This window comes from Mauremys mutica, chromosome 10 (assembly GCF_020497125.1).
Source record: "Mauremys mutica isolate MM-2020 ecotype Southern chromosome 10, ASM2049712v1, whole genome shotgun sequence".
Classification (NCBI taxonomy): Eukaryota; Metazoa; Chordata; order Testudines; family Geoemydidae; genus Mauremys; species Mauremys mutica.
The window spans coordinates 41859287-42147644 of record NC_059081.1 but is presented as its reverse complement, the minus strand read 5'-3'; the positions used below and the strand labels follow the sequence as shown (position 1 = coordinate 42147644).

Sequence of the window (288358 nt, the reverse complement as noted above, 5' to 3'; positions counted from 1 at the left end):
GACCCTTTGGATCCCTTATTTGCAATATTTTCAGGTGGCCTTGACCTTAATGATGTCAGACATATATTACATCTGCACTATAATTTACTATTGACATTGTGGATTAAATTTGTTGTTTCAGCTAATGCAACAGAGCAAGCAAAGGCAGATTGTGAAACAAAGCCAACTACTGAAATACGACAGTTGTCAAGTATAAATTTACAAAAGATATTCAGACTGAGCACGGAAGACAAAAATAAATGGACAGAGAAGCCGTTTCTGACAGACTGCAAGGGGCTAGAGACTTAAACTTGAACACTGTAAATCCAAATGTCACAAAATGCTGCTACAGAGTGTGAGACATGTCTATTTCTCAGGAATATAAATGGTGATATGAAACCAAACTTTCAAGATGCTGTGCATTTTTGAAAAGTATATCACTACTGCCTGATAACAACATGGTGATCTTTTTTCTGTTAGCTTTAAAAGCATAGAAATTCATACTTTAAATCCAACCACCAACAAATTAACAATATTTCAAGCAGATGGATGAGAAAATTAGCAAATGGAGTTTTCTATTCAATAGAAAAATAAATTATATTATGGTTACTCAAAATTTAGTCTGTGACTTGTGTCCAGTTAACTGTTGTGGAGGTTTTTTATTAGCAGAACTCAAGAACATTAGTATTTTCTTATCTATTTTACAACCATTGGGATAACAGGAGCTCTATAAATGTAAAATATTTTTACTATTGCATATATGTTATGTTATCACATAATTTTCAATGTTTCCTTTTGAAATGGATTTACTGCAGTTCCAAGGATGATATAGCATCTTACTGTCTATTGACAGGACTCAATAAAATATGACATCCAAGTATTCTGAGTGTGCAGACATGCTTATGCATGTCTGCTGCTATATCCTGTGAAATATTCTGCAACTACTTTGTTTATTCTAGATACTAAAATCATGACAGGAATAACTGAGGCTGTAAACACAGGAAGAGAACACTAGCCAAAACATGCAGCTCAGAGCTTTCCAGTTCTCAGTTGGAATCGGCTACAAGAATGTGCTTTCTTTTTTCGTTACAGTTTTGGGAATAAATCTAACATGAGGAAATTAAAACACTGGCTCCATGACCTAAATAAGTTGTCAGCATAGATTTAAGAGGAACATATTGTAGAGTAGTCACAAAACCATCAATGAAGCAACTGTGATCTCTACCAAAATATAGAGCGGCAGTCTTTTGGGAACTGTGGAGAGGAATGGTACCTATTTGTGTGATATGGTAGGGTAACTAAAAAGTGACCTGCATATTTCAGAATCTTTCTGTGGTTTAAATCCAGTTCTTATCTTGCTGATGTGATGACTCCCTTTGGCAATAAAAGGAGAGGCTCTGAAATAATGTATAGAACGAGTTCTTAATCTCTATGGGGCTAAGTTTTCATTTCTTCTGCATGCAAAACTCCCATTGACTCCACATAGGTACAGATTGCAATAACACGTGATGAAATGCAAAGTTAAAATGGACACTCTTTAGCTCTTCCCATTATGTCAAAGACCTTGCAAGAGATGATCAATATAGGCCTGCTCCAGAGAAGTTCTGTGCACCATTGACTGAGAACACCTCGTGGGAGCAGCTTTTATATGGTGTGCTTTAATACCTAAGGACAGCAGCATGAGTTTAAGATTAATTCCAAATGGAGTGTCAGGAGTTTGGGGATCAAGCATTAAATGTTAATTGTAGCACTTTATGGAGCTAAATGATTTATACTGTATCAGCTGAGAATGTGCTAGTCTTTAAAACCTATTATACAAGACAAAATTAGATAGGGATATTTAAATTGGCAATGTTGTATTCATATTTATAGCTTCATTCAGCCTATATATTGATTTCCTTTAATCTCTCCTTATAAGGTAAATCTTTTACATTGACACGCCTGGATAGTGGATATGCTCAGCCAATATACCATGCTGTTTCATATGACAATTATTTTGTAAGTAATTTAAATGATCACTACAGAAGGGTTATTATGATCCACTAACATCGTTAACAATTACATCTTGCTTAGGTAAATGTTGTATGGTAGAGTAAAAATACCGAAACGGTGGGGGCTGATGAGGAAAAGAACAGTATATTGTCTTTTCAGAGGTGAGCAAAGGTTAGCCCCATTTACATATCTGGTGTAAATGTAAAATAAACGAGTTCTGTCTTTAATTTACCTTTTCTCCCTCAGTGAAAATCCTAGGTGTTAGAAAAGGATTGTGTCGAGGATGCAGTCACTAGACAAAAAGTGCTTCTTATTATTAATGGCTGGAGGAGCCCTCTGTGTAATCAAAAGGCACCGCTGCAGTGATATACGGCCAGTGACAAAGCCAGAGATCTTTCCTTCTCGGCGCTACAAGCCTACCAGCTAAGAGTAAGGAACTTCCAGTGCTGTATATCTGCAAGATAAATAGCAAAAGATATGAATATATGTGGTGCTTCCAGTCTTGTAAAGTATTGTTATATCCCCCACATACAATCATTCTAAATATGACTCAGGTGCATTTTTCACAATTTCAGCGTTATCCTGGCTGTTTGTAAATAGAAATAGTTTCTCAGCAGAGATTTAAAACCCTCTAACTGTGCTGCTTTCTGCGGTCTGATTTGGAAACCGGTGTCTCCACAACTGATGGTGTCAGCAGAGCAGCTTTCATAAGATTCATAACCCCCTTTTACCATGACAAGCAGCAGGGAACTTATCAATGATAGAAATCATTTAACGAATATACAAGAATCATTTTTATTTGTATTGCTCAGCTATGTCTCTTTCAAGCTAAATAGGAAGAGATTTCCAGTGAAAAGCAAAGCTAACAATAATGTTTGATTAATATAAAATGATGTGTTTTTGTGCTTATCAAGACCTTCATCTCTGCTGGGATGGCTGTGGTTAATGTCCAGATTTCCATGAAAAATTAAAAGAAGTGAAGCTTTGAATGGGCAAGACCAGCCCTTTCATCAGATCAATGGCAGAAACATGTCCACACACATACAGGAAGTCAATGCAGCTCTGTGACCTTTTCATGAACTTTCTAAGAGACGGAAAGATCATTCAAGGAGGCAGAGGTCAGTGTTCATGCTGGTCACAAACAAAAATCAGATTTAGTCAGGCATTGAAAGATAGTTACTAGGTCCTCTCCTTACTTGAACAAAATACTATTTGCATATTTTTGCACCACTGCAAAACAAACTGGTTTAATATTTACAGCATTAGTATAGCACAGCTCTGGTATAGTAAATTTGCTTAATAGAATGTATTCTAATTTATCACATTTAATGTATCCACCAAGGAAAAAAATTGGTTTCAATAATGTGATGGAAGTGACACACTATGATAAAAGTCTGGAAATTTAAATTAAACACAGACATTCCTTTATTTGTCCTATGGAAGCAAAGATATTGCAAGAGACAGAGATCAATATATGGAGTTATGTGCTACAATACTTATGAAGAAAAAGCATGAGTTAAGGATAAGGTGACAGTAAAAAGAGAACCGCTACTCTAGTATTTGGAATCAACCATAATGGATTATAAATACAATGGAGTCTTTGTTTAAATAATAACAAAAAATCTAAGATGAAATATACAAGAAATAATCTTGCTTTTGGCAGGTCACAAAAGAAAATCAACATGGTGATCTCAGTCTTCTGTAGCCCACAGTGGACATTGTTCACATTACACCACCATACATGATACATGGTAATCTCTTCTTGAGCCTCATCCAGGAATGGACAAGTAGGTGACATAAATGAGTCCTGAAGTGCACTCAGTACAGATGTCTGGGGATGCTTGTACAATATCACCGCATACCAGGGCATGTACATATTTTTCGTTAAAGGCAAAATGAAAAGCAATAACCACTTCTTTAGGGTGACTAAAGGCTGTCTCAGTGTTGTTGGTTTCTTTAAATTTAAACCTCCAAACATTTTCCTTGCTTTTCATTCCCCAACATTAGAAATATCAGGTCATCACTTCTCCCTTTGAGCTGGATGGCTTTGGCAAGATAGAGGACGTGAATAGTCATGTCTTGAGAGGCTGTAGCCTGAATGCCAGATCTCTCTCCACCTCAATTGGGGGAGACAACTCAGAAGGAATAAGACTTAACAGCCTTTCTCTCACCTGAAAAAGCAGAAAGCATTATATATGTTTAAAGTGTCATGCAGCTCTCTCTAAATATTGAAAGAGAATAGTAAAGGGCAAGAATACATTTTTACTTCGGTTTTAATTCAAAGTTTAGTGTGAAGTCTAGAACAGAAAAGACACGGTGAAGTCAATGGGAGTTTTGCTGTTGACTTTAATAAGGCCAAGGTTTCACACTTGGACAGTAAGGGTTAGATCCTGAAAATAGTCTGCACCCCAGCTGGATATATTTGCAGAATCTAGCTCAAAGAAATGTATAATTAGAAATAGGATAGATTTATGTATTTGACTATTCTCTCTGCCAAAGCCTAGTAGCCTAATGGAGCTGGTAGGCAGAGCTGAGCAAACAATGTTTTGTTCTTCCCATGAAAACTTAGAGATTTCAAAAACTTTCCCCTTCTGCATTGGGATGAACCAGTCCTTTCAAAGTTTGCCACAAAAAACGAGAGAGAGCGCAAGACCCCCAAATAGCAAAGACCTGGTGGTTAGGGTAGGCATGTGGGATACCTAAGTTCAAGCCCCTGCTTTGCCATTTTCCCACATCCCAGTCAAGTGCCCCAACCATGGGGGTACTGGGGCTTGCTCTTACCCAATGGCTATTTGAATTATTTATACAAAGGGAAACAGCTTCAACAGGAGAGATTGAGATGGACTCACCCCAGAATAGCCAATCATCTGGGCTCTCACCTGGGATGTGGGAGACCTAGGTTCAATGAGGCAGGGACTGGAACTTGAACCTCTCTCTTTCTCACATCCCAGCTGAATGCCCTGGCCACCAGGCTATTGGCTCTTCTAAGCTTGTTTTCTCCCTGACCAGAAAGTCCATCCTGGACCCAAGACAGGTTTCAATGAATCTTCATTTTCCAATGAACCAGTTTTGTCAAAAAATTCCTGACCAGCTCTACTGCCAGGACGTGTTTAAGGTAAATATTAGTGATGACTAAACTTCAAAAAAGTTCTGAAACCCATAAGATATTGAGTTCCTTCAACAGCTTGAGAAGTGCACCACTTGCTTATTATTGCACACCCTGAAGTGTCATTGCTATTGGAGGATATTACGTTTCATTAAAAAATTATAGAGGTTATGAAATATATCAGGGGTGAGGAACCTTTTTTTCTATCACATGCCATTGACCCACAGAAAAAATCAATGAGGGGGCCCCACACAGTAAAAAGCAACTTAATTTAGGGGGTTTTTTTAGAGAGAGAAATATACAACATTGAACTCACCTGCTTTTTTTTAGTGTGATGGCTGAGGTTGCTTTTCCTTGGCACAGGAGCTGAAGAATGAACATTTAGATGAAGGAACATGCTGCACGGTCAGGAGGAAATGACAACGACATCATATGCACAAGATTCTGGGCCACGAGCTGGATGAAATTAAGCAATAGGCTCTAGGTTCCCCAACCCTGAAATATATCCTTCCACTATGAAAGTAGTTCTTAGTAAAATAAGAGGGCAAAAGTAATAAATATATTTTTCCTTATTTGATTATATTAGTTTCTTAATTTTTTCTAACCCTCACTCTCTTTTTCTAATGTTCTCTGGGCTATTTGGACCACTTACCCCTATCTCTTAGCCCTGCAAGCCCAACTGACCTTTCAACAGTTATTTGTTGCTCAGTAACCAATTTTAACTCACTTTCCTTTGTACAACTTAAATCTGGTCTTTGGTTCAGCTTTTGCACCATAAAATGAAGGGAAATGTCTCTGAAAGGAAATGTCTCTTAAAATGACAGTGTTTGGGTTTTACACACTGCAGCTTCTGACTGTTGGGAGGGACACTTTCTATATAATCACCAAGAACTGAAGTGTATTAAAACAGGGCCTTTTTCTCAGTTACACTAAGGATGCTTTATACTGTTCTGGCACTAGTGAGAATGGAAACAGTCCCCTGACCTCCCTAACTGGTACAGACCTAAAGGTAATAATTGGAGATATACCAATCTCCTAGAACTGGAAGGGACCTTGAAAGGTCATCAAGTCCAGCCCCCTGCCTTCACTAGCAGGACCAATTTGGTATAAAGGCCACACACCAGCCATGCTCCTAGGTTTGTAGTAAATGGGGTAGATCAGAGCTGAATTCTAGGTGTGGCCAGAGCACTATGGGAAACAGAGCTTAAGTCAGAGCAGCCCTGGGGCTGGTCTAACTTTCACCAAGGCCTGGGCAGGTCCCCGTAGGACTCCAAAGTACAGAGAGCACAAAGAAGGCTTAGAGCCACTGTTACCCCCACCTACTTGTTGCTACCTTAAGTCCAGAAATGGAGTAACTGAGAATCAGGCCCCCTCATTTTTACTGTAAATATTTTAATTCTCCTTTTTAACACCTTAAAATGACAGTGTTTGGGTTTTACAGCACTTCTCCCGCTAAAAAATAATTAGCCTTTCCAAAAAGTTACTATGTAGTATATGGGTTTTCATGGCACTTTGGTTCTTGAGCCAGCTGTGCAGATGCTATACTTTCTATTCCATCAGTAACTAGGGAGGACGTTTAATAGCAGCTATTAAAGTTAAATCAGCAGGACTGGATAACTTCTACCCAAGAGTATTAAAAGAATAGGCCAAGGAACTTTCTAAGCCATTATTGCTGACTTTTAACAAATTCTGGAAATCTGGAGCAGTTCCTGAGCACTGAAAAAAAAGTTAATGTAATGTGAATATTTAAAAAGGGAAAATGGGATAATGCCCACCAATATAGGCCAGTTTGCCTGACATTGATCAAGGTCAAAAATCATGGATGAATGGTAGCATAACTAATGCCTGTCAACATGGTTTAATGGAAAAATGGGTCTAGTTAAACAAACTTGATTTTGTTTGATAAAGATAACTGTGCTGATATACTATCTTAATGGCAAGGCATCAGACTTAGTACTACATGACATTCTGTTAAAAAAAATTAACACTGTACAAAATCAACGTAGCCCATTTTAAGGGATTAAAAACTGGTTAATTCATAGATCAAATTAAATAAGTTGGAAATAGTCATCCTCTGGTGGTGTTTCTAATCGGGGTCCCACAGGGATCTGTTCTTGTCCCAGTGCTATTTAATAGCTTTATCAATGATCTGGAAGAAAATATAAAATCATTTCTGGTAAAATTTGCAGATGACCTACAAATTAGCAAACTTGCAAAAAAGTGATAAGGACAGCTCAGTTATAAAGACTAACCTGGATCACTTGGTAAAGTGGGCTCATTTGAATAAACGTGTCTTTTCTCACACCCAAATATAAGGATGTATCACTAGAAACAAAGAATGTTGGTCACTCTTACACAATGGGAGACGGTATCCTGGAAAGTTGTGACTGAAATCATGACAGCTAACCAGCTGAATATGAGTGCCTGGTGTTAGGTTAGCTAAGGGTGGTTTGATGCATTGGAAAAGGAATAACAAATAGGAATAGAGTGGTGGTATTAACTCTGTATGTGACATTAGGGGGACCATTACAGGACTACGGTGGCCAGTGTTGGTATCCACACTTCAAACAATATGTTTAAAAATTGGAAAGGACTCAGAAAAGATTTACAAGAAAGAGTTAAGGTCTGGAAAACTAGCCTTATGGTGACAGATTTAAGAAACTCAATCTGTTTAGTGTCTCCAGGAGATTATGGTCTACAAGCTGAAGCAGGGGTGAGGGAACAATTTGTAGCTAAAAACCTGTGTGGATATTTTAAAAAAAATCACTTGTGAAACACTGGTTGGGATGGGAAAAGGAGGATCGATTTTTTTGAAAACAATATTTTCCTACTATTATTTTTTCTCCTCATCCATTACACTTAATGTGCGGAGGGACAGACTTTTCACATGAGTGCTGAAGTTCCAGCGTGCTGTCATTGTGAGGTGGTACATGGCCATGAGATCACCAAAAAGTCCTGAGCAGCCAACCAGAATGCACCTTCAGACAATCAGTGCCCCGGCCATACTCTGGTAACTACTGGGTGCTCACAGTAGCTAATTATGAAGTACAAATCTTAAGTACTATTGACAAATACCAACTGTGTCTTCTCTGAGTAAAATTTTGGACCCTAAAGCACAAAGAGCTGCTGGATTAAAACATCTGTTCCAGAATTGCTGGGCTCTTTGTGATCAGAGGAGGGATCAGCGCTGAAGAGCACAGAGCTGGTTTCAGTGATTATACTGAGTTATTCTGCTCCTGTTTCCTTCAGGGATTCAGTAGGCTTGTCCATAACCCTTTCATAGCCTTCACATGCAGGCGACCAGCTTGGCTTAACAGTGTGATCCTTGCTGATCTTAAACACAAAAAAGAAGCTTACAAGAAGTGGAAGATTGGACAAAGGAGGAGTATAAAAATATTGCTCAGGCATGCAGGAGTGAAATCAGGAAGGCCAAATCACAACTGGAGTTGCAGCTAGCAAGGGACATTAAGGGTAACAAGAAGGGTTTCTTCAGGTATGTTAGCAACAAGAAGAAAGTCAAAGAAAGTGTGGGCCCCTTACTGAATGAGGGAGGCAACCTAGTGACAGAGGATGTGGAAAAAGCTAATGTACTCAATGCTTTTTTTGCCTCTGTCTTCACGAACAAGGTCAGCTCCCAAACTACTGAACTGGGCAGCACAGCATGGGGAGGAGGTGACCACCCCTCTGTGGAGAAAGAAGTGGTTCGGGACTATTTAGAAAAGCTGGATGAGCACAAGTCCAAGGGGCCAGATACGCTGCATCCAAGGGTGCTAAACAAGTTGGCAGATGTGATTGCAGAGCCATTGGCTATTATCTTTCAAAACTCATGGCGATCGGGGGAGGTCCCGGATGACTTTAAAAAGGCTAATGTTGTGCCCATCTTTAAAAAAGGGAAGAAGGAGGATCTGGGGAACCACAGGCCAGTCAGCCTCATCTCAGTCCCTGGACAAATCATGGAGCAGGTCCTCAAGGAATCAATTCTTAAGCACTTAGAGGAGAGGAAAGTGATCAGGAACAGTCAACATGTATTCACCATGGGCAAGTCATGCCTGACTAACCTAATTGCCTTCTATGAGGAGATAACTGGCTCTGTGGATGAGGGGAAAGCAGTGGACATGTTATTCGTTGACTTTAGCAAAGCTTTTGATACGGTCTCCCACAGTATTCTTGCAAGCAAGTTAAAGAAGTATGGGCTGGATGAATGGACTATAAGGTGGATAGAAAGCTGGCTAGATCGTTGGGCTCAACAGGTAGTGATCAATGGCTCCATGTCTAGTTGGCAGCCGGTATCAAGCGGAGTGCCCCAAGGGTCAGTCTGGGGCCGGTTTTGTTCAATAACTTCATTAATGATCTAGAGGATGGCGTGGACTGCATCCTCAGCAAGTTTGCAGATGACACTAAAGTGAGAGGAGTGGTAGCTACGCAGGAGGGTAGGGATAGGATATAAAGGGACGTAGACAAATTAGAGGATTGGGCCAAAAGAAATCTGATGAGGTTCAACAAGGACAAGTGCAGAGTCCTGCACTTAGGATGGAATCCCATGCACTGCTACAGACTAGGGACCGAGTGGCTAGGCAGCAGTTCTGCAGAAAAGGACCTCAGGGTTACAGTGGGTGAGACGCTGGATATGAGTCAACTGTGTGTCCTTGTTGCCAAGAAGGCTAATGGCATTTTGGGCTGCATAAGTAGGGGCATTGCCAGCAGATCAAGGGATGTGATCATTCCCCTCTATTTGACATTGGTGAGGCCTCATCTGGAGTACTGTGTCCAGTTTGGGGCCCCACACTACAAGAAGGACGTGGTAAAATTGGAAAGAGTCCAGCAGAGGGCAACAAAATGATTAGGGGGCTGGAGCACATGACTTATGAGGAGAGGCTGAGGGAACTGGGATTGTTTAGTCTGCAGAAGAGGAGACTGAGGGGGGATTTGATAGCTGCTTTCAACTACCTGAAAGACGGTTCCAAAGAGGATGAATCTAGACTGTTCTCAGTGGTAGCAGATGACAGAACAAGGAGTAATGATCTCAAGTTGCAGTGGGGAAGGTTTAGGTTGGATATTAGGAAAAACTTTTTCCCTAGGAGGGTGGTGAAGCACTGGAATGGGTTACTTAGGGAGGTGGTGGAATCTCCTTCCTTAGAGGTTTTTAAGATCAGGCTTGACAAAGCCCTGGCTGGGACGATTTAGTTGGGGATTGGTCTTGCTTTGAGCAGGGGGTTGGACTAGATGACCTCCTGAGGTCCCTTCCAACCCCGATATTCTATGTGTAATGAAAACAACCTGGGTGGGATACTTTGTGGGGACGATATGGGAGTGTGTGTGCATGGCTGTGTGTACCTACTTGTATATCTGTGCATGCACCATACCCCCCAACTGCAATCAAACAGACTTGCAGATTCGTATTGTGAGCTCTTTGAGTCTGGGATTGTGTCTGTACAGCCCCTAGCACAATGGGGCCTCTAGGCACTACTGTAATACAAATAATAATAAATGGTAGTAATGACTGAAGCACGATTTCTATCATTGGGACCCTAAATTAATTTGCCAGCTAACCCTTTCTGATTAAGTCTGCACTTGGCCTCTGCCATTTAAATTTTTCAAATATCAGTTTTCTCTCTCCCCGCAAAAAGTCTGTTCAAAAACAGTTTCCAAATTTCAACCTTTGCGAGGGATTTTTAAAGGAAGACATTTTCTCTGCGCTCCCCTTTGGTGGTAGGCTGGCCAGTGCTTATGGCTCAGGGGGCCAGACCCTCATCAGTGATAGCAGCCAAAAGAGGTCACTCTGGGTCATCCCCCAAATTTCAGTTTCCATATTGAAACTTCCAATAGGCTTTGGATCTGGTCTTCAATGATTACATTCCCCTCCCTCCCCCCCAAACACACACACATAACAACTTTTTAAAAAAACAAGAGAACTTTAAAACCTGAGAAAAATGATTACCAAATGTATCTTCTGAGACCTTACAGGAGTTTATAGAAAGAGAGACCAACATGAAATGTCAACTAGTTAAAAAAATGGGAGGCACTGCGGTTTTGCATGGCGTAAAATTTTATATTTTTCTCTCTTATGTTAGTTAGTTGTCTGAAGCATTGCTCGTACAGAATCCTAATTCAACAACTGAAATGAACCAGTGTCTGTTTATGAGCGGCTGATATAAATAAATGTATCAGAAACATCGGTACAAAGGGGGTACATCGTAATTTTCACAGTTCCATTGACTTTATGTAGTCATGACAGTTTAAACCAGCTGAGGATCTGCCCCTTTGTTTTTAAGTCAGAAAAGTGAAGCGCTTGCTACTGGCAAATGAAACTTATAAAAGGAATGTCTTATGATGCAATCTGTCCTTGAAGTTCAAGCTCCTTCACATCTGCATTCCCTATGTGATCTGACAGAGTCCTTACAAATATATAATAATCATAATTTTCATATGACAGTGGTGGGATGGAAAAAAATATTAGCAACATGATACCTACCAGATTCTGGACCAAGTCATCACACATTTGACTTCCTGTTAGACATATCTTCAAAACTGCACTGCTCACATGACATTCTTACTAAGCAGCTGCAGATGATAGGAGCTACTCTACTTAATTTACTTTGAAGTATCTTTGAGATACGATTAACCAGATGATAGATGGGGTTTTTGATTGGTTGGTTTGGTTTTTGTTTCCTTACAGAAAAGTTTGTGAATTGCAGATACCCATTAGATATTTGTTTACTCTGTGAACAGACTGTCCATATCGCACCCCGAAATAATTTTCAGACTGTTAGAAATAACGAACATTTCTCACACACATAGGAAAATCTGTAACTGCTAAAATCAGCAACAGTAAAAAAGCACTGTAATTAGCCAGTTTAAGTACTTGACAATGCATCTGATTTATAAACCATTATTCTCATCTCTCTCTGCATCATCTTTCTCCCAAATCCAAGTATGCATTGTTTTAAAATCAGTTGCTTTTGAAACATGTTTTCATTAAATAGAACCAGTTTTCTTGCAGTGTTCCACAAAGAGAAGAAAACATATTTATATTTGTTGACAACAATATCTCTATCTTCTAGACCACTAGATTATTTCAGTAGCTTCTTACAAGAGGCAGGTCTGCTAAGGCAGGAACCACAAGATGACATCTTTGCCCATTAGTTTTCTGCATCACTTGTTATGCACAATGCAAAGGTAATGACTATAAAAATGCAAGCTACTATACAAGTCTAAATAGTTTTAACAAGACAGTATTTTGTACATCTGAATAATCCAGAAAATTAATGGATAGCATTTTAAACTACTAAGATAACACACGGGCTATGGCAAGGAAGTTGGAGGTTTAGATTTATTACTCCTCCTTCCTCAACTCCAATTGTTGACTAAATGAAAGACCATTTTATAGAATATGTTTAAATATATTCCTTGTCTTATGTTCAAGTTTTTTTCTTTATTCAAGTGAAACACCTCACTGGTGTAAGATTAAGAAGGTAGATAAAATCAAGGTCAACATTTTATTAACTTTTGTTTTAACCCATTCCCTGTTTAAGTGCATCTGGTCTGAGATCCCCTGTCTGCATTCCCTGGATATTTAGTGGCAATATTTCAGAGCATTTAGGTTTTATGGATTCTACAAGAACAATATAACATGATACTGACAATAATAAACAGATACCAACTTGTTTCAGTTTGGAAACAATTGCAGCCATATAACTCTTGGTGGCCTCTTTTATATGAACTTTTATTTTTCTTCGTACAATGACTAACATGGGAACTATCACCCGTCCAATAGCACAGCTTGTATTTGCTCAGGAAATGGTTAAGTTACAGCAGGTCACCCCTGTTACTTCATGGAAATGCTTTGATTTGTCTTCCATACAAAAACAGTTAGAGTCATTTGTTTTACTAACAACTCCCTTCAGAGCAGAACCTCAATACTATCTTTTTTTTTAATTAACTTCACACATGACTTTGTCAAGAGGGCTATTTCCTTCTCAAGAAGAGCTCAAATTTCATAAAATCTGGACATAAAGGACTTAAAAGAACAGACTTTAGAAAATGTTATTTACTTGTTTTTTGCTGTCCAAACTACAAGTTCACCAACAGAGTTTTCAAGAGATATAAATGTAATATTATTCTAATCAACTTAAGCATGTAACATGAGAGCACTGGAGAAAAAAGCAGCCTTGCTTCCATATTGCAATCAAAATGGTTATGGTTACTAATGTCATGTCAGCGATATATTGACATTAGTCACACTTAAAAATTTCTTCCATGTTGAAAGATTCTACCAGTTTGAAAAATATTCCCTATACTTCAAAATAGGGAATAATCTCTGTCAAAATGGAGGAAATGTTTTTAATTGCAACCACTTTAATATAAGATATTGGAAGTCAGATTTTAGTTAAAAAACTTACCATCAGTAAGTCTTATCTTGGTTGCCTTAATTTTAGCCACTGTTTCAGAGTGGGCCACATGAATGTGAAACATTTTATGGATGAATGGTAAGCTCTTCATATCTATATCTCTGTTGTGTAGTGTTACTACGTTGCTACCACATTTTCCACAGTAGTTCAATGGTGAGAAAGCTACTGCAGCCTCAATGTGCAAGACGGTTGAAAATGCTTCCTGGACTTGAAATAGAGGAAAGGAAAAGCCATCTCTTTGTTGCAATTTCAAAGCACTCCAAACTCACCACAAACCGCCTGCAAACACTAAAGCTAAGAACACCAGGCAGTATCAAGTCATTAACCTTTTAGGAGCCAATCAAAGCAGTGTGGTGTGACACTTTATTAATGAATGCTTTAATGTGGTATATAAAAGTTAACAAACATGGAAACTGGCAATGGTTCATCAAATTTAATATTCCATCAAACTTTTCATTTTAAAGATTGATCCTTTTTTAAAATAACCAAATGAAATAGAATTTCAGCAAGGTGCCTTTAATGAAATTCATCCTAATATTACTAGGACTTCTCAAAATTTTAGAAAACCAAAGTCAGAAAAATAAATAAAAATGGAACAGTTGTATGACCTTCTAAATAACACTGGCACATATTTTATGGAATCTCTTTAGAAGAGTGAAGGAAGTTGTCCTTGCAAATACATTTGCAGTTTAGGTCACACATTGTCTGCAGTCATTGCTAGGAGGCAAAAGCCCCTGTTGTAAAACAGCTGGGCTTCTTGGCTTAGGGCAAAGGCAAATTCCACAGGAAAAACCCTAATTAGACACTTCTAAAATTCACAACACTCTTTCCCTCTGACTATCCCCCTCCCCTTTGTATCATCCCCCTCACCCCCAAATAAATGAACATTTGTACTGCCTGGTCACTAGATAAGTTGCTTTTCTACATAAATACAGTCTATGGGGCAAATTCCATACTCTTGGAAACAGGAGCAACCTCATGAAAGTCAATGGAGTTGTGCTATGGTTAAATTTGGCCCTAAGAGTCCTTTTAACCACTGACTAAAGCTAACTTCCTCCATCCTAGCAGATATCCAGACATATGGGCTATATATGCCTTCTTTATTAAATACAAACACTTGGGACTATAACATCAGAAAACATATATTCATATATGGCCCCCATCACCATATGTATGATAGACAGACATTTCAAAACTTTTCATAGGGAAAGGTGTGTTTTAATTGAAATATAACGTGTCAAGCAGAAATACCATGAAGACATAAAGTACAGAATGTGTGTGCCTTGTGAAATAAATGAAGAATTTTCATAGAAATGAAAGGTTACTAAGTGCCGCTGAAGAGCAGTAATTTACTATGATGATACTATTATATATCATTTACTTGCATTGTCTTGATAACATAAATTGTTGTTCTAACCCAAACACATTGCCAGCCAAACAGCATGTTCTCTCACACAATTTTTTCACTTAAATAAAAATTGTAGTATTCATCTATTTAAAAAAAAAATGAGACAAGATATTTTAACTGAGATAGGTAATGGAAGACTGCTGTGTTACTCTTGAGATATATGTCTATAACTCACTTATGCGTTCTGGTATCTGTACAGTATGTTAACTCATGAATCACAGAATAGCTATCATAAAAAACCAATGTCTACTTGACAAAGTGTTAAACTCAGCTTAGATTTGCAGTAAAGATGCATGACTACATTTTTTTAAATTATAAGCACTATTATGTCAGACTTTTTGGATTGTTTGTAATAATACTGTAGACTTGCATAGCCCATATGCTGTCCAGAGTGCTATATAAGCATTAATGACTTCCTCCTTACAATATTCAGTGAAGTATTATCCTAATTTTACAGATGATAAAACTGAGGCAAAGAAGTTAAGCAACTTGACCACAGAGAAAGTCAGTTTCAAAGCAGGAGGTTAGAACTAGATCTCTGATCAAACCTCTTCTCTCTGTTGTCCCTTGCCCCAGCATCCATCCAATCAGAGAGCAAAACCCTTTCCCATTTACCAAGCACACACAGAGAACTAACTAATTTAGGGTCATGAGGCTTCTTTCAACTATCCTTGAATTTAGGGCTGATGGTTTTTTCCCATTTACGCCTTCCACACATTGACCACAGAGTCAGCCTGGAAAGACAGGCAGCCTTTTCAAATTTGAATAGCCTTCTGTAATCCAGGCTGAGAGAACCAGTCTGACGATTTTTCCAGCCTGAGCTGCTTTGCTGGCCTAAGATTTTCAGAAGCCCTGAGTGAAATAATATATATGGGGATCGTGACAGATTTTGGAAAACCGCAAACCATATTTAGATTGTGAGGAGGTTAGAGGTGTCCATGAAAAGGATCTTAGAAGGCTTTTGTCATAGCTGAGAGGGAGAGAATTAACTGAAATGCTTATCAGTAGTAGGAAAGAGAGGAGTTCAGTAGCTGGATGGGATTGGATCTGGTTGTTTTCCATGGAGGAGAAAGGAAGTACATCTCTCAAGGTTTATGGGGTAGATGGTCATGGCAGGCAAGTAGGTGAAGGCTTGCATAAGTGTTTGCTGGGTGGGGGTGTAGACAGAGCAGGAGCCCAGCAAAAATCATTTGTGACTTCATACAAAATCAGCCCTCCCACTTGGGTCTGAGAAAGACAATTCTTGAGGTCCTTCATTGAGCATCCCAAGTGGTAGCACCCACTAAGCCATCCTGAGTGAGCTAAATGTATTATTCAATGGACATTAAACATACAGGGACTGATTTTCAGAAATGCTGAGCACCCACAACTCCAAGTAAAATCATTGGGAGCTCAGGGTGTTCAGCACCTTTGAAAACCAGGTCCCTAAAATCATTTTACATTTCATATTCTACAAGGTATATGCATCTAATATACACCAGTGCAATTTGCATTGGATTAAAGACTTAAATCAAAAAGGGTTGGAGTAAAATACCATTTTCGAGTGTCATTTTAATCATAAACTAAAGTTCAAAAATAACACCAAGTAGGTCAGCATTGTCAAGGTCTCCTAGCAAAACTAATTAGCATGTTACTAGATATCTACATACCTCTGAAATAAATGTTATTTGTATCTCCTTCTCCAATGACACAGCAAAGATTGTTCGGTAAAACACCACACCTTGTCTTATGCAGGTTTGTTAGAAGAGCAGCTTAATTCATATTTTCCCTGGTTTGATAGTAAGTGAACAGCAGTAGCAATATTAATCTGCAGTAACCTGTCAGTGAACTCTACAGCTAATATGATGTAGTTATGATTTTACCATCAATCAGAACTGAACAGGCTCTGGACAACCCTTACAGCGCTGCCTCAAAAAAAAAATCTAATTGTACAAAAGCTTCATTGGTTTCCAACATTTCTTATCTGTCACAGACTTTTGGCCTACTACACAACATTTTATTATTGCCCTTATTGCATTAGCTTGTCGGACAAAAAAGAAAAGGCTAGATCTAAGCGTTCCCCTGCATTCCATCATTTGTTTGCATGTGGGATCCTATGTGACAGTTCCATATTGTTCTAGATGTAGATAAATATTATTAGGACATATGGTCTTGTATGAACTTTTGAACCATCGATTGCCAACATATCGAAAAACTAGCAATATTTACAACTCTGTATTTGCTAATAATAGGACTACACCATGAAAATGGAAGAATCAAGTCACACTGGGGTGTTATATTTTAGATTAAAAATAACCTCACATGCTTTCCTTGGTTAATTTCATTCATGGTTAAAAATGGAATATTAAAAAATAAAGGTGAAGGTCAGCAATAATTAGGGATTATTTGTAATTAAGATGCTAGCAGCTGTTTTATCTAGATATTTTAGTATGCCCATATTTTTCAGTTTGTAATTTGTATAGCTTTTAAATTTTATCAATATATGTATGCATATATGTGTATGTCTGTCTGTCTGTCTGTCTCTCTCTCTCTCTCTCTCTCTCACACACACACGTATTCTCAGTATATTTTCTTTCAAACATGGGTTAGAAGAGATGGGGATTTAAACATTACTAACACACTGTATCCATATTACTACCATATTGTTTCTATTGACAGTTTTAATTTACTTTAATTGACTTTAATATTTTAAAGATATAAAAACATCAAGGAAGATGAACTATTAACTTTACATTTAAGATGCAAAAGATTAAAAGGACTAAACAGATAATCAGGCTTTTCAGAACTGAAATTGCTAATCAGCATGTTGGATAAATGTTTCTGTTTAAAACGTGCACATTGAGAGCTAACAGCTGGCTGTAAAGTATATAGTTATGTTTGTGATTTAATGTATCACAAACTTTGTATGTGATTTCATTTAGCTTTACTGAGAAACTGAGAATATTTTTGCAAGCATGATTTATTTTTACAGTGGTGGAAAATCATAAAGCAATGACTCAGGTGTGCATAATAGTGTATTATGCAGTCTTCAGAATGAGCATCTGCTTTTAATAAAACAAAAAATTACAAACAGTTTCAAATGATTTCATCCACTTCTAACTTCACCAAAGATGCAAAGGCTGTGCATATGGACAGCCCACACCGTATGTTCTCCAGTGTATTGTAATACTCATCATTCATTAATCCAGCAGTCTGTACAAAATTTAGAGAGACCTTAAAAAAAAAAGCTCTCTAACATCAAAGAAATCTTTTTTGGCTATATATACAGCAAATGGACAGCTGAGTTTTAACCCTCAATGAATCATAATGTAAAGTAGTTGTAATCTAATAAAAATAGCCATACAAAATAAGGAAATGGCTGTTGCATCCTGTTAAAAACAGGCAGGAATGCAGCTTTGGAACTACTGAGGTAGCCGACATAGAAAGACAAAAACAGGATGTTAAAATTTTACTGCAATTGGAAGCAACTGACTTTTTTTCTAAGCACATCATCACCACTTCATATATTTTGTTAAACTGCCTCTAGGGGGTTCTGTGTGACTGCAGAACCCCAAAATGCTTTGCTGTAAGCCCACACTTCATCTGAGATGGACAGAATGATAAAAAGTAAGAAATATTTTTAAAATAATTCAAAATGTAAACTTTCCTCAACACTGTTGCAATTTTGACCATTACTCTAGCCTGTTTCCTTTAAAATTGACCACAGCAAAGTGAAGTTCTCAAACTGACCTCAAAACTTCAACCCACTGTGATTTAAAATAGCATCAGACAAAAATATATCATTGTTATGGTAATTAGATGGGTTTTCAATATATAATTAGATTGGCACAATTTTTAAAATACCTATATTCAAAACTTTAAAGCTATTGTATTCAAATGAGATTAACACATTTGCCAAGCATTTAAGCAATGCTAAAATATTTTCACTCTTCAGTCCATGTGTATTTAATGATTATCTACATTATGATTTGATTTTTGTGCACCTGTATAATGCCCTTTATTTCTCTGCAAAATATCTTGCTTTCTAGAGGGCATTGCAAATGAATGAGATCTTTAACTTAACTTTTCCTCTAGTGTTTTGACAAGCAAAAACAAAACCTGTTTTAAAATGGTACCCTGTGATTTTCAAGAAATAGTGTTGAATTAAATATAAAAGGACAAGAAAAAAAACAATGTAAAAGTTAGTACTGCAGAATATGTGGAAGCTGATAACCACAAACACAGAAACATCATTATAAGCTCAGTTGATCAGAGAACAATAAAACCACATACTTTAAAAAGAATTCAGAGATTAATAACAAAATCATTTAGAAAAAAAACCCCTCAAGTAATTCTGTGGTGAACATGAATCATAACAGAATTAACAACATTTGGGGATTATTTTTAAGTTACTAACAAGTATATTGGACTAGATTCTTCAGTCATAGCAATGTTTAGTTTGCAATTTCACATCTATTTACTACAGAGAAGGTCAGTGAATGGATATTAAAAAAACAGCTTAAATTAATGTATTTTGCTGTGGTGCCTATAGCAAAACCAATGCATTGCAACAGAGAATTCATAGGAAAGCCACTCTTTAAGGCAGCCATAAAGGTGGCTGTTTTAATGGAATTGACACATGAAAGCAATCCAGATAAAGAGGAATTTTTTTAATATAAGTCATGAACATCAAGAGACATGGCCCCATTTCAGAGAAGTGAATTTTCAGGTAAACAGGGGTTCAGATTATCAGAGTTTTACTATATATTAGAATACACCTTTTGCTGCTCAATCATTCATAGTCCTCAATTTACCTGCACATCCTTCTTCTGCAAAGCACTCAAGCACGTGTTTAACGTTAGGCAACTTAAGTTAAGCATATGCTTACAGACAATTATATGAACCTTTCATATGGTCTTTTTTGGAAAGGCAATGTCATACATGTAATGTGCAGGTCTGTTATACTGATAGTGTACAAGTCAGTCTATGCCCCTCAACCTTTTTGGTATCTCCAGTTTTTCTTTTCTTTTTCTTTTTTTAAATATACAGTTTTAGCCTAAATTCTGGATCCAAAGTTATCTTTAGAATTTGACCAACATAGCACTGTTTTACCAATTTGCAGACAGATCAAATCAATAGCATCATGAGAGGTGGCAGTTGTGTAGGTATGTTTCCATAGCATGTTGACGCTGAACCCTAATTATGAAAATGTGTATGTCACCACCTAATACCTCCCTGTTGACTGCATTATTAGACACATCTTGTCAATGTACTTATCCAGTCTGGTCATATCTTCTATTCATTTGAAAGGACTTTCCCGAAGAATAAGGCTGAAATGTTTAAATGTGCGATAGGGGACTAAGCATGAGGTTTGAAATACGTAGACTCGCTGGAACTATAGGTTCAAATACAGGTAGAGTAACTCCAATTAAAGTACCATTCAGTTTAATGTGGGTGATCCTTAAAGTTCCAACAGCTGAATGGGGCGGGGAGCTGTGAGGCTTTAGCCTGGTTATACAACACACTCAGGTCCAGTCCACAATACAAATATTAACTGTGTTCTAACTGGTTGAGAGGATTGGTTATCCTTGCAGTGTGGATGGGCCCTTAGACGAACTCTTAAAAAACCAAGCTCCTGTCTTCTCTGCCTGCATTTCAAGTACTGGAGGGTACTTAGTCCTTTGACACTGCACCATACAAGAGAGTGAGAGTGTAAGAAATCTTCCCCCAAGCCTTGTGCTCCTGTTCAGGGTCAAGCAAAATCTAGGCCCTTGCATTCTCAGCGTGCAAGAATTAGGGGACTGTAGAATCAACCACTTCCAAGAGGAGGCAAGAAAGGTCAGAGAAGGGCTGATAAGAGGGATGGGAAAAGCATGCTGCAGCCTGTAAGAGGTTGCAGTGGTAGTGAACCTCTGACTTACAATGTCTCCAACTGCAGCCGCTTGGCACTATCCTCCTTTTACAGATGGGAAACTGAGAAAGAGAGGACAAAGTGATTTGCCAAAGCCATAAAGGATGTCATCCAAGACTAGAACCCAACTCCCAAGCCTGTGCCTTAATAAGAATGACACTCCTCTGCTTGCGTGTTTCTGGTATTATAAATAAATAACACGGAGAACAGTAATAGTAAAGTCTTTTCATGGCATGTTTGGGTAACACAAAGGGCTGCAAAATGCAGAGTTCTATTTGATATTGCCCAGGGCATGAGAGTTTTTTATATTTGAAAAAGCCAGAAGACAAGCACCTATAAATTCAGCAACTACATCTGTCCATATTTCTTTTCTTATTACAATCTAACTGGGTTACTACTTTGGATGAAACATTAAGAAGCAAATGAGGAAGCTGAGTACAAATCCACTCGTCACAAATGAGACCTTCGAGAGAGAGATCACAAATGAGACCTGAAAGAGAGAAGACGCTTCATTTATTGGGCACAGTTATGTTGCTTTAAAAATATATATTTTAAAAATCATTTTTCCCAGTTTTGGAGACACCAATTGTGCCACATCCATTCTATCAGCTATTATATCTCCCCACCTCACCCTGCAAAAAACATAAAGCCAATGAAACAGCCAAAGCAGAGGGAGCACTTTATGATGCTCTGGAAGAGCTTCTCTTTGGCCAAACAAATAATGGCTTTGACAGGCACTAGAAGAATTCACATTCAGCTCACCCTGTCTGGAAGGAGGGGACATCATGGGTTGGAGCGCTGGAGGGCAGTATGAACAGGAAATACACTCAGAACACGCCTAAAACAGTGGCAGGTAGTGTGGGTGACGGAACTTGGAGCTGGAGACCAGAAATGTTTATCGATTCCAAACACAGCACTGCCACTCGGAGTGGACCTGATCCAAAATCCAGTCAAATCATTGGGACCCTTTATATTTATTCCAGTGGTCTTTGGAGCAGGCTCTATGTAACAATGAGCAAGTAACTAGCGCTGGATGGTAAGCAGTTTTCCTGTCCCCGGAAAATACTTGTGATTTCAAACAGTTTTCCCATCCTGAATCTGGATGAGAAGTCAATCTCAAAAATGTTAAAAAAAATTGGTTTGGGTCAATCAAAACATTTTGTCCAATAGTTTCAAAATGTTTTGATTCACTTTCAACTATTACTTTTAACTCTAATGAGCTTACATTTTGAAACAAAAGTAATTTGGAATGAGGACACTGACATTTTTCATTTCAACAATTTCTAAACTTATTCTCCAAAAAAAATGTTGAGTCAAGAGACTAGTCAAAATTGACCCTTTACCACAAACAGTTTAGGTTTTTGCAAATCAGCATTTTTGTTTTTGATGGGAAAAATCTCATTGAAAAATTGCCAAGCAGCTCAACAGATAACCTGTGCACCTTCCTACCCACCTTGTCAATCAGAGATAACAGTACCCACCATGTTGGGCTGAGGATTAACTGGGTAATATTTGTGGAGAGGTGAATAGATCTGGTTGAGTATTTTTGAGCTTTCTGTACCTCAGTGCAAAGGAACTACATTTTCATTGCATTAAATGTGCATAGTGTAAAGAGGAGATTAAAGTCAAGTTTAAAAGGAAAAATAAGCTATGTGATGAGATTCATAATCAGTACTTGAAAGCTGTTGAAACTACTGCTAGAGAGGCTATTTTTTTATATATTGACATTATGTATGGAGTGAGAGCACAATTCACAAGCTGATTCCTCCACTCCCAATGGAGCTAAGGAAACTCTCAGGGCCACAGCTGGTAACACAGCACCTATACTTTATTCCTAAACCAGGAGACTGATAGTTGCACTTTGAATTGAGCAGAAAAATAATTCCTAGTATTTGATGCAATTAATATTATTTGATGTGATACTTGCGTTATACTTTTTATTGCCAACAACCAGGGCTTAAATCCTTTCTCAGAGGAGGTTGCATGCCAGCAGTTCAGAAAGTATCCCTAGGCAGGTCAAGATATATAAATAGCTTTGCTGAGAGCGCAACACACTGAAGACTCCACAGAGCCAACAGCACCTCAAGTAATTTAAAAATACCAAAATATGTAAATAGCCCTATACAAATGCAAACCATATATTTAAAAATGTTATATGGGTCAAAATTGTCTATAACAATTATGTGAATGGGAGTAAAAGCACAAATGTGAAGCCAGGATGAGTAAAGTTAAGAGAAAAAGCCAGACTCTCCCTACACAGAAAAACTCCACAAAGGAGCAGGAAACCTACACCACAGCCTCCCTTCAGGGTGTAAGTTTCGCTCACTTCTCTGCACAACATTCAGAGGAGTTGTGTCATCCAGCCCAGTGCTGCAAGTCACCCAAGATCCATATGTTGCCTGAAGGGCTCATGATTTTGCAGTCCTTCCTGCATCACCCTACCCTTGACCTCCTTAGCAATAATGCAGCACAGCTCCTGTAGAAACATGGGCATGAGCATGGCATAAAAACGTTGATTGATTAGATAAACAAGCAGGAAGGCAGGAGACAAAAGGCATTTGTTTTCTTTACTTACTACCTTATGACTCCACCCAGACCATTACAGCCTGGTTTTCAAAGGGGCTGAACACCCAAAACTAACAGTAACCGCTCCAGGTGCTAAGTGCCCTGAAAATCAGACCATGACTCCCTCCTTGACTGCTAGCCCCACTTCTCTGCAAAGATTCTTCAATAATTCCAGGTGATTGTAGCCACAGAGGCTACTCTCTTGTCAGGCCGGATACTTCTCTCTTGGATGAATATATTCAGTGCTGATTTTGTCCTTGCAAAATAAGCCAACCCTAGATCACGTCACAGACCTCCCGCTGGCCAGTTACATATGGCTACAGTAGTGCCTGTTATCCAATGAGGGAAGTAAGAAAGATGTAGGAGTAGGACTTGGGATACAGAGGAAATTGGGAATGCATTTGTTCCAGCTCCATGACTCCACAGTGAAGAACTAGGATTTTTTTCTTTTGGGCCTTTCAAACCAGATTGACACTTCTTTGGGCGAGGACGTCCTGATGTGCAGCCAGTGTATGTGGCTGTCTGGAGTCTTGTAAGCTCCCAAAGGCCATACGTATCTTCTTCTAAATAAGGGCCTATGTGATGCAGCAGCACCATCAATCATGTCAGCAACTGGCACAGCTCTAGGGACATGATTTGTTAGTTAACGTGGCCTTTCACTGCTAGCTCTCTAGTAGCACAAACCAATGTATGATCTACTGCTTTTAAAAATTTGTCAGCAATAGACTGGAAGAAGTTCAATGAAAATTAGTGACAGATCCTTGCATTATGCTGATTTACATCTGCTAAGAATCTGGCCGTAGGTATTTACAGTCCAAATGACATTCCCCACCAGAGAATCTGTATTCTGAGACCGGTTAAATTTCAGATCAAGCTCCTATGCGCGCATAGTCCCTCCGAATCTAGCTTTCTCTCCTTTTTAAAAGGCATGGTAGGTACAGAACCCCTGGCTGGGAAGCTTATGTGTCAGCATTTATCCCTATCGATTTGGCCTATTTCTTTATAAATATAAAAATGAGCATATTTACAGCACAAGTAGCCTAACAACTACTAATGCACACCGATCCATATCAGTATGCTGCATCCGAGGAGTAAAGGTGAGAGCTGATAAAATGAGGAGAGTAATTTACTGTGCTTTGGCTTCAGCTGGCAGTGATTTTTTTTATAATGGTTGTTTCTTGCAGTGGCAAAATACCTGGTGTTATTCTATAGGGCTTAACCCATAGAGATGCTGCCATATCATACAGCCACGAAAGAACAGCTAGATGGTTAAAAAAAACCCTGTTCCAATGGATTATTTGACATTTTTCATATTGATTTAATTTTATTTCCATTATTAATTTTATTCTGCAATGGTTTAAATATAAAGAAAACCTAATGTGTTTCAGTGCAGTCTGGGATTTATTCCTTGAATGAGGAAAGACTGTTATGTGATAGTCATGAAGCCTTATTGGCTTGATCCTTTATCATAAACATGGGATTCAAGAGTTATGGTGAATATTAAATTGATATGATAATTGTATTTTTATCTGGAGAGCATCCTAAAAGAGCAAAGAGCAGGCTCTAAGTTCTGCTTTATTTAACTGGAACACCCCCAAAATGTAATCAGTTTTATATTCTCAAATTCCTGTGCATTGAGAATATAAATGAAATATCTGGAAGAATCCCAAAGCAATATAGACAACTCATTTGCATTAAATATATGACTGATCCTAGTTGAGTAGTGCAAATGAAAATCACCTCATATGTGTTTCATGCATGCTAAAAAGCAGTGTTGTAATATGCATTGTTGAAACAGAAAAATCAAGAAATTTAAGCTGGGCATGCTGAGGGCATTGGGAGATATATTGGGAGGATGGGTTGGGTACTAAAGATCTGAAAGGGTTATTTATACAGCAATTAATATCAGAGCCACACATTTTTAGTTTCCAGGACACTCAAAGTCCCCTTTCAGAATTGATTCTCACCCTCATTCTTAGTTGGTCACTTTTGTTTGGATGTTATCACTCTGGGTGCACTCAGTCAATTAAATCTTGTGATTCATTTTCTCCCTCATACACACTCCTCCACAGGTTCCAACAGCCCTTAGGGTGTATTTGAACAGTGAAGTTGTATGCGGTACTATTGTGCCTTTGCTGCTTCCTTGATGGCCGAAGTTCTGGGGCTGGAAGCAGCAGCAATACGTGACTATTTCTCTCTCTCTCTTTTTAACTAGGCAAAAAATGAAAGAGGGTAAAGCAGTGTGAGTTTTAAGGGGTGGGGTAGTTAGTGGGACTGTCCTTGGGGCTTGACTGTCCCAATGGGAATGACTTGTATACTGCAACAGAAGAATTGGCCTTTGGTGGCAGGAGAAAAGGCTTGAAGAAACATCAGCCCCACATATATTTATCTCATATGACCCCTAAAATATGTAAATATGAGCACATGCCTCTCAGATTTAATGGACCAGCTGAGGATCTAGCCTTGAACTGATGTTTTGCTGATAGCCCAAGGCTAGCTGTGTATGCACTGTTTCTGAACAAGATAATAGGGTCCATCTTCTTGTTATATGTCAGCCCAGTGCCTTGCATTACAGGGCACAGGCATCCTGTTGTAAAACAAACAATAAAAAAATACACGTGGTTATTTAAATTATGGGAATTCCTTAGGGATAGCAGGGTGGAAATGTTCTTCCCCTCCCACCTGTTCTACTTCTAGATTTTCACTGAATTTGGTGTTATTTCTTTTCCTACACTATGCTACTATTATACAATAACTGCCATTTACATCTAATTTATTATAAGCACGTATTGAGTAATAGACCATAAAGCTTTTGCAGCTTCTGTCCTTAGTTACATTGTACCACTGTTGAATAACAAATAAATTGCTAAAATTTATTTTTCAACAGGACGTTGATTAAAAGCTGCTTGAGTTTAAAATTTCCAGCCGTCTAAAATGAAATGCTTTCACATATTTCATACACCAGGCCAGCCAGAGAGTTTATTTTCCTTCAGTGTATAAATAATGGATTTTCCCATTTAAGTAAATCCATCATTAGACTAGGTTGAATTCTCAAATGATGACAGCTTGAATTGTCTTGCAGTGAAGCTAACTACTGGAACTAATTCGGAAATGGGTATAGAGCATAATTATGGTAACCTAGTGTAAGAGGAAGCATCTCACCTGAGTCAGTCATACCTAACAGCAGGACAAATAAGAACAAAGACTACATTGGAAACACATCTGCCTGGTTATAAACTATATCAATTTTTGTTTAGTGATTTAAATCCCCAAATTTGGAAGGGAGCAAGTGTCAAAGCTAAAAATATTTCATACTAGCTTTACTGCTGAGGGCTTCAGGCATAACCAGTAGCAACTGCTTACAATTAATCTTACCTCCAGAGATGGGAGAACATGTTCAAAGAAAATGTAAACCTATTCAAATGTCATGGTTCTAAAACGTATCCTTGAAACTGTATTTTTAGATTTTATTGTTAAGTTTTCAGTGATCTCAGGGTTCTGAGATGACATGGTAAAACCACTGAAAGTCCTCTTCCTAGTGGGTGGAGCACCCCAGGAAGTGCCTCATCCGTGCTGAGTAGCACACAAGTGACCATCAAAGTAAGGAAAACATGCAATGGAAAAAAAAGAGCAACCATGTTGGAACTAGGGATGGGGAAGGTTTATGGTAGCAAGTCAGGTGCCAACAGAAGGAATCGGAAAGGGCCTGTCAAGGGCGCTATGTGTCAGAAGGGAACTGGGTATACAGCTGAGTGAACAGTTGATTTTTTCTGGTTTGGTGACTGTACCGAAAATACAAACTTTTTTTTTGCATTGATATAAAATGACATTTCTGGAGGTTTTTTTCATTTTGTTTCCTTTTCAGGTGTTATTTACCCCTTTGTTTTTGTTTGTTTTTTAAATAAATCTAACTAAATTTCTAAACAAAACACCATTTTGAAATGAAAAGTTGAAAATGAAACATTTTGGCTCTCTTTTCTTTTTGGGGGCCGACCCTATTCACTGAATTTGACCCAAACTGCATTTTTTCTCAAACTATTCCTTCCAAAAAATTCATCCACCTCTAACTGGGAGGGGAGATGTAGGTGGGTGAGCATGAAATGAGAGAGTACCTAAGGGAACTGAATCAAGAGAGACCTAGGAGTAGACAAAGGAGCTTGAGAGCATTTTCTGTAGAGAGAGGGAGAAGTCTTAGGGGACAGATGGAGTCCTAGAACAGAAAGAGATTTATGGAGCTCTGAAAACAGAAAGAAAGGTGGGGCCCTTCAGAAAGACAGCTAAGGATGAAGGACACTTCCAATGAATCTAACTTTTGGAAATCCAACTAGTTAAGGGAGCTGTGAGATCTAAACTTTCGTCATTGTTGCATGACTCAGGTTGTAAAGTAATTTCTGCCTCAACATCAATCTGTGGCTAGATGAAGCAGAATTTAATTGACATCCCAGCTCCACCCCTTAAAATGTCCTCACCAATTCTCCGGTGTCATTAGCTAATCACAAGCTTCCTGACATAACCAAAAGGAGGTGGGCTATTACTGAGCAAATTTGTTCAGCTTTTTAAAAATGACAGGAGATGCATCCCACAGCCTTGCACCGCATTTAATATCTACCTCAGATGTGATTCCTCAAGAGCCATTGTCATCAATTGGTAATCCCACCAGAGGGTTGCTGAAGACAATCTGTGGATATCACACTGGTAATTGTTTTATCTACACAGCAGCGAGATGGGTACTTAGTTTTTTACCACAACTGTCAAATAGTAAAATGTTCTTACAGCAGCAGTTACAGTTCATTTCAATTTGATAAATGCCAGAGTTGCAAATTATAACAACTGAAATCCAAATGAGAACTGTCTATTTGTACAATAAAGTCCTTTGTCCCATCTTGTCTGGTTCGCATCATAGACATTAGAGGCGGAAAAGAAAGGTTAAATCCCCCAGTCCACCTCCCTGCTAATGCAGGATTGTTCCCTATAATACATTTTCTAGTGTTTTGTCCAGTCTAGTTTTAAAAGTCTCAGGCAATAGGTTGCTCACCGCTCCCCTGGGAAAACTATTCCACGGCCTCCTGGAGTTCACTCTCAGGAAGCATTTCCTGATATTCCGTACACATTTTCCCTTCCTAGACATATCCCATAGCTGCTACTTGTGTCCCTCTGGAACACACTGAATAATCCCTTTCCCTCATTGTCAGTGGTCTTCCCTCATTGGCGGTGGTAGACTGTTATCTTCCCCATTAAACATCTCTTAGCAAAGCAACAGATGTATTTAACTCTTTTAATCCTTCTTTAAAAATCAGTCCTTCTAGCCTTGGGATCATCTTTTTTGTTGCTCTTCTCTGAACTCTCCAGTTTGTCAGTATCCTTCTGGTGACACAATGTCCAACACTGAATACAATGTTCCAGGTGTGGTTACCGTATAGAAAGTGACTATTTTCTCCCTTCTCCATTATAAGATGCCATTTATGCAGCCCCAAATTGCCTTTTTCATACCATATCACTTTGACATTTCATGTGTAATTTGCTGTGTGCTATTCACTTAGATTTCTTTCATCATTGTTGTTTCCTAGGTTTCTTCTTCCTGTTGTTCCTCTTCAGATGCACTAGCCTGTATTTTTCCAAGTTAAGTTTTATTTAGTTATTTTCAGTCTATATTTCTAATTTCTCTAGGATCCTTCCCATAACTTTTCTTTACTCATTGATCTTTATAATTCTCCTGCTTATACTTGTATCTGTGAATTTCATCAGAGTTGTACACTCACTATTCCAGATCATTAATGAAGTAGTTAAATTAGACTTATCCTAACATTGATCCATGTGGTAGCCAACCAGACATTTCTCCCCACTTTGATACACTGCAGCATATCCTCACCTTCAGTTTACAGTCTTTAGTCAGTTTTAAATCCATATGAAAACCAAGTTGAATTATTCTTCTATTAAGAGTATGTGAAGTACAATATAAAATCCTTCATTAAAATCCAAATATAACCCAGCTATGTTTCCTTGTCTATTAAGGTCCCAATCCGAGGCCCACTGAAGTCAAAGGAATTCTTTATATTAACTTCCGTGGGCTTTGGGTCAGGCCATAATATTATTATTATTGTTATTTTTTAAGAAAAGCAAACCAGCTAATTTGACAAAACTTTTTTTAAAAACATCCATGCAATTTACTTCTCATTGTTCTTTTAGCCACTAGATATTTTTTATTTCTTTTTCCTTTAATGTTTATTCCATTGCTATAGCAGGGAGTGATGTTAGGCTTACAGGACAGTGTCACCTTTGGGGGGTTTTAGAAGTTGGTAATACATTAGAATTCTCCTCTTTTCCAGTATATTTTCACTTTGCCTCTGACTTTTCTAAAGTAAATGCCAGTGAATCTAGCTAATTCCCTTAATTCATCTAGAATGCAGCTTTGATTTGTATTTGTTCACATTTGCCAACTACATTCCCTTACCTGCTCTGTATCAATAGCTCCAGTTACTTTTACGGATCTTCATCCTCTCCCTCAATTCTGCAAATTTCCCATCTTTATTTTTCTTTCTGAGGGCAGATTTTTTAAAAGAATTTTATATCAGAGCCATTTCAGAGTCATTTATTTCCTCCTCCTCGTTTGTTAATGGCCCTAGTTTCTCACTCGTACTTTTCCCCCTTGCTATATTTGCAAAATACGTTCTCATTCCCCTTCACCTCTTTTGGCTAACATAAATACATTTTTTTTCTTTCCTTGGCTACACTTATATTTTGCTTGCAAGCCTGAACTGTCAGAATATTCTAAAGAGAATCATTGCTTTTAAATATGGATCTACTGTGTATATAGGAAATGTGAGATCTGCCATGTAAACAAACTTCGCTAACAAACTTCTCCAGTCTTATTGGCTTGAAACAAATTACATTAGTGTAGAAATGTTTATATTGGTATGAAATAATCAATCCTGACCTGGGTTTATTGTAATAGACCTTAAGTCTGGATTGTAGTGTATCTAGCTTTTCTTCATCTCATCATATCCAGGTATAATTACATTTAGTGATCATCAGAGTAAGATGAAATAGAGTAACTTTAAACTCTTAATAATTATTTTAGTACTGTAATTTTAAGAAGTCAACCATGAGTTGATGGCAGTAACTTCTCCCAACAACTGATGAGAAAGCCATCATGTTCTGCAGGTTATCAGAAATGAGAATTTTTTCTCTCACAACAAAGAAGAGCTAAGAAAGCCAGGGCAATAATGCATATACAGTATAAGGAACAAATTGTGCCCTACATCGCACACATGCCACTCCTGTTTACTTGGAAGAATTCATTAAGCATTAAGTAATCCACATAACACTCTTGTGAGGAAGATATATATTATCTCTATTTTTCAGATGGCGAAACTGAGGGAGAGAGATGAAGTGACTTGACCAATGCTACACAGTGACCTAGTCTCTGAGGCAGGAATAGAAATCAAAATTCCTGCTTGTTCCACTAGACCATGAAACTTCTCCATTAAAACTAAATTGGGTATCACTCTAAAATATACTGTAAGAAACAATACTGCATTGGTAGGGCGATGGACAATATACTGTAAGAATATACAATATACTGTAGGAAACAATACTGCATTGGTAGGGGGATGGACTAGATAATCCAATGGGATTTTTATATCTCTACTATCTTCTCTTGTAGCTGTTGTCTGTAGTGCTGCTAACTGCCTATCAGATATGCTAGTGATATTTTGTAAACTAGTTAGTTAATACAATGATCATTTCATCCTCTTATACTTTGTTCCCTTGCTTACCGCAGGCCTGATCCAAAGCTCAATAAAGTTAATAGAGAGGCTCCCATTGACTTCAACGGTCTATGGATCAGATGGTCTTAAATCCATGTGACAAATTAATCAAAGCATGTATATTTCAAATGTGGTCAAGTACTCTTTGCAAAAAAAAATCTTGTATCTTAGACATAAGATATTTTACAAGTTTTTTTGCATAACTAATGTGTAAAAATTGGAAAAAGTCCCCCACTAAATAGTTTCACTGCTTTCCTTTTATTCCATTTTTTAAAAACCTCTAGAGAAATGGCTGCCTTAATATGGAATCCAAATAATGATCATGTTAAATTAGAAAGGAAGTTAGAAAAAATGTATTCTTCTCTGAAAGAAGTAAAGCATTCTTATTTGAGGATGCGGGAGAAAAGTAAAATAGGTTAGTAATATTGGCTGTTGGGTGGCCTTTGTGAAACTGTCAGAGTTTTTAGTGGACAAATGACTTCACTATAGGAATATAGTTGCATTTGGCACATCTCCCTTATAGACAGAGAAGCAAAAGACTGAATTGGCATGGGGCCTAAGCTGCCTCTTACCTTTAGTGGGGGCCTCACTGCGTTTTAGATACATTTGGGGGCTATTGCCTGCTATTGCCTGCTCTGTCTTTGAGTTTACAGGACTATCAAGCTAGCAGTTTTCAAAAGAATATTAAAATTAAAAGCCTTATTTCACCCATGCACAAAGGACATACTTGATGTTGAATTTACCCAGCCTGAAAGTTGAATCACAGAATCATAGAATCATAGGATGGGAAGGGACCTCAAGAGGTCTTCTAGTCCAGTCTCCGGAATAAGTGTTGACATCTAAAAAAGAGTGTGTGTTCAGATGACCAGAGGAAAATGTGTGAAGTTTGAAGTACAAGACAGTTTGACATTCAAGTAGGGCTCACTTTTGCCTGCTGCCCCATATCAGCAGTAGTACTGTAACATTAATCTTGCTCTGTGACTGGATGGTAGGTCCGTGGTGGCCAAATTATTTTTACGCGTGGGCTTGCATAGCAATTGCAGAGAGAGAAACACTGTGGGCTGCAAATAGCCTACAGCCACTTCTGTCTCTTGCAACTACACCTTTAAGCTATTTTAAGATATTTTAGGCCTTTGTCTTTCTTTGTTGCCCTCTTGTAACTCTCCTACCGTTTTCTATACAGGTGAACCTCTATTATCTGAAGCTCAGTTATCCAAATCTGTTGCTCGAAACACTGTGATGTCTCCTTATGTCTATTACTTTGATCCTCTCTCTTATTCAGCACCCTCCATTACATTCAGTTGTTTTTCCTTTTGGCAGGGAGGGAGAGGAGTTGAAATGCTATTATTTTCCTGTTGTGCTGGGCCCCCCTTCCTGGCTGTGTGCTCTGTAACCCATAGCAACCACAGAAAGTCATTACAAACACTCTCAGTCACTACTTTCTGGCATAACTGTTATGCAGAGGCCCAGGCCTAGAAGCAGTTCTTCTGTGGACTGGGCTTGGCAGCATTAATTGCACTGGAGGGTTGCCTGTAGTTCTTCTAAATGCTGTGGCCACTTCCGTGCTAGACAGTGATCAAGAGTAGTAAAGGCCATCCTGTCTCTTCCAACCAGCTAGCCTAATGTGCAAGAGTACAGCCTGAACTCAAATCCAGGTCTGCTTTAGTTTGTTAGTTAATAAAGTTAGCATGAACTTCTCTAGGGTTTATACAATTTTAGGGTGAGCTTTTCAAAATCTCTCAACATTGGCCTAACTCTGCATCCAGTGGTGTAATTGACTGCAAGGCAGGACAGTTAGGTCAACACTGAGTACTTCTGAAAATGTGCCCCCTACAGAATTATTTTTTTCAATAAACCAGTAATAATTCATAGTCTGATGCTTTTTGCTGATTGTGACTTTTTTTTTTAGCTGGGAAGTCTAGTTCTGCTTAGCAGCAGCATGTGAATTTCAGTGAAGATCTGATTTTTACCCAGTTGTACAGCTAAGTTGGCTGAGGCACAAGCTGGTCAGTTATTTGCCCAAAGTTTTAGTGAGTTGATGGCTGAATCTGGATTTGAATCCAGAATGTCCTGGATCTGAGACTTTAGTTTAGATATAAACATTATTTTGTGTTTTCTTTCTTTAATTTTCTGCTTCAAACGTGCATCTGTAGAAATATCATTCAGCACTGGTGATAAACTGAAATACTTTGAATAAATGTGTGGTGATCCTAATGTGAATGGGAGACTAATTCTTCCCTTGAATATGTCTATGTAGATACAATTAAATTAATGGGAACCTCATGGGAGCATCTGAGAGCAGAATTTGATCCATTCTCAAGATCTTGCTATGTACTTTCTTTTCAAAGGAATATTTCAGAGACAGTCAGGACAATGACAGAAACTCTTGAAAGCTGGCACTGTAAAGTCGTTCCCTGAAGAACTACTGCCTTCTGATGGCAACATTTCAGCAAGTACCCAAAAGCAGTGGTGAAGGGGACAGAGGTACTTTGTATTTCTTTAATTTACAATGGAACAAGAGAAGAAGATGTGTCTTTGAGGTGACAAGAGCTCCTGAGTGATCTACATTTAATGAGATTGTAGCTTTCTCCTGTAGAATTTTTTTTCCCTTTTGAAATGCAGTAAAATGGTGGCCACTTAGACCTAGAGATGGGCTCAAACCACAAAGTTCAGATGCAGATCAAAAGTTTTCTAAAGCCCAGTTCTATTTATAGTCAGAGTTTAGGTTTGGCCAGTTGGAAAGGTAGGGATCTGAAAGCCTGGATCTAAGCCAGGATTTGAAAAGTTTCAGTGTCTTCATGTCCAAGATTTTGACTTGGGTTCATCTTGACTTTTACTGTAAGGTATGTTCAATGTTTCTTTGTTTACAAGCATCTGTGATTTGCTTAATCCTTCCATATTATCCGATGTAAGAGAAAGTTGTAGCATTTTTTGCTTCTGTTTCTGGATGGTACCTCAAATGTTCATATTTGGTTGGTCCTTACTGTTTGTAGGATTTTTGTTTTAGAAACAAAGTTAGGTTTTAGATTTTCTCTCCAGCCTCTGAAGATCTGCATCTATTTTAAATCAATATTTAAATAAACAATTAACTGAAGAGTTAATGAATAATAATGTGATTAATTTTTGTTTACAAATATTTCTATGCTTAGAAAAGTCAAAACTATGAGAGTACTATTGTTGATTGAAAAATGAAGGCCATATTTTTCAAATACAGGTACCTAAAGTTGGAGAGCAAAATAAAAGTAACCTAAATATCAGCCATGCTGAACACTTGGAACTCTCTTTGAAGAAAATAGGAGGTGTGCATGTCACATCACAATGGTAAAGAAATACAGGAAGAATTTACCTTCTTCTAACGCTTGAACAAAGAACTTTCTCACAATGAGAAAAACAATGTCATCCCAAAAGTTTCCCTCTTTTTCTCGGCTTCACTGCAGAGCTTTTGCCTACAGCCTTCCCAACTCCTTCCTGGCTGGCTTCTTGCTAGTTTTAAAGAAACAGTGTTCATATCCTTGCAGTAGGTGGTAAGTATCTTTGGAAATCAAGCCCCTTTTCTTTAAGAGTGAGATGGTTCAATAGTGCACAAGGAACTTAGTTGCCCAATTCCCTCCAACTTTCAATGGGAAATCAGAACCTAAGTGCCTTAGGTACTTATGAAAATTTCCTCCAAAGAGCCTAAATTTGCACTGAGGTGTCTAATGTTAAGCACTCAAGTTTGAAAAATTTGGCCCAAGTGAATAATTACATCAGCCTCAAAATACTATCCAAAAGTTACAATCCAAATGTTCTTAACATGAGGGATTATAGGTCACTCCTTCACTGGGGAAAAAGAAAAAATATTACAAACATTCACCATTGTTTGTGAGGCAGCAGTTTGGTTGCCGGGCCTTCACTCTCCAACCCATGGTCACCTTCTTCATTGGGTACAAAGTCATTAATGATAGGCTGGTTCTGCCCCCTCTCTCAGCCTGTCTTACTACTGGGTTGGAGGTTGGGGTTAGGGAGGGAAGGAGAATTCTTCAGAGGCTGTCCTGTTATCTACACTGTCTGCTCCCTTCTCTTCAACCTGTTTGTGCCCTAGCAACCTTCCCTTTAGTGGAGTTCTTTTTCTGCTCCCTTGAGCTTGAACAAGGAGACTCAAAAAGGGACAGGTTCTTGAAGCTGGGGAGTAAGGTCGCTGCATTTCACCCACACTTAGATACCTCATTCTGCCTGCCACAACTAGTGCAAAGAAGAAAGAGGTGGGAGTCTTCAAAAAATTGACCATTTTGAGTAAGAATGAGAGGTGGGGCAGGACTGTTCATGCCATCCCATCCCATTGGTGTTCTGGTGGGTCTGGGTCTCAGATTTGTCCCAAGAATAGCACATTTTGGTAAGTTCTTGTTGCACTTCCAGTCCTGCACATCTATTCTATTCTATATAGTTCCTGATACCGCATCATCTGAGTGAAGGCAGGTACCTAGAAAGTGCTACCAGCATGGGTCAAATTTGCCACTGACATAAGCAACTGCAATTCACAGCTGGCTCTACAAAACTCAGCAGTATGGTGTATGCGTAATCATTTCCAGCTGCAGCTATGGTTAATAAAAATGATGGGACAATCTATTTGAAAAACTCCAGATCACAAAATCTCAATATCTCCACAATATCCATTGTCTTTTATATAATGGGACTATTCCCTTTTCTAATGTTTCAACCCTGCATTCCTTGCACATCCCAAACTCCTACTTAAGCCCATTTTGGAAGCATTCAGTTTGACAAGAACACAGGATCCAACCCCCTAACTGTATGAGCTGAAGGATGGAAAAGGAAGCAAATGTCTAGCTGCATATCCCACTTACTGGAAATGAAACTTTAGGGAAATACTTTGTCTTTACTACACTTTCTAACAGAGCAGAAAACACTTCACAAATAAAATACCTGTCTCAGAAATGCCATTGTAAAGGGCATGACTTTAAATGCACAAGATCTTTAGAATCAGCTCTATAGTAAGGCTCTGATCCTGTAAAGGTTTACACTCCTGCTGCTCTTGAAGGCAATGGGGTGACTCACCAGCTTACAGTTAAGCAGGAGCATAAATGTTCACAGGATTGGGGCCTTAATTTTTCCAGAAATGTATTCTATCCTTTACCATTCACAATTAAAACACAGTTTATTTTAAACACCTTAAAATCTGTACCTAAATAAGCTTGTAGCTTTAGGGTTGGTTCAGAATTAGTAGCATTCTCTCAAAGATACAAGATAAGTTTTTTACCAAGTATTGTAGAAATCCTGTATTTTTATAACAGATTAAAACCCGAAGAAAGTCATTTTAATTATGAATGAAATATTACAATAAAATAAGTATTTAACTGCATGCTTTACAGCCTGAATCATTTTGTGTAGAAGCAGCTACACACCCGTACCTTTTGCCATTTGTTGAAAGGGAAGTATGGCTGCTGAACTGAACATTATTGCTATATTGTCTCTGCCCACTAGGTGTCGCTGTTGCTGGTGCTGTGGTGATGGGTGGGGGAGGGGGAACTTGAGGAGAGTAGTCATGCTGTAATAAAAAAGGAAGCAAATTATTGTTGTGGATCCAGCCATCTTGGCTCAATGTATTCCATGACATGAGACTGGAGGGGGGCGGGAAGAGAGAGAGCAAAAGCAATAATATAATAAATTCAGATTTAGCCCTCTAGAGAGCTTCAGTTTTGACCGATATGCAGCATTCTCTGACATCGAGCTCTGTTTTGACTGTTATCAAATCACTGAAATGCTCCTGTGGAGAGCAGCAGAAAAGTCCGCTTAATATCTCCCTTACCTATGGAATGGGCAAACAAACAGAAAACATTTCACATTGCTTCCTATTCAGGGAGGAAGCATACAACAACGACAATTGTGATTTGGTGCTGAACAAATTTGATGAGCAATTTATATCACAAAGGAATGCAGGGTACTGTATGTGCTCAAAGGGAGGCTTTACAAGAAGCTGATATCATTTGCTAGAAAATTGAATTTGGGGGCAAAGAGAAAATCAAATCAGGGACAGAAAAGTGATAAGAATGCTGAACAAGGGCTTGTCCTAGAAATCACAGATAGAGACTGATTTCACTGCTGTAGAAATGGCAGAGCTCTCTGAGCTCACAGAAAATTAAAATCAAGAGGGTACTAGGAGGTACATTACTGTGTAAATGCCCAAGAGCCTTTCTCTCCTGAAGCCCTAGGGTCAAATTTAAAGGAGAGTCTAAACTGGAGCAATTTACACCTTCTAGCCCCTCAGCATGTAATTCACTGCAAGTTGGACTCCCTTTCAGAGCTACTTGTCAACATGTAACTTAAACCTCCTTACACATCACTTTTGGTTTTGGCCTCTGGAGATAAATTTGGAATAGACTACTAATGAACACAGACTTGGCGGTCTCAGCCTGGTCATTAGTGGATGATCATTTAACATCATCAAGCCAATATCCAGTGTGACACTGTGACATTCACCTGTCAGTGAACCTCAAGTTAAAGAGAGAAGAGACCAAGTACATAACTCCTACAAAGACACAGGTTCATTACATTTAGCAACCTTTGTTCAGGGATATCCAGGACTAGAATAACAGGTTTTTCTAGCTCAGACTGATGTTTATTGGCAGAACTGCGTTTAGGAAGAGTGCTTGTGGCAGTGCTGTTTGGTGTCATTCATTCTCAGCAGTAAAAATCAGAACATTTAATAAATTGGGGGGAGAGGAGGAATGAAATTGAAATGGAAATTAGGGAGTAAGAGGCCTGAGCTAGGGCTGCTCACTTGCTCAGTCATAGTAGCCATAGACAAAAGGGAAAAATGCAAAATCCTATGCAAATACAATGCCATGTTCTGCGCTGACTCAAACCTTGAGCAGTCCTCTTGATGTAAAGGGGTAGAATGGGGCATAAATCAATACAGGATTTAGCCTACAAGTTGTATAAAAGAAAGATCTGATGCAACCTGAACTGCAGTCTGCTGCTCAATCAAAGGCATAAGATATAATTTCTGTGCATAATTGTGCAAATTCAGAACTTTTTTCTTAGCAAGATGACATGTAGTGATCAATTGGAGCCTTTTTTTCAGATGAAATTTATGGTTAGAAAATGATCAGCTTCAAAATACGTTTCTAGTTGAAATAACACAGAATTCCTTTTCCCACCAACTCATAATTGCAGCAAACAAATAAACTTGCTCCTGATTAAGCCTGAAACCAGCACAAGCAATGGATAATTCAGCTCAAACAGCATTTTAGGAGCCAGCTTTCATCTTTACAATTTGTTAGTGGATCCGAAATGGATTGTCTCCACGTCAGAATGTTGCCACTATTAGTAAATGGCAAAAATTGGAGCTTTCCCATTTTCTGCCCTTTGTCACCCAACAGGTTTCTGCCCCGTCATTCATCAAACTGGAGCAGTGAGCTGTGAGTAGCAATGCCCCCTTTCCCCTTGATATTGGGAGGACAGGCTTTACAAAGCAACAGCTCTCAGCATTTGGCTGCTGCAGGTTTTGGTGAGGCCGGCATATCTAGTCTGTATTGCCTTATAAAGGAGTGCAAGGAAGGCCAAGTAGCAGACTGCTACTGTCATTTTAAAAATGGCATACTCCTCATCTGCCCAAACCCTGCCATTCTTGATCCATGAATTTGCCATAGTTCTAGCTGAATGCAGCTGGAGGGCCCATTCTCCCTGATCTGTAGGCAGAAGCCTCATGGTCTCCTTAGTATTAAAGCACCTTTTTAGAAACCAGTGAATCCATTTTAGTATAAGGGGACCTTCAAAAGAAAAAGGGTTTCTCTTCATGGTGAGCTGATCTTGACGAATTCAGCTTTAAATTTTTTAGTTCAAACTACTAAGCTACATACACTAAGACTACTAGCTCTGATGCAAGAAGCTCTGGCATACTCTGAGGCAGAGGTTCTCAACCTGCGGCCTGCAGGCTGCTTGTGGCCCAGTCAGCACAGAGCTGTGGCCCATGTGACATCTTCAGGGCCACATAGGTAGTATTGGATGCAGCCCACATAACACATTGTGAGCCATGTATATGGCTCACAGTGGCAAATAGATTCAGAACCGCTGTCTGAGGTGACATATTACTGAAACAGCAGGGACAGATTGGAAGTCAGTTGTGTTTTTTTACTCTACACTCCTGAAAAGTGCTCTATTCTATGATCAAATAAATAAATAACAAGTGTATGAGTGTGCAAGAATTTCTAGGTAAGCCTATGTGGAGTTAAATCAGCCCAGATTGCACTTGTCGTGATCTACTTGTGATCAGTGTTTGAGGTAAAAATCTTTACTTGATTTCCCTATAACACCAGTGACTGCCAACTAGGTTTCTAAGCAACCCAATTTCTAAAAATGTCTTAGACAAAACTGTTGTTATACTGGAGTTACTGACCTGTTGTCCAGTACCTTCTTGAATCTCCTGGAGTTTGAAGAAGTTAAAACTTCTGTGAAAGCTATTGGAATCTGTAGATCAGTCTGGACTAGCATACTCAGCTGCTTACACAAATAAGACAACCCAGCTAGCCACAACAGGTATTGGAAAATGCAAAGGAGAATTGCCTGATCAAAAGTTCACCATAGGGAATACAATATTTTTAATTTTATGGTCTTGGCTAGTCAAATGAATCTCATAGCTTATTACAGGGATCAGCAACCTTTGGCACGTGGCTCACCAGGGTAAACACCCTGGCGGGCCAGGCCGGTTTGTTTACCTGCCACGTCGACACGTTTGGGCGATCACGGCTCCCACTGGCCAGGGTTCGCCGCTCCAGGCCAATAGGGGCTGTGGGAAACGGCGCGGGATGAGGGATGTGCTGGACGCCGCTTCCCATTGCCCCCATTGGCCTGGGACAGCAAATCGCAGCCAGTGGGAGCTGCAATCAGCCAAACCTGCTGATGCGGCAGGCAAATAAACCAGCCCAGCCCACCAGGGTGCTTACCCTGGCAAGCCACATGCCAAAGGTTGCCCAACCCTGGCTTATTAATACAAAATATGGTTGTTCCAATAGCGCTGCTAAATGAAATCCTAAATCTGATACTTGAAGAAGCTAGGATTGACAACTTGCTGTATCCAGTTTGTGTCATTGCCTTGCATCAGTAAAGATATAAAGAACAAAGGAGCATCATGCAACTATTGCTTCAGACATGCAGGAGCCAGCTCCCTTCCCCAAATAACTCTTGTAACCATTTCTCTACCTGACATATTAGACTTGAGTTCAATTAAGAGTACTCTTCCCTATCGTGAGATTTAATTGCTTCTTAATTTGTTAATTAATCCACAGAACTCGTAAAGCATGAACAGCAGCAGTGTGAGTTTTCACTGAATAGTGCCCCAACTCTGACCTACAAGGACCACGTGCAGGTGTGAAAGAGGCTCAGTGCATGGGCCTATCCACTGAGCCTGCCAACTCTGGTAGTTGCGAACACCTGCTCACTATCAGCTGGAGGTAGTCTAGCAAACTCCTGTCACGTAGGCAATCATCCCAGGGTCGCAATCTTCAATCATTGTGGACCAGAGCTGGATTTGAACTGGCAGCCTAGATTCCATTGCCAGTTTTTTAGCAATGTTAGCAGTTTTTCTAAGTACATGTATGAATACTGAAAGGCATAGATGCGTTAAAGTCTTCCTTTGCCTTACTGCTAATAGTGGTACCCAGTTTGTGACAGCTGAATATCTGGTCCTTTCAAGTTAGGTATGATGGACATATAAAACCAGCTGTTCACTTACCCAGAATAAGCACAGAAGAAAAAAGAGGTGCACATACTACTTAAAGGGACCTTTGTCAAGATAAAATTGGGTGATATCCTCACTCCCACTCCAGCCCTTTATCCAGCATAAAGGAGCCCTAAAAACACTGTTTCAGCTATGGGAGGATTCCTTTGGCATAGGCAATGCGGAGCCAGCCATATGGCTGCCTTTCAAGGCCTCCCTTATAAGCCTTGGTGTAGGGGTCATGCTGGGGGTGTGGCTGCAGCACACAACCCTGCGGAGAGTCTAGTCTCAGCAGCACTGAGACACATAGGACTGTCTGGAGGAGGCTGTGGTAACTTAGGCAGGCCTCCAGGGCTGTGGCCCTGAGCAGCCTAGGATCTGGAGAGCAGAAAGGTAATTTAACGCTACCTTAGACCCATCTCCTCTGGTCTAAGTGTGAGGTTGCACCTGTGAGGGAATGTCCACACTGCAATAAAACACCCATGGCTGGCCTGCATCAGCTGATTTGGGCTGTGGGGCTAAATTGCAGTGTAGCGATTTGGGCTTGAGCTCGACCCTTCTCCCATGCAGGTCCCAGAGCCCAGGCTCTAGCTCGAGCTCAAATGTCTACACTGCAATTTTATAGCCTCACAGCCCAGGCCCCACAACCCTGAGTCAGCTGACATGGGCCAGCCAGGGGTGTTTTATTGTAGTGAAGACATAGCCCTAGCGGCTCAGCGCACAATCTCATCCAATACATATTTTTAAAAGATGGTGTGAGCAGTGTTACTATTCTAAAACCGCTTTAGATCTTCAAACTGAAATCAGTCTAAATATCAAATATCACTTCCAGGCACTTGTGCTGCTTGCTTACTTTTGCACTTAATTCAGCTGGAGAGTGAAAATCAACTGGGCTATTTATAGTCAGTTTCATTTCCTGATTCTCAAGTGCTAGCTTATTCCTTCAGTGTGTAGGAACCGATATATTTTTAGTAACCTTTCTATTCACATTTAGAGATGGATCCAGGGTAGTTTCCAAATCTGGATTAGGTTTAGGCTGTGAAACATACAAGCTGTTCTTAGAAGATTTTGGGTGCATCTACCTCAGAAAAAAAGACTCTTTCACTTTTGGATCCCATCTAGAAATATATCAGTAGAGGACTACAGGGATTTTAATATGAACAGATACTACTTCTGAATTTGAAGAGATTTGGATTTGAGATTTGGGTTTTGACCCTTTCCATTCATATTAGTTTTTGCAAAACTTTTTTTTTTTTGCTTTAGCAAAACCTTCATTTGGGATTTGACCTCCTTGATGGTGCCCCGTTAAAGAACACTGAAACAGAACAGTCCACTAATCTTTTCCTAGTACTTAGAGATCAAAATTTCTGTGGGAGCAACAGATGTCAGCCCAGTTCAACTTCTCTGATGTGGTAGCAATTAAAGCACACAGTTCCCATTCTGGTAGAGAATCTAGCCCCAATTATTACCACCCCTTTTCCTCTCTCCTTTAGCCTCCACACACCTCCCTCCAAAAAAGTAGTCGAAAGTTTAGAGGAATTAACTTGGTACGTTTGAATTTTCATGACATATCACTCTACCAGAGCATGAAGCCGACCATGAACTGGATGATTTGGTCTATGTAAATACTAGAGAAAGGGCTACTCCAGTTTCAGGGAAAGATAAGTTCTCTCTGTGTTAAAAGGAACAATGGGAAACTTTAAGAGCTAAATTTACTCATGATCATTCTCAGAAGCCATGAAATCACACAGTGCTTTCCTTGAAATCTTATGCAGTGAGTGCCCTGTTAAAATGCATTTGAACTCAGAGGTACCATGGGGCCATACATGTTCCACACTGGTGATCTTATGTCTAGTAGGACAGCAAAGGACTTGATAGAAAGCATTAATATAGCTCTCTGTCATGTCAATCGCCAAAAGGACAAGAGTAAAAGATAACTCCCTCAACCAGTACTCAAATGTTCCCTGATATACATAGAAACAGCCAAGTGAAAGGAAAATATGCTACATAGCTAATGTCCCTAATTGACACTTTATCTTAGTGTGTGATAAGGAAATGTGCAAGATTCTGCAATACGTGAATATTTAACAGGTCCGAATAAAGATAAATTGATGAGAACCTTTCACAGATAAACAAATATATCTTTATTCTTTCAGATGTAGGAGACAGCTATACAAATGACAAGCTGCATTTTATGTGATGATGAACATGTGTTGCTAACTAAATTGAATATGGTCAAATTAAAAAAAAACATTTAAAACAATTCCTTTACTAAGGAACGAACAATGTCTAAGTTTATTACAAAATTGGATTATTACAACTGAAGAATTTTTTAAAAACTCTTAATTAGTTTTCAATATTTATGCCTCTGTTTCTGTTTTCCAATTGACTTAGCTTAGTGAGTGAAACTAGGCCACTCTGTTTCACTTTCTGCTCATAGTTAGTTTCATTTACCAGTTTTCAATAACTGTCTTGGTGGTTTTGTGTTTGGGGTTCCAGTGCTGCAGGGACACACTGAAATCTAGGTTGTCTGGGATCCTAAACATTTGGTTTATTGAACGTAAACAAAAAAGTATGAAAATATTTCTATTCAATATTTGTAAATTCTCCCTTCCTCCACTATCCTTACTGTTTTCCTTCCGAAAAAAACACCACACAACAAAACCTGCATATTGTGTTTTTAAAAATGTCCTTCCAGGGAAAGGATAAAGATGTTCACTCTCATAGACTCTTACTAAGACAAAATGAACAATTATCTAAGAGTTCACAACAAGATTGGGATTAGATTATACTTTTATTTTCAAAAGAGGGAGGAAGTGAGAACAGTTATATAAAAACTGTCGTACTACGTTTGTTCACTAAGTGGTCCTTAAAGACAGATATTTAGAAAAGACAGGATTCTATAAGAACTCTGCTGGTGGAGGGTCATTCTGAGATGTGCTGAATGAGAGCATTCTCTAGCCAACCAGTCCACACATCCTCTTTGTTATGTGCCACTTACTTTTGGATTGCACTAACTGGTACCAAAATTCACCAGAAGTGAGTGTTACTGAGGCCCTGTGCTACTGCAAAATCCTCCATTGTGCAGACTTTATGCCACGAGGGACCTGCAATGTGGGTCATACCAGCTTCCACCATCAGAAATGCAGGAATGAATCAAGGTTCCTAATATTCATTTTAAGACCCTTCTGAATTTTAGAGATGGCTACATTCAAGTGAAGAGTTAAAACAACTTGCCCCAGGGAAGTCACAACAAGAGCCAGAGCTAAAACCCTTTCCATCTCTCACAGAGTCAAGTGAAAGTGTGACTAATGTTTCCTCTTTTGTTCTGTGTAGGCATTAAACCTTACTAACTTTATGCAGTAGTATATATATGTATTTTCCAAAAAGTTAGTTTCTAAATATAAGAAATTAAATTTCTCCAACACAACATTTTTAAAAAGTTATATTCTATGTAGAAATGGAAAAGTAAAGTGCATAAAACAGACTTGCATTCACTGCATGTGACCTTTGTCTTATATTTTTGTAATTGCTAGTTTGTTAATAGCTAATTTCTAAATACATTGTACTAATTTCTATATGCATTTTGGAGTTAGGCACTCATTTCAAGAGTGTAAAGTATGTGATACTGTGAGACTTTATTGATTTATAGAACAATGTAGTATTGACCATTCCTTTTGTTAAGAAATGCAAACAAGAATGAGGTTAAAAATTATTGTTATGAATTTTAGAAATGGACTTCCTTGTTATTACACAGTAGTTCTAAAAATTAGAGTGATAGGTGAATATAAGCAGTGTAATTTGCTTGCCACACAACCTGCGCCCCCTGCAAATCTAATGCAAAAATGAGCTCTCTGAAATCTGTCCCACAATAGGATACTTTTTTTAAAAAAAAGAAAGAATACTCAAATCTATCTGAAGGGTAGAGTTCTAAGCAACAATATTCTAATAATAATAGGCCCTTGCATGTAGATATTATATATCTCATATTATATAAGGCTGGATTTTGACTATTCCTAATGCAATCATGTTGGAGTGGAAGAGATGTTGGCTATTCTGCATTGCTATGTTAAGGCTACCTAGAGCACAGTCGAGATGCGGGATGGAGAGCAAGAGCTAAGGACCCAATACTCCCCTCCTCCCCATCAAGAGCTGGTGGGTAGGAAGGGTCCATAATAATGGCTTCATGCCCCGTGCACCAGTGGAGTTAGCTAGGCATCAGGAGACGGAGTAAGGTATGCCTCAAAAAGGGGTCAAGAAGTGTACACCATTCCCACAGCAAGTGGAGATCACAGAATGGAATTGTGACATATCCTTCCTGGGGCTTCTTCTGGGGTGGCCCAGGTATGTGCCACCCCTTACCCTGGGTTTATCTAAAAGCTGTCTTACCTATAATATTCTCCTAAGAGATCCCCAAATGTTTCATAAACTAACAGAAAGAGAAATCACTGGACTGCAGCAACCTTTTGGATAGAATGCAGTGCTTGTTTAATAGCGCATAGCACTACTACTCAAGAGTAGTTTAAGACAAGGAGTATATCCATTTGAGACTGCGGGTGGAAATTAGGTCGGACGAATGTAATTATCCAAACTGGAATTTGGTCAGGACTAACAACCCTGGTCTTGTAAAACCTGTCATAGAGGGTTTGGTTGGTTATGATGAAATGTTTTTACTGAATGAGGAAAAAATACAAAATTAAATAGGATGGAGCCATGTTCATCCTATCTTATAATGATATGTTGGATTCCTTTACTGCTTTGTGGTGGTAGAGAAGAATCTCCGTAATAAAGGGAAAAAATAAACAAACCATATAAAATGAGGTAATGCTACTCAGAAACTGCCATCATACAGCAGTCACATGCGTCTATAACTGCCCCCAGCAGTGTTTCTTCGGTTTCCTCAGAAGAGCTCCCCATTCATATAATCAAGGTGCCGTTATCTGCAAAACTACTCTAAAAAAATAAAAACCATAGGTGAAATCCTGGCCCCACTGAAGTCAATGGCAAAAACTTCCATTGCTTTCACCTCAGATGTCATTGTCACATGATCTGTCATGTCACTTAATCCTTAATAGTAAAGACAAAACTTTGGGTCAATGAGCCCCGATAAAACAGTTTGCACTAGAAGAAAAGAGAAGTCTCTAATATTAAAGTTAAATCTTAACTGTGCCTGTTCCCAAAAGTGCCTAATTAAAGCACCTAGCTAAGCCAATGCAAAGAGACTGTATTGTACCAACAAAGGCCCATTATTCTTCTCTTCAGATAGTTGGTCTGTGATTCAGGATGTATAAGGATTTCTAAGAACCACTAGGACATGGACTCTGCACTGGAGTATCCTTTTCATGAACTCCGGCTCATTTTAGTGAAAGAAGTAGGATTCACAAGGACCTTTTAGTACATTAATCACCTTTGGCAAGTGCAGCCCAAGCCATGCAGTTCTACCTGATGCAAAACCCTCACAAGGGAATTTCATCTGTGAATGCTGTGCACGATGGTCTAATGTGTATATAGGAAAGGGAGGTTTTGGCACCTATTCAAAGGCAAAACATACCGGATACAAAACTCCACCCTGTGTGACCTAAGTCATGTGATCCAAATACTAAAATAGCCACATGGGCCTGTGCACATAGCAGAAGCGAAACAAACCACTTAAAAACCAGGATAATTGAACATAAAAGCACCATCAGGAAACATCATGAGTCCCTTGTCATTTCACATTTCACGCAACACAAACATGACATCTTATCCCTTAGATTGCTACACATTAATCAAACATACCTCCACACTTGAGAGGATAAATGCTATCTAAGGAGAGATGCCTTTTGTATATTTACTTTGTATTCTTTAAGCCCTGCAGACCTCAGTAATGAATGGAATCTTAGACCATTTTTCATATGAAGAGCCAGGATGTCATACAAAATTTCTCATTTCATACCACACTGTCCTCACATGTTGCCCGGATAATTTCTCAAGACTGGGATGTCCTTTAAAAAGCAGCAATTTTTGTTGAGATTTATTGTCAGAAATAATGGATTTGGTGAGCCACACTGTTGTGTGCATTTCTTATTGTAGACAGCAGCATTATTAACTATGCAAGCACTGTAACCCCCGGGCACTATGACAATTCCTGATGCACCATACAAGTGCTGGTGCAAAAGTCCTTAGTGCTGTTTGTGGGCATTCCCCTGGGGACTCAATGGAAATTGAAAAATACCATCTACTATGAAATATGCCTATTACCTAGTATTGGTCTATTGGCAAACAACTGCCTGTAATATGTGAATTGCAGGCATATTTTTAGGGTCAGGTTAAGCATTTAGTGATGGGCCCATGTGGACGCTCCATCACTGACCATTTTTAAATCAAGATGGGATGTTTTTTTCTAAAAGCTGTGCTCTAAAAATTAGTTTGGGGAAATTCTATGACCCGTGTTATGTGGGAGGTCAGACTAGATGATCACAATGATCCCTTCTGGGCTTGGAATCTATGGATCTATAAAAATGTTAAATTCCAATAATAATCCAAAAGTTTAAGTGCTTATGCTAATATTTTAGATACTCTGCCATTGCAGGGGCCTTGGTCACTGGTGTACCTCAGCCCCTCCTAGTCTCTGCCTGTGGCACATCAGAGTCTAGACTCCTGTGGGTTGCAACACTTTGATCTCATTTGGTTGTTGGGTTCATGTGCAGGAGCGGGGTTATACATAGACTAGATGATCTGGTGCTCCTTCCTGGCCTTAAACTCTATGATTCTACCCCTCCCCCCATCACTTTGCTGGCTTCACTTCATGGCCCAGCCCCCTCCTGAAACATCCTATCTAAGGCTGCAAGGAGCATGACAGCCTTGGAGGGCCTTATGCTGCACATTTCCCACACTCTAGAACTTCCTTGATCACAAGCACCCCAGAGCATCCTGCCTGCCAAGCTATTCAAAGTGTGTATGGGCTGGTGCTCAGCCAAGTGGCTGTCAACAACACACAGGCTTATGGAAGCATTTGGAACAGGGTAGATAGGCGGTTGGAGGTCTCTTGGGTTTCAGGGAGGAAAAGAGGATTTAAGGGGACTGGGAAGAGAGGGAAATCCAAGCCTTTAAAAGTCAGACTTCAGCTCGTCATTAGGTTCTGATTGTTTTGTCCACCCCTACTTTCATCTTTAAGGAACAGAATACTTCTATAAAAGTGAGCTGCTGTTAGTAATAAATAATCGTAACAATTAGCTCCTATATAGTGCTTTCCACCCATAGAGCTCTGGGATCACATGACCCTAGTGAAAGTCTAATTCACTACAGCTAAATAGCTGACTATTAAACATTTCATTGTGTGAGACTGTAAATTCTAGTTATTGAAGTAGGCTAAATCTTGGCCTGCTTTCTGGATTTGATTGCTTTATAGTTTAGAATTAGCTCCTTGCTGACATTTACAAGAGTCATTATTTCTTCCAAGTACATTACGAGAAGAAGCAACGTGAAAGCAAAGAAAAGGAAATATAATGGCAAAGGCACTAATTGTAACAGTTGCCCCATTTGTTTTATCATTTGCCCCTCACTATGGAAAGGATTTGCTTTCATACAGTGTCAGAATGTACTAGTGCATTGGAATTTGTACTAGCAGCATGATGTGTCTCTTTAAAGGAAATGGTAATATCCTGAAACACTCGCAAAAGTAAAAACTCCAATGAGGGTCGTTTCCTGACCAAGGGCTTCAAAATTTGTCCCTGTAGACGAATGGAGATCATGGCCTTCATTTGGGAAAAAAAAATGACTAGTTTGATATGGGGTGCTTCAGTTCTTGCATGCCCAATTTGACAGCTGAACATTGGGTCCTGATTAGGGGTCTCAAAATGGGAATCCAAAACCTCAGGCACTCAAAATCATTAGGGACGTTTGAAGATGCAAATCTATATTGCATCTGTTGCTAATCTGTACACTGTGCAAGCTACTGTAACAAATTATTGTAGGGCAGTGTAAAGAGGCCTCTGTATAAATGAGGCCCCGTGTATTTACAACGGGGTGAGAAAATCTCTTTATGGTATATCTGACATATATGTTTCTTGACCTATCTTTTCTATAGAGAATGGGAAAAGAGAGAGAGAAAATACATGGGGTGAAATCTTGGCATCATTTGAGTCAATGAGAGTTTGCAATGGGAGTTTCATCCATGGAGAGGAAAAATGGGGTTTTGAGGCGTGAAAGAAATGATTTTAAAAATCTGCTGTGAGTTATAAGAAGGTCTGATGCTTTCTAAATTATGAATATTGATTAATGGCTGTGCTATGTAAAGTTGTGAGAGTAGTGTGAGCTTGAAACAAAACCATAGGTCCAAATAGCGTCAGACTTTGGGAAGTTCTGATCCAGATGCAAAGTTTGCAGCTCAAACCCATCTCTAACTTTATACAGGCTTCACAGTAAACCTGCTACAAAGATGAAATTTTAAGTCAGACTAGGCACTTTTAAAAACAAATGTTGTAATGTCATGCTAGAGTTTCTGGCATAGCAAGGCCTAGGGACATGAAGACAGTGAGGTCAAGCTGGAGGCCAAAGTGATGGGGCTGATAGGACTAGCAATAAATGTCCAGTTTTCTTTTTTTAAAGAGGAAGAAGATGGAAGGGATGAGAATGGCGGGAGCCTCATAGGGAAGGGCTGAATGGTGGAAGCTGATTGGCAGACCAAGAGGAGAGGAATTATAGAAACTGAGCTCCTCCCAGTCAATTCTTTCACTTCCTCTAAAAAATACTATGCCAAAAAATAGCATGTGAGTCCAGCACTGGTTTTTGTTACCAACACCCACTTGAGCTCTGCTCTCAAGATTTATTATAACACCATTAAACCCCTAGGGGTCATTACAATCTTGCCTTTCATTTGGTCTGTACATAAATAATTGATCATCATAAGGATCGAAAACTGTGGAAATGAAGACAACTTAACACAGATATTCTTTATGACATCAATTACAGGGGAAATCATTTGATGCGAACAGAGAATATTTCAAATGGTACAATGATGATAGCTACTAAAATTACTTTGTAGGCTAAATGAAATGTGTACACTGATTGATTCTGTTGCCCGTTTACAGAGAAAGTGTATTATGGTTCAAGAAAAAAGATGGCTAATTATCTAAACGTACATAGGGTGTGGTTCACCACCACCTTACTGCAGTTTTACACCTATATGACTCCATTCAAGTCACCAGCCAAAAACTGGCATAATGGAGTTGTGAATCAGGCCCATAGTTTGTAAGTAATTTACTGCTGCCAGTTGCAGTACGGAAGGAGGAAATGTTTTGGAGTGCTTGTTGCTGTGAGTTAAGCCCCCGGAGTGTGCATGCTATTGTCAGCAGTGGAATGTACTATGCCAGCGGTGTCATGGGGTTAAGGTTTGAGAGTAGCTGTTACAACAGTAGCTGAAAACATTTATGACATTAAAATCTGGGGACAGGCTGAAATACTGTAAACAGCATCACTGAACCTGTTGAAAGGATGTCAGAGTTCAAATATTTTTGTATGAGGCAATTTAGGTAGTGTTGACTGCTGAATTTATACATATGGGGATGAGCACCGGGAAGCTGGTTTGGTTGGAGGGGACATTTTCTCTCATTGTTGTTAGTTGTGGTATTTATATATGGCATCATTCCATTTTTCCCACTGGCACAGGGATAGGTAGTTTGGAGGGTATTGAAACAGTACTGGGGATGGTATTAAAAATCTATGCTAATGGTAAGTATAGGGGTTCACTGTATTCCCATAAGGCAGGAACAATGACTGGATGCTTGTCTTCTGTTATTTCTTTAATTATAAGGGATGTACTGAATATATAGAGTGATAACGTTATTTTATTTGAGATGTCATTGGGAAGGGTGAATATTGGATTTTGAATGTGAGTAAGTGCATGAAAGAGAATGTGTTTCAGTGAGCAGTGCTGAGTGAAAAGTCGCTGGTCTGTATCTTACAGCATGTATGTTACAGTCTGGCTATAGAGAGAGCAAGTTCTAGAGGCATGTGACCCCCACTGAAAATATTTTGCCTGATAGTCCTGAAGAGTTCCGTGCCAGGAAATTTAGAAATTGGGCTGTGGAGAAAAGTGAAACAGTAAATTTGAATTCATGTCATACTGAAATCAACAGGACTCCATACTGAGCAAGGACTCACACATGAGTAAAGGTGGCAGGGTCCTGAATTTTGACTGAATTATCATATTAGAATGATATTAATCCTGAAACCATTGACAGATCATATTTATTATTTAAAATATTTATTTGTATTGTGGTTGTGCCTAAAGGCCACTGTTGTATGTGTCATTTTGTGTAACAATAATAATAATGAACAATGAATTGGTTACAAGCAGCACCATGAGTGGAGAGATTTTTCCATACAATGACTGAACGCAATAATGTAAGGAAGCTCTCAGAACACTTTTTGGGTGAGGCAATCCATGTAGTGGAGAGGTCTGCTGGGGACATAGCTGCCTTTGAAGAGATAGGTTGTGGCTTGATAAAATTTTTATACAGTTTTTTCCTGGTATTCTTTTCATTTGATAAAGTAATATTTTCCCTCCTTTCTGTCCCCAGCAGGCTGCTAACCTGAAGCAAGACTTCCGCATGTCTGTTCTTCCCTGGGCAAGGGTGTGCAGCCCAATCACATCCCCCAACTAAGTTTCCATTTATGTGTCAGTTATAGATAAAGGGGGATTTAAAGACACCAGTGAGAGGGGGCAGGCCATGGCCCACCACCACATCGTGAGTAGGTACAATGTTGAGGCGTCATTTGTTAATTTTGCACTGTGTTACACACTCAGCAACTGCACAAAAACTTTTTTTTACAGTCTGACCCTAGCTGACTGTCTTTTTCCCTATCAGATAGAGGAATGGAGATCGTAATCCAGCAGCAGCCTGAGGAACAGAAGTGTGGTTTTTTACCCTTTCTGGTGTATTTGCATGAAATCTTATACCCTAATGAGGCTCTTGGATGGATTTCCCTTTTAAGACCTTGTGGGAAATGGTTATAGCGAGCATTTCATTTTTTGTATAAAGAGAAATAAAGATTTTTTTATTTTGTGGTAATTCTATATGTTTGGTCTTTTTTCCCCCCTAAACACTTGCAGGGCAGCAAGAAGGCTGGGCAGCAGGAGAATCACAGGAGGCAGCAGGGACGGTGCCTCAGGGGAACAGAGTAGGGTTCATGGAGAGGCAGATTGGGTAGCAGGAGGGATTGCACAGTAATGCCCAAACTCATTTGGACTGAGGTTCAGGAATAAAAATGGCAGGCAGGAAAGGCAGAAGATAGAGGAAGTAGGAGGCCAAGCAATAATTAAAATGGCCAATTCCCTTTAGTAGCAGCCATTTTAAACACTTCTTATTCATACATTATTGGGGAACAGATACGTACAAATAACAATCTGGCTAAATTACCAGATTGCTGTACAAATCAATTCCAGTTTGGGAAAATCCCAAGTGTAATGGAATATGGATGTGAGGTAAGGAGGTTGGGTGCTTCTGAGGTAGGGTTCATTTCCAAGGGGTTAGAATTGTTCTAGGAGGTTTATGGGAATCTCAGAGTGTAGTACAATCTCTTGTTGCTTTAGACTGTTGTTTACTTTCTGTGTTTCATAATTTGAGGCATACTCAGGTATGAAGAACAGATGTGCAGATGGTAGTGTTTATCTAGCATGCATGGGGGAACAAGTATAGTTTAGAAATGATTTTAAAAACAGATTTCTTTTAAAGGTATGTTCAAGTAGTGCCATAAGTGGTTATTTTCTGAAAACAGACATATCTGTGAGACATCTCTAAATCTCCACTGGAAAAACAAGCCATTCCAACTGAAAACTATCAAGAGGAAGCAGTGTTTAAGAGGTTACTATAAGTTCTAGTCCCATTGCAGATAGATGTATTTTGCATGCTTGTTACTCTGGAAACTTTTCAAAGTTGTTTTTCCACTGCAAATAGCAGCAAAGTGCTCTGGGGAAGGGGGAAACAAATATTACATTTTTAAAGCTGGCTGTCCCCTACCATTAATGGCTCTTCCAACTAAAGGGATATACGGTAGTTAAGGTTGAGGACGCCACAGTATGTTTAGTGTACATGGGTAGCAGTAGACATTCATATTCTTCACATACACACACAAAGAAATATGAGAGAAGGGGACAGGATTTGGTATATGTGAACACTAGGACAATCTACATCTGGCAACCCAACGCTAAGCACTGATGGAATGAGTCACATAAGGAGTGTATTTTCCAATGATTCACATAAGGAGCATATTTTAATCATAACAATATGTTAGCACATTTCTATCCCTAGGTCTGCAAGCACTTTACAAATGGCAAGTAAGCATTATTAGCCTGATACCTGTTTTTGGGTTGTCTGTGGAGGCGGGGGAATCACATTGCCTGATGCTACCAGCTCAGCTGATCTGACCCTCCCTGCTTGGCCTGCTGCCACTGCTTTCAGTGTTCTGGAGCTGACTGGCCTGTGTTCCCCATTCTATCATTACATGGCTAGCTGATTCTGCTGCCCCAATTCCCATTGTCTGGTGCTTACAAGCCATTCTGAGTGATGGAATCTTCTGGGGAGAGGATGAGATGCACACACCCTCTCTGCATTCTTCTGTGGATGGACAGTTTGACGTCTCCAACCTTGGAAGAGATGAGAGAGGTGGGAAAGGGTTCTCAGATAGTTCTGCATTAGAATGCAGTGGAGGCTTTTCCAGATAGTCAGGGTAGACTTTGTTTATCATGCTTTGAATCAAGTATAGTATGACCTTTTCCAATTTTAAAATTATTTTTAATACTCAAAGTCATCTAGTCACTTTCATACATCACCAGATCGAGTGCAAGAAATGTAAAGCAGAAGATGCAATCTGGCAGATTTGGTGGAGGAAAAAATGGAAAACAGGCTGACTGGCCTACCCATCCCCCACTCAGTCCCACAGAGACTGGGGATGCATGGAGTAGAGAAAAAAGGAAGGAGTAGGTCATTCAGTTACTCTCAAAAATCCTGGAGGGGAGCAGCAGGTTGGGCCTAAAGTAAGAAACCAGAGATGGAAGGGTTTTCCCTAGAAGACAAGCAGTCAGGAAAGAAGGACATGGAGGGTGGTTGGTGACTTCCCCTCTATCCTCTGAAAGTGATATGCAGGTGTGGGGGGGTGAACATTTCAGAACCTCTAAAACCATTTGATTTGAGTCTGAGAACTGAACAAAGGTTCGGGAGATTCTTGTTTTAGCGAAAGCAGTTAATCAGTCTCTCTATTACCCCTTCATTCTGTTCCTTACAATCTAACCACAACCACATTCCCCTTTGCCAAACTAAATCTATCTTAATGGGAGGAAAACCAAAACAAATGTGTTATTTGATTTACTACCTTGGCAATACGTTAATTGCCAGGTGCTAGCAATGGCTGGAGCTACATCAGAAGTTGCTCTTTTACAGTTCCTGCTGCGGCTCCCATTTCTGTAAATGAGGGTGGGGGTAAAAGGAGTGGCTGTAGAAGCACAGGTTTTTAAAAAAGCAAATGATGACAATCTTTCATTTCTCTTTGAACGTCTTACATAGTTTTCTGTATGAACAGTTATTGAATTGTCATGATTTATATAAAATGATAAGAGCTGAAACTATTAACCAGTTTTTAGAAAAACTCTTTGATCCAGATTTTAATGACAAATCAGGTAACATGTGAAGTCACAAGGGTGACAGCAGCCATTACTTCACCAGAAACTGACAACTCAGTTAAGTGCTCGCTGGCATTTTTATATGTAAACATACACTCTGAAACATATAGCTGATACATAAAACACCTGCCAGGTCAAATTCAGCATCTGCCATGAATAGTTTTAATTCAACACAAGAGTCTATCTTTTCAGTGGCACAAGAACAGCTGTATGTCAGAAGCATTAACTTCCTAATGCATGGCACCCCTAGAATTGTCTGTGCTTCAGCCTAACCTTGGGCTTTCCTCCCTTGACTTTAATGGGATTAGTCAAAGGTTTAAAGTTGGGTACATGCTTAAGTACCATGCCAAATCACATCCTTAATGTTGTGCACCTAGTGCCCTGTCCTGCAAGGTACTGAGTGCCCTGGGTATTAATGAGACTAGAAAGTGCTTAGCACTTTGCAGAACTTGGCCCGCTCCTGACTGCAGGCTGAATGTGCCAGGTAGGAGTCCAGTTATCCAGGAGCACCTGTGCTTAGGATAGCAACATTAGTTACATTGAGAAACCAGTGAGATTTGTCACAAAAGGAAGTCCAAAACTTTAAGTTACAATTGTTTAAAAGCAAAATTGCATTGGCCTACAGCCTTTGGTTCAGTCAAAACTTCCTTGAACTTCAGTGTGCCATTTGCCCACATAAGGAATACAAAAGTAGATCCTCTAAAGAGAAACTTCAAATACATCCATAAATGTTCCTTGTAACAGAGTTTTGTAAGTGTCTTTATAGTACAACTCCTTTATATTTTTGTTAATTATTTAGAAGCTCAAAAACTACTGAATGCGTTTTTTAAAATTACTGATCAGTTGAATTTCTTTCTTACTGTTTGAAGTGTACTTTATCCCTGTGTGTGTAAGAGTGAGCCCATGTGTCTGTTTTTGTTATAAAGTCCTGCTTTGCCACAAATTTGTTGGGTGACTTTGATCAAGACAAAGAACTCCTCAGTGTCCTTATATGTAAAATAGGGATAATGAAAATCACCTTGTTTCAGTAGTGCTTTGAGGCTAGCATCATTAATGTCTGTAAGGCACTTTGAGAACCTTTGGTGGAATGCACTACATGTGTACAGGATAATATTGCTCTGCTAACACTCCTTAGTATACTTGAGAGAAATGAAGGGAGTACACCCAACTGACTGATTGTTATGGACCTGTTATGGACCTGCTCACTTGCACTGTAAATATTTAACAAGAAGAATTTCCCTTCCCTTCATAGAAGTGCTTCACTGTATTTAATATATTTTAAGAAAAGCAATTACATACAGCAACTACCCTCCTACCTGGCCCAATCTGAACCCTGGAGTTCTTCTACTGCATCTTTAAAAGCCTCTGAAGACACAGCAAGATAACATCAAGGTCAACGGCTGCATGTTGGGCGAGATGATCAGTCGCTTACTTTTTTGATGGTAATTCAACAACGTGTTCGTAAGTCCAGAGTGAGTTCTTAGTCCTATTGAGCTAATGGGGGTTTTTGTTCTCTACTGAAGGAGTGAAGGCCCAGATTGTTCAGACCTCCACTGAAGGATCAATCCAAAGTTCTCTCAAGGAAGAAAGTTTGAATAGCACTATGACAGGATTTTAAGAAGCACTCAGTGTTGGCCCAACTCTTCTACCATTAAAGTCAATGGGAAAAATTTTTGCTTGACTTCAATGGGAGCAAAATTAGGCCTACAGTGAGTGCTTTTGAAAAATCCCACCCTGAGAGTGGGCCAAACCAGTGCTGCAAGTACTTGAACTGGTTTTTGTTTTCACAGCTGAATTCAGGTGAATTATGTCAATCCTGCAACAAAAAGAAAGTACTTTTCAAAGCAAATGCAGTATGTACTTTTATCAAGAGCTTTTGTATTCAACTGCTGTCTCCAAAATGGATGTTTTATCCCTTTTGGGGAGGCTGTAGTAGCCTCTGAAGTAATGGGCTTGTGTACACAAAAATACCTAGTGAATTTAAAGGTAACAATTTAAAGGCGGTAGCCTTGGGCCATCAGGATGACTTAGTAGCATGGTTGTCTTAGGACCAACAATATATTTATTGTAGGATTTTTTCTTGGAATTAGCTTCCTGGGGCCTACAGGTGCTAATTAAATCCTCTAGTATTTATAAAGGAAAGGACTTCAGTCTCCAAAACTGCCAGTCAAAACACTAAAGCCTTTCACAAGCCATAAATTTACTTATAAATAGAAAGCATCATTGGGGTGGTTGTAAAACTCTCTCTGAGGACGGTCTGTTCTGCAGCACCAACAAATCAGCAAAAGGGATGGTTGTGATATTATGGTCAATGCCTTTGTGGTAAGAATTTCCATTCAGCCAATAAAGGAACTTGTGCTGATGATATAGAACAGCTGCTATCACCTTTCATCAATACCGAGGAGAAAGGAAATACCGGATACTGCAGATGGGAATCTGCTACATGTACACTAGAGATCTGTGTGCATTTCCTGTGATTGTTAATGAAGGACAGTGGGGGTGCTACTGATCTTATTGAAGTATTATTTGTGCTAATGGCCATACCCTAGTGATTGCTATTTATGTTACTGTAGTTTACAGTATCTTTCAGGTAGCCCATTAATTTTTTCAGTAATCCTCACTGAGATGTCCCTGCTGTTACATGTTCTGCTGCACCGAGGATTAGGAGTTATAGAGTAAATTTCTTCCTATTTTCTTCGAAAGTCCCAGCATATTCATCAATACTAATATAGTCTTCTCAACAGATTTCCCTACAAAGCTTCTGCTTATTTATTAACAAATAAATTAATTAATGGGAATCTTCGCCATCAACAGTTCAATCTGTTGGGCCTCGAGGCCTCTTTTTACATCACTTCTGGTGTGGGATGTCTTGAGATTGTGACCACTTCCTTAGATCTCTATCTTGTTTTGAGGTAGTCACTTAAGATTCATTTAAGTTCCTCTTTGTAAATCATTCCTTTTCACATGAACTTCAGAACAGAGACCACTTGTGTATTGGATGGTCATATCTATTGGTAACAGTATGAAATAACAGAGTACAGTTGTGGAATCAGGCCATTTGGCTGGAGAGTAAAGAAAGACAACATAATGTACAGGCAGTAAAAGCTGTGCAGCAATAAGACAAGGGATTCATAGTATCACCTCGTAATTATTTAATGCAACATTGAGTCAAAATATCCCTGTATTGGTTTTATGATTGTAGAAGAGGTTAATTCTGTGGTTATTAATGTCATGAGCCTGTTGGATTCAAAGTAATAATTAATATATATTGATGCTTTGGGGAAAGTATGGTCCGGTACGGACCCCGGATTTGGCTTGTATTATTAGAAAGAAATATGTCTCCCAGCCTGTTCTCTCAGGCTGCTGAGTTTGTGCTAATTGAAGCAGGCCTGTTAGTTTGCAAGGTCTGTGCTAATTGTAGAAAAACATCCAGAGACAAAGAGTCTGTTCTAAAAGCAATAAGATAACAACATGTTACAAATGTTTTTCTGAACTCAAGAACAAAATTTGTTGTTCCTCCACTTTTACATTCCTGTCTTGCTTGGTTTTTTTTCATGTGTAATAAGTGGCATGGATAGATTCACTGGAGTCTGTCATGCCTCAAGGATTTGAGAATAGTTATGTTAAAGAATGCATAGGTAATAAAATGTAGGAAGTATGTTAAGTAAAATAGGGTGTGATTGCGGATGTATGTTTGAATGAGTAATAAAAGGCTGAAGTGCCAGACTAATAAATAACACTACATCTAGAGGAAAAACCAATAGGCCAAAGAATAAGAATGTGTTGGGTAAGATAACTGGATAACCGGGAGGGCAAGCCGGATCCACCCCCAACTGCCCCACGGACAGGGGGTGCCGAAGAACTGAAGAATAAGATAACAACAAGCCGTCATTGCTGTGCCATCTGCGTGATTGACTATAATTTCAAATGTGAGAACAGTGATTGATTATCACTTCAAATGTGAAAACAGCATGATGAAGCAAACCCTATAGATCTGAATGAGGATGAATCTCTATAAAGACAGACTCTAAAAACTGAGAACTTTGAGTCTGGCTCTGCAACCACCCTCCAGGAGCATCGGATGCACACCTGAAAAGACTCGGCTCCATCCTCGTGTCCAAGCCACCTGGCCAGTGACTTGGTATGAGCAACTATTAGGCTGGTAACTATATCAACAACCTTGCAGAACTGTGTGTGTGTGTGTGTAGAATGTTATAGCTATAACTGATTAATTCTTTCTGTGTTCACAATAAACACGTATTGCCCTTTCTCAGGGTTTCTCAAACAGGGGTCGCCGCTTCTGTAGGGAAAGCCCTTGGCGGGCTGGGCCAGTGTGTTTACCTGCCCCATCCGCAGGTCCAGCTGATCGTGGCTCCCACTGGCCACGGATCGCTGCTCCGGGCCAATGGGAGTTGCTGGAAGCGGCGGCCAGTACGTCCCTCGGCCCACGCCACTTCCAGCCGCTCCCATTGGCCCAGAGCAGCCATCCGCGGCCAGAGGGAGCCATGATCAGCTGGAACTGCGGACAGGGCAGGTAAACACACCGGCCTGGCCCACCGGGGCTTTCTCTACAGAAGCAGCGACCCCTGTTTGAGAAACCCTGCCTTATCTATTAAATAAGATCCTGCTGGTTTTCATTTTCTAAGTATAACAAGCCTGATGTGTGAGCTGATTGTTTCAGCTGGTTCTCCAGGATATTCAGTGGTAGTTTATCTACTTCGTGTTTATAGGAGATGATGGTGGCCATGTTACTACATGAGGGTTGGAGGTGAGGCAAAGGGAAGTTCTGAATCTAACCCCAAACTTCGGGACTGATAGCACTGCAGAGGAAGCATACAGCACCCCAGTGAGAAAACAGTGTGTTATGTAATTTACTAGTTACCTGCACTGGCTAACACAAGCAACAGCATTAACAGGCTCTGGGTGAGTCAGGGCCACATAGCGGGGAGTTGGGGTTTGCCTCAGGACCCCATTTGAGAGGGACCCCAAAATGACAGACGGGTGGCCAGGCCAAATTTGAGCAGCACTGTGATTTGGAGCATGGATTTGCAGTGTCATTCAGGTTTGGCACCTGCCACTGATAGTGCAGGGAGCGATTCACCTGCCCCAGCTAGACCCCAGATCCGACTATCACTGTGTTGGCAACATTACACCAGGCCTGAGGAGAGCCCAGAGCTACGGTCAGGGATGCCCACCATGGTATAACTCCCCCTCCCCATCTCTGAAGGGAGGGCAGTAACCCTCATAGGCCTGGGCCCTCTCTGACACCCACCCTGTCCCCTATTCTTGAACTCTTTCATTTTCATGGTCATTTTTGGAAGGGTGAGGGCCTCCGTTTCAGATTTTGCCCCAGGCCTCCAAAACCTCTGAACAGCCCTGGGGGGAATTGCATTCAGTTCTTCTCTGTTGCAGAGAGGGTCACCACTGCAAGAGGTCACTGAAGGAGGAAAGATAGGGGTTTTTTTTTAAAAAAAGTGGGGGGAAGACTGGTGAAGGGGAGAGAATTTTGTTTCCCAGTATGGAAAGGAGGATTATTGAGGGGGTTGGGAGTCTGTTCTGAGGTAGGAGAAATCTGAAGACACGAGTGTGTAAGAGCAGGAGACCTTATTGTTAATGACAGAGGACACTGTCTGAGGGAGAAAGGGACAGTTTTCATTTGGAATAAAAAAATGTATCAGTGGTTTTTCCATTGCTGATGTTGGGTGTTTTCATTTAGAAAAAAATATTTCACTGCCAACACTAAAAGCAGGACAAGAAACCTTTGAAGCAGATTAAAAGCAGTTACAGCGTTTCAGTTTGAGCATCACAACTGAACAGATAAAAGTAAAAAATTCTCCAGGCTGTGATCCAAAACCAAAACACAACGGCCGGTATTTTGGTAAATGACGCTGGTTTTTTTCCCATCATCTGTAAAACACTTCCTGTGTGTCTTTTAAACTCTTGTCTAGAATGTTGAGTGAGCAAACACAAAACAACAAGGAGTATCACTGCACTGTATATCTGGCACTTGCAGGCTGATATTTTAAACTTTTTATTAGATACAATCTGATAATGCTGCTTGCACTGTTCAGTTGTACATATCAAATAAGGACACAACTTTGACAAATATGGCTTGCTGCCTCCTCAATTTCTAGTAGAAGTCATGTTACATCCTAAGCTTGAAGAATCCTTTTCCAGGTCTCTGATGGGGTGCACAAATCTCATTCTAAGTCAAGACATGAAGAGTTTGATAGTCCATTCTGGTGCTGGAATTAAATTGTCCTCGCCCTGTAATGCCTGCCAGAAGTGTAAAGCCTAGAAGGAGGGTAGTCTGTGGTTAGTAATCAGGAGGCAACTGGAGATAATGGCTTCAAAGAGCTGGCTGCTTTGATAGACAGAGGATCTGTCTCATAAGTCTGGAGGCAATTGGATCCCAGAGGCTTGAGACATGCAACCAGCAAGAGAAGGAGATTTCCTGGGTGAAAACAAATAGACCACCCATATCCCAGCCTTCCTAGGTCCCTCTTAAAATGTGGTCACTCTAGCCCTTTGTTTGTAGTGCAATTTGGGAAAGCTTGACTGTCCACCAAACCTGATTATCCAGAGGACAAAAAAAGTTGACCAGTGGGATTGTGGAATACCTTTGATGGACTCCCAGAGTCAAGAGAGGCTGTGTCTACACTGCAAAACAATAGAGCTTGAACCCTGCGGCCCAGCTTGATTCAGTTGAGACTTACAGAAAGGCTCCAGCAGTGGAGAGGCAGAGGGACATTACACTGCTAAAATAGCACTGTAAATTTAAATTACTTCTAAAATGGATAACATTGATAAATACTTCAATAGCATGTTAGCAAGGACTTTGTAGCTCCTCTGACATGGAGGAATTCCAGAGAAACATCAGAAGTTCTTCTCATCTTACACTCTGTGTGCCAATATTTGCCTATTGCCAGCTCCACTGAGATTTGGGAACTGTACAGTACTAAACAGTGGGGATATGCTGTGCTCTGTAATACATCTGAAGAAAGGCACTGAAGAGATGTGTTTCATTAGCAGCTGAATGCCGACATTTCACAAATGCCCCTATAGTAAATGTAAATGTAATTATAGAGAGCTGCCACAGCATGCTTTATAAACTAAGGATCATTTTCATTTTGGTGTGCCCCGCGTTCTTGTATGGAAACTGATTAATGTTGTCAGGAGCAACTCTTAGGTTACCGACACATGGGCTTCAACCTGTGCTTATTGAAGTCAATGGCAAAATGTCGTGCACTGAGTCAATTGTTTGCGAATTATAATCTAAAATTTTAGGGGAGAATTTGAATGAAAATGATGTAGAATGGGTTTTAGTACAATGTCAGGAAAGACCTTTAAGAGCAGACAGAGAAACAAATCATAGCCGTAAGGGAAAGCTACAATACAACATACATTCTAAGACTATTTCTAACAGCCAAATGCACAAATAAGATCTGCTACTACAGATGGACTTGAACCAAAGCTCCAGATCTAAACATCTCTAAAGTTTAGAAGAATCTAGATCTGGTTCTGAACTTTGAGTTGGACCCATCTAGAGCTAGTTGGAATTTTTTTTGACAAAACATATTCCAGACTCCTTTAAACATTTTATAAATGAAAAGTTCAATTTTTCTGTTTGAAATGACTTTCCTTTAGAAACGTAATTTATAGTAAAACAATTAAATGTAAAAGGCTGAAATCTAAACAAAATATTTCAAAATTATCAAAACAAAATATGCTGATTGATCCAAACCGTTTGTTTGTTTAAATTGGTTTATGAAAATTTCACTTTTCATCACAGTTTGGGACAGGATTTTTTTTTTTAAATGTCAAAATTTTTCCTGGGACTGGTAAACTGTTTCCTGCCCAGCGCTAGACCCTACTTTATTATGCCTTGGGACTGCCAAACAGTGACATGACAATGTGCAGGCTTTAAATGTTTTCAACTGTTCTGAAAGCTACTTCTCGAGAGACACTAAACTTGAATTTACAAATATTGAGTAATGTTTAAAAAAAAACTATTTTCTGATAGGCAGACCTTTAAATAGCATGTCCTGACCTTTTAAAAATGGGTTCTTTCTTCCTCCTGATGTTTACAAAGGTGTATTGGGTGGATCTGTTAGCAACACTACCAAGTATGCTCAAGCCTAACCCTTCTCGCAGTGCATGTCTGCCTAATGCCTTTAAGTTTCAGCTTTGCTGCTTCTCTTGCTGGTAAACAATCTTGCAGTGCCTGGGGAAGAGTGTTCATGAGAGCGGTATTAACTAGTGTATGAGACAGGAAATGCAACTATCACCAAACAGTGAAAATTATTGTGTGTTCTGGAATGCACAAAGTAAACAAACTGAAAAAATAATTTTGTCTAATCGCCTTCAGTTACATTAATTAGCAACACCAACAGGTACAACATGTTCAGCTAGAAATTTGATTTTCACGTTAACAATATCCTTTTAAAATGCACTAATTATATAGGGCAAAGCATTTTGCTTTGTTAGCTTCCTAGATGGCTAACAGCTTCTGCTGGTAAAACTTCTGACCAGCAAACTACTGGCTGAGACAGAATCACATAACCTCAAATTGTAGAGCCCCAACATAGAGTAAATCTGATATTTGATGGTAGCAGGTATAGGGCTGGTGTTCTATAAAAGGCCAGAGGAAAATGACCCTATATTAGAGACATCTGAATTTGTTGACAACATTGGAAATTATTCTGTAAGCAATTTGGGTCTTTCAGCATGTTTGTATAGGGTCTAGTGTGGTTTGCTCTAGGGGCACCATAACAATATAAATAAACAACAACAATAATGTTATTACAGGTGCACTTTTTTTTTATTCTTCTGCTTTATTATGTGCTGCCAAAAATACTGTAGGAAACAATTTTTGTTGGGGGAGAAGGAAGTAAATGGTGTCAAATTACAAGTATATGAATGTGGTTCTTATACATCCTCAGAGATGCTAGCAACATCCTAAATAAACATTCTGCAAAACTCATTTATTCAAGACCTCTGCTGCAACTATAATTGAAGCTTTGCTACTGACTGAGAGATACATGTGGCTTAGCGTTAATACCAAGAAGTCTCAGCAGAGGGGAACTGAAGTTACAGCACACTTTAGGCAAAAGGACATATTGGAAGATATCATAAAACACACTAGACTGAGACCTTTAGTTGAAAGGAGAAACTATTATTCTTTGAGTTGAAAAGTGACCCGTGGCTTTAGGCATTAGTAATTTTTGATAAATGATCTATCCTTCCCTCTCCCCTTCCCCAAATTGAGGGGCAATGCTTTTCCACCATAAACCTCAATGCTAGACAATACACTTCGTAATTAGTTTATAGCAAGGTAGCTTTCATAGCCTCATATTAGAAAGAAAGTATACTGGAGAGTCTTTAAAAATGGCTTCAATTTATTTGATTGGTTGACACAGTGAGATAACTTTATACCTCTTCAGTCTCTGGAAAAGGCTTGCAGCTTACTACCCTCATTAAATATATTTATATGTTAATAATACATTGATTTAAGATCTTTATTTCCCCTGTTTTATGATGTGGTTGTGGTTTTTTTATCGAATATGTATTCGTATGACTTTTGGCATGTTATGAATGCTACTTTGCTAAAGCATGTTAACTGCTTTGGTCAAGAGCCACGTTAGCTGCTCCATCAATTACACTTTTAAATGCTTGTCACATTAAAAAGCAGCAGCCCTGGGCCATTGAGGATTTTTTTTTTCTTCTTTTTAGGCAAAGATTTTTTTGTGTCCTCTTACTGCTTTTGATCTTCTTCTCCTTCTAGAAACATGCTTGTTTCTTTTATATAGTGGAAAGTTCTTTGTCTAAAGAGAAGCTTTATTACGTATAAAACTCACTGTGAAATCAAAATACTTGAGGTATTTTATTATCATTTGTATTACTGTATATGCAGTGGTTACCATTAAATTATTAATATTTACCAATTGTTATAGCAGAATGGGACAGTAGATGAAATACTGCCATTATTCCTTATAGGGAAATACTATGGTATCTTACCACACAACTCCATGGTATCTATTAGCAAGTGTTAACTTTTCCATGGTGACCGTTGTATACAGTCACACAGAGCAGCCTAAACTATTTTCCCTAAATACATTTCTTGTTGTGCAGAAGCTCTTCTGCTTCTAAGAGACAGGTAAGGAAGATTCTGAAGCAAAATCTCTACCAGCCTTCAAAATCCATGGGTATTTAAAAACACTACCTCTGTGTTCAGTAGGCTAGGGATTATTCCAATCCATTGGATCACAACTGGCATTAAAGGAAATATTATGAAATCAGCATCTTTCATAGAATATGGGAGATGAACCAAAAAATGAGAAGGAAAAGAGAAGGAAACATGTGTGAAGGGAAAAAAGTTAACAGTCCTATGCTTTCTAATGTTTCCCACTAGCTGATCTCAAATAACACAGCTGGCAGACATATGAAAGATTTTATAGTGTATATTTAGGTTTTTCTATGAATTGCACAATAAATAAATACATTTGACATCATAGCCAGCTATGTATTTTGCAAGGATGCCTCCTGACACAGTGGCTGATTATGCTAAAGCAGCTTTCCCTGAAGAAAGCAGTCCATCTGGGAATGATATTACAGTGTGGGCAAATCACCAATTTTAGTGCTAAAACGTTGTGCCCTTCCAGGCACAGTACAGGGAATGGCAGCCAGGAACCTAGAGGAAAAGTAAAATCTCTTATCCACTGCCCAGTTGTTGGGTACTCCTAAGATATATAAAAGGGAACCAGATTCTCTTTAGGGTTACCTGCAGCAACCCTAGTTAATAGCAGACTGCTCTTCCTCTCAATTAAGTTACCACTCAATGAAAGAGCTCAACATCCTCTTTTCTACATGTCTCTAATGGGGCTCAAGCAATTTCTTTACTTTCATAACTGACACAGCAAGCTAAGAGGTGGTGGGGCTATGAACTGCCAAGCCTAGAGGTGCCGAGGCTCAGCCCTGGCACAAATTAAGTGTTACAAATGCTAATGTTACAGTACTGCGTAGCTATTTGAGCCTGTGTAATGTTATTTGGCTTACACATATTTTATTATTTTTGGCTGTTGGTGATAGTTGGATTAAAATTATTTCCAGATTATACTAAAGGCAACCCTAAACTTAATGAGTGCTGTTCATTGACCATAATAAAACAAAATTTTAAAAAGGCCATATATCAAACTGCGAGGAAGCCATTAAAAAAACTGCAGCATTATTGGCTTAAAGCAACTACTGAACCTTGGGAAGAGATTTGTTCCACGTTTCTTATGACACTGTAAAATCACCAAGGATATAAACCAGTCATTGGCACTCTTTCAAAAAACACATCATTGTAACCCATTATAACAATACCACTGCGATGTGCGCACATAATATTTATAAAAGCAAGGCTATGAAACCAACTGACAGCTGTGATGTATCATTTTATAAAAGAGAATATACATGACAAAATGTTTCAAAATGAACACTAAAAAAAGATACTGCCAATGTTAAAACAATTCAGCTTTTCCTGCATTTCAGCATCAGCTGGGGCTTCCCCGGAATATGCTTGTGGATGACCTTTTTAAGGATATATATCATATAATCATGTATTTACTCTGTTTTCAGACACTCTTCTATTTCTGTGATGAATGCTGTGTACTGTATATGGTTATTATAACACTGTGTAATACTCTGTTGGGTTTTCAACTGTCTTGTTTTTCTTATAGAAACCAGACACATCAATGGCACATCAACCTGACTTCTTCCTACAAAAGATGACAGACTACTGGCCTCAGCAGTATGGATGCTTTACCTGGACTCGTAGGGGAAGACACACCTGAGACCCTGAAAGGGGGCTCTTTCCCTGCTTCCTCAGCTATATGGCTATGTCCTTGTGAGCCCCAGGAAGATGCAGCATGTCCTACCATGCTTCCTGACTGTGTCACAGCTGATTGATTCATACATGTCCAGGGGAGGGCTTATAAACTTTTTCCCTTCATGCGGCTCCCAGTGGCACCATGGGGTTTGCTGTTGTCAGCTTTTCCTCCACTGGGATCAACATAGGACCAGGTTTCTGGGCCTGCCGGGAGTATTGACCAATCGCTTTAATAGGAGCAGAAAGGAGGGAGTTTCCCCTCATTGCTGAATTGGCCATAGTGGCAAGTGGTTTTTCACCTTGCTCTCAGTGTCATGGGGTCCCTAGGACTCCAGGAGGTTGTGTTAATATTCTTCTGTTGGTTGCAAACATGCATGTGGCCAATGTGGATAAAGGGGTCCATCAATCCCAGCTAAACCTGAGCACAGGACCAAGAATAGGAGAAGGTATCCCCTGCAGAAGATGCAGTCAGGATGATCTCCAGTGATGGGTACAGCAAGGAACTCTCTCTCCCCTATGTAACTTGTATCCTCATGTGAGAGAAGAGGAGCAAAGGATTCAGCACTGGTGTTGGAACATTTCTTTTAATTCGGGGGGGGGGGGGGACGAGGGCGATTCAAGGAGGTGGCCCCCTCACTGATAGTCCTGCAAACTAAGTGAGAGTGGATCTACACTGGCCTTGTTCCTGCCTGGTATTTTATTAGAGTTGAATCAATAAAGTTGCGGCCTATTTAAAACACATTACTATATTGTTTTGCTTTTCTTCCTGCTGTGTCTGGGTCAATCACCCTTTGCCACCAGACACAAGAGGCCCCAAGATGCAACTGCTGGTTTTGTTCAGCACAAAGGGGGCAAATATAAAATGACTTTTTTTAAATCATTAACCTTACTGAATTCATCAGCATTTGCATGAATGCTCAGATTTGACCCCAGGGGTATCAGCAAGCCAAATTTGAATTACTTATATGCAAATATATTTCTGAATCAGACATTTCATTATTTGACCCATTCTATCCAAGGTAGCTGTCTCTTCTTAGCAATAAAATGACTTTTGCAGAAGGCCTGACCCATCTTAGCCTTTAATTCTTGAATAACGAGCATGTTCTGAAAGACTGTCTAAAGGAATGGTGCATAAAAGACTGGTGCTAGTGTGCCCCAGGCTTAACATGCTGTACCAACTGGCAGTTAAAATGGCATCAAATCTGCTAAAGGTTTAGGTTCATAAACATGCCTCAAAGTAGCCTCCTTTAACTCCCATATTTGTCATTTGTATATGGTCGTGATATTTCATTCAAAGCATGCCTTGCAAGATACCATATGATCTGTTGAAACTCATTGTTCTGTCAATATATGCGTATCATCACTGTATATGGAATTATGATATTCTGCTACATGGTTATTATTGAAATATGGTGTGTGTCCCGGGAGACACCCACAGCTAGCTCTCCAGTAGCAACAAAGGAGGTGACTCTCACCCAAGCAGGCGTTTAGTGGCCATCACGAGCCATTGACCAGCAGGGAATTGTAAACAAGAGATTTACAATTCTGTAAGAGACCGGTGTGCAAACACCACACAATGAAGATTTTTTTTCAATGCTGTGACTCAGCAAGGCCCACCAGGACATATCTAGGCCAGTAGCTTTCCTGGGACATGAATTGAAAATATAACATAAGGAACGGTGGTATCATGAGATGACCTCTCCTCCTCCTCCGCCTACTCTGAAGGCAACAAGAATGCTGGGAAGACAAAGATTTTGAACTGGGGAGATTGGTCTCAGGCTGAGAAGGGAATTCAGCCTGTGTTTTAAAAGCTGTAACCTGCTGCAACATTCAGTGGGGTGAGAAGAGCTGTTTAAATTCTAAACTTTATCAGACTAAGTAAGATTTGACTCAGACTGTGATTTTACTTTTATTTCTTTTGTAACTATCTTTATCTCATATGCCTACCGCTTACAATCACTTAAAATTAATCTTTCTTAGTTAATAAACTTATTTTAATGTTTTATCCTTACTGGTAAATTTGTCTAAAGTGCTTGGGGAATCTGCTCAGATTACAAAGGCTAGTGCATGTCCACTATTCTTTGTGGAAGTGGCAAACAATTAATGAGCTTGCATTGTTCAAGAGAAGGTTTTTAGCAATGTAAGATGGTACATTTGTGGGCTGCAAAACTGGGAGAATTTGTTGGTGTCTCCCAATATATAGTTCATGAGTGGCTTAGAGAGTATTCATGCAACTTAGCTGGGTATGTCCCTGCATGTTGTTGACTGAGTGATCACAGCATCCGGAGAAGTATGCTGCTTGTCACTGGCAAAACATCATAAGAGACAGCCCAGGCTGGAAAGTTAAGGGGGCATAGTGATCCCACAATTCTGGGATCCCATCACACACACATTTTCAAAAACAACTTATAATATCAGTGGTGAGTGTAAAATTGCATGTTACTTTATTTGTATCCTGTGATTGAACCCATTTAGAAGGCTAAGTTACAAATTCCACCTGTAAACTTTAAGTGCAAATATGTGCCCACATATGCAAGTACAACATTGCATCTGCAATATTACAGCCCAGGCTGAGGCCTGCTCAGAATTAGGGCTGTAATATTTATTTTTTATTGGGCCATCTCTGAAATAACTGTTGGTCACAATCTAGATCTAGGACAAAGATCCAGGCTTCTTGCTATTAGTAATAAGACATCATGCATCTGACTGGAATGCAGCAAAAGAATAAGTAAAAATTAGTACACATTTGGTAACAATTTGATTCCAAGTTTATCTTTTTTTCAGGAAGGATTAATGATCAATACTGGAAGATGTAATCTGACTTCAACCTGAATAACAGAAAATCTGCTCTTTACATTTAAATTTATAAAGTTAAAGATGGATTTAGAAAGTGGCAATTAGTTTTTTAATAAGACATAGGAAAACACTTTCATTTTCATCTGACCAAAATGATACTTGCTTAACACTTTATTTTAACATCTGTACAAAAGTCATCTTAAAGTTTAGGTACAAGATTCTCTGTAGGTTGAGAATAATCTATAAAATGACAAATAAGATGTAAAGAATCCTGAATGTATTTGTCAGGCATATTATAAACAAAATCCAGAGATCACCCTGGTTCTGGGTCAAAATTGCACAAGAACAGCCAATAAGATTTCACAGTCAATTTATTTTTTAACCCTGATTCAACCTCAAATTTGAACCCTAAATCTCATGCTAATCTGTATAAAGCCACCACTTTCTAAGCCCCTTTTCAGAATTGGTCTCAGCAAACTAGTTGAAAAGTTTTTTTTAAAAAAACTATAACTGTCTATTGTCAGATACTCCTGGGTATGAATCTCTGCTGTAAGTGCCTGTATGATAGTTGTGTTTAGTGTGGGGGGAGGGGCTGAATATTGTTTAGTCTGAATATTGACAAACATTTAAAAAATGGCCTTAATGCTAACGAAGAAGGGAAATAAACACTCTATTGTCAAAGGGTCCAAGTCTCAGCCACCAGAACATACACAATCATCCAGGAATCACAAGTCTCCTAGAAAGCATCGCCACAGCCTAATATCCATTAAAACTTGGTGACGGGCAGAAATGGAGATTTGATGTTCCGGTTCAGACTCAAGGGGAAGTTGTCTTTAAATTTCAAAATGCACAACAAAGATAGAGTGGGCAGAGATGTGTCGTGTTTTGAGGCTACATTCTCAAGGTCAACTTGCTTTTAATGACTTCAACCAGAGCCTCACTGAAAGCAAGAAGCACATGGACTAACAAAAAGGACGTTGTGTGCGGTTTTTGGCTTCTGTCCACCCTCTTCACTTAGGGTTTTTTGGGTTTTTTGTTTTTTTTTAAATTTCTATAGGCATTTATAATATTTATTCTTAAAACAATATATTTCTCAAATGGCAGATTATGTTTCCATAACCTCTTCTGCATTAAGCGCAAGATATAGAAAGAAGCATTTTCCAGCTGGGTGGGAGTCCTCTGTCTCAGGATAAATTCTAATAAATGCCTACAATTTATAATTGATACTTTCAGGATAGTCTCAAAGAATTTCAAGCAATCTAGAATTTAACAGCAATCAACAGACTCAAGACAAAGTGAAATGATTACAGCGGAACATGCTGAAAAGTGAAGTTTAAATTGATGTTGCATATTATTCATTTTGACAACTGCAAACTCATATTAAAGATAGCAAAGACTGAGGCAACAGAAACTAGAAGGGGTAATACTAATTTATTACTAACAGAAAAACAAATTTGAATTTGAACGGATGCATATACTGCTCCGTAAGAATTATAAAATACATTGCAGTTCTCTAGCACCTTTGATCAAGAGAGGGCCCAAAATGCTTTTCACGCTTTCTGTACAATGGTAACCTGAACACCTACCACTGACACAGCTGTCCCTGGGTGGAACTACAGCAGGCTTTTTGCAACAGCAAATCAACACAATAATGATTAGGAGGCAAAGTGAGAAACATCTTATGCTGAAACTGCACAAGAAGTGTAGGTAGATTGGTGTGGAAACATGTTTTAGTGCTTGGAATTAGAGGGACTGGCTTTCAGAAAAATCTAGAATAAACTCCTGACCACGCTACACATTTACAGTGTGATGTTAGGCAAGTCACTTAATTTACCTGTTCCTCGGTGTCCCCCTCTTTAGAACGGGAATAATACTTTCCCACCCAATTTGTTGTGAGATTTAATTCATTAATACATACAAGTTTAGGAGCTCCTTGGCTGCAAGGTGAGGCATAAATTCATAGTATTAGAACTCAGAGCCTTTGTTTAGTTTCTTCCTAAGTCATAACATAAGAACATAAGTCCAGCACCTCCAGTAAAACAAACAAACAAAAAAAACCACATGTCCACTTTCATCTTACATGGGCAATGATCCAGTACTAACACAGTGGGCAGAGTGCACCTCCTGAGTCAGCAGCAATACCACTCACTAAAATGCCTGGTTTTTGTTTTTAAGATCACCTATCCAATTACTGATCAGGCAGAACCCTGCTTATCTTATGAGAGCTGAAAAGATCAAAGCAGAAGGTACTATGGCTGCAGGCCCTTTCTCTTTTAGATGAGGCTAAATTCCCCTTTTTAAATTAACTACCTACATCTGGACTGAATGGGAACTTATCTTTGAATCTTCTCCAAACAAAGAAGAATCAACTGTTCCCATTTTTAGCGAGAGGAAGAAATTTAATGGTAGTAGGAATTCATTCTAATATCACCCCTGCCATACCTGAAAGCAAAACAGCTGTTACTACAAAGGGCCTGGTGCAAATAGGTAGTGCCAGCTTTCAGGTTTCAGCTAAACTGACCTTCAGGTTATCAGAGTGGTCCGCCATGGCCAATCCCAAAACATTTCCTTACAAAAATCAAGGAGCTACAAGAGACTTGCTTAACTTCACCATTCAGATCCATCCATCCTGTTCCTTCCTCCTTTTACTGTCTGTTTAATAGGTTACAAGCTCTTTGGGACAAATATCTTGTCATCTTGTGCTGACTGTAACGTGGGCACTGCAGAAATAATAAACACTCACTTAGAACCAGAGATGTCATTTTCTGTTAGGCCACCTGATTCTAATCCCAGGCACATCAGTTACCAAGTGGTAGCTCATGGTAATGGTTAAAGAGGGATTGTAGTCAGGCAGTTCTAGCCTAGTGTAGCTGCACTTCAGTGTTTGGGAGGGGTTGGAGGAAGTGATCCCTGACAATAAATACTCTCTGTAAAAGGCTTTGGAATCCTTCAGTGTGAAGTCACTGTTGTAAATGTAAATGCCTACATAATTTGGGTACATCTAACCAGAGGTACTGTAAGAATGGTGGCAAGTTGACGGCCGCGGTTCCCCCGTCGACTGCGCTTACTCCTCCTGCCGAGATGGAGTATGGGCGTCGATTAGCGGATCAATTTATCGCATCCAGACAAGACGCGATAAATCAATCCCTGATACATCGGACACTACACGCCGATCCGGCGGGTAGTATAGACATACCCATAGACTTTGTTTTTTTGTTTGGATTTATTTGGGTATTCCAGAAAGGGGTGGGCTATAGGGCTAAGATACAGAGGTTGCAAATTGCAATGCCTGATGTCGGGGGCACTGTGGCAGTGGGGGCTATCACTTTAAGGTACATCTAAAAAAATTGTAAATGGAAAACCAACACTAAGCCTTCCTCGTATGGAAGAAAGGACATGGCAACGCAGGCTCAGAACCACTGTTTTAGAATTTTATTTTGCCAAACATCTTTGTTCCCCATACTCCAAGAACTGCTTTATTCACTTAGTTCCAGAGTGTGAATTCCCAGTGGGGAGCAGTTATTTACCCAAGCAGTCTCATTGCCTTCTATGGGACCACTCAGGTGAATAAATTGCTTACCAAAGGGGATCAACAAGATACTGGGACAAAATGGGTCAGCATTTCTTGGGGCACTGCTGTCCCACAGATAAGATGACCAGTGTATCAAAATGAACAAAACAGGACAACTGCCATTCAGGGTTGGTGGGGTGACACCTCTCAGAGCTTTATAGATAATTAGGAAATAGTTTAATTACAGCACCAATAAGATACTTCATTATTTAAACATAAACAAAAACGTGATTTCGAGTTTTTCCAACTTCAAAGCTGATAAAACATCAAAATGTCAATTTTTTAATTAAAAAAAACCCATCAACGTTTATTTTAGAGTAACCCTAAAATACAAGCTGCTCCATTCATACATCACACCATCCTGGCCCTGTCTCCCACCCCCTTCTCAGCTGGGGGCTGGTGCTTCTCTCCCTCTCCAGTATGGAGCCCGTTTTCCACACTCATCCCCTTCTTTGCTACGCCTGGCTGGGCCTTGCTCCTGCTGCCCTGATGCTGTTGCCCTAGCTGGGCCCAACTCCTGCAGCTTTGGTAGTGATGCTGGTGCCACCCACCAGTCCCCAGAGGTAGTAGTCTGGTGCTGCCACTGCCACTAGTGGCCTCTTCCTGAAAGTGTGGCAGGGGCTATGTCACATGGCTTCCCAGAGTTTGCCACTGTGCCATCTGCTAGTGAGGGATGTGGGGGAGTTGTGAACTATAAAATAGGACATTAATATATGGGGTTTTACAGCTCCATATTTCCAGGATGGAGAGCTGAAAAATGGAACTGTCCAGGGAAAATACAAAGGCCTGGTCACTTTACCCATAGAAATACCTGTAGGGTGAAGGAATAATGCTGTAGAGAGCAGCCATCCTTCCCACTCACCTCAACTGTTATTATTCAGTTTTAGGTTTTTATACCACACCAATCCCCATGGTGTCTGAGCACCTTCTGTCCCCCTATACCACACTGAACCTCTGCTTCCATGGTGTGAGCAGTGGGATGAGAGGGAACAAGCCAACAGTCCCTAACTCTTCCCACCCTACTCAGCCCCCTAAGACTAACCTACTAGACCTAGGTCTCCTTTGCTCATGAAAGCAGACAGACAATCTAGCCTCCCGTGAAATGTACCCAGCAAACCAGTTTAATTCCAAGGAACAGTGCTGTGTTATTAAAGACCCATAATCTGTCATAGTCAAGTGAGAAACTAAATAATTCACATCCTAAAATCATGCATTGTTTTTAAAAGATATTCAGTACATAAACCACATTCTTGGTCCTGCTAGTGAAGGCAGGGGGCTGGACTCGATGACCTTTCGGGGTCCCTTCCAGTTCTAGGAGATAGGATATCTCCAATTATTTATTTAAACCGTGTTATGAAATTGACTTTAAGCCAGGAAATTCTATTTAAATAAACATAAAAAAAATGTGGAACAGCATACTTTAACGTTTGAGGCCAGAAGGATCAGACCTAACCTAGAATTTCCTGAATCATGTGGTCTAATGTATATTAAATATTGTTTTTAAAATTGTTAAGTAAATATGTAATAAACTATGAATCCATTAGAAGAGGAACTGGTCTTTTCAAATAAATTCATTAATCTTCAAATATTGAATATTATAACACAGTCAAATATTACATTACTCTTTATCTAAGTGAACATATAGTTTCAAGATATATTTAGGAAGGAAATGTGTGTTTATTGATTGTATGAGTGAAATTACTTTAATTAAGGAAACAGGCTCACTGCCAAAAAGTGCATACATAGCTATTAGTGTGAGCTGCTTACTATAACAGCCCAAGAAGGCAAAAGCAGATGTCTAAGTCGGCTACAGCATACATTCTGGTCAGACAAATCCTAATACTGTATCTTTTGTGACACATAGATTCTCTTCACTTTGAAAGCAAACTCCACTAAACACAACTCTGATCTTAGTTTTTCTGCAGAATGCTATGTAAAAACCCTTTAAGCTTGAAAGCAAAACTTGTGAGTCCTCTAACTGAGCAAGATTCTGCTGTGAAGATTTTGGGGTCATATGATAAATACAATGCATCTCACCATTTCAAGATGGAATATGGAGAAGAAAAGCTGGGATCCTTTCAAAGAGGCAATGTAAATACCTTCCTGTTAGCTTGCACTCTTCTAAAAATGGTGGTGATGCATTACGTTTTTCTCCAGGTTTGGCTGAGGTTACATTTCATGTTCAAAGATAAAGGGAGTAGTTGGGAACCAACAATATTAAGATTGTGCAATATGTTTTTGGCTACTGTCACTTACAAAGTTCTAGATGTTTCAGTTCCTTGTGTGAAACATTAAACTGAAAATACTTCACAAACAACAGTAATAACTAGAGAAGATGAAATGTCAGTTGTTCGTATTTGATTTATTTCATATCTGCATTCAAACATTCTGATCTGTATTCACACCTCTTAGTCTAGGCCTTGGTCTAGGAATCCCAGGGGAATTTTAACAATTCCTCTGGTACATCTTGGTTCAAGTTGTTTGGCAAACAACAAAATAGCCCCTCTCCTGGTATTTTAGTGCTTCCACACAAAACCAAGGAGAGGAACTCCAGAAAAATGAAAAAAGTTAGTTTTGTGACCTTCAGGAAAAAGTTAGTTTGGGATATAGTATGATTTTAAGGGGAAGGCTCAGTGAGCAACTTCTCCAGAATGGCTCATATGTCATCTCTCCAATTCAGAACTGAACCTTAGCTTGGTATTAAGTGTGGTACTGTGCTGGTTGAGTTGTCCTGTTCTGGATGAGAAGTAAAACTGTTCTAAGTATAGGGGCATACTATATTATGGTGTCTCTGTTCAATGATAGCTAGTGAGAGTATGTATCTGTGAATCACACCAAATATGTACAAGTCTGGGTAATAGCCATATAATAAATTGCATTTGTTGTGCAACTCTGACTAGGTAGCCTGCTCTCTGCCCACTAATCCACATCCCTGGGATTAATTCTAACATTCTAAACCCCTGATCAGACCACGCTATCCATTTTTATTTAAACCAACCTGCCAAACAGAGGTTCCAGTCTTTCCCCTCCATGGTAGAAATGGGATTTTTATACTACTGAAAATGGGAGAACCCTTGTTTTCAAATGCTTGCTTCTAGCCATGGAAAGTGTCGCAATATCAGAATTTAAATTTATAGCACTTATATTTCGAAAAAACTAGAGATATTTCAAATAGGTTAATTTTACATTTTCTCTCCCTTTGAGCCCTGCATAACTGAAATGAAATCTTTCCCCCCCCCCCCACTGATTTCGGTGAGGCCAGGATTTCACTCAGATTCTGCATGAGGCAGTATAAAAGAAATATATTTTTAAAAGATTAAACACTCAAGCAGCTTTGCAGTGAAGCAGTATATTCAGAGCACACGAAGGTGTGGAATGGTATAAAGGGTTTATCAACACTTGTCTGCTCAGGGTATTCTCATTCTTGATTAATGCAGCAATCACAGATGAGTGCCAATAAAATCTTTATATCATACCACAGAATCATGGTTTTCATTATATACAGTGTAAAAATGAAACAATTTTTAATATTTATAGTGTAAATTATATATACACACTCATCTATAACACACACATGCTCACACACTCACGTGTATGGATCGCTCCCATTCGACTTCAAAGTATCAGACTGAACCCAGGACATCTGTAAAACCAGAAGCCAGTATTTAGCATACTTTTGACAAGTCATCAATAAACATCTGTATTGAGCCTTGGAGAAAGGCTGTGCAAAGGTCCTCTGGAGTCCAGAGAAGACATATAACCAACGGCTGCTTTGGATTAAATCATTTTACAGATTTGAAGACATAGTTGGGATTTTAGAGCTGTAGACGTGTAGTACATTGAGTCACCAGTAAGGGGAACCCTCTTTGCAGTAAACCTTCAAGCCTTTACTGCTTTGATTGAAAGTGTGGTTATAAAGATAATGTGACATTTTGGTTCCAAAAAAAATTATGTTTAATCAGAAGGCAACCAGAGATAAGCAGTTTAAAATGAAATCTGAATTACAATTTCAAGTCTCCACTTTTTTATACTTCTCAATGAGATTGAAGAGGAAAAGTGAATGAACCTGCATATCAAATACAGACATTAACCCATAACAATCTTAAATGAAAGAAAAATAGAGGGAATAGGTTTTGTCTCCAGGTTTTAAAATATATCATATTACTCAGAACTTCAGAATAAATTTCTCTATTAACTGGCATTCTTATTAAAATAATGGAAAATAAATGGTTTATATGATAACATAAAACTTAGTAATTTTACCCATAACCGAATCAATCTGTATTTTTAGAGTCAGAAGAACACAACAATTTGGAAACCTAGAAATTAAGTATTCTGATCATTAATAGTCCTGGGTAAATATAAAGATAAGCCTTGCTAATATAGGTGCACCAGGGTCAACTCCTGAAAAAAGGATAGTTTGAGACCCATCATTAACCCTTTTGCCGCCCTGTGTATGTTTGATTCATGACTAGATTGCTATGTTTGTGGCCTATGATCATACAACGAGCATCTCCAGAAATGATAAAATGTTAATATGGTGCAATGGACACAGTGTGAATATTTGTATCCTGAATGGGCAGTAGGGGTGGTAGTCACAGGTTGAATAGATGTGGTATATGTTGAAGAATGGTATGTATTGCAGCACCTATTTTGATGAATAATCCAGCAATAGACTCACTTATATCAAATGTGAGATACTATGGAATTGTTGCAACCAACGTGCAAAGAATCACCTCCTCTCCCTTTCCAAGTGAGTATTCTTCCATTCAACTCAGGCTAGCAAAAACTCTTCATTTAGCCAGATTTTTTTCCCTAGTGGTAAATATTTAACTATATGGAACCACGGGCTAGTGCAGAGATTTAATGCAGGCATAAAATCTAAAAGTAAATACCACTCTCAGTCAGAAACCAGAATTTCTGCCATGGTTGGTCAAATACCCTTCTCTCCAGACGTCCAGTGAGAATGGCTGCCTTTTTCTAACTTTTGAATACACCATAAATGCACTACACAGGCTGACAGCACATCAATATTAATTAATAATTCACAACTCTGTCCAACTTTTTCCCTACATGTAATCACAACTCTAAATCTTTGGAAGCCTTCCTTTATCTAGCAGGAGAGAAAAACCATTTCACTTCTTCCACCCTGCATTGTTTTCAGTCTCTTCTTAGGTGCATCAGCAAATATATGGGAAAGTCTCTCTTGGATGTTTTTAAATGTGCAAATGCTTAATGCTGTAATGCAGTTACATATTGCAAATGTGTGCTGTTATTCCTCACTGGAGCCATTCCTAGGATACACCATATTTTATTTATAAAAATGTTAGGTAAGTGGAATGCTTTCACCAGCTGCACCTAGTTAGGAAGTTGGAGCCCTCGCTTTCAAATATGGATCTTGCTCCTGTAATGTAATCCATGCATTCATCACCTCATGATGAGCCACTGCAATGTGCTATATGTAAGGTTACACCCTAAATCTACTCAGAGAGTGAAGTTGGTGGATCACTGATTTTAGTGAATCACTTATTAAGTGGCGTACCCTGCTAGCAGGGCAGCTCCTGTGCTCCCATAGCTGCACTGGCTGTAGCTGCAGTGCCTGCCTATTGGTCTCTAGGAGAAGCTGAAGGTCTTGATTTGACATATGAAGCCCCAGACAGCCTAGGGCATCACCTCTCTTCCTGAGCATACTTCTACGGTGAAGGTCAGCAGCTCTTGCAAAAGTGCCATAGTTATTTAATTATCACAAGAGAGAGAGGATGGCAGATACAACATTGTCTGTGAGGGGTCTTTGGCTCTGGAATTCACACCCTCATTGGTCCAAAATTGATTGATAAGTATGGAGGGCTGAGGATATGTGGTGCACTGGGATGGGATGCATCTTGCACATGTATGTACTAGCTGATATCTTAATTGCAATGCTGAAGCAGGGTCAGTGTCCCCTGCTGTAACCACAGGACAAAACTTCTTCTCTGTGGCAGTGGTTTCCTTACCAAGAAATAACAACACATTTATTTGATTTCTTCATAGGTATTTCTATTGCACTCCTCACTGTATCATCTGAGCACCTCAAAGACACCAGTGAATTAAATCTCACCCCTGAGAAACAGGAAAGCATTATCTTCCCCATACATCACAGCCTTCCTTCTAAACAGCACATCCCTGCTCAAAAGACTTCTTTGGCTTCTATGACCTTCCCAGGCCATGGATTTATCCTTCCCAGGCTCTGTCCATCTCTCTGAACTCCTGTCTTCCTACTCACCACACAAACCTACAGCCTTTTAAAATGACTGGTTGGAATCCTGGTCCCATTTAAGTCAATGGAAGTGTTGCTATTAAGTACAATAGGATTCCTTTCTGTTCCTTTTTAGCTCTCCAGAGTAGCCATAGGCTATTTCTGAGGTTGTACCAAAAATCTGAGACAATTTCTTTACTTGTCTATATTTCAACGATTCCATGCTTTCCTGGTACCATCTGAAAACCTACTAATGTCCTGGGATTCTTAGCTATGTCTCGAATCATTCAAATACTGGGCTCTGGGATCTTCATTCTCCTTATAATAAAAATCACCTTGCCAAACAAGCATCAATTCATCCTCTACTGGAACGCAGTCACATCTGAGATGGAACACACACACACACACACACAAATAAATGTTCACCCATTCATATCAGTGCTATAAATTAGCTTAGGGAATGCGTGCTATGGGGGAGCAGCTCAGGGAGGGAAAGAGTCTTAATGGCACCATCTAGCCTCATGGTTCAGCACTGATAAAAGGGGAAAACTGCTCCTGACTGCATTTCCACCACCCAGCTTTCCATGGCAATCTCCCAGCCACGCACTAAGCAGACCCATACTTGCTTAACTAATGACGTCTGATGAGATCACATCCAGAAGCAAGGCAGCTACTAAGCATAAACTTCTTGAAACTTGACAATTTTACTTTTTTTAAGATCTTTCCCAGTATATCAACACCTACCATGTATATGGTATTTTGTAATACAAATACTTTCGATGCATTGACTGTGAACCGTTTTTTTAAAATTCCTTGTGAAACCTACTAACAGACTATACTGATTCTGTATAAAACTCAATGCCAAGCAAATTTCCATTATCAAACTTATTTTCAAAATTTGCACAGATCAGCACACTTGGATTAAGTCAAGAACATAATGGGATTTGATAGAGAAAAAGGCCTTTTTCTATTATTGTGACTGAAAGCAAGCATGTAGGAAGACAAGGCCCTCTCTTCAAAGACCTTACAAATGAAACAGATAACCAGGAGATGAGAGAGGGAGAAAAATGCAATATAAAGGCAGAGTAAGATAGTGGTGACGGTTAGAATGCATCTCAGTTCCATGGTTTTTATTTGGATTTCTTTTTCTTAATCTTCCCCCTCCCTCCTGTTGTGTGGGTGGGTACTAAGGATTTCTTTGTCTCGGTTTCATTCACTTTCATTGTCATTCAACCCAGGTATAAGGTGCATATCCCGCAAGTAGCTCGCAAAGCCTCCGAAGCATCTCAAAAATTATGTTGGGCTGATGTGATGATTCTGATATTACATCATCAGAAAATACATGTTTGGTGGCAAATTTTCCATTAACTTATTTTGGCCCTCTTTGGGCTTCATGAATGAGCAACCAAAATAAATAATAACAAAATACAAACAAAAGCTGAGTTTGGGGTGGGATTTTTTTATACTTAAATAGAATTGGGCTGCAGATTTTAATGTACATTATGTATACAGTGTTTTAAATAAAATTACATTTTTACTTTACATTAATATTGACATTGCAATTAACTCCTTCCTAAGGGTTGGCTGGACCAGTCAATATTGCTCTGTTAAAGCCATTACAAGGAGTTTAGTCAAAGATCTGTTTATGAAAGTCTCCATACTGCTCCAAACAGCTCAACTCTGGTTTCATTATAAGAATGTGTTTTCTGAAGAAAATAGCTATTTAAAATATTAGTAAAATGATGAAAAAAATACCAAAAGCAGTTCTAGTATAACTATGTTCACTTTTAGAGTTACATCAGGAATGAATTTGGCCCAATACATATACTTCCAGCCAAAGTGGGCTATAATTTTTTCTATGCCTGGGATCCCATTCCCATTGTAAACACACACATATATATAAAATACAGCTGTTAATGTTAAAAATATCCATTTGATAAAGTCTCAATATTACAGATGGCCATGGCGCTTTTGTAGCAGCTCTGTGTTGTGTCAAAAATCTCCTTCTTAATGTCTTTGTACAAGGTCTCTGGACAGCTGTTACAATGTATCAATGTGAAAGATTCCATTTAATAATGTCTCTACTTACTACAGATTGGCACAATCCTGCATTGATACAGCTGCAAACAGTGATTTGCTTCTGTAAGGACTATAGGCTCCATCATAAGATTACAATGGGGAAAAAAATAGCAACAGTTCTATTACAAAGTTAAGGTGGTAGGTAAGCCCTCTACTGTAACCTCCTCTCTGCCTCTGGGAATCATCCCATCTTCTTCCATAGTGAAAAGGTACTCCTGCTTCACTAGAGAAATACTAAAGATAAGAAACACAGTTGCCTCTTGCTTTGAACTGAAGACAGACGACCATACTATCAGAGTGCTGAGTAGGAAATTCTAGCTATTATTTATCATGTCCCAGCAGAATGTAACATAATGGGATTTGATAGAGAAAAAGGCCTTTTTCTATTATTGTGACTGAAAAAATGCATTGACAATCCCAATCAAACTATTAGATATGCTAGAAAAATGTAAATGTAAACTCTATTATCTGCATCTGCAATAAATGCAGAAGGTAGTTTGAGTTCAAGAATAATTTTTGACATTTCTGTGACATGGCTGTTCTAAAGAAGTTTTCTAAAAGATAACTAGATTTTCCATAAAAATAACTACCCTATTGTTCTTTTAACATGAAAAAAGTTATATCCACGATGTCTCCTAGATGTCTAGATTCTGTTAACTCATCTTAGAAACAGCCAAATGTGGAGCTATATTTCTATAGGAATTCCTATGCCATCCTTGCTTTCCTTTTTTTGTTTTTGTTTTTGTTTGTTTGATTGTTTGTTTTTTGTGTATTTTTTTAAAATAAGAAACCTTATTTCTACATCCTAGGTACAAAGTGGTCCAGAGAAGTTGTGACTGAAATTCATTGCCATGTAGGAGCATATCCTGCTTGCCTTTCTCATCCTCATAGTCTCTTTGAATTCAGTGGGACTACTCAGGAGAATAAGGGTGAGAAATATTTGGTTTGCTGGTCCTGTTCCAGCAAAGCACTTCAGTAGACACCTAACTTTAAGCTCAGGAATAGGCTCATTGAAGTTAAGCACATGTTTGAGTGCTTTGCTGGATGGAGGCCTAAATGAATAACTGATCACGGTACTTTTAGTGAACAAGAGTCTAGCATATAAACCACCCTCACAAATTATACTATCTGGCTATAATGAGAGAATGGAATAGCACATAAACCTTCGCAGAATCAGTGTCTTTGCTACATGCTTCCTGCATCAGCAACTTCAACAGCTTAATTATATATTGCACAAAAATGTATTTGCTCTTACCCAGGTTAATGATATTGCTTTTTAATTGAGTGTACCTCTGAATTCTTTTGTTATGGGAAGATAAATAAATAAATAGCATCTGACTCCCTGTTTCATACTCCTTTTCCTTTCCTTTCTCTGGACATGTTCTTGTTCTGCTATATCTTTATTGATATGAGTTCAATGGGAAGTTTTTGGTGTACCCAGGTACTCACACATTAGAGTTTGCAGGTTTAGGGGCTGAATCTTGGGAGGGTGGGGGATAAAAAGGCTACAGTGGTAAATTAATAACAACATCTATACTTACGTTTGCTAAGATACAATGATAAGGGACATCAGTCTTAATGACTCAGTGGATAAAATGATTACTAGCTGGGGATGGGAAAAGGTTTCCCCCTGTGATGTTGTATTGAATAGTTAGCTGCATTAAGGGTTTTTATGTCAATGAAGCATCTAATATTGGCCACTGTGAGCCATAGGATACTGTACTAGATCACTTAGCAGTCTGCTCTACTGCTTTCTAAAGTATTTATTTAATGTATTTTTTCTGCTGCTGGAGTCCTGGCTTATTACACCGTTAACAACAAAACAAAATGATAGTATTTAAAACTGAAGAGCTCTCTCCTACCAGTTATCTAAGGTGCCCATCACCATAATATCTAGGCTTCATTAGAAGAGTTTTAAAATAGATCAGATTCATAGTGGTCCTATAATCATAGGTAATTAAAATCATGATTAGAAACAATTACTTGTACACCTCTACCCCGTTATAACGCCACCTGATATAACACGAATTCGGATATAATGCGGTAAAGCAGCGCTCTGGGGAGGCGAGGCTGCGCACTCCGATGGATCAAATCAAGTTCAATATAACGTGGTTTCACCTATAATGCAGTAAGATTTTTTGGCTCCTGACAACAGTGTTATATCGAGGTAGAGGTGTATTAGCACTTTCATATATTACTTTTAATAAGTCCTTTTAATAAGTCACTGCCCTATCATAGCTCTTTTGACTATGGTGTAGGTACTAATTAAAAAATTGTTGTCTTGGAAATGGTGCCTTTTATTTTACAGGCATCCCAAATCCTTTTTCAAAGTAATGGGTTAGATCCCATGTCTGTAAGTAAAAGAAGCTGCCACTGTGCACTCAGCAATCCACTCCCACAGATTTGGAAAACAGTGTTATTGAGATGAAGAGGTGACCAGGACCAGAGATAGAACCAAGTTGCAACCCGGATTTCAGTCACCTCAAATCTCAGGGTGTTCAGATTGGGTTTGCCACTGGTTGGCTCTCTACTCTTATTGGAAACTGCTGAAATCCACTTACGCATCAGTCAGAGACAGGCAGAAGTCTAACCCAAAGGATGCCACCTCCAACAACATATCACCTTGCTGCTACTGCACTATAGTGTTAGCATCAAAGTTGTGGTGTGGGGTGCAGCATCATGCTCTAAGACCACAGCATGGAGCCAAGTGTCCTGCTTGCTTTCTGAACCAGGGCTTGCATTTACTCACAACTCTCGCCCACCCACTGTGTTGCTTCCCTCGGCCTGCCTCCTCCCACTGCCCTTTGTGCTATCTTTCCCCTCCCCCTGCAGCTGCTGTATTGTGCTCTGTGTCTCCAAAAGGCATGCTAGCAGCCCAGTGAAATTGATCTGACTCCAGCGCTCAAACACCAGCAAAAAATGCTGCAGAGCTGGGGAGTGCTGTCGGTTTTATTTATGCTGCTGGAGTGATAGGGAAACAAAATGGAGGAGTTTGGGGAGACAGATAACACAGACGTGGGAGGCGGATAACACATTGAGGCTATAGGGAGATAGAGACAAATCAAACAACACAAGAAAGATTACCTGGACTCAGGGAGAGGGGAGTTGTGAAAGATGGGCAGCGGCATGGATGGAAACTCCTGTGCCATGACATCTAGACAGGTTGAGTTCCACAGCAGGTGCAGAGGAAAATATGACAAGTACTGGTGCAAGTGTGGTTGTGGAGAATCCTGGGGGGAATAGTGAATGGAGGTTTCCTGTTACATAGGTGCAAACTGGGCAACCTACTGACTTCCCATGGAACTCAAGTCCCGCTCCCCCACACCCATCCCCCGCTGCCCAGAGGTCTTAGGTAGCAAGAAGCAGCTCATACTTCTCAGCACCAGTATTGCCAAACCCAAGAGCTCAAAAATCATGAGCTTTTTTAAAAATCCCATTATTTTAAATCCAAATAATACATTTGGGGGTCCTTTTATTTGCTTTTTGCTTCCTAAGTCTTCAGGGTGTTCAAATCACATTTTCAAGATTTTCTCTGCAACCATGAGGACCAGAAACTTAATTTTAAAGATATGAAAATAGAAATTCTTATGAAATCACAGGATTCCAGGAGTTGAGGCTTTAAATCAAGACATCAAATATTGTGAGACTCACAATTAAAAAAAAATCACAAGAGTCAGAAGTACTGCACCCACTGCTGGAGCATGATTAACAAACATCACACTAAAACTGGTGGAATTCCCATGGCCCAGGGGCCCGATTGCATCTGCAGGATTGATAGCATTATCTGAAGCAGCCTGCTTCTCAGCCCCATCTGGCTTGGCACTGCAGATTGCCTCTTCTTCCTGATTGGCTCCTGGAGGCCAGTGGGGGAACCTTGTCAGATTTTGCCTTGTCATTGAAGGGTGTGGCCTCGCATACTACCTGATGCCACATGATGCTGCAAGAGAAATGTTCATGCAAATGAACTGACAATAGATGAGGACGCACCAAGTAGCCAGGAAAAGTGAGGGTGGGAGTGAGAGAAAGACTGAGCAGAACACCTTCTCTCTGCTGACAGCCAGGTGTGGGACAGAAGCCTTGAAACCAACGGAGTAATAATGTCAGGACATTGTTCTGCAATTATGTTTTGTTTCCTGCAACCTCATTTGATAATGAAGTGGCTCTCCAGTCATTCAAGGCTAAGTACCATAGCACTAGAACATTATGGCTCTGCAGTCAACAGTATTAGCATTCCCTGCTACTGGAGATAGAATTTGAAAGGTTAGCTTATGTTCTATGAAGAGTGTAGAGTTGGGAAAATAAAGAAAAAGAAGAAAGTGTAAATTCACCAATTGGCTTTACTACTAGTTACATCCCATTGCATTCAATCATTTGGGAACCTTCTGATGAATGTATTCTCTTGGCAGGAAAGTTCATGGGGAAGGTGTGTTGCAGATACTAGCATTAATAAATATTAAGGAGCATAGAAGTGTTTCTTTAGTCCTCTTGGAAAGTCCCTTTTTATTATTCATGCCTTAGACATGATCAGTGACAAGTGTTCAATAATTTGCATACAGAAAAAGGGGACTCTATCAGCTTTGATCATTCAATCAGAGTAAAGTTCATCTTTATAGGAGACAGAGCTTTCCAAGGGACTGGTGTGAGACACTAGAATGAACTCCCACAGGAATGAAGGACTATGGAAAACCTCACCACCTTCTGCTCTAAGTGCAAGGTGTGCTTCTTTGCCATTGCCTTCTCTAACAAACACACAACAAAACACTACCCTCCCCACACAATTCTCTCCCTATGAAGAGGATGAGAAGTAGGATAAACCATCCATGACAGATGCCAGTCATTTGAGAGACAAGGAGGGTGAAAAAGACAAACTTTTGAGCCTCACAGGTCAGGTCTACAACAACACTGCAAATGACAGATGTCAGTCATGTCACTTAATACACTACTGGAAGGTGCCCAGATACTACAGTGATGAAGGTGCCCTAAGACCCTAAGAGAATAACCCTACCATTTACAAGACATGTAGCACAGGAGAGACAAACAGCAGGTAGTTTTCTTGCTCACAGTTTCCCAAGTCTGCCGTTCCACTCAGTTCTGTGCCCCAAAGAGTTCTGTCTCTCTTCTTCCTCTCAGGGCCATGCTCATGACTGAGTCTATCCTGTCTACAGGCTCTATTTCACCTCTTCCTGACCCCTCCCCACAGCTTGCCAAAAGAATCCCTAGCCCCTCTGTTAGCAATCAGGAACTCCTTCAGCCCCCACACTGCTGTAGTTTCTCTTGTCTCCACGTATCTCACAGAAGGAGCTGATTGTTCCTTCCATTTAGCTGGAAAGAAGGGTGCTTAGTATACCAGTCAGCTTTTACCAGGTCTAATTGTTTGTAACTCAAATACCTGCCTGAAGGAAACCATTAACACCTTCCAGCTTAACAATAACCATTATAATTCACATTACAACACGTGGGAACAGATACTTAGGAGCATGAATCCTAGAAGTTAGAACAGAATGCTGCAGAGACTCCTTCTGTGGAGAGTCACTAACTCTCTGAGCTAAATTTGCTCTAATCCAAAAGTTTAAATACAGAGATCTTCCACATTTGTTTCAAATCACACAGAACATTTCAGTAAATGCTGCACAGAGATTTATAGGGATCCCTAAACACAGTCCACTTCGTGACCGATACTCAGTGCTAATCCCTTTAGGTTTTGCCTTCGGAAAAGCCAACATTGTTACTACTTCTCTGGTCAAAGGTTACGCTTCCTGCTCTCCATCAATGCAACAGACCTGTGAGTGTTTTCAGATATTAGCCAGGTCACTTTCTTGCAAGAATCACTCTTGCCAATAATCTGATTACTGTGGCTAGTGAAGTTAATACTGTTATTAAGAAGGCATTACCTACATCTTTCCTTTTTTATATATGTGAGGTAAAGAAGCACAGGCATCACACTCTTCCATAAACAATCAATAATTTTCAGAGTTGTGAGACACTTTAATTTTACACACCCAGAGCTGCACAGATATGTGTGGCTTGGAAAATCAACAGCTAGAGAAAAAAAATTCAGGAAGGGAGAACACTATTAATGGGAACATACAGGCTAGATCACAGTTTACATGGGGAGTACTGTATCTGACCTGTTTATCAGATGAGAATCTATGTGTTGCATAATTAAATACCTTCTATTAGGAAATGCAAGACCCCAAGTGTTGGAGAGGTGAAGAGAGTTCATCATTGGACAAATCACTGTCTGATTTAGATGTAATTCTTTGGGTTTGGCAAAGGTTTGAGAAAGATAGTTACTGGTCTTTTCAAAGTGCTCTAGGGCAGGGGTTCTCAAACTGGAGGTCAGGACCCCTAAGGGGGTCACGAGGTTATTATATGGGGGGTCGTGAGCTGTCAACCTCCACCCCAAACCCCGCTTTGCCTCCAGCATTTATAATGGTGTTAAATATATAAAAAAGTGTTTTTAATTTATGGGGGCGGGGGTCGTATTGAGAGGCTTGCTATGTGAAAGGGGTCACCAGTACAAAAGTTTGAGAACCACTGCTCTAGGGGCTTCCTCTTTTAGCCTGTTAGTCAAACTTCTAAGAGTTTTATGTAACAGAAATCTGATACATACCAACAGATAATTAGTGAAGAAAAATAAACTGAATTTCCATATAAGCTGAGTTATTTACAGTACACAGATGTTTAGATTAGTTCTCAGTTCAGGTATCGGGGCTGGTTTTGACATCAGCTCAAGACTCGAGTGTTTTTAAGCTTGTAAAACAGTCCAGTTCACCTCTGCCTGAACTTGGACTGTCTCAGAAAACCTATCTTCTCTCAGAAAGGCTCTGTTTTCCTTTCCATTTCTTTTCCTCCATGCTGATGCAGCACAGTTTGTACTGAGTTGTGATGAATTTCCCTTCTCCACATATTTCAGTACTGAGTCCTTATCCAGGAAATTAAATCTCTTACAATAAATAAAAGGACACCACAATGATCTACCTGTATGCAGAGCTGGCTTTAGTCCTCAGTTTCAACAAGTTTTCATTAAAGGTGGCTAAACAAACATCTCAGCATCTATCTACTCCACTAGCCATCTCCCATTCTTCAGCTAGCTTTCTTCTTTGTTTCTTCAGATAAACCCTCCAATCTTACATCATTCCCCTAGGGCAAACTTTGAAGGTCAACTAATTTAGCAGAGTGAAGTTTAATTTGCTGAAGGAGAGGATTATTAATTTGTTCTCGTTTCTTTTGTTGATCTTCCAAATCTCCTACACACTTACACATCTGCAGCTTACATCCAGTGAGCTAGTGCATATGTTTTTCTGATCCCTAAAATACAGTGGAAGATAATGTTTATTGCCTCTGCTGGATATTTTGTTTTATTTATAAACAGTGTTTTAAATTCTATCCTTTTGTATTGTAGTCAGATTTCCCCATCACAACATCTATTGCTGGCAAGGAACAAATCAGCACCAAGGAATTGATTTTTTCATGACAAGTCAGAGAGAGAACAGAAGAGAGAGGCTGTTCTACACAGTCAAAAAGTGATACTTCTAGAGAGTCAAGCGGGTCAAAATTCAACCTGGTGAGACTTTATTCACAGAACAAATGTAGAGCATTGTAGCTTGTTCATTATTATTAATGCAACACCCAGAAATATAGGAGATAATTTTCAGATCAAATAGTTTCTGCTCCAAAGACCCTGCAATCTTAGGCCCCACACATGCACAATGGTCTACCTTAGCAAATCTGGTGACTAAATCAGACGCTTAGAAGCAATGCAGTGAGTATATGTAAGAAACAATAGGTGGCATGGGGTGAGGAGAAAACATTTTCAAACATGTACTTGCTTATTTTATTATATCCCTCTCGCCAACGTTTGGAGGCAGTTTTTCTTACATTGTCAGCTCTCTGGGGCAGGAATCATGTCCTTGTATGTGTTTAAACAGGGCCTAGTACAATGGGGGCCCCATTCTTTATAATAGGAAGACTATTACAGTAACAAGGTCAGTTACAATACAGTGGGTCTACTTCTTAATGGTTCCAGTAATTTAGGTAATTTAAGAAGAAGCCCCCCCCCCTCCCCCAAAAAAGATCATGACCTCAAATCCCAGGGACCCTAAATAATAGCATTATCCACAACACAATTAAAGCAAATAATTTTGGCTTTGGAAAGTTGTCCAGGGAATTGGATGTTCAATGAAGGTTTGCTGGTGTTTGGTCTTTCTGGAAGAACCCATTAATTGGTGACTCCATACTACAGCTTTTAGCACTGCATTCCTTGCCTAGGCATGGGCAGGGGGTCTATCTCCTTACATCATTCACGAGCCACCAAAGCCATTTTTCACTGCAATTTTCTAATGTGTGTACTATGTCAGCAGGGCTATCCCCTAGCCCTGAGTGATTGGTATGGTCCAAAACTATGTCTCAATCTCAAACAAAGCAAAAATCGCAAAAGACAGATGTGATGCTACAGCCACTGGTCTTATTACTATTGTCTCTGAAGGTCCTAGAACATTAACCACAGGAGAGCTGGAGTTATAATACTGCTGATGTTACTGCTTCTTTTGCAGTACTGCTACTGTGTATTCAGCAAAACAAGAACTACTGAAGAATAGCATGGTATTGATGATGAATGACAACTTAAAACAAATTGATACTATAAAAGGCTCACTGTCAGGTAATTTAGTCTCCCACATTAATGAAAAATAAGGTTTTAAAACATATTACAAATGCTTTCATTAATAGAAAAAAAAATCAATGAACACAGTTTGTTTGAATTGAAATATTCCCCAGTACTGTTTGCAACACAAACATTGCAGCACTAATCTAGTGCACCAACATGAGTAAGAAAAAAAAATTTCATAGTGATAAATAAATGTGAACTGGTCTGTTTTCATGTTGAAGTTAGATATCCAAATATTCAGGTTCGTACATTAACTAGCATGCATCTGATACTGAAGAGATAGTTCAGTGTCTCAGATCCTTCATCTTCAAGGCCTTGTCTACACTCGTGATGTACGTTGCTTTAAGTTAAGTTACATAAGTTTCCCAATTTACGTTGACGTAACTTACATCAACTTAACCCGGTGTTTACACTGCACTATGTCAATGGAGATGCTCTCCCATTGACTTATCATGTCTTCAGCAGAGCCACAAAATGGATGCCCGCTGCATTGATGCAGCGGCGCTGATATAACTCGGAGTGAAGACAAGCCCTGAGACTGGATGACCACTGTGAATCATGCTGGGAAATTCTATAGAAGGCAGAGGAATATTCTGTTACTGGTTTCTTCAAAACCTAGAACAATATTTTCCACCTGTCACAAAAACTATATATCAATATTTTCTACTTTGTGTTGACAGAAATGGCCTTTGCCGTGAGCTGTGTTTGCAAGCCCTAAACTTATCCTGGCATACAAATACACAGATGTTGCACAAAAATCTTTTTTCATTTCAATGAACATTTTGAACCATCTTTTTAGAGTAACAGCAGTGAAATATAAATGGCACGTGAAGTGAAGTGACTATGCATAAGGCTTCTTCCATTTGCTATTCCACTCTGTTACTTGAATCATATTTAGTTCTCATGTAGCCATGTAGATCAAATAAGAGAGTTAGCAAAGAAAGTTTGCTTGTCATTATTTGCTATTCATGCTGTATGATTGGTAAATGGTATTATCTGAGCACCTTCCAGTAGGGCACTAAGTGACATGACTAACATCTGTTGCATGTGGCTTGTTATTTCTCTGATCCTTTTTCCAGGGGGAGAATTGTGTGCACTGTATTATTTTGTTTTGGTAGGGTTTTGTTTAATGTACATGCTGCTCTGGATTTGTGTTAGAGAATGCATGGCAAAGAAGTGTACCTTGCACTTGGAGTGGAAGGTAATGAGATTTGAGGTGGTAGTTACTTCCTGTGAGAGTTCATTCCACAGTCTTGACCAGCCCTCAAGAAAGCCCTGTCTCCAGCAGAAATGAGCTTTTTTCTTATGGTACAAAGTCACAGTCCTCATCCCTGAGCTGTAGGTGATCTTTCTCATATCCTGGACCAAGGCCACCGAGTGCCTTGAAGATAAGGACTAAGACCTTGAACTTGCCTCAATATTTTATGGGAAGCCAGGGCAGATAGCAGAGGATAGGTCTGATGTGCTCCTGGTAGCCCATTTTTTCCGAGGAAATGAGTTGCTATTACAACTCTCCTTTCTGGCCTTACAGAAAAATCTCTTTTGTAGCCTATTTCTTTGGTTCTGATGGTTGCATCTGCTTCATACCTCAGTCTACTGCTCCATATTCCACAACCACATTGTGAGCTTCTTTCAAGCAATATACTGATTTTAAAATTGCTCTTTAAAATTGCAATTTTTAAAACTGACTTTTATTTAATTGACTTTATTTCTACCTATGCATCTCGCTGCTTTACAAGGTAGAAAGATATTGGATTTCTTACTATTCTGGTCAAAGATTCGATGGCATTTTCTTGAGACTAGGACTCATAGTTCTAGTGTTTTGACCAAATACAATTTTGGTTAACTACATTTTGTCCACTGTACCTAGTATTTGCCACTCTCCACTTTTAAATTGTTGTATAGTATTGCTGTGTACTGTTTAAGCATTTTGCTGCTGTACGCAGAGCCTGCTTCCTGGTGGGCACTATATATGTATGTAGCACCTCTCTCTCTCTCTCTCTCTGTCACACACACACACACACACACACAGTAGGTAGATAGTAAAAGCACTTTGGTGCGCCATACATTGAAGATATTATTAATTCAGTAAATGTCTATCCAGACAGGATTGCTTTGATTTTTTTTTCTTTTAACAGCATCTATTATTCCTCCCTGTTTCCAAATAACAATGTTATATAGCTGAAGAAAATAGTAATTTTTAGACACAAAGCTTGAGTCATATGGTGGTGCCAGTGTTGGCTCTTCTAGTTAGTAGTAATTATAAGTGCAGCATTATCACTTAGACTTTCCCATGGAATCTGAAAGCATTCATGCGCTCTCGGTGGTCAAAGTGTAGCACTTCAGCATATTTCAGTCACTTATATTTGCTCTCCATCACATGCAGAAAAGTTGTCTTTCTACCTCTTAGATTTGCGAAAAAGCTTTTAAAGTTCAACACTAGAAAAATGGATCAGATTTCTGTATGACAGGCACTACAGCAACACAGAAATCATAAAACCCCACAGAACTGTAACTGTGTAGCATGAGAAACACTGTCTTTAGCCTGCCCTTGGGTTTCTAGTGTGTTATAGTAATGGAACATACCATCATTCTAGATACACTCGTTATACCTACTTCATTTACAAACACAAGCACAAGCAGGTGGCGATTAGAGTACATAGGTATGGAAAGATATGCTACCAGGTAATGTAATGAAGCAGCATAATTCCTCCTTTGCTCTTTGCATTATGTAGGGAGGAAGCAAATGTGCATTAATCATGCAGAAAGCGGGAAAAGGAGATGTATGGAAGGGGAGAGTGATATTATGTGTACCCCTCCCTAGGCCTCACATAGCTGGCAATAGGTTCACCTGTTGAATAATGAATATTTTGACATACACGTCATTTGACAGGTAGGGCCACCAAGAGGGGCGATGTTAAGGAGCAGCCACTTATTACCAACAGAAAGGCGTGACCAAAGGGTTATTACATTTAAGGTAAAGTAATACTGACTCAGTTGGCCTCCACTGTTGCAGATAGGGCACCACAACATGTTTTCAGCTATTGGGAGCTATTCTTATTACTCCGGAATTCTGTCTGTGGAGCTAGGACAGAACACGGTCATCTCTATTAGGTGCAACAATTCCAAGGAGAGAGAGAGGAGGAATGGACCTGCTGTATTGCATTATCCATGCATGCAGTTCTTCTTTCCACTCTAGCTCTCAACAGCCAGGGCCCCCTCTCACAATACAGAATCCACAGTTGCTGGAAAGAGGCATTACTACCTTTGTTATGTACTAAGCCCTGGTCTACACTATGAGGTTAGGTCAAATTTAGCTGTGTGAGGTCAATTTTATAAGCAATGCGGCTACACAAGCAACCCTGTAGCGCAGACGCAGCGATGTGCAAGTCGATGGTATTGGCCTCCAGGACCTATCCCAGAGTGCTCCAATGTGACCGCTCTGGACAGCACTTTCAACTCTGATGCCAGGTACACAGGAAAAGTCCTGGGGAACTTTTGAATTTCATTTCCTGTTTGGTCAGCATGGCGAGTTCAGCAGCCCAGGTGACCATGCAGTCCTAGAATCACAAACGAGCTCCAGCATGGAGCGAACAGGAGACACTGGATCTAACTGCTGTATGGGGAGAAGAATCTGTGCAGGCAGAACTCTGATCAAAAAGAAAAAATGCTAATATATATGCCAAAATCACACAGGGCATGGTGGAGGGAGGCTACACCAGGGACACACAGCAGTGCCGCATGAAAGTTAAGGAGGTCAGGCAAGCCTCCCACAAGACAAAGGAGGCAAACAGTCGCTCCGGGTCAGAGCCCCATATATGCCGCATCTATGATCAGCTGCATGCCATTCTAGGGTGGAACCTTACCAGTACCCCACCACTGTCCATGGACACCTGCAAGGGGGAGTCTCATGCAACATGGAGGAGGATTTTGTGGAAGAGGCAGAGGAGGAGGAGGAGGAGGAGAAGAAGAATGCGCAGCAAACAAGTGGAGAATCCGTTCTTCCCAGCAGCCAGGACCTTTTCATTACCCTGAAGCCAATACCCTCCCAAAATGGGTTCCTGGACCCTGAAGGCAGAGAAGGCACCTCCAGTGAGTGCACATTTGTAACTACAGTACAGGGTTTAAAAGCAATAGTGTTTAATGTTTGATTTGCCCTGAAGACTTGGGATGCATTCACAGCCAGTACAGCTACTGGAAAAGTCTGTTAACGAGTCTGGGGATGGAGCAGGAATCCTCCAGGGACATTTCCTGGAGGTACTCTGAAAGTCTTTGCAGAAGGTTTCTAGGGAGGACTGCCTTATTTCGTCCTCCACGGTAGGACACTTTGCCATGCCAGTAGCAAGTAGTCTGGAATCATTGCAGCGCAAAGCATTGCAGTGAATGGTCCTGGGTTTTGGTCGCATTCATGCAACATTCGGTCTTTATCTTTCTGTATCAGCCTCAGGCGAGTGATATCATTCATGGTCACCTGGTTGAAATAGGGGAATTTTTGTAAGGGAACAGTAAAAAGACCCTGTTCATGCTGGGCTGTTTGCTCTTGGTTAAAAGGGATCATCCCGGAGAATAGCCATGTGGGGAGGGGAGGGGTGTGCTGCACATCCAATGCAAAACCGCAGCCTCCTCTTTTTAAACGGCAAACCCAACCGGCATTGCTTGCTATGGGGAAGGAGGGTGCTGCAGTTTGAAACCATTCCCATATGTTATGAAGGCGGAAGAAGCCAATCCCGTGTATCTTTTGGCTTACCATGGCTGCCTGAAAACCGAATTCTGTTGCCCAGCCATGTGTGATGTGTCACCATACCAGCAGGTGCTCAATATAAAAGTCAAAATGCGACCTTGTACCAAAAGCACATGTGCTGTCTGCTGTGAATTGCTTGATTCATTGTGAAAGAGTCTCCCTTTTGTTCTCAGAAATGTATGTTCTTACATTTTACTCTCCCTCTTTATCCCCCTTCCAGGTGCAAATGTTTCTATGCTCCTTGTATCTCTGTCCTTGAGGTTATCGCAGACTAGAAGGTGAAAAAAACGCACTCGCGATGACATGTTTTTCGAGCTCATGCAGTTCTCCCGCACTGGTAGGGCACAGCTGAATGCATGGAGGCATTCGGTGAAAGGCCAGGAAAGCATACAGTGAGCATGATCAGAACATGCAGGAGGCGATGCTGAGGCTAATGGGGGAGCAAACGGACATGATCAGGCATCTGGTGGAGCTGCAGGAAAGGCAACAAGAGCACAGATTTCCACTGCATTCATTGTATAACTGCCTGCCCTCCTCCCCAAGTTCCATATCCTCCTCACCCAGATGCCCAAGAATGTGGGGGCAGGGAGGCTCTGGCAGGGCCGCCCGGGGAGGGAGCAAGTGGGGCAATTTGCACAGGCCCTGGGCCCCACAGGGGCCCCAATGAGAGTTTTCAGGGACCCCCATGAGAGTTTTCAGTGGGTCCTTCAGTGCCGCCGAACCCACCTGGAGTGAAGGACCCGCTGCCGAAGACCCGGAGCTTCTTCCGCTCCGGGTCTTTGGCAGCAATTCGGCAGCGAGGGCTTCTTCCACACCGGGTCTTTGGTGGCAATTCAATGCTGAGGGCTCCTCCTGCTCCGGGACTTTGGCGGCAGTTCGGCGGCGGGTCCTTCACTCACTCTGGGACCCGCCGCCAAAGTGCCCCGAAGACCCAGAGTGGAAGGACCCCTGCCACTGAAGACCCCAGGCCCCCTGAATCCTCTGGGCAGTCCTGGGCTCCAGGCACCCAGCCACTCCACTCCAGAGGATGGCCCAAGCAACAGAAGTTTGTCATTCAAACAATTTTGATTTGTAGTGTAGCTGCAATAAGCAATGTGGCCTTGTCCTTCCCTCTTCCCTTCCTCCCACACCCCACCACGGCTACCTTGTCAGTTATCTCACTTTTTTCTTAATAAATAAAGAATGCATGGATTCAAAACAATAGAGACTTTATTTCCTTTGCCAGCTGTGGTCGAACGGGGAGGAGGATTGGCTTACAGGGAAGTAAATTCAACGAAGGGGACGGTTTTGCATCAAGGAGAAACACACACAACTGTCACACTGTAGCCTGGCCAGTCATGTAACTGATTTTCAAAGCCTCTCTGATGCGCAGTGCACTTAGCTGTGCTCTTCTAATTGCCCTGGTGTCTGGCTGTTCAAAATTGGCCACCAGGTGATTTGCCTCAACCTTCCACCCCACCATAAATGTCTCCCCCTTACTCTCACAGATATTGTGGAGCACACAGCAAGCAGCAATAACAATGGGAATATTCATTGCGTTGAGGTCTAACCTAGTCAGCAAACAGTGCCAGCGAGCTTTTAAACATCCAAAGGCACATTCTACCACCATTCTGCACTTGCTCAGACTATAGTTGAACTGCTCCTTACTACTGTCCAGGCTGCCTATGTATGGCTTCATGAGCCATGGGAGCAAGGAGTAGGCTGGGTCCCCAAGGATAACTATTGGCATTTCAACATCCCCAATGGTAATTTTCTGGTCTGGGAAGTAAGTCCCTTTTTGCAGCTGTTTGAACAGTCTGGAGTTCCTAAAGATGTGAGCATCATGCACCTTTTCTGGCCATCCCACGCTGATATCGGTGAAACATCCCTTGTGATCCACCAGTGCTTGCAGCGCCATTGAGAAGTACCCCTTGTGGTTTATGTACTGATTGGCAAGGTGGTCCCTTGCCAAGATAGGGATATGCGTTTCGTCTATTGCCCCACCACCATTAGGTAACCCCATTGCAGCAAAGCCATCCACTATGACATGCACATTTCCCAGAGTCACTACCCTTGATAGCAGTAGCTCAGTGATTGCGTGGGCTACTTGGATCACAGCAGCCCCCATGGTAGATTTACTCACTCTGAATTGATAGCAAGCTTCCACAGGGTTATCGCCACTCACTTCTCAACTGTCAGGGCAGGTCTCAGCCTGCACTTCAGGGTGGGGGAAAGCAACTCACACAGTTCCGTGAAAGTGGCCTTATGCATGCAAAAGTTTCACGGCCACCAGGAATCATCCCATACCTGCAACACTATGCGAGCCCACCAGTCTGTGCTTGTTTGCTGGGCCCAGAATTGGTATTCCACTGTATCAACCTGCCCCACTGCTGCCATGATGTCCCAATTGCCACATCCCATGCTTTCAGGAACGTCTGTGTCCATGTCCTCCTCACTATCGTCCTCGTGCTGGTGTCTCCTAGCCAGGTTCTGCACCTACTGCAGGATAATGCGTGAGGTGTTTACTATGCTCACTACAGCAGTGGTGAGCTGAGTGGGCTCCACGCTTGCCATGCTATAGCGTTTGCATGGGTAACCCAGGGAAAAAAAGAGCGAAATGATTGTTTGCCGTTGCTTTCAAGGAGGAAGGGAGAGAGAAGAGACTGACGACATGTACCCAAAACTACCCATGACAATATTTTTGCCCCATCAGGCATTGGGAGCTTAACCCAGAATTCCAATGGGCAGTGGGGACTGTGGGATAGCTACCCACAGTGCACCACTCCGTGAGTCGATGCTAGCCACGGTATTGAGGACGCACTCTGCCGACCTACTGCGCTTAGTGGGGACATGTACAATCAACTGTATAAAATCGCTTTCTAAAGATCGACTTCTATAAAATCGACCTAATTTCATAGTGTAGCCATACCCTAAGTGAGGCTGTTCTTTCACATGTTTGTTCACTGTGCTCTACTTCCATTTCTGAAGTGGCCGCATTTCAGTGGTGAGTGAAATGATCTTTATACATACTGTACAGTACAGGGACTCCTGAATCCTGGAAGGCACTGTGTATATACCACATAAATCACTGTAAAAGTAAATTGCTAATATTTGGTTAAGCTTCACAGATCTTACTCTGACAAAACCCCATTGAAATCCAGATTGAACACTAAAATCAGTGGAAGTCTTAACAGGTAAGGTCAACAAGATATGGTTCAATATATCTGAGACAGTAGACTGAAGCCATGTGAAACTAGACTTGTGTTTTTATGCTTTCTGGACAGCATTTAGGTTTTTGCCCAATCTTCTCCATGACATCTGTGTATTTTCAATAACTAGAATAAATCCAGCCCCTGGCATGTCCGCAGTGCAGATCCCAGCTGGAGTTATGTGGCTCAGTCGGGCCCCTAATCAGAGAATCCGAATCAGTTCCTGACTGTTGCCCAAGCCACCAAATCCCGTTCCCTAAAAAGCTTTATCACCCTGGGCATTAAAATGCTTAGGGCCCTCCCTGTGCATTTATACTTCAAAGACAAGTTATGCCTTCTTCAGTACAGCAAGAAAAGATGCAGAATGAATTCCTCCCTAGCAGCCTATTGGCCAAGGAGAAGGAATACAAGTCCACCTGGCCCGGAAAGACTGAATGGATCTGTATGGCACAAAAGAGGACTGACCTAATAGCTCCAAACTGGAACCTAGAAGAAAGTCTGTGTCCTGTGCGACAGGAGTAGGAATCTTTCCCAGTGGTATGTGAGAAGGACACAGCTGCTGCCCAGAACCCCCTTCCAAAGCCTTTCAACACCCCTCGAACCCCAGATTTTTATGATACCTAGGGCCTCAATCTGGGCTCCTCTCTTTCCACACAGCAGCTACGCATGTGCTAACGCAGCCCTCCATGGCCCCTCTGCAAGAAGGGGGACTAGAATTTGTAGGGGCCATCTGAAGAGATCTCCCTGCCTCCTAGGAAGAGTGCAGCAGGGTAGGCACAGAGCTGATTGCCTCCATCCTTTACCCAGATCAACTGTGCTGTGTAAGAGAAGGTTGGCTGTAGCCTAAAGCAATTTGTTTGTAGAAGGGCTTGATGCTGGAATGAAAGTAAAGTCTAAAAACACACAACTGTGCTTATGTTTAAATGAGAGTTAATTGTTCGGGTATGAAATCCTCAGCCCCCGCATAGTGTGCCAGGCACTTCCATAGCTAGCCTTGCTGTGGGAATGGAAGAGAGTAGCAGGGATGGCCTGCCGCTTGGCTACTTAAGCTATGTAGGTTTCCATTGTTCACCTATGTACAGGCCATGGCCCTGTGCAAAATCCCACAGAGGAGAACAAATTCATTCAAAATTCAGTGACTCCAGCAGAGCACCTGCACATCCCCCCCCCCCTCCCCCAAATCCCAGCTGCTGGTTTCTATAACCCGTAGCAGTGAAACAAAACAAATCAAAAAATTAAGCAGCGAATGGGCACCTGGGGAGCTCTGTCTACAGATCCCAATCTCTACTCTTCCACTTCGCTCTCCTCCAACACCCTTCCCTCAAGCCATGGCGGAGTGTCGAGGCCAAGAGCTGCCTTATCAATGGCTGCCACTCCACTACTGCACTCTGATCGCCTCCACGAAGGAATGGCAGAACAAAGAGGGAGTTAATGCTACTTAAAGGAACAGGAACTTCCTACTAGACTTACCCTACTCATTTCACAGTCCTGCTGGGGATGCTGCTGCTTACCATCACTCATTTTTTCCATGCAGACCTTTGGCCACACATTCACTATGTAGAGGGAGGAAGGTGGCTACGTGGAACAGGGCATCCCACGTAGCCACCTTTTCTCTCCACGTGGTCCTAATGAAGCTTTGTTTTGCTCCTTTTTATGCTGCCAAAAGTGAAGGGGGGCAAAGTAATTGCCATAACTGATCACATCATTGATCCACCCAGTCTATTATTCTGCTTATGGCAGTGGCAGTTACCTGATGGTACAGAAGAAGCCCTCGATAGACGCCTATCTGGCTAATTTTCAATTCACAAAAATCTTACAGATGACATTTATCATCTTACATACTTTCAGTTTATATTGAATAAGGCCATAAAAATGATTAAGTGTAAATATAAAAGAAAGTCACAGGAAAATCAGTTCTGACAGATGTTCACTAGACTGATACACTACAGATTACTTGCTTAGCTGTTTTCTCTTCTTACCACTAGCTGGCACTTAAGGTAAGTTAAATAATTTTTTCCTTGTTATCATTATACTAAATATCACCTTCGTTTATTTCAGTTACTTTTCCTTTTTGTTCTTAGCTCTGTTTTTTTTTAATCTTGATTTTATTTTGCTTGCTTTTGTTATTTTTTACAATAGCTTCCTTTAAAGTGCTATATATTTAAAGCAGATCATATGGAACATACCTAACTAAACCATATCTATCTCCCCCAAAATATTGTACTATTTAGGAAGGTAACATGGAATTTAAAAAAATTATTCACACATAGAAAAGTGCTGTTTAAGAAAAATAATCAACAAAACACACATTTGGAACATTCTAAACCTTTGTGCTGGTTGTGTGTTAAATTTTTAAAATTTATTTTTAAATATTTATTTGAAATTTTGGGCTACATATTTTCAAAGCTTGAATTAAGAATTCAGCTGATCAGTTTTACTGATATGTTGCACCAGAATCTTTGAGGTTTGATGCTCCTTAGGATCAGACCCATTTTGAAAACTAAGGAGGTATGACTTGCTGAGGTTTTTGGTTTTGTTTTTCTTTGATTTTACAAAAATCTCTGGGTATATATTTCTAGTTAATAACATAAACTAATATTTCTAGATAGTATTTCTAGTAATACTTTTGCCGCTTCATTTTGTCTCCAGCTGACAGGAGAAATTTGAAATGCATCATACTCACTATTCAAACTGATAACATGTGAAAGGTCCAGAAGAAACTGTTTGTAAAATTTCTTACACAATATGTCTTATAGAGTTGCTTTGTGTCATGTTATGTGGTTTTATATCCTAATCTGACATTATGAGATTATATGATATATTTGATCTTTAAACAAGTATTTCTTTAAAATGTTTGGCAGACTTATAGCACTTCAGGTATTATTTTTTATTATGGACAGATAGGTCAAATCTGCAAACAATTTAATGGTCATATATCTCTGCCCTTGTCAAGTCGATCCTCCCAGCAAGTGTACTACAGGCAGGAGGAACAAATTAGTAGGCTAATCTTTCAAGGTGCTAAACACACTCAACTCACATTGGTTTCAACTGGGAGTTGAAGTCTCTCAGCACTTTGCAGGCCTGGCCCTCCAATTAGCTTAATTTACAGTCTCAGTAACACAGTAAGTTCATACTTCCTGCGTGTATTTCAGGACTACAGCTATCCTTTAACTTTTCCTCCTGAAGTCTGAGTAGGAGTTATGCAGGTTTAGAGCAAAATGGCTCCAGATGGTTCTCAGCTCCAGTTTTGGCTGACATTTTTCTTTCAGCTGAGACTTCAGATCTCAGCTCTGCTGAGCGTAAGAAAACGTGGTGTTCTCATTAACACCTCATCCCTGTTTCCAAATAAACTGCCTCACACCACCATTTACCTTACCAGTGTCAGGCAAATAAAAAAGATTTGAGATGTCAAAAGGGGAACAAACTTGACACAGGAATTCCAGAAAATAAGTACTTCCTTGCCTGAAGAGATGGAGGAAGGAATAGTGCCTGGAGTATACACAGCCTAGTATTACAAAGATCTAACTTAGTAATTCTTCAACTAGATTGTTTCAAGAGGGCTTGCATGAGCTGTGTGCTGTCTTGGTTAGAACATAGATGTTTCATCTCTGCAGCCATAATGGAGGTTTCTGAGACTGTTTGCTGGTGTGCTGGCTGAAAATAAAGATTTAGATGCAGGATGCAGCTGAGTCCTAATTTGAGCTGATTCACAATGTAGCCTAAAGGGGATCGCATCACCTCTTTCTCAGCACAGATGAAAAACCTGATAAAAAACAGAGTCACACCAAACACCAGATCCTTGGCCTCAGAAGTTTTCCTACACGTATCAATGTTTGTTTAAAAGGTATAGGAAGGGATAGTTGCCATCTCAGAAAGATGCAGATTCCATGCACTGTAATGATTAAAATATTCCTTTTGCTCCCCAAAGGCTTCACTTTGTATTCACTCCTCCCTGACTTTCATCACTGCCAAGTACTGTATTTCTGCGTGAGAAACAGGCAAGTGACTCCACTCTGAACCAACAGCCAAGATGTGTTATAAAAGTCATATGGTGCTTCCATTCCATCTCTTCACAATGTGCATTAGTAACAAAGCACATGAAGAGCACAGAAAACAACAGGAACAAAATTCACCAAACCCAGGATGCTCCATATCCTTGCTCCTCCCTCCAGCATAAGCAGCATCTTTTGTGTGGTCTTACCCACTGGACACATGAGGTGTGCTAACATGGAGCAGGGGCAGAGGGAGTCAGGGGACTGGCCAACCAAGAAAGTGGGAGGGAATGTGCATGACTACAAAGCTGTGGGTTGTACAGTGTTGCCCCAAGGCCTCTGCAGGTGCATAATGTAGGCACCAAAGGTACTGTAGAAAGAGGAACATGCACAAAGGGGCTCTGTGAGTGAATGGAGGGTCAGCACCAGACCTGTAGGTTCATTACTAAAGGAGCTACACAACAGAGACCAACCATTCAAAGTCAGAGTGTGCATGAGGACTGTGGGGGTCTTGTGTCTCAAGAGGCCTCAGAGCACCCCTTGTCAGCAGGAAAAGTGGGGTATTCTATGAACACAGTAGCTGTAAGTGAAATCTCACTTCTTGGTAGCCTTTGATAGCACCAGTGGGATGACATATAAAGATGTCCTACTTTAGGTGTATGGAAAACAAATGCCACATTCTAACACGGGCCATTTAAACGTGTACATTTCTTCAAGAGCACAAAAAGAATATTTGAAACGTTTCTCCACTGAAAAGTAGTTTTTTGCTAGGTAGGGTGTGTTTCATAGAACCACCCCACTCCATGTTTATACTCTAACAGCAGATTACTAGCGAAACAGCACTTTGCTGTAATAGCAAATTGGTGGGGAATACTGATGTTAAAAGCTGTTTTTAACATTTAATGAGCATGAAGTAGACCTGAGTGAATAATGGGAAAATGCTTTTGTGACCACATTCACTAAATCAGATTTCAGGCTTTGATTCAACCCTGCTTCTCATCTCATTCATCTATTTTTTCTTGAAAGTTCAGGTTTATGTCATATACATGCTTGGGGAGGGAGCTTCTATTCATGCAAATACTTGTTAGCATAAGGAGTCTGATACTCACACCAGAAGTGCTGGCACACACATTGCTATACACATCAGCTTTGTCTGTTTGAGAGTCAGGGTGTAAGCCAGCAGGAGAATGAGAAAGCTAATGATTACATCACAAACAAAATGGAGATGGTACAGGCGGCAGTATGGAAATGGTCAGAGGAAAGTCAGATATTCCTGTAGCGGACTGGTCTTTTGCCTGGAGACATTTTCAGCATGCCCCAGTTCCAGAACATGTAATAGGGTTCCAGTGGTGGGGGTCACAGATACATTAGTTCATCACGTACCTGTGCAATTCATACCGTGCCGGCCCAATTTATCACAATAACTCCTCATCTATGGCGTGAGTCTATGAACACATGTGCTCATACACCTCAACTTTCCTCAGACAATTTTAATAGCTTTGGTTCTTGAGATGTAATATCTCTTTTCAGGAGCCCTGAACTCTCAGTAGCACTATACTAGAAAAACAAAGGAAGTCTCTCATTAAGTGTTTCCTTATTTGTTAAATGACTCTGAGCTCTTACAGGAAGTTGACTAGAAAGGAAACTTTTTTTTAAAATGGGTGATGGAAACCTCCTAATTAGTTAATTATGATGCTTCAGTGCTGTTTCTAATACACAGGATCATATAATAGTTTATTTCTGTATTGATTTTTGAGCTAATAGCAATGGCGTTAGTTAAAGTTGCCTGACATTTCCTACTATGAGACCTTGTTTTGATTGCTTACAACTTTGCCGAACTTTAATCATTTGAGGGGAAATTTTCCACGCTGAATGTCTGCCTCAGGCTGATTTTATTAATTATTATTATTATTATAAAGTTTCAGCTAAAATGTTTCAGCTATTTCTGAAAGTCAGGTTACTGATAAATGCTTTATTTTGTCCCTGTTAAAAAATTTTCTTCCAACCTTTTTGTTGAGAACCTCTTGATGCTCCATTCATTGGAGCGGGGCCTTGAAATTTGGCAGAGAGGTCAGCCTGGTGTCAGAGATGTGCTTTTTCTGTCCCTGTGAAAATCTACCCAAAGTTGGCAAAGTTATAAGCCTTCAAAACAAACAACTCAGTTTGCACATGCTCAGTAGAGAATTGTAAGAATTCGGCAGCTAAATTCTCCAAAGATTTCATCAGCAATGAGCATGAGGCAGCTCCTTACAACTGCTGAGTGCTGACCAGACTGTGCATCCATCATTTCACGGAGCAACTAAGCATACTTTGTATTAGGGCTGCAGAGGCTGAGCAGGACTTTCCCTGCAATTGCTGTTCCCAGGGGCTGTTGTGGTGCTGGACACAAGAAGTGAGAGCAGGGAGACACTCTCTCTCTCCTCCTATATTCTTAATACCTCTCTTGCTGTGGCTCAGGCAGTAAAAAGGGGAAGGAGGAAACACCTGATTCAAACACAGCGGGCTGCAAAATGGGTGGGGAGTGGGAAAGGAGGTTGCAGGAGTCAGAGGGCAAGGAGGTGCCAGGGGCAAGAGCTAGAGGGCAAGGAGAAGCAGGTAGTTAGAAGCATAGGAGAAGGGCATAGGAGGCACAAGATGGAGAGTTGGATAGGAGCACAGGGAGACCTTACCATGTTTCAACCCCAGAGCACAGATTATCCTGTGCACTAAAAGAGGCCGGGATCCTGTGGAAAAAAAAATAGGATGTGATCATGCAATTAAAAGGAGTAACATAATACATACACACAAGGGGGTGAATTAGGGTTGCTCAGGCATCCTTCACTGTGGATTTCCTAACTTTTGAGTGCTCAGCCTTGCAACCTTAATGTTCTTTTAACACACTTTTTTTGGCTATAATTTAGCACATGGTAAAGGCACCTACACTGCGGACTACAGAAATCTAAATAAGTACCTACATAAATATCTTTGAGGTGATGTCCAAAACATGTACCAATTTTAAAGCCAAGTTTTCCAGCCTCGTTCCTTTCTACCTTCTGGGAGACAAGAAGAAAATAAAATCATCTTATTGTAAGAAAACAAAGGCAAAGAAGTCTATGTATAGTGTCTAGTTCCAGAAAACAGGACACCATAGGGAATACCTGTGGCATTTACAGATGTGTACTGTACAGAGAGATTTTGGCAAACCAGTAAAGTGCCTGAAACCACTACTGATTATTCCTACAAGCAGCCAAGTCAGCAGGCCATAAACATGTACTTAGGTAGGCTCTCATAAAGTAGAAGGATAGAATAGAACTTTCTCAATGACAGTGACTGTTTTAAATGAAACTGAATATGAAACAGGGTGGCATAAAAGTTACACTCTGGTCTTAAAAGATCTTGTTAAGTGCAGGTAGCCACTGATTTCAAGGCATAAACTGATACCATCCGCAAGGATCACAAAGGAATTATTTCCCTCTTTGTACGACACTGAACAGTTGACTCAGTTAATTATAGGAGGCTTTTTGTATCTTGTTCCGAAGCAGCAGGAACTGCCAGAGGCAGGATGCAAGACTTCCTATTATACTTGGTGTATGGAGTTTGTTATATCTTAAATGCAAATATCTTTGTAATATCTTAAATACCTTTCTCTGCTCTGATTATTTCAGTGAGTTTGGCAATGATCATTTGTACTTCTAAATCACCTTTGAGCTGAAAGCATTAGTCCAACATTACTAGATTTAGCCCCTGATATATAGGTATTACCATCTCCATTTTATAGATGGAGTAACTGAGACACAGACAAGTTAAATAACTCAGTAAAGAACATTTTTAACAATCATTCAGGCTTTTGTAATCTTTCCTTTCAAAATTTAAAGGCATTAAACCATATTGTGGCCTAATTTCTAGCAAATTTTTATTTGCTTCATCTATATAGTGAAAGACCATATCTGCTTCTAAGTCCCAATCCAGCAAAGCATTGAAGCATATGTTTAACTTTAACTAGGTGCCTAAGTCCCATAGAAGTGGCTGGGAATTAAGCACACGCTTTAAAAGCTTTGTTGAATAAGGATAGACCATTGAAGAGACACTAATCATTAAGTTCATTTTGTTTTTGCACTGCAATAACTTAAAAAATCTCAAGAATTTTCTAAATAAAATAATAATAATAAATAATAATTTTCAAAATAATAATAAAATAATTTCTGAGACAGAGACGTTCGATGTCAAGTATATAGTATAGCTCAAACAAAATGTATGGACTTGAAGCAGAGTTAGCTGAGTGAGGTTCTTTGGTCTGAGTTATAAAGGACTTAATAATATCAAACATATCACACAGTTGGTCAAAATAGACCATCATAATGGTCCCTTAAAAGTAAACTCCTAAATATAGGGGCTTCTTAATTAATACAAAGGAGGACTCAAGTGTACCAGGTTTGTGGGTGCAGTTTGAATGGTTGAATGAATATCAGTTTTTTTTAAATAACATTTTTTCTGCTTACAAATAACCAAGAAAGCCAAATCTGACATACAGTCAGTGAAACTTACATTTGTGTTTTTAACATTATCTTTTTTCTGTGTAATTCACTGGTTTAAAAGACTGCTAACAGTGTAATATAGGTTATCTTGTTCATACAGACATTTGATATGATTAAGTACCTCAATGTACTTTTTCAGTACCAGCTTTAATACTGCCACTTACAAAGGTTATTATTTGAAATCTAAAAGGGTAGGCTTGTCTTCCTGAAAACAGGTTATCAATTATAACTTTCTTTTGCTGAATGAGTAGTGATGTCTCCTCTTTGGAGTGTGTTGGATTGCACACATATGTATTTAGGGACTTTCTTCTTATGTGTGACAAGTAAGTTTTGTTTCTAAGTTTCCAGATGTTTTAAACAGCAGAGGGGACAACATGAAATATTATTAGGAAGCAAGAAGCCTAGGATGCATCCACAAAGCAACAGCTCAATGAGATTGTGAACTTTTCTTTTTTGACATTTGTAATGGAACAGTCTTTGAGAAAGAACATAAGGCCTAGAGAGCTGGACTGTGAAAGCATGAAATAGGTGTTCATTATCAGTATTACATTCTGTATTAAGTCCTAAAGAAAAGAAACAAAGTAGAAACCAACTGCAAGGTTTGGTTTTTCCCTTTCTCCTTGCCTTTATTTTGAAACAATTAATAGATATATTTACCTCAGAGAAACATGCTGATGAACTTCTCTTAGAGCTGAGAAAAATTGCTATAGCAAAGCTGTGAGACTCCATTTTGAATCGGGTGAAGGGGGTTGATGGGCCAGGACCTATTATTATTGGTGGGGCTAAACAACTATAAAGCCTGGCTCAGCAGACAGGTTCACTCTATTTTAGCAGCATAGTTTTTCTTATCAGAAGTGTTTTCCTGCCCTAAATCTAATTTGGGAGCCTAGATAAGTTTAGAAAAGTTCATTCTGTTTTAGGAATTGAATATAGACTGGGAGCATTGTGTAGCTCAGAAGCTCATTCCTGTTTGACAGCATGGTTTAGCTCTGAAGCTTGCTCCAGCTTGTGTGTTTAGTTTAGCTCTAGAGCTTCTTCTAGCTTCAGGAGCTTACACCAGTCCTGGGAACTGCTAGATTTCTCACAGCCTCCAAGTGCAGTGTGACAACATTTTTAACAGTTGATGGATAACACATAATATCACTTTAAAACCACAGTGTAATTTTTGGTGACAAGAAGAAACTGTGAATATTGTCAGTCTTTATCAAAGGAGACAGAAAAGTGTAAATTTGTTATTGTGCCCTTGACAACTTCTGATCATGCAGTTTGTAAATCTCTTCCCTTTTAAGTGAAATGGACCCCAGGTATATCCATGTACTTTTAAGGGCCAGATTGTGCTTTAAGCTACAGACCTTGTTGTAAAGAGCTGAGGAACACAGAAGTGTTCAGGACTCACCACAGAGGCACTAGAAAAATGCATGCTGGATCAGGAGCTCTGCCACTCCTCTCTCCTCTATAATTGCTGACTTACAGGGGAAAGAGACAGTGGCCCACCACACTCACACCCTTTGAGAGTCTAGCATTATGTCTGTGCTTCCAGTTTCTAACCACATTGTGCTTGGCTACAAGATTGACTCAATGTGATCAAACTCAGACAACATTTTGAAGCTATACAAAGAACAAAGCCCATGGTTAGTTACAGATTTGTTGCTGTTACTGACCAGGTATGTAGAAGACCCAGGTTCAAGTCCCTGCTCTGAAGCAGGCAGAGAAGGGACTTGAACATGAGATTCCCCCACCCTAGGTGAATACCCGAACTCCCAGGCCGTGGGCAAGGCAGGGACTGTTTGTATTATGGGTTTTTTTTGTGAACATGTTCACAAGGTCTCATTTTCTTTCTGAGGCAGATTGAAAACAAATTTCAATGCCTCAAAATTCTTCGCATAATAGAACGGTTGTATTCCAGGCAGCCTTTGTCTGCACTCAAAGGTGCTTGGAAAGAGGTTACCACAAATTGACTTTAAAGCTTTTCCCTGCCACAAAAAGGAGGAGAGACAAGGAAGACTGAAAAGCCAAAGTTTTTGGTGCTCTGTTTCATGTTGTTTATTGCTCTGCTTTGTCTCTGCCACCCGCATAGTCAATAAAACAATGAGGCTATCTGAAAAGTTAGAGCAGCTTTTGTTTGAGTAACAGCCTGCTCCTTGCAAGGCATTTGTATTTCAATGTATTGAACATTCATTATGTATTAGACATTCAACCCTGTAAAAATAGATCCAGGAGAAACATATCTTATCAACTTGGCTACTGCCCTTGCATAGCTTAGATTGCAGCTCCTCAGGCCAGCAATCGCTGGGCACTTCCTCCACTGTGGTCTGGCTGCTTTATGCCACTTCAGCAGTGCAAAGCAGAAGGAAAGTTGACTTAACCAGCTGCTGAAATCTAGATGCAAAGGAGAGCTCAAATTGATGCTATGACACTGGGAGCTTGGGTGGGGAAAAGGAGCTGAGGTCAGATTACCTCTGCACCCCAGTGATCAGTGGCTGCCAGAACTGCCCCTGAGGCTGCTTTGAGTCGAATTGGGGGCCTCACCTGCCCCCATCTAGTCCTAGGATCAAGAGGGTATAAAGTCACCTTTGCCCGCCCCACTGCAGCTGTGCTGGGAGTTGCTCCAGTGCAGCTCAGCATCTGGCCCCAGGTAGTCTCAGAGCCCAGTCATTTTAGATATGTGATATGACATTTCTATCTTTAACAATAGTTGTTAACGTTTATTTGTGAAATGATTAAACCTTTCACCAAATTTTGAAATAGAGAAACTAGAAAAAAAAATGGGGATACCAACAGGTTACATACATACATAGCTCATTTGAATTATAAGTGCTCACAGTTTTATACCCAATAAATGCAAATCTCTCATGCATTAGAGTTTAATTTATATTATATTATTGTATATAACAGTATATGAGTCCCTTGTATTTCTAAACAAGTTGAAGTGAGAAGCAGACCTTTACCAAAAGCATTATGAAGCAGCCTACCAGTAAGGATACAATAATGGCTCATTTCCTGACCATTAATTCAGACATCATGCAGTCAGCCAAATGAATCCATTGTCCTTTGCAGCTATTTCTGTGACTGCTGCCCTATTGTCACTGATGGAAGGGACCCCGACTCAGTAGCCCATGTCTGTCTTTAATTAGAGCCAGTGATAACCCATGGACAGATCAGTTTGCCAATGGCAATCTATCATACAGTTTTCGGTTCCTGGCATCAATAGATTACTGTCTATAAACAGAATATCTTTGATGTAAAGACGGCTGGAATGAGAACACCATATGAGGAGCAGAAACGTACCTACTCGACAAGTTCCTATGTGCAGCTTCCCCACACAGCCTGGCAGGATTTCTAGTGTAATCCCAGGCTTTCTGCTTTAATTTTGACCCCATATCAAAACATGAGATGATATTGGTGCCTTGAGACCAAGAAGCCTTTGAAAATTGCCTGCTTTGCCTCTCTTATTTTAGTGAGAACCATAGCAATGCTTAGTGTTCATTGGTCACAATAATACTCCACATCAATCAATATTTTAATGAAAAAAACTTAACAGCTGATCAGCTTTCCCATATTAGTTGCTGACTCAGGCCCTGGTATATTATGAAAAAAATAGAGATAATGTCTATGCAGGCTATAGACTTCATTGGTGTTTTATTGCCACATAAATGGCTCACTTTCTTCTCCACAGGATTAACAGCATTCTTATCAAAGACAAACAAGTCTGAATTTCACCTGATTTAATGTTTAATTATTATTATTTATGATTATTTCTTATCATTATAAATGTAATTTTACAAGCCAGAACACAATGCCCTGCAGCTGCTGGGATACAACGATTATTCTAAAGCCTCATCAACCAAATATTGCACAGCAGCAGTAGTTACTTTTCAGCATGAAGTTTAACTTTCACTGCTGCTCTGCTGATCAATGGGGCAGATACTGCACTGTGAGTGAGAGGCACCTCCAAAAATATTTTGCACAACTAAGTCCCCTTCTGTAACTTCTACCTACTTCTCACCCCATGAGAGAAGGAACGGGCGCAGGATTAGAAACCCAAAGCAGCACTTTTCTCTAAGGAGGAGACAGATAAGGTGGGGCAGGGTGCAGAGCAGAACTGGAGCACCTTGTTATATCTACAGATCCTCAGGTTCAGAGTTTGAAAGCTGCAATCCCTGTCTCTTTTTCTCAGAAGGGAGCATGCCGATTTTTCTGACTACTTTCATATCTCTTCCCCATTATTTGTAACACAACAAGGGATGATTTGATCCACAGCAGTGGGACTGCAGCACTATTAAATATTGAGTATCAGAGGGGTAGCCGTGTTAGTCTGGTTCTGTAGAAGCAGCAAAGAATCCTGTGGCACCTTATAGACTAACAGACGTTTTGCAGCATGAGCTTTCGTGGGTGAATACCCACTTCTTCGGATGCAAGTCCTAATAGGCTTGCATCCGAAGAAGTGGGTATTCACCCACGAAAGCTCATGCTGCAAAACGTCTGTTAGTCTATAAGGTGCCACAGGATTCTTTGCTGTTCCATTAAATATTGAGTGTAGACAATTTAATTTGTGCAGAGATGCCAGAGATCTCCTGGAGGGCCCCGGGCATATAACAGTATCCTGACTGGAAAGTTATAGAAACAGCTCTGCTCACTTTTAGCCTATTTGAGGTATTACTTGTATTGCAAAATCTTGGATATTTTTGCAGTCAGGAAGTTTCTTATGGAGCTGTGCCTACACATGACTAACACTTTGTTATTTAAAAAGCCTTCATGATGACTGTCTAATAGTGGGGAGATGCAATGTTGTTGTAGCCATGTTGGTCCCAGGATATTAGAGAGACAAGGTGGGCGAGGTAATATTTTTCATTCAATCAGCTTCTATTGGTGAGAGAGACATGCTTTTGAGCTACACAGAGCTCTTCATCAGGTATGTTGCCACATGGGACTGGAAGTGTGAAGGCCTGATCCTCGAGCCACTTAAGTCAACTCTCATGGACTTCCCTGAGGACAGGGTGAGTTCTTAAGGCTTTTTTCCAATGGAATATTGCCATATGCTTAAGAATTCCCAGATACAATAAAAATATAACAGCAGCAGTAAAGGAGAGACTAGTTAGTAAATCGCTTATAAAAAGAGTATAACAGCACTATCTCTGCCAGTTAAAATTCTGTTAGCACACTGTGAATTACCTAGCCAGTGTGTCTTAGCGTTACAAGCCACTACTGTTGATTATATAGTGTTCTGAACCCGATGTGAAGAACTCTGAAACCCAACTCGCATATCAAAGCAGAGTCTTCTAAGCAGGCTCTGAACGTGGTAGGCAAATTCCCTGGTGCTTCACTTGACAAAAAGATGGATTAAAAAAAACTCTAGGGCATCATTATTATCACTGATGTGAAAGACTGCTTTGCTTATTTATATTAATTACAGATTACTGCTTTAAATAGCTTCAGCTCTTGCAAATATTTTGAATTGATGTACTGGTATGTGTAATTCCTTGCTGAGGGCTGGCTCTACTCGACAAACATTGACACAAACAGGGTGCACAGGGAAGTTGTTTGTGTGTTCAGGATCTGCAATACAGGAAAAAAAATATACCTTGAAGGCGTTTCCATTAGGGGAAAGAACTAGTTTGCAGCTAATGCTGTACAAAGCTCTGTGCTAAGATTTTAAATGGAAACTTACTGATGTGCTGCCAGGGTCTTGCAGGGGTCACATGAGCCCCTTGTTAACAGAGACAACGCCAGGGCTCTATTATTTTTACTCTATTATTATTTATAGGAATACCTGAGATCGGGGCCCGCCTTGTCCTAGACACTGTCCAAACTGCACTGGTCCCTGCTCTCCAGAACATGCAATCTAAACAGACAAGACCAAGGGAGAGAGGGGAGGTCTTATTTCTCATAGAAGGTTGGTGTTGGAAGACACTTCATGAGGTAATTTAGTCCAACCCCCTGCTCAAAGCAGGACCCCATTTATCCCCATTTACAGATTGGAAACTAAGATACAGAGCAATTAGTGTATAGAAGTATGTTTCCAGACGTTCCCCCAAAATTTTAAGTGAAGATGAACAAAAAATTTAATATGCAACTCCTAGTTGTCTGTATCTTTTATGTAGAACGTGCTGAGCTTTTAAAGCATTGCACAGATTTCAGATATTGTAGACGTATTAAATATTATTTGTTCAAAATCTGACAAGCACCAGATCATAAAAATCGTACTGTCCTGTAAAACGTACTTGAAAACACTGAAATAATGACATTTCTCTCTAATTATAGGCTGTTCTTTATCTGACCATTCTTATCAAGCAATTGGATAAATTTAGTAAGAACATGAAGGTTCCAGTCTTCATACAGAAATAAAAAAAATTTCCAGAGGAAACAATGGGTTATTTTAAAAGGAGGAAGAAAATGGAAGGTGTTGTAGGAATGTTGGCACCTCTTATCCATCTTATGCATTGAATAAATGGGTTAAGTATTGTAGAGCAGACCATGGAAGAAAAAGATTTTATTCAAATGAGATTTCTGGGATTCATGATTGTTCCAGAGAGATCCAGTGCTCTCGCGGGGCATTTCTGCACCAGCCAGCTAAGAGACCTAGCTGAACTGTTGATTCTTAAAGGGTTAAGTTAGGATTTTGTCTGATAAAGGAGATTGACTCTAATTTTGTATCTGCTCCTGTCCTGTTAATATGTCATGCTGCAATGGTTTAAAGAAATTTAACTGTGTTAGGGACTAGAGGAAACTTGGAAAAGGCAATTAATGAGTCCAGAAGGTTTGTCTTAATAGTGTTTATCCAAGAAAATGATTATTTTAATGCATATTGTGGTAGTGCTTAAAAGCCCTAGCCTCATTGTGCTCGGCCCTGCACAAATCCATAACCACGAGATGGTCCTGCCCCAAAGACCTTACAATCTATGAATAACTAAATAAGATTTCCAGTGTCATTTATGCTCTGGAAAATACTGTCCCTCCCCCCAAATATCTAACTGATGTGGAAGACCAGGAGAAAAGACATTTTTTTCTTTAAGGGCTTCTAAATGCTTCAGGCTAAAAGCCAAAAGGAGTACCTCCATTTTATTTTCAATACAGAAAATTCTGCAAAAATATTATTCTGAACCAATGGAAAGGAATATTACTGGGTTACTGGCAAAAAGTAGCATCAACCACATGTAATCCAATCCAGCAATTAACACCCCTGGCTTTAGACTGGTAATACAGATGCTGGAGCAAATTATTGGGGCTAAAGGTGCCCCCGGAAGAGACAATAAGGAAAATCCAGGGCAGTCTGGCCTAGTACCATTTTAAGCTACTGCCCTTAGATTCATAACCATTAAGAGGGATCTGGGACGTTGGGGCCCGATACAAGTAACTTGTCCCCGTAAGACATGTGAGTACAACCCCCCCCCCCCGCCCCGCTCCAGGTCAATGAGGAATCACCATTCAGCGTGAGCAAAGCCCTTTGAACCATCTAGGGATAGGATAACAACAGAAGTGTTACTTATGTTAGCAGAGTGAATTGTATTGAATAACTTCTGCTATCAGATCCCTGGCAAATCTGTATGAATTCTACTGATCAAAGCCCACAGCCCAGTAAAGGGAGAAATTCTGCTATCCAGGTTGCTAACATTTGGAATAACACTTCTATATCCTTGCTGATGAAAGAAACAGCCTTTTCTGAGGCACACAGTGCGGGGCCCTTACCGTTTTTGCATACAATAGTGATCATGCCCACAAACCTGCTTGGAGGCCAAGAAGAGAGGGAGTTGTCTAAGGCTGTGAACATGGAGACCAATATTTTTTCACACTAGTTTATAAAATTCAACCTTATGCCTCTCATGGCCCAGGAAGCCTACTCTACGTCATCAGTCGAGATGTCGTTTTCCATAATTCATGAGCACTGGAGCAAGGCTAGGCACTGGGATCTTGGGTAAGTACTCATTAATTTCCTCTTGGTTTTAGAAATGTCAGAGGTGTAGAGCTGAGAATAATAAAAGTCAAATTTCTTAGATATATCTACTATGTGAATAAGAATATTATACTGAGCATTTCTGATATTATACAGCCTCTGCTGTGTGCTTGTGTCTTTAATTGGCATGCAAGGAGTTTATCTACTTTACCGCCTGCACTTATCAGAATAGATATAAAATGGTATACTGATCATAGCTGCTTTCAAAGAAAAAGATATATTCTTTTCAAGGGTGTAAGTGTAATAAATCTTTCAGGTTTAAGGACTCTGTGGAAGAGAGGAGATACTGTTCTGCTGACAACTGAATGTGGTAACTTTCCTCAAGGAAAACAAATCAGGCTTCTATAGCAAAATATAGTAAAAAGTCATTGAAATGTGCTATTCCAGAACATGCAATACAGAATTTCTAACTAGCTCCTCTCACCAATTAAGACACACTTACATCTCAATTTCTTTTTTGAATGGTTAACGTAGGTGATCTGTCATTGATTTAGAATACTTTCAGTCTGGAAATCTCTTGCTCAGCTACAGTTCTACTGAAAAACACTGTTTTAAAATAACCAATCAGCTTTAAAAGAAACTAAAATGTATTACAGGAATTAATTTATACTGGAAATAGGGACAAAAAGATTTAATCATTTCAGAAACTTTCGACACTGCTGTAAAAAGATTAGCTAATATCTTACTGTAAAATAACTACAGGAGGCTTAAAGAATACTTTCATAAGTTTTTTTTTCCACAGTATATCTGTGAAAATAATTAGATATTTTTATGCTTGGATATTACAGTGATGAAGGCCACATAAGTACCTTTATAGATGTGTTTAAATTGATCTGTCAGTATGGTACCTCCCAATGCTCACTTTTTCATATAAGCCTAGTAACTAAGGTTAACGTGAATTTAAATCATTCTTCAAGATAAAATGAATTAACAAAACAGTTGAATAATGGTATGGTCACCTCTGACAAATCTCCCAACTATTAAAAAGCAGACTGCTCCTGAGTACCATTTGCTTGCGCCTTTTTTTTTTGTTTTTAAATCTTAGCAACGCGCACCATGCAGTATCTGACTAAACATAATAAAATTTGATTTGTGTAGCGGTGGTTCTCCAAAGAACAAATCTGTAAAATTACAACATGTGAAAGTTTAACACAATGATATAAAATGGCAATGGCACTGTTCATATCTTAAACTGACAGACTGATGGTGATTATTGCAAGGACAATGCCCTGCATATGTCAAACGATTTGCAAATAATTTATGTCACCTTATCCTCCATTATTGTTTTTGCAGAGGACATAAAGTGTGTCACTAATATTAAACTGCCTGCAAAAAAAAGCCTAGCTCAGCTTTTTCCTGGCTGAGAACACAGAGCCATCTGCACAGAGACAAACATGCATATGGCCATCATTTGTCCAACATCTTACACAATGTGAAGGTTTTTACTTGAAATGCCAACCTGTGTGGCAGATGATGTATGTGTTTCTTCAGTCCTGTGATTACCAGCACAGAGCTGCTGTGCAGTGCTCTTCACCTCATCAGTTCCACAAGCTGCACTCCAAGGTGTGTGAAGCATTTGCAGCAAGATGGCTTCTGACATGCAGCAAGGCAAAAGCATTCTGGTGTGAATATTTGACTCCAGATTTTGTTCAAATCAGGGTCATATTCTGACCTGTAGAAATTAGTGTGGGTAGAGATTTAGCACTACAAAACAGCAATTTGAAAACTAGAATGAATATATTTAAAAGATGGAAAGCAAAGGACAGTGCTGTGTCTCCTGGGTGATTCCAGGCAAGGCAGGGGTGGGGGTGGGGCGAGATTTTATAAATGACCTGCTTTTTTGGGGAATAAGCGGAGGCCAACACAATATTTATTTGTCATTACTATTTGTAAAAGTTGTACCATCCTCACAGTCAGGAACAAGAGGGGTTCTTTGTCTAGTTCCTGAAATACTGAATTTATTTCTACTATAAAATACATTCAGTGAATAGCTTTAAAGGGTTATTTGCAGTGGGCTTTTGTAATTAAAAGATGCAGTGTAGTGATCCGAGCAAGGAACTGGGAAGCAAGACTCCCAAACTTTTATTCCAGATTCCGCAACTGACTCACTCTGACCTGCGACAACTGATTTAATGCCTCAGTTTGCACCTCTGCCAAACGTATATAATTATATCACTTACCAACAGCACATGCCTACATTTTGTGTGTGTTTAAGTACTTCAAGATTGTTAGATGAAAATCCCTCATTTCAGGGTAAGTTATTTATATTTTAAAATGACTATAGTGTTGTAGCCAAATGATTATAATTAACTTTAGTTCAACACAAAGCTTGACTTCACTACGGTGATTTGGAGGGTGCACTGAAAATATAAGGTTAATGCTGCTTCAAATCTATCCTTACCCCTCTGCATTGTCCTTTCTCTAAGTATTTTGAGCATTTTACTGTATGAAAAAAATCCATTTCTTGCCCTACACAGCTTTTGAGTCTGCCCATAAGTAAACAATTTATGCTCATTGTATTTATTATACTAATAAATAACTAGACTAAACTAGAAAATGCAAATGAAGAGGAAAAAGATGCATTTTCCAAATGATTTTGCATCATTTATAATTCTGTGCGATTCTGCTTTCCCATGTAATTTTCTCAGACAAACAAAACCCCAGCATAGTGGCCTGCCTAAATGAATTTGGCCATTCTGCCTACTTATTGCAGTAATTGGAGATTTGAATTAAATCTCTTACTTTAAGAGAGGTAGACATCAGACAGCCAAGTAGTCCATTGCACACACAACATGGTAACCTGAAGAACATTTGAATCAAAGTCTTTTGAAGGTTTGAAACATTGCAGTCATGTGGAACTGTGAAGGTGGCAGGACTGCAGAAGCAGGCCCTGGTACATGCATCTTCCATGAAGGTGGCACAGTTCTCACCTCCCCTGCTTTTTCCAGTTATAGAATGAATGGACTGGAATTACAAAAGGCAGTCTGGAGGGAGGAGGGCCTCAGGTAGGGTCCTGGAGATCCACAGGAAGCCAAACAAAATGGCATCCATAGGAACCAGTGATGCAGGAGCTATTCAATCCTGCCACAAAGTCATGTCCATGGGAACAGCAGCAGCTTTTGCAACAAAAAGCAATTTTGGGGGGAGTTATTTGACAGAAGCATGTTTGAGCATAACAACGTATGCCCTTGCACGCTGGTTCATGTTTATTATAATAGTGCTCAGAGACCCCAGTTAGGATGGAGGCCTAATGCTGGTAGGCAATGGCATTATACAACCAGTCCCCTTCCCCAAAAATATTACATCCTCAGAGAGCAAGTGACATACAAAAGTTGGGGAAGAGGTAAAGTCAAACTTACATGAAATGTAAATAAATAGATAAAATACCAACTCTCTCCAGCTGGCCACAACCTGGTTGTCAATGACTGATTTCTTAAAAGTGCTGCAACAGAGGTGGGTCTTCGGAGAGTTGAAAGAGGAAAAGGTCCTTACAGATCAGTTCAGCTAAGACTCTTCTTGACTAGGGGATGGCATGGAAGAAAATGAAGACATGTTTGTGTGACAAGCTAACCAATAGATGTAGTTCAGAGGCATTCTGGATATTAGGAAGGAGGTTACAATAATCAAGGCAGAAGACTAGGACCTGGGTGAGACTGAAGACTGTATGGACAAAAAAGAAAGGACAGATCTTACAAACCTTGTAGAGGAAAGAGTGGCAAGGTTTGGACAGTCTGGAAGTGCAGGGTGAGAGACTGAGGAAACAGAGATAAATCACTATGTTAAGGGCTTGAGTGTCAGGAATAATGGTGTCGCTGTCAACAGCGATGGGGAGCAATGGGGGATGACCAGAGATGGTTTAAAAGGAAACATTGATGTTCTTTCTTGGCAAGAGAGGTTGAAGTTGGCAGTGAGACATCCATGAGGAGATGTCAGGTTGGGAGGCAGAATTAGATAGATTGGAACTGGTCGAAATGCTGATCATGTGTCATTGGTGTAAGAAGGGGTAGCTGAATTGTACAAGTAGATGAATTCGCAGAGAGAGAATGTGAAGTCAGCAGAGGAAGGGCCATAGAAACAGGCAGCTCTGGAGACTAGGCCATACCAGAATTTGGTTGGATTAGCTGGATTTGGGACAGCTATTTTCCAGTACCTGGTGGAAGCTGAGTAATGAGGACATTATGCCACTCCCTCCCCGCATATTGTCTGCAGCAAGGCAAGTTTATCCACTTTGCCCACCTTCCTCTCAGCCAGTTCCGATGACAGCCCATTTAGGTAGATGGATGCTCCTTTCACTTGCAATGGCATTGGCTGTTTCTTCTCCTTGACCAGTTCGTATTAAATCCTCTCATTTCTGCTTCTCCACTCCCATCTCCCCAGTATCAGACCCTTTCCTCTTGATTGAATTCAGGGATCTAGGACGACTGACAATTTGAGTAGTTCCTAGAGTCTGTAGAAACTAGTTGTCTCGTTCCTCACTGTGGGGATGAGTATTTTAAAACGTTCTTACAAACTTAGCTTAACCTTCTAGGTCTATAGTATAAACTAACAAATATTGATAATGAGCTCTTGGACGTTCTTAGGTACGTTTGTTTATTTTTAACAAACAATTAATTTGTAAAAGAAAAGTCATTTCCAAAAATACATTTAGTTACAAAAATGGCTTTATAGAAACAACAGGAATTTTTCAATGTCAAACCAAATAAGAGAAACAAAATGGCATGTAACTGCACTCATGATTTCAAGTCAATCTCCATACATAGTAGATTGGAAGATACACTAATCTTAATGCTGGTTAGAAATAGTTAGTTATTGTGCATGAACAGTAAATTTACAGATAAGAGTACTTGACATTCTATATGCAAAGAGTCTGCAACATGACATGTTTTAAGCAAATGAATTTGACTTATTAGAAGCCACAGAGAGCCTCTAAAAACACCAACGTTCTATTTTTCTTCCTCCCAATCTATAATACACAAAGAATTCAACCTGAATTTAGCCCTCATACGCCCCTCTCCTGGAATGAGACCCCCTTGAATCAAATTTCAGCTTGGTGTCAGTTTTTACATCTGATTGATAAATCCCTTGACAATAGAGTTTACATGGAAAGTGCTGACTGACCAACCCCTCAAACTGGCCTCACTCAGGCACATTCAGTTACTGAAACAGGATGTGTTATGCCACCATGACATGTGGGTTTAGAATATATACAGACACTATTCTAACATTAGAACCAAAGGGCTGGTCTACACTTTAAATTTACTGGTATTATTGTCTGTCAGTGTTTATTTAATTTATTTATCTTTAATATAAACCAACTTAGTTATATTGGTAAAAGCCCTAATGTGGTTGCAGTTTTACCAATATAAAAGGTGCCTTATACCAGTATAACTTATTCTGTTTCCTGAACCTTGTAAGCATTTTTATATTAGTATAACTGTATCCATGATAAAAGCAACGAAGAGTCCTGTGGCACCTTATAGACTAACATGTATTGGAGCATAAGCTTTCGTGGGTGAATACCCACTTCGTCAGACGAATGTCGAAGTGGGTACTCACGCACGAAAGTTTATGCTCCAATACGTCTGTTAGTCTATAAGGTGCCACAGGAGACTCTGCTGCTTTTTACAGATCCAGACTAACACGACTACCCCTCTGATACTTGTATCCATGACCATACTCAAAATACAAGTTGACAGTCAGTCAAAAATGAAAACTGTATCCTCACTAGGGGGGTTTGCTGCTTTAACCAGACATGTATACTTAAAGTGGCAAACTTTCTACTACAGACAAATCCAAATAGTTAAGTCAACATTCCTTTCGAGGTAGGCCAATTATTGCATCATCCCCCACAAAAACTTTTACTTTTTAAAAACTAAAGGTGTTGTTGGGGTGCAAGTCCAATATTATGCACTTACTATGAGACTCAAAGATTACATGTTAACAAAAAGAGAAGAGGCAGAAGAGTGAGTAGCAAAGCATGATCTACATAGCAAAGTACGACTAAGCTAGCTAGTACTCTTCACTTCCAACTCCTGCATTTATTGTAAGACCAGATAATAAGCAGCACTTTTTCTTTTGTAACAATTCATTAATCAGAGAAATGATCCTTGCTAGTGTTTAGATGTTTTACTTAATTTGGTACTTCTGGCCCACTGCCCCACGAGTGCCAAAATTATTATTTCTCCCCCAGCAGGTGATAAATAACTTCAGTCATGATTAATACCATGAATTTCTCAACCTGACTAATACAAAAAACTTGAAATCTGCAGAACAAGTGGGTGATAATTGTTGCGAGAGCCATTGGAGCTATGCTCTGCTCCTAAAGAAAGCAAACCACAGGAAATGAAGTGTTTGCTAGCAGCCCAGCTGATCCTAAGAGGCTTCATTAAGTGCAGCTCAGCAGCATTCTCCATGTTTAGATTTGTGATACTTTTTCCCCCCACACCACCAAGCTTTAATTATCTTTGAGAAAAAGAAGACTGCCACGGTATTTTTTTCTGAAAAAGCCAGAGAAAATAGCAGATAAATATCTCATTAACACAGTTCAATATTGTAATATGTACTGGCTGATAGATGTACAATATCTTCGCAACATGATAGCTGACAACTCTACTCTCAGGAGGAGTTTTTTAAATAATTCAATGTTTCTGACAAAGCTGGCCACAACATCGCTTATAGAACACAGCCTCACTGAAAGCCAAACAAAGTAGAATGATTTTCAGAGGGTGAAAAACAAACCACTGGCCTAGCAATTGGTTTCAGAGTAGCAGCCGTGTTAGCACTGGTGACCAACTGAAACAAAGCTGTATTGCTAAAAGAGCTATGGGTGAAATCCTGCCTCCACTGAACTCAAAGGGAGTTTTGCCTAGGATGACCAGATGTCTTGATTTTATAGGGACAGTCCCGATTTTTTGGTCTTTTTCTTATATAGGCTCTTATTACCTCCCACCCCCTGTCGTGATTTTTCACATTTGCTGTTTGGTCACCCTAGTTTTGCCATTGACTCCAATGGAGCCAGGACGTCATCCTGTATCCTCTTGGCTAATTGGTTTGGCACAGAATGCAATAACCTTTGCTGCCAGGGACAGTGTTGGATTCAGTCTGCTTAGTCTATGTCCTTAAAATTCACCTCCTTGTTACTTTTTGTCTTGCTTGTTAAGAGAATAGTGGAATCCAGTTTCATTTAATGGTCCATAAAACAACTCTATAGCTGAAGTAACAATATGCTTGGGGTAACATAAGAAATTGAGGCTTAGTCAAAAAAAAAAAGAGAGACTTCTCTTCCCCTTATACAAACAACTCCCAAACCATCTTGATTTATTGCTAAGAATGGACTTGGGTTCTTACAGCTTTCAGGGTGAAAATCCCATCTTTATTGATTCTATGCAATAATGTAATTATTAGCTGCCGGAGTGAAACAGTCCTTCATTGTAGAGAATTATTTAATAAAATCTTTGCCTACAGAATACTCTGGATGTCTGATTACAGTGGTGCCCAGTAGCATTACCATTTTATACACGGAGTGTGGCTGTAAACCAGAGTCACAACAAAAATGGTATTGTGGGGGTTCCATTTTTTTCCTCTCTCTGGCTTCCAGATCAAATGTTAGTTCATAGGAAAAACGAAGCTTTGCCCAAACACCCGTGTTTGTCTTTGACCCACCCTAAACTCAGGGCCGCTGAAGGGCCCTCCAAATCAGTGCAACTTGGTTTCAGTTTGAGGGAACTTCCTCTTGTTTTGGGGTCCCAGTTCTGGCCTGTTCCCTATTGTGATTAAAGTGCATGAGGTAGTGCTGGCTGCTCTGAAAGAGGCCTTCATAGCGTCTGGAACCGGTTGAAGATAATTGTGTGTTGCTAAGCCACCAGGACCAACCCTGGGGTGCACCAAAGATAGCTCGACTCGCTCTAAGGGTATGTCTACACAGCAAAAAGCTGGGCAAAGGCTAGTTTACCTGAGCTGGCTTGAATCCAGCTAGCACAGGTAACAACAGTGAAAACAGCACAGCACAGCCTCAGAGCCAAGTATGTACATTGGGTCCATGCCGGGATTGTATTACCCATGCTAAAATCTGCGCTGCATTGTCTCTTATTACTATTGCTATCCACCCTCGCTGGATTCAGGCTAGCTTGGGTAGCCTGTGCACAGCTTTTGCGGTGTAGACATACCCTTCATATTGTCATGGCTCCATGACTCGGACAGTTAGCAAGACCAGTCCTACCATAATCCTATCAGCACTTATTGGGAAGGAGGACCTCTATTTTCACTAAAGCTTTTTGATTCATTTTAGTCATCAAGGTGGGAAAATAATTCACTACTTTCAAAACGTCATTTAATACAGACTTACCATCTAAGGGCTGGTCTACACTTGCGGCGGGGAGGAAATCGATCTAAGATACGCAACTTCAGCTACGCTATTCGACTGGTTAAAGTCAAAGTATCTTAGTTCAACTTACCTGGCTGTCCTCATGGCGATGAGCCAACTGCCGTGGCTCCCCAGTCGACGCTGCTGACTCCTCCTTCCGAGGTGGAGTACAGCGTAGATTCACGGATCGATTTATCGCGTCTAGACGAGATGCGATAAATCAATCCTCGATAGATCGATCATTACCCACCGGATCGGCGGGTAGTATAGACGTACCCATAGAATCAAACTGTTAATTATCAGGAGAAAAAAGGCATGAAGAGTAAAACAATGCAACACTGAGCAAATATTCTATACATAATTTAAAATCAAGAAGGTATACTCATTTGTAAGATATACATTTGTTTTTACACATTTGAGTCTCATTTCAATCTTAGTACTCAGGTTCCAGTGGATACCGAGTCATGGCATGAAAGCTACTGGCATTACTGGGTTAGAAGTCTTATTCAATTTCACATTTCTCTAAATTAAGTATATTTGTGATAGTTCCAAGCCTTTGTGTTTTGTGTACACAAGGTAACCTTTGGGAGTTTGTTTTATTTCATAGATATTAAGGCCAGAAGGGACCATTGTGATCATTTAATCTGATTTTCTGCATAAAACAGGCCATAAAACTTCCCTGAATTAATTCCCACTTCAAATCCAATAGCAGAACTACAGTTTTTTGTTTGTTTTTTTTAAAGAAAGGCAGCCAATCTTTATTTTAAAAGAGTCCAGAGATGGAGAATCTGCCATAAGTCTTGGTAAACTGTTCCAACGGTTCAATTACCCTATTAAAAATATGCACCTTATTTCTAGTCTGAATGTGTTTAATTTCAACTTCCAAGCATTGGGTCTTGTTATACCTTTATCTAATAGATCGAAGTACCTTCTATTTTCAAATTTCTGGTACTTCTAAACTAATCAAATTACTCCTATCATCTCTTTGTTAAACTAAACAGATTGTAGTGTATATCAAGCCCCAAGGAGCTCAAAGTTAGGTTGACATCTGCCACAATAGGTCGAGTTAGTAATTTGTGTGTCAACACTACCAAGTCCCTGCCACCATCCTAAAGGGCTTGTAAAGTCAACTTCTGTTCTGCACCTCCACAAGAGGCATAGCGCTTCTGTCGACATCCATGCGTCGACATGGAGATAGTGTAGACACTGCACTATGTAATTCAAATGAATTGGCCTTGTGCTCTGGAGAGCACTTTCAAATCCATTGCACGTCAGCCAGGTACACAGGAAACAGCTGCCCACCGGTTAAACCCCCTGGGAACTTTTGAATTTTTCATTACCTGTTTGATTGGCGTGGAGAGCTCATCAGCACAGCTGACCATGGATGCTCAAGGCCGCAAACACGCTCCAGCATGGAGCACACAGGAGGTGGTGGATCTTATTGCTGTGTGGGGAGAAGAGTCTGTGCAGGCAGAGCTCCGATCCAGCAGAAGAAATGCTGACATCTGTGCCAAAATCGCACAGGGCATGGGGGAGAACGGCTACGCCAGGGCTACACACAGCAGTGCTGCATGAAAATAAAGGAGCTTCGGCAAGCGTACCAGAAGACAAGGGAGGTGAACAGTTGCTCTGGTTCTGAGCCACAGACATGCCGCTTCTATGAGGAGCTGCGTGGGATTCCGAGCATGACACGCAAGACGAGATGGCATGGATTATAAGGGAGCAATCAGAAATGTTGAGGTTCAAGAAAGGCAGCTGGATGCTAGAGTCCAGCTCCAGGCTATGGTGAACCTGCTGCCAAGTTCCACATCCTAAGATGTGGCCAGGGGAGGGAGGAGAGTCCGGTATCTCTTGCACTCAACTCCAGTCGAGGGTACAAGGACCAGAAGGTGCCCATGCCCACACTTTGATTGTTATTGCAGTGCAATTGTAAGCAAGCTGTCCTTGTTTGTCCCTTCCCCCCCGCCAGTGTTATCAGCCCCTTAGCACCAGGTTATCTCACTTTTCTTTGCTGTCTCTCAGTGTTTGTGAGCATCATGAAAATAAATGGATTGAGGAGAAAAGGCTCTTTATTCATTCAGTACACTGTGATTTGCGGTGGTGTAGTTTACAGGGGAGTACATGCAATGAAGAGGACAGCTCGGTAAGGAACACCACACAAGTGTCACATTACTGTGGGTCATTGATTAAACTAGTTTTTAAAGCCTCACGGAGATGCAGTGCACCTCAATGTGCTCTTCTTATTGCCCTCGTGTTTGGCTGCTCAAAATTGGCTGCCAGATGATCTGCCTCAACCCCCCCACACCCTGCGGGAAACTTTCCCCCCTTGTTTCACAGATGTTATGGAGCACACAGCAATAACAATGGAATATTGCTTTCACTGAGGTCTAACCTAGTAAGCAAACTATGCCAGCAGGCTTTTAAATGTACAAAGGCACATTCCACCACCATTCTGCACTTGCTTAGCCTATGGTTGAACCACTCCTTACTGCTGTCCAGGCTGTCTGTGTACAGCTTCATGAGCCATGGGAGTAAGAGGTAGGCTGGGTCTCCCAGGATCATAATTGGCATTTCAACATCACCAACAGTTATTTTGCAGCCTGGAAAGAAAGTCCCTGCTTGCAGCTTTCTGGACAGACCGGAGTTCCTAAAGATGGGTGCATCATCCATCTGTCCCGACCATTCCACGTTGATGTCGGTGAAACAGCCCCTGTGATCCACCAGCGCTTGTAACACCATTGAGAAGTATCCCTTTCGGTTTATGTACTCTTTGGCAAGGTGGTCTGGTGCGAAGATAGGGATATGCGTGACATCTATCGGCCCACCACAGTTAGGGAACCCCATTGCAGCAAAACCATCCACTATATCCTGCATGTTGCCCAGAGTCACTACCCTTCTTAGCAGAAGTCTATTGATTGCCCTGGCAACTTGGATCACAACGGAACTCTCAGTAGATTTACCCACTCCAAATTGATTCCCTACTGATTCCTTCCACAGAGCTATCACCACTTGCTTCTCCACTGTCGCAGCAGCTCTCATTTTAGTATTGCTGCACTTCAGGGCTCTACGCGCAGTTCCATGAAAGCGGCTTGTGCATTCAAAAGTTCTGCAGCCACTGCTCATCATCCCATAGCTACATAACTATGCAGTCCCACTAGTCAGTGCTTATTTTCTAGAAGCAGTGCCCTACCGAGTCAAAGTGATGCGCGACTGTCACCAGCATCTGTGAATTGCTCTGCTCCATGGCTTCCAGCAGGGCTGCTTGTGTGGCATCACATTGTTCTGCGTGGCAACTCCTGCTTTATACTTTTATGTATATACACACACCTCTACCCTGATATAACGCAAACTCGGATATAATGTGGTAAAGCAGTGCTCTGGAGAGGGGGCTGCGCACTCCACGTTATATCGAACTTGCTTTGATCCATCGGTTTCACCTATAACATCGTAAGATTTTTTTGGCTCCCAAGGACAGCGTTATATCGAGGTAGAGGTGTACACACACACACAATATTTATGCAAATACTGCAGGATAAGGCGTGAGGTGTTTGTAATGCTCACAACAACAGTGTACAGCTGAGCAGGGTCCATGCTTGCTATGCTATGGCGTCTGTGCGGGTAATCCAGACTTCGGGAAAAAGGCACGAAAAAGGCTTGGTTTGCTTGCCACTGATTTCAGGGAGGGAGAGAGGAAGGGATGTTAATGCATCATAGGAGGCTAATGCCATGTTCCTATAACCACCCGCACAAATGTTTTGGTCCTATGAGGCATTGCAAGCCCAACATTCCACTAGGCTCCATGCACTGTGGGAGAGCTACCCACAGTGCAGCACTCCGTGAGGTGATGCAAGCCCTGCTAGTGAGGATGCACTCCACTGACACAATGAGCATAGTGGGGACTTGCAAAATCGACTTGCTTAAAACAGAGGCTCAATGTCAACAAATAAAATCGGCCTAATTTTGTAGTGTAGACATACTCTGAGTCTCTCACTATTAAGGCATATTTTCTAATCCTTTAATCATTCTTGTGGCTCTTCTCTGAACCTCTCCAATTGTTAACACATTTCTTGAAGTATCGATACTAGGGTTAGGTCTACGCTTAGTGCTGGGGATGCGGTTTCTAGCTCGAGGAGATGTATACATATTAGCTCATTATTTTTAGTGCGCTAGCTCCATTAGAGTGAGTATGAGTACATCTCCTTGATCTGGCAGTCACCTCCCCAGCTCCAAGTGTAGCTATACCCTAGAACTGGACACAATATTCCAGCAGTAGTCACACCAACACCAAATAGAGGCAACAATTTTCCTACCGCTACTTGATATTTCCCCCATTTAGAGAGACAAGGTGGGTGAAGTATATATTTCATTGGACTAACTTCTGTTGGTGAAAGAGACAAGCTTTCAAACTACACAGCTTTCAAGCTTCCTCAGGTCTGGGGACACAGATCCACCTTGTCTCTCTAATATCCTGGAACTGAAATGGCTAGAATAGCACTGCATACAACATATTCCCGTTTACACCTCTAAGGATCACATTAGCCCTTTTGGACAGAGCATCGCACTAGACACTCATGGATTGCTGATTATTCATCAGGACCCCCAAGATCTTTTTCAGAGTCATTGCTTCCCAGGATAGAGCCTCCATCCTGTAATTATGACCTACATTCTTTGTTCCTATGTCTATGGCTTTACATTTGGCCATACTGAAATGCATAATGCTTGTTTGAACACAGTTTACCAAACAATCCAGCTCTCTCTGCCTCAGCAACCTGTCCTCTTCACTGTTTATCACTCCCCTAATCAGTGTGTCATATCAGTGTATCAGTGATAAAAAAAAATATGGTTTTCTTCCAAGGCACTGATAATATAATAAGCAAAGGACCAAAAAGACCCCCTGCAGGACCCCACAAAAACACATCAGTTCAGTGACGATTCCTCATTTAGAATTACAGTTGAGTCCCAGCAGCTAGCCAGTTTTTAATCCATTTAATGTATGCCATCTTGATTTTGTATTAAATCAAACAGTTGTGCTACACCAAATTAAATGCCCTACATCAACACTATTAAGCTTTATTGATATTTTTTAATGAAATACAAATTTAGTTGATAATCTCATTAAAAAGAGTGACAAATCTGTTATATTAGTGAGCACACAGAATTTCATAGGGTTAATGTAAAAAAAGACATTAAAATTTAAGTCATATTTTATGCTGCAGTTTGGTTAAGTTTAATAATTATAATATATCAACATAATGGATCCCAAAGCACTTAAAATACTTTAAATTATAGATATGTGCCATATAGTAATCACTCCATCTACCACTGAAATGCAGCCACCTCTGAGGTAAACACAGCAACTGTACCAGTGCCCAAGAACACCACACAACATTTAGGCTCAGAAGCAGAGAATACTTTTTTTCCAATTCAAACTACACTGGGAATTTTGATAACTCAATTACTCAAACAATAGAAGGAGAGGGTGATTAAGGTTACAGAAACTATTTAATTTAGTTGCAAAGTCTTATAGTCTTGCATCTCATCTTTCTTTAATACTGAGTTTTCAATCTAATTCATTATTCTCTGCATCCTTAAGTGCAGTCTGAGTGGCTCAAATAGATTTACAAAAGCTTTATTTGTTTATAATAGATCCGTATCTTTTGCCAACCATTTTCATAGAGTTTGAATTTATATTCTGGAACAGACATTCAGAGAGAGTTAATGCATATGGCTATCTCAGACTTAAAAGGGGGAAAAAAGGTTGATTTGATGTTACCGAAGATTTGCAGTCATTTCTGTTTCAAATTAGTAATGAGAGGATCGTACAAAAAGTACAAAACCAAGTTTGTATAGTAACCTTCATACAAAAGGTTGTCAGAGTGCTGCACAAATAAGAAATTCAGGGCTGGCTGGCATCAGTCCAGAAAGAGCTAGTCTAAAAAGCCATTCATTCACATATTAGAAAAGGCTAAATCACATCGCTAGGATTAATTCCCTTCAGTAGAAAGAGTTCCACATCCAAAGTGCTGCCTTACTAATGCTCTTCCTCTCTCCTAAAACATGTTATTGCTAAGATATAAAAGGTTACTGAGCTCACCGCTGTGTTTTCAAAGCACTCTAAACTTTTGCTACAAATCTGGTATTACACTAGCAGCCGCTGCAGAGTCTTAAGAATAAGTGGTCTGTTTGCTCAGGTTTTTGTACCTGTGAGTATTCCTGCAGCTGGGTTCCATACAAGCTACTGTTCAGGAACAAAGGACACTTGAAATCCATTGAGTAAAATATACCTGTAGATAAGTCTAGTGGTAACAGGAGAATGGCCAAAATAACTTAAGCTAGGTTAAAATCTCTCCTTTCAAATGCTGATTTGTCTTCAACAGGTGGAAGAAGGCAGGTTGGACTCATGGACTTTAAAGCCAGAAGGGACCATCATGATCATCTCAACCAATCATCTCAACCAATGGTTCTCAACCTTTCCAGACTGTACCCCTTTCAGGAGTCTGATTTGTCTTCCACACCCCAAGTTTTACCTCACTTAAAAACTACTTACAAAATCAGACACAAAAATACAAAAACGTGTCTCAGCACACTATTACTGAAAGATGGCTTACTTCCGCATTTTTACCACGTAATTATAAAATAAATCGATTGGAGCCTGTTTTTCACGTGTTGAGCCTTGTCTGAAGCTGGAGTCCTGGATAGCAAGGCTGGAGCCCGAGCCCTGCTGCCCGGGGCTGACGCATGTAAATTAGTTTTGCGGGGCCCCTGTGGCATGAGGCCCCAAGCAACTGCCCTGCTTGCCATCCCTTAACACCGGCCCTGCACTTGCGACTCCCTAAACCCATCCCGCAATCCCTCTGGGAGTCGCAACCCCCAGGTTCAGAAACACTGATTTAGATGAGTTGAGTACCCCTAGAAAACTTCTGGGAACCCCCAGGGATACAGGTACCCCTGGTTGAGAACCACAGATTAGTCTGACCTGCACATTGCAGGCCACAGAACTCACTCACCCAGTCCTGTAATAGACCTATAACCTCTGACTGAGTTACTGGAGTCCTCAAATCATGATTTAAAGACTTGAAGTTACAGAGAATCCACCATTTACACTAGTTTCAAGCTGAAAGTGACCCGTGAACCACGCTGCAGAGGAAGGCACAAAAATCCCTGGGGTCTCTGCCAATCTGACCCAGGGAAAAATTCCTTCCTGACCCCAAGTATGGTGATCACTGCTTGAATATGATACTCAAGATTTTACACAGGATCTAGTCAAATCTGAAATTTCTTCCATCAGAGACTATTAGTTTTTATCTCAAAAAAAAAATGTTGCAGGTAGGTCAGGGGTAGGCAATCTATGGCACGGGTGCCGAAGGCGGCACACGAGCTGATTTTTAGTGGCACTCACACTCCTGGACCGGTGGCCAGGACCCTGCATTTTAATTTAATTTTAAATGAAGCTTCTTAAACATTCTGAAACCTTATTTACTTTACATACAACAATAGTTTAGTTATATATTATAGACTTATAGAAAGATCTTCTAAAAAGGTTAAAATGTATTATTGGCATGCGAAACCTTAAATTAGAGTGAATAAATGAAGACTCGGCACACCACTTCTGAAAGGTTGCTGACCTCTGAGTTAGGTATTAATCAATACTTCATTCTCCTCTAACTTAAAAAAAGCTCATATCCATGATTTTTGGTTTTTGCATTCATGTGACTTATGAAAAGCAGGTACTCAAAACGGATATCTGAATCTTCAGTGTAACAGTTTTAATTAATATTTTGATCATAGAACATCTCACCACATAGTACTTAAAAAGTTTTTTGTTTTTTGTTTGTTTTTTTTAAATGGTACTGGATCAACATGCAGACTTGGGAAATTCCTCAAAGACCAAAAGCAGGAATGGAGCTACATCTTCCAGTTTTAATAAGCCTGAATTGCTAGGTTACAAACAAATGCTAGACCTGCGTAACACTCATGTTGGTGTACTCCTCTGGAGGAAACCCGGTGTTCCGGTACAGGATTGAAGAATTCAGTAACCACATTTCAACTGTGCAAGTAATAATGGCAACTTGTAACATTAATAATAGTAAGATCTCAGTTAATAATTAGGTTAATAGTTATCCTACTGATGAAGCTGTGAAATGTGACAGGCTTTCCAGCAACTGGTCTTTGCTAGCTTTATGAGACACAAGGGAACGTAAGTCAAAACCTCATGATTAATGTGTAATCAATCAAAACCATAATTATTTTGATATTGACTATGGCAAACCAATGTAGCCAGAGGAGTGTATTTCCTAATGCAGTGGACCTCACACACTACATCACCGAAACACAACAGTTCCAACAATCAGGCTCTTGAGCTAGTGCTTCACTGTGCCTAGATTTACTGAACCTAGAGTTTTTTGGCAGAAAGTTGATGTTTCTTGTTTTGGGACAGCATTTCTGAGCAACATCTCAACTTAAGTTTTGGAAAAATACCATGCATAATTTAATTTATAAAGTAGCACAGAATGCTGCTATTAGATGTGCCCAGAGATACTAAGCACCCGCAAGGCAAGCGGGAGCCCTAAGTCGCATGCTAAGTAACTTAAGTAGCCTCACTGAAACTAACAGGACTACACTGAAGTAAGATACTACATGAAATAAGGGTGGCAAAACCGGGGTTTATGCAAATAGTGTGGGAGAAAATTTGTCACCAGATTGCTTTTTGAGAATTTTTGAAGTCCAAAGAGTAACCTGCATTCTAATATACTTGCCACTAACAAACAGAAACAAAACCGATTTTTAAGTCTAGTTTGGTTTTGTATTAAAAACCAAAGAGCAAGACTTCTGGCATACCATAATGGGATATGTAACAAAGTACTTTACTATCATACTAATGCACCTAAACATACCATAGGAGAGCATCAGAAAAACCTCAGGGAGCCAAGAGAGACCAACAGGAGTGGGGAGAAAGAAAAAAAATATGCCCAGAGAAAAGACAGCCAAGTCCTTCTACTTGAGAGAGGAAGAAGAAAAAAGCCCATACTGTGGGCTTCAGAGTTTGGGAGCAATACTGTCAGGCTGGAAGCAGAAACAGCTGGACACAGACATTTAAGTGGCAACAGCTAGCGTGCTGGAGGAGGAACAAGACAAGATGAAAAATAGGAAAGACTGAAGAAATGTAAAATGTAAAAAATTCAGAAACGAAGGTGAAGAGATTAAGAAAAAGCAAAGCCAATAAGAAGTACCGAAAGACAAAAAATGAAAAGTGACAAAATTAAAGATTGATGCTGTAAAAATTACTGATGCCTGTAAAATCTGATTTGACGACTAGTTTTTAATCGGTTGGTTGCCAGAAAACTAAAAGTCTGTTTTGCCACCTGGTCCCAGATAGAGAAGCTTTTGTTGAGGTGAAATAATTAAGCTACTGTAAATAGTCTTTTCACCTTTAGCTCAGTAATTCAAAACTAGAACAGATTGGAGTGAGACAGTCAACACCACAAAATGGCCTGTCAGGTTCCCTATCAAAAATGAGCTAATAACCTCAATGCCGTTTCCATATCCACATCACAAAACATAATTTATGACACCTTTCCTAGCTATCTGAGTAGAGGTCAAGGGCTGATGTCCTTTCTTTCCTAGAAGTTGTCATTCTGAGACATCTTTTTGGGACAGCGCGTGGAAACGTGCATGGCTCATGCACATGCTGTACCTGTCCTGTGCATTGATAGGAGGCCTCCACACTCCTAGGCTGTTCACTTTCCACCTTTCACAGGCATTATAGTCACCTCGATTTTTTTTTTAAATTCTCAAGACAATACAAACAAATCTTAAAAGTTGCTTTAATTGTATTGCATTGTTACCATTTCATTTAAAGTTAGTGGTACCCTACATTTGATAAAGCTGTAGGCATACTCTTCATCTATCCATCTCTTAAAAAGGACCTAATCACCTTGTAAACACACGGACTTTCAGAGTGCAAACTTGTTGAAGCCTGAATAGAGTAATTTTCCTATTACTTGTTCTACCATATAGTCAACAAGTTAATTCTACAGGATGTATTGCAAATTACTTTCCTTTTGTCCTTCTGCTAGGAAGATCTGAAAACACTGTTTCTACCATATGAATAAAGCTTATTAAAAGATTTTTGGAAAGATCGAAGAGACACTTTTAAAAACAGTAGTTTTTCCATTTCTTTTTATTTTTAATACAGATACAATATTGTTCCAAGGTCACTTCAGTATAATATTTAATAGCCTATATGGCATTTAAATGGCAATAGCTCAAAAATCATTTCATGTTAAATGTATACAGTGAATTCTCTAACACACAAAATGCAGTTTGAACTTCCCTTGCTCCAGAATGTTTTAAACCCTCTTTTGGAAGCTGCTATTACACACATTTTCATTTCCAAAGCCGCCATCATCATCATCTGTTAAACAATGAAATCAAAATTTGTTTCAGAAACTGGGCCTCCTCACCACAAAATGAAGCATTTAACTTGGTAGATAACTCTTTGGGGATCTGGATGCAGCACTTGCAGAGCTGTCTTTATCATGATCCTCAAAATAGTGTTGCTCTATTCTCCTGCAAAAGGCCACGAGGTTGCTGTAGTTTTTCACTTTTTCAGAGAGTTCATCACTGGTCAGCTGAGTAGTAAGAATTGTGAACAGATGTCCAAATACCAATGCATCTAACTCAGTTGGCCTATAAAAGAGACAGGGAAAAATGTGGGCCCCTGGGAGTCAGAAAACACTGAAAACCTTATAAAGAAAATCCTACTGTACTCTGATTTTTTTAAATATTAACTCAAAAAACTTCAAGTATTTTCACAAAGTAATCAAACTGGTCATATTTAACCAAATAAAGCTTGAGATTTAACAAAACCTTAAATACAGTAAAACCTCAGAGTTATGAACACCAGAGTTACAAACTGACCAGTCAGCCATACACCTTGTTTGGAACTAGAAGTAAGCTATCAGGCAGCAGCAGAGACCAAAAAAAGCAAACACAGTACAGCACTGTGTTAAATGTTACTCCACCAAAAATATCTAAAACTGGCCCCCAGATACTGCCATGATCAGGGGAATGTGAAGGCAGCTTTTTTTTAAAGATCACGTACATTGCACTTGGAATGTACATTCTTTATGTAACTTCATGGTTCATATGCCATGGTGATGGGTGCAGTACATGAATATAGTCAACATTAATTACAGGAATATTTTTGGGAAAGTACACATTTGCAACTAGATGTGACTGACAATAGCAAAGGACATCTGGTGTATGTCAGATTTGGGTCTGCAGTGGCTTTTCTGCAAAAGCCCAGAACTGTATTCTCTTACACAAATTAATAGCTGCTACTTCGTAATAAATCCTTTGCGGGGAGAAGACCTGCATTTCCCCACAGTCATATGACTTCACAGGCATCTTCATGCTAACCCAACTCTTTAAAATATGTCTACGCTGCAATCCAAGGTATGAACGAAGCACAGGTAGACTTAGCCGGGCCACCTTTACCTGCAGTAGCACAGCTAAAACCAGTAGCGTTGATGTGGAGGCACAGGCTTCCAACATGAGTATTTATGCAGGGTCCCCAGTGTGCTTGTTCAGGCTGTGCTGCTATTTTTAGCTATGCTAGCGCCCTTAAAGCTAGTGTGGTATGTCTATCCGGGCTGCATTCACACCTTGGGCTGCAGTGTAGACAAAGCCTTCCCCACCACTGTGTCACCTGAATGTGCAGGAAGCGCGTTTTGATCAAAATACATCACATTCATTCTGCTTATGGATGTATTAGCGCACTTACACTGATAGGTATCATCTATGAAATGGCAACATATGCTAATGTAATTAAGTGGATTATTGCTTAGTCACCTATTAAAACTACAGGTTTCTGTTTTTACATTATATGTTTTTAACTGACAAATTATTGTGTATTCCAGGGGTAGGCAACCTATGGCACGCGTGCCGAAGGCGGCACGCGAGCTGATTTTCAGTGGCACTCACACTGCCCGGGTCCTGGCCACCAAGCTGGGGGGCTCTGCATTTTAATTTATGTTTAAGAAGGTTCATTTAAAATTTTTAAAAACCTTATTTACTTTACATACAACAATAGTTTAGTTATATATTATAGACTTATAGAAAGAGACCTTCTAAAAACATTAAAATGTATTACTGGCACACAAAACCTTAAATTAGAGTGAATAAATGAAGACTCGGCACATCACTTCTGAAAGGTTCCTGACCCCTGGTATATTCTGTATCAAGTCAGTGGAAAATAGGATTAAGTCTATAAACACTAGAGAAAATATATGAAATATTTTATGGAAACTTAGTATCTTTTGTAATATTTACAATTACTTAGTAATTTCAGAAATTCTTATATATGCAATTTATAGATTCATTCCCACATGTTCCTTAACTGCTCATAAGGTATTAAAATAAGGCAAAAATAGTCCCCATTCAGCTCTGTTCTGGAGTGTAATATACCTACAGTACATTACATTTCCATATAAAGTAACTTACTGCTTATTGAAGAAATATGATTGTGTTCCCAGTCTTTGAGAGAGAGCTTGACAACACTGATCTACATCTTCCAGCACCTAACCAAACAAAAGATTAGTACAGTACCTAAATAGTCAGATGAGAACACAATTATCTACAAAATAGCTCCCTTATTGCATACATAACAGCAGTAGGCATTTGTAATAATTTACTAAATTAACTATGTAGATCATAGATATTACACAGATTCAGATTACAAATCTTATTTCCAGACCTTAAATGACAAGTATATTGTTGACATAAGGAAAGTTGTTAATTTCCCTATTGTCAATAATTGGGTTAAAATTAATACATTAAATTTTTACCTCTAAACTTCTTTGTATTTTTCTTGGCGCTCCAAGAACAAATTGCCACAATCCTACAAAGGGACCCCATTATCTTCACATGGGAATCAGAGTCCTTGGCTGCTAATCCCTTTCCAGGATCATGGTCTAAACTCACATAAAGAGACACTCAGCATAGAGATACATATTCATGAGAAAACATCTTTCATTTTTCTCAGATTGCGTGTGTGATTTAAAAGTTTATTGCTGTCGAAGCCAGAGACATGGATTCCACAGACAATTGTTTTAAATGTACGGAGTTGCACAATACATATATTTTATGAAACACAGGAAATAAAATATTGCTTCTCTGGAATTTTGACACTTTTGATATTTTATTTATATGTATTTCATTGCTGAGAGATCATTTAAAAAAACAGAATGAAGAATTCAATTCTGGCTATTATCTGACTGACCTGTTCAAGTGACTTCCCAGCCCATCCAATAGCTTTCATCTTACGTCTGACCTCCCATTGTTTCTGATAGGCCAAAATGCGATTGAGAGGCCAAGGATAAGGGGATCCATACCTTGGATGAGTAATCTTTGTTTAAAAAAACAAACAAAACAAAACAAAAACCACAAAAACAAAATCACTTTTTTAAAAAAAGGCAAGTAAGACTGTATACTGTTATTTACAAAATAGCTATGGTTTTCATGGATCAGAAAGCATTTACAATGGCTTTTGTAAAATATTAAGAAGTTATTCTGCACAGAAATTCATAGTTTGCAGCCTAAAGAAAAAGAAACCATTTACTCTATTACCTTAAAAATATATAAAAACATATCTACTTTGCAGCCAGCTACCTTAAGTAATGACACATATCTTCCCTAAAACGTATATGCAAGCAAAACTAAAGTGAAAAACTATATCATTAATGGTATAAACCTCTATGTTTCATTTATGAGTAGGGACTTGCATTTGTGAGCAAAAGTGTTTTCTCATTAAATTTTAATTAAGATAAATGCTGCAGAACCACTCACCTCCTCTACTGTTGTATCATCACACCACTGAAGATACAACTAGGAAAAAAAGAACACCGTTTATTCTGAAATTTCAGTGAGACTGCACAAGAGTTATTTCTAACTATTGATGTTTTCTTTTAAGTTAAATTAACAGCATATCCCAAAAATATTTTAAGTCTAACAGTGCCTTCCATGAACACAAAAGAGAAGTTAATGGTGATGCTTGCAAGACAAAAGCTGGTTGCTAGTTCTCTTTCAGAACAGCCACCGGATCAGATTTGAAATTAAGATGGAGTTCAGAACATGCTACATACATTATGAGTCAACTTTCTTTACAGCTACATGTTAGTCTTTATAAACTCACCATTGTTTTGGACAACAAAAAATCAACCTCAATCCATGAATTTTTCATATGGCTATGTAAAGAGACCACAGAGAATGTGGAGTTCTGTTCTTGTAAGGACACTAGCCTATGAGTTGATGAACTATTTCCCAATCTAAGAATTTGAAAATAAAATACATTTTCCACATGGAAAAAAATGCTACATTTTTGCCCACTTATCACCTACTCAGAAAATCAACAAATTATTATGGTTTGCTGTACCTCTGCTGTCAATAGCATATTATTGACTAATTCCATGTAGGCTTTCATCTCAGCTTTTTGGACTTCATCCAACCCATCACTGAGTGAATGGCCCTAAGGGGGTAAAAGAATATACAACCCTGTAAGAAAGGATATTACAATATTCAGCTAGGGCTTGAGCCAAAGCCAACAGAAGTCAATGTGCTTTAGATCAGGTCTTGATCTCTCTCTCTAAGTCTCTAAATCATAAAATAGATGGGTAAATATTAGGAAGTACCTTCCATACTAAAATTACCTTCAATATTAAACAGAAAATGTTATACTCCAATATAATCAAACACAAAAGAGAAATGTAGATTTATTTTCAGCTTTTTTAGCTGTGTAAACTTGATTTCATGGCTTCACTATTACTATGATTTCTTCCGTGTGAAGAAGTAGGTTGATGATATAAACAGTTTATCAAAATAAACTGCTTAATAAGCAGACATTGCTTTACAAGGACAGAAAAAAGTAAAAGCAAATATAAACATATATTAGTGAAATTTCAAGACTTAAGCAAACACTGTATGTCTTTTCTAAGAATACTATACTTGGGAGCCAAAAAAGGAGTGCTGTTGTAAGGTCTAGGTTATTTTCCAACTCCTTGTTAACATGACAAAATCCTGTACTTACAGCTGATTTCTATCATTTGAATAAATGCCAGAGGAAAATACCCCCATCATACCATCACAGACCCCCATTACACCATATTTTCCTTAAGCAAAAAGTTACTCCCTGCATTGGGTTAAAATAGTTGCCATATTGTAAAAATGCAGATACCTTTACATTCATATGAGGTTTTTCTACTTTACTCTCTTAAAAACTAATGATGTTACATTTCATAAGAGTAAGCTAAATGAGTGCAAACGCTAAAAAAGAGTGACTACCGTATTTATCAGTTACTGAGCAAGTATATTTAATATCCTTACCTTGGCTTTTACAAACTGGACTATGGGGCCAAGTTCAGATACTACTTGATTTCCTACACGAATGAAGGGTACTTTGCCTGCAGTGAGATGCAGTATATTTTTAGTAAATTAAAGCTTTCTATACATACAGAGAATTATTTTTGAAATCATGGCTTTGAAGTGTTTCAGCACAAAGTGTATCAAATTGTACATGACAGTTAACATACAAAGTTTCATTTGAGAGAGACTCACAAATAAAGCCTCCCCATGCCTCTCTCTTTAGTTCACACTTTTATGCTACGACTTGCCCTATTGATTGGCTTTCATGCAAACGTAGTGGTCCCCAACCTTTTCACCGTCATGCTCCCCTTATCCACCCACCCAGCCAGGAGCGGGGACGTGGCTCGGGGGATAGAGCAGTGGACAGGAGTAAGGGGGCCACGGCTGAGACTGCAACTGGGGCTGTTAATGGAGCCATGGCCAGGGGTGGAGGCTGGAACTGGGAGCCTAGCTGCAGCCATGGGGCGGAGGCCTGAGGTGGGGCTAAGGCTGGGTGCGGAGCCAGGGTGGAGGCTGGTAGACAGGGCTGAGGCTGGGTGCAGAACTGTGGCCAGGCCGTGGGGGAGGGGGAGGCCAGAAGCCAGGGCTGTGGCTGGAAGTGGTGCTGGAGCAGAGCTGGAATGGAGCAGGGCTGCGTGGTGCTCCTTCCCTGCCCTCTCTTGGGGCTGGCCTGGGCCGCACCACGCCCCCCCAAAGTTTCCTCCACACACCCCTAGGTGGACACGCCCCGCAGTTTGGGGACCACTGCTCTCACGAATATTTGCAAGTTATTGTACAAACTGATAGGTCTCAATCCAATAATTAATTAAATCTTGCTTTGCTGGGAAGATTGTTTGTTCAATGTTTCCACAAAGCACAACTGTGGAAATCCCAGGGAAGTAGATAGAGCACTTGGCTGCCTTTATGAAACACCTACTTGACAGATACCATCTTTAAACACCAGTACATACACAGTGCTATGTAAATTTAAGAAAATTTAGATTATATATATAATATGTATTTTAACATATTGTTATTTAATCGCCTCAGCATGGAGGAAGAGACGTTGGACATTTTTTATTTTACATTAGTAAACATAGTTCACTGAATATGATGTGAGACAATAATGGACTTTGCCCATAAATGAAACAAGTCACAATACACAATAGGCTCACAAGGAGAGACAAGGAAAATGAGGATAGCAAAGTGTGTCTTCACAGAATATTTTAAAAGAACAAACCAAAGTCAAATATTATGTACAGGGTTTTTAAAAGTAATATAATTTGAAAGATATTCATGAAAATATTAAGAAGTCCAAACAGATCCCAAATGCACAGAATCTACTGCTAGACCTAGTTCAAACAGAGTTCATAACAACAGCAGGTTCAGTCATGGTCTCTATCATGAGATTCACTCCTCTCTGATTCACAGTCAGCCTAAGGGGAACAGATGAGGTACACTGCATCAACAAAAACCTCATCTGTATCTGTATGATGAAGTATTACAATAGAAATGAAAGGTTTTCTGAATTGCAAAAACTCCGTGGTTTACATTGCTGGCATATAAAGATGATCTTTCGGTATTCCTACATCCACAGTCAGCATCTGACTCCTTCAAAAGGATTTTCTAGTTGTGGAAAGTATCATTACAAAGTGTCCTACACAAATGTGGAGATGCCCGTCTGAGAACCACTACAATCAGTTTGAGATTTTTTACAGGAATGAAAACCTTTTGCGAATAGCCTGGTTTGGTTGGAATTAATTTTCGTGTTATTAAAACGATATTGAAGTAAACAGAAAAACAAACAGAAAACTGCACAAAAATTGTAGAGGCTCTTAGGACAATGAATAAATCACCACATTTATACTCCTAGCTGTATTTAAAATGGAACCAGTATGACAAATAGAATATGCTAGATGTGATCAGTACAGCACAACTCTCATCAGCCCATGTCAGTCATACTCCTTTCTGCATTATTTAGCCAGTGGTAAAAAAAAAAAAAAAAAAGCTTCAGACACAAGTAATGGTGTATTAGATAATAGCCAATGTGACTGGGAGGAAGGGAGTGCGGGAGGTGGAAAATACAAGTATCACCACTCTTAGTATCTTACATGTAAGATACTGACTTGTTTCTACAAGGACTCAGCCCAATGGGTTTATTTTGAAAGGCTGATTTAAAAAAAAAAATCCTGCTTTTGCTACAAGAATTGTACTGTTTTCAGTGCTACCAATCATTGAGATTTTTTTAAAGCATTAATTAAAGACAGGATTCCAGCTGATTTTCCCCTAATACCAAGAAGGAGGAGCAGAGCTAACCATGCAGTATGCAGATGCAAAGACCCACGTAGGCAGGCATTTTTACTGCTCCATGCTTGAATCAAAAATTATAAAAGTAGCTTAATTTAACTCATACAAATGGATCCTAATGCAATGCAGAATTTTAGGATATCAAAATTGTGTTGTGTATTCAGCAATTTTTTTCTAGTAACCTTTTAGATGAGAGTGTATAGAAATTCCCAACAGAGTTTGGGATTTAAAAAAAAACAACCATCAAATACTGAACTTGCATTTTTTGCAAACAGTCTTTTGAATCAGAGGAGGACTTAAGTACAACACTGTTCTTGGTACTGACAGTTTATCCATGATTTGTCCACAATTATTAACATGCTGACAATCACCTTCCAGCTAAGATGATAAAAGACATTTCTTCCCACCCTTAAAACAGTGGGAAATGGACCACCATTCATTGGCCAACAGGGTATCTATCCCCAGGGGTATGTCCCTGGAGATCAGTAGAGATACTTCTGCATACAGAACCCTCTGGGCTTGAGAAGGCCAAGAGTCCCTAGGCATTTTTTGAGAGTGTTACCACCAGACTGCTAAGTAACCGAGGGCGTGAATCCACTGTATGTCCACTGCATTTAAAACGTGCAAGACAGTACATTTTAAAAGTTTGTATTTGATTTATCTCATTCTCTATAGAGAAAAATCACAGTAGACTAAGGAAAAAAAATAAAGAGGCAACCCACATACACCAGCACTGACTGGCTGTTATCTGAAAGTTGAGGTGCTGTTGCCATGGCATCAAAACATAGGTACTAACACAGTAATTTAAATGAACACCACACTTACCAGATGGGGACATATATTCTGCATTTGCTCTACAAACCACCTGGACTGGCAGATTGCACATTTGCAAAAAGGCCTGAGAACAAAGAGGAGCACAGAAAAAGGAAAACACGTATTAGCTGATGGCAAAACATGGATTTGTTTTAAATATATTAAACTAGTACTTAGCGCAATGTTTATAAAGTACAGGTATCTGTATTCTGTTTTAGGGAAAACAGAAAAGGAAAGAAAGAAAAAATATAAAACTTCATTGGACAATAGTGTATAAGGATATTGTCCAAAATCATTAGTAAGAATTCTTCTGTTTAACAAAGTTACATCTGTTTTTCCCATTTGATGGTGGCATTTGACCGCCAAAGTTACTGTTGTTTATAAGTCACTAATAATCAGTTTAAGTGACATTTTGTCAACCTGAACATTGGAGCACATATCTTTTGTGGTTATTATTGACTAATATGTTTAGAGAACAAGCACCAGCATGTGCTGCTACATCTCTAGCATATTTTTTTAAAAACCAAAACACATTTTTTTTTTTAAATCCTTCCCCTGCCATATTTTCACTAGCCAACATTTCCACAATTTTTGCTTTGCAATTCTGCTAGATTAAAAGGCGGTGTTTATTACCAGTAGAGTTTACTTGAATTAAGGGTATAGTTGACCAATGTAATGTTTTTTTATATCTATCTATAACCCTGGACAAAGCTATTTCCACAGGATACTAATTTTTATCAGCAGTAGTCATCATCATAAAATACTTAGAGTGTTTCTGTGTAAGAACAAAATAACTTTCACAAGGTAACTCACACTTTCGATAGTGAGAGCATGGCAAGTATAAATATCCTCTCAAAGTCAGTGGTGAGGCACACAATGTTAAATCCTGTTGGGTATTTGGTATTCGCCTTTGCCAGCAAAAAGGCCAAAATCTTAAATTCCAAATCTGAAAGCTATAAATCCAGAATTGAGCTCTTCACTACTTTCTGAACAAAGGCAGATACAACTAAATTAATTTTAAAGAAATCTATTACACATAAAAGAAGTTTTATTATGATTTTAAGGACGGTATATGTACTTAACATGCATGCACAACAGCTTTGTTAACATAGCAGACCACTAGGGTCTATCTGTTATATTGTGTGACACTGGCAGACCAGGTTTCAGCTCATGCCAGGGTCTCCATGTCTCCACTGAACACTGGCAAATAAACAACTGGAATCAGTCTGGCTCACCTGTGTATTAGCATTAGGCTATATAAGAACGTGTTTGGTGTTTACACTTTATTGAATGCTTGTGAGTTGCTGCACACATTAATTTCACTTATAGCATCTGTATTTTGACAGGTAATATTTAAGAATTTGTATTGTAAACTTCTGTGACTGGGTAAATCACCAGACAGGAGAGAGACATTAACTAGTGTAAAGTACTGTTTTCCAACAGAAGGTGTTACGCCCTGGCCAACAAGGAAATCCCATCAACACCAGACAGACTATTGTGGAACATTAACGAGAACAAAAGATTGTCATGCTCTGCAACCCTCCTACCCCATGAAGATGAGTCATGCATGTAAATTACTGTCATCAGCTGAGTTTGCAGCTCAGAGCACAGGGGGGAAGGGAATAAAAAAACCCAACAAGAAGGAACTGTATCTCAGTGCTGCTTGGACTCTAGGGGGCAAGGTTTTCTAAGCACAAGCAGGGAATCCCAAGCTGCTTAGCTTGGGTTAGCCCTAAAGGACATACAGAGCTTGCTTATTACAGAAGCTTCTATTACCTTTTGAAATTTAAGATTGTAACTCTTTTGTGTATAATGTTTACCTGCTTTAATCTTGTAAATAACTCATTTTCTTTTCCTATTAATAAATCTGTCAATAGTTTATTACAGGATTGGCTACAAGCATTGTCTTTGGTGAGAGACCTACGGTGCAATTGACCTAGGGTAAGCATCTGGTTCCTTGGGGCTGGGAGTAATCTGACTATTGCTGTGATCCTTGGTGTAAGGGACCATCTATCACAAAGGTGGGCTTACCTGGCTGGCAAGACAGTAACCTAGGAGACTGTCTGTGACTTCACCTTAAGGCTGTTATAGTACCTGAGGAGCTCTAAGTATAGAACTCGCAACCAATTTGGGGTTTGTGCCCTGGTTCTTACCAGTCTGCCCTGTACTTGAATCACTGCAGAACAGTTTGGCTTATTGATCAAGGTGAAAAAGGCTATTTCTGCTTCAAAGTACACAACCCCTAAGGAAAGAAAAGTGGCCCTTTTCTACCTTTATTTTGGAAACAATCCCAGGCTGAGAGGCATGTATATTTTTTGCAATTGTCTCAACTCTACTGAATGAAATGTTTCTTGTATTAAAAGACAAATTAACATGCATGAAAATAAACTCTAACTAAAGGTAAGATTGTCACATAAATCAAGAAAAATTCAAATCTTAAATTGGTACTTGCCCTGTTGCCCGCTATGCACAAGTGCGCCATCAGTGTGTGATTTAATGTACCAAATATTCTGCAATAGTCAGGCACTAGGGGTAAAGTTTAACACAGCTTTATATTTTTGGCCAAACAACTCTTCTTTCTTTATTATAATTTCACTTCAGTAAAAATATTGAAATTAGGATTAATTTAAGAATGCACTTCCAAGCCCTGGTTTTCTTCTCCTGATTTAAGTCAGAGGCTGGGGAAATTTTGCTCTGATGTTTTGTGGCTAGAATGATGCCAGAGAGCTTAGAAGACTATGTCTCAAATCAGTAGAGACTATATTAAAACACCATCTAAACTAATAGCATTTCCTTCCCTCCAATTCTTTCAGCCTCCTCCAAGAGTTTAGTTTTGGAATGAAGAATAAAGTTAGACCACTGATCTTTGGTAGGACTGGGGAAGAGTGAAGTTAAGGAAGATAACCAGCAACCCACTGGAAAGTTAGGAAAAGCACAGAAACTGAATGAGACACATAGAAAGGAGGTCCCCTCACAGACTGCTGGATGACGGTTTCTCCAGCCACACGGTGAGTAGGCAGCAGGAAGAAGAGCCTTTTACCCCTAGCCAGAGGACATCCAGGAGCTGGGACAGTTGCCAGGAACCAGCTTCTTCCTTGACCACTGCACCAAGAGACTGAATGAGCATCCTTAAACTCATCTGGTTTCCTTCTGCTGTGAAGAGATATGAGGAGATTGCTGCTTCTAGGGAGCCCAGCTCTTATATGGTAACAGTCCTACCTCAGGGATAAAAATATCTTCACCCATTTGCTCTCATCATTGCAAAAAAAAAAAAAACAAAAAAAAATCCACTCAGCTACCTGTCAAAGGCAGTCCTCCTTTCCTGTTTTCCTCTGCTCCGTTCAGCTCCATTCCTCACAAAACAGCACCAGGACTGTTGTCTCATCCTCATCCCCTTCTGCCTAAGCACCCTGGTTCTGCTCTATCCTGCCCTAATTCCTGTGTTCAACCAGGAAGCAGAAGCAATGGCTGGGAAATAAGATTAAAAAAAGACAACCCCAGAACTTATTAAAAAATGGATTGAAACCTTCAGCATAAGCCTCCCAATACCAAATAAGCTATTAGAAGTCATAAAAGCCTTTAATGTATAGGGCATTGGTCTTAACTTTGAATTTCCTTTCTTTATTATTCTGGGACTATATGTATTTTTTTAAAGTACCTTTGCATACAAATGGGCCCATTCCCTCTCCATAAGGTCATCTAAAAAGACTGGTGTACAACGTACTTTAAAAAACCCCAATATGCAAGGTCCACTAGAGAAGGGCCTAAATGTAACCCCAAATACAAACACTCCTGAACCTGGGGACAGTATTGGCCCCATATGTACTAGCTATCTTATGAACTAATTAAAAAACAGGAATTTAGTTTTAGAATCTATGTACTGGTAGAGTAGGCGTATGTACAGAATTTTAGACACTATATGCAGGTGAAATATACATAGGTTACTAATTTTGCATGGCTTTCAAAGCTGTATCTGGGCATGCAGGAATGTAAATAGCATTCAATCAGCAATACAGCATTATAGTGCTAACAGTGTACATCTCAAATGACAGCTTCGAGAAAGGTTGTGTTTCAGGAGCAAAACATTCTTAAATTAATTTATCACACCTCAAATCCATGCTCTTACTCCCTAGCTGTTTATTTCCTTCTTGAAAAGTAGCTGAAGTTTAATTTTGTCCAGGCTTGCCACAATAATTCCCTTTGCAATAGGGCACTAAATTAACTTCAGGAGTCTACATCTAGCTGGAGGTGAATTTTTATAGCGGCCATGTGCTGTTCTCAATGCTGGTTCTAAAGAAAGTGTGCCTGAATTATCCTGGAGTTAGTGCAGCAAGCAAGTCATCTCAAAGCTTTTAAATGTAGTGGTACATGCATGGATAGGATTGTATGCCAAAGAACTATCACTGACCTTTTCAGGTCTGAACTAGGTAGCTATACAGACAAATTGGTAGTGTAGATCAAGCCATAGTCTTTTCCTTGCAGAGATAGACCTCACAAATGTAAACCAATAATTAGGGAAGCTTTCCAAAGGGGAAAAAAAAATTCTACAACATTAAAGCAGATCGCACAAGCAGCAATGACCATCAGAATTAGATAGCTCTTCTAATTCTTATTTTGCCAGATCTTAGCTTGAGATAAAATTAACTGGATTCATTCATCCACCCATCCTCCTTCCTGCAGTGCCCCACCCTACAAGCCTTAGAAGCATTATGGTTTCCTCTTTCCCTATGCTTTAGTAGGTTCCCCCTGTGATGTTATTGACATCAACTGTGACCGTGTAGATCATGGTTGCAACCAGGGCCCTATGGTTGCACCAGGTGTACAGAGGAGGTCAAGTGGGGTGTCTATGGAAAGGTTGTAGTTTGCTGGTCATGATTGTGCTGTCTGTATGTGTGTATCATTTTTGTACTTGAAGTTATGAATATTGGCTATATACCTGTATCTCAATGTGTTTGATTCTAAGTAGCCTCAGTGAAGCACTTGGTCAGCTTCTTGAGAAAGGACTATTCGCAGTAAGTGCCCAATCAAGAAACACTTAACTGACAATGGACTTTGTGAGACGCCATTTCATGTCTGAGCTTTCCTGGGAACGTTCAAACTAACATGTAAACAATGCCATTGGCCTGTAAAAAGCTGAATCATTCATGGACATGTGACTTGCCCAGGTGACTACAAACTCCATCTTGTTGCTGTGACTTCGCACAGAAGAACAAGGGGGGTTCTGCCCACAAAAGAGAGAATATAAAAGGCCCTGGAAGCCTCTCCATTTCGTCTTCAGCTGGCTCAAGAGATGGCCTCTCCACCCCAAAGAGATGCCTGAAAGAAGCTGGAACAAAGGACAGTAACTACGGGGGTGTGAGTGATTGCCGGACCCAGACTAGGAAGGAGTCCAGTCTGTGAAAGAAGCTTACTGGAACATCTCTGGGGGTGAGATTTCATTTGTAATCAGTTTCTTAATGCATTAGGCTTAGACTTGCGTGTTTTGTTTTATTTTGCTTGGTAACTTACTTTATTCTGTCTGTTATTACTTGGAACCACTTAAACCCTACTTTTTATACTTAATAAAATCACTTTTGTTTATTATTGAATCCAGAGAAAGTAATTAATACCTGGGGGAGCAAACAGCTGTGCATCTTCTCCCTATCAGTGTTAAAGAGGGCGGACAATTTATGAGTTTACCCTGTAAAAGGTTTATACAGAGTAAAACAGATTTATTTGGGGTTTGGATCCCATTGGGAGCTGGGTGTCTTGGTGCTAGAGGCAGGAGCACTTGCTAAGCCATTTTCAGTTAAGTCTGCAGCTTTGGGGCACATGATTCCGACCTGGGTCTGCGTTGGAGCAGACTGGCGTGTCTGGCTCAACAAGTCAGGGTTCTGAAGACCCAAGCTGGCAGGGAAAACGGTCTCAGAGTTAGTCTCAGCACATCAGGTGGAAGTCCCAAGGGGGTCTCTGTGGCCAAACCCATCACACTCCCATCCTCTACAAGTGTGAGCAGGATCATTAGATCTCAACAAGCCTTAGGTCTTGCCTTCAATTATAGGCAGTGGGTGGCAAGAGCTAGAGGAGACTCCAAATCTCTGTATGGCTGTACCAGGGCCATGAAGAGGATGGCAAAGGAGAGTCCCAAGGGAGGGGAGAGATCCTGAGCACCATGTTTAGTGGCACCTGATCCAGAAGGAGACAACTCTGGCTTTCTTCATAGAATCACAGAACTGGAAGGGGCTTTGAGACATCATCTAGTCCAGTCCCCTGCACTCATGGCAGGACTAAGTATTATCTAGACCATCCGTCACAGGTGTTTGTCTAACCTGCTCTTAAAAACCTCCAATGATGGAGATTCCACAACCTCCCTAGGCAATTTATTCCATTTGTTCCTAATGTCCAACCTAAACCTCCTTTGCTGCAATTTAAGCCCATTGCTTCTTGTTCTATTCTCAGAGGTTGAGAAAAACAATTTTTCTCCCTCCTCCTTCTAACAACCTTTTACGTACTTGAAAAAGTATGTCCCCTCTCAGTCTTTTCTTCTCCAGACTAAACAAACCCAATTTTTTCAATCTTCCCTCATAGGTCATGTTTTCTAAACCTTTCATCATTTCTCCAATTTGTCCACATCTTTCCTGAAGTGTGGCGCCTAGAACCGGACACAATACTCCAGTTGAGGCCTAATCAGCGCAGAGTAGAGCGGAAGAATGACTTCTCGTGTCTTGCTCACAACACACCTGTTAATGCATCCCAGAATGATGTTCGCTTTTTTTGCAACAGTGTTACACTGTTGACTCATATTTAGCTTATGGTCCACTATGACCCCCAGATCCCTTTCCGCAGTAGTCCTTCCTAGGCAGTCATTTCCCAATTTGTATGTGTGCAACTGATTGTTCCTTCCTAAGTGGAGTACTTTGCATTTGTCCTTATTGAATTTCATCCTACTTACTTCAGACCATTTCTCCACTTTGTCCAGATCATTTTGAATTTTAATCCTATCCTCCAAAGCACTTCCAACTCCTCCAAGCTTGGTATCATCCGCAAACTTTATAAGTGTACTCTCTAGGCCATTATCTAAATCATTGATGAAGATATTTAACAGAACCAAACCAAAAATGGATCCCTGCGGAACTCTACTTGTTATGTCCTTCCAGCATGACTGTGAACCACTGGTAACTATTCTCTGGGAACCAGTTTTGCACCCACCTTATAGGAGCTCCATCTAGGCTGCATTTCCCTAGTTTGTTTATGAGAAGGTCATGCAGACAGTATCAAAAGCCTTAATAAAGTCAAGATATACCATGTCTACCACTTCCCCCCCATCCACAAGGCTTGTTACCCTGTCAGAAAAGGCTATCAGGTTGCTTTGACACAATCTGTTCTTGACAAATCCATGCTGATTGTTACTTATCACCTGATTATCTTCTAGATGTTTGCAAACTGATTGCTTAATTATTTGATCCTTTATCTTTCTGAAGCAGCAAAGAATCCTGTGGCACCTTATAGACTAACAGACGTTTTGCAGCATGAGCTTTCGTGGGTGAATACCCACTTCTTCGGATGCAAGTCTTGCATCCGAAGAAGTGGGTATTCACCCACGAAAGCTCATGCTGCAAAACGTCTGTTAGTCTATAAGGTGCCACAGGATTCTTTGCTGCTTCTACAGAACCAGACTAACACGGCTACCCCTCTGATACTTTATCTTTCTGGGTACTGAAGTTAAGATGACTGGTCTGTAATTCCCTGGATTGTCCTTATTTCTCTTTTTATAGATTGGCACTATATTTGCCATTTTCCAGTCTTCTGGAATCTCTCCTGTCTTCCATATGATTTTTCAAAAATAATTGTTAATGGCTCAGATATCCCCTCAGTCAGCTCCTTGAGTATTCTAGGATGCATTTCATCAGGCCATGGTGACTTGACGACATCTAATTTGTCTAAGTAATTTTTAACTTGTTCTTTCCCTATTTTAGCCTCTTCTGATCCTACTTCATTTTCGCTGGTATTCACTGTTACACATCGAACCACCACCAACTTTCTTGGCGAAAATTGAAACAAAAAAGTCATTAAGCACCTCTGCCATTACCACATTTTCTGTTATTGTTCCCTTCCCCACCCCCATTGAGTAACAGGCCTACCCTGTCCTTGGACTTCTTCTTGCTTCTAATGTATTTGTAGAATGTTTTCGTTACCCTTGATGTCTCTAGCTAGTTTGACCTCGTTTTGTGCCTTGGCCTTTCTAATTTTGTTTCTACAAACAAACTTGTATAGTTTGTTTACATTCATGCTTTGCAATTTGACCTAGTTTCCACTTTTTGTAGGACTCTTCTTTGATTTTTAGATCATTGAAGATTTCCTGGTTAAGCCAGGGTAGTCTCTTACCATACTTACTATCTTTCCTACGCAGTGGGATAGTTTGCTCTTGGGCCCTTAATATGGTCATTCACCATTCATAGTGAGGAGGTGAGGTGACTGACACATTTTTCACAATCTGTGCATTATCTTCCTAATTAAGAATTTATAAACATTCTTCCTCAGAGGCATTATCCTGTAAGGTGCTGAGAACTCTTATTTTATGTGCCAACCAATTAATCAAGTGCGATTAGACACACAGCTAGCATGCTTACAATGGATGGATATAAAACCCATTATAACTTAACTGAATGTGCTGCAGGTTTTTAATATTCCAACTTCACACTCTACCGTTAGAGTCATCTCCACATGTGATGAGCAGTGCCATAATCTGTGGACTTCTCAAAACCTACTAATATTCTTTAAAGGTAATTTACACTCAAAACAAGGATATGAGCTACAACTCTTAACTGCACCCCCTTTTTTAGGGGAATACCAGTAAGGTTCATCACAACATCAGTGACTTACTGGTATTCACTGTTGACATCATCACTTTCAAAGGGGTACTCTTGGATTCTCCTTAACTATTTATTTGCTAGGACTTTGTTCTGACAAAAACATGAGCATTTAAATAAACTAAGCATTGGTGACTTAATGTGTGGTGTACATATTGTGACAATTGTTAAAGAAAATAACATTACTCCTAGCCACAGAGAGGGCTAAGGTCAGGGATGCGATTATATAATTTCCCAGATTCCACCACCCATTCAAAAATATTAGGGCTGGTCTACACTGAAAACTTACATCAGCATAGCTACATCTCTCAGGTGTGGAAAAATCCACACCCCGAAAGATATAGCTATGCCGACCTAACCCCCAGTGTAGACAGCACTAGGTTGATGGAAGAATTCATCTGTTGACCTGGCTACTGCCTCTCAGGGAGGTTGATTAACTACAGAGACAAGAGAAACCCTTCAATCGCCATCATGAGTGTATACACTGAAATGTTGCAGTTGTGCCAGACTGTAGCGTTTTAAGTATAGCCATAGCCTTAGACAATTGATTTCACTATAATAACTTTCACATTCTCCTGTATTAACATGACTGACATACTTAGGAAATTATGAGCATTAAAAACTTAACATGTTAATTGTGGTTTTCAGTTAAGCACAGTTAATGCTTTTCATGTAAATGACAATTATGTTATCCCCTAGATAATTCAAGGGTAAGGGAATCACAAGCAACATGTGCTTATAGGTATCTATTGCCAGAAAATTTTGACTGATTTTTTGATAAAGTAAACATTATATGAAGAGAAAGCAGTAGACTAATATATTTGGATTCTAGTAAGCATTTGATTAGGCATCGGGGAAATTACTCCAAATTAGTTTAAATTGGCTGGATTTGAATAATCATGAGGAGAGAAAACAGAAACACCACACAAACAAAGAGGTACAAAAAGTGACAATGTATTGAGATGGGGATACTTGGGAGGAAGGATCTAGTGGACAATGCAAGAATCTTTGTCAGGCTTGATCTTATTTAACATCTTCTTTAGTGACTAAAAAGGAGTGAGCAGCACAAAGTGTGTAGATGATACTAAACTGGAATGCACTGCAATACCAGCGAGAATAAAAAAAAAATAGAATATTGATGACTTTGCAGCCCCAAGCGTCTCATTTTCTCACCATGGTACCTTCCATATATGAAGAGTAGGAGGGGTGACAAGGTGGAGCTCTACTTCACCTTTTACAAAAGAGCTCGTGGCAGTAGGGGATTACCCAACATTCTCTTGGACTTTTCAAAGAGAAGAGACTGGAATCACTCCAACTCAATTCTGTTAAGGTCCACAAACACATCAGTTCTACTTCGTAGTAGCAAATGGTAGCAAAGGCAGACATATCTATTGGTTCAATATTCATCAACAGAGATCAGTCAACCAAACCTATGCAGTCTCTGACCCATATTCAGGTCTAAAACCAGAATACAAAGGACCAAGGAAATTTGATGATTCTAGACAACTCAACAAGTTGCTTTGCCAAATCCTTCTTTAAAAAGAAAAAAAATGCCCCCAAAAGGTTAGGAACTGGGCAATAACTGGGAAGATGACTAATATCAAAAGATAGTTCATTGAGAGTGGGCACAACAATCACTTGTTGAAAAGATGCCAACACCTCTAATGGGAAGCATTAATCTCTGTCAAGAGTGCATTCAACTCCCCCCATAAGTGATTTTACAAGTCAAGAGGGGTTCAGTTTGCAGGCCAAAACCTAACGTTCGCCCAAGACCTTCAGAACCTCATATAGGAAAAATGTAGCAGTTGCACGCATCCACTGACCTCAGCATGGATCTACTACCCAAGCAGCAGCCAAATCTTAGCAATCTTGCCAATGAGCTCCTTAAGGGAGATACTGTACTCTGAGTGAACACAGTGGAGTCACCCCTTGCAACACATCTGACACTCATAACTTCAGATGAAAAAGTTTTCACAGCTATTTTAGTCAGGAAAAATGTTCATAGCTTTCCAGGTCCCCCCTCTAGGGAAGTCTTAGCCCCCTCAGCCAAAAATATTCAAATGCCAATACAAAAAGGAAAATAGCTTCAAAATGCAAACTGAACTCCTATTTGATAGCTTAGAAAGGGCAAATGTCTTTTTCTGACTTATTAGCATCTGGCCATAAGAGTTGGGGTAGATTAACAGAAATATTTAAAATCAAGAAGAATAAAGTGAAAACTGATCAGTCTTCTCCTTATTTCCCTAGCCTGTATTACAACAATAAGCAATAATACTAGTGCCCAGGACACTTATAAAAGTAAAGGAAACTTCCTACAAGAGTCGATGTGGAATTCATTGTCACAGGAAGACATCAAGCCAAACATTCTGTCGGGATTTTAAAAAGACTCGATTTTATGGACTGCATTTGTAGTTCAGCATGCTATAACAGTAATCGAATCTCACATTTCTGGGTACAAGATTATTGCCACTGACATCAAGAATTCCTTCCCTATCCACTCATCCCACAGGGTTTCATTGGAGGGGTTTACCTTCTTCTGAATCAATGGTATTGGCCACTGCCAGAAGCAGAACACCAAACAACCTGGACCTGCAGTGCAATCTAGTATGGCAAGTCCTATATGATCAATATAGCTTCTGAGGGTCAGGTTCTATTAAAAATTATTCCTAAAACTGAAGGTATGTATGTTGTCCTCTCTGTGGAGAAGGTTGTTAACCTTGTAGCAGACAAACAACCCATCTCCTACAGCACAATGTACTCTCATACAGGACCTTAGTTTGCTGATTTCATATTCATTTTTGGTTCCACTTAGTAGTACACCTCTACTTCGATATAACGCTGTCCTCAGGAGCCAAAAAAAAAATCTTACCATGTTATAGGTGAAACCACGTTATATCGAACTTGCTTTGATCCACCAGAGTGCACAGCACCGCCCCCCCGGAGCACTGCTTTCCCACGTTATATCCGAATTCATGTTATATCGGGTCGCGTTATATCAGGGAAGAGGTGTAGTAGCAGTAGTACTGTATCTATTTTATTTTGAATGTCAGTATGAAACAAAAAAGTGCATTTTAACTGCAAGAGAAAGAACTAATAGCAATATGCAGAAAGGGCTCATGTCAAGCTTTAACATGACACGGATTACGAAACTAAAACCTCTTTCACATGTCTTTCATTTTAACCAAGGGAGATGGCACAACCTGTCAAAACAGCACTGTTACCCATGTCAGTCAGTTCTAAGATGCTCCTATATACTGACTTACAACATCAAGCTACTGAGCACATGGTGTCTCTTAATATTAATAATCAGAAAAAAATAAGTTTTCAGCCTCTGTCTGAGCTTTTGAAAATGGGTTTCACCTGTAAATTTAGTTTGATTTTAAGTGAAAGAACTGTTAACTAAGAAAACACGTGAGTCTATATTCATTGACAGAATTTGAATGGGACAGTTTGATTCAGTTAAAAGAACAAACAAACAAACAAACAACATTGCTTAAAATAACACCATCAACTTGTTTTATTTCCCCAATTTCAGAAAATCCAATTTTCTGACAGAGCACCCTTTAAATAGTATGTGTTGAATTCTGGTTAGCATTAAAAATAAAGAGAATACTCTTCCTGCACACATTGCTAATGTTCAGAAGGGATTTGGGGAGGCCCAAGAGGACACCGCAGGGTTCGCTTAGTATCCCTCTCCTTTCTCTGCACGCTCACACGTGCCTGCCATTTTCACTTTTGCTGCTGCTTTTGAAAACTCCCCTCAGAACTATGCAATAGACTGATGTCATCATACTAGAGCATAAGATGGGAAGTGAAAATGCCTATGTACAGTGCTATTAGAGAGAGAAGGTGGGTGAGGTAATATCTTTTATTGGACCAACATCTGCTGGTGAGAGAGAAAAGCTTTGAAGCTTACACAGATTTCATGTTCACTCCTGTTAAATGTACAAAGTAAAACAAACAAAATAGACGGTTTATTCTCTTTAGCCTTTCAGTTAGTCAACCTAGGTGTTACTTGAAACACTAGTAGGTACCAACAAAAATTTTCAAACTTAAATGTTATTTTTCAAGTTGGCAATGTGACTACTACTCCAGAATATCTCTTAGTGAATCATCCACTAGGTTTTTCCATCTCAAAGCAGAAAAAACACACCCACTAAACACAATACTCTAAGCATAAATTCCAATTGGATGTAAATAATATCAAGATTTCAGTATTTAAAGGTCAGAATCACTACCTCCCACCCTCTTATTCCAGAGCTCAGACAGTTCACATTCTATATCCCTGTAGGCAGTGGTGAAAGTAAAATACAGCTCTTACCGGTAGGGGTCCCACTCTGTGCCCCCCGAAGGGGCGGAGCCTCAGGTGGAAGGGGCGGGGCCAGTGGTGGAAGTAAGTTACATTTCTTACCGTACTGTCCAAACACAAGCAACCCACCTCTCCTACATACTTCATGGATCCCTCCCATTTCATGACTTAGATATAGAAAATAAAGCTACTATTACAACTACCAGTGCTGTCTGTAATAAAACTTTACTATTGGAATAAGCCTGAAAAACTGAAAACTCACCGTCACATTTTTCTCCTTGTCCTCCCTCCTCCTCCTCCAGCCAGGCTGCCCCACGCGGCTAGGCTCCACGTTCCCCCGACCCCCGCACTCAGCAGGGGCTCCCCTCTAGCTTGTAGCAGGGAGCAGGGGGACTGGCTGAGGGAGAAGCCTCCTCAGGTAGCTTGCTGCCTGCATAAGAATAGTTTAAACTTAGCTGTTCACTCTGTGGTCTGAACGGGATTCGGGGCTATTTCTGGCATCCTTGTTAATTTCAGTCAGAGTTGTTGGGGAGGGAAGGGGGGACAGTGAGACCAAGGCAGGGGCAGAATACAATAGCTATTTGGCTGCAGAGCTTAAATCCAGAGCTAATAAAAAAGTCAGTGGAAGGGGAAAACTCACCATCACATCAGTTTCTCTCCACCCTCCTCCTCCAGCCAGGCTGCCGATAGGGCTAGGCTCAGTGCTTCCCTCAACCCCTGCACTCTGCAGGGGCTCCCCTCTAGCTTGTAGCAGGGGGACTGGCTGAGGGAGAAGCCTCTCCAGGTAGCCTGCTGCCTGCATAAGAACAGTTTAAACTTAGCTGTTCACTCTGAGGTCCCCTGGATTAGGGGCTATTCTGGTATCCTTGTTAATTTCACTCTCGGTTGTTGGGGGTGGGTGGGTGACCAAAGCTGGGGCAGTTCTTTTCTGCCCCCTGGATGAGACGATCTTCAATAACATAAATTGAATATAAATGAAACTGCCCCGACTTTGGTCACCCCCCACCCCAACAACCAAGAGTGAAATTAACAAGGATGCCAGAAATAGCCCCTAATCCAGGTTCAGACTGTGGAGTGAACAGCTAAATTTAAACTGTTCCTATGCAGGCAGCAGGCTACCTGGGGAGGCTTCTCCCTCAGCCAGTCCCCCTGCTACAAGGTAGAGGGGAGTCTCTGCAGCCCCTGCTGAGTGCGGGGGTCAGAGGAACGCGGAGCCTAGCCACATCGGGCAGCCTGGCTGGAGGAGGAGAGGGAGAGAAACAACAAATGTGACAGTGAGTTTTCCCTTTCCAAGCTTTTATTAGCTTTGAGTTTGAACTTTTTGTTATGCAACCAAAAGAGGTGAAAGTAAGCCAGTACTGAATGCTCCACTTATTTGCCGGTACACCACTGCACTTTTTTTTTTTTTTTTTTTTTTTTTTTAACCGGTACTCCGTACGGGGCCGAACCAGCTTACTTTCACGTCTGCCTGTAGGAGAAACCCTACTTTCAGATGACAAGCTCCAGGCTTCTTTCAGAGGAGACGCATATTATCAGTTTCATAATTAAATCCAAACCACTGTACGTAATATCTCATTGACTAGTATTTTAAAAGCATTCACAAATGCTACTGTGAAGAAAGAAAGGTGTTTTCATTCTTATTCTATTTCATCAAGACACAAAGGAGAATCTGTGATGACAACTGAAGAATTATTCTTCCCCTTATTGAAGGGACGTCTTTTAAAATGAAAAACCATGAACAAATCTACAAAATAATTCAGTTTTTATATCTAACAGCTGCAGACCTTGTAATTGAAATAGTGTGTCTAAGGCTACAAATGAAAACTGTTCAGTATCATTCTTTGAGTGACAGATTAAATTCCTAATCCAGTTGTGGTAATGGCCACATTTGTAGTTTAACATAAATTAAGAGCTTAATTATATTTGCGACTATTTTAAACAAAATAACAAATTCCTTTGTACCTGTGAATGTAATTTATAGCAAAGCCAGGTTCATTTTCCAAAACAATCTATTTTACACTGCAGCAGAACACTGCTATAATAGTATAATGTAATTCTTGTTGTAGAATGTGGAAAGAGTAGATTCACTGGTAGCACAGAGGAGGTTTTGAAGATAAATGAAGATGCTATTCATTCAGGGGTAATTTCATCTTAGAACTATATGAAAGATGTTTCACTCACATGCTGTAGTTGCATGGCTAGGGATTTAAGTGTATTTTCAGCTACAAAGTAATGCTACTAGATCAATTATGTTGATACTGTATTTCTCATCATGAAGAATTTTAGCTTTTATTCTGTTTAAAAATGGATTGTCGGATTTTCATTTCACTACTGAATCTTTCTTTTGTGTAGGGCAACAACTTAAAATTCAGCTTACTGGTTAGCTTCAAAAACAAAATTACACAATTCATATGTTAATATCACAGGCCTGCAAAAAACTATTAATCATGGGTGCTTTACCTCAACAAGTTATCAAATAATTGTATAAATAAGCAGTTAACCTGGGCAATTTAAACTTCTGTTGCATAAATGTCCCTCTTTGATGCAATACTACTAGCCAATTCTAGCTCCCTTCTTGAAGCAATACATAGACCAAATGCATGGTTTCTGCAACTGATACTGGATTTTAATATCACTCACTATATGTTCTGAAACCACAAGATAGTACCACACACTATGTTGTACCTGCCTGAAGGTTTTTAAGTATCAACATGTTTAGGCTTGTGTACATAACATTTATATATATATATGAATGAGAGAGAGAGATTACAAAAATAGTTTATAATGTAAAGTATTATACAATACACATAGTATTTAAAGCAATACATACAAGATCAGCCTCACATTTTATATAAGGATGTAACAGAACACTCACTTCTGGAATTTAGAACTGAATACTAAAGAGGTCTTAGTTCCCCAGGCATCTTGAGCAAAATTCACACTCTCCTTTTACTTCCAGCATAATGTCTGAGTAATTGAATTTTGTGTGGGAAACACCATGGCGATTGTGGGGACAGAATCTACTTCTAGATTCAGGCAAAGCAGCCTGTCTGCTATTGCGTCCCACCAGCTGGAATACTATCTGCAGACCTTCCATGCCCCCTTATTTGAGGCCCATAGATTCATAAAAAGCACAAATCCAATTGCACCACTTCCGGTTTCTCCCTGACTGTTAAATGTCTGTATTACAGAGGCCTCAATAAATTTGTCTTCCAGACTTACTTAAGATCACTGAAATAACCCTTATTCCGTCAGGTTTTAATTCTGTAATTTCTCTTCTTTTATGTGTTTCAGTCATTACATGGTTTACACACGTGATTCACAAATAAAATGCCTTATTGACTTGACAGCGTACAGGCTGTACAAGGAAATAAATATAGGAACTGGAAAACACCATCTTTTACTTTTTGTATTGCAGTAATGCCAATAAGGACTGGGGCTCAAATGTGGTAGGTGCTGTGTGAACTTGGAGGAAGACCATCCTGAAGAGTTTACAGTTAAAAATAAGAGTTATTTAAATAGTATTATGTAAGTTATTAAAATTGAGTGTTAGTAATTTCCATTTTGCTGCTCTCTCTCTCAAACAGTAAAATGGTACCATAGAGAACCAACACAAAATCCTTTTGTCAAATTCTTAAAGTTATTCTTCCAAAATTAGAGTGCGTGTTTAAGGTACAACAGAACACAGCAGGCAGAAATTGTAAAATTTGAGGTATTTAAATGAGAGTTTCATATCTGGGGAAGGATTTGGGGGATAAAAATTATATCTTTATTTTTATTGCTAGGTGTCTGTGGAGTCCGTTCTATTTGTCCATAGGATGAAATAAATGGCTGGGCAGGGGAGATCAGGACAGTATTTTGCATGTATACACAGGTCTATAAAACAAAATAAAAATATATTAGAAAACCACTGCTTTAAAATCAACAAATTTGCCTTTGCTAGAGGGAGTTATCTAGGGAGTATAAAATGTTGTTCTTTGCAATAATACAGTAGTGTGCGTATACACATACATATATACACACACAATACTGCATGTATTTAGGCTGTCACTGATTAATATTCTGTTAATGGTTTTCATTGCTAACTATATCCACTCCTTTTTGGATATACTGAGGTTTAGCTATCGAGATACTGTTTTTATAGTCAGCAGAAAGGAAAAACAGGAATATTGAGTACTTGAAAATTCCAGCATAAATAAGGTGAGGGAAATGATTTTTGGGGAGGAAGATGATAGGCACACTGAGTTATATCACTTATCTTGATTTGTGCATGTAATTTTTCATTAACTTGAATGGGAGCAAGGCTACACATATCATGAGAAGAAGAGACTTTATCCTGCTACAGGGTAGAGAATGTCATACGTAGAATAATCATCACTGAAATTGCATCATTTCCCTTTTATATGAATTTCTTTGCTGTGAAAGTAAATTGACATTTTGTATCAAGATTTGCAGCATAAGATAATTTTATCTTAATTTCCAATAGGACTGTATAATATGCTACTTTAGTTTAGTGGACAAGTAGTGTACACCAAACACCGTGAAAGATCAAGGGATTCACAATTAAATCTACTTTCAGGAATTGCAGGTTACCCAAATATATACATCTCCAAGCAGGATCAGCACAGGAGTTCCACAATGGGAATTTTTAATTAAACATAAGACGGCACTAATATTCAGTATAATGACTATATCATATCACTTTCTAAAAAGGTTACCCCCAGTCACATACATCCAGTCTTAAGTTTGCACTGCAATGTGCAAGAAATAGGCCATGTAACTCCATTCAATATTTTAAAAAATGTACATAATCAATTCCTTATCCTGAATCTTTAGCCTTTATAAAGCCTTTATAAAGGCTGTCTGCAATAATCACTCACTCGCACACACATACAGATCTTATTTTTCTTTCCAGGGTATCTGTTCCATAGCCAAGCAGAAACTGACATGCTAGATCATGCTCCAAAAAGTGGCCGGCACCACGTCCCTGCGGCCTCTGGGGGGAAGTGGGGGGGGAAAAAGAGGGCTCCACACAGTGCCCTCACCTGCAGGCACCGCCCCCCTCAGCTCCCATTGGCCGGAAACAGGGAACCACGGCCAATGGGAGCTTCAGGGGAGGTATCTGCAGGCGAGGGCAGCACACCGAGCCCTCCCCGACTCCCAGGGGCCACAGGGATGTGGTGCCGGCCACTTCTGGGAGTGGCGTGGGGCCAGGAAGGCAGGGGTAAGCGGTGCTGGGCGGGAGCCCACATCCCAATCCCCTGCCTTGAGCCCCCTAACCTCCTGTCTTGAGCTCCCTGCCCCACCCCTCCTGTGCCCTGAGCCCCCGCCGCACCCCTACTGCACCCAAACCCCCTGCCCTGAGCCCCCTGCCACACCCCACATCCCAACCCCCTGCCCTGAGCCTCCAGCTGCACCCCACACCCCTCCTGCACCCCAACCCCCCTGCCCTGAGCCACCTCCTGCACCTCAACCCCCTGCCCTGAGCCCCCTCTTGCACCCCTCTCTGCACTCCAACCCCCTGCCCTGAGCCCTTTCCTGCAAACTGCACCCCTCTCCCACATCTCCTACTGCACCCCAACCCTCTGTCCCATCCCTACATTCATGGCATTACATACAATTTTCTCACCCACATGTGGCCCTTGGGCCAAAATGTTTGCCCACCCGTGCTAGATGCATGGTAATGTTACCATTTGTAAAGACTATGGTCAGCTTTTATTTTAACTAATTGCTTAGTAACTCATTTGTCATGCCCTTTTATAGATATATATATTTATTCATCTATTCTTTGCGAGCCTGCCAAGGCAGACATCATAAAGAGGTGCTATTATGGAAAGGAGATTTCTAGAAGGATTTGGTGTAGGTGACAGCCAAATTATGGCAAGTTTAGGGTTTTATCTAAACCATCTTTCCTGAAGGATCTCCTAGCAGCCCCCTCACAAACCTATTTAATCAGAGGAACACAGAACTCCGAGGCATCTTCACCATGCGTAAGCCCAAACAAGCAATGAACAACCTGTGTGCTACGTCTAAGGGAAATCTACGTACCATAGGTCAGTGTCTGAGAGTTACTGGAGAGAAAAAGAAAGGCAGCTTGTATAAGAATATATTGAGGAAAGAAGTCCCAGGTATTGGCTTCCTCTCTTCCTACCCCAACGCATGCCTATCCACCCGTCCTTAAAAACACATACAAAATTCATCAGAAAAAGATACAACTGTTCCCGTTTTTGATGTTGCCTAATGCAATGTATGCCAGGTGAGCTAATTTTAAAACTGCCTGATCATTAAGCTTTTTTTTTCTTCTTTTAATTACGCATCCTAATATTTACATTTTGTAGACAGCTTTTTTTTTATTATTTCTTTGAGATCACAACTGTGTTCCTAATACAGATTCTTCTAAACTGATACCATTCCCCCATACAGAATAAAATTGTTCCATAAAGTTTAAATCAGATATCTGCCAAAGTCATATTTATAGTCATGGCTACTATCAGCTGTCAAGCCAAAGAATATTGAAGAAAAAACAGGCATTTTTAATATATTATGGTTAATATATCATCTAAGTGACATGTGCAGGATAACAATAGAATTGGAATGGTCAAGCAAAAGGCTACATTAGAAAAGGAAACGTCTGTTTTGTTTGGAAAGAAACCAAAACCACACCTGTAACCCTGATGGATGGAGAGAAGATTCATGAAAACTACAAAAGTAAGGGTTTCTGGGGCTAAAGCTAACAAATGATCAAATGCTCAACAAATCTCCTTATTTCTTCCCACTGTAAGGAATTATTTAAAACATACTGCACCACAGAGAGGGGGGGGGGTGTAAAACAATAGCATCTGTTTTTCAAAATAAATGGAAAATGTGTCCACCTATCAACGAAACAAGATACTTGGGGGGGGGGGGTAGGATTACCAAAGGAACACTGGTATTTTCCAGACTCTCAGCAAAAAATGTATTATATACTTTGGACAGAATAGGGTCCTTAGAGGATTGCTGGAGTGACCAAAGAATCCTGAACTTTTGATTGGCATTTTTACAAAATACAGGTTAGTGAACCTTTTACATGATCTCTCTAATGGTCCCACTCTGACCAGAGATGCAGCCTTCTGGGGTACATAAGCCCCCAAAAGGCTATATTAACTAGTTGTGCAATGGACTAGACCACATATGGGAACAAGTAGAAGTGAGAAAATGAATCAACCCTCTTCCACAGCCAACACTAGAGTGCTTTGGAGGTTGGGGAACTTTTCTTGCCAGCCAGTCCCTCTCTACTACTGGGGGAAACTGTCCCCTCAGAATAAAGAGCAGCCTCTGGGGTCACTGAACTTAACAAGTTAATGGAGTTTACATGGACTTTCCAGCCACAAAGGCACTTTAAAGCAGATTAGAGCCTTAAATATGTCAATTATATGGACTACCTCTAACACACACTGGAGTGTACAAATATACAGTGGATTCTAACTCTTTACATACAGTGGAACTGGATTCCTTGTGTTTTGGGGATATTGGCTGTGGATAATGTAACCAACAAGCATATAATGAGTGGTCTTTGGGAGGACATCTTTCCCTAAGCAACCCACAAGGTGGACAACAGCTGGAAAGACAACAAAGGTCAAATAGGAGCTGCCAGTAGTGTGTCCAATTCCCATTATAAATAGGTAGACAGATGTAAATATTAACAGATGCATAAGCACTAATATTAGGATCCTTAAAAACAAAATCAGTAACACCTCACTGATAAAGATTAAAAGGAATAATCTCAACTTTGAAAATGGTATGTTCCTGGACACAACATAATGTTAAATCTACAAAGTACTTAGAAATTTCTAAATATGTCATTTGAATACTTTTTATGTAGTTTACTTAGGATTTAATCCTTCCAAGAAATATTTTAATTTAACATCTCTCTAGTTTAGAAAAGATGATGCTTTACCTGAACAGCAAGAGAAGATGCATTGTCAGAAAGCAAAATTTGCTCCTCTGTAAGGAAATGAAAGAATATAATTACATGAAATATTAGTTATTGTTAACTGCATAACAGTCTGTGTTAAATCTCTTGTATATAAATTAAAAAGGCAAATACTTCAACAGAGAATATATGCACCATTACATTAATTTTATGTTATGCTATTGGACAGCAAAACATGAGATATGAATACAAAAATATACCAGGAATATTTCTTCAAGAAATACCCTCCCATTTATCTTATTTTACCAGACGTACAATTAGAAACCCCAACTAAAAAAAAAAAGGTGTCTCAATTTTAAGCCAATTATTCCTCTACTAATCAAAGTTAAATAAAACACCATCTTCATAATTCCTCTAGCTAAAAAGTAAAAGCATCCAGAATCCTCAAAAAACCAGCTTGCAGTTAATATTGCACACTGTGTCTAGGTCTGTCACACAAAAGAAAGATGACAAGTTCGCTGCAATAAAAATTCCATGCTTAGAAGACTAAGGCTGCTACCTATTAGTCTTCATTACTTTGCAGTCTTCTGACAACTGTAGCAGGCTGCTGAGCCCCAAATGGGGGCCATAATGTGATCTGATGATATATGAAGAGCTGCTAAAGGGAGCCTGAACCATCCTAGCCTATACATTTTAACAGTTCCTTTTTACTGAGAGCCCACTTTACCATAAGACTTCAAAAATCTGCTGCCTCAGCTATTGGTGCAGTAAATCTGCCAACGGTGCCTGCAACCACATCATTTTACACTGCCTACAGCAGCCAATATAATGAGTCAATAATAAACCAAGGACCTTATAGGCCATGAATAGCTGGTTTAATATTGGCAGATGCAAGCTTAGCTAAAACCTCTGACCAGAGAAAACACAAAGGAATCTCTTCTTAACAGTTTCTATTTTCCCTGAAGTTAATTATATTACTGTATATTTAATGTTTTTAAAAATAAAATCATTAATTGCAGAAAATAATGTACCCACCCTTCAGTTGCTGATACAATGCAGCATTTTCAGGCCAAGGTTCTGCAGCTATGGAAAGAAAAGAAATTCATAATTAAGCAAGCCAACCAACAATATGCTAGCGGACGTGAACTGAACATGAATGTTACCTAGAGCAGAAATTAGAATTTTAGAGCCACTGATGCAAAATTTGACCTACCTTAAAAATGGCCCACTGTTATTCACACTGCTCTCCTTTTCCCAGGGAATGGAAAGGGATGGGAGAAAAAGAGAAATCTGATTCCTCCCAAAAACAAAGGCTGCAATATTCCTTAAATTCAAGCTATGCCAAAGGGTGACCTTACAACTCTAAAACCATAGTAGCAGATTTATTCCTAACTGTAAAAGTTCTTGTACACATTCACATCAAAACACACTATGCTCCACTCACAAGACAGGTAATTTAAAAGCTGTAAGATGAAGAATTCTGAGAAGGACAAGACAGACACGCAGAGAAGAGCTGGCACAACTGGCACCTACAAAACTAAGTTTAAGAGTTTGCTTTGGGACAAAGTTTTCTGCTGTTTTAATGTTGGTTCCTGATTCAGCACCCCCTATAACAAAAGCACCAAGCTAAGTGCTTGGGCACTTCAGAAGGCAACACACCAAGTAGATGGTAGTACTGAAGGTTTATTTTGCCCCACACAATATGCGATAGCACCGAAGTTGATATTTGTCAGTATTCTTTTGAAAGACTATCATCATTCGTTCAAAAAGGCAGGATATTCCAACTAAGAATCTGTGTGTTTAATCAATCATGCACCAAATGAATTTCTGGCATAGCATAAATAATCATCACTACAGATGTACTATTGCTAATAGTGGTTAGATAACAGACAAAATGACATTACAATGAACTATATTACATTTCTTTGTTAAATACATCTTATACGTCCATTTTAAGGTGTTAATTCAAGTTTTTTTGTTTCAGTCAAATTGACTAGTTGTGATTAAAATTCATTCTACTCACATAAAAAATATTTTTTAAAAAGCATTCAAGTCTAAAAATGACTATATGTACAGCAAAGCAGAAGCCTGCCACTGGCTAAGAAAAGGTCGTTCTTTGTATCAGCTGGCCTTCAGAACTCTAAAGAAAAATACCGCATGAATTCATAATTAAAATATTATTTTTTACTACTTCTGCACGGTTAACTTTATATTTTATGGCAGTTAGACAAGATTGTAAAGCTTGTAATAATGTATACACAATCTTGCAAAGGTCACTACCCTAACATCAAGCACAAAAAGCCTACCAGTATGGGCATGAGAAGGTAACTAATCACATCCAAGTGTCATGACAAAGTGTTTTATGTTTTCTTATAGCATTTATTGCTTTTAAACCCATCCATTAAAGTTTGTCTCCTGGAGTAATAATTCTTGAGATGAAATACACTCTTATTTATTTAAAGGAAAAAAAGATGACAACACAGGGTACCTGGCACCAATTGTTAAAATAATGTATTTAAATTACATTTCTTTAATTCAGTAGAAGTCCAGGCTCATAGAAATGTTGAAATTTAGTGACATGACCACCATATGTGAATGGACCAACTACTATTTGCATGCTAAGAGGCGGAAGTACCGCCAAAATCAAATGATCTGTGTGGTTTCCACCATTTGGGGATGAAGTCTAGTGAGATTTAATCACCAAAATGCCCTCAAAATGTAGCCTAATCTCAATACAAATCTGGATGTAGACACCATATTTCCATTAGGAGATGTGCTAAGAAGCCAAAGAAGCTCCTTCACGGAAGATACAGATGCACACAATATAGGCAAATAGCGAAGGTACCTATTTTTTGCTGTGACAACCTGGATGTCCTGTTCAAAATTTTCAGTCATATCCCATATATTAAAAAGGATTGTCATCTTAAAACCTGGTATATATACTCAGCTGTGGACTTCACATTAATTTTGTTAACCATTACATATAGCCCTTAGCTCCCAACCTCAGGTGTGTGGAGGAGCACAGTATAACTTCAGGGAGAAAGGTTCAATAATTGTTTTAAGCCACAAATGTGCTCACGCAATCCTAAGCAGACTGTGCACAGATACAGCACAGATAGTAATGCAAACTTCCCCACACTGCATTGCCAATATATCTCAAATCCTGATCTAGAGTAACTACTTCAAGGAAGTAAGAGTGTAGTACTGTCTGCGTTCAGTCCAGGGCAACGTCAACGACCGTGCTTACCTCTCCGCTAGGTGTGATGGTGCTTGGGTGATGTGAACGTTTGTCTGCAAGAACTGGACTGAGACTAACAGTTTAGTTCTCACAGACTACTCACCATACGGTAAGAGCTTTGGTCACTGAAATCTGGCCTACGATAGTAAACAACAAACTTGGAACAATATTCTGTTACTCATATCTCAAAAGAACCATCTTATAAGATTTACCTTAGATTCTTGCACACTGGGCCAAGTGTGCCTGAAGAGTAGCCAAACTACAATACAAAGGGTACACTCTCAAAGGTCTGCACAATTCTCATTGCTTGACTGAGAATTATGTTATTAAACACCAATACACTACTCTATTACTCACCCTCTATCTTGTGGGCACCCTATATGCAGTCATTTCATATGTTGCTTTGTACAGAGGTTTAATGCCACAATATAAATCTGACAAATGACAAGCTATGAAAGATGGAAATTTAATTCAGAATGGTATCATTAGAGTCCCAAAGACTATTAAAAACTAGTCATAATCCCAAAATCCACTGCTTAGGGAGACTAGATCCCCTATTTTATGACAGCAAGGAAAAATCTTTAAAGAGATGCCATGTGTCTCCGTAACAGGAGAGAGAGTATAGTATTTTTTAAATGTACAGCATGACTCCTGGCTTCTGTAGGTGAAGACATAATTTGTAGAATAATAGGCACTAATATTACACGCTGCTTCAATTCTGTCATATTTCCAATCCATCAAGTTGATTAATGCTATAATAACTCTACACAAACTTATCATTTGTGCACTAATGAAGTCAAATCCAGTTTATCCTTCAGCAACTAGATTATTTTGGTCTCCAGATGTTAGTTCTCCATCTAACTAAGGCCACCGTGGCAGTGATGGGGCAGAGAAAAAGCAACAAATGTGACATGTACCCAATTTTGAAAGTTTTCTGCGGGAGATCAACTTCATGGTATCTCAGCATCAGATCCAATAGAACAGACAACCATCTTCATCGCTATCTTACAGTATGAAATAATTGACTGGTTATATGCCTTATGGACTGCAAGTTATTGTTGAACCTCAGGAATATGGACATGACAGAGGAGCTAAAACTGACAGTTCAGCAGATGGAGTACTGCAGTGATCAAAGAAGCTAAACGGTAGCTAAACCTGGCATGTAAAAGCTTCTTTAGTTTTGAAAAAGACTTACCGGTAAATATAAAATTTAGTTATTGAAAAACTTTACTAAACGCCATGTGCATTAGATTAACCATATCAGTGTTTGCTCATCACTGGTGGGTTTGGAGAACAGCAGCATATAGAACCAACAGACATTGGCATAGTTCATTGGTACCAAATTAAATTCTCTAGAAAAAAAATCCTAAAAATTAAGTATCATCATATGACCCAAGAAGCTTTAACTATCGAGGACAGTGGCTATATATTAAGTTGATTCCCAGCTCCTCTTCTGTCATATATTGTCCTAGCCATTCCTTGAGATCATTTTTTCCTGATAGAAACAAGGTTCCATATAAATCAATGTGACATAAAAGTCTTGTCAAATTCTTTGTTGCTGGGAAAATATTGCATAAAGTGCACTTTTCAGATTTAGTAATGGAATATTTTACTCCTGAACCATTAAGGACTGGTTCAGCTATCCAATTTGCCTTTAGATTTAAAATGATCATTTCTAGTCACTTCTGATTTTTAGTTCAATAATCGTTTATCTGTCTAGGCACTTATATGCCCTGTCCCATCATCATAGCAGGAGCATCTCACAAGCACTTGTGTAAATATATTCAAGACTCTCCTGTCAGATAGGGAAGTATTATCCCCACTGTATAGATAGAGAATTCAGGCACAAGAAAATGAAATTCACCTCTGTGCAGAGAGCCCACACAAAGCCTATGCACCCGCCCAGATCCCAAATAAGCTTTCAAGAAGAGCTGAAGTGGGGCTTCAGTGAAATAACTGCCTTGTGGGGGCCCTTGGCACAAACGTGAACTGAAGCTAAAGAGATCAGGTGAGGTGACTCAACCAAGTTCACACAAAATGCCTGGAAGAGCAGAAGACTGAATTCAATTCCCCCAAGTCCCAGTCCAGTGCCTCAGCCTCAAAAACTCCCCTTTCTAGACTGTTCATTTTTAATGCAATTGTTTTAATTTTTGAAGTATCTCATGACATTAGAGAAATAGGATTTCCAGTCCAGCAATCATGAGCGAGTGTGAAAATTTCCAGCAGAATAGTATTGACACAGAATGGGGAAGGGAACGGAAATAATTCATCCATGTTCCAAGCAGCATTAGCAGCAATTCTCTTCCATAAACTATTTACAATTATTCATTTCCTTTTATTACTTCAAAAAAAATAAGAAACTGACTCTTTAAGAAACTACAAGATATTAAATAGGCCTTTGAGAGTTTTAGTGAGGTATCGGCTCTTTGAGCTCAGATCATGTGCTAGGCCACTATTTTACAATTTTTCTTGCAAAATTCCATCGTGTATAACTAATGTCAGATAGCATAGTATGTGGTGGTATGGCTTGCCTGCTGCTCAGCCATCCATTCAGCAAATTTACTTCCAAACTGTAGCATTTTTTTATATTACAGATAAATAAATAAAAGCCTTAAACCCACTGGGAGACTTCCAAATCCATCCTTTAAGCCCTTCACCTCAGAGGAGATAGAAGATATTTTGTTACCGAATACATCCAACTTGAAAATTACTTGTTCCCTGCTTCTAGTAACACCGCAGAGCAACAAAATATCATTTAAAAACAATGTTTTTATTCAATATTTATGCTAATGCTACTTATACACTAGTTCAGCCCCATCTACAATCAAGATAAAGAATTAAGCAGAGCACCGTCCTCCGGCACATTTATTATTTGTTAAGTTATGATGCTATATATACTCTGTGCCAAACAAGATGCAAATAAAGGTGACCCCTGCCCCCAACGCCTACAAACTCTCTGATACTTCCACTATGACACTACTTTATATGTGGTTTTCTTTCTTCTGCTTCTGTAAATAACAGTTATTTAATGGGCTACCAAACTATTTCATGTGATTCACTGCATGCAATTATGTAATCGAGGATAGAATCTAGACCTTGGTCATTTTGGTCCGTTCACCTAGTAAAGTTTTCTAAAATGCCAAATAACATTCATAGATCTCAAATGAAGGAAGGATAAGCACAGAAAAGAAATTCTCGAAGGTTAAGAGTATTTCATCAAAACAATGCAAACACTTAAAAAGCAATGGAATTGTAAATTTGGGCAATAGCCACACCTACCAATCTTAATCTCCAAGTATTAGCTCAAAACCTCTCCACATTCAACGACACTGACCCCTAACAATAAAACAGACCATTTGTGATCTACTCAATTTCAGGCTGAGATTAGTGCCACAGGAAAAAGCTGCTTTGTAGTCAGTATCTTCTACCTTTAGACATCCCAAAGAAAGCCCCATTGTCAGTCTCTTTCCTAGTCGAGATACAACAAAAGGAGGCAGACTACCAGTGTATTCTTCTTTCATAATGGAATAGCAAACATTTTAAGTTTTGGGGGTGCTAGTGGGTCTATTAAGTATAAATATGGAAATACTGATAATTGATATATTTTTTAATCTGCCTTAAGATAAAAATGTAGGAACAAACCTTGATTAATGCAATGATATCACAGTCAAATTGGAACCAAAGCAGTTCAAAGACATCTCATCCATTAGTAGTGATCAATAAAGGAAGTATAACTAAGTTATGAATTAGCTGCCTGAACAACAGACAATTCAACCCACCTATGTGAAGATACAGATCAATTTTTAAAAGGTACTCAAATCAATTTCATAAAATTGACCTAATGTTATAGGCTAACAAGGGTCAAGAAAACCAGTTCATAATGTCAGTAACTCCAAGGCTCTGCCAAAAAAGAACACAAATTACTTTAAGGAAAAAATGTGTTATTCTAAGATTCACAGTTGTGCGAATACCCCCATTTGTCTCAAATTGAAGTGCATGCATTAAATCATATACCAAGTAATTACACTATTTGGTTAAATCCATCCCCATAACCCTTCCCCACAAAGAAGTTACAGTAGAACCTCAGAGTTATGGACACCAGAATTACAAACAGACCAGTCAACCATACATCTCATTTGGAACCAGAAGTATGCAATCAGGCAGCAGCAGAGACAAAAAAGGCAAATACAGTACAGTAGTGTGTTAAATGTAAACTACTAAATAATAAAAGGGAAAGTGTAAAAAAAATCTGATAAAGTAAGGAAACTGCTTCTGTACTTGTTTCATTTAAATTAAGATTAAAACAGAATTTCCCCCCACATAGTAGTTTCAACGCTGTATGAAGTCAATGTTCAGTTGTAAACTTATGAAAGACCTACCATAAGGTTTTGTTCAGAGTTACGAACAACCTCCATTCCCGAGGTGTTCGTAACACTGAGGTTCTACGGTACTATACAGATAGATCATATATGTTCAGTGAAAACTGATCAGCAACCTGGTCAAAGGAAAAACCCAATTACAGCAGCAACTCAAATTCAGCTGCCGGCAACTTGTAGAAAAGTGTCACATGCAGAATCTCTAGCAGCCATTTGACGTGATGGAATTTGCTATTTTATCCAACAAAAAGACTGACTACATAAGTATGACCTTTAGTTACCTTCTTTGAACTGGCATTTACTGCAAGGGTAGGGCGCTGACCCTATAAAATGCTGAAAACTTTTGGGTAGAGCTGAGTACCCTCATCTCTCTCATTGGGGGTAGAGTAAAGGGGTCACTGGAGAGCGATCTGCAGTCGATTTGGCAAGTCTTTACTAGACCTGCTAAATCAACTGCCAATGGATCGATCTCAGAGCCTCAATCCGGGCTGTAGTGTAGACCTGCCCTAAGGCTTCCAGGCCATGTACTGGGCAGCTTGTGTTTGGGACAAAGGAAATACAAGCTGCATGGCAAAGACCATAAAGGGCAGCTCCATCTTCTCCATTTTGTCTTCAATCCTGCTTTTTACCTCTGGAGTAACTTTTCTACAGACTGAAGCTCTGAACAAAGGACTGGATGACCAATCCAAGCTGTGGATGTGTTCCAGAGGGGCTTTCAAGTCAGCAAACTCACCAATACTGCTAAGAACCTGATATATGGACTTTGATCGTCTCTGTATATATTTGAGTGCTTTATCATTTAACAACTCTCTTCCTGTTCTTTCTTTATAATAAACCTTTAGTTTTAGGCACTAAAGGACTGGCTGGCAGCGGGGTATTTTGGGTAAGATCCAAACTAAATTTAACTTGCTAACATGGCTGACCCATTGGGAGCAGAAGATCATTTTGCATATGTGAGCAGAGTTTTTAAAATAACTTCTCACTATACTGCACCTAGGTGCTAACTGGGAGCCAGAGAACTGGAATGCAATTAAGGGGGCTGTGTGATTTCTGTTTTAGCTTCTTGATAATCAGTGTAGGGAATCAGAAGTACAGTTTATCATTGGTTGGGGAGTTTAACTTCAGTTTTACCCACCAGTCTTGGGAGTAATGGCTCTCTCTTTTGCAGCCTGCCCTGACCGTAGCATTTCCTGTGAGGGCTACCCCAGGCACCCCGGATCACAATACCTTCCTATACCACTCTAAATACATCATCTTCCTGCCTTATATGATCAGCCTTCAACTACTTTTAGGCTACATCTGCACTTGAACCACTACAGTGGCACAGCAGCAGAGCTGCAGCTATAGCACTTCAGTGTAGACACTCACTACAGCAATGACCGGGGTTCTGTAGGTAATCCACCTCCCCGAGAGGCTGTAGCCAGGTTGACAAAAGATTCTTCTGTCAACCTCTCTCTGTTTACAAAGGTGGTTCAGCTTAACTATGTTGCTCAGGGGTGTGGATTTTCCATGCCCCTGAGTGACGTAACTGGCTCAACTTAACCTTTTAGTGTAGACCTGGCCTTAGACTTATGTCACCTGACCCATTTTAACTATGATTCAGCAAATTACTTAAGCATGTGTGTAACTTTAACCATGTGAGTTGTCCCACTGAAATCAATGGGACTACTCAAATGCTTAAATTTCAAGCTGAATTGGAACTTGGTCATCTATTAGCCAAGTTATTTACATTCACTGTACTTTAAACCTTTCCTCTTAAATCGGTGTCTTCAGCCTCCTGATCATTTTTTGAGGGGAGCAGGGGGCTCTTTTCTGAACACCCTCCAACTTGTCAATATATTTCTAGTAATAAGGTGCCCAGAAACAAATACAATATTCTAGGTGCAGTAAAATCAGAGACTTTTGACAACATCCCTACCTATGGACTCCAGAAGGGATGCAGTTTGCCATACAACCGCTAGAAAGGTATTCCTAGGTTTGACATATTAGCCTATCACCTCTTTCAGCATTTCTATCTATTAGGTTTCACCCTTCAATTCAATACCGGTGTTATGGATAATTTTCCCCCCAAATAAGGCTTACATTTTTCCCCTCTACATTCTTTGCATTTTCATTTTGTTATTTTCTAAATTTCTCTGATCCATTTTGCACTATTTGTCTTGACTGTTATAGGCACCTTCTTCCAGTTCATAGTAGAATTAAACATGCAGATTAATTATTAGGAGAGGGTGTAAATAGCATGTTAAAGATGTTAAATAAGACTGGTCTTAAAGATCAAACCCCATAGAACCCCAATGGACACCTTCTCTTCCATGCATTCCTCTGCTTCTTTCACCCCCAACACACACACTGCAACTTTGCACACTACTGTATCGTTCATTATAATTAAAAAAAAAAAGTCTAAAATGTGCCAACAGTGTAGTGGCGTGTGGCAACTGTTCAGTGCCCAAAGCACTGGAGCTTGGAACGGCAGCAAGAGAGTCCCAGTTCTCCCCCACACAGCCCTATTTGTTTTAGTTTTAAAAGAGGAAAGGAAAGGAAAAAGAAAATGGGAATTTCATGGGGAGGTGCATGTATGTATCCCAAGGGGCAGAAGGAGGAAATTGGGGGAGAGAGATGGAAAAAACTTGATGCCTTTCCAGAGCAATTATTGCACTCACTCTAAAAATACTTTGGAATAGTGTTGACCTTTGTTGCAGTCTTTCAGTCAGTTTTCAACTCACAGGCCACTGTTCATATCAAGCCATTTTAAAACTAAAACCTAATTTTGCAAGTAAGTTTTCATAAGACCATATCAAATAACAGAGTATAAAATGTTACTAACATCCAGAAATATATCTACTGTGTTCCCCTTCATCTGTTAATTTTATAATTATATTTTTAAAAGTAATCAAGTTTGTCTGTCAAGAGACAAGAGAAGCTGTTACTTTAACAGAAAACATGAGACAGTAAATACCAATTAGAGAAAGATTGCTTAGTCTTAATGGATCCAGAAACAATGCAGGAAGCATTTTACGTTTATGAGCTGTAATTATATTAGTCTTATTTCCTGGTTTAAGAAGTATCTCAAGTGAAATGCATACTGTATCAAAACAATGAAAGTAAATTATTTCTCCTCTGACCTAGAAGAGATTTGACAGGCAATCGGCTCAAACATAGCTATAAAACATACGGAAATTACACTAGCCTAAGGTGGTGTTAGCATTATAAAAGATCTGTTTATTAAAAATAACATTTAACCTGACAGTGCCCCTTTAAAAGAGCTTGCATTGATGTTGACTACAGCACAGACTGCTTAAAGCTAGTTTGAAGCAGGTACAACTACTTCTGCAACATACAAGCTTGAACTATTAGCATGATATACACCCATATTTCTGTAATACAAAATGCCTTCTTAGTTGGTGTCCTGTTATTTAGACTTTGGACTTTTATGTGTCAGAACAAGTTATGTGGCAAGTTTTGTTCTCTATATATTTGTTATGAGCAAAATCATGGTTCATCTTAATACATAAAAGATGCAGACAGACAATTCATTTTTACACACACCTTTATTGCACTGGGGTAGACTTTTTGGGAGTGTAAAATCTATACAGGCAGAGGGAGCATGTTTTTCAAACTGTATTAATTTCCCCCAGTACTACAATTAGACTAAGACTCTGGGTACAGCACACCAGCAATTAGCAATCATTGGTCTAGAACCTGTGCTTGGGAAAGGTTCTCTTTCCCCCTACTCTTTGGCCATCTTTGCAATAGTCTTTCTAGCCGATTTCAGCATCTGATATCTCACAAAAACAAATGGAGTTAAGAGATTAATATTTTACACCATTTCAGAGCTGGGCTCCTAAAACTTTTCAATGCTGTAAGAACTCATTTACTATCCTGGTAGTTATTTTGTGTTTGATACAGGATTAGTCTGCATATGGTCTCTTTCATATCTATGGGAGAATATATTGTTGGATGTATTTCAGAGACAGGTTTGCATTACTATAATTTGTTTACATATGCACTATCTGCCATGCATGAAACATTTATACTTACAGTTCATAAAGCTACAGAAAAATGTTATTTTTCTCTACCTTACAGCAGCAACATCTTGTATATTCAAAAGAGAAAAGTGTAAGTGAATGGTTTTAGCATTACTCAGCCAATGTTACCATAAAAAGCTTCTTACTCCACATAAGTGATTTGATCATCATTTTATATTTAATCATTAGTGCATTAGAGCAGCACACTATACTCAGCATGTTCAAATGGACAAAACTCACACAGAGCCCTTAAGAAATTATCATTCACCAGACTGATGAAATATTGTAGATAATTACTTGCCCACATGCTTGAATAAGTATGAGATGCTGTACCCACTATCTTGATGGGAAGGCATGAAGTATGGTAACACAGAGGACAGGCAGTACTTAAAAAAAGTCAACATCCTCTGAAAAGTTATGACACATTCCTTGACAGAAAAAAATCCTCTGCTTCTAATACATTTCTAGAAAATAAACTTTGCTGGGCTGATTCTATTTAATGCACATGTGAAAAAGCCATGTTTTATGGCTGCTATATTGCTAGGGCAGTTAGAGTTAATTGGAATTGCCATGACAAAGTGATTGGCTAATAATAGAGGGTCCTGTTCATGAAAACAATCAAATTTCATTTTTATTACTGATTTAAAGAATTCTCAGTCATGATTACATTTCCATGAATGCATAATAGGAAACCAGTACTCGTAAACGGAGACGTACAAAATAAGAACATTTTAAAGCAATCATAATTTTTAAACGGTATTCTTTCTAATATAGCACTTTTTTCACCCTCAAAAACATATTCTTACGTGTGTGCACAACTGCTTGTCTTTGGCATAAGAATGAGAAACCGTACTTCATGTCATCAGTATGTGCTAGAGCATATATGACTATTTTTATTTTGTTTCTTTAAAATCGCCTCTTCTAAGATACTATATTACTAAGGTAATACCCTGTGGTCTTGTTTATTGGGTAACTTCTTGGGAAAGCAAAGAAATGTAGTGGATATTGGCCAAGATACTGGATGAGTTAATCTCCAAAAATACTTATTTTGTTCATATTGGAAGATTTTCTGTTTTCATTTCTTTTCAGTCTATAACTGTATGGGATGTAATGTAGATCAGCTATGAAAACCAAAACTTTTTTATGGCTGAAATATCTATTATTTTAAGGCCAAATAAGTGCTTTGACACTGAGCATTTTCCAACAAAGCAGAGGTCAGGTCATACATTTGTTTTGTAGAATAAGGTTCAATAGACTGTAGACTGCAACTACTATTTGCACAGTCAAATGCAATTTGGGGTCACAATGAGTAGTCAAGTATCAAATATATAGAGAGAAGAAGAATAAAACAGAGGATTATTTGTATTCTCTATAGATCGAATAGCACAATGGTAGATAACAAAAAGTACTAGCAGTACTCAACTACAGTTAGAATATGAGCCATACTTGATCTATATCCGATAGTTAAAAGGAGGAGTGTTATGGGATTGGTTTATTCTGGAAGGATAGATTTGAGGCAGGTCTACAATAGGCAGGCAGCTCTGAGAGTGAGAATCCATTTTGGGTATAGACATTGCACTGGAAGTATATACATATTCCGTACAAGTGTAAGGATCTCTCTAGGATGCTTTGGTATATTGGGAGAGGGAAGAATTAAGGATGTTTGTGGACTTCTATATTACCATGTCCAGATTTTCCACCATTTGTACATTTCCTCCCTTGAATTAAACCTTATAATTTTTTAAACAACATTTTAACCACATTTTCTGCAGAAGTAGTTGGAATGTCTATATATTATCTTCATGAAGTTTTGTGTTTGGGAATATTCTATTTTTAAATAAAGTACTTTAAAATAAAGTAACTTGATGAAAGACTATTTTGCTATAATCACAGGTGTAGTAGCTATATCATACCATAGTAAAACTAGACAACAACCACCAATATTTCATTCATTAAAACACAAAAACAATGTAAGTAATTGAATAAGTACACTGACAGAGACCATAAATTGTCATTGCAACATTTGAATCTGTGCTGATAGAGACCATAGCTTCCTTGATCCTGAGGCAACTTGGCCAATGGGCCTTAAACATCACTGGCACTGATGTATATTATTGGAGTCTGTGAACTCCACAGATCCTTGGGTTTAAGTTTTCAAATGTGACTAAGCAACTTAGCCATATAACTTGTTTCAACAGGAGTGGTGTAGCTAAATATCCTGGTTAGCTTTTTTGTTTTTTTGGTAATTGGAGTTGAGGCAGGGGGAAGTTGGGTCTAGGCCTTTAACCTGAAGCAATTAGAAACTCCACCTCATCGACTTCTGCATTGGAACTCATACTGGGTGAAGGGAGGGTCTAACCCAGGAGACAAACACCGCCTCATCCTCCTGCCCTGGAGTTCTCGGAGATTACATGCTATGCCTTTGCAAATGTATAGCTTTTGTAGTGAAAAAACGCAAGTCACTAAAAATCTGTGAACTGGAAAAAAAGAAAACTAGTTTCAATTGAGAGAATATTTAAGACAGTTTTGAACTCCTTAGGCTAAACTATTTGAATGGAATACACTTTTTCTCCAGGCAAACAAAATAAAAGAAACCTTTTCTTCTAGGAGCTCAGATGACCTATACCCCTTGAATTTTATGACAAGGTCTTCAATTTATGCAGCAGAGCTGCAATGAATCCTGTCACTTTTAATACATTACAAAATTGTTTGCTAAGCTTCCCAGCTTCAAAATGGAGGGGGGACGAGACAAAAAACAAAAACAACCGAATAAAAAAGCTTGAAGTACTACCTCAAGAGGCAGCTGTTATTTTGGGGCTGCTAGGCCCCACAGAAGGGAGCTCTGTTCAGAGAGATGTTGAAAGTAACGTATGGCAGCCACTTCCTCCTGTCTTTCCCTGCTCCACCCAAATAGTGTGTAAGCCTCTTCTGATGGTGCTGGATCCCCTTCTTTCTCAGCCCCGCTATACAGTCCCTTTTCTGTAGGCCTCCTAAAATGGAAGGCAGACAAGGTCAGAAGAAGTTCCTAAAGGGGGAAAAGTAGAGTAGAGGGCTCTTTAGATCTTGTTATGCCTTTGTGAGGTAGATTAATGAGCTGGATAGTGAAGCTGGACGAATTCAGCCTTGAAATAAGGTAATATTTTTAACAGTAAGTGTAATTAACCATTGGACCAACTTACCTAGGTATGTGGTGGACTCTCCACCAGGTGCAGTCTTTAATCAAAAGTTGATGTGTTTCTAAAAAATGCACTCTAGATCAGCTAGAAGTTATGGGCTTGAAAAAATGCACTTGGTGAAATTCTATGGCCTGTAGTATCAGGGAGTAGCTGTGTTAGTCTGTATCCACAAAAACAGCAAGGAGTCTGGTGGCACCTTAAAGACTAACAGATGCATCTGAAGAAGTGGCCTTTCTAATTTTGTCCCTACATACTTGTGTTATTTGTTTATATCAATCCTTTGTAATTTGACCTAGTTTTCACTTTTTGTAGGACTCCTTTTTGATTTTTAGATCATTGAAGATTTCCTGGGTAAGCCAGGGTGGTCTCTTGCCATACTTCCTATCTTTCCTATGCAGTGGGTAGTTTGCTCTTGTGCTCTTAATGTCTCTTTGAAAAACTGCCAACTGTCTTCAATTGTTTTTCCCCTTAGACTTACGTCTCATGGGATCTGCAAGATTTCAGGTCTCCCACCCCAAAAAAAGTTGTCTCCCCACCCAAAGCTTATGGGTGGGGGAGAAAGGTGCTAGTTTTCAGTATTTATCCAACTTCTATCTTAATTGTAGACATTGGACTACCAAAATGATTACAATCACACAAATAGCTTAATACTCAGTAATAATGAGAAAGGAAACAAGAAAGTACATGACAATTTTTTTTTTTTTTTAAATCAGACACAAATTTGGTTCACTCCTTAACAGAGTCCAAAAAAGCCTCCAAATCAGATGCTTATTGCAAGGCTCATCTTTCTTCCTTATATTTGAAAATGGAAAAAAGACTGTAACTGAAGAGATGAGGAATCATTGAGGGGAAAGGGGAATTTGTGGTGGGTTATGTATAATTCCTGCAGTTAATGTCAAGGGCAACTACAACATATGGATAGGCACCATTTTAGCATTTCTAGAAATCAAAATAAAACTATTTTCTAGGGTACAGAAAATGGAACATGAACTTGATATTTTGGTAACAGGTGTCAAATTGTATGTATCTTTAGAAAATGAAGAGGAAAAAGAAGAGAAAGTTGGCCTCTAAAGAGATGGCCAACTCCCACACAACAATGCACCTATTATAACATTAGGCCCCTTATAAAATACAAGTAAACTTTAACTTCTGATGGAGGAAAATGGCCTTGCAAGTTAAAACAAACAAACAAACAAAAACCATAAAAACACTTTTTGGGGTGGCAGGGCAACCAAGCCATGCTAAGATATTCAAATAATATGTTCATCATTGTAATCCACCACTGTAGGTTACACATGTTGTTGACATCAGGCTATTAAACACTCTGAGGTTTGCCTGACAACATTTCCAAAGCATAACATACACAGTGGGACACCACACAATGCCACGTGGTATAGTTACTGCAATAAATAATCCAGCTCTTTAAACACCATAGCAAAACTACCTCAGACAGCATCATCAATAACATGGTCACCATGCAGGTAACATTTACTGACACTGCTTACAAGAGGGGCCAATTCTCTACAAGAGCCTGACGCCAGGATGGCTGGGTCCTCTCTAGGGTATGGGGGCCTGTGCAGAGCCCACTGGCTTTTGCACCCTGCTCCCCCCCCCCTTGCTAGTCCCATGCCCCCCTCTGAACCCTGCCTGCCTCCTCCAGCGCCCACCCCACGCACCTATCCCCCCTCCGCCACCCCGTACCCTCTCCTGCTCCCCCGCCCCATTACCTGCTATCTGAGTCACAAACGCTTCCGCCACCAGAGACATGATCCCCCCGCGGGCCACCCGCGCTCCGCAGGTCCCGGCCGAGCCAGGAGGCAGCAGTGGCAGCCCCGCAAGGTTAAGGGCGCGCACAGGAACTGGGAGCCGGCCTGGCAGCGCCGGGGGAAGTGCATCCGGGGCCCGCTCCGCCTCCCGGGCCCGCCCCTCCCGCCGCCCCCCCGCCGCCGCGCTGGGGCAGGCCCTGCAGCCCCGCAGTGAAGAACGCGGGGTCCCCGGGGCGGGGGGAGCCCCCCTCCCTCAATGGCACCGATGCAGCTCCATGAGCATGACCCTGGCGGCAGCCAGCACTGCCCTACAGTGGGGATCAAACCCCCACCCACTGCACAGGCCCGTGCTGGGTAGAGGCTCCCACGGACTGGGGCTCAAACCCTTCCACCCACACACACACACCCACCCACACACCCACACACCCACACCCACACCCACACACACACACCCACACACACCCACACACACCCACACACACACACACACACACACACACACTACAGCTTGGTGCTGGGCAGAGGCTCCCACGGACTGGGAATTAACCCCCCCCCCAGCGCGCGCGCGCGCGCACACACTCTCTCTCTCTCTCTCTCTCCAGTCCTGTGCTGGGCAGAGACTCCCATGGACTGGGGAATCAACCCCCCACACACAGACACACACTGTACAGTCCCTTGCTGGGCAGAGGCTCCCATGGACTGGGGATCAACCCCCCCCCTCCCCCAAACACACACACTGACTAGCCCTGTGCTGGGCAGAGGCTCCCATGGGCCAGAGATCAAACCCCCGACACCATACAGCTTCATACTGGGCAGATGCTCCCATGGAGGGTGGATCAACCTCCCTCCCACACACACTGTACAGTCCCGTGCTGGGCAGAGGCTCCCATAGACTGGGGATCAAACCTCAAACACACTGTGCACCCTCAGTCTTGTAGTTCTTGGATGTATCTGGATCAAATACCGCATTAAGCCCCATCCTACGTAGTGTCTCTATATACCTGGGGATCAGTCACCAACTGTACTGTGAGCCTTATTTTTTATGTAGGGTGTCAAGGTTCCTTACCTACTCTGAACTCTAGGGTACAGATGTGGGGACCCCCATGAAAGCCCCCTAAGCTTATTTGTACTAGCTTAGGTTAAAACCTGGTACTCTGCCACCACCAAGTGCTTTAACAAGAAACAGGGAAAGGACCACTTGGAGTTCCTCTTCCCCCAAAATATCCCTCCAAGCCCTTACACCTCTTTTCCCGGGTAGGCTCGAGAAATATCCCCCCCAAGCCTCTACACCCCTTTCCCTGGGAAGGCTTGGTAATCCCCTCACCAATTAGTCCTGGTGAACACAGATCCAAACCCTTGGATCTTAAAACACTGAAAAATCAATCAGATTCTTAAAAGAATAATTTTATTAAAAGAAAAGGTAAAATTCATCTCTGTAAAATCAGGATTGAAAATAAACTTTACAGCGTAATCAGATTCAAAGAGCCCAGAGGAACCCCCGCTAGCCTTAGATCCAAAGTTACAGCAAACAGAGGTAAAACCTCTAGCAAAAGGAACATTTACAAGTTGAGAAAACAAAGATAAAACTAACACGCCTTGCCTGGCTGTTGTTTACAAGTTTGAAATATGAGACTTGTGCAGAAAGATTTGGAGAACATGGATTGATGTCTGGTCCCTCTTAGTCCCAAGAGTGAACACCCTCAAAAACAAAGAGCACACAAACAAAAGCCTTCTCCCCCCCGCCCCCCGGCCAGGAGGGATTTTATAGTATTGTCTACAGGAGGGTTGTTACCCTTCCCTTTCTAGTTATGACATAGGGTGACCAGATAGCAAGTATGAAAAATTGGGACAAGGGGTGGTGGGTAATAGGTGCCCTTATAAGAAAAAGCTCCAAATATCGGGAATGTCCCTATAAAATTGAGACATCTGGTCACCCTATTTGTATGCAGTGTTGTTGTAGCCATTGTGGTCTCAGAATATTAGAGAGACAATATGGGTGAGATAATATCTTTCATTGGATCAACTTCTGTTGGTGAAAGTGACAAGCTCCTGACTTTACGCAGAGCTCTTCTTCAGGTCTGGGAAAATGTACCCCTTGTGTCAGATGGAGTTGGCAGCAACAAAAGCCAGGTTCAATACCTAGGGGATCCTCTTAATACAAAACTGAACTGGCTTCAGCCCCCACCTGGTAATCTGGGAAAACTAAACACCACCCCTGGGCAATACCTCTAAGAGGCAGTACTTCCCCCTCACAAGCACTGAGTATGTTGCATCGAAAAGAAGATTTTTATTAAATGGGAAAGGGAACCCAGCATTAATTTGAGAAAACTCTACCACCATGATTCAAAAATATGTAACCATGGCAAACACCCACCCACAGTACATTGGGCACTGTCCTTTCCCTCAGTTTCCCACCTTATGGTGTGAATATGTCACAACCCATTCACAGTTGTCTTTAGTCAGCAAAGACCCAGACCTGAAGAAGAGCTCTGTGTAAGGGTATGTCTACACTGTAGTCGCAGCAGAGCACTGGGAGAGAGCTCTCTCAGCGATGTAATAAAACCACCTCCACGAGGGGAATAGCTACCAGTGCCAGGAGCGTGGCTCTCAGTGCTGGTGCACTGTCTACACTGTCACTTTACAGTGCTGTAACTTGCATCACCCATGGGGGTGTTTTTTCACACTCCTGAGTGAAGAAAGTTTCAGCACTGTAAGTGGCACTGTAGACAAGTCCTAAGTTTCAAAGATTGTCTCTCACCAACAGAAGTTGATGCAGTAAAAGGTATTACCTCATTCACCCACCTTGTCTCTCTAATCAGCCTTATTTTGGGTAGATGCCTCATTGTTTGTTCAGCCATCTGCTTATAGAGGGCTTATAGCAGGAGGAGGAACAGTGACTCACCCAGCAACCTACCATCCATCCAGATGGTGAGCATATAATACAGCAAAATACTCCCCATGTCTACAAGGGCATAAAGTGTAATACATGTGGCAAAATCTCCCCAGAGAGAATGATACACAGTAAAATCCACAAATCCCCCACAGAGGGAGAAAGTGAAGTGTAACACACAAAGCAAAATCCCTCATGCTTTAGCTCAGTGACACATCCCAGTTACAATATAGTTAGGGGTTGTCCACAATGCAAACGTAAACTTTTCTTAAACTACAACTGTCAGAATTACATTTCTAGTGCAGGTGGGGTTTAAATGATATTAAAATCCCCTTTACACATGAACAGATGGACTTTTAAACTCTGCCTCTATCATACCCCTTCACCAACCCCAATGATTTGGGGTTTCCGACATTTGGGACCTTGGACTATTATGCAGACATCATTAATGATACCATAGTTTATGCTGAGTCTACAGCCTATTTGAACCCTCTAACTTTTGACTAGAGTTAAACAGATTATTTGCTCATTGGAAAGCAGATAAGGTAGGAATTTTTTTCTGAGAAGTGCTACGTTAAAGATATTTGCTATTTAAACAAATATTGTTTTGTGGGCCGTCCTCCCCACCCCACACACAGTGTTTCATGCATTTGGGGCCCACTTGCAAGGTTTGTGCAGCTCCATATAACATTTATTTTACTGATGACAACAATCACTGATTTCCCTGAGCATTGGGAGCAGTGTGAAAGAAAGTTTTGAGGAACCACAGGCAGCTTGAGGGAAGTTGGGGGCAACCAAAGGATCATTGACAGATTACTGGGTGAGAGAGAGTTTGGGGGTTATTGGAGAGAGAGATTCTGGACTGGTTGCTGTGTTGGAAATGAAAATGGAGTCACCTGGAGGAGAGGGTGGCCAAGGAGCCCAGGAGGGGAGGGAGCCTACTCCATTGTACCTCTGCTCCCTAGTAGCCCCCCTCCATTCAGCCAATCCCCTTCTGTCAGCCCATTCAAACCATGGCCCATCCCCTCCTATTAGTCAACACCTGTCCCTTCCATTAGCCCCGTCCACCCCATTATTCCCTGCCTTATCCTGCCCACTAGTTCCTTATCCTGCCCACCCGCTCCATTAGACCCTCACCTCTCCAGCCAGCGGGGTGCTGAGGCAGCCGACCACTTCTGATTCCTTTTTGCTTCATGGTGGGCTCCCCCATGATGGCACCAAAGCAAACATGTGGAGCAGAAAGCAGGAAGAGGGGATATAAAATGCCCACCTAGCTGTCTTCAATTCTGACACCACAGTGGTCCCCACTGGCTGGGAGGAATCACTGTAAGGGAAGCCCCACTTTGTCCCTACTGCAGGATGGGTGAGTTGCCAGCACAGGGCTGCTTGGTTGTAGAAGTGGAGGGCCGCAGATATGAGCATTGAGAATAGTGCATGATCCTTAGTTGTTTGTTGCTATTTGTTGTAATTGTGTAGGTCTGGAGACAATGGGGGCTGAAGAGGGGAGAAGGTTGGATGTAGGCACTGTAGAGGCAACCCTGGGAGAAGGAGGAGAATGGAGGGAAAGAGGGACAGGTGGCAGGAAGGGGAAGGTGAGAACTGGAGAGGAAAACACAGCCTTCATAGGGCTGGACAAGCCTCATTAAATTCATCAGGTACTGAATTTGAAGAGCCTTACAAGACTCCTCAGTATAGTAAGGACGAGAAAGGAGCCCCAGGAAGAACTCTCTTCCCTTCTCCACTTGCTGCATCATGATGCTCCTCTAGTCCAGTGGAGGGGATCCAAAAGCAGTGAATCTGTCTTCTGCTCTCACCTGCATGTGGCAAAGTAAAGCATTCCAATTTAAAACAAAACCAAATGACAAAAACAAGCAGTAAAGGAATTCACAGACAATAGAGTTTATTAGGCTGGTGTTAATGCTGAGAATATCTATTGGTTTTGAGAAAAGATAAACCTTACCATAATATTGTAGTCAAAAAAACAAACATTGGAAACAAAGGAACTTCACGTTTAAAACTAAATTTCAACAACATTTGAAAATATGGAAATTGCTGTATATTAATTATTCAGGAGGGATAGCTCAGTGGTTTGAGCATTGGCCTGCTAAACCCAGGGTTGTAAGTTCAATCCTTGAGGGGGCCACTTAGGGATCTGGGGCAAAAATTGCTCCTGCTAGTGAAGGCAGGGGGCTGGACTTGATGACCTTTCAAGGTCCCTTCCAGTTCTAGGAGATTGGTATATCTCCAATTATTATTTTATTATATATTAGGTCTACCCACCACCATAAATAGTCCAAAAGACTAAAAATGTAAAACATTGAGCAAAGGGTGCCCAGGCAAAGAAAAGTTGGCACTTTGATAGCCCGTATCAAATGACTAACACCTAATTATAAAGAACATTGTCTATATAGAATTCACCAAGTGATACGAAGCACCCAGTTCTACCACCAGATACATAGGTGGATAATGCAGTGCAAGGCAAGGTCTAGAATTTAGGAGCTGTAATAATCCAAAGGCTATCAGATGGAATCCTAGTTTCTTAGCCACAAGAGAAGGAAAAAGATATAAATCAAGCACATGTTCTCTTACTACAGTACCTACAAGTCTTTCCTTCACCAGAGCCTGCTGCAAATAAATTTATTAATTATTTGGCTATAGCTATACTGGTCAATTTCCCTGTGTAGACAAGCTCTAAGAGATGGGATGTAACTCTCCAGAGCCTTGCTCTCCTCAGAGGCTATCTTTACCAATGAAGGTGTAAATAACCTTGCCCCCACCTCAGGGGCGGCTCTAGGCATTTTGCCACCCCAAGCACGGCAGGCAGGCTGCCTTCCTCCGAAGCCATGGGACCAGCAGACCCTCCGCAGGGAAGCCACCGAGGGCAGCCTGCCTGCCGCTCTCGCGGTGCCGGCAGAGCGCCCCCCGCGGCTTGCTGCCCCAAGCACACGCTTGGTGTGCTGGGGCCTGGAGCCGCCCCTGCCCCACCTGCACATCTGGTCCTGGGTCCTTAAAGAAATAGTACTGTGGATTTTTCCTAAATACTAATTTCCTGGAACCACTTCCTCTCTTCCTTCATGTACCCCTAAACTCCCAGAACCTTATAGGGCCATGCCATAGCCATGGAACAAGGATTGGCTGGCCTTCTGCCCTTGAAGGGGACAGATCACTTGTTACATGCACAAAAATCACATTTTTACATAGCTCAACATATACAATTAATACAGAGATACTTAAGATCATAGATTGTCAGAAATGTTCACTCTGTCTCCTTTAAGGGCTGTCACATAGTAGAGTTCCATTTTACCCCACTTCTAGCAGTGACATGAGGAGCTGTTGAGATCTGCAGTTTCATATAAATGTGGTGATGTCCAGATATACATGTATTTTTCATTAAATCTAGACACTGTAACCCAGACCCTTACAGATATCTAGGTGCCAAAATGCCTTTGAGGATCAGGATTTTTTTTTTTTTTTTTGCTTTCGCAGGTGGGGATGAAAGCAAACTCACCCTCAAACCCACATAAAAGAGGAGGTAAGGCTGATAGGCATGGGGCAACATTCAGAGGACTGAGCCATAACTGTGAGTGCACATGCTGTTGTTAGTGTATGTCTGACCTTTAAAAATATAGTTTTCAGTCTCTGGGGTAGGTTGGAACCATCACTACTTTTGGATCACAAGTGACTCTAGTAATACATAATACATTTGTTTCAGTTATGTCTAGGCCCACAATATGATAGTTCTTTTTCACATGGACCTCACCTCACCAAGTCACACCTGTGCAATCTCATGGCTAGATAACTGAAACATATCCTACTTGGGGCTTCACTTGAAAACCAGCAGGAAGCACCACCTGGCTCACCTCTTATATTGCATATGAGAACTGTGCTTCCATTTTCTGCACTGGCTACCTATTCACATCCAAGTGAAATACACCTTGTGTGGTCTTGCACCCAGTTATATCCAGGGGTGCTGGAACAATTTGTACAGTGAGTGCACTGAGAGCAAACTGTGAGAGCATTGAACCAAACTGTAAACCCCATATGATGGAAACCATTTCAAGCCAGGGTGTGCAGCAGCAACACCAGCACACCTAATTCCAGCACCTATGGTTATATCAGAGATCTTTTCTGTCCTGCGAAGACAGTCACAATCTATTGGTTCAATCTTGCTGTAAGTTCTTGCAACTGAACAATCTGGCACCCGCATTGGGGAGTTCTTAGTGAGTGGCCCATGCTTTTGGGATCTACTCCCTCTGGCATGCAAGACCAGATTTGATAAGCTTCAGGGTGCAAAATAATGGAAGTTTGTTCTGCCAAGTTTTTTACTTGACTTCTGAACAGTTTTTAAGAGCAAGATATATGGGTTTTATTAAGAGCCTTTTTAACTTACATTTTGTGAATTTTATAATTTTATATTTTTTAATTTGAGGCACTCGTGTGATGAAGAGAGAGTCACCATTTATAAATCAGTAAATATATGAATACATGGATTTTAAAATAATACTCCTATACCCATGTTAACCACTGGATTTAATACTAAAGATTACCAGAAAGTTAAATTGCATCCATTATGTGAACAGTGGTTGGGCAAAATCCAATCTTTGCTAGTCATTAAAAAATTTATTGTTAGTGGGCTTTGTATCATCTATTTTCAAATACCACTCTAAACTTTATTGTGTTTAATCTAGTTTACTTGTTAAAGGAATATAAAAAAGGACATTAAGAATGTAGATTTAGTGTAGCAAGGCAGTTAAAATGAAGAATAATGGATATAAAGCCTTCATTCTCAGGTTTCACTGATGCAGTAACATAACAAAAATCATATTACTAGGATGCAGACATTTTTACAAAGGGTATATAAACAAAATGCACCTTTTTTCCTCATAAAGAATGGTCCTGATCCAGCAAACACTTACACATGTGAGTAACTTTATATACACACAGCTGCATTGGGCTATTAGTAAAAACAATAACTGCTGAAATTATAGTTGACACTCCTGCAATGAGCTATCTAGAAGTGGAACCCCTCTGCTCATGTAGTGCCTCATTAAAGTCAACAGAGTTGGGTGTGGGTGAAGAGGTCTCATTGCAGGGACATAGGTTGTAACAGAAAAGTTATTCTTTTGATAACCCTTTTGTAAGAAATGCACTGTTTATGCCACTGTAGTTAAGGTGAATCAGTGGTTTCCATTATAAACCTACATTTTCTGGACTTTATTACTTATAACAATTTGCTGTATGCTGAAGTGTAGTAGCAAATATATCTTTTTGGAGAGTGCTAGCTGTAACTCAAATGATACAGCTTCAGGTTGGTATTTTTGTTTGTTTGTTTAGTTTTAATTGCTACTTTGCAATCCATTACTCTTCCATGGCTGTTACCTTTGTGTGTTTTAGGAAACAAAAAACACAAATAAAAAATAAGGAATTGAATTTCATTATGAAGCTATTTTGTGGAGATATGTACTAATTTTGTTCAAGATATAAGGCCATGTCTACACTTGCAAGTTTATAGCAAGCTGTAAGATCACTCAGGTAGCCACTCTATGCCGACCGGAGAGAGCTCTCCCCTCAACATAATAAACTACGTTGATGAGTGGCAGGCAGTAGCTATGTCGGTGAGAGAAGCTCTCCTGCCAATAGCGTTGTGAACACTGGCACTTATGCCAGCATAACTTATGTCACTCAAGGTGTGTTTTTTTCACACCCCTGAGCAACATACATTTTGCTGACATAAGTGGTAGTGTAGACATGGCCTAATCCTGCATCTCATGTTCACACAAAACTCCCAAGCTGAGATTTTAACTTTATATATTGGCAAAACACAGAAATCAAAGATGATCAAAACTTTGTGCACTTGAGGGCTGCATTGGCAACTTGCCAAGAGTGCAAGGAAAGCAACTAATTTGCTTAAAATAAGGTAGATATTAATAAATTAAAATACTGTAGTATTTTGCACGTCTATCATTCTCATCTGTACAGCGCACAGTGGTTATTATTATCCCCACCTTACAGATGAAACTAGTACACAGAAAAATTAAATAACATTCCCAGGGTTACAAAACAAGTAAGTGGCAGAGTCCGGAATAGGACCTAGGTTTCCTGATTCCCAGCTTCATGCTCAACCAATTGAATAAGTAAACATCACCTGTTCATCTCAAGATAGAGCATAGCATGCTGGGACTTGTAGTCTCAGTGGGTCAGCTTTCTGTATTAAAGAAAAGGGGAGCCATGGGTCAAAAGCAGAACTTTGTGGGCTGCATTTTGTCCCCCTCCTGCTATAAAGGCTTAGTGCAAACTGTGATTGATTTATGCATCACACCATAAATCTTTTCTTGGAGGCCACAAAGACCCACAGATGCAAAAATCATCTTAATCAAAAGTATTCTAATTGTATTAGCACAGAGTGACTGTCTATTGGGTAAATAACACCACATTTTATATTTGGCTTGCATACCCCATTACATACTTAATTGCCTACAGCTTAGAACCACTAAAATGTCAATGGAATAAATAGTAAATGACCAGAAACAGGTATTTATTTAACTTCCCAACGTGAACTGACTTGTGTGTTGTGATGAAGCAGACACAGTGCAGTTTGTCCTCTGTTACTGTGTGATGTACAGTGGTTGTTATCATTATAATTTATTTGTATTATTGTAGTGCCTAAGAGCCCCAGTCATGGACCAGGGTCCCACTGTGCTAGGCACTGTACAGAGAACAAATAGTCAATTTAATCTCTCTCTGATTCAACAAGGTGCCTTATCCCAGTTAAAAACCACCGTAATTATAAGTATGTGCAGTGAAAAAAATCAGTCAAAACGGAAGGCCTATGTTTAAAATGAAAATGAAGAAAGAGTTTACTCTAAACTTAAGGCATCTATTAGCGACATGGTGACAATGGGTAGTTTTTCCCATATCTATTTCCCACTGCACAGCAAACAAATGGACTTGTAACAACTATAAGTATTTACTTAGCATTTAGGATAAGAGAATAATATAGTTTAAAAAGTATAAAAGTCATCCAAGGTTTGTAAGCTGTTATGAGAAAATATTTGACGCCACAAAGCAGGTCTTTCCATTTGTAATTTTGTCTGCTAAGCACTTTTTTTTTTTAAAGAGAGAAGACAATTAATTTGTTTTGTTTTACTCTTTTATGTGTAAATTATTGCTCCAATTTTTTACTAAAAAATAAAGTGAGGGCTCACATTTTAAAAAAAGATAATATAGTCTGTATGTTTGTTGTCTGGTTTATTTATTTGTTCCTTGATCCTGAAAACAGAGCTATTTATGCAATCAACAGTATATTTTGCAGTAGTCTGGGATGACCCTAAAGGAAAGGTCTGTGGTATTGTATTGCAAGTGTCCCACACACATTCAATTCTGTGTGACCATTTCAAACGTGATATGTTCTTACTGCCTGCATCTGATTTCCAAGGAAACAAGATTTTCCATGATTATCTAAATAGCCAAAGTATACATAATCCAAATGTTTCTTTATCCCACTCAGACATGGCAACTGCATGCCATTTCCTCCATAGAAAATGACAAATGCACCGCCAGCCTTCCAAGCCAATGGTTTTGTTATGTCTTCTATGGCAAAAATATATAAGTTTTTTTGCAGATCCTTTTTTGGACTGTGGGCTTCCACCAATAGCATCTAGGTAAAATGTAATCTATGACTGATATAGTCCTTTCTTTTTGGTTTTCTTTTTTAATGAAGTCTGGGGGAAAATAAAGTGAACAAAAATCATAATATTAATTATTCTTAATAATGCAGAGCATGGTGAGTATTTGCTAAGGTAAGGCTGGAATACTGTACTAATTCCAATGAGAATTATGAACTGTGCTTTTATTCCTATTAGCATAACTGACAACCTGTTTCCAACTGCTAGGCATCAAAGTGAACATATGCAACACCCAACTGCTGGGTTTAATGTTGAATGAATAAATGTTAGACCTTATCTATCATTTATTTGTCTCATGTGTACACCCATGTATATTACAGACATTTTTATTCAATTATTCAGGAATTGGCACATGAGTTGCATTATCTCATTCCTCTGGGTATCTTGCGGACAGAATAATGCAAAAGAACAGGAACTAACGTGTACAGTTAAGATTGTTCATGGGGAACCAAGGTGTCATTAAGCTGCTCATATCATGTGAGAAAAAAATATATTTAAAATAAGCACTAGGTTTTAACACAGACTGTGGTTATGTTTGTACCAGTGAATTGTTTGACTCTTGTTGTAGAGTTTAGTCTTAATTTAATGTGCTTGCAAATTAAGACTAAACTCTACAACTCTTCAACAAGAGTCAGAAACAATTCACAGGTATGAACTGTGTCATTTTGATAGATACAGAGCCATGTACTGCTACAAAGCAAAAGTGTATGTATTTAGTCAGGAAAATATATGGCATGAGACAATTAATTGTAAGTGGCTTGGTGTGATCTAATGGCCTCATCCAGCTCCACTAACATTGATGGGAGTCTTTCCTTTGACTTCAATGGAACAGGAGCAGCACCCAAAATGAGGATTTTACCTGACCTTTTTATAAAATTGATACATTCCTCAAAATCTAAGTGACTGGCATGAACATGGAAACCATTACGAAAATGAAAACCATGACAAAGCACTAACCCCTAAGCCATGTGACAACTTTAGAGGCAGAAGCAACACAGCTGTTTTTGAAGTTTGCATGAGAACCATGTGCTGTTAGGAAAATACGTTACTGTGGATGCATGTGTATGAGCATTTGTATTTAAAACAGAAGGAATACTAACAGTAGGCTTGGCAGGGAAAATGTATTTAAAAACAATAAAAAATATTTGTAGAGGAATCAAGTCATTTTAAATATTTGGATAAAAAAAGTTTTGATTTGGATTTATTTCTCCAATGCTTGTTGTACTTCACTTGTTTGGGATATTCCCTTTTTATTTATTTATTTTCTTTTTTAAAGGACAGTTAGAAGTTAGTAGCTATTTTTCTAGTGTTTTAGTGAGTGATCAGCACAGGCTTTGAACATTCATTTTTGGTGTCATTAATTTTATAAGAAGCTGTAAACATTTATTTTGGTTGCAATTAGTTTCATGCAGGTAATCCAATTACTGTGTTTTTTTAATGGCAACCTAAGAAGTGAATCAGCTATTTAGGGATAAATGGTAACATGCATTATAGAAGAAGTGTCTGTGCATGTGTGTGTTTGTGTTTGTAAGTATGTGTAATTTGGGGCTTACAATTTCATTTTACTTTGCAAATGCAAGTAAAATACAATGTGTAACCTAACACTTCAATCTTGGGAGGTCACATCCCTCAAGCACTAAAGATACTTACACCATACTCATTGTCAAGAATCCCTTATGTGCCTCCCAGCCCAGCCATCTGTCTTTCACCTCAACATTCAGCCTGAGATGTCTGGTCTTTTTCTTTTTCTTTTTTTTTTTTTTTACTCTGTTTGGGAAAGTTCTGTTTCCTGTGATCTCCCACGTCTCCATCTGTGTTAGCAGCAATCAGCAGAGCAGCCACTGATGATGATTATGCTTGACGCTTCAGAGGAAGAGAAGTTCTAGTGGAAAGGGAAAGGCCTCTATTTCAACCTTATTCTGAAGGGCACCTTGGGATAGGGTGACCAGACAGCAAGTGTGAAAAACTGGGACAGGGGGTAGGGGGTAATAGGAGCCTATATAAGAAAAAGACCCAAAAATCAGGACTGTCCCTATAAAATCGGGACATCTGGTCACCCTACCTTGGGATGGAAGATACAACGTGGAGTAATAAGCCACACAGGTTGCAACTTCGCAGCCTATCTGACTAATCTAGTTCACAGTCCTGGTTTGATTTCTACCTCTTGGACCTAAACAACAACAGCCATTTTTCTTCAAGGATGGGGCAGATTCAAGATATGTTTTGGCTTGGTTTTGGGCATCCAAGACATAACTGTAAACATCAACAACATTCACGGAACGGCATTAGCCATCCCTTAGATTATACATGAAGGTAAAAATTAAAGTGGAATTTTCAAATCACCTGTTGGAATATTTATAGCCCTTTGCCAGCCACAAGAGGACATTTCAAGTGAGGTGTAGTGCTAATGACAGACCAACTGACTGAACTTCTTTCTCCACAGAACTGGCATAACAAGTGCTAGCTTCCCCATGCTACCTAGACAATGTACTTCAGCCCTCATCTGCAGAGCAATTCAGTCTCCAGGCTCCTCAGCTCTCTGTCAAGATTATCAACAGAGTGCAAAGTAGTGCCAGTTGTGATAGTGGACAACTGCCAACTAGGAACCACAGTGAGACACTACACCTATTTCACATAGGCCAGCAAGCAGCTAACAACCAGCAATAACTGCTGGATCTGGGCTGGCTTCTACCCAGCCACCCTAAAGTCACAAATCCACTGAAATTCATCCCCCTTTAAACTGGGATTTTATGTTTAACATCTATTTAGTTTTGGGGTTTTTTCATTCTGTTAGCCATGAGTTTATTTTGTCCCTTGCCATTAGTTATTCTGACTTCTCAACTAAACCCAGGAAGGCAGGAAATCAGTCTAAAACAGGCCCTTTGGGATTTCCTTCGGCTGGGTTTTACCTTGCTCTTTATTCTACAAGTGCTGACTTACAGAAATCAGATGAGAGAGATCAGTCTTGTTCACACTTGGATGAACTTCACTTGTCTGTTCCTCATTTTGAACTTGGAACTGCACAACAAAGAACCATCAATCCCACTGGTCTTTTGCACAAAGAGATGTCTGCAGGCAAACCAAATCTTTCTGAACTTTAACAGTCAGAGGTTTTCAAATTTGATAAGATTTATTGTAAACTAATGTAATATGGAGCATTTATTTAACCATATGGTATAATCAAGAACCTGAGAACTAGAAGATAACATAAGTAATCAGATCAGGCTGCAAGTGCTGTGTGAGGCCTATTTCTTTTCCATTCTTGCCCAACGGCCCCTCCCCTCGGAGAAGGCAGGAGGTAAGAATCAATGGGGCAAAACGGAGTAGAATGGGAGCTTGTGATGCAACCCTATGATTGGGACAACGTGAAATCCAGCCCTCTCCCCCCCAAAACATCATTGCATTGGTTTAGTTTTGCCCGATAGCCTCTCTCTCTTCGGTACTGTGCTTATGTCTTTTCAAACGTTTATTCGAATTATTGTGCGGATTCTGGAGTAAGCCAGTCCCCTTTGGGAAAACAAAGTAGGGATCCAGTAAATGCTACAGCCCTCGGCTACAGATCGGCATTCATTCTTGCAATGGACCTGCGAGGAACAGATAAGGTGCTAAGGGCACCTTTTTTTTAAACCGGGGAGCTTTTAGAAATATTGGCGTTTTTTGGTGGTGGCAACAAAAATCTTGCAAAGGATAAAGTATTTTCTACTCTTCCTTGTCTCTGTCTCTTCTCTGCCTGAACTCTCTCTGACCCTGCTCTCCTCGAAGGTCTTTGGGTGGGATAGAAGCAGTCCACTCCCCCTTTTAAAGTTCAGTTAAAAATGGAATTGGGGAACCAAAACTTGCTGCATTCCCGCTAACTGCCAGTTCGGCCCGTGATGATTTTGTGTGATCAACGCGAGCAGAATCTGGCTTTGAATGAGCCGGACCGCGAGGCAAGACAACATAACTTGGAGGAGATCAGATTTACTCCTCCCTCAAGGTGTAAATGTGAAGCCACCGTGTGTTTTCATACGTGTGTTTGAATGGGCAGGCGAGAGACTTTCAAGTAGTTCCCTTTGGAAAAGGAAATATGTATCAGGGAATCCGTGAAGTTGTTTCGCTTTGCATATGTGTAGATTTCAGTGTTTTTCAAAGCAGGATGCATTGCCATATCAAAGACTTCTGGAGCAGAGACCGGAGGTCACTGAAAATGCGTCCATCCCGGAGACCCTTTGAAATACCGATACATCACTGTGGGTCCTCTGTTGTTTTAACCGAGAGCTAATTAGCATTACGCGGCTGAAAGACAGATGGGCCCAATACATAAGAATAATATTGAAAACGTTACATTGAAAAGTGTGACGTAGTTTTCCAATCCGGTTATTTTTTTATTTCTCCAGACTCTTAAAATCCGTGAGTTTTGGTTAAAAGGGATCTCCACAAAACTTATCTTGAATGTGGTCGGAGTTCACTATTGCTAGGGTTCTGCTTTTATGCAAGTGATTGCTTTCAGATGACTGACTTTTCAGTAGTCGTTTTTTATCAGGGGAGTATTATGCACTTATTTCTCGGCGATTTAGGCTTTTTAAAATAGGATTGTGATGTCCTGGGTAATTAAACTATTTCATCCACGTGGATTGATACTGGGATGTTTTTCAAAGGTTTGTAGGTCAGTGATTTACTAGAGAAAACAAGTGGAGATTCCCTAGCGTGAGTCTTACCGAGTTCCATTGGAGACTGAAGGTCATCCATTGAACTTCTGAAACAAGAACATGCACGTGTTCCTTTTTACTTCAACTCTCTTTTGTAATTCTTGACTTTACATGTGTGAATTCGCCCCCTTGCGCCCTTTTGATGTGCGGGTACCCTACTGCGAACCCTAAAAGTTTTTTTTTAATTAAAACTACCCTATTTGCAAACCACGCTTCTGTAGGCGTTTGCACTGTAAAGGTGGGAAAGAGGCAATATGTGCCTCTTGTTTTTGTAATCACATAGCGTCCAAATCTTTTTTTTAAACCCCTGACATCGGAAGAGGGACAACAAGCATTGTATTTACTGTTATAATTTGTCAAACATACTGAAGCAAAGTCTGACCCTGGCAGAAGGCATAAAGACAAGACAGTAATGATGCTATTACCGTTCACCAAAACCTTCCCACATCCATTTCACTTGAATCCGTTCTGTAGCTATGTATTAATTTTGACTATTTTTCAGCTCCGAGTGATTTTGTATTTTATTTTTCAATAAAAACCAACAACCATGCTCTAGCACTTAATTAAATTCAGAATTATTCAAGACAAAGCCTGTTGTTCACAAAATATAAATACAATACAAATCCGGACACAGCGTTGATCATTCGGAGTTTTGACATTTAACAGGACAGTCAGTCCTTGATAGTATTGGAACTATATGAATGGTGATTGTTTCCCGCGCCCATTCAGGCACATTGAAAACTAGGAGCAATTTAAAACACCTTATAGTGCAAATGTTAAACTTCTCTGTCAGTGCAGAAACTCAACTGAACCAGCCAGTTTGCATTTTCTTTGGCTCTCTTACTAATAGCAATAATACTCTAACTTATTTTTGTTGCATATATATTACTAAGCTGGAGGACTTGTTTGACCTTTAAAACTGATACAGTACAGGCACAGCGTGTGCCGGCTACTTTACCAAAAAATTCATAAGGCCAATGAGGAAATTAGCAGTGTTTCGACTGACAGCTTTCCCTGATATACCCATAAATAAAATGTAAACAAGTTGCAATAACGAGCACTTATATGTAGCTGATTTTTTTTCTTAACAATATACAATTCCTTAGGTAGACACAGCCCAAATATTTCATTGGCAGTGATAGCCTTAGTGAAATGATTGTTTTTTTGGCTCGGGTTGTGCAGAATTAACACTGTTGCGATGCTTTATGCATTCCTTCAAGTGTCCGAAACTCGGCCTTCCTTTCCTCGCAGGTAGCTGTCACAACAGCTGGTACTGCAGCGATCAGCAGAAGTCTTTGGCAGGACAGGAGGGTACAGAATTCCTGCCTGGCTTGGCGGGGCTTTCCGCGGAGGGGGATCCGGCAGGTGAAGGGATCAGCAGCCCTTCTCTTTCCCGTTTCTTTTGTTTCATTCTTCTGTTTTGGAACCAGATTTTCACTTGAGTGTCATTAAGGCGCAGCGAGTGCGCGATCTCTACGCGGCGGGCCCGGGTGAGGTACTTATTGAAATGAAACTCCTTTTCAAGTTCTGTGAGCTGCTTGGTGCTGAAATGGGTCCGCACGGTGGTGGGGGGGCTATGCACCCCATAGGCGGAGAGTTTGCCTGCAACACAAAACGTTTGTTGAGTAGCAGTGAGAACTGGGCACAGCGCAAGGGAGCCGGTTCTCTGGGCATTAAGCCGGCTCCAAAGGCGAAGAGGTAACGCTTTGCATGAACGTCTCACGCGGGCGCTCATCGCTCACGGGTATTTGAGGCGAGAGAAGGAAACAATAAGTGGCCCTGCAAGCGATCCCGTCCTCGTTTCGCTCTTAGCGCTTAGGGCGCGCCGCTCTCCTCCTCCGTAAGCGCTAAGAGCGAGCTGTGCCCAGGAAGCCCGCTGGCCGAGGTTCACACTTACTTTTCTTGGGCGCATTTCTTTTCACTTTCATCCACTCGAAGGTGCCGAGCGCGCCCCCTGAGGCCGGAGAGGTGGGCTTGGGGTAGGTCCCCGGGGAGGGGGAGACGCTCTGGAAGCCCCCCGGCTGGACGCCAGGCGGTTCTTTGAGGCAGGCGTGGAAGTGGCTTTGCTCGGCCAAGGCGCTGTAACCCACCGGGAGCGGCGATCCGCTGCCGGAGAAGATGGAAGTTGCATAGCGCAGGTGGCCCCCGCCAGCGTCCTCCACCTGGGCACTGGCTCCGTAGGGCAGGACGTAGCCTGAGCTCGGGGGCAGGACGTTGAAGTCAGCAGCAGCAGGTGGACCGGAGTCGTAAGCCCCTGCCAGAGCGCAGGCAGCAAAGCGAGAGGCCGCGGCTGGGCGCTGGGCCGGGCCGGGCGCAGTCCCTGCGCCTGGCACTATCCGGCTGCCCAGGTACGAGCTCTCCCCGCCCAGGGGGCACGAGGGCTGCAGGGCGACGGCGCTGGGGTCTGCAGGGCAGAAGCCAGGCGGGGCGCGCAGGGCATCGCCGCGAGACAGGTACTCCAGGTAGGAGTTCATGTCCTGGCGCGGCTCTGGGCCCGTGGCCGGGGGCGCGGGGCAGGAGCCCGCTGCTGCCCGTGGATGCTGCCCGGGCCGCTCTCTGGACCTGCCCTCCTCCTCCCAGAACCATCGCAGCGGCGGAGGTAAATATTGTCCTAATATAGAGCCAGAGGGCCGGCACGTGCCGCCCGGTGGCCAATCGTAGCCCTCCGTGGAGAGCCCACCTCAAGGATGCTGGGTGCTGCTAGCTGCCTGCTGCCCCGGCGCAAACTTTGCCAAGGAGGAAGCGGGCTGCGGCGCACAGGACCCGGGAACCTCGCAGCGCCGGTAGGGCCAAGGAGGCAGCGCCCTGCGCCGACCCGGGCTGCCCCCGCAGAGGTGCGGGGACTGGGGAGGGAGGCTCTGGCCACAGGGCTTGGCTCGGCTCGCAAGAATGGGGTAAAGGCGGCTGGTGCTGTGGGTGCAGAACACAGGCGGGCCTCCCCAGCGCGCCCCAGGGACGAGTCGCCTGTTTCCATGTGGTCTGAGTCTTACCCATTGCCTTGCACCACCGCTATAATCCTGATTGTGGTTATAGGACTCCAGGGAGCCCGGCTCGGTACAGTCTGCAGTTTTAGTTCGGGAGGCAAAGGGGGCTGGCAGTTCTCTAAACTGAAATCCCGGTCACTTTGAGCACTGCCGGGAGGCTTTCATGTGCAAAATAAATGCTCGAAAAGCCTTCTTCCCTACGTTAATGTACCTGGCCAAACCTAGGTCGACTGTTCCAACCGTTTAGGTGGGATAGAACATTAATGTTTTGTGTATTTCAATGGAAGGCGGACGTTTCTTGTACGTTGTAGTGTATTATGTAGCTTAGAGGTGTTCCTAGGTTTCTCTTTGCAGTTTAATCTATCCTTACTTGCAATAAATGGCGAAAACGGACTTTTGCCAACTTTGTGGTAGCTCATCCTCAGCTGTACCTGTGTTTCTTCTCCGCTTCATTTATGAGGATGAATTTTCTAAGAAATTCGAGGTTAAAATGCATCAAATTCAGTTCAAATCTGGGTGGGGTTCCATGTTACTGCACATCACTGCAATTAATGGACCTGCTCCATCAGATAAGTGCTTTGTAGTCTCTTGAAAGTGAATCCGAGGGCTCACAATGTTAATGGGCTCTCATGTCCCCCAGGGTGATACAATAGTGTTTACTAAGTGTTTATGACTGGCACAGAAATAAATAAAAGGAAACAGGAAAGAGATTAGAGTAAATCTCACTGCTCTACCAAACTTTGTAAACTTCATTTCCCTTGGGCAGAAAGGAATTAATCTGGTGAAGGGAAAGATCAGACTTCACAAGGCAAGTGATCGTGTTTTCGTAAAGTGCTACAATGAACGTACTTCAAAATTTGACTCATGAACTCTTGGGCTCTATTCCAATCCAAATCTACTAAACATGAAGTCACTACACGCTAAAAAGGCAAGTATTTTGAGTACTCCTTGGAGTTCAAGACGCATGACAGAAAAGGTGTTACCTGTCATGTAGCCCATGGGAGGAAAGGGAACGGAGCTACAGTTTAAAGTTTTGAAATATGCGTCCTTCTCTATAAGAAGAATCTACAAAGTTCAGAAGCAGACTCTTAAAAGAGAGGGGGAAAGAACATTCATAATTCAGCCCTCTCTAGCCCCAATACAATAATGCACTCCCCATCGGATACATACACCTCCCATAGAATACTCAGTTCTACCCAAGGTTCTGTCCTGTCTTCCGTTAAAAGGGTGCAGCTCCCGCTGAAGTCACATAATCGAGGCAGAATCAGGTCCTACCCCGGAGATTTTTCATGGGGCTTAGAGCTAAGGGGTCATGTCTAAAACTGCCCCCTTGCTTCTGATGACCTACTCCCCAAAGCAGCAGAGCACAAAGCAAAGTTGCAAACTTCTATCCTAGTGCTCTTAGTGGAAGTTGCAGACACCCAGGCCCAATCCTGCATTCCATACCTCGATGATAGAAAAGACTGCATTAAAGAAGGCAGGTTGTGGGACATGGGCTTAAAAAGGAAATTAGTAAGGCAGCACAAGTGAAGCATTTAATAAATAATAATAATAATAAATAAGTTGTTAAGGTTATGAACTTTGTTAGACATTTTTGCCATTGCTTATGTCCACTGAAATGTTTAGCCAACTTCAGCCCTTCAAAATAAGGACTTTATGATGTTCTCTTGGAAGGCGGATTTTTCCTGTGATTTGCAGCAACCCAAAGAGTTTGTTTCCCCCCCTTTAAAGGTCCAGTATCCATTCTCCTAAATGGTGTGTTTGTTCAGTAGCTGGACATTCTAACAGTAGAACACTTAGGTCTCTGCCCCATTCTCTCTCACAAACCTTTGCTTTTAAGCTTTCAACTCAACCACAGTTGGGACTGAAGTTTATTTAGCATTAGTTCTGCCCCCTTTAATGCACAGATGGCAGAAAAACAGAAGTGTTTTGGATATTTTTCCTACCTCAACACTTTATAAAATAAAATATAGCAGGGACACTGGACCACTATGTTGATCAATGCTTTTGTGGTGCAGTTAAATCAAGAGCTACTGAGGTTAGAACAAAAAAGAGTGTCTTCACAACTACATTAAAACCAACCAACCAAGTTTTTGATTACTGTGAACACAGATTCCTGGATTAGATTTCCCCTCTATACCCACTGACAGTCGTCTTTTAACAGTTACAAACTATATTGTCAGTGATTCACCATAATGGGAGTCTCATATTTCGGTTTGCAGCGGATCTAGCTATGAATTCGATCGTTATGATCCCAGAAAAAAATTTATTTAACCAACTGAGGCCGCCAGCTGATGTGTGGTCAGGAAATTTAGTTTTTGGCTTTGTGTCCATTTAAGTCCAGACTATGGTGATAGGTGTGTTGACCCTCATTGTCTGGTATAAACTTCCCAGGCGTAGTTCACTGAGATCAAAAGAGTTGGGGGGGCATTTTCATTGGAGTCTGAGGTGCTCAGCAGCTCCAAGCAAGCAGGGGGTTTCCTGAAAGGGGGTTGTCTGGAAAAGAAACCTGGGAAGTTGAGGGTTGGAGAAGGGAATCTTACAGCTGGGGGAAAGGAAGTGTCAGCTCAGTAGGGAGTGCTAGGGCTGCTAAGAGCGTGGATTTGGAAAGCCACTGGGCACACAGTTTCTGTCGGGCTTATTGACTAGCTGGCAGAGCCCACTTTAAATCGCTTGGGTGAAATCCTGGCATTTGTCCAGAATAAGTGGAATCTGGCGCGCGCAAGTGCGCTGTTGCGCCACCCGCGCAGAGAACTAGCCTCAACCAAACTAGGTGCGAACAATGGCGTCCGTCCTCTTCGCAAACAAGTCACTTAAAGGAATTCACTCTAAAGCCAAGTTGGAGTCATGAATATTAACATAAAATAAGAAAGTCTGACAAATAGCTGGAGTGAAGGCACTTTTTAAAAGGCATTGGCACTGCTCAAGCACACCTCCACTAAAGTCAAATGTAGCTTTCCCAAGTAGAGGCAGAGTACTTCAGAATTTGACCCATTTGTCCTTTTGTTCATTCTCTTTCGTTCCCCCCCCCCCCGGATAACTGTTTCAATCCTTTTCTCCAGAGGAAAGTTTACATTTTCCAGGTACCAGCTGAAAGTGAAGTGTTTTCCTTGCACTGTCATCCTTGATGGGTCTAATATCGTAGCTTATATTGACACTATGGTTATTTAAATGTGACCTAGAAAAGCGCTGAGGAAATTTCACTCCACACTAGCGTAGATACAATAGACTCTCCATAAAACCTAGGAAGTGAAAGCCCTAGTCCAGATATGCACTTGGATTTCCCACCTTACTGTCTGATATTTTATTTTTACAGAGAAGTTGTTTATTAGAGACAGTTACTGGTGGATCTAGATCTATACTGTGTCATACACATTCTCGTTTGAAATTACTCTGGGGAATATGTTTTCAAGTGGCTCTCCAGGAAAACTAACCATGTACATTTCACGAGGGTAGATATGAAAGGCTAATGATAAACATTTCAGCAACATTTGCCGATACTCTGAATTGTTGTGACCCCACTGTACAAGCAAATTATAGGTGCCCGGATGTGAAGGTTAATAGTGGTAGTTGGAGAAAGAAATTGAAATGCAGTAGAGGTAGATTATTTCGGAAAGTTTTGGATAAAGCAAGGACTACATTTGGATAACTAGCATTAGCAAAAAATGAAGTCATCCTAGTGTAATCCAAATTCAGCTCCTGGAAAAACATGGACACACTGAAGGCAGCTCACTTCTTCAGATTGAGGAAGGTGCATCAGTCTTCCTCGGCTGACCTTTGGGCAGTTTTGATAGGCGTTGGAGAGGATTCTGCCCCCCTCCCCGAATCTGATAGTTGAAGGTGAAATGGGGAGACTAACGGAGAACCTCCCACCCATAGACGGAAAAATTGTCTTCAGAAACTATCCTGTTATGCATAGCTAGGGAAAGTCCCTGTAATTCTCATCAGTGTCACTGAAATAAGACCTAGGCTGGTGACATGGAGTCTTTGCTTTCCTGTATCCTGCTACGTGGACTCTATAAACATCTGGAGGAAAGATTAAGTGGTGCAAGTCCAATGGCTTTAACAACATGGGAACGTCTTGTCAGGGGAGTGCAGAGAGGCGCCCCTACCGGCCAAGCATGACTCTGCAGCACTCTACTTCGGTTTACTCTTTCCAGGACTCCTTAAATAACTCCACTACTCCATAGGCCTTAAGACACTCTCCTGCTGAATCGGTTTATATTACTATTCACACCAAAGCCTGGTCTACACTAGGCGTTTAAATCGGTTTTAGGAGCGTAAAACCGATTTAATGCCACAACCGTCCACACTAGGAGGCACCTTATATCGATTTTAATGGCTCTTTAAACCGGTTTCTGTACTCCTCCCTAACGAGAGGAGTAACGCTAGTATCGGTATTACCATATCGGATTAGGGTTAGTGTGGCCGCTGATCGATGGTATTGGCCTCCGGGCGGTATCCCACAGTGCACCAGTGACCGCTCTGGACAGCATTCTGAACTCGGATGCACTGGCCAGGTAGACAGGAAAAGCCCCGCGAAGTTTTGAAATTCATTTCCTGCTTCCCCAGCATAGAGATCTCATCAGCACAGGTGACCACGCACAGCTCATCAGCACAGTTAACAATGCAGTCTCCTGAGAATCGTAAAAGAGCCCCAGCATGGACTGCACGGGAGTGCGCGAGGTGTTTAAAACATTCACGATTGCGGTATTGAGCTGAGCAGGGTCCATGCTTGCTGTGCTATGGCGTCTGCACAGTTCACCAAGCAAAAAAGGCGCGAAACGGTTGTCTGCTGCTCAGGGAGGGAGGGGTGAGGCTGTACCCAGAACCACCTGTGACAATGATTTTTGCCCCATCAGGCACTGGGATCTCAACCCGGAAATGCCAAGGGGCGGGGGAGGCTGCGGGAACTATGGGATAGCTACGGGATAGCTACCCACAGTGCAACGCTCCAGAAATCAACGCTAGCCTCGGACCATGGATGCACACCACCGATTTAATGTGTTTAGTGTGGCCGCGCGCACTCGATTTTATAAAATCTGTTTTACAAAACCGGTTTATGCAAATTCGGAATAGTCCCATAGTGTAGACGTACCCTAACACTCAATTCTGGGGCTTCTCCCCTTCACCCACACGGCAATCCTCCATTCTCTAGCCTTCCCACCCAGCCTCTTTTTCCCCTAGTGTCTCAACACAGACTTGAGCTTCTCCTCTTTCCCCTAGAGAGGGATTCAAACCTTCCAGCTACACTCACGTTCTTCCCTGCTTTGGGGAAGCCACTCCCAGCCTACCTGGTTGGTATATTTCGGTCCCTGAAAGGCCAGACTCTCCTAGCGCCTTCTATTCGCTGTAGCCCTAGAGAAGAGGTCCAATACACTACAACTTCACCGTACCACGCCGGTCTCCTCTCCTGTTTCCTTCCTGCTCTCTTAATCTTCTCCACCACCTCCCTCTCCCCTTTATAAGGCCCAGGTGCTTTCCCTTAAGCCCAGCTGGACAGCAGGTAACCAGTCACAGGTGCACTCAAATCCACCCCCTCTTAAAGGCACAGGTCACCCTGTGACAGGGAGACAATGCAAAATCTCACTTTACAATTGTCAGTTAACACATACACGCCAATTTGCTGGATTGGTCCTACATTGACAAATTCCTTTATTTTATGTTATGTTAAAGAAACGCCACAACGTACTTTAGGCTGATCAGAGCGAAATGGGTTTAGATTCGTGGGACTCACCGCAATACCTCCGGGCCTGTACCTCTGCGGAAGGTGTTTTTGTTTGTTTTTTGTTTGTTTTTTTTAATTACTATAACAGCTACGTTTATTTTCAAGTCCAGTTACAATTTTTCCACCAGGGAGCTTGCTAGGCAAAAATAGAATTAAATAATTGACTAATTAATTGACTAATTACGCGTTTTAACTTCGTTTACATGAATGTGAGCCCCTTAATTAAGTAGCCAAAAGTTTTGGGGCTTTATTAAGGGAAACGTTTTAGTTAAATCGTTTGTGCTAAATCCTTCTGGCTTAATTCCAGATTTGTTTTTATAGGTAAGATGGGAGGCAGGAAAATATGAGCCAATGAAGATGTCCTCAGAGCTATCACTTAGAGCAGTGGCTCTCAACCTTTCCAGCCTACTGTACCTCCAAGTTTCACCTCATTTAAAAACTACTTGCTTATAAAATCAGACATAAAATACAGACGTGTCACAGCACACTATTACTGAAAATGGCTTACTTTTGCATCTTTACCTTATTATTATAAAATACATCAGTTGGGATATAAATATTGTACTTACATTTCAGTGTATGTAGAGCAGTATAAACAAGTCATTGTCTGCATTAAATTTTAGTTTGTACTGACTTAGCTAGTGGTTTTTATGTGGCCTGTTGTAAAACTAGGCAAATATCTAGATGACTGGATGTGCCCCCTGGAAGACCTCTGTGTACCCCCAGCGGTAGGCCTACCCTGCTTGAGAACAATTGACTTCATAGAACCTATAATAGCTTTGACTCGAAATAAGGAAGACAAAGCCCACCTTGCTTATCCTGGGCATACTTGTGTATTGCCTTCAGGAGCAAAATTGCCGGGTGGGGGCGGGAGAGGCACAAAGTCTGAGGACGCTGTTACCCCGACCAGAGGGTCACTTTTTGCATTTCGTTTTTTGTGACTAAAGGATTCAGTTGCATCCTCCCTGCTGGAAACTGAATGCTGAGCGTCAGCCCGTGAATATTAGATTGCGGTGTTCTGAGCTTCGGTTTCTGTCTCCTCCGGCTGCGGTTTCTGGTCGAATCCCAGCTGGCCCAGACTCGAGCTGAAGTAGGAGGAACCGCTGTCGAGTGAAGAGTGCACATTGTGTGATTGATGAACTCCCCCGCCCCCCTTCCTCCCCCGCCAGCCCCGCTCCCAGCAAGGACCGCAGCCTTCCCACTGCAACTGCTCACTTGGTAATGCAGAGTGGTTGCCTGTTCAGTGATTAACTTGATAGCTAGTCTCCAGAAGTGTCATGGGGCAATGCAACTCTGCGCTAGCCGATCTCACGACTTTTAAAAATATAGGTTGTGGGTTCATAAATATATAATAGCACGTGGTCCTAGAGCCAACCAACACGGACCACTAATTGCACACGTAGAAGAAACGGGCTTTTTGTGCCGCCTGTCAGCCACAGAGCTATTGTTCCTGGCGAGGGATTTCAAACGTTCCCTTGGATAGACCCAGCGTCACTGCAGATAACAAACACGGTGAATAGTGAAAGCTGTGCAGATCAGTTCTTCTGAGACTATAGAGTATCTGCAGTGGCTTTCATTGTGTCTTATTATTGACAGTCTTTGGAAATATAAAGAGACAGGAACTAAAATTGAGTGTCGTTGTCTCTTTTCTTCTTCTTCTTCTTCTTCTTCCAGCTTTTATTTAACTGCTCAGACATCTTTCTTTAACAGCAACAGATCCAAGTTAGGCTGTTGCAGAATTTGAACCATAAGGCAGAATTTCAACAATTTGCATATTGCAGAATGTGGATCAGCCAGGACAAAATCATGCTTGAGTTCAGCGGATTCAGTGGAACTGTTTTGAGTCCGGAGAGCAAGACTGGGCCCTCTCAGGGACCCTTTTTGCTCTATATTCCTGTGTTCGTGTTTAATTCTCGCTGAATTAAACTTTTGCTCGTGAATCTACCTTCCAATCAGTGTCAGATGGTTTCCTTGGTTTTCCACCGGGCTGGCTGAGTGCAAGGAAGTCTGCTTTGTGAGCTGGTTTATTACTTACAAACAATTCACTACCGGGGTTTTAAAATTAGCTGCCTCTCTTTAGCCCCTTCTACATCAATAACTTTTGCAGGGTTTTACAGAGATTTACATGCCAGCTCTGCAACCCTGACCTTATTGGCACACTCTTAATAGATGGATTTTTAAGACTGTTTGTTTGGCAGGGTTGTCTCCCTCCAGCTTCCTCTTTATGTTGCTGCTGTGCAAATGATTTGATATTTATTTTACCCTGATCCCTCCCGCTATTTTAACTCCATTCGCCAAAACTTGCCATGTGCATCCCTTAGACCTGAGCCCGTGCCAAATCTGCTGCAGCCTTTTCAGAGGGTTGCGAGGTCTGTCCCAGCATCAGAGATGCCAGTTCCAGCATTCCACGGGCCTTCGCATTGAAAAGGCATGGCAGCTTGCAAGCCAGACAGTGCACACACGTAATGCGGGGGTGGCAGGATGGCTTTGAAAAGCCAGGGCTTTCAAAGCTGGAGAGCTCCCGCCAGTTTTAGGGTGAGACTATTACTGATGCGTTCTTCTAAGGAGCATGCTAGGGAGCTAATCATAAATACACCGGAAGGAGACTCAAAGTATGATGAACCCCGCAACTGTAGACATTTTAGTTATATTTCTAAAACAGATAGAAGCCTCAGACAACGGTTATAAAATCATCCAGGGGGGGCGGGGGATGAAGTTCCCCGCGTCACCCATATGAGAGAACTGTTTCGTGCATTATTTCTTTTTCTATGGGCTTGCATTTTATTTTCCTATTGACCATTGTAAGATGCACCACCAAATACAAACAGAAAGAAAGGGTTTCCAGAAGAAGAGGACCACGTGACAAACAGGATATACAGAATACCACTTCCACATTTATTTCCAAACAACAATTTACAGGAATTGTGCCTATAAAATATTAAAGTAAATGATGTAGAGCTATTAGCACAGAGATTATGACAAAGTCCCCAGCCAAAAGGCTGGATATACTGATGGGTATTTCTCCGAGCTTTGTCAAAGGGTCCCGTCTGTTGAATGTGAGCTGTGTAGGAGCCGTATCAAGTGGGACAAAGGGAATAACGCGTAGTGAAGGTGGTCAGCTGACATGCTAAATATCTTGCATAGTGACTGGTTATTACCAGCCCAGACACCAATTCTTTCTTTGGTATAAATTATCTTAACGGGGGAGAGGGAGCTGATCTTTACAGTTCCTGCATTCAAAGGCATTTGCTGGTAACACACAAGGGGTATCGGTCTTTATTTTTCCATGACGTGGTTTAGAGGCAGGTTCTCGTTTTCCTTTAGCCTGTTCTGTGGATTATAATGGAGTTTTCGGGGTCTAACTGGATGGCTATAGATCAGAACAGTACGAAATAGTTACGTGTGCTCTCTGATCGCTCTCCTTTAGTTTTGTTGCGATCAGGACGCTGAGAAGTCTTTGTACAGACTGAAAATGTTATTACAACCAAAAGAGCATTAAGCATAGTAAGTGATGATAAGCACCAGTCCAGCCTTTAAATCAGCCTCAGCATACGGGCATATCCCATTCAATTCAGTGGTTCTATGACCACTGAGGTCGCCTAACTATAGTGTGTAATTCAAAACAACAACAAAACCCACCCAGGGAGGAGGTACTTAAAGGTGTAATTTATGAGTTCTTTTTCCTGTGCACAGCTCCGTTTGAAATGGTAAATAATAAGTGGATTAAACTGGGCAGAAGGTTACCTGCTACTTACATTCAAAAATAAAGATGCTTTTCAGCTCCCATTCACTGACTTCAGCGGGGCCAGGATTTCCCCCGGTGAGTTTTGCTGCTGACTATATATGGAATAGGATCTGGCTCTAAACCTTTTACTTTAGTTTATTACTCATCACAAGAGGCCCCCACAATCAAAACGCTTACATCGAGGTCACATTTTCCCGCCAGCTCCGCACTAAATATCTTCTTTTAGCAGGAATTGATCCTTACCAAGAACCGCCGTTATAATAAGCTCATCTGAGGCCTGATCCAAAGCCAAGTGAAGTCAATGGGAGTCGTTCCATCGACTTCAATGGGGTTCGGGTCAGACTTTAAGTAGCCTGACATGCAAGGAAGCCATCTTTGTCTCCTTCTCAGCAGCACGTCACAAGGGCTTGTTTGGCCCCGCTTAGAAATGAATGTTCAGGGCTAGTGAATTGTCGGTGACTGTCACTGTACCAGGCGTTACTGAAATGATTCCCACACGAATTGAAAGACCAACTTCAGCCTTCCTGATCTGGTTTGCTGCTCTTGGTTTCGGCGGGGTTGAGGGAGGGGTTCGTTCCTGGAATGAATGAAGGTTTGGAGTCCCACACAGCTCAGTCCTTGCACTCGTGTTTTGTTTTATTTAGGTTACCACGGCTCACACAACTAATTGCACGCTCAAAAGGAACCGAGTGTGTGTTGAACGTGAAAGCGGGTTGTATAATTTATGAAGTTTTAAACTGCGGGCCAAGGAAAAGGACGGCGTATGCCAAAGTGTCTCTCTCTTAGGTTGCTGGTGCTTGTACAAACACTGTAAAAATGCCAACGCTATAGAGCAGGTAACATGACTTCCCATCATTAGGCTGTGCCCATGGGGTTCTATCGCAGTTACATCAGATTTGCCTCTACCAGAAGAAACCATAAGAAACGGAATTTATTTATCACATGACCCCTCTCCCACCCCACCTCCCACACACAACAGTCAGAACACTCGGAGAAGGAGATTTGCAAGCGTTGCCCCCAGGACATACAAAGATATGATATACCAGCGCTCACCGGTAACACTGTGTTTTTATTCTAAAGCAATTTCTTCAAACCTCCCCCCCCTTTTAAGGGGAAGTGTATTTATAATCATTTCCCTGGTAACATGAATTTTAAATGAACTAATGATGTAACGCAGCCCAGACACTATGTGAAGTCTAGCCCATAAAACATTAAACAGTAGACAACACTTGGATTGTAGACACCCGCAGACTCAGAAGATGCACGTTGAGTAACATAAGATACTATAAAATGCCAACTGGAATATACTGATTATGCATTTTTTATTTATAGGCGGATGAAGTTAAATATGCTTTCGTCTGAAGAACATAAAACTAATCTACATGTACCAGTTCAGTTTTTGATCTATTCCCTGCAAACTGTAACACAAAGCATCGTATTTGTATAATTCACGAATAGAGTTTATTACTATTTATCTTAGTGATTATTTATTTAAAATAGTAATGGCTTAACTCTGACGAAATAATCGATATGTGTCATAGGAAACAATGGTAGGTCTCGAAGTGGTTAAAATATGTCTTCGATCAAAGTAGTTTATTCTGTTTTGTTTACAGATCTACAACACGTATATTCAAATCTGCTGGGGTAAAAGTTGAAACTTAACAAAAGGATACACTTCTTTTCTCAGCGTAAGTGACATTTTAAAAATAACACAGAGGAAAAACTAAATAATATTTCGAAGCATTGTTGTCCAGCGAAACACAAGGATCAGAAAATAAAGATTTCCCGTGTTGACCAGAATTCTAGGAGTTAAGTATTTCTCACACTAGGAATTCCAGGTCTTGTCATCAGGGGATGGCGCAGGGGCGGCAGTTACTTGTCAAACTAAAAAGTGATGCGTCGGGACGATTTTGCTGGGAATACAGAAGATCTGAATCTTAACTGAGCATTTGTAAACGCGATAAGAATAACGTCTTCCTGGAAGGACATGTCTGGTTACTAACATTGCTAATACCAGTTCTACGTTTACAAAATCGTTGTAAATCCGGCAAGAGATTAAACACCGTGATATAAATAAAAAGGAGGAACCAAGATGTTTGTTTCTTTTATGAAATATTCTGTTAATTATGGCAGTAAGATTTGTTTTCACAAAGAATGTATCAATGTCTGCTACAGAAGATTACACGGATGGAGATAACTTTCCTAACTAAAAGCTATTGTGATCATCTCGGAATAGTTTGTTTACCTACACTGTGCCTCAGTTTCTAAACTTAGCGGCTTCCTTTCATTTGTATATATTTGATTGTCAATTTTCTTTCATTGTTTTAATGCGCGAAATTAAGCTCGGGCTTCCAATAATGTCTAAAAAATTGATTTATGGTTAGTATAAAGACAACAGTATAAATAACAAAGGAGACGGGCAGCTGCAGCTCGGATTGCTATGGAAACCCTAATTAAATTATCACTATTAGATGGTTTCTATTTTAATTTTCTTTGCATTCTAAGCTTTTTCTATTTCAGATAGCTAGAATGTAATACCAACAAAATAGCCCACCGAATTAATGTGTGCAAGAGATAGCTAATCAATAAATAAATGCCAACCTCTCGGAGGTTTTTGTATGCAGAAGTTTATCAGAAACAAAATGGCCGAGTGTTCCGCTTTGCAGCTTGCATTATTAAAACAGACACACTTCCAACTTTAAAAGGTGGCTTACTTTTTAAAATCTAAATAGATGTTCAAACGGCACCAGACAATTTGAAATAAATACACTTTATAAAAAGGCGTTAGGGCTATTGTGTGATGCCACAGTTTGTTTTACTCTATTAAAGACTTACAGTCTTAATTAATCCTTACATAAACTACAAACACCAGCCACTGTTACAACTGTTCAAAACTACTCTCTCAACTAGTTCAGACCAAATATACTAAATAGGTGAAATGTAATAGTCACCAGGGACCTGACTCAATCTCCCGAAGTTATGGTGAATAAATTCTACAAATATCCACATAAATACATTAAGACGAGGATAAATAATCAGTGATACAAAAATGTCTCGCTTAAAACAATAAATACATATCATTTAGTCCAATGCAATCCTTACATTACTGAAGAATTCATAAATTAACTTCTCTGAAATAAGTTTATATGCAGGCAAGATCCCATCGTTCACAATTGGTCTAAAAACACCTCAGCATGACGCGCTGCTAATACTAATTGATCTATAAGACTTACCTTCAAGTACATCATTACCAGATTATTAGCCCCTTGGTTTGCAGTATATTGCACTGTCATGCTTTAAACAGCTATAAAAGAAAGGATCCTTTTCATTGACTTATTTAGAGTCGCAAAAAAAGAACGTAGCTGTTAGGGGAGAGAAATCCACTAATACTGTTGGCACTCAGAGGAAAGTAACACTGTAACGTCAGAAAAGTGAGGTAATTTAAACGTGAGTACATTTCGCTCTCTCAATCCGTCCCAGTCCACTACAGATGCGTTAGTTTGGGTGCTTCCTGAATCCTTCCCTGAGATGTGTGATGAGAAGTAAGATCTGTGTATGTAGGATGAGGGTCACAAGGTCCATGGTGATGGTTGCCTGGGATCTGAGCAGCGCAGCTGTAGTCCACGCTAGCGGATGAAGGATGAGAAAGATGGCCGATATTGAACATTGGGCCAGGAGCTGGCATGGAATCAACAAAGTTACCTCCGACATAAACGGGGCTGCCCTGCAGATTGGGATTGGCAAAGCCGCCGCTGCTTTGCATGGTGTGATGGTCATACTCTGCTCCCGGGTATCGTTTCTGCTGGGGTAAACAGCTGCTGAGAGGTGCTGTGTAAGCAGCCAGGCCATACATGTTTTGCTGTGATTTGGCAAAGGATGTTGGCGAAGGAGCATCATAGCTAAGACTATTTACAGTTGGAAGCTGGCTGGAATATCCTACGTGATTTGGGCCACTTAAGGGTGGACTTCGGTCAGGGGACTGTCCTACAGGAGAGTGCATGATCCCTTTGGCTTTCTGGTCTTTTTTGTACTTCATTCTCCTGTTCTGGAACCAGATCTTTATCTGGCGCTCCGTCAGGTTTAGAAGGTTGGCCATTTCCACTCTGCGTGGGCGGCAGAGATACCGGTTGAAATGAAACTCCTTCTCCAGCTCCACCAGCTGCGCGCTGGTATAGGCAGTGCGGACTCGCTTGGAAGCCGGGCCGGGGGGACTTTTATCTTCGCAGTTGTCTCCTGCTGAAGGAAAAGAAACAAATAAAGGTTGATCCTTGTATAGACCCTGACACAGCAGCCGGCTAAGGACGGGACAGTGCTCCAAAGAGCGTCCTGTACAACCCAAACCAACACAAGCCACTGTCCCCGTTCTGACGAGGTAAAGGACTCTGCTATTGTCAGGAACTGGTCCTGTGTGTGCCCTGTCTATGCAGACTCACTCACACCGAACCTGTGCCAGTGGTTTGACTAGAATCAGATCAAATCCCGTGTACCTTGGTTCTGCTTTCCCCGGCTCTCTTCCAAAGGTGTCTATTTACCACTCCGAGGTGTAGTTGATGTAACATAGCCCTTAAGATATTACCACACTGGAATTCAAAGTAAAATGAGACTTAATGGGCAGAGTACTGACCGTTTTATGGGAAACAGTGTGTCAGAGATTGCTGATGATTTCAGTATAACCTCCTTTCATATCACATTAATTAACGATGAGGTACAGACTCTTCCGGATTTTTATAAATATGCCCCGACTCTGAGCACTCCTCAAAGAGACTTTAGTGGCCTCATATCCAAGTTCCTCTGTCCACGCGTCTCTCTCTCTCGCTCTCTTTTTACCAAACCTAACACCGGATCCTGCTCCCAATTTGCACAACGTCAAAACTCACATTGTTTCAAGTGAGAGCAGGCCAGGCTACTTAATCCGGATACGTAATCCGGATTCTTTATTCGGATTGTGAAGCACCAGAGGCGGGGGAAGTCATTAATAAGGAGCAATGGTGGATAATAAAAGGGGTGCAAGTAAATTAGATATTGGTAGGTTTCTGAATAGTCTCAATTTAAGTGAATGGAGAAAGAGGGGGAGGGATGATGGGTCCCCCTTTCTTTTATCCCAAACCAGAGCAAAGGCCAAATGGCAGGGTTGCAAACCAGCAGAACTGCTAGCAAGAATAAATAGAGGGGGGATTGGCTTTATCGCTTTCAGATCAGAAGAGATGCTCCCATTACTGGAAAAAAGATCGGGGACCTTTCCAAGAATGAGTGTTAGGAATACGTGGTTTTCAGTGCTTGTGCTGTCTACATTTCTAAAGGCTCCGTACTAGAAGCCATTTCGGAGTCAGGGAGAAACGACAGATTGAAGCGTTTAGACGGAGGGCCAGGACATGCTGTTTTCCTCTGCACACCAGACGGGCTCGAATGGCGAGCAGGAATGTAAACCCTACATTGGTGCTCCAGTCCAGTGGCCTCTCCCTGTAGCACTGCATTGGCCTCCTCGGAAAGCCTCGATCACAGCGCAGGGGAACCAAAGCACCCCGCAAATTCCGGTTCTAATAGACAGAGTTGTTATTGACAGTGACACAGGCCCCGGGCCGCAGAGGACTGTACTTAGCAGCCCCTCATTCAACTATGCCAGAAGCCACAGAGTCGACATGTCAAAGATTTTAGGGGCCCTCTCTCCCCGTGCTTCATTGGCCCCTCTGCCTTGCTGGGGAGGGGCTCTGGCCAGGCCGGTCAGTGTGCTGCTTAGCAGAACCGGGTACAGCTGGACTGGGGGGACGTGAACTGAAAGGGTGACCCCAGGGAGCGGAGCGTGCCGGGTACCTGAAGCGGCGCAGGTGTTTTTCTGCTTGGAGTTTTGCCGGGACTCTTTCATCCAGGGGAAGATCTGTTTGCTAATGGTGGCCGTGGAAGAGCCGGAGGAATTGGGGCCGCCTTTGGTTTTTTTCGGCGGGGCCGCATTGGTGGGATTCGGTGGGGAGGAGGGGGGCAGCGCAGGCGGCTGCTGCTGCTCGCCTATACCCGGGGGCTGACTGCCTGCCTGGCTGCCGCCGTTGGTCCGCATGCAGCTGCCATTCAGCTCGCTGCTCTTGTGGGTCGGGGCTCGGATGGGCGCCGAGCTCTGGATGGAGCAGGCGGAGCTCGGGTAGTCTGTGTCCAGGGCGGCTTGTGCATAAGGCTGGTGGGCCGAGCTGTAGCTGTAGGCGTCGGCTTTGCTGTACGTGTAGCCCCCGAAGAGCCCCGAGTTATCGTAGTAAGCGGTTTTCTGCATCTTGCTCTCTGGGATCGCCAAGGCCTGGGGACCCTGCTCAAATAACATTGACTGGGTCCCAGCGGCTCACGTGGTCGGCCCGGGCCACTCACTGCCTAGGAAGCCACCTAGGGGGAAACAGCAAGAGACAAAAGAAACTTTAATTGAGAAGAACTGGTGGGATTTCCTAGACTTTAAGGCAGGATCATCTAGTCTGGCCTCCTGCACATGACAGGCCACAGAACCTCACCCACCCAGGCCCATCAGCTCTCGCTGAATAATGAAATCCTCAAATCTTGATTTAAAGATTGCAAATTACAGAGAATCAGCCTTTTACTCCAGTTCAAACCAGCAAGTGACCATCGCCCCATGTGCAGAGGGAGGCTGTAAAACCCTCCCTACTATCAGGAAGGCAGACATCTCCTTTAGCCACACACACACACCCTTACAAACACACATGCATACACACTCCCTCACATGCTTACATAGAGACTCACATACACGAACTCATTCACTCAGTCCTACACTTTGACACTCAGACGTGCTAAGATTTGGCTAGTATACAGATTCCTTTCAGACCCTTCGTCTGTACATTTCACACGCTTTCCTTTCAGATCTTTTATCTTTGCAGCGAGAGGGAGACTATGGATTAACTTGATTGAGAAGCTACACTGAACATAAAATGGGTGAAAAATAATCCTAATCTAGTTGAATAGTCAGACAAATCCCTCAGAGTCTTTCTGAGGGTTTCCTTCTTTCTCTATAACCAAAAAGCATAGATCAAATCACCTAAGTGAAGGGATGAGCATTGGGCCCCATGTCTTTAAAATCTGAACAGATCCTCTGATAATGGCGGAAATAATGTGCAAACAATCGCCCAGACTTTAGGGACACATTTCAGGATTTGTTTGATTTCCTCTCGTTCTAGTTTTTTTAAATTTTGAACTGACGCTTAATACCGTCAAAACACCTGAGCCATTAAAAATAAATGTGCTAGGCTTTCACTGAAAAATGTGAGGTTACATTGTCCCCCAATATCATTGTAGTATAACTTTAGGTCGTTAAAAAAATCTCAGATGTATGGAAATGAATTAAATACTGTATTTCTTTTGTGCATTGTATCTATACATGTTTTCCTTCCCTGTGTTTCCCAGAATGCGTTCTAAAATCACATATACCCCTTCCTCTCTCTCTTTTTTCCAGCTTTTTGTCATATTATCATTTATTTTGTTATCATCTATGTGAATATATTTATCCATAATATGCATGATTTGTGACCCTCCTATACCATTTTGGTATAAAGATTAACCCACCTCCCTACCCCCCCCTTTTTTTTCTGGACACGCAGGCGCAAAAGTGTGAAAGAGCCCCAGATGACATGATGGATTGAACCCGAATTAGAACCTGAAAAAAAATAGAAAATTCCATCTCTATTGTAAATTCTGCCTCTTCTTTCCTTGAAAGATTCCTAGGAAGTTAAAGTATAACTAACACCATTCAGTAACTTAAGTTTGCACTATAAAGAAAAACGCTTAGCTCAGCTACCCTATCTTAACTCTTTGATTAATTTTACCCTGCTCAAAATCTTTCACCCAACGTTTCTTGTTAATTATTGTCAATCGAATCAATCTGAGACCATTTATATGGGTTGGTTTTCATTACAAACCATGTATTGTTTATGTATTAGCATGCAAAACTTATTTCAGATTTCAGTGTTTTCCTATCAAACTGCTTGGTCTGGAAAATGTATCCAAATGAAAAGTTTTCCATATAATCAATATTTTTGTTCGGATACAAAAGCTATAAAGAATTTGTTGAATGTAAATCCGTATTTTATCTTTTGCAAGATGGGAACCAACATGTAGTTTTGATCAATGCTATAATGTGGCTGCTACAACTTCTCTATTGGTACCCTTAGAATTTGTATGCGTTTTTTAAAATTGCATCTTTTATCCCTTCTAGCAAAATAAAGTACGGAATATTTCACCTGACAACATAGCCTGAGAAAATCTCAGGTGTCTTTCTTTAATGTCTAAACGTATTAACATATTACAGGAAAGTGGTTCTAAAATATTAAAGCAGTCTCTGTTAATTGTTATTCCTCAGTCAATATTTATGAAAGGCTTAAAATTGTATTTGTTTGCTGCTTCCCCAATGGTAATGTGTAGAACTCAGTAGCATTGGCATTCTTGCTAAAAGTTACCACAATACATATTCTGAACTAAGAGAACGAAAATTCGAGGTCACTTTAAATTGTTTATACTGCCATCTGATTCTTAAATACTGCTTCACCAGAGGAGTTCTTTTCTTTCATCAACATGAGCTGATAGCTCTTTGGGAAGCTGGTAGGGGCAGAAAAACTGAGGCTTAGCCCCAACCCCACCCTGAAGAATGCAATCAACAGAGGCCTAAGAAGTAATAATCGAAGGCTTATTGTGAGTGCTAAGAAAACACAACGGTCCAGACTAGGCTATCTATGGTTTAACTGTCTTTCATAATTTACTTTTGGCAAATAATCCACTCCATTAATAATTTTCTACCTTTATCGTTTACATTTTCAGGCATAGTCTGGACTGAAGCATTTTGTTAACACAACACAGCATTGGTCTTATTCTTTTATATACACAATAAAATATAGTCCCCAAAAGAATACACAGAATCTTAAGAAACAATATTACTGAAAAACTGTTAGAAGCCTTATTTCTTGTCTGAAATACCAACTGCTTGTGAACTCTGCTTGAACCTAAAAAGGAGGCAATGGGCCATAAATCACACGGACAATGCTCAACTGTTTGGTGGCTCATCTTTTAGATCTTTTTTCTTTTCTTTTTTTTTTTTAATTTTTACACGTTTTTTACTTTACATAGGGCCATGTTTTTGTATGTAACACCAAAAGCGCGGGCTTAACACTTCTTGGTTTGGCCAAAGACAGTCTGCAGAAAAGTAACCTCCAAATGGTTTGCCAGCGTTGTGCGGGGGGGGGGGGTGGACTGAAATGCAGTAGGGCTAGGCAACCACAAAGTATCTATGTCTGTGTTTCGAGTTTCCCTCCCTACTATCCAGAGAGGTTAACCTCATCTGAACCGTTATACATTACATATGGTAATGGGGCCCTTTGTCCCGTCTCTGTTTTCCAAACGCTTGGAAGCTACTACGCCTCATACAGTTATATCTGGAAATCAGACTAGATAAAAGAGATGCAAGATTGTTAGACAAAATACCTGATTCTTCCACTTACACACACACGCGCACTCACACACGCACAAGTGTGTGTATGCACGAAATACAACAACCTCAAATTCTGACAAGTTTCCAGTCTCACAATTGTGTTCGATCCGACACCCAAACATATTCATATTAAGCAGTTCTCTACTAATACTTCCACTACACTTAATTCTGCTTAGGATCAATATCTAATATGATACCGAATAAATAACAGGCAGTAAGAGCGGCCAGTGGAGTGGTTATTAAGTAGCCGGAGCTCTCACGGTGCATATCAATGCACCTGTCACTGTGGTTTGTAACAAAATTTATGACTGCTAGTACTATGGCAGTAAACGCTTCAGTAAGGAATGAAAAGGAAAACACTTCTCAAGACCTAGCACTTTCAGAAGGGTAAAACAGGCTACGCGTAGGAGGAAGACCAGCAAAAGAATTCCCTACTCCGCAAATTTTCCTTATTTGCAGCCTGGAAGGGGACATATATATAAAGTAGCCAAACGGTTTCCTTATTTACTGCTTCTCTGTCAGAGCACAGACTGTTTTCCTTCACGTTTCCAGGGACTTTTGAACCCCTCTCTTTACCCCGCTACCCCACTTCCCCCAAATCAGGCTCTACTAATGATCTTTGGATTTGCTGGAATATAGGTTATCGAGCGGACGGATAGACGGCAACATGAAGACTTCCAGGAAATTAACTCCCCCTCCTCCCAATTTTTGTGGGGGAAGAGTGACTGATGTAATTTGACCATGGCTGCCACTGATACTGAAATGTATTCGTGTTATAGATTGTACACAATGGCTCACAGAGGGAGCCGCGTTTTAATAGGTGTATGTTCTGTTTCTCTTCCAGTCATTTAAGACTCTGTGAGCCACCTGATTACATTGGTAAATCAGGATCATAATGTTGGTCTTTCTATCTGACCTATTTCAGAGTTCTTCTGAGCAAAGCAGAGGTCTTCCTAAAATATTGTTTTGGAGCTTTAATATTACTATTTGTAACCAGCCTTTGGTACATAAAAGCAGCATTAAAAGGTTACTGGCTTTTAAGGGGCCCCACTGAAGATGGTGACAAATTCCCATTCGGTGGGAGCAGGATCGGTCCGAATGTGGTTCTATCAAATGCTTCTTTTGTTTTCCATTGGTGTTTAAATAGGTTTAATAATAATGAGCTACTTTAAATGGGGCGACAGCATTTTAAATAATGTTATTTAGGTGAAATAGCTTTTACAGTAATAACATTCTTCGTGTTTGAAGTATTGGGTTAACGCTATTAAACAGGAATAGATTTGAAAATCGATTATCAGTTACCATGTAATGTATGTTAGCTTACACTAGGGTGATAAACTTTCAAGCATTTTTGTTCTTTACATATGATAAATTATCCGTGGCAACTACTTCTGTAGCAAGCGAGGTGACAAATCTATAGAGACAAAAATAAAAACTCACCACACTTATGTTTTTTCTTGATTTTTGACTTTAACTCTTTTTGTAGGATCTTCGGATTCCTTTGGATAATCCGTTGGGACGTACCTGAAAAAAAAGTGAGAACTTTCAGTGGAAGCTGTTTTGTTTTGTACTTCCTTCTTGATAAATATCATAATAAATTCACGCCTTTTATGTAGCAATTCTCTCTGTCTCCAACTCCACATCAGCTCTTTTACTAGACAGATAACAGGTGCTTCATATGTATTTACTAACAACACTTTGAAAAGAAGCCTTTGGTTTTTATACGATTCATCTGCAAAACTTTATAGAGGCCTTGTTCGACTTTTCCAGACAATGCAGTACATACAGCTCGTGAGTCTAGCGCTCAGGTAATTAGAGCCCCGGAGCTTTGTAACCATTTGGGCGGAACATTTGATAAAATAGCTCCAACTCAGATCGAAATAAAAAACAGTGCAACATTCTCATGGCTTCCTTAAGGCTTCCAGCACCTCCACAAGTTACTAGCTACTGTAGCAATGTTCTTTGCCTCTTAGGGGGAGGAAGTGCAAACATGGCAATTGTGAATTGTAACTTTCCTCCCCCCTCCCCATCAGCAAAAAGATTTAAATCCATCCAGCGCTGTACAGTGTAAGTGATAACTGCATGCATTTCGCATGGGTAAGGAAAAGCATGCACTGATCCAACCATCACACTGAGAAGAATGGAAATTTACTAGAAAGACCACAGCGCCATTACCACGGCTCTCATCCATTATGTATAGCTGTGGTTATCTCGGGTTTGTCACAACAAGGAAAAACAAGGCACAGCACTTGTGCACAGATCTGCCACCCCCGGCTCTCATCTACGAATTTAGGAAAGAGGAATAAAAATTCAGTTGGAACTACCTTTTAAATCCCCTATTTAAGATACATAGAAAACTAAGATAGAAACTTAGCCTGCTGTACGTACACAACAAATATTTGTGGATCAAAATGAACATTTTGCATTTCTTTCTGTAATGTGTCGACTAAGGACTTTGAGAACATAAGGAGTGCCAGAAAATCCCCCACAAAAAACCCTAGGTCATTATAAAGACGATATCTAGCTACCATAAGCCTTTGAAATGACCTTTGGCTTGTATAGCAATAACTCACCACTTAATGAACAACCAACGGAAGCGCCTCCAATAGCTCACAACATAACAGAGCTTGCAACTTTCCAGCAAATCTTCTCTGTCCCCATCCAAACCCAGTATGATGCAGCATCCTCCCTCCAATTCACCTTAATTTATGCTGGCAAACTGGAGTTTGGGAAGTGGAGCTTCATGATTACACACGATGCTCTACCAGGTTCTTGGTCCAAGGCCTGTCCCGGTAACGTCTTATATAATATATTCACGTGGGCGTGCGTCAACTTTAAGTGCTTTATTTTTTTATAACGGAGTTCATTAGAAATAGAATAGTAGGTTACAGTGTGTAAGAAGAAAGCATAAATTCGGTACACCTTAGCTCTTGACCGGAGAGATCATAATATTGTTATCAAGTCATTGTTATCCGCTGTTGATTAATATGGTAAGTTTTCATTTTGTGTCTAATTAATTATCGACTTCTGATCCTTTTTGCAGCAGCACTACAGCCTCACCAGCCGCTCAGTGATATCATCCTTACTCTAGACAGGGGCTACTTTGCAACCAATTTTGCAAAGATGTATTTTCTATCCTAACGCGAGCAACATCCGAAGTTTGTATTTCTAAGGATCTGATGCTTAAACGCGTTGGCTTTATGCCATCTCACCGAAGCTTCGTCAAAGAAATAGAACTGAGCCCTGATAAAAAGTTGCCAGGGATAAATCCCAGGAAATCTTTAGAACTATTCAGGCATGGACCCAATATAGGTATTATTGAAATTTTAGGTGAAGTTATAAGTGAGTGCTTCCATCGAGCCAAATGAAATGCTGCTTGCAGTAATTGGATTCAGCTGACTAACTTGGCAGGCCAGCAGCTTGGAGGCATACAGCTAAGAAAAATGTTCATTGCCTTTAAGTTCTGATCGAGCAGAGCACACGCAATTGACAAAACAACTTTCTTTCCGTCCTTTCATTGTTCTGCATAAATATGGATGAGCATCAAAAATGAAGGAAGATTTGCCTAAGAGATATAAAGACTTCTGTTCAGATTTTGTCCAGCAGTGCCTTATTCTGAGTTTCTGGTACCCAACACAAAGGTTGGATGTTATATTATGCTCATTTCAATAAGTATAATCGGGATCTTCCATAATTCATATATTTTAAATGGTAGAAAGTTATTTAAAACACAAACTTTGCGTTTAGTGGGAGGTTCTGGCTATTTTAAGCAGCAAAAAGTTGAGTTAAGGTTTAAACATGTTTCTGTGAGATCTATTTATTTTTACTAGACAAAATAGGTATGAAATTTGTATTTTATTGGTTTTAGACCCCAAACCTTCCACTAAATATTCCCTCGCTGAACACGCTGTCTCATTTATTAGTTGATCAAATTATGGAAATAGATTTAAAGAAAACGTCTTGGTGTATGAATAGCAAATAATACTTTAAGAGCATGTGTGACTGAAAGAAATACAAAAAACAGTAGCTCAGATAGAAATACAGCATCAAATGATAAATATGAACCAGAGGCTAAGGAAATACTTGAGTATGTGAGTGCATTTGCTAAGAGCATTCAAGAAACCATTTGTGGAGGCTCCCTTACCGGTGCATTTGTTTCAAATGTTACAGTAAAGATCAACCCGGCTACACCCTGCCCAGCAGTCCAAGCCAGCGAATTAATAGGATGCTCTATAGTATTTTGGCAGTGACAGTACATGACAAAGTTTTTCTTTCTTTTATTTGTTCAATTGTCCTATCATACTTGAAACCACCAAAAACAGGAGCGGGGCAAACATATTCTCCTGAACGTTTGGAAAGTGTTTCGTTTATCAAAAAAAGAGCATATAATTAAGATGATACTGTTATAAACGTAGATGGAAACATATTTCTAGACATATTTTGCACTCAGATCACAGATTACTAACAAGTTATATTTAGTCTCTGACTAAAGGCGATAATGCAGATCTATGGTTAAAGGTTCCATTTTGTCATGCAATTGCTTACCTGTATATCAATTTATCATAAACCTGGGCTCCTCGGTCTCAATATCTGTGCTTGCAGTTGTTAGAATATATCCTTCACCCTTTGTCTGCAGACAGTACTGTCCTAAGCCTGATCTTGCGGTTTTACAGACATTTTCATACACCAGTATTCCCGATAGAATGAAAACAGGTTCAGGCTCAACTACCAATAAAAGAGGGCGAGTGGAGTTCGGAATTTGTTGTTGTTGTTGTTGTTTTTAATTCACAACAACAGTCCTTGGCAATCAACCCCACGGAATAAAAGTCAGCAATTGGCCGGCGAGTGCTTTGTTTTGGTTTTAAATCATGCGGCCATTTATGATTTTTTTGAGAAGAGCAACAGAAACCCCTTTATAATCAGAAATATAGGCGCTGCCTTAAAATACAAGCATATTTGTTCACGTGATCCTGAGAGCAGATTGTTCTGATTGAGGCTGGAACTTTCATAATGTCCGTCCTCTCTAAGCCCCCCAGAATACACATGTCTGGGGGTATTACACAGGGATCCAAAAGCACCCATAAGCTTCACGTGAAAGCAAGGCAGCAGTCCAATGCAAAAACGTCTCACATTCCTGGGTTGTATTATTGTTTTAGGTACCAAACGGCAACAATTCCTTCCCGACGTGTTACAAATCCCTTTGGATAAATTGATCTTTTTGGTAAAGTACTTTGCAGACCTTCTCTTCCTAGATAAATCAAGCATTCTTAGAGCTTTCGGACAAATTGAACTATCACAGCAACCTTCAGTGGAAGGATCCCTTAATCCATGAACACTCTGTAATCGCTATTATATTAATCCTTTTCTTTGTGGGTAAAACAAATACACAGGGTATTAATTTGAATGGTAGATTTTTCAGCCATCGCTGATCAAATAAATTATTAAATCAGAAATTTCCGATAGAAGATTAAAAGAATTTTGGATTTTATGTAACCGAAAATATGGTATAATAAAAACTCGGAAGCACAAATGTACACTACAAAGCTGTCTGAAATGGTTTTACTAGTATGCACTAATCTTTGTTTTCTCCTTCTCTATAGGGGGGAACATTTAGGTAAACTCAGATTTTCCAGATCGGAAGACTAAAGAAGCCTTAGAAAAATCGCCTTACTTTTTTGTTTGTGCACTGAATCTGATCTCTCTCTCTCTCTCTCTCACTATATGTATATATGAATACCTGTACATGTACACACAGGATTAGAACACTCTTTCTATATGTAATGAGTGTATACAAATGTCCTGACCAGCTCAAATTCTGTAAAAATGTATTTTAGCTCCTTTGATTTTCTAAGGTGTCTGTAGCTATAAATACACCACATCTAATCTAGGATCTACTAAGATTTCATTACCATCCAAAGCATGGAGACCTGACAGTAACGTATTACCTTACAATACTACCCATAAGCGTATTGTAACATTTATCTAAATTACTTAGCTTTTCCTGACTTTGCAAACAAGTTATAAAAAGATTGCAGTCCAGTTACTGAAGCACGCGTTCAAGGTAAATTATTGTTTAGGACTCCGGATTTATAATCTTGTATTTCTTGGAAATGATGTACTTGAATCTTGCATCAAGTAAAAGTCAATTGTTTTTGCATCATTTTCTGTCAGCCATATATTTCTATATCAGTGTATCTATCTATAGATCTATCTGTATTTACATAGAGATATGCATATATATATATATATATTCGGAATAGTGTTCACACATTTTCTAATGACGAAAATCTCGTTTGCTCGTTACACAAAAGTGAAAGTGCAAAGTGCGCCATTAATCAAGTAAAGATCAAGAGGAGGGATTGAGAAGAAAAATCTCCCTTTTTATGCTTAATTTGTAAATATCGCTTAGCAAAAATCACATGTCACCGAGGGGTTCATTTAAGTTATACGGCATAAACATAACAACAAGAGCAAAAATTAAGCTATTGCACGGGGACCGCAAAAGCAATAAAGAAGTGTGAAACTCCAGCGATAGTAGGACTCAAGCTTTGAGTGAATTTGTCTCCAGTAAAGGATCTGAAGACTTCTTCAGTCCGAGCATATGTTCATAGAGCAATAAAACAGAAAGATTTACAGTCTTCGCCCGGCCCCCAGCAGCCTCGCACCCTTTCAGGAATTACTTACGATGATTTATAACAACAACTCCGGCAATTGTCAAACTGATCAAATATCCCAGGCTATATGCAGGAATAAACGTTATTATTAAAGCGTTTCAATTTATGTTCGGGGCCATGTTACCGCGTGGCTTTGTGGAGTTTGGTTTCTTTCTGGGCAAAGAGGATAATATAAACTTCATTGATGAAAACAGAGGCGTTATCGTGAAGCAGCAAAGCTGGTTTTTAGGCTCACCACCAACGCGCATACGCGTTTGCCATCTTTGAATAATTGAATTAATGTGTTATTGTTTGAATGTATAATTCATAACTGAGGAAACTTTGGCTCTGTCCTGCCACCGAAACGGAAGTCATAAAAGCTACAATCTGGGTTTTTAGCAATTACTCCAGCGAGGGATAATAAAGAATATCCTGTTCGCAGAAAGTATTTCCAACCGACTACGGGGTTTAATAGAGAAATCTCAGCCTTGCGGTCTGTGTTTTATAGGATGGGGAAACATGGTTTCTATATAAAAACTGCAACCCTCAATTTTCCTTCCGCGTGGACAACTGGTTCAAAGTTCTAAGAGTGTGTGTCTCCCGCAAAATGACCCAAAGACGGGGGCTTTTCTTAGCTTTTTTTTCTGTTTTCAATATCCTCTCCCCGCCCCCCCCACCCCCCGCCACTCACACATACACACACACGCGAATGCTCTGCTAATCATTTCAGATAGAAACGGAAAAGGACCAGGTCAAAACTGGGCATTTACCCGACAAAAATAAAAATAAAAATACCCCCTTCCCTTTGTGTAACGGTAGCAGTAATGTCGGGGGAGGAGGGGGAAGCAAGCTCGGAATTCATTATCTGCTGCTTAAAACCTGCCTTGGGTAAAATTTCAACTCAGTTTTATAGCCTTCTATTATGACGCAAAGAAAAATTTACGACCCTTGCTTGAAAAGAAGTTCAGGGCCTTTTCTCACCATTTTAAGAATGGGCAGCAGATGCCCTGACAGCCAGTATTGTTCCCAGTAAGACATAAGCAACCAGTAAATCTTCTCCCATTTCACCACACATACAACTCTTAGTAAACCCTTTCCTTTTCTTTTGCCTTCTGGTTACCTCTACGCAGAACGTATACACGCACTCACACATAAACAAAGGAAGCCTTTGCCCAACATCATCATCTTTCATAAAGTGTAAATCTTTTTTTCTGAATCTAAGGTCACCACACAAGCCTAGACCAACTTCTGACTATTGCACGGTTCCAAATCAGGAAGCAAAGGGTCCTATTTGTCAAGCATTTGACAGCTAAGTTCATTAAGGATTTAAATAGGAAGGAATAAAAAGTAAAATGTTTACATACCAAGCTTCTCTTTTTCGGCTGCTACCAAAGATATAGGTGTTCAGGGAAAGAGCCTACACCCTTTGTATATTATATTCTTGGGATCTCTTCAGTTTTCAAGTCTGATAGAGTCCTTTGCTTGGCAGATTAATGACGACTCCGTGTTTCTTAAGGGACGTGCTGAATTAATTATTTCGCAAATCACGTGGTCAGGACTTGTAGAAATCTATTCTTATCATCTTCCTTGCACTTTGAATTCTGCGTGTTATGACTGCTTCTAGCAAGACCGTTTTGGTCTATACGGTTACAAAAATCAGGGGGAAAGGATAACAAATATGGCCGTTGGAAGCTCTGTGGCTCTGCATTGAAAGGTCCCTATTTACTGTACTGTACAGTGAGTGGTGTTTGCTATTGACTCTGCCTTTGCTCCTCATTCTTACCTTAACGACTAGCGGTGATATAATATACAGAATTGTATTGATGTATTGGTAGTAACAGGAGGAGCCATTAGACACAAGACGGTCAAAGTATAATCAGAAAATGTGCCTGAATATTTAAACTTAATGTCTGGGTACTTAAAAATACACATGCACGCACATCTTCCCCCCTGCATTCCATTGTATTCAGGGCACAAGTCTTATTTATGGCATTATGTTCATTTCACGTTCAAAGAAGGATAATCTATTTTTGGACTCATGCCTTGGCCACTCTTCAAGAAAAGAGAAGTCATATGTGACATATATCTGTGCTAAAAATAGTGCAATCGACCTCTTGTAGTAAGAAATTGTTGTTGTTTAAGGTGCTTATATAAAAAAGAAAGGAGGAGTCTGCTACAGGTCTACAGGAAAGTTCAACAGTCTACATTTTTCTTTTATTTGTGGCTTATTGAGATCAGCTGAAATAATTAAACCTACTTCTCATTTTAAAAAAAACTACTCCATTTCACTCCGATTTTTAATTTAAAATTAATTTCTTTCATCACCCACCTGAAGCGCACACCTCTTGTGTAGGTTCAAGGTAACTTCAGGTGTGGTTTCTTAATACTTACCAAGCGTGCATGCATCCGTGAGTCATTTAAGAGTGGCTTGTTAAATGTAAAACATTAACAAATGGATGATGGGCACTTTAACTGCGGCCTGAATGTAAATACAAACTTCAGTTTGCCCCAAAGTCACACCATTCTAGTCAATGTTGTTAGAAAATCTGTTCAAAGGGACAGTTGGATATGATACTTTGGGACTATAGATAAGCTTTCATGTTTTTACAATATTATGCAGGGAAGGGCCTGAATGACTAGAGAACGGAGATTCATATGATAAGGACAATTTGGTCAAGGTACAAAACAGAATGTGTTTCTCTACACATTTTTTTTATTTCAAATATATATGGAGGACTTACATCAAAACTACAGGAGACAGTTAATATAAATAATACTTTAATGAATGGCAGCAAAACATTGATAAAGCCTATAAAAAGCATCATACGCTGACAGATATCATAGTATTTTTGGACAATGCAATCTTATGACAAAAGACTACACAACATTGTATCCGTGATAAGAAAAAGAAACATCTTTACTTCTTAAGCTGTATAACGTAACCTCTCAGGAGAGTTAAAAACACTTCTGCCTTTTCTATGGAGTAGAATGGGGGATAACAGCAAATTAGTGTTTGCAGTCATCGTTACACAGAAATTTACAACCCTGCACCTTCAGAACACTGACAGAAATATAAATACTATATTTTGGTACGCTGGTGCCTCAATTCAAGTATTTTCAGAGTTTACTAATGTGATTGTAACCAAGTAAACTTATACTCCTGCTCAAACTAGACTGGGAAATAGGATTCTAAGAGCTGTGTCTGAACCAAACATTCGTCCAGAAGATATTAACATTTCAAAAGACAATGGGCCAACTTCTACTTTCAGATATATCCTTGTTTTACTTCAATTTACTTCAGTAGATTTCAACGGGGGAGCGGAGAGAGGTTGCACCTGGGAGCAGAATTTGGCCCTTTCACTTTAGGTATCCGTCTCAACCTAACATATATAAATCAAGGATTCGTTTCTCTGAGCAAGTTACTTTAAAGAATATTACACAAAGGAAGCCAAAGCTGTGGGCTTCCTCCCCAAAATAACATGTCTGCATGGTTCACAGTTTGCTCAGCACAGACACTAGGTAAACAGTAGCGGGATTTATTTTAAATCAGACTAACCAGAGCTTCTTTTTCAAATTAATTTTGACAGAAAATACATGATTTGTGACAACTGTGTAGAGTTAACGTTGATTTTTAAAAGACTTGCTTTCAACAACTGCGAAACTTGTCTGAGGAAAGCCCTTCCCAAATGCTGCATCTAACTGCTCTCCATGTTAGAAAAAAGGAAGAGTAGTTAGGGTCCAAAAGGTTAAGGGTTTAGAGGTCATTCTTCCCGGCTGAAATACAGCTAATCGAATAGAAAATTTGTCCTCTGGATGAACCTGTTTCTGCAATTTAGCCGAACTTCAGTAAAATACCTTTTCAGCTTCTCAACGTGAAAGCTTCAGAAAAAAGACGTCTTTACTATGTATGAACTCTGTGCTTTTTGTATTAGAAACAATGATGAGAATAATGCAGGAATATCCATCTTTAATATCACGACGTGGAGCTTCAAGAATGGCCATGTGCAAGTCTGAGAACTAGGCTAACCCTAAGGAAGAACAAAGAATTGTCTCCAGGCTGTAATACAAAAGACCAAAGCTTAGAAGACACTTTACTGAATTCTAAGGATGAGTAAAGGGCAGAAATTAATCCCTGATCACGGTTAATTTTGCCAACTAAATTATTTTTGAAGCTCTTGCCTTTTTATTTCTAACCTATATTAAATCATTTTTCCTAACGTTTTCTCAAGTAAAATGTCCAGATACTAGTTTATTGTCAACAGAGTCCAACCAGTATACGCTTTTGAACTTTCCAAATAACTCAGATATTATCTTGTATTTCTTTGTATAGAAGTAAGAATTTAGGTTAAAATAGAAGCAATGTCTAGTTAAAATAACTGGTGCACTGATATATCCTCGTGACTGTTTTCAGTGAGCAAGAGTAAAGGACTGATCTTTAAATTCGTCTACATTAAGGTGTAAGTTAAGAGGGCAAGTTGATTTTGCTCAGTTCATTAGCATTTTAGCGAAGAAATAAGAAAGGCTCATTGCTAAAAACTTTTCAATGGTGCAAAAGACATTCCCGAAGAAATCGAAGTACATTAGACTTGTTCAGCTATTATAAAAACGTTACATTTCCCCCCAAATTAACTTTCTTTCATTTCTAAGCTCATTTTTCTTCTTAAAAACGAGCAGCCCTCCCCAAATCATATTTCCCATCCCTCTTAAAAACAAGACTTTCATTAAAAAAGAGGACACGAAACAAAGAGTATGTCATCTATTATGAAGACAGAAGGGCTTAAATAATGCCACAAATCGCTTTGATTTTCACTCTGGATGTTTATTTTAGTTTTTTACAGCTTTCTGTCTGTTTGTTTGTTTTTCTTAAATTAGGAAACTCTGCTTTAAAGTATAGCGCCGAATAAAGCAGACGTTTAAAATACAATACAAAGAATGTAACTTCTTGATGATACATTTGTAAGAGTTAGGAACGCTTTTATATTGACAGAAAAGGAAATCAGAAAAAGAGATAGAAAAGTTCTGTAGGTTCAGGTTAACTGAGCATTATGCATATGGATACATAAAAGAAGAAATACTGGATTTCACCTATCCTCTTTAGTATTTTTGGTTTGACTCTTTTTCTTTTCTTTCTTTCTTTTTCTTTTTATTCTTTCTAATTAACAATAAATAAATACGCTAACACAAGCAGACAAAAATAACCCGTTTTCACTTCACTTCTACGCATTTGTTCTGAGGTGTTATGGAAATGAGCAAGTGTTTTCATCCCACTCTGAAATGTAAAGCAGCACAAAAAGTTCACAAATACTAGCCTCCCTAGTTTAAATAAAAGACTAATCCATAGATTTCTGTCCTGAATTTGCCCAAATGCATAATCCCGAAATTGTATGGGGCAGAAAAGGCAACAAAAACAAAATAGCGGAATAAAGCATCAACTCTCAACTTTAAAATTCAAAATTGAACATAGTTTCATTTTCAATTATTTATTAATTTTGTATGGACTGAAGATCTCACGTAATATTTCCCCACTTCCCACTACCTGTAAGAAGAGTTTTTAGGTTGTGCTAATGTAGGTAATTCAAATAAAGTCCAAAGTATTGTCATTTTGTCTCCTTTGTACAACAGCACCTTAAAGCAAGATGACCCTCTTGAGTCTTTAGCTGCTACATGCAGGCTCTGCTTGGATAATGTCAGTTATGTACAGTACTGTTCCGAATCAAAGGATGAAATGGAAAATTTCACCTCTTCTATAAAGTTGTCAAGTCAGTGTGATGGTCCTTGGAAACAGTCTGTAAATGTTGGTTTGAACCAGATGAAGAAGACCTACCCTTAGTGTTGGGCAGTTTGTGGTCTTTTTTCCACTTCATTCTTCTGTTCTGAAACCAGATCTTGATCTGGCGTTCAGAGAGACACAAAGTGTGGGCTATTTCAATACGTCGACGCCTAGTCAGATACCTGTTAAAATGAAATTCTTTTTCCAGTTCTAGGACTTGCTGCCTTGTGTAGGCTGTTCTGGAGCGTTTAGGTTCCCCTCCGGTGTAATTGGGATTCACTGAGGAAAAAATACGTATAACTTTAACAATCTAATCTTGGCTTTCTAGTTACACTTCAAAAAACAAACCTTACAGGCTACCATGTGGCTGTTATGTCTGATCACATTTCCTTACAACAGACGTGCATGTTTCTTCCTTCTTTATATAGAGAGATACTCTGGAAATCTCTACCAGGCTCCTAAAATGGAGTTTTCTCTGCACAGAAAAGAGCCACATGGCCAGCGGCCTATTTCCTCTGCCATAAAAATTTATGACGAGTGTAATTGGCTACCTCAGTTTAAAAACCTCATCTCTTACAAGTCTTGGAAGGACTTTAGCAAACATCGAACCGGATTAGCTTAATCGGGGCAGAAGAGCAAAGTAAGAAGATAATCCTTACCCGAGTTAACATGGACTTTCTTCATCCAGGGATAAACTACTGCTGGCTGTTTAATTGCTGACCCGTTTGGGGTTTTGAGGTTTTGCTGCTGGCTGCAGGCTCGCGAGTTGGATATTGGAGGCGGCAGACAATGCTCTGCTTGACCGGGGAAGTGGCTCGGTGGGCCGGATTGCTCCTGTCCATGACCCCGCGGCTGCACTGCAGAGTCTTGGGCATTGGTACAGCTAAAGGGCTGCTCGCTGTAGTTTGACCGTGGATAGATTCCCTGATGCTGAAAATCAGAGCCTTGCGATGCACTGTAATAGTCGGAGCCCTGCTCAGCTAAGTAGTTATTCTGTAAATATTCCTCGCAAGGAGGAAATTTAGGATCCACATACTTAGAGTTCACCATATACGAACTCATGGCCATTAATTTCTGAAGGTAGAAAATACTAATTTTTCTCGTGTTGTCTTTTTTTCTCCTTCCATAGAGCCCTCCTACTTGCTGTCAACTGAATAAAGTTAGGCAGCCATGTGACTGGCTCAGCCAATGGGGAGGCAGGGAGTTTATCACCGGATTTGTGTGCATCTCATAATTTCCACCAATTTAACTAAATAATATACGTGTAATCAAGTGACCAAAATTCAGTATAGCTTATTTTCAAAAGCAGATATGAATATGTTAAGAATATTCATCAAGCGCTGACCGCTTCATTGACCCTCAGGTAAATCAAGCTTTTTGTCTGAATTGACTTTTCTAACCTTTGATGCCCTTTAGTCTAATTCACCAGCAATAATTTCAAACATGGTTTATTACATTTGTCAGACAAAATATCGAAAGAAATAAAGACCGAGAAGCTAAAATAGCATTCAGAGGAAGGAAATTGATAAGGAAACAAGAAAAAGAAAAGACATCAAAGAAGAGGGTAATATGATGTACAATAGATCTGTCCTGTCTTTGTCTTGCAGAGGTCATCCAAAAGTTACCAGAATCTAGTTCTGTTGAATAAAATTAGGCAATCAGTAACTTCTACTTCACTTTGCAAGTCTCAATATTAAAAAAAATCACGCAGATAACAAGGAAACATTCATTTTTAATCACTAAAATCCAATCAATTGAACTGGAGATGGCATTTAACTTTATGTACAAAATTCACAGATGTAATTAGATAAATGCAGTCTTCATTCATCAGTAGCGTTCTTGGGATACAAGTAAATACCTTTCAGTGTTTCAAATCCTGGTGGTGCTATTGTCATAAATATTTGGATGAAATCTGTATACTTGATAGGAAAATTTTGCTAACATCTGGCATATCAAACTAACTTGTTAAGTATCTTTTAAAAGATTCATTACTTAATTGGTATTTTTCAGAAAATTTGTATTGATCATGTGAATAACGTTTTAAATTAACAGACTATTAGTAATAGTTACTATTGAACAACACAAATAGATATTAAGCATTGTTCTACTGAGTAGTAAATATGATAGAGGCAGCAAAACTTTTAGAACTCCCCAGTATTCAGCATGCACATGTCTTTTGATACCTTCAATATTTAAACTTCTAACCATTTGCAGAAAGGTGAAGTTTTTGCATCGACCATATATTCCCCTAGAATCGAATCTGTGACTATGTGAATACCACACAAATTCGGTTCTACAGGGTATATATAGACAACGTAATAACATTCTGTTTTCATCTACAATATAATAGTCAGGATTATTGCAATGTTCTTATTCCTTACTGTCTTCTGAGGAATGCAAACTATTCGGTTGTGATAAGGTTCTGAAATATGGATGTGATGAAGGGTGTGATTTCAGAAAAGATTCAGGTATGTTATTATTGATGAAATGGATCTTTATAACTTTGTAAGAATTTGTAGCCACAAATTTCTACTAACATTACAAATGATCAGTAAGATCTGGTTATTACTTTAGATGCTCTGTCATTTAAATTTCCACTAAAGCCAATGGATGTTACTAATCAAATTAAACTATTTTAAAAATAAAAATTAAAAATAAAGAGGAATTATACATTTTACGCTATGGATCTAAAGAAATTTTACCTAATTTGATCACTTTTTTTCCCAAAAAGGATTTCTTTTAATCGAAACAGGAATAAAAAAGGAAGCAACACACACACACACACATATAGAGAGAGAGAAATTGGTGGAAAGAGATTTTAATTATAACGTGGGGTTTTTTTTGCTTTATTAAAATAGTTTCCAAATTTATCTCCATCACATTATGCTGTCTCTAACTATTATTCCTGTTAGCGGAATGTGAACCTATCATCAAAACTCTCAGCTTAGACACACTCTTCAGGTTTTCCGTGCGGTAGCGTTTATGGTGAAGGACAGGGCGAGAGGTCATTCTAAATCATTTACAAACATATCACAAAGTTTCATTATTTTTACGTTGTGGACAGCAGCACACAGGAGTACAAAAGTTCATGAATTGTGTCTGACCCAACCCCTCAGTGCTGTCCTGTGGTCAAACTCTCCCTCTTCGACTATTTAATACAAGGAAAATCAGGACAAACAAGAGTGTGCGTGCATATTTCGGGGTATTACGTTTATCAAAGTAAGGTTTGCTTTGATGCTACATTTAACATCTACTTTTGATGTGTTTGGGGAAGATATTTTTAAACATCAACTTTCTAATTATGCCTGTGCTAATGATAGCAAATGCAACTCCAAACGATTTTCTGAGCAAAATCAACTGTTCCGGATTGCTGATATTTGCATCTAAATATTGTAATATAGCCTCTTTGCTTGCTCTTTTTATTAATAGTGCTTAACTATGAAACGTTGAACAGTTCAATATGCTCAACAATACAACGCTACACAATCTGGTTCACAGCTCAGCAGAAAGTTTTGGTTTTGGAAAATCATGTATAGTGTTGAACAGAAGGGATCGATAGCGTTGGAAGAATCACCTCCATGTTCTGTTAAATAGTGCCCATTTTCATATTTGTTAGACGCTGTGACCTGCGGTTCACCTTATTGCACGACTTGCTCAGACAGGTCAAAGCCAAAGAGTTATTGATGAACAAAAGCGTTAAATATTCACCTCCTGTTCAACTGCCCATACAAATGCTTTTGATCTATCAGCCTTTTTGTATTCTGGTTCATAATCAGTATGCTAAATGTAGGTTTGTAAAAAGAAAGTAATCCACAGATTTAGGGTCGGCCACAGAATGATATGGCAAGAGCATTCATGCAATTCCGTGCTGAGCTATATAAGAGAAGTTACCTATGGAAGGGAATTCAAAACCTACAGCAGAGACAATTGTTTAGTTCAGTCAGAGAGGATTCGAAAAATAATATTGCAAAGTAAAATCAATATCAGAACGATCAGCCTGGTATTAAGAAGTAAAAGAGGTTGTTGGTTAGATTGTGTGAAAAGGAAGCAGAGAAAAATATAAATAAGCACAGTTCCACTCCTGAACATTACCACAATCAGTTCATGCTTTGCAGACATGGTAAGAAATTGAAGTTTAATGAATCTTCAGCAATCTTAGATTTTATTTTTCCCTTAGAAAAACAAGTCAATGTTCCTCTGAAGCATGAAGTTAAAATGCATTTAACTAAGATCTTTGCCATTATTTCAGACATAAAGCGTCAAAGGCAAGCGTTTTCTACTTTATATTTAGTTGTTGTCTTCGTCACAGATTTCCCCCCTTAATATTCTCTTGTGTTTCATTTCATTTTGAATGATCAAAGATTGGAAAATCAGTAACGTTTGACGTTCCTCCACTGAGCTCAAATATTAGTTCTATTCCACTTCCTTATATCATTTAAATTAATGTCATATTTTCACTAGCTCAAAAAGACTTAATTGAATCAGAGGATCAGTGATACTATTTAGAATAACATAATTACATCACTAGGCAAACAACTCAGCTCACTAATGCTAACAAGATACAAATGCCATTATGCCATTCATTCATTATGCCATTCCAAACTAATTTAAAATTAGATAACAAACGTAACTGTGTTTTGAATCCTTTCTGGAAAAAGAGGAGGAGTAGCCAAGCTTATGAGCAACTGTGGTATAACATGATAAATTCAGTATTTGCACAGGGAGGCGCTGTATAGCTCTAGCACGTTAAAATGGTATTACTGCTAATTAGTTTATGCTACTTAAGTGCAGCATAATATGACACCTAGCACTTGTGTTGCACTGTAATTATCTCTAAAGAAACTGTACATCAACAATTTTTAATCACAACATGTTTGTGATTATAAACATGCACGAGGACAGGCTTAAATAAATTGAAGCCAAAGAGTCTTTATATACAAATAAAACAACTGTGTAATCACGTAAAATGGCATCTCTTCTCTGAATCAGTGTTTTCACGAAATGGTAATTTTATAAGAAATTAGAAGTTACTTACTGTAGACGTCTTTCCATTGTGTCGAACCTGTTGCAATAAAAACGTTTGTTATTGTTAAATTTAATTGATTAATAATATTTCTTTACAACATTTATGGAAACATGTGACGTGTATACATGTAAATAGGCAGAAAAAGTGATGGCAAATTCTGATACCAGAATAGTAGAAAGGAATTCCATTTCGAACTAAGAATAATATTCAACCAGATTTTTATGAGCACATCTTTCTCCAGTGGCTGAAGTGTGCTAGTTTCACTGTTCATTTACTGTTCATATTGTAAACGTTTTATTTCAGAGAGGGGGAAAAGGGGAGGAAAACCCTCTACTTTCACCACTGGAAAAAAGAATAACAAAGGCCTTTTTTCTTTTGTAATTCACTCACATCCAAATTAGGTATTCAGCTCCACCTTTGATCACTCATAACCTATAACGTGTAGCAACACGTCACGAAAACATCATATCCATTCTGAGTCTAGAAAGAACTATAATTCTATTTCAATATGACAGGAGTTACTCCAATATTATTACCCTTTAAAACTGCCAGTAATTATCCAACATTAACCCAGGTATCTTTGTCTGTATTACCAGAGGGTATATTTTAGTAGAATTTACCTTTACCTTTCTTTTCTTTTTTAATTAAATAGAGTTAAACAGTAATTTAAAACAAAATTTTTGTGCATTCAGACTGATGCTCATTAAAACATATATGCTCAAAGAGAAAATGTCAGTCTGGTTTTATTTGTAACAACTATTTTGCATCATCCATTGCATTGCTACCCCATCTTGGAGAATTGTTCTATTAATATACAAAGCAATTGGATAGGTAATAGTAGTTCACTATATATAGTTTTCCAAGCCTTTTTTTTCCCTACACGACTCGGTTTTTTTTCTAGGATAACAGCTAGCACTTGCAATAAGAGTGGAATCTCAGCAGTTAAACACTAAAAAACACCTTCCCGGGATAGAACAGGGTTAGTTTCAGAGTGAGATGCTACATTATAAGCCGAAATCTCAGACATGGAAAAGCAACCTAATTCCATTCTCTGCCTGATCCTAACTACCGGAACTGTACCCGTCCATGTTTACAGTAAATCTGATTCCAACCTTGTAATATCAGGGCTAGTTTCAGGAGGCACAAAAACAGCGGAGCCTCTCGATCGCGTCTATGGTTGTATGAAGAGTAAGAACGGACTTACTGTGTGCTTTCCCAGTGGAAGTGGGGGACCTGCAAGGAGAAATGTCTCGATGTTCGGATTCAAGCTGAATGTTCCTTGCTAACACTTTCCCTATTACTGCTTCCAGGAACTGAAGCATCTGCACTTGTATGCTCTTAAACTAATTTATGGTGGGAATTATATTTTGGCTTGTCAACTCTCAAGCCATAAAACAAAGTTTATTGGAATCACGTGCCTCTAAATAGCCACTCAGGGCCTATCTCTGTGGAACCATAAATAACCTTCAGCTTTAAACTTTTATTCACTAAATAAAGGTTCGCTGAAACTGTTCTACAAAATGAAAATAGTTCAAAATATCGAGGCTGCACGGAAGGTCATAGCTGTATCAATATGAGGGTCTTTAAACTAGTATATTGCAAGGAATACGGCTTAAAAGTGGAGTTAACTCTCCAAATTGCTATTGGGAGAAGGAGCGTGTGCATTTCTCTGTGAGTACCAATTCAAACCTTTATTTGAATATGTATGTAGCTCGTAGGGACGGGGAAGCAAGGAGAAAAGAGACGTAGTTCATTTAGGTGATTCTCCCCCACCCCCTTTAACCGGAAGTTTATGGCATTTTGGTCAAGCGCCCATAGAAAATGGTTTTGACTGATTAATCTGTTAAACTGTTTCTCTGTGGATTGGTGCCAGAAGGCTGAAGTCTCCCAACACATGCATGAAGCTTCTAGGAAATGTTTGTCTGAAAGGCGTTCGCAAGTGACCAAACTGCTTAAAACAGCAAGGCGCTGGGGCTTTCTCAAGTGAGAAATCGCGAAGCCTGCCACAATGAAATCTTTGATAACTGAAGCAGTAAGGAGGGCTATAAAACAATAAAACAGCTCGGGTGTGAAGGGAGCAGGGTGCGAGTGAGCAAATGAGGATTTCTAAGCACAGGAAGTCAAATGTCCTTTGCATAGGGAAGCTGGGCACCAATTAATAATATATTACCGCGTCCTTTTCAGATTAGAACGGCAGGTAGTAAGTACAGCAGCGTTGGTGAAAAGGAGAGGTTTGCTGATTCATAGTAAAGTCTAGATCTGAAAAGAAACAGGCAACAGACGTAAAAGTGTTTGAATGGAAAAGGGAGCTCCTCTCTCCCCGAATCACACATACATTATTAAAAATTATTCAGCTATAGATTCAAGATGGTAGAATAATGTCTAGCACGAATGATAAAGTATTTGTTATTGTCAGGAAACTCAATAGTCTATAGGCGAAAGCTGGTGCCATAGTCCGCAATCTGCCTAATAAAGACATATTTACATTTTAACTTCCCCAAAAGTCTCACTGTTTCTATAACCATGGCTTAACAATTTGTCTTTCACTAGGTAGAGAGTATGAGGAGTCCTGATTTTTTTATTATAATAATGTTTCTCTCTTGCTTCCTTTCTCTGACACCTGGTTATTTTGCACTCTGGTGTTTTCCTTTTGCCTCGTAAAAACTGATTCAAAGATAACGTTTTCGTGTATTCATAAATAGGACAACTCTGTGAAATAGTTTGTTTCTTTTTATGCTCTGTACTGCCTCCGATTCCAGATTCGATCTGTGTTTGGACTGAAGAAGCCTTCTGGATGGTTTGCTATATTCACACTTTCAAGGATATGCCGAACTATAGGGGAACTACCATATCATCTTACTCCAAGAAAGCCATGGACCAATGGAAGTTCAGAATAAACTCTTAGCCAGTACAGTGTGTGAGATTTTAGCTATGGACATCGTTTTAACATGAAAAGGACAGGAAGGGTTAAATCCTCCCTTACCATATAGAAAATATATCCCTCACAGGCTATTTCTTCCAAATCTTCATTTGGGCACTATCGTACCGTGTGAGCAACAGCCTTGAGAATGACAGACCGATAGAATGGAATTGGACAAAGTCCTGGGGAAAGCCCTTCTAGCTGAGAATAGGCCAGAACCTACATCGCCTGTCCAGCTAACGAACCCAATGACTGCAAGTGGATTTGTGGGTGCGCGGGCAATAGAGAATCGAGCCAGCTATGGGATTGCAGAAAGTTAACTGTAGGGAGCAAAACAAAGGCAGATCTCTACATAATATTCCGATATGTACAAGCAGGTTCTGGTCTTTCTACAACTTGGGCATTGTAACATTATGGGTCTTTCTGCAATGTAATGAATTGATGGTGAGTGACTATCACATGCACCCTAAATGAGATGTATCAGTGTACTTGTGAGTATACACATACAAGTTCTGAAAGAGCATTATGAGCCTTGTGTACATGATTTGGAAGAATACAGTCAATACCACGTTTATTGGGGATTGGTCCTGCTTTGAGCAGGGGGTTGGACTAGATGACCTCCTGAGGTCCCTTCCAACCCTAATATTCTATGATTCTATTATTCCGTTTCAGTCTTCCTTCCAAAGAACAGCAGCTAAAGCGTCAAAAGTGCTGACCAACTGAAGCATCCAAAGCTAATTACATGGAAGTCCTACCGGTAATTATTAAGTGACAGCTAAGGTAAAAGTGAGCTAATCACAAATAGTTTCATTGCAAGGGCGAAGGAAGTGGTTGTAGATCAGAATCTAATGGGGAACCGTCATTGTTTAGGCAGGTCAAAAAATGAAGGCACCAACTCATGGAGTCTGAAAATCATATTGTAGAGGACACATTTTCTTCATATAGCAAGGTAAAATGCGTTTGAAGCTGGCCAGATAACTGAGATCATTGTGGTACAGAAAAGAGGGGAAACATTATTTAAATCTGGCAGGTTAAGATCATGAGTCAACTCAGATCATTTATTAACAGTGTAATAAATTAACAGTGTAAGATTTTCTTAATCTGCATGCACAATCACTGTAGCTCCTTTTGCAATAACCTGGACAATATAAGAGAAATGTATAAAGTGGAATTTGGCACTATAAAGAGAGGAAAAAAGACCGAATGAGCTGTGGGAGAGGAAGTGTTTGTTCACTGAGGTGGCAAAGAACACCATCAGGAAGAAAACATGCCACAACTGGACGGTTCTCAGTGCAATATTAGAACATTGAAAAAATGTGCAGTTCAAAGCAAGACACCATTATTAAGCAGCTAAAAAGGTGTAGCAGACAGAATGCACGTGCAAAGGCTGGAAGACACACATTATTTAGCCTTAGTACTTAAGAAATCAGAATGGAAGCAACAATTTTAGGGATGGATACAATCAAGTCATTCAGCTATCCTGAAGGATGCATAGAAGATCCAGAAATATTGGGAGCGAAGAGGGGATGGGAGGTAGAGCACACAGCGAAGCTCTACTGAGAGTAAATTGGAATATAAATCTTACTAATTGGGGTATGGAGATACTTTGCCTGCTGCTGAATAGCTCCAGTCCACTCCAGGGAAATATGATGTTCTTCCTGCCGAATTCATTATGAAATGCTAGTGTGTCTTTAAAGCTCTGGTCAGTGAATACGGAAGGCAGATTTTTGTTGTTCTAATGAGAAACTGGATTTTGGAGGATTCCGAATAGTACCTGCTTTCAGGTACAGATGTTGCTGATCTTAAAATGGAACAGAGATAGGGAGTAAAGTAATCCAATAATAATCAGTTTTCACTGGAAATAGTAACGATACAGGAGTGGGATTATTGTAATTATTTGTATAGAGTGCGACTGGCGTTTATGGTACTGGGTGGACATACAGACAAGGATCCTACCTCGAGGAATTTACAATCTAAATGCAAGCAGCGGCTGTGACGTACAATATCACCTGCGTCAACGCTTTCAGCTCAACCCATTGTGCGATCTTTATGATGGCCAATAAATTGGGTGACATTATTTTATCAAAATTTATCCAGCCATGGGAATGTGTCCTGCTCTTGAGTGTAGAGGTGAGGGCTTTCAGTGAACACTTATGGAACTCGAGAGCCTCACCCCCAGCAGCAAGCCTGTAAAGCCAACCGTGCCAGCGAGTGTGGAAAGTTGGTTGAGTGGGAAGATCCATAAGAGAAACACGCTGTCTCTGGCAGTGCATCCCAGCCGGTGTAAGGGTTAGGAGTGAAGCTGAGGTGGAGCACTACATGGAGTCCACAGGGTGTGGGAGCTGCCGTAGGAAGCCAGGCTCACCATGGACTGTGCTTATACCATTGAAGGGCACTGAGGACAGAAGGGAAGGCGCTGAGTGACCAGGAAGGTCGGGCTGGTACAAATACTTGTGGCCTGACGGTGAAAGTTGAACCCTGAAGCCTGCGCCTGAGAAAGAGAGAGGGAGATTTGTGGGTGAATGTGCTTTTACCGCCTGCTGTCCGAGAGCGGAGAGTAGCCAGATAAGTGGGGGTACTCCCGCAAAGTGAGCCTGAAGGGGAAATGCAGTAGGGGGTGCTGCAGCGGAGATCAAAAGGGGAGCAAAGGAAACGGTGACTGAACAACATCAAAGACCGGGCTGATGACACTGGAGATCAGCTAATAGTGAGCACTGGTGAATCATAGTACAAAAGGCTCCCTATACACCCTCATAAACGAGGACTGCACGTGATGATCGTGGAAGCTGGTAGTGTTTGAAATGTCAGTGGCCTGCGGCAGACTGGGCAGTGCTAGGGAAGCCGTGAATCGTTCTTTGTATGGGGAGGTGCAGTGCTCTTCTCAGATCCTGTAGGTAGATTTGAGCCCGAGAATTGGGCCCCCTGCTGAGGTGTATGTTGGAGGCTGGGAAGGGAGGCTGTGTGCAGCTGGAAGGGTCAGCACCGAGAGTTTAATGACTCAGTGGATGATGGTCCGCACAACTTCACTACACCAGTGACTATCTCGGCGTTCATCACAGGGGTCCTACCAACCCCCTGCAGTACCGCACTGAGGGGGGACAAAACGGATGTGATAAAGGAAACGGTTTTCCACCCTCGCGAAAGGTGTGCGTCGCACCCTGGAGGATACCCTGGTAGGGTGAAAGGAAGGAAAAACGCATCTGAGTATTTCCCGACAGTAAATAGTCATCAGGAATTGTCTCTTGAGGGCTGTTTCTGCTGATTGCCAGATGAGAGCCTGGGTGAGCGGGTACATGAGTGCCATGTGCACTTGGCCTTGCTGCTGTGCTGCTCAGGCACGGTGGACGATCATGTAGAAGGTGCTCGCCCCTCTCATTGCGTAACAGCTAAGCTAAGGGCCATTCTTAACGACAGAAAACTGTGAGGCTTGTCCTACAGCGCCTTCTCCTGGACGAGAGGCCGGAAAACGAAATGGTTATACAGGAGACAGGCCTCCCGGTTTCTGAGGGACAGGTTCCCACCCCAGCGAGACAGCTTTGAATGATCGGGCAGAGGGGGGCCGAAGGAGAAGGAGAGGGTCTGTGGGGAAATTTTTTTCTGAAAACTTGGCCTTTTTGACGTAGCCTAGATAAAGTCTGATGAGTTAATTCGCAGTACACAGATAAACACATAAAAATATCAACTCTCCAAATGGTTTACAACATTACCACATAAATCAAGGGATACTACCTCTCCTCCTCTTTGACTTTGCTATATGCTGTATCCAAACGAAGTGATAAGCAAGAGTCCAGGGATCACATAACCCGCATGCCAACACTCATCGGAATTATAGTCTATTTTCGACACATAAACTGAGCAAGCAGATACAAAAGGCAGAATGTGATTGTATAGTTTTGAAAGACAAAAGATAGCAAACATCTGAAAGGAATGTTTTCATCTTCTGCCTCTCTCTATTATATTAAATAAATAAATAAAATCTTCCTTATACTTAGGGGCAGACTGCCAATTTACTCACTTTGAGTGGCACCTTAGTCTTCGAGTATTTCTATTGATTTCTGGCCTAATAAAATACCAGCAGGAGAAAAAAGCATACAACTGAAAATAACAAATAATCAATGTTAAAAATAAACCTGTGTCTTTCCTGACAAAGGGGTAAACTCCGGGGCACATTTTGCCAGCTACTCTGAAGGAGAACTCCGCATTGCAGGCAGTGGAGGATGCTGCTTTAAAGGTGATTGCACTCTCTGGTCCAATTTCTGGTATAATGGTAGCTTTTTGAAAACAGCGAAAATAAAAGAATATCCAACATCAGCAAATATAGAATCAAAAGCGCATTGGGCTTTTTTTCCAATTTAGTTTTTTTTTTCAACTTGCTTGGGTTCATTTTTTAATTTTTAAAAATTTATTAGGCAATACCTGCCTACAGTGTAGATGGATCTATCTATCTATCTATCTATCTATCTATCTATCTATCTACACATACACTAGAAATGCCATTATCTGAATGCACGTATGTATACACACACATAGAGAGAGAGAAATAGAGAAAAATAACATCTTTCCTAGTAATGAAACGGGTCAGAGTGCATACATAGATGTGAAACATTGCGTAGTCTTCCTTTTCATTAAAACATGCCAAAATAAATTGTTCTTCTTCCCACCTTCACCTTTGCAAGCACTTGAAACCATTTTTCATGGGAGTTGATATAATCACCGGTTCCCTCTGATTGGCAAACTAAGTTCAGTCACTCGAAGTCACATGTTTCTTGGAGAATGTAGGACGCTTTTATTATTTTGTTATTTCCCCCTTTTAGAATTAGAGATTTGAGATTCCTTCCTTTAACAAGCAAAATTGACAACGTGCCTCGGTGAAATATATTCTTGTTGTATCGTATCTACTTTGGAGGCTCTTAGTATAAGCTGTACCGAGCTGAACGGTTGCAATGTTTACTATGCTTCATCTTTTCCTTTAACTTCCAGGTTTTTTTCCTCTAACACTGCCAGCAGCATTCACTGCCGCACTGCAGTAGAGCAGTAAATACCTTTAACAGCTGCCTGCCAGCCAAGGAGTGAAATACTGTCTTTGTTCTGATTTTTTCTGCCCCAAGAGCTCATAAAGCACTCCATGAGAAATATATTTCTTTGAGAAAACATGACTGGAAAATAAAAAAATCGTTGGATTCTAAGGCTCGGGAAAAAAATCTTGTATTTATTTTCCCTATCTATTAGGTTTGCTTTATGTTCGCATCACCCCCGGATATTCACCAAGCATCTACCGGACACAGATTCAGCTCATTCATCTGTTTTTTTCTTCGGGACAAAAAGTGAGGGAATTTACTTACAAAAACGAAGCATGGGCTATAACTTTATTTTTAAACGTTAAACGAGTGTTAATGAGGTCTGGATAGCACGATTGGTTCCTGGTTGCAGTTTCCTTGATTATAATTATTCTTTACAGAACGTACGTCATTAAAGTATATTTAATGAATCATCTATTTCCTTTCAATGATTACATTAATTATATAAATCAATATTCACATTGTACTTCTCACACCTGTTACATCAAGAACGCTTTGCAACCAAATAAACAGACACACAGATACACACAGATACTTTCTTTAAAATGTTAGCAATTTAGAAGCACATACACACATACTTAGCAGCATGTGTGTGTGTGTGTTAATTTTAATAACAGAAATATATCGAGAGAGGTAAAGAGAATTGAATGCCGTCCCTTTTAGAAAAAAAACCCCGTAAAATACCAAAGAAACCGTTCAATGGGTGTATATATATATAATGTATATATATATACAAACCCATTTTCTGTATATATATTATACACGAGCATATTTTTAAAATTTGCCCTTGCGAAGTTATAGGGTATTCTCCCCACCCACCCAGAGCTGCTATTAATTAGAAAACATTTAAGAGACAATTTTGCAAAATTGTAGATAATTTTATTACTAATCAACTGCATAATATTACCTATACTAATAAATATATCACATGAGGAGTTATTCTGAGAAACAAATAATTAGCTAATGCATAATTTTCCAATTAATATTGTAAATTGTTGCTGTGTCAGAAGTTATTTCCCCAACCTAACTGTCATTTTAAATAAAATGTCATTATGGTGTTGCGAAAGGATACATATAAAGCACCACTAAGTTAAGAGTCTTCACTTTACTCATTATAGCAAATTTATGGGATAACAGACCTATTGGAAGGCACACACACTGGGATTGACACTGTTTAATTCTGCAGGCTTCAAAATAGCTATCCTGGACCCAACAGAATCCTTTCTATTATCATAATCAATGTTGAATACTATATACGATGCTTATATCTGACATAATAAAGGATTGCTTGTGACCTAAATAATGCTGTTGTAAAATGTTGTATGTCTATATAATATAATATAATATAATAACCTTTTTCCAGAATTGTAAACATTAGATGCAATGCAACATTTCTATCACTGAGGATGAACAATTATATAATTATTATATATACATTTCAAAATACAGTTTGTAATAGGTAGATTATACATATATGCATAACACATAAAATATATATCATTTGTGTATAATAGCTATATATTGTAAAATTAATCTGTTTATAAAAGGTTATTAACTTACATATCTGTAATTTTACCATTTACAAGTCGTACTGCGAGAACTGTTGTATTGCATTGCATTGCATTGTAGTGTATTGCATGTTTACAGCTCTAAAGAAATGGTAGTCGTGAATGCGTTTATGTGTATTCCTTGTATCAGTATAATATGTGGTATACCATATAGTACTAAAATAAAATCAAGACAATGTAGATCTGGCAAAAAAAATCACCCTAGATAGCCCTGGAAAATTAAACACACAGTAGACAGTTACTACAAAGCTTCTTTAAGTTCTGAAATATTCATTAACTTCAGAGTCTTATATTTTCCATTATTATAAAATTCTGCCTTGTGATGAATAAAGCTAAGCAGCAAGAAAGAATCAGACCACATACACATCCTTTATGGTTTGTTATAATTAAAAGCATAGAGAGAAGAGATGCTGTAAAATATTTATATTCAGTGTCAACGTCACTCGTAATTTGCTAACGGCATAAATCCAAAATAACTGAGAACTGATAGCATTATTCATCCAGGCTCAACATTGACAACTTTCATGTGACATTCAGCGTTGCAAATTATTAATGACAAACATTCTGATCAGAAAAACACCTGTTAATCTGTAGTTATGCAAATACATTATATAATCTGGAGCAAACTGCAAAATCATGAGACTAAGCAATTCGTCAAAAAGCCCTTTATTGGAGCAAAGCAAAGAATATCCCACAAATTAAAATGTCTGTTCTCTCTCTTTGAGTAGCGTACACTCTGCTTCAACTAAACTTCCTGCTTCGGCATTCAGCAGAGTATTTTGATCGCCTTTGCCACATTTTCTTAGAGCTTATTCTTCGAGACAGCCCTTAAACCAGACCGAACACCCCCCAATAGAAATAGTTTTGAAAGTGGTGTTTGCTCGTGGCTTAATGGATCAGAAACTGCCTCGCAGACAGGTGACAAAACAGGCAGGGGCATTTCGCAGCCACAGTTAGTGACCTACACTCGAAGATATTTGAGTGCCTAAATGAATGCTGCGGATATTATTGTCCCGAACACTTTATTTTATGACTTCTCAAGTCATTTGGTGGCGTCTGGGTTATGGGGAGCCCTGTAATAAGACAGAAATGAATGAATTCCTTACCCGCTCGCTGCACTGGAAGAAGGCAGGGGAGCCGAGGAGGGTCGCTGTAATCCATTAGACGGGTTGATAGCAATCCGAGCCGCATAAAATAAAAAGGCAAAAGACAATGGGCTAACAGGTACAGGGAGAGAGCTCTACCCAAAACAACCTGGCTCCGGGAGCCAGCCTGGCAGACTGGGACCTTGCCACTCGGCAGCGAGATGCTCGCTTATGAGTCCTCAAAATAGCTGGAGGCTGACAAGGTAGCAGCCCGCAGAAATCGGGCGAGGTTTTTTTTAAGAGCCCTGGTCTAAAATGGATCAGTACACAAACATCATAGCGACTGTAATACACCTCATCGGAGACAAAGGTTAGAAAAAGAGGGGTTGAGGCTCTCAGAAGGCAGAATGCAGGGGGAAATTCGCCAGGGAAATCAGGAAAAAGGCCATGAAAGCCATCACTGCCTGCACATGACCAGCCTCAGCCAATGACGAGCCCAAATAGGTCATAAAAAGGTCTATTACCAAGTTGTAAATTTTCTTCAAACAAAAAGGAATTTACTGCAATTCCTTGCGGATTTTGCACATACTGCTTACCAGCGCCATGTTTCTTTTGCCTGCTCTTTCTCTCTCTAGCTTTATTTGCCCTCTTTCCTCTGGTTCCCGTGACACGGCAGATCATCTGTGCATTCTGACTGGGGCGTGTAATCAACCCCACTGGCGAGTTGCACTCCCAGGCAGAGAAGTTATGGAAGAAAATGCAAAAGAAATCCGGGGTTGTTTGAAGCGTGTTTATTTCCACAAAAACACAAGCCTGGGTCCTAAAGTCTCTGGGGTCCTCCCAGAGTTCTGGTGCCAGCGCTATTCAAAGGGGAGATCCTCTTCCCTACCTGTTATCTACATTTCTCGGTGTTCATATACCAGGAGTGTTGGAATTTATTCTGAATCAGTTTTTTAATGTATGTCATTTATACCCCCCCCCGCAACAAAAAGAAGCGGGACTGCTTTAGCGCCCACTACTGAACTCAAGCTCACCGATAGCCTACAAATAAACTGATCTGGAATAACTCCTTCCTAACCAGTCTCAAATTTATAACGCACACAGGTTGCTCGGTGGCTTCTTTAATTCGAAGGTGGAATCATCCACGTTGTTCAACTGCTGCGTGTTTTTCCATGTTTACGTGAGTTTAATTAATCCGTTTGCATTTGGAGAAAACAGCCACGTGTATGACATTTGCTGCTCAGAAAAAAAAAACCCAAAACTTTGATTTCTTAAAAATTGTCCCTGGACCTATAAATGCAGATCGGAGCAAAACCGCTTGACATTCCTGGGCGTTTCCTCTTCATATTTTGACGTTAGGAAACTACTACGAATCCTGTCCTATCAGCATCCAAGATAATTGTGCACACAAATGGAAAACAGAGTTAAAAATAAAGTGTTCTGAAATATATGCACCCTCTTCTTTAATATTCCACATGAATGAATTACACGCGAGCAAAGGGACACCGAAATGAATGTCACACAAGTGCAATACACACAACAACTTCCATGCATAGAGGTATCAACAGCAGAGATATTTTGTATTTCACTCATTTAAAGCACAGATGTTGAAAATTGAAATTAAAACGCACAACCTGTGCAAAAATTAAAGGTGCCATTTTCATAAACTGCTCTTGGGGATTTGTTTGAATTGGCGCTGCATTCACTAGCACATCAAACCCACTTTTCATTCCAAATGTTGCCTCTCCCTCTGTAAATCACAGGACCCGGATTTCACGGGGCCGTACGCTGTTATACTGTGGGCCATTTTGTGCCATCGCTGTGTTTAGCAGAATTCCACACTGATATCCGAGAGCCAAGGGTACGAAATAGCATTATAAACTCACAGAGCCCAAATTAAAAGTGTTGTGGGGGGGGGAGGCTTTCCCCAAGAACGAATGAGATGGGTGCACTCTGGGGTAATATTGTTAGCCCACCGCAAATAAATTGCACAGAGTGGGTGGAACTTAAGTTCCTCTTCTTTGCTGGTAGCCTGTTTATACACCTCTGGAAAAACATGCCAACAAGCAATATTGTAATAAATATCTGTGTTTGATTCCCCCTCTTTGAAAAATAGGTTTATTTTAGAATCAAATATTTGTCCACAGAAGTCTTCATCCAGATTGATACATATCAGTGAGATAAATAGTCACGTTAAAAAGCAGCATTCGGGTTTATAGACTATGGTAGTTTATAGACTGGCTCAGACAGTCCTGGCCTTTCAAAATGGCTTTCCCTGTAACAGGATTTTCCTATATATAATTTAGTCAAGCCAGTTTTGGTCCGGAGCAAATATGTTTATGTTGACTTCGGTCAGGGAATATATTTTTAGCGCTGATATTAAAAAAAAATAGAATATAGACTATCAGGTCGCCTGTAAATCTGCATTACCAAATCACATAGCCTTTGCTGACACTAGGGGGGTACTGGTGTATTTATGCAAATTCATGCAGCAAAATGTTGCTTCATGGATTTTCTGCAGTCTCCACACGTTTACGAGTTTTAACCAAGTAGGAGATTAAATTTTTCACCTTTATCAAATAGATCAGAACAATAGCTTTGCTTGAATCACTCCTCCTTCAAGGCTGTTTTCTTTAGATGAGGTTCAGTCTGAAGTAACAAGTGGATTTGCCTAAAATAAACCAGTTAACCTGAATTTTATAAAATCATTGCCCAGCACCTGTTTTTAGGCCATATTTCATACCTACTTAGATCGTGTCAAATCCGGGAACACTCTATTCAGTTCAGTGGAATTAATATAGATTTTTAGCGGAGCAATTGAGATTGGAATTTGTTCCACTGATACAGTTCTCACTACTGGCTGATCCTGCACCACTGAATTCAAAGGGAGCAGGATTGGGGCTTGTCTGAACTAGCAGTTTGATCTGAGTAAACAGCGCAGCGCAGGACTGCACACAGACTGGGCTAGAGTGTAGGCCATTTCCGAAACCCACTACACACACCCCTCCCAGTATACGTTACAGGCAACTGGTGTTTACATAATTTTAAGGTTGGTGTCCTCAGCAAAATTTAGATTTCTGCTTCCGTGAGGACATGTTTGTTTATCAACCAGATAATTTAAGAGTGGGAAGCCATTTGGTGCACCACTGAGCGCGTTCCTCTGGTTTCTTTGCACGAAACATAATTTACGCAATGTGTGAGGGATTATGGGAAGGAGAAGGTTCTAAGCAAAATCTTGATGGAGACTCTGAAATAGAAATCTTCACCAAACAAGGATTATTTTCACTCGGTCAGATCAGATCATGTGAAATATCATGCCTCGGAGAGAAAAATAGTATTTTCTCTATCAGGAAAAAAAAAGGCATCGAAGCATTATACTAAAGCAGTTGGACTTGCCTGCGTCTCAAGCAGAAGCACGAGTAGCAGGGTGTGCTTTTCTTATGAGATCCTGGGGACCTTCCGCCTTATTGGTGAGATCCCTTTACACCGCCTGTTCTAAATATAAACATTTTCCTCTGGGGCGTTTTATATCTCTAAATTTCAGGATTAATGAGACTACACTATATCAGCCCCCAAGGGTTTGTTTTCAAACAGCCCCGCACGAAATGAGTGAAAAACAAAAACCAGAAATATACAGATAGGTTTTTTTAGGGGTAAAAAGGGCCTTTTCCTTTGTTTGTGCTTGTCTCGATCTGCACTGGTCTAGGGCCGGATCCTCAAAAGACTTAATTACTTGAGTAGCTTTTATTCACGCTTCCAAACCTAGTAGACACAAGAGTACTCATGTGAGTAAAGAATATTTAGATGAATGAGGTTTAGCAGGATAGAAGTCCTGTGTTTGGCTGCGCTTTCCTTTAAAGATAAAATAAAAGTCCACCTGTCCAATAGCATCGTGCGGGTATGTGCCAGAGTCCGATGATAATACATACATACGTACATACATACATACATACATACAAACATACATAAAGCATCACTTCAGAGACACCTTGTGTTCTACTTAGGTTTTGTAACATTTTAAACTTAAAGCAACACTGAAATACTTGATGCATAATATTTTTGAAACCTGAATACTCTTAATTAAAATTGGATTGTAATTTAGCAGTGTCATATATATGTCTCTTACTAAATTAAAAAAATTGAAATAAACTTTATTACCCTGCTGACAGTTGATGTTCTGTAGTATTACAAAGACGTATTATTGTGGAAATGCAGACAGTACATGCCTAATGAAAGCGATCTACATTTTATGAAATAGTCAGAGATGTGTTCTACTATTTTGAGTTTTGATCACAATATTCATTTGCAAGAGGCATTGCTGTTTTAAAGAAAAACAGTATGAAGACGTACGGACCTGCACCATTGGAAAAAAAATCAAGATGGTTCAAACGATCTTACTAGGCCCATTCGGGTAACACAAATAAATATGGCGACCCTTAAATAAACAAATATTGCAAAACGGAAAATGGACAAATACCATGCAACTTATGAAAATTACAACAGCAGCTGAAAATGAAAATACGAGGAAAATTCCTGGTGAGATGAATGGTTTCTAGTAACTGTGAAACAGTAGCAGTGTTGGACAGTTAACTAGCATGGACCCGATCCTGCATTACCTGTGCACCCCAAAACCCCCAATGACCTCAAGAGACTACGTAGAATAGAAATGTAATAGAAATGCAGGAACAGGCCTTCTGAATTATACCATCGGCCTTTCAAGTATTCGCTCAATAGACGATTTAATCGTAACAAAGTTCTTTCTCTCAAATATAGCAAAAAATTAAAAGTCTGCTACCACTGAAATCAATAACAAGCTTCCATTGACTCAGCCGGAACAAGATAAAGCCTATTCTTTTCTTTTTCTTTTTCTATTTTTTTTTAAACCCTTGTGGCTACCGCACTTTCCACAGACTTCAGGTCACCTGCTCTTTGTTTAAAAGAATGCCGTTTTTCGGCTATGTTCTTTCGAAATATTTGGCTTAAGCTCTCTCAGCAATACCATATATAGTGAGAAACGATTAAAGGAAAAAGTTACGGAAATTGCAGAGCTCCAGAAGGTTATCGAGCCAATGAATTACAAAAGGGAGATAAGAGAACTGAGAAGTATTACATTTGAATAAAATTATGTTTATTTTAATCAATATCAATAATAGAAGGTAAATAGTTTAATAAGATAATTTCTTCAAAATTATTAGATTTCTTTAACTTACTCAACATAATATAGGAAAAAGTTTAAAATAGTACAAGTGCACTTGTTCTGATTAATAAAGCATTTTATGTCTCGCTTATTGGTACTTATCATTAGGAAGTTTATGTCGTTGACAGTAATCACCATCTTTTAAACATTGGAAAATTACAATAAAAATATATTGCTACAAATTCGGTATCAAATTTCCATGTAAATAAGAGTAAGTGAGCTAGAGATTGTGCCTGATACAGTAAAAACAAAACCACAAAACACAAAGCTCAGAAACGTCAAGCCAATGACATAGGATAACTTGAAACATACGTAAGGACCTTTGCAACAAAGAAAACCGGCCGTGTTTCCCAGCATATGTGGATCGTTATTTCCAATAATCTTTTATTAATGTTTAAAAGCCAAACTTAATTCGTCTGGCCTTCAGCTCTGTCTTCTTCCAGATCATGTGCTTCCTTTTTGGCCTCCCCTTCCTTTCCCTCCTGCCTGGAAGCTGGGAATTTGTCCTTGTTGTTTTCTTTTTTCCATTTCATCCTCCTGTTCTGAAACCAGATCTTTACCTGCCTCTCGGTGAGTCCTAGCGCGTGGGACACCTCAATCCTTCTCTTCCGTGTCAGATAAGGGTTAAACAGAAATTCCTTTTCCAGCTCTAGCGTCTGGAAACGACTGTATGTTTGTCTTCCTCTCCTCCTACCAGGCGCTGCTGATTAAAACAAAAACACAGGATTTTTCAAAACAAAGAGCTCATTGCCCTGGGCGCTTATATGTGTCTGTGCAGCTAGACAGAACCATACAGCTAGGAGACTAGCTAGGTGCATATAGACGGATTAATACAGATATGTGGCTAGTTAGATATGGAGTTGTGTACAAGGGTACAGAAAAGTAGCCGTAGACATTACACTACTCCGCTTTCATTACACGTCAGAACTTACTGGCTTGTTTTATGACCTGATCGCTGGAAAAACACACCCAGTATTTACATTTAAGCACAGGGCTTTTTTGACACGGGTGTACCTGTATTCATGGGATTTATGCCCTATGCGTCTGATCAGAGAGTTTAAGACTACCGCGGTGTCTCCTGCACCTACGGCACAGACTTTGGTTTCCTCGCTGTGTTACTTTATTCGCACACGCCAGCGCGGTCCCAGCACACACAGAGCCGCAGAGACAGGAAGAGGGAGAGGAGGAGCAGAGAGAAGGGAAAGAAGTTTAGAACTCAGGCGTGAGATGGAAGCAAATTGGTTTTGCCAGCGTCCAACCTTGCGGTCTCATCCAGGGGAACATTGGAGCGGGAGACGAGCTCTGATTTAAGTGGTCTGGTTCCTCGCCAATATTAGCACTGGACGATTTACAGTCAGGATATTGTACCAGCTCGGCCTCTTGCTGGGTCGTAAAAAGCTGCTGTCTCTGTAAATTATCGTATCCGTAAAATTTCGCGGGCTCCCCGTGACAGGTAATCCCGCCGCAGGGGGCAGGAGGAGGCGGCGCGGGCGCGGGGGGAGGAGGCGGCTGGTAGGCAGCCGCGGGGCTCCCCCCGGCCGGCAGGTAATAGTCTGGGCCCCCGCCGCCGGGCCCGGGGTGCGGCTGGAAGCCCGCGGCGGCCGCGCTGGTCCCGTAGAGCAGGGCCGCGGCGTGGCGGCCGCTCAGCTCGGGCGCAAAGGGGCAGTCGTAGTACGCGGGGCCCAGGGGCTCGCCCGCCGCCGCCGCCGCCGCCGCCGCCGCCTTGTACTTGGCGTACAGCGGGTTGACAAAGTAGGAGCTCATGGGCGCTGCCCGCGGCCGGGGGAGGGGGCCCGCGGCCAGCACAGCAGCTGCAGCGGCCGGCGCGGGGGGCCCAGGCCCCGGGAGGGGCTGCCGCGGCCGCCCCGGCCCGGCCCGCGCTGCGCTGCGCCGCGCTGCGCTGCTGGCGGCGCCGCTGCCGTCCGGCTGCTGCTCTGCGCCGCGGCGGTGCCCAGGGCTGGGACGGACTCGCTCCCCGAATGACCTGCCTCGCTGCTTTTACGGTTTCCTATCAGGCACACACCGCGGCCCCACACACACGCACACGCGCTGCCGGGCAGGGGGAGCTTCGGCCTCGCTTGGCACGTCCCGCTCCCGAGCCACAGCGCAAATACCCCCCTCCCCGCCCCCGCCACCTGCACCCCCGGGGTGTGCTCGGAAAGCGCATATTTAAAACCCCGCGGAGCAGGCCGAGAGATCGGCCCCAGATAACTGCGGGGCGGGTTGATCCAATGGCTGAGCGCGCTGGGGGCCAGACGCCTGCCCTGAGACACCGAGACACCCACGCCTGCCATAAACAGGCAGCTCTGCCAAGGGCTAACGTGCCTCTTCCAAATTCAATGGTAGGGCTAGCGTGCAGCGCGCAGGCCCGTGTAACACACGGGCCAAGGGGAGACTTGGGGGAGCGAGGAAAGGCACCTAAGCCGGAGAAGCAAAATAAGGGCTGATCGTCTGGCCCTATAGCCACCCATACATCTCCGCTGGAAATGCAACGGGGAGATGATTGTTGCACATGTAAACCCATGCAAAAGAGAAAGGCCCCGGTGTCCTCCGCAGGAACTCAGGCTATTGTCTAGGACAGCAGATAGGTTGGAAATGAGATGCACATTTACCCTTGACGCATTGCACGCATGGCTGCGACTCCCAGGTTAATTGATACTGAATGGAAATCATGCCTATGAATATACTTTCCATCATTTCACCCTGGGTGAACGTCATTAGCGAAGAAAAAAAAAGAAAAGAAGACTGTGTGGGTGAGCATTAGCATCGCTTGGGGACGGAATAAGAAATAGGGCAGGAAGGTTCTCAGGGGCCAGGGAAGGAAGGAAGGGCTCGCAGGCCATTTGCATTTCTCGGTGTACAGTACACGCTGCTCTCGCTGAATTCTCTTCAGCTGGATGCCAAGGGAGATTCATAGATTCCAAGGCCACAAGGGCCCGTGTGGCCATCTAGTCTGACCTGTTGTATAACACAGGCCATAGAGCTCCCCCAAATAATTCATGGAGTACAGAGGCTGGTCAAGGTTTGTTCCAGCGTTCCATACCTGAAGCTCCGCGTTATTAATCTGTGATCTCGGCAAAGGAATACCGGGAATCAGTCAGGTCCCTCCCTACGAGTTTAGTGATTCGGTCTTTAAATTCAATTCAAACCAAGATTTGAGCGTCTGATTCAGCTCCCACAGGAGTCAGTGGCCAAACTCCCTCTGGTTTCAAGCGGTGCAGAATCGACTCCCGATTTTTCCATTTTTCGGCAAAAGAGTTTCCTTAAATAACAGTCAGTTTATAGGATAAACATGAATATGATCTCATTGTCTGTTTAAAACAGGACATTAACATTTAGGTGAAATATTATATAGATCCAGTCAGAGCCATGTGTGATCGTCTTGTGCGAATCGAAAAAAATATTTGTGGTTACATAAAAGAGACTCCAGAATCCTTTCCCATCTCTCTCTGTCTCTCTCACACACATACTTCTCCCTTATGTTATTATGTCCAATAAACTTTCTTTTATTTCTGTTTATGTAGGTAACGTGGTAACTTCCACAAAATGAACTTGTCTATGCATAAAAACCCGAGACAGAAACATATCTCATGGAAAGAATATCCAGTTTAACATAAAACACGTTAAGACATCTTTCGGCGGAAAGGAAGAAATAGAATGTCATAAAATATACAATGTTATTCCAGAGAATTTATTTTCCAGCTCAGTTGTTTTAAAGGATATGTACGTAAATTATTGTTGGCGTTATGGTTTCTAATCTGTAATTGCTTCTAACGAGTATCCTGTGTTCAGTTGAGTATGTGTGTTCTAAAAACGTACTGAATTGCGTATTCTATAAGTGTAGGCCTCGATCCTGTAAATCCCAATGAAATGGAGCCGTCCCTACTTATGACAACGCATACTTCTTGTGTGAAAAAGGCTGCCCACCTGATTTGCAGGGTAAATCCCAAGATCTAGAAGAGCTACACCGTTTAGGATTTACACCGGCGCAACTGGGAGCGGAGTCAGCCCGTAAAAGATTGTCCTATTGATTCCTTTTGTGAGATGGAAATGTATGGCTATCGAGACAGACCTTATTTTCCTTGCTATGCTAATTGGGTATAGGAATATATCTAGCGATTGCTTGTGAAATATAGCAATGTATTGTATTTCATAACAGTGTATCTGTCTGTTACGTTCTTAACTGTTCTTTACAATAAATGTGTTTTATTCCCTGGGAAATTTGTAGGTTTTTTTTCCCCTGGACCTGTAAATATTATTTATTATACGCAGATGATCACTCAGAGAAAAATTAGATATAAGTTTTATCTTAATGAAACATATACCAGTTCTGACCTTAATAAACCTCGTCTTGTTTGTAAAACACAAGGACAAGATCACAATTTTTTTGGAAAAAAATATTTTTCAAACTTAGCTTCTTACCTTCTTTTACCCTTGGTCTTTATAACGTTTATGTTCATACTCCAGAAGTCTGTAAATTAATCGAAAGAATGCACAAGACGTTTGCTTAATATTCATAAAGAGCTTCAAGTATTTTATGGTTTCAGCAACAAATCCTAGAAAATACAGGGAGCATTTTTCGACAATAGGCCCAATAAGCCAGCATTACTTATAGCTTTTTTTTCAGGGAACAACTTATAAGTAAAGGAGTTCATCATTGTGTTTATTGTCATAACTTAAATATAATACAATGAGCTGAAACCTCCTGGAAAAACATAGATGTTTACATATTTATGGCTTCATATAACTAAATATTGTGCCATGTACGGTGTGGTCTGCAAGAATCTTTTTGTCATCTCAAAACTGCTGATTACGCAAGGTTTTTCTAAGCTATCCATTTAGCTCATAGTAAAAAACAGTTACACTTGTTTAATTTCGATTACAAATATAAAATTCGTGATTAAAAGTAGTATTGTCTATATTTTTAATAAAAATATATTCTGCACGAAAGCCAGAAGCATTGTCGGCTCAAGAATAATAAAATGGAGCAACAGCGCTCTCTAGTGGTCAACTGAAATCGTGATCAGCAGCCAATTCTGTTACTTCTCTGTTTATATACTTTACTCTACCTTGATTTAAAAGTAGTTTACTTGTTTTAACTCTGGCTTCTATGAATTACATAAATACCATCTCTTATCTTTCACGTTCAACATCTAAAGTTATCTAAAGAATGCATACATAGCCAAAGGAATGTAGAGTCCAGCACTCTTTACACTAAGAAATAGAGTGGAGTTGAATTCTATATCCTTAGTCACAAAAAGCTTTTTATTCATAGTTCGTAATACTATATCTTTTAACACATATATACCACTCTTTCTATTTTACCGGGTAAAATTGAGTGTCTTCTATACACAAGGCAGTCAGTATAGACGTCTAAAGTCTTAAATGTTGAAAACCGTTGCTATCCCATTTTGGTCCCGTTACTTTACATATTACCTCACTAATACTAGAGGTTTGGTATTTTCAGGTTCAGAATTTTTCTGCCTTGAACTTGCTTTTGATTTAATTATTTTTGTAGCTGTAAACTTAAGTAAAGACGATTCTTTTCACCATCCAGCCAATTGTTTATCCCAAATATACCGAACATTCCACTTAACTGATTGGTAAATAGTATACTTCTTATATTTCATTCTTAAAGCAGTCAGCTTTAAAATGTCGTGTCGTTGGACACAGAGAGTACTTTGTTTAAATGGAAGTTGTAGGCTACCCAGTGGCTCGAAACGCCTTCATTTCCCTCAGACCATTTGGAAATATATATACGTTTATACAACGCAAAAAATAGGACAACTTCAACTCTTCCATTTCGACTGGCAAATATTAAAATCAGGTTCTACCTATCTCGCCTTAGTATGATTGCGATTCCTTCCCAGCCTGTGTAAAGGAATCAATGCAACAAAGCGTCCCGCTTGCAGTAATACCGTGTACATCTGAGATCAGCCAGTAAAAACGGCTACTTTCAAAAATATGCCCATATTTCGTACCAGTATTTATCGCCATCTAACACTTCTACAAATATAATTTAACAATCAATTAAATGTTAAAACCTCTGTTAACTTTTCGACCTGAGTGTCTTTTCTTGCCCGTATTGTCTTGGCCCAGCGGTGACATACTGCAATTTATAGTCCAGATTTTAAGACCGAGTTTTGTCTGTATTTTTGTTTTCTTCTAACAACCGCAAACATCAAAATAAGATAGTTTCAAAGAAAAGCGCCATAGCATATCGTAAACTCATTAGGTCCAGACGTCTAGCCATCTCAATGGTTTTATTATACCTAGGTTCTTCCTGCTTTAAAAGAATTATAGGTATAGGGCGGACAATGAACGGGGAAGCGATGCAACACCTTTTCTTAGCACTATTTGCCTTTCCACTTTTTTTTTCCAGAGGTAAAAACATTAAGTACCAGGTTTCTGCAACTCTTTCCATAATCTTAAACAACTGCTCATAAATATTTACAGATCCTTCGTTTTAATGGTTGTTTTCTAAACAAAGCAAGGTTCTTTTACAATGAACTTCATCTTAATTATCTTGATAAAGTCGTGTGTTTATAAATGTTGAAGGCATGAGACGTGTTGCTACATGCTCTCGCCCCTCTCCCCCAGCTGATAACCTGGAAGTGGCATTAATCCATTCTGAAGCTATTAGTGCTCAGATTAAACAGCACAGAGATTCAAATGGCAAAAATTAATTAATTAGGTATCATCGTAAATATTTGGCTTTGGAGATCCATTCCGGAAATATTTCTTAGATCACTCCAAGAGGTCACTTGTGAAACTTCACTGATTTTTGAAAGACAATTTGTGTATAACGTGTTTCCTGAAAAATTATGTACCAATATACAATTTAAGCCAAACCCCTTGTGATTAACTTTTAGAGAAGGTCGTTGCTGACTATAGTAGAAACCTTGTGAATCTTTTTTCTTATCTCTGTAACTACAAATGTAACGCTGTATTAGTATCTGTGTTGAAGTAGTTTTCATTTGGAGCTACAGTGTGCATCAATCTTCTTTCCAAAATTCCTGTGTACAAAATAACCGAGAGATCAGAGTCTCTATTGCCTTTTTAAAGCCTCGCGTTAATGATAAATTAACCAGTATTATACATACAAATACTTATTGGAGCATATACCAGACATTGAGAAAATAGTGCATTTATTGTTTTCATATGATTGCGGCTAATTATGAGTGCCAAAAGAAGAGGAAGGCACACATTGCATATATAACTGCAGTGATTTCATTTGATCAAGTCAGAGTTTATTATGGAATAACTGACAATAATTACAACAGGTCTTTAGTTAGAAACATGTGGTGGCTGATACAACATTTACCAATATTCAGAACTCCAACAATCCAAGGCATCAGTAAATGCTAGGCCTATTGAAAACTGCTTCAGGTATGACACAATCGCCTACAGTGCACTGAAGAAGAAAAAATAAAATGTTCTCATTGCCTCACTCTGGCACCTATTGCAAAGGACAAAATTCAGGACTAGAAAGCAAAGGTTTTGGTAATGGTTTCTTTTAATAAGTCATGGACAACACAATACTGCTATTGATTTAAACAAGTGTACTTCAATATATATATTTATTATCATAATTATAATTATGTCCTTTACCTTTATTTTGGCAAAGTGACTATCTACACTACATAACCTTTTAAGAAACATGTCAAACATTTAACATTAAGGTCCCAAAGCTAACGTGCACTCACAATATCATAAACCAAACAGTTTGGGGGAAAAGGAGAGGGAAATGAAGCAACTTTTATAAACACATTGGCGAGCAAGACAGATTTCCCCCCAAAAAACCTGACACGGACCACATTTCCATGTCTACCTAAGAGGTCAGACTGATACAAAGTTCTGCAAAAACGCATCTGGTGCTGGAGGGGGAAGAAGAAGAGGAATGCGTGTCTACACCCGGGCTAGTCTCCTTTATTTCCTTTCTCCTTGTTCATCTTTTTCATTTTCATTCTTCTGTTCTGAAACCATATTTTGACCTGTCTCTCTGTGAGATTTAAAATCCTAGCTACTTCGTAACGGCGGTCCCGAGTCAGATACATGTTAAAGAGGAATTCTTTTTCCAGTTCCAGAGTTTGGTACTTTGTATAGGGACAACGCTTTTTCCTCGTTGAACGAGCGTGGATCCAGTTTGCTGCCGGATTATCTGGAAAAGGGGAGGTATATAGGGAGAAGGGGAAGACGGGGGTGAGGGGAGAAAGGTCGTTAAATTAAATTTAACGAAGGATGGACTCTTTTCACAACATTGTAGGAATTATCATAAAAGCCTTAATACCCCAGTCTGTTTACTGTACAAATCATGTCTTGATGGTAGGTGGTTATGTGGAGTCTTTTATGGGTGCTTGTTGCTGCTTGCGCTAGGGTAGGCGTCTAGACGTTTTTATAGGTTAGTAAAACTATCAGTTTTGCACATTGGAGCCTTACAGGTTTCGGCAATAAATCAAAGGGGCAATTTCTTTTTTACTTACTTGGGTCAAGTTGCTGTTGCTTCTCTTCCTTCAGATCGCTGCTCGGGCTGGGGTTGTGGCTGCAGCCTGGAGGCTCCTTGGGGCTGCCAGTAGCCGTCTTCTCCCGGGTCTCCTGCAGGAAGGAATTGCACGTGTACTCGGGCACACTGATCCCCTGAGACTCCCGGGACGAGGAGCACTCAGTCCTTTTGGAGGTGGAGGAGGAGGAGGAGGAGGAGGAAGAGGAGGCAGCTGCTCCCGTTTCAGGCTTTATCCCGTAGTGGCGCCCGTTGGAGGAGCTGGAGCTGCTGCTGGGGAAGCCGGGGAAGGGCTCTATCCAGGAGCGCACGTATCTGCCAGTCTCGGCTGCCCCTAAGTGGGGCTGGTGCATGTAGGGATGGTAGATCCCTGTCATTGCCGCAGACGGCTGAGGATGGACCGTGGACCAAGAAGTGGAGAACACGGTGGATTTTGGTGCAAAGCTACAGGAAGAAAAATCTGAACTCTCTGCAACACCTGATGGCCTGGAGGTCGCACTGTGACCTGCCTGGACGAATCTACTCCCGTAAACTTCTTCGCTTTCATGGCCTATGAGAGAATCGACATAATAGTTACTTATGGTGCCACTAGACGACATTTTTAGGCTCCCCTCTTAGTCATATAAAAGGTTACACTGTTAACTGTATATGATACCCTCCCTGAGAACAATCGTAGTATTTTGCAGACTGCAACCCTCAACCATTGGTTGTGGCGCCCACGTGATCATATTTACCAATACTAGGAGTAAATCAATCCGCTAAACTGGGGCTGCTGTGATTAAAAAAAAATCGTCAACAACAACAACAACAACAGACAATTAAACCCAAACTGTAACTGGACGGCCCGGAAGGAGCCCACGGGGAGACAGCTGCGCCTCTGCCCCAGCAGGATCCCGAGCGGGCGTGGCCCGAGCCAGCGGCACAAGAATGAGACAGCCGGGAACTATTTCTTCACCTCCTAGGAGTGATTTCTGCCATTCATTTCTTAATCGGTGAGACGCAGGGTGTTTAAATAAACCCAGCAGCCTGGGCTTCCGAATTAAACTGAAATCTGCCGAGAGAACCCGCTGGGAAAGGAGAGATTCTTGCTTGTAAAATCAAACCACATCCCAGCGCTCCGAGTATACGACTGCTCATAAAACAGGAAAATGTTACAGTAAAAGCACATTGTGGTGACTTCCATATTTCAAAGCATGTGGCTGTATTCCTCCCCATTTTAAATAAAGTTTCTGTTTAAGGGGCTTTTTAAAAAGAGAGAGAGATGCCCATAGTGTTGTTTTAAAACAGGTGGAAGACCTCTGTAATGATTTTATGCCTTTCCATAAAATTTTTATGAGGTGGATTTGATTATAGATTAATGTGTCCCTAATAAAACGGACTGATGGGACAGCAAAACCTGTGTCTCCCTGCACAACTGACTCGTTCCTGAACACATGCGCCTGTATTTGTTAAACTTCGGAGCTCGGATGTTCCAACATGGCAAACGTTCTTGTATTATTAATTGCAGCCTCGACACAATTTGGGGAATGAACTACCAGCAAATGTGATCCAGCGAAATCTCTTACAAGTACATTACAAATATAAATAAAACCACATTTGAAAACAATTCTATGTCAGCAGGCGAGACATTGCACTAATGATAGACCACGTTTTCTTATTTAGTGTCTAATGCACAGCAGCTTCCAATACCTTCCTACCAAGCATATGCAAAACTCATCTTGCTATTATTCCCGCCCCCCTCCAAAAATAGTTTGAGAAGGATAATCCCCTTTATTTACTTCACATCCCTAGGTGGGTTCTTCTGAACCGTTTGTGCTTCACCAACTAAAAGAATATTTGGTTAGTATTTAAAACTAAATTACCCATATTCTTCTGCACATTTCTGTTCCTTCAGACAGACTGAAGATGGACGTATTTGAATCTGAAGAAAATGCACACAGTTAGTTCATAACCCACAACAGTACTCGTTGAGAATATAACATAACACCATACAGGAAAACAATTCCTACGCACTGACAAATATAAGGAAGGGACTGAAATTCCTGTTTATTTAATGATTTATGGCTGTCTTCTTCCTTTGCATTTGCATGCTTATCTTTTATTTTCCATATACACAGCTTGTTTCATGTTAAGATATTGCACTTAATTAGTCATATATAGAAACTGATTAGTCAGGAAGACTTAAAATGAACATTTTTTTCATACATGTGAAAATTTGGTATGTAGCCAGCTAGTTGCATTTCCACTACTGAAACTTCTTTGGCGATGTATTGAGAACTTTTACGCGAAAGAAGAAGAAAGTAAATAGAGGTTCAGATATATTTCTTATTTAAACTGATGGAGATCCTTAGTTTTAGAATGGATATTTTAAAACCAGCATAAAAACACCATAGGTGAATACTATCGGTGTCTTTAGCATCAAAATGTTTGTTCTCTGGCTTGAGGAAAATGTAGTATGTTACTAATTGTTGCCAGTCCAGTATATCTAAAATATATACCCAAGACAAGGGAGGAAAATTTGATATGAACTGTAATTGTGTCATTAAGGAAGAAAACATTTAAAATATCTCGTATCTTATCTCTTGCTTTGGAAATTGCATGGGTGGAGAAGGGGCGGGTTTTTATTTTTTTATTTTTTTTGTTTGAATGTTGTTTTTCAAGAGCAGACAGTATCCACACGTTTCTTTCCAGTATTGTTAGAAGGTGAAAGTATGTTCAAGCATTTGGACTTCAATGTGGAGTCATGTTCATTTGCAAGCCATTTACAGTTCTGTTTAGCATTTCATTCCCTCCTCTCCCCCCACCGCCCCAGTTTGCAAGATAAAGTGACTGTTAATAACATTTTTCAGCTATGTACCGTTAAGAGTGGTGAACTTTATTAGCTTCATGTATGTTACAAAAGCGGAATTGCGTGAAATAAAACTATCTTCCGAGCAAACAAAAATGGTGCAGAATAACAAAAGTAGGTTTGTACAGGCTGTCGTACTTTAGTGTGCACCGTTGTGAGCACTGCTAGTAGAAAAATCCCACCCTGGCCAGATATCTACGAGAATTGTTTCTCTTCCACAATGCTCTTAAAGCTCTTGAGCTCACCAAGAACTTCATTATGTTTTTCTGTACACATATCTCTGGATTTTGTATGTTGCATTTTTAAAAACAAATGAGGACTAGAAATCAAACTCTACACATTGTAGGTACACAATGACTGTTATTTTTTAAATCAACACACTAATGTCAAATAAAACGACACATAGATTGCTGACAGCTTGTACTAGAGATTTTTTTGATCACTTACCATTTATGAGTTGATTGAATGAGGATGTCCAGTTTATGCCATAATATTTTACTATCCCTTTTGCATTCACTTTTCAGACTGCGAACGATTACACAACATTTTAACAATTAATCATTTGTTTACAGTCACAATTATAAAATAATTAGGTTTATATCATTTCTCACCCCCCCTCACTCCCTAAATAAAACCACACACACAAAAGAGAAGAAACAAGAAAAGAAGCTACATCAATCCAAACAACTGCTGATCAGGAAGGATCAGGAAACCAACCTGAATCTGTACTTTTAAACATTTTTTAGAAAACCAAAGGAACTGTAGAAGTTTACAGACTTTATTGCATTATACATGCGAATAGAACATGCACAAGAAGAACATATTGCTGTTGTACGACTACTATACCACATATGCACCACAAGAAAATGTCTACAATGGAGAAGATTTAACTATTCCATTTTATGAAGGACAATTTCTAAGTTCATTTGAAAGAATAGTTACATTGTAATGTGCTTTTTTCCCAAAAGTTTTTTTCCCCTTAACGTATTGAATGTATTCAAAATGTTATGGCCCGTATATTAGCCCCCACATAAATACCATTTTGTTAGAAAAAACATGAAAAAGTCACATTGTTTGGATGTTCGACAGTTCCAATAAGTTAAGACCAAATGATAATATTCAATCATAGTTACCCTGCATTACGATGAGAAAAAAAATAAATTACACGTGCTAGGTTTTTATATATATATACTCATCATAGTAATACATATTCACTTGCAGCACTAAATGAATGAAGAAAAGTCACATTCTATCAGAAAAAAATGAAAAATGAAGGTTTTTTTTTTTTCAAAGTCTCTCCTGCATTTTGCAACTGGCGGTGCTGTGCCCCTTTCTCACTGTTTCAACCCCCAGTTTACGGATTAAGAGAAGGTCAGATTAGCGGTCAGTTCTCGGATTCGGTTCTCCCTGCTCATCTTCTTGAGCTTCATTCTGCGGTTTTGAAACCAAATCTTGACCTGCCTGTCAGTGAGGTTTACGCTCTTACTGATCTCTAGGCGGCGCTCTCGAGTGAGATACATATTGAATAAGAACTCTTTTTCTAATTCCAGTGTTTGATGTTTAGTATAAGGACACCTCTTCTTTCTGCCACTCTTTGCAGTTAACCAATTGCTTGTTGGCGTATCAGACTTGATTTCCTCTATCAAAATTAAAGAAGAAGAAGAAGAAAAATAAAATCAAAAATACCTCAGGCTGGTAAAGTGTACCCTTGGCCATGAACCCTCATCTATAGTGTCTGGCAGATATGTTAAATGTTGTATTAAACATTGCTAGTATGAGGTGTGTGCACTGGAATAGATATTTAATTGTTGCCAGTCTCAAGGTAAATAGTTCAGATAAAATGATTCACTATCGTTTGGAATTTGGGGCTCTTTTAAAAATTATATCCAAAGTTTTCAACTAGTACATAACATTTGAACAATATTTAACCTGCCATCAGAACAATGATAAAATTTTAACGTATCTGGGCTGCACATGACAGTACAAGTCTTAAGAGACATTTATTAAGACAATCTCTCAATTAAAAAGTATTAATGTAATATATTTTCTATCAGATTCCTGTATCTCATATGTTGAATTACACAAAGAGGCATAGAAGCAGATATGGGCATTTTTCTTAACTAAAAGGATAATTTTTAAATCAACACCTTATACCACGGATTTTTTTTTCATTTTCCTTTTAGAATTTTTCCAATAGAATTTTTTTTTGTCCCAGATAAAGCTAGACTTGAATTGTTAAATAAATGCTATACATAGAATTTCTATGCACATATTGGGATAAAAATGGTCCTAGAGGTTGCCAGGCACATTTTTATAAGAGGAAATCTCCCGTTTTTTGTACTCCACCATATCCCGTTCGAAATTAAGGCTATTGTGCACTTTTAAAAGGAAAATAAAATCAAATAATTAGCTCCTTCATCACTTAAATACATTTCAAAATAATGTTGTACTTTTAAAGACAAAAACAAGGTTATCAAAAGCACCACCTCAAAACAGTCCACTTTTAATCAAACAGACAGCGGGCTACTGTTTTCTTTGTACATTTGTTTAAAACTTTATACAGCTTTGTAGCACCCATTTCTCCTCTATTTTAATGGGATCATAATTAACTTTCAATGCAATCAAACCACAATTAGACTGAGAGAAAATAGTTGACCAAAATATTACAAGATAAAAGTTAAATTGGTCGTATTGTACATGCTCCAGAGCTATTTTAAGGTGTTTCATTGATTTTTTGATACAGTAATTTATTACAAAGAATAACATATATATTCTCCGCATGCACAGATGCATACGAGGATATGTAAATATCAAAAAAGAATTTGCAATCTTTTGTGTAGCATTTTTCCCTTCTAAAAGCTTCAGAGACACAGCACCTGCAGCCCGATTCCTCCTTATCATTAAATGTTATGGCTGTAATGCTTGTTAGTATTTTACACTGTGTTTTACGATGCTGGCGTGTTCAAGTTATAGCACGTTACGGTTTAAACTTTATAATACCGACCTTTACTTTCCTTCTCCTGTACTTCTGGGCTGGACACAGAGCCTTCAGCCAGGCAGCTCCTTTCATCTTGTAAAGTGGACTTTGGCTCTGGACTTTCCACTTGAGAGACTTTAGCTGAGTTGTCTTGGTTGTTCGGATTTTCATTCATTTTCTTTTCCATCTGAAGTTGAGAAGATAGCTGCGGTTTGGAGCTGCCGCGAGGGTTTAACTGTAACATTACAGTTGAACTCGTTTCAGGACTATTATTGTACTCTTGGGTTTTCCCAGTGGCGTAGGTCTGGCTTAGTCTAAAATATCCTGGGACAGGAACCTCAGGATTTTCAATGGGACATGATTCAGAGACCAACCTCTGGTAGGAAGGAACGTCTGAAGAAATTAGTTTTGTTCTCTTATCAGAATACATGCAGCAATTGCTTTCTTCCTTAATATTTGTAGTAAAGGAACAAGTGGGTACCTGCTGTGTAACAGGTTGCTCTATTCGACAAGACCTATTCGGATCTGTCCAACTGTCTACTTGAGGTATATAAGGATGTACATTCATACCCATATTTTGGTGATTAACTTCTCTTTTAGCCAGAGACGGTAGAAGTCCACAGGTTTGCATTCCATAAGTTCCAATGTCTGTGCTAGGTGGCATATACATGCTGGCGCTGTTAGAATAAAAACTGTCACTTCTACAGGCACTGATCAAAGAATCTACTAAAAAGGTATTAGCAGCAGGAGAGCTGTTTGGAAAGGACATTTTGGGGAGGAATTTGAAGAAGAGAGATTGTGTCCTTTGTAGGCTGACATCTCTAGGAAAACATACCCTGTGTAATTGTGGATGCCTCTGCACAACCACATGACAACCAAGCCAATGAGATTTGAAAATGGCCTTGAGCCGCTACCTCCCCGCGAGTCACGTGCTCCGCGGGACCGTCCGGGCTGAATCCGAAATGTGGTCAACAGCGACATCTAGAACGTCAGGGGGAAAGTGCTCGCTCTGCGCCGGAGCCCTGCGAAGCAGCCCTGGCGCACTGCGCTGATTTAAAACAAGGGGCTTTATTTCTTTTTAGTTGTGTTTTATTCCAAACGAGCTGAATCCGAATTCACCGAACCCCTGGCAGCTTCCTGTCCCTTGGTCCAAGGAGATGGGGACAAACATGAAACAAGATCCTTGCAGGCAGAACGCCCCGGAAAACCACTGTCATGTACATAATGAAACCCCATAGTTTGTGCATTTTTTTTTTGGTACGAAAATAAGTGGTTTCTACTGATCGCATGGACGCTCATTACTTCAAGACCCTGTGCAGTTTCAGGCAGAAGACAGTTATTTGGAAGCAATGTGCTCTCAGAGCAACCGCCCCAAAAGCTCACTGCATGAGAAAGGCTCTTTCTCCCCCTTTTCCTTAACGCTAGTAATACTAATTACAAAAAAAAAAAAACCTTAAAAGTTTTAGACAACTGGATGTGCTGAACCATGTGCGAAATCCGAAAGTGTCATTTGGTTATTATGCAAAGAAAAATATGTTTTCCTTTTATGGATTTTGTAAAAGCATTGGTCCCTGACAAGCGAAAGGTACAAAAGGTTGTGGAATTTATTAATACGTATTAAGAAGAATCAAGGCGATCAATAAAATTCTCATCTACATTCTTGGGCTACTTGGTAATTTTCTTGCTTCTGAAGCTTTTTAAAGAGTTATACCCTCTGTTGCCACACACGGGAAGATATTTTATTAACAAATCAATCGAGACTTTGTAAAGGATAAGATTAATAGTTAAGATTTAGCATAATGGCGTTCGCGTTATGAATTATTGAAAATTATACTATTGATTTTTCCCCTCGCTACTAACCAAGAGGGTCAATTTTGTTTTAACACAAACCGTCAAATATTAAAAGCTAGATTTTGATCATAACGTGAGTGTATCGTTACCCTAGATTCCTAAAATTGTTTTACAATGCTCTCGCTGTTTCTGCATATGCAAAATAAAATAAGATAAAAATAAAATAAAAAATGACTTGCCCTGGACACTGAAAGCACCGTAAAGATAATTTTTTCTTCTGTAGCATTGCTCATTTAAAAACATACAGAAACTCAGTTTTATTAGAACTGTTCAAGCCACTTCTTTTTTTCCAGAAGAATAAATGCCGCATGAATATTTTTAAAAAATCACAGAAAGCAACAGTAACTGCCTACATGGCAAATTAGACTTTTATTTTCCAACATTTTAAATGTGTTTTGTTGTTTCCCTCCTCACTTTGTATCTATATTTACATCCGGAGCTATTACTTTTAAAATTGTGGGAGACCAGATTTGATCGCGAAACAATTCATTATATTTTTGCCTAGTTTCAAACTCAAACATTTATCGTTTAAGACTAGTGCTGTCAGGGAATTTCATACAGACAGAGTGAACTTGTTGATAAATTCCGTTTCAGGTTCAGCTAGCTATTTGTTTTGGGCCTTTACATAATCAAAACATTGTTTTTAAAAAGTCCAGATATCTAAGAACAAACAGCACATAAAGGGGCGTTTAAACTGTATCTTTTACACAAAAGCATAGCTTGAAATGGCATATTCCAGCAACGTGAATTTGATTTTTATACGAGTTCCTGGTATTTGAATGTGTTCCACTTTTCCGTACACTTTACATTGTTGGAAACAATAACCCTATTTAAAATCTCGCTGTGGCAATGAGACAGACCCTTTAAAACCTTATCGCAGCTGTTCAAATACAACATCATTGTCAGGTTAAGAGCCAGTGTCTTTTACAGCTTCAGTCTAAAGCTTCAGTGTTGCCAGAGAGTTTAAATATTTCCTTCATAATATGAGCTGCTTTTAAGATTTTTCTGCACTCCCTAAGTCTTGTATACCCCCCTCTGCCCTATTCGTGTATGTTTAATCGCCACAGCGCATTTAGGACAGAAAATGGGATTATGTGTATCTTTAAGATCATTATCAGAGCCATTGCTAAGATTTGCCTGAGCTCAGGAACAAGCTGCAGTAGAGTTCACTGCTTGCGGACTGGGATTTTCCCCCTGCTTTCTAACAATTTCCTCTTTTGGAACAACAGCCCTGACAACCCACCGAGTTTAAAGAAACAAAATACTATTTTCCTTGACACAGTTTAAGACTTGACTGTTAAATCTAATCAGGAATTTTATGCCCATCAAATGGTCTTTCGTAATCTTTATTTACTCTTTAAGAAAAGTGTCCCAGAAATATTCCTACTGAAGTATTATCCAAGAAGTTTGCTATGTATTTCGCCCAATAGTAAAGTTAAAACAATAACCTAATCCTTAAATGCTCTGCGTTCCTGCGTCTGTTTTATTTAATGAGCTGACTCTGCTGCTGCTGATTATACATTACGTTTCCTTGATTTAAGTGAAAATATGATTTTAACATGTCAGAATATGTAGTTCAAATTATTATTATTTAATACTGAGTTTAGGAATGTCGAATAGCTCAATTTGATCATAATAAATCATGGCTTTTTAAAATCGTTCAGGAAGCAGCCTAGCTTTTATTTGGAAAAATGAACATTAGGAAAGTTGGAGTTTGTTTGCCATAGAAGTTGAATAAACGCGCAGTAGTCTATAGGGAAATGGTTACTTACATTCTGGGGTTTTAATGTCACTATTTTTTAAATCATATTAAGATGGAATAAAGTAATTAACATGAATAAATAAATCAATAGTGTACAATAAACGAGATATACAATCTACATTAATATAAAAGGTTTGCTTTCAAAGCCCCATTTTTTTCAAAGGGGGGGACCCCCCAAAAGGGCCCATATATACTAGGTTACTATTTGTAATAAACTATAGGTTGACATTATGCTTTTCAGTCTTAATAAATAGTAGTAGTAGAAATTCGTGGTTAAAAGACGTTGCTGTGAAGTTTAATTTTCATTCTCCTCCCCTATGTTATTACAGGTTATTTGATTTTTTCCCCCAACTGTTCTAACGATTCTTACTTGCAATTTCCTATGTTGGTATCGGATTATTGGCGTAGGATGGGAGAACGGTTACGAAAAAGGAGAGATATTTTGCAGATGTATTAATCAGTGCAAAAGATATTGCGAGAAATAGCTAACTTTAAAATAGACAGAAACACAGGAAGTCTTTAGTAATATTGCTTTCGATTTGAGGATTTAATGTAGGAAGACGCTAAAATGCAAACTATATGTTTTATATCACGCTCTTATATTGCTCTGAGATTGACGAATATTTTTATTTAGCAAAAACAAATTAATTGGCTACAATAGTGTGACCTTTCTTTTTTAATAATGGAATTGTAACACTATCCTGCTTTTCGTGAGTCACGTTTTTCTACGAAAGAATCAACTTCTTGCTTGGATTGTCGGAACTTTTAAAAAAATATACCGATGCCATTATGTATTTCAACAGTATTATTGTTGATAAAACAATGGTGATTGCACATTAGCTTTTCCTGCAATGGTGATATTAGTGTGTTGTGTGATCACACATAGGTGCGTTGCCTATATTAGGAAGATATTCACACATGGTTTAAACCTTAGCCTATTGTGCATCCATATTTCTTTGTACACATAAGTACAAAACTCAGTGTGTGATCTGGTTGTTATCAGCTTTTAGCGTGTAGACAGGCCAGTGAATACGCACAATCTTATTTATTTTAAATGCACCTTTACCTATATATAAATTCCTAACAATTTGTTCTTTAACCAGAAATACTCTGTTCGTTGTTCTGATAGGACCAACCAAAATAAATTGGGAAATCGCTAACAATTTTATAAGAAGTATACTCTCCCTTATCCATCCACAGAACCATCAAATTTACATGATGATTCAAAAAAGAACGAAGGCACATTTTAATCTTCATCTAATTATTTAATTAACAGCATATATAATTTTCAATCACAAGTTTACATTCGTTGAGAATGGCCTTAGTATAATTGTGAAGGGCTAAAACATATAAAAGCCAAGCGGTGGAGTGAAGAGGCAAGATCTCAAAAGAAGTACGTTAATTTTAAAACCAACCAACCAACCTATCAACAAAAAGACTTTTCTGTATTTATTCCTTCTCGAGCTAAGTAACTAAATTAATTTTTGGGGCGAGAGGGTTTGCTATGTATTCTGGATTCTGCTGATAAGCGTTACCTTTCTCTTCAAAGATTCCAATGATCTTAGATGGGACAATGTCATTTTATTACAGACGGCAAAGCTATTTCTAAGAAACTGTTAACAATGAACTTCTAAAAAACCTAGCAGACAAACTGTCAACTAATTCTTTCACGGGGATAGGGCTTGTTAAATAGAGAATATAGTTGACCAAGTAGATCATGCATTACCTAGTTTTAGGTGAATTTTGCAAATAGGCAGATAAAAACTAACTGATCTTTGGTGTTATTATTTACAAGTGCGTGGGGGGGGGGGGGAAGAAACATGTAAATTCACTGGAAATTTTCCAGGAAATGTATAGTGTTATATTTAATTTTCAAATCTTTTAGTTACATTTTAATAGCTCTCTACAGCATTATAAGGAGAGAGATTTTATTTAACAATCCCTTGGGAAGGTGATGTTCCGATATTCAAAATATGTACTCTTCCGTTTTGTCATTTACTGTATATTAAATAGGCATATCCAGAATCAAAGTCCGTCTTTTGTTTAAATTACATACACGTCTAAAACTATGTTATAGCTGTGTTTACACTTCTTTAAGAACAGGCTTGCTAAATATCTTACAGATAAGCTTTGGAAAAGAGACACATATTTTGATATAACTTTCGTTCTTTGGGTGTTAAGATTGCACTAAAAAGAATACATAGATTTTCGCTCTGCTGAACGATTTCTGAATATCATTATATTTCTCTTAAAATTATAGGATTTTTAAACCTCGGATGTCTTATAAAAGATTACAACCAAAAATTTTCTTTTCAAGTGGCATATTCCTTGAGCATGTCACGGTTGTGGGTTATTTGTTTAATAAATCTTTTTGATGCTTTATTTTCTCATTTCGAAAACCCTGAAATCTTATCGTTACTTATATATTAGATATTTTATTAGTAGTACAATTACTATTAAAAGGAAAATAGACTTGAACATCAGGACGATTGTAAGCATTACAGAACGTGAGCGCGCCCTCCTGTGGAATTCAGAAGCAAAGCACAAGGGAATTTATTTATCTTCTTTGGCTTTCCGTTCAACCTTGATGCTTTTAGGTGTATTCAACAATGGGCTTAATTTCTGTTTTTAAACAGACATTAAAATATAATATAGCTGAAAAATTCGGCAAAGATTATATCGGTATATTTAGTTTCTGGTGATCATCTTTGCGGTGCCTTAACATTTTAAATGACTATGTATGCTTGGATAATTTATTAAATACACCATAGGGATCTGAAAATCAAATAACTTATTCTTGCACTATGGATTAAGACTCGGAAGAGATGTGCGATTTTTGTGATAATGTTAAATGATTTATTTTAATAGTTTCCTATTAATACATGTTTCTCCATTCGACAGAATGTTTCCTGTTAAAAATATATTTGAAGATGAATTCTCTGGAAATATTGTTTTCCTCCAAAATACCTAGTTATTTTTTACATTCCACGGCTCTCTATGTAGTATTTTAGCTCGGAGCGGTTATCGAAAGAATGGCCTTTCCTAGATTTCCTCAACACCACATAAGTCTTAAGAAAAATAGAAGATATTTTAACATAAATGACGGATTCCATTAGGGACCTGTCCGAACATAGCGTTGTGGGGAAGTATTCATGACAGATGGAATTTTCTTAGCGCTATGATGCATTTGCTAATAAGGCGAGCTAAGCAGTTAGTGTGTGTGTGTGTGTGTGTGTGGTGAGTGTATGTATGTGCTTGTGGGAGAAGGAGATCGAGAGACAGAGAAAAAGAGAGAGAGAGAGTGGGTGGTGGTTGAAAATAACAGAGGAACCTTAAGGCGCCTAATTATTCAGAAAGGTTAAAGGTGATGACCTTGACATTTTGGAAGTTCAAAGGCATACACTTATGTTTTTCTTGCTAAAGAGTTTAAAAATTTATTTTTTTAACTATGCCACCTTACGATTTCATCAGATCATTTTTAGGGTTTTTTGGTCTTTTCCGGACTTATTTCCGTACTTTTGCGTTTTCTGGATGCAAGTGTAATGAGACCCACTTTTCTATTCTTTTTCTATTCAAAAAAGCCAAATTCTTTTCTCATTCCTTTCCTTTATTGCACTTTGCGGAAATCTCTTTTTCACCCACCAGAAGGTGTATAATATAACCCAATTAAGCTGTTTAGAACCTCGGCTTTTATGGTGTTGTCTAGACAGTTCAAGGTTTTGTAAACAGCTTCGCCAGGTCATACTGCATGAAGTGAAGAGGGGACCTTCACCACATTCTTTTACTTTCAAAATGAAGACAAGGGCCAGTTATTTTATACTAAGTTGGGGAAACTGATTACATTCCTGTGATTAAATATAGGAAACTCAGAACGACTTGGTAAAAAACACGGTGAAAATATTCTGGTTTTTTCGCTACACTTTTTTTTTAACTAGTTGCAATTGTTTACAGCTGCCTGTTGTTTGAAACATTCAGGGTTCCCATTCTGACAATCCTTTCCTAGCTAGTAAACATCCATTTGAGCTTTGAATTCTTGTCTCGAACGTTAGACGCCTGAACAGTTAATAAACCTTTTTCATAGTTTATAGTAATTGTGGCACCATCAAAAGTGGTGGTCTTCAGACAGCCATGTTTGGGCTGCCTTAAACTGAGGGGAATAACAGTGAAGGTTTTATATAGAATCAGTTAGAGATTTAAACTAACATTTAAATTCTGTTGAAAATAATTTGACTTAACTTCCTCCATTGTTACTTCATTGAATTTGGATCTAGTCGGGTGCACACTCTGATCTTTCAGAAATGGAAATCCATAAGTGAGCAGAAGATATAACCTTAACTTTACTAGAAACCATTTATTCACATGTAAAAGACAGTGGCCCATGCGTTTATATGACAATAGAAACACACACACACACCCCCAGACACACACACACCATGTACATTTACCATCTTTTAAATAAACTGCATTCATTTAAGGGAGGAAAGGGTTATCCTAGATCAAAACCAACAGGGAAAAAACTCTTTTTGAAAAGCAAAATCTACCATACACACCGCCGGTCCATTGGTTTCCATCATGAAAGAGAGAAAGGAAAAAAAGCCACCTTGGGCGATAAACCCTGGCGAATGGACTTTTGGATTTACTCTAGCTTCCCCTTATAAGGAACGTGTTCCGCCAAACCCCCGATATCTCCAGTGGACATTGATTGTTTGGAGGCACCAGAGTTGAACAAGAAAATGAAACTTTGCGTTCCGCAGGGTGAATGTGTCCTGTAAACCAATCTCCTGGTGTACTCAGATGGCAGGTTAGATAGGGATCTTTTCTTTTCTTTCAAAACAAGGGGTTTCCAGTGAAATATTGGAGTCGATCTCTGTTCAGTTTCTTTTCTTTCATCCTTCGATTCTGGAACCAGATTTTAACTTGTCGATCAGTGAGGTTCAGCATTCTGGACAACTGCAGTCTTTTTTCTTTGTTTATGTACACGTTGAAGAAAAACTCACGTTCCAGTTCTCTTATTTGATATTTGGTGTAGGGACATCTCTTTTTCCTTGATCGCTGGGGAACTATTGAAATTCAAGACAGAATAAACTGATGTTATGCTGTTCCAATAAACACTTTCAGATAACAATAGATAAGACAAATTCATAACATCCCATTTACTAGAAAGCAGCATCCTAACAGTTAAGAAAACATTCTGAGAGATTTCTCCCTTTCCCACCCCCCTTCTGGGTAACTTTGCAAAAGGTGGACATTTCCAACTTCCCCTTAAAATAGACCCTATCTAGCAGTACAGAGAGATGTTTAAATTGGTTGGACATATTCCAAGGTTCTCAAACTACTCCCCTAAACAAATGAAAATATTAGAATCTATAATTAAGGGTGCGCTGGAAAATAGCTGTGAAATCTCTCTGCCCCCTCCCAAATCAATAATTTAATAACAATTAATATCCTCCTCCAAAAATAGCGTAAGCCCACGTAAATTGGTTTCCTATCGTAAACACGCTTTACAACGGTAAAGGAAATCTTATAGGATATATAAAATCCTTTGGATGCTTATAAAATTGCACATAAAATGCGGCTTGTCAAAGTGTTGGCCTTCTACGGTTGCCCCGAATTTACTACTGATACCTACCTGAACTGTTGCTCTTCTCTGCAACAGCCTCACCAGAAGGGGAACCGGCGCTGTTTTCTGTTGTCACTTTCTTCTCTTGGCTGGAAGGTGTTTTACTACAAGTGCTATTCTGAGGTTTCAAGTCACTCTTGGCCGCTTCCCCCTCGTTCTCTGCTTGCTGCTGGTATGGAGGTCCATGGGCTGTCTCATAAAACTGATCAAATCCTTGCGGGAGAATGCCGTTCCTTCCCACCGTGTTGTAGAAGTTGGAGGCAGCGGCGGAGGGTCCATGGTGGCTGCACACAGGATCCGTTTTGAATAACATTTCCGTCCTCCTGTTAGCAGGCTGGAGAAAGTCTCGATGCATAACCTCCTCAGCTGAGTAATAAGGAGCATAACTGCCCCTATACTGCCATTTGCTGCGCTCTAATCCGTATTCCCTGAATGCCACTTCTCGCACAGGTTGGACATGAGGTAAATTAGAAGAATAAGGAAAAGTCATTTGACAGGAAGACGATTGCGACAAAAAAGAGGGCTTCGTCGAGAAATCTGAAGGTGAAACGTAATAAGCGCACCCTGGTAGATACATATTGGATGCACTGTGGCTGCAATCGTCAAACTCAGTCATGTCTTCCTTTTTGCGATTGCAAGCAACCAGGAGACTTCAGTGCATTGAACAAGATCCATCTATTGCACAAGAGGGTTTGGACAGGATCAACTAAGAAAAAATCCCCACCGTGTGCTGACGTGCAATTCATCTTGATTGATTCTAGTGGTAATTATGTCACGTGACGCCATGTAGAAATGTCCTTATATCTATATCAGCCCTTCTGAAAGACTCCTAAGACCTCTCCAAAGAGCTTCCAAGCACCGAGAGATGAGCAACGCATTTGTACAAATGTTACATTTTTATCTTTCTTTCTGCCACGGCAAGATGGGGTAAATATATAGAGAGGCTAATCACCTGAGAATGCACAGTCTGTGTAGCGTCTCCTACACACTGCTGGAAATCCAACCCCTACCACTGAAGCAAAACGCACGCACACAGAACTCCTCCGATCCCCTCTGTCTAGGCATGTCTCTACACATATTTAGGGAAATGGGCACAGATAATTCGACTGGAAAAGGTCATCCCTAGCTATCTGGGCGTGAGCTTCAAGTCGGAGACCTCGACACTGTAATATGACAATTTAGCATCGGAAATATTTGCTTGTTGCTACTTACACTGGTGATTAGCTGATGGTAGTAAATTTAGGAAAGCAAAGACCCTATTTACATATTATAGTAGATTTGCTAACTCAGATCTAGAAATCCATAGTTGGCATAAAAATCTGTTACAAAATTCAAACTATGAGACTCAGTAACCTTATTTTTCCTTTCCCTAAGTACAAGCCCTGTGTGTTTGTCTGAGGGTGTGTGTGAGAGACTGAAAAGAGAAATATGCAAATAGCACATTACTATTAGGCTATTTTGTTAAAGGAAGTCTCTTTCGGGGTTCATTTGGAATTATGGAGAGATTATGATACAACATCATATCTTTGGAGGAAAAGAAACCCAACAGCCACGATTTCTTTGGAAAGCGGAATATCAGACAAAGTGACCGGATACCATGAACTTCAACCAATGTTCATTTTCATTTCATAGTTGGGAGTTTTGGTAATTAACGCAGAGCCACATAATAAGCGTTAGCCCATCTTATTTTTTTTTAATATTATACCTAAAATGAGCACAAAAATGGGCCACGTAGTATGAAAACAAAATTATTTAATTAATTAATAAGCTTCAGAAATAACCCTGCACCAAGACAATTATTCATTCCGAGGGCATTTACCAAATATCTAGAGGAATCTTTTGTTCCTCCCCTGTACAAAATGTCCAGTTTAGCCACAGGGCATGCTCGTCTCCAAATTAAAAAAAAACCATGCCGTTATGCCACATAGAATCACTTTTGGGGGAAAAAAAACCTTGAAAGCCAAGCATTTTCAGAATAGTGTCTGCAAACACTCAGGCCACAGATGACTTAAAATCTCACACAATGCAAAGCCCCTACAGGTGTGGAAGCGGACTGAAAGAATAATGAAAACAAACAAAAAGGAAAGAAAGAAACCCAGAATCTTAACTTGGTTATTGCGGCTGAACCTAGAAAAGGGGCTCAGTATAACCCGATGGGATATAAAACATCTGCACTGCGTGGTAGCAGGGGTATCCGCAATGACAGACACCTACTATGCGCACTTTGCTTTTAGCTGTAGAAAGAGGGAGGTAGAAGTATGAAATCTTTTATTCCGATTCCCCCCCCCAAAAAAAATCTTCAAACGTGTCCATATGATACAAGGGTCGTCAAAGCAGCTCCCAATCTGAGCATAATTTCCTATTTTCCAAAGGGACTATGTCCAAATCCATTCAGATAACTTGAAGTTCAATCTATTTTTTTCAGGGTGCCTCGCTTGTATATCACCATTAATGCAACAATCTGATTTATCCCATCAGATATACTCACTAAAGATCCCATTAGATACAACGCACAGCACATAACACATGATTTCCTTCCTTGCGGAAGACTTTTCAAGCCTTTTAGATTTTGCTGCAACAACTATCTACTAAAAATGATGACTGCGTAGCTAAAATGGCTTCTGTGTCCCTTCCCACCCTGAGTTCCCAGCAGAACATGGCAAAGATTCGTTTGCACGATGCTCCAGGATTTCTCAAAACTAAGTTACTAATTTGATAGGGAGCTATGAACCTATGGAACTTCATTTTCTTTAGCACCCAAAACAACTAAGTAAGCTATAGTCGAAACCGTATCCCTTCCTTTGGCTGCAGAAACCCTAGAATCAATTAGATATTGGGGTAGGAGTCAACCAATTTCAAGCAATTCAAGTTCAACGACATGCCGACGATTTGTTAATAAGAAAACAGCTCAATTAGGAAACAATCCCTGACCAAAACCAAAAACCCAACAATCTATTTTTTTGAATGTCCACCCAATAACACCGCAAAGATTCCACCTGAATGAGATGAATGTGCGAATCCCTGATTGCTAAAGCATTTTTACCTCATTTTGGATCCTAGCCCAACTACACGTAATCCTTTTTCCAAGCAGATGAAATAGCATCGAAACATAAATGCACATAATGGATATATTCAAGCGAATACTGTACCCTTAGGCGTCTTGTAACATCTGCAATCGTTGCCTAGAATTAGTAAGTATACTTGTCCAAGTGACATTTCCAAAAGACCTCCGTGAAAATTAAGACGACTTGCATAACATTCGGATTTAAAAATATACCCAGTCCGGCTAGAGAAGATGCGGTATTTTTGTGCCACCCAAGATAAGACACTAACTTGACCTTAACTTTGTTATGGCGCCCCTAGTATCTGGAGAACGTGAACAGACACTGTCTGGCAGCTCTCGTAAAAACTGACTGGAGAAGAGATTCTGAGTCATTTCATTTATTGCCACTACAGTTCTGCAAGAAAGCTTTTCCTCCCTGCCAAACTTTAATTATTTATGCTCTTTTAGGAAACACAAAAGCACCCAGAGTTTCCTTTCCTTAGCAATAGCAGGAATGAAAACTCTATCTTAATCAGCTTATCCGAATTAGGTTTCGGTCCGAATGTAAAGACGTTCATGTTGGACTGAATAAATGAAAGTATGTGTGTTTGTGTGTATTGCTACAATGCATGTATGTCTGTGTGCTTATTTGCACGTACATAGACATACACACACCCAGAAATCTATAGGTAGATAATTAAATTTAGGAGTATATACATAGATGAGAATATATTCGTGTTTACTTATTTAATATATAGATATTTATTTAATACATACATGTATGTGTATATGTATTTAGATACAATTATATATGTATATAGACCCATGGATATATATAGTATGTATATCTTTGTGTGTGTGTGTATCTATCTATTTAATCACACACTCAACTGAATGTGTGTGTATACATGGTATATCTTTCTATATATGTATATTTGCATGTATGTATATACACACAGAGCGACGGTAGTTGCTTTATACTTAAGGTTGCAGTTTATATACAAAATATTGTGCCTCTGTGTGTGTGTTTATGTGTGTGTGTGTTTGTGTGTGCTTTGGTTATATATTTTAGATCCAACGTCTCTTTTATTTTCTACTTTCACTTCAAGGCAATAAAGAATATAGATTCACAGTAAGTGAGCATCGTAGAGCAATTAAGCTTAATGAATAATGCATTGTTCTTTTCACATTTTTTCATCCAATATGCCTCACAAGCTTTAATATTAGAAAATTAAGAAATAAAATGGTTGGGCAGTTTGTAAATGTAATGAGAGGAAGGTGGAAAATGCAATATAAACAAGTCAATTTTTGCTAGACATATTGGAAAGGACTAGTATGAGGGGGAGGGGTTGGATCAGCAATGAAGCTTCAGAAGTTTGGGGTCTTTTCCTCTGGATTTTTTCAATAGAATTACTTTGTATTATTATTATCGAAGAACATACCAGGAGAAGAAGAGATTTGTATTTGCCAGTTCCCATTAGCTTTAAATAAAAATCTTTAAAAATCTAATTTCTGGAGTTCTCAGAATGCATTGTTTCGCTGGTGGTTTTCAGAAGTGTTCACTTTTGAATAGCGAGATCCTCAGGCGTATTTTTTCCTCCATTGTGTAATGAGGTAATATGATAATTTAGAAGACATAAATACTAATCCTCAGTTTGCTGGCTCTTATTCTTATCATCGAAAATATCTCTGGATCCGTTACCGCTTTCCTCTTCTGCAGCAACCAGCCTCAGGCATTCAGAAACATTGCTGATACACTGCACCCCAAAAAAGCCAGTATTTATATCCAAAATGAGCTGTAAAGACTGTTTCCTTACAACTGCCATAACACATTTTAAAGCTGATGATTGGATAGGAGCAAAGTTCAAATGTGTCTTTTTTAAAATTATATTTTGGCCAACGCTGAAGCTGATTTCAGACAGTCACTAGACTTGTATAAATAGATAGTTTCTTTGTACTGTTTACTATCATTTTGATCCTTAGTCACTCGACTTGAAGGAAGTACATTTAAGTATATTTCATATCAGAAAAACACGAGTATAACCCCGTCTCTGTCATTTTGAATTATTATTATAAAGGAAAGGCAGCCCAAGATTTCGCATGCATAAAAAGCCTCTGCATTAAAAACTGATTTACGTGAAAAATACATTCAATAGACATTTTAATCAGGACCTAAAGATCCCTGGAAATTTTTTAAATATAAAAGCCAGTAAATATATGTAATTTTCATTTGATTTGCATCTGGTAGAGAGCTCAGCGTACTGCTCACAAATCAGTTTTACATTTAAGGTAAACGGATCACCCGCAAAAACGAAGTAAGAGAAATGGATTTAATTCGATGAAACATTTAAAAAACATCAGATGAGTTGGAAAATGTGTCGAGCTCTTCTCGATGAAGTTAGAGGTATTTATAACGGGAGGTGTTTGCATTGCACAAAGGCACAGAAGCTTTTGTCCTCATTTAAAAATATGTGCGAAATGCTCATTTGAACAGCCAGATGAAATAACAGTAATGGAAGTAATGCACCGGAGAGATTTCAGTGTTTACCTGGTTCTTTGGCGCTAGTATTTGTTGTTAAGGTATGTGATTGAAAAGAAATTGCAGATCGGCCTGTATTAACTGCATCTTTATCGCCTACAACAGGGTGCTCTGATTTTTATTTTTTTTCCCCCAGTGTCACATTTGGACCAGGCCAAAGTCATCCCGACCAACAAGGCTAAAGGCAGCGTAGGCTGCGCACAGCACGGGCCACCAAATAAAGGATTTGCAGCAAACAAATGGGGCGACCTACAAGATTTTTTGAGTTCCATTTCTAGATCATGCAGCTTGAAACAGAGCAAAGTTACAGTAACGTTGGCGGCGGGGGCCGGGGAATGTCTAGTTTTTAAAAACTCCTTCGCAAGTGACATTTCGCTTCTTTCTTTCGGGAGAGTGGGGTGGGCGAGGGAGCTGAGACACTGAGTTTTGCACTTGGATTCTGGTCAGTGAATCAAACCATCGTATCATGGAGGTGACTGGGAGAGCATTATTTTTGTCAAGGCTGTTCAAAGGCAGTGAACGTGTGTGTGTGTGGGGGGGGGGGAGACACCTCGACATTTTTGCTGACAAAGACAGACCCATCTATACGTCGAAATAAAAGTTCCTTTTCTTTTCATGGAGCAGGCAATAAGACCATCAGCATTCTGCGCATCTGAAAACCAAAGCCAAAGGCAGCCCGTTTACATGTATTTCTTTGTGGTATACAAGTCAGAAGCTGCGGCAAAGGGCTCAAAGGCCTGACCATTGATTTTCCATTCACTGTTCCTAGTTTAAAAGTCTAGGTATAAGGGCAGGGCTGCAGGAGACAACTGCAGTCTTCAGTCGCACATGAATGTTTGAAGATACACAAAGGATTTTTTACCCCCAGTACTTCAGGCATTTTCATTCAGTTTGCCGCAGCCTATGACTGCAGAAGAGAGATTTATTCGACCCCTTTTTAAATAAGTAGCAGGAGTTAATGCATCATTTTCAACATGCAAGAAGCAGAAAACCTTTGGGCGCTTATGAAGCCGTGTAGTCAGGTTAAGCCATGCACTTGCGCACAAGTCACGTGCCCAGTTAAACTGTATGCCTCTGGGTTCTCGGATCTATGCCATTACATCAATGGATTATTAAAAATAGGGTTTATTTGTTATAAGCTCTTCCATTATTTAAAAAAAACAGGTTATTCCCAACCACAAAATAAACAAACAGAGCATTCTCGTACTGTAGGGAAAGTTAATATATAAAGGGACTAGCCAGTATTTAAATATCCAAGATCATTACTAGTCAATGTTTCTTTATTTTTTTTTCTGCAAATTTATGTTTACATACAGTTAGAGAAATGGACCTTAGCTCAGTAACGCTCATCCTCCAAGGAAAGAAAAAAGTATAAGAAAATCTATTATAAAGGGAAATTAAAGATAAGAGCTGATAATACAGGTCTTAATGTAGCCTTTTGAGGGGTTTACTTTCTTCGTTTTGGCCAAGAAGTCAATATTTGCGAATTTACAAGAGCCCCAAAGGTTTGCTTAGAACGTCTAGAATTTGCTTTAATAATAATAATAACGTTTTTATCGGGAATATACTCTACGCTAGAGTTGCAAAAGACAAGTTCAGTACAGGGATGGCAAGATATTTGTCTAGTACATAGAAAGCGCCTGCTCACGCATTACTACTCTTTTCTTTTTCATCCGTCGGTTTTGAAACCAAATTTTAACTTGTTGATCGCTTAAATTCAGTCTGTTTGATAGTTCTTTCCTCTTCTGTCGGTTAATAAACTCATTGAGGAGAAACTCGTTTTCCAATTCAGCAATTTGTTGTTTTGTGTAAGGTTTCCGTTTCTTTCTTAATCTCCCCTGGGCGGGACACCAAGGCAAACCTACAACAAACATGTTGATAATTTAATGGATAAGTTGTCTGCAATACACAGAGCATGCAATACACCGCGTTACTTAAATGTAACTTGCTCAAGGTATGTTTTTGTCAAGTACACCGGACATCACAAGAGCTAGCTACCCTATCAGATTAACTGATTATCTCCACAAATGGATAAACGTGTAATTAAAATAATTCTAAAGGTCTTTTAGAAAATTATTCTCTAGGTCTCGTCTAGATAAAGTGAGTTATTTAAGGCATACCATCCTGCACTGAAGGTCTCAGACATGACTGGACTGCTGCAGACTGCACTGTCAGGTTCAAGTTGACCGAATTCTTGATGTCCTCCTTTAAGCTTGAAGGAGAGGAATTCACTTCAAAAAGAGCCGATGAGCCATGCAAACCTCTTTGCAGGCTGGAGTGGTCATACTTCACTGGCTTTAAGTTGGTTGGATGAGTAATACTTGGGTCATTGGCAAACGAGAGCCTCTGCCTGCATCTTTCCTCCTGTTTGGAGCTCGCTTCGTGGGCGTAGTATTTATTGTTTTCTTCCAGGCACTCTTTGTTGCTGTTGGAATTGATGTTGATTGGAACAGAGCCCGTAAGGTAAGGCTGCGAGGAGCCGCTGAAAGCGTGGTTCTGAGGCTGAGTTGTACACGAACTTGAGCAAGTCCAGGGGATCGAGCTTCTGGGATAGGAAATGGTGGGCAGAGCCGCCAATTGACTGCCATTAGTCCGCAAATTAGGAAAATAAAAGGAGTCCGGCGACTGCAAATTCAAGAGAGAACCAACGTAGCCAGATCTGTAGAGACCGCGATCACACATTTCCAACAAAGGCCTTCAGCTGTTCTTACAGCAGGATTTAGTTACAACGGGGAATAAGCGGCAAGCCTAAAACGATTGGACGAAACTTTGCATACAGGTTCTTCAAAGCCGGTAATTCCAGCACCGCCTACACCCACTGAGCCCTCTTGTTCTAAGTATTATAGTAATACTTGAAATATTAAAATCCCTAACTTGCGAGGGGGAGGAGAAAGCTCTGTCCCCACTCCTATAAAAATGAGTGGAGTGGGAGTGGAACGCTGCTTTACAACAGAGAAAATAGGAGAAAACGAACATTTGAAAAGCTTTAGATCCGTTAGCTAGAATCAGGAGAACTGTGATTTCTCCTTGTGCCCACTTGACTCGATCATTATGATTATTACGCTTTATTTCTCACCTAGGGTTTCCTCATTGATTGTAAAGGTGTGAAGCTATTTGCTATATCTACATATGCATGTGTACATATATTGTTATTGCAAACATCCTTATATACATGCATATATACATGCTTGAAATTAAAATCCTCGTTGATGATCTGCTATTACTGGTATTATTATGATAATGACCTGATATGACTAGTTGTAGATTTATGCCCCTTTCAGATTTACACATTTTTACTTGCATTATCACCCATGTGGGGGAAAGTGTAATCATTGAAGGTCTGTGTTCTTTACAGGGCGTTTAGTAATTTACATTTTAAAAATCAAACGTGTTCCACTCTTTCTCCCAACATGTTTCTTATTGAGGATACTTTATTTTTAACACTGCAAAGTAATACAAAAAAACCCTCCAAATAATATATTTATATCACGTGTAATACATTTTAGAACAACGCGCCCAAAGTACATGTTTTATTGATTTATTTTCATTTTCGCAAATCAGGCTTATTAATAAGGACTGGCGAGGGAAGAAGCTAAGAATTAGTTTGGAAACTGCGAGAAAACACATTTAATCGGAGGTGCAATAAGCCACGGCAATAATTAGAGTGGTCGCCGCGAGTTTAAATTGCCTGACTGATATGACATAATTTCCACGGCATTTATTTTTCCGCCATTAGGAGGTCAGCTCTTGGCACTGGGAGTTTTTCAGGGTCAAACATGATTTCAAGAATCCCCCCCCCCTGCTTTTTGCATAACAACTGCATTAAAAATGACATTAGTGAGCGTCCACACTTCATATCGCATGGCTTTGGCAAAGGGTGAACGAATGAGTTGTGGAGCTTTGGGGAGCTGGAACCCATGTGCTAAAACATACGGAAATATGGGGAAAGGGTGATGATATGGGGCAAGTTGTCAGAGGAAAAAGCTTCAGATGATCCTGGATATTTTTGAGATCACTCTTCATCAGTCAGCGGTGTTCAGAGCAGGTTTTCGGAATATAAAGTCGACTTCTAAATAATATTTTCGGCGTCCATCCATTTAATACATTTCACACAGTATATACATACACGCTGCTCCATAAACGGAATGTCCCCACAACGGACTTAACCCAGCTTCAGACAGAAACATAAAGCACTGACTTCATCGCGTTACATTAGCTCGATTAAAATATCAAACATGGTTAACACTAAAGGTTAATTTTCCATGTTATTGTCTTGTTAATTATAGTTTTAATCTTGGCTTTTTTCTATGAGGAGATCAGAGGCACTGGCAGTCTTGACATTTTCCTAATGAAATTCGTCTTTCTGTTTAATGGGAATTTTGAGTAAATTATACAGTAATTTCATTGCCCTGGAAGAAAATCTTTAAATGATTACTCTCCAGATTATCCCCCAGACCACACAAGACCACACAAGCAGTGCTGGAGGATATTACTGACCACTGCCCTTAATTTTTATTGTTTGAGTTATGTCTGCCAATTGAGTCTCTCTTATTAACTTATTTGTTTTCCTTTCTCAATATGCTGGAAAATAGTTGGGAAAAGTTTAGTTTTCTTCTGCACTAGCGTTTCATAAAGAAAGCTGTAATTGCGTTTGGCCTCTCAGAAGAAAGGAATGGGCATTTTGTGTTCAAAAGAGTATATTTTTTCCCAATAAAAAAAAAGAATAGATGTGAGCTCTGTTACCGGAAAGAAAGGTGACACTTCAAACTAGTTTTTATGGTGTTAGAGAAACCAGGGCTTTTCAATTAACCTTAAACTAATCTATAATTGTAAATTAATAATAAAATAAACGTGGAAAGAAAAATCTTAGCAACAAGAACATACAGCAGAGGTATTTGTAGCTGCAGAAAATAATGGTTATGTTTAAGTCTGCCCAAACATGACAAAATATATCGTAATGTAATCCTTGTTCGAAGTTTTTGCCCGTGGTGGGGTGAATATAGCAGTGACCAGAATTCTTATTGGAGAGGATATCTTCAGCTGTAAACACATGCATCATTTGTTCAATCATATTCTTTAATAAAACGTGCATATCTCTATATTCTTATTTGTTCAAGAAATGTAATGGTTCATTATAGCTAGATCGAGACCTTTACTCTTAAGCGCTTTTGGGTAAGTGTTGAATCAAAAGTAGTGTGACTACTAGACCTGATTACGCTTCCAACGCCTTTGATTTTAGAGGCATAGTCTTTCCATTTGAATATGAACGTTGCGCCGTGTAAATTAATGGTATTAAGTTGTCATTTGTACTGTGGAAATGCAGCACCTGGAACGGGAGTGAAGTGCTTTCCTAGCCTATGCCAGAGATTGTCCAGGAGATGGCAGGATTGTCCTATACATCCGCGCTCACTCCAGTGCACAACTATAGGAGTCAAGATCAACGGTAAATACAGGGCAGCCAAGTCGCCACGGCATATTTCATTTCAATTTATTAATGTATTCATTAACTGTGTGAAATAAAACTATACATACATTATATAATAAATATATTGTCATCATAATTCTGCTAATATATATAATCAATGTACTCATGAATAGTGTGAAATAGAACTTTCTTTCACACTTTTATTTCTCACAATTAGTGAGTACATTAATCATATATAGTAGCAGAATCATGATGATTATGCTACGTTTCATTAGTCTAAAATAAATTACTATACATAAACTGTGGGGACATAAGGTATCTTAGTGAGGTGCAGGCAGTGATATGAAATGTACACTGCACAAACAATGGCTGGGTATATTATAATTCATCTGATATTCCAAACAACTGTATAGATCCCAATAGCCTGTGATGTAAACGTTGCCTCTAGCACCAACGCAGCTATCCATATTTTCTACCGAAGCATTCTTTAATTTCTTCCATATCACTTCCGTGCTCTTTGCATGTGTATCTACAGAAAGTATCATTTTTAAATAATGCTTCGAAATGCAGATGATAAGGCAAAAAGGAAGCCCTCGCCTTTCTGACTATAGTTGTGTTTTTCTCTCTATTTCTGCACGTTAGGTTCCATGGGACAAAAATTAAAAGCAAACTCCTCACATGTGATTGAGTTAGTAGCGCGTTCAGATTTCATTCTAATGTATAATTTGCATGTAAAGTGGAGTTGTAATCTTCCTAAATCTACATCTCAGTATTCTGATACAAACTGAGAGTAAAGGCTAACCTTACATCAAAACAGAATACGAGAGAGTTCTGGGCAAAAAGAAAACTAAATGTTAGCAATAAAAAAATCTAACCAATGAGTATTTCTTAGTTTTAAAGTATTTTTAAAATGGGATGAAAAGGTTCTAACAGACAGACTGACTTTAGCATATATAGAGAAAAGGGATTTTTAAAGTTCTAAACAAAGGCAGTATTGATTATCAGAGAAGGGTCAACACTTTTTTGGACATTTACTCTACCTTCCATGTACTTCAAGTTACAGATTTTATGTTCCCCCAAAGTCTCTTATTTTCCCAGGGAAAGAAAACCCAATTTGGAACCTAGCTTTCCAGCGGAGGGAGATTTTTTTCCAAGTTAAAAAGGAAGGTGGGGGCGAGGGTGGGAATAAGCGTAAGGGTACCGTGTGAGCCTAACACTTAGCTGTACAGGTCATTTTGTGAAATGAATGGGGCTGACAAAAAGTCTGGGCCGCATTCTGAGCTCCACCCTCTGCCACACCAGCTGCATCAGGGAGGCTTGTTGGTGTATGAATGCAGATTCGGGCCCAAGGACACAACGAATATTCTAAAATGGAACATTTAAAACGCGGCAAAGCTGCTCAAAGAAGCTGCATTTCTTGCGCAGACGAAATATCACAGTGGAGCTGAAGTTGCTGGAAAACCACCGTTATGTTTCATATAGCAAACTGTAAGCAGAAAGCATCTTTTACTCATTATACAAATATCTGGTATAGCAAAGAGCTCCGTCTTTGGGATGTATTCTCGACTTTTTAATGCAGCCTGTCGTTAGATATCTGACTTGCTTAAAAAAACCCAACAACAATCAAGCCATAAAAGTAGCCTTTCCATAATGCAGCCTGCAAAACGCCATGCTGTAAAAATAAATGCGATTTTCTTCAACTGTTGTTCTATTGAAAGGAAATCGTTTTTATTGAAGATGTTTTAAGGAGCTCTTGACAAACTTATTCACGGCTTTGAAGTTGAGCCCCCATTTCCAACACAATTCCAAGTAAAAGCAGACCTTAAAACAAGAACGGAAACAATACCGTTTGATGGAAAGTGACTTAGTGTATGTCTTACCCACATACGTTAAGTATCAACGTGTTTAGAGCAATAGGCTATTATAATAAATAATAATAGTTCGGAACACAACATAGTTTAATCATTACAAGAGACATAAATGGAGAGATTTTCTCTTTTCTCTCCTAGCAGTAAACTGACTTGTATGCTCAAAATCACTGCATGGGTATCATAACAGCACACTAAGATTCAAACAAAACTAAAACACAACCGCCAGCCTCTCTGATCTAAATAAATTATGGCATCTTTCGAAAATCATCATTTATTGCTTCTTTCATGAACACCCGTGTATTTTTGTAACTTAAAGGTATCAGCAAGCTTCACTTCTTAACAAGAAGTTTTCAAACCACATGATAGGGTGAAGGTGGAGAGTCTTGTGCTTGTTCAGACAAACAGGAATAATAGGGCATCCAATACATTATATAAAAATACACATACGTTTATACACACCTTTATACAGCATGTCCTCTATATGCAATATGATTAAACACTGGAATTCAGTTTAACTGTGTGATCCTAGTATGCAGCTACCTAGCTAGCTATAAACTGATAAAATGTATCTGTTTCGGACTATCTTTACTAATGAAGAGCAAATTATAACCCTATAAAACTGTATTGTTTGAAGTAATTGTGTGTGATGCATTCGAATAAATGCATCTGCACAGAATATTTTGTTATTCTTTAAATTAGGGAGTATGAAATCATTAATCTGCAAATGACAAAGTAAAATCCCCCAAAATATGTGGAATACAGACAGTCGTGGAAACAGCTGAAGTTAAATATGTTTTTCTAGTTCCAATCTGGCTCCAAATAACATTATTTTCTGAAAAAAGAATAATCACCTCCCAACTACATGAAAGTAGCTATTTTCACATTAACAACCACTCACTCTATATGCTGGTGGGCTCACTTTACTTTAGACTGAGAACAGTGTTGTAATTATTTCTTAATCCCCAATTACATTACATTAATTATTATTTTTTTAAAAAGAATTCTGCATCGTTGTGAAATTTATGATACCAAATCACAACTGACAGTCGTGGCACCCGGCTGTTCGGAGACAATTTTACAGAAAAAAACAGATAAGTATTTAAGAAAATTATAATTGTAACTGATCAACATACTTAAAGTCGTTTATACTGGCCTCGAGGGAGGAACAGAAGATATTAAAATACACTAAAAAAAAAAGAAAGAAACAGAACTACAAAGTCAAGTTTTGGCAGCATTCTCCACGGATCACAGAAAAATGCTGACATTAATTAAAAGCAAATCACAAAATCTCGCCGCCGTAGGAAGGGGGGAAAATATTAAATATATTTTCAAGTCTTTCCAAAAGTCTTTAGCTGATCGTAAATTGTATTTATATTTCCGTCACTGTCCACAACCAATAGATCAAGATACATTGTCCTTCAGCTTTGAGACTATTTTCTTATCCTTCACCCTTCTATTCTGAAACCAAATGGTAACTTGTCTCTCAGACAGGTTTGTGGCTGCGGATATCCTTCGCCTCTTGTCCTTGTTAATGAACTTGTTAATGGCATATTCATTCTCGAGTTCTTTAAGTTGCAGTTTGGTATATGGCACTCGCTTCTTTCTTCCACGTCTGTAGACACACATATCTGGCTGGTTTAGTGCAACGTCCCCTATTGTAAAAGACATTATGCGAAAAATTAGAATTGTATGACAGGAGTTTAAATCTTAACTGATACTTGCTGGGCACTGGTTTTCATGGGAAAATAAAGAACGTTAGGTTGTTTACAGCTTATTATTATTATTTACACATCCGCATTATTTACACGCTATTAAAGCACGAAAATCTTGATGGTCTGTCATCGCTTTCCAAGCCTGCATGGTAGCGAGCCTGCAAAGTTTCGCAGTGCATTTGCTGGGGGGGGTTGAGTTTAGTTACATGTATGTAAAGTACACAGAGAACTTTGCTTACTGTGTGTTTCCCTGTGTCTGTCTGCAAGTGGTTTTGTGCATGTGCACACTCACCGCATGCAGTTTCTTAACTACTCTGGGTGAGTCTTAAGTGCTAGCCTGAATAACAGATAATCCCAAGCATTCGAGACATCAATTTGCACAGCTTCCCAAAGTATCAAAGGCAAAAGTGAATAGAAGTCCAATCATCAGAACAAATTAAAACTAGCCATAAGGCTAGGACAGCTGGGCATGCTAAGTTCCAGGGCTCTGGGATCTACCACACAGGGTGGAAACACAGTGTGATATTCTTAACAAACATCTTCCCCTACCCCGGGTGGCTGTGTGCGCAGAGTAACCAGGTCGCCAGGCCGGCTAGTGTAACACAGGGTGGAAATTAAACTCAGACCAAAGCTCTCCCTCGCGTACCTGGAAAGGACGATTTCCAAAAATGTGAGCTCTGGGCCTGGTCTTTAGCACAGTAAACCTGACTGTTCCAGCCATTAGCCAGAGTCCAAGACTGATAGCCCTCCATCGAGATGTATGTTTCGTGCCTCGGCTCCCCGGAGCCGAACGTGGAGACCATGTCTATGTACCCAGGAACGTGCTGGTAAGGGTTGGTATAGCCCTGGTAAAAGGACACTTCCTTGGCCCGGGAGGAGACTTCATTGGCGGGGACGCTTGTGCTGGCCAAACTGGAGACGTCCATGTACTTTTCCACGGGAAAGCCGCCAATGGAGGCATGGGGGGAAGACTTCAGGGCGTTCTGCTGGATCCCGACCCCGTGGGACATCCGACAGCTGTAATATCCGTTGCCAAAGTGATAGCCGTAGCCCAGCGCCGGGCCGGCCGGCGGAGCGGCGGAGCCTGGGCACTCTTTGGAGGGCG

The 288358-nt window shown here is 40.0% G+C and overlaps 10 protein-coding genes and 2 long non-coding RNA genes across 23 annotated transcripts in view; 1 reads left to right on the top strand and 11 right to left on the bottom strand.

The window, feature by feature from the left end:
* Positions 1-76312: 76312 nt before the first annotated feature.
* On the bottom strand, positions 76313-86167 carry LOC123343292. Its single transcript, XR_006572179.1, has 3 exons — positions 86042-86167; positions 84121-84266; positions 76313-76365 (listed from the first exon to the last, which is right to left on the bottom strand). It is a non-coding gene; the product is annotated as an uncharacterized LOC123343292 (long non-coding RNA).
* Positions 86168-132614: 46447 nt separating this feature from the next.
* Positions 132615-182753, bottom strand: MTX2 (metaxin 2). Of its 3 annotated transcripts, none has more exons than XM_044978523.1 (10): positions 182650-182753; positions 163077-163124; positions 162066-162112; positions 140984-141056; positions 137834-137910; positions 136887-136979; positions 136301-136339; positions 135735-135860; positions 134957-135033; positions 132615-133141 (listed from the first exon to the last, which is right to left on the bottom strand). In XM_044978523.1, exons 1-10 carry the CDS (start codon positions 182720-182722, stop codon positions 132931-132933), a joined length of 864 nt encoding a protein of 287 aa, XP_044834458.1. In that variant the 5' UTR covers positions 182723-182753; the 3' UTR covers positions 132615-132930. The 3 variants fall into 3 exon arrangements, with proteins under 3 accessions (XP_044834458.1, XP_044834459.1, XP_044834460.1); XM_044978524.1 differs by lacking the exon at positions 182650-182753 and adding an exon at positions 178584-178739; XM_044978525.1 differs by lacking the exon at positions 182650-182753 and adding an exon at positions 176472-176640.
* A 12034-nt stretch (positions 182754-194787) lies between these two features.
* Positions 194788-202296, bottom strand: HOXD1 (homeobox D1). 2 transcript variants are annotated; one of them, XM_045032799.1, is made up of 2 exons: positions 195783-196453; positions 194788-195487 (listed from the first exon to the last, which is right to left on the bottom strand). In XM_045032799.1, the coding sequence occupies exons 1-2, from the start codon at positions 196357-196359 to the stop codon at positions 195168-195170; spliced, it is 897 nt and encodes a 298-aa protein (XP_044888734.1). In that variant the 5' UTR covers positions 196360-196453; the 3' UTR covers positions 194788-195167. The 2 variants fall into 2 exon arrangements, 1 of the variants encoding a protein (XP_044888734.1); XR_006582713.1 differs by lacking the exon at positions 195783-196453 and adding an exon at positions 202164-202296 and having other exon boundaries at positions 195353-195487.
* Positions 202297-207481: 5185 nt separating this feature from the next.
* Positions 207482-244573, bottom strand: HOXD3 (homeobox D3). 5 transcript variants are annotated; one of them, XM_045032957.1, is made up of 6 exons: positions 244505-244538; positions 243930-243973; positions 233267-233293; positions 217249-217332; positions 212154-212708; positions 207482-210578 (listed from the first exon to the last, which is right to left on the bottom strand). In XM_045032957.1, exons 5-6 carry the CDS (start codon positions 212647-212649, stop codon positions 209827-209829), a joined length of 1248 nt encoding a protein of 415 aa, XP_044888892.1. In that variant the 5' UTR covers positions 212650-212708; positions 217249-217332; positions 233267-233293; positions 243930-243973; positions 244505-244538; the 3' UTR covers positions 207482-209826. The 5 variants fall into 5 exon arrangements, with proteins under 5 accessions (XP_044888892.1, XP_044888894.1, XP_044888896.1 ...); XM_045032959.1 differs by lacking the exon at positions 233267-233293 and having other exon boundaries at positions 244505-244573; XM_045032961.1 differs by lacking the exon at positions 244505-244538 and having other exon boundaries at positions 207482-210575; positions 243930-244469.
* On the bottom strand, positions 227211-234565 carry HOXD4 (homeobox D4). Its single transcript, XM_045032962.1, has 4 exons — positions 234462-234565; positions 233267-233293; positions 228891-229868; positions 227211-228510 (listed from the first exon to the last, which is right to left on the bottom strand). Exons 3-4 carry the CDS (start codon positions 229297-229299, stop codon positions 228206-228208), a joined length of 714 nt encoding a protein of 237 aa, XP_044888897.1. The 5' UTR covers positions 229300-229868; positions 233267-233293; positions 234462-234565; the 3' UTR covers positions 227211-228205.
* A 4429-nt stretch (positions 244574-249002) lies between the features above and the next one.
* On the bottom strand, positions 249003-251623 carry HOXD8 (homeobox D8). 2 transcript variants are annotated; one of them, XM_044978549.1, is made up of 2 exons: positions 250365-251623; positions 249003-249805 (listed from the first exon to the last, which is right to left on the bottom strand). In XM_044978549.1, exons 1-2 carry the CDS (start codon positions 250867-250869, stop codon positions 249513-249515), a joined length of 798 nt encoding a protein of 265 aa, XP_044834484.1. In that variant the 5' UTR covers positions 250870-251623; the 3' UTR covers positions 249003-249512. The 2 variants fall into 2 exon arrangements, with proteins under 2 accessions (XP_044834484.1, XP_044834483.1); XM_044978548.1 differs by having other exon boundaries at positions 249036-249808; positions 250365-250930.
* LOC123343427 lies at positions 249539-253322 on the top strand. Of its 2 annotated transcripts, none has more exons than XR_006572236.1 (2): positions 249539-249675; positions 252630-253322. It is a non-coding gene; the product is annotated as an uncharacterized LOC123343427 (long non-coding RNA). The 2 variants fall into 2 exon arrangements; XR_006572235.1 differs by lacking the exon at positions 249539-249675 and adding an exon at positions 250424-250558.
* A 3025-nt stretch (positions 253323-256347) lies between these two features.
* Positions 256348-260945, bottom strand: HOXD9 (homeobox D9). Of its 3 annotated transcripts, XM_045031661.1 has the most exons (4): positions 260901-260945; positions 259468-259526; positions 257589-258155; positions 256348-257266 (listed from the first exon to the last, which is right to left on the bottom strand). In XM_045031661.1, exons 2-4 carry the CDS (start codon positions 259469-259471, stop codon positions 257025-257027), a joined length of 813 nt encoding a protein of 270 aa, XP_044887596.1. In that variant the 5' UTR covers positions 259472-259526; positions 260901-260945; the 3' UTR covers positions 256348-257024. The 3 variants fall into 3 exon arrangements, with proteins under 3 accessions (XP_044887596.1, XP_044887597.1, XP_044887595.1); XM_045031662.1 differs by lacking the exon at positions 260901-260945 and having other exon boundaries at positions 259468-259666; XM_045031660.1 differs by lacking the exons at positions 259468-259526; positions 260901-260945 and having other exon boundaries at positions 257589-258537.
* Positions 260946-261096: 151 nt separating this feature from the next.
* HOXD10 (homeobox D10) lies at positions 261097-264564 on the bottom strand. Its single transcript, XM_045031659.1, has 2 exons — positions 263458-264564; positions 261097-262092 (listed from the first exon to the last, which is right to left on the bottom strand). Exons 1-2 carry the CDS (start codon positions 264197-264199, stop codon positions 261815-261817), a joined length of 1020 nt encoding a protein of 339 aa, XP_044887594.1. The 5' UTR covers positions 264200-264564; the 3' UTR covers positions 261097-261814.
* Positions 264565-271870: 7306 nt separating this feature from the next.
* On the bottom strand, positions 271871-273279 carry HOXD11 (homeobox D11). Its single transcript, XM_045033127.1, has 2 exons — positions 272673-273279; positions 271871-272103 (listed from the first exon to the last, which is right to left on the bottom strand). Exons 1-2 carry the CDS (start codon positions 273277-273279, stop codon positions 271871-271873), a joined length of 840 nt encoding a protein of 279 aa, XP_044889062.1.
* A 6588-nt stretch (positions 273280-279867) lies between these two features.
* On the bottom strand, positions 279868-280927 carry HOXD12 (homeobox D12). The gene is made up of 2 exons (XM_044978575.1): positions 280366-280927; positions 279868-280106 (listed from the first exon to the last, which is right to left on the bottom strand). Exons 1-2 carry the CDS (start codon positions 280925-280927, stop codon positions 279868-279870), a joined length of 801 nt encoding a protein of 266 aa, XP_044834510.1.
* A 6015-nt stretch (positions 280928-286942) lies between these two features.
* The window catches only part of HOXD13 (homeobox D13), a 1611-nt gene continuing 195 nt past the window's right edge, over positions 286943-288358 (bottom strand). Inside the window, 2 exon segments of the mRNA XM_044978366.1 lie at positions 286943-287193; positions 287900-288358. The exon segment at positions 287900-288358 is cut by the window's right edge and continues 171 nt beyond it. Of these exon segments, the coding sequence (XP_044834301.1) occupies positions 286943-287193; positions 287900-288358 (710 nt within the window).

Coding starts and splice junctions, on each gene's coding strand:
- MTX2 (XM_044978523.1), bottom strand. CDS start 182,722: ATGGGGGAGCCCACCATGAAGCAAAAAGGAATCAGAAGTGGTCGGCTG. Junction 136,340..136,886: donor ATATGCTATTGACAGCAGAG/GTACAGCAAACC, acceptor TTTTTTTCCTAG/TTGTATCTTCAGTGGTGTGA. Junction 133,142..134,956: donor TCATATTTCTTCAATAAGCA/GTAAGTTACTTT, acceptor TCTCTTTTATAG/GCCAACTGAGTTAGATGCAT.
- HOXD1 (XM_045032799.1), bottom strand. CDS start 196,359: ATGAACTCCTACCTGGAGTACCTGTCTCGCGGCGATGCCCTGCGCGCC. Junction 195,488..195,782: donor AAGAAATGCGCCCAAGAAAA/GTAAGTGTGAAC, acceptor TTTGTGTTGCAG/GCAAACTCTCCGCCTATGGG.
- HOXD3 (XM_045032959.1), bottom strand. CDS start 212,649: ATGTTATTTGAGCAGGGTCCCCAGGCCTTGGCGATCCCAGAGAGCAAG. Junction 210,579..212,153: donor AAACACCTGCGCCGCTTCAG/GTACCCGGCACG, acceptor CTTTTCCTTCAG/CAGGAGACAACTGCGAAGAT.
- HOXD4 (XM_045032962.1), bottom strand. CDS start 229,299: ATGGCCATGAGTTCGTATATGGTGAACTCTAAGTATGTGGATCCTAAA. Junction 228,511..228,890: donor GAAAGTCCATGTTAACTCGG/GTAAGGATTATC, acceptor TTTTTTCCTCAG/TGAATCCCAATTACACCGGA.
- HOXD8 (XM_044978548.1), bottom strand. CDS start 250,869: ATGAGCTCCTACTTTGTCAACCCGCTGTACGCCAAGTACAAGGCGGCG. Junction 249,809..250,364: donor CCCCTGGATGAGACCGCAAG/GTTGGACGCTGG, acceptor TGTTTTAATCAG/CAGCGCCTGGTAGGAGGAGA.
- HOXD9 (XM_045031660.1), bottom strand. CDS start 258,204: ATGTCGTCTAGTGGCACCATAAGTAACTATTATGTCGATTCTCTCATA. Junction 257,267..257,588: donor GCAACAGCAACTTGACCCAA/GTAAGTAAAAAA, acceptor CCCCTTTTCCAG/ATAATCCGGCAGCAAACTGG.
- HOXD10 (XM_045031659.1), bottom strand. CDS start 264,199: ATGTCCTTTCCAAACAGCTCTCCTGCTGCTAATACCTTTTTAGTAGAT. Junction 262,093..263,457: donor ACAGGAGAAGGAAAGTAAAG/GTCGGTATTATA, acceptor TAATTTTGATAG/AGGAAATCAAGTCTGATACG.
- HOXD11 (XM_045033127.1), bottom strand. CDS start 273,279: ATGACTGAGTTTGACGATTGCAGCCACAGTGCATCCAATATGTATCTA. Junction 272,104..272,672: donor AGAGAAGAGCAACAGTTCAG/GTAGGTATCAGT, acceptor GAATTTCAATAG/TTCCCCAGCGATCAAGGAAA.
- HOXD12 (XM_044978575.1), bottom strand. CDS start 280,927: ATGTGTGATCGCGGTCTCTACAGATCTGGCTACGTTGGTTCTCTCTTG. Junction 280,107..280,365: donor GAGACCTTCAGTGCAGGATG/GTATGCCTTAAA, acceptor TGTTTGTTGTAG/GTTTGCCTTGGTGTCCCGCC.